Source organism: Malaclemys terrapin, chromosome 13 (genome assembly GCF_027887155.1).
Source record: "Malaclemys terrapin pileata isolate rMalTer1 chromosome 13, rMalTer1.hap1, whole genome shotgun sequence".
Lineage (NCBI taxonomy): Eukaryota > Metazoa > Chordata > Testudines > Emydidae > Malaclemys > Malaclemys terrapin.
Window position 1 is genome coordinate 23,080,590 of NC_071517.1, and position 286,827 is coordinate 23,367,416.

The 286,827-nt window shown below is 48.9% G+C and overlaps 4 protein-coding genes and 2 long non-coding RNA genes across 12 annotated transcripts; 5 read left to right on the plus strand and 1 right to left on the minus strand.

Moving 5' to 3' along the window:
• Positions 1-2,850: 2,850 nt before the first annotated feature.
• PIK3R6 (phosphoinositide-3-kinase regulatory subunit 6) lies at positions 2,851-73,113 on the plus strand. 3 transcript variants are annotated; one of them, XM_054048367.1, is made up of 20 exons: positions 2,851-3,178; positions 30,619-30,739; positions 37,528-37,611; positions 41,320-41,411; positions 47,907-47,975; positions 48,892-49,024; positions 50,667-50,736; positions 51,619-51,802; positions 53,260-53,407; positions 54,217-54,303; positions 55,397-55,853; positions 57,043-57,142; positions 59,343-59,465; positions 60,249-60,359; positions 61,795-61,885; positions 62,306-62,376; positions 63,807-63,897; positions 64,645-64,715; positions 66,746-66,858; positions 69,945-73,113. In XM_054048367.1, exons 2-20 carry the CDS (start codon positions 30,727-30,729, stop codon positions 70,099-70,101), a joined length of 2,265 nt encoding a protein of 754 aa, XP_053904342.1. In that variant the 5' UTR covers positions 2,851-3,178; positions 30,619-30,726; the 3' UTR covers positions 70,102-73,113. The 3 variants fall into 3 exon arrangements, with proteins under 3 accessions (XP_053904342.1, XP_053904343.1, XP_053904344.1); XM_054048368.1 differs by lacking the exon at positions 2,851-3,178 and adding an exon at positions 9,351-9,625; XM_054048369.1 differs by lacking the exon at positions 2,851-3,178 and adding an exon at positions 13,475-13,884.
• Positions 73,114-82,815: 9,702 nt separating this feature from the next.
• On the plus strand, positions 82,816-88,613 carry MFSD6L (major facilitator superfamily domain containing 6 like). 4 transcript variants are annotated; one of them, XM_054047324.1, is made up of 3 exons: positions 82,828-82,864; positions 83,680-83,754; positions 85,942-88,613. In XM_054047324.1, exon 3 carries the CDS (start codon positions 85,972-85,974, stop codon positions 87,937-87,939), a length of 1,968 nt encoding a protein of 655 aa, XP_053903299.1. In that variant the 5' UTR covers positions 82,828-82,864; positions 83,680-83,754; positions 85,942-85,971; the 3' UTR covers positions 87,940-88,613. The 4 variants fall into 4 exon arrangements, with proteins under 4 accessions (XP_053903301.1, XP_053903299.1, XP_053903298.1 ...); XM_054047325.1 differs by lacking the exon at positions 82,828-82,864 and adding an exon at positions 82,968-83,003; XM_054047326.1 differs by lacking the exon at positions 83,680-83,754 and having other exon boundaries at positions 82,816-82,864.
• Positions 88,614-102,634: 14,021 nt separating this feature from the next.
• On the plus strand, positions 102,635-162,034 carry LOC128847702 (bMERB domain-containing protein 1-like). 2 transcript variants are annotated; one of them, XM_054047327.1, is made up of 8 exons: positions 102,635-102,968; positions 118,558-118,675; positions 148,830-148,903; positions 153,069-153,183; positions 157,770-157,832; positions 159,318-159,391; positions 160,182-160,340; positions 161,846-162,034. In XM_054047327.1, the coding sequence occupies exons 1-7, from the start codon at positions 102,890-102,892 to the stop codon at positions 160,298-160,300; spliced, it is 642 nt and encodes a 213-aa protein (XP_053903302.1). In that variant the 5' UTR covers positions 102,635-102,889; the 3' UTR covers positions 160,301-160,340; positions 161,846-162,034. The 2 variants fall into 2 exon arrangements, with proteins under 2 accessions (XP_053903302.1, XP_053903303.1); XM_054047328.1 differs by lacking the exon at positions 157,770-157,832.
• Positions 122,001-130,962, minus strand: LOC128847703 (uncharacterized). The gene is made up of 3 exons (XR_008446935.1): positions 130,768-130,962; positions 130,446-130,519; positions 122,001-122,260 (listed from the first exon to the last, which is right to left on the minus strand). It is a non-coding gene; the product is annotated as an uncharacterized LOC128847703 (long non-coding RNA).
• Positions 162,035-210,057: 48,023 nt separating the features above from the next.
• On the plus strand, positions 210,058-216,567 carry CCDC42 (coiled-coil domain containing 42). The gene is made up of 7 exons (XM_054048030.1): positions 210,058-210,134; positions 210,570-210,675; positions 210,959-211,063; positions 212,028-212,225; positions 212,784-213,005; positions 215,727-215,885; positions 216,469-216,567. Exons 1-7 carry the CDS (start codon positions 210,058-210,060, stop codon positions 216,565-216,567), a joined length of 966 nt encoding a protein of 321 aa, XP_053904005.1.
• A 4,901-nt stretch (positions 216,568-221,468) lies between these two features.
• LOC128847823 (uncharacterized) lies at positions 221,469-225,539 on the plus strand. The gene is made up of 2 exons (XR_008446954.1): positions 221,469-221,783; positions 222,577-225,539. It is a non-coding gene; the product is annotated as an uncharacterized LOC128847823 (long non-coding RNA).
• Positions 225,540-286,827: the final 61,288 nt, after the last annotated feature.

Genomic DNA, 286,827 nt, shown 5'->3' on the forward strand with positions numbered 1-286,827 from the left:
TCAACATCTGAGTCAGATGTCACCAGCAGAAGGCTGATTTTCTTTTTTGGTGGTTCAGGTTCTGTAGTTTCTGCATTGGAGTGTTGCTCTTTTAAGACATCTGAAAGCATGTTCCACACCTCGTCGCTCTCAGATTTTGAAAGGCACGTCAGAGTCTTAAACCTTGGGTCGAGTGCTGTCTCTATCCTTAGAAATCTCACATTGGTGTCTTCTTTGCGTTTGTCAAATCTGCAGTGAAAGTGTTCTTAAAATGAACATGTGCTGGGTCATCATCCAAGACTGCTGTAACATGAAATATATAGCAGAATGCAGGCAAAACAGAGCAGAAGGCATACAATTCTCCCACAAGGAGTTCATTCGCAAATGTAATTAACTCGTTCTTTTTTTAACGAGCGTCATCAGCATGGAAGCATATCCTCTGGAATGGTGTCCAAAGCATGAAGGGGCATACAAATGTTTAGCATATCTGGCATGTACATACCTTGCAATGCCAGCTACAAAAGTACCACACGAACGCCTGTTCTCACTTTCAGGTGACACTGTAAATAAGAAACTGGCAACATTATATCCCGTAAATGTAAACAAACTTGTTTGACTGAGCAGTTGACTGAGTGGACTTGTAGGCTCTAAAGTTTTACACTGTTTTGTTTTTTGAGTGTTGCTATGTAACAAAAAAAAAATCTACATTTGTAAACTGCACTTTCACTGTAAAGAGATTGCACTACAGTACTTGTATGAGGTGAATTGAAAAATACTATTTCTTTTGTTTATCTTTTTTACAGTGAAAATATTTGTAATAAAAAATAATGTAAAGTGAGCACTGTACACTTTGTATTCTGTGTTGTAAGTGAAGTTAATATATATGAAAATGTAGAAAAACATCCAAAATATTTAATACATTTCAATTGGGATTCTGTTGTTTAACAGTGCGATTAAAACTGTGATTAATCGCAATTAATTTTTTTGAGATAATCACATGAGTTAACTGCGAGTAATTGACAGCCCTAGTTTTTGGTGATGTCCTGCTCTGTAGACCAGCTGTTGAATTCTGCCCTAGCCTGAGTGTCCAAAAGGGCTCAAGATGTAGCCCGTGGAGTGGACGCATCACAGTAGTCTAGTATCACCGTGGCAAGAGCGTGAATAAGTGTAGCAAGGTCAGCATCCAGAAAACCCAGTTACACTCATCTTATCCCAGCATGGGCAGGAAAACGGGCTCCTATCTATGGGTGATGCTTGGGCATCTAACAAAGTGAGGGGGTCCAGTTCACCCCTCTCCCCCAAGTTGTAAACCTGTATCACTGTTGGGAGTTGCATTCCCTCAGTCAAGGGTGCTGATTGAATATTTGCCAGCCCTTCTGGATGCTTCCCACAACCTACCAACAAGACCTCAGTCATCCATATTGAGCTTCAGCTAGCTGGCCTTAAATCACGCTCTAATGTCAAGCAGAGACTCTGCATATCCGCTCCACTGCAGCAGCCAGCTTGGGTGAACTGGACACTCAGACTTGAGTGTTATCCACAGTACCTGGCATAGCTCAGGTATACATTGAACAAGGGGGAAAAGCAGGTGAGTAGCTGCCCAGAATTACTTTCTGGTCACCTCTCAATTCATGCTGAAGTATCTGGCCAGAGCAGGCTGTGCGGATAACGTTCCTGCAGCCTGTACATGCAAAATCAGGGGTCTCGTCCCTTAACAAATCGTGGATGGCGATAGCTTGACTCACCACTGCTCAGGATTGCTGTCTGCCCGCAGCCAGTGTTCCTGGGAATTATCTGGCCAACCCCATGGAACCAAGATTTGGACTTGGCTTCTACCGATCAAAAGTCCTAATGGCCCCTTGGAATTTCCTGCTTTATTTGCATTTGCCCAGTACCCAAAGGACCCACACTCCCACAACCAGGCATCAGCTCCCCAGCGTACAGAAGTGTTGTCCTACCTGTGTGGCTATCAGATGAATGCAACAGCTGCAGACAGGTTCTTGAATAAAAACCTTGTGGACAGGCCGCAAAGAGCATCTCACCCGCCCTGCACCATTCTAACCCAGTCATAAAATCCCAGGGAAGCCCAGGAAGCCTGGGAGCTGGACTTCATGCAGTACAGTGAGCTGGACGTCATATAATACAACTACACAGCTAGGACACCCAGTCCCTGGTTCACATGCTGGGTGGAGAGTGAGCTATACAGGGAACGGTTCCTTCTGACATCGCAGTATAAGCAGGAGAGGACTGACAGTCAAGCAATTGTATCTCAGGCTGGAGTGTTCTCCCATGGTGAGACAATGTGACTGAGAGTCAGGATTTGCAGATTGTGTTCCTAGCTTTGCCACTGATTTGCTGTGTGACCTTGGGCACATCACTTCCCTTCCTGGTGCCTCAGTGAAATGGGGGCAGTACTGATCTTCCTGTGAAGAAGAATGCTTGTGAAGTGCTCTGAGACCTGCCAGGGATGAAAGGCCCTATAGAAATGCACAGTGTCATTGTTATCAGAAGGAATGCAAAGCTAGACTGGAGAGCTGGAAAAGTAGCCATGCATTAGCCAGATGCCTCCCTGTCACTCTCAGCAACATTGTTTATGTGTGTGCGCTGTATATTTAGCAAGGCTTGTTTTTCTGAGACACTGCCTCTTTCTTAGCAGGCTGGCATCATGACAGAAGTTCCATGCACGGTTTCTTGGTGGGGTGAGCTGACACATGCCACACCTCTGGGGCTGAGGTGGTAATGCCAGCTAAGTGACTCATGCCACCTACTGTTAGTTTTGGCTCACCCCAAGTTTTATAAATCTCCACCTGACCTGAACGTTCATTTGTTTTCTGAAGAGAAGCAAAGTCTAGCAATGCTCGGCCCTTCCTCTCCCACCCCGGACCCTGCGAGATTGCCAGGGAGATAGTGAACAACAAGGCTCTCTCCTTGGGAGACATCTTGCATGAAAGAGGAAGTCGTCTTGAAATAACACAGGCACTTCCCTTTTTACTGAGACTTTTGCAGACTTTGAAACATGCAGCACAGCCCCTAGAAAGGCAGCAGCTGGATTAGTTAGGTTGCACAGGCTGCCCTGCTGCACAGTCAGAGCAGGCAAGGAGATGGCTTGTCAAGAACTGCGCCCTGCTGCCTTCGTTTGGGATGGGACCTCAGGTGCACATGAGACTGGCAGATTGCCCCAGTGGCTCTTCTAAAAGAAGTAGGTAGCATTCTTCTATCATATAGCAGGCTGCTGCTGAATGCATAGCTTTGGTTGCACTGAAATGCTAGTCTTGTCATATTCCTGTTGCTTTCTCGGCTCTTTCGGAGGGGGTCTACCGCTTAGATCAATGCATCATTCAATAGGTGGTTCTCTTATCAGGTCCTTCACGGGAAACTTTTATGGAAAGGGGGGCGGGGGGATGCACAAAAATGACATTGTGTCGCTAATGTGCTTGTCACATTTGGGAGTGTTGCAGATTTTAGAAATTTGAAATCTGGGTGTGTGTGTGTGTGAGAGAGAGAGAAAACTCTGTCCCTGGTAGAAAAAGGCCCTGGAAATTGTCCTAACAGGATATACATGGTTTCCTTTTTCTAAGTGAATTTCATGCTGGGGCTAGGGGACTGCCAGCCCTGGAGAATGAAACTCCCTGCTTATCCACAGAGCTGGAACATCACAGGCAGCAGCAGTGTGAGCTTCCCCCACACTTCCCAGTCAGTGCGCTTGAGCCATGACCTGAAGTGACTGCCCCTTGGGCCAGTGGCTATTTCAGTCTGTGCAGCCCATTCAGTGGTCTCTGCTATAACTGCCAATGTGGGGGACAGCTGGTAATTTTTGTGCTGTGGATGCACAATGCTGTTATGAGACCCACCAGCTCTTTGCACGCAGGCCCCGGAAACAGCTGACAGAGAGTAACTACTTTCAATTTCTTCCCACCACGGCTGGAGTATGATCAGTGAATTCCAGTGAAATTATTCTCACCACAAAGTTTCTGGTATCTCATCAATATCTCTTGTTCATTTATAACCCTAATATAACTGACTCCAAACCGGCACCTTCTGCTCTCAGTGAGTTGAAAGGGTCACATGCCCTCATGGCCACTCCCATAATCCTCTCTTCCCCAACTCAGCCCGCTGATTGTGTCTCCTCTTAATTTCTGTCTGTCAGGTCTTGGGAGTATATCTCACTCTGCAATGTGTGCAGTGCCTCGCACGCTGGGACCCCGATCTCTGAATGAGGGCCTGCAAACACTGGATAGACAGGGCTGGCTCCAGCATTTCTGCCGCCCGAAGCAAAAAAAACCCGCAATCGCGACCGGTGGCGGCAATTGGGGGAAAAAAAAAAAAAGCCGCGATCGGCGGCGGCAGTTCGGCTGCAGGTCCTTCGCTCCTAGAGGGAGTGAGGGACCCGCCGCCCCCGAATTGCCGCACATGCCGCCCCTCTCCCTTGGCCGCCCCAAGCACCTGCTTGTTAAGCTGGTGCCTGGAGCCGGCCCTGTGGATAGCACAACTAATAAATAATGATAATAATGATAAAGAGATGGAGCGAAGAAAATCAGCGCAGTCCTTCTAGGATAGGAAACTGAGAAGGGCCTGTGTTCAGTGTTCAAATGTAACAAAACAGAGAGCTAAGACAGTGCAACATTCAGCTTTTATTCCTTTCGCCACATGTACTGTCCTCTTTCTCATCAAGCATTTTCTTACAGTTGAGGGCTCTGAGTTCCGAGAGGTTATCCTATACATATACTATCGTAGTATAATGTCGTCTGTCATGGACAGTTAGAGGTTCCCTGAAATTTGACCCTAAATGCTGACCCTAAATTTCTTTGGTGGCATTCACTCACCCCTAACGCACAAGTATTATTGCAAGCTAATAACACTGGTCTACAATTTTTGAGAAGTCGTCTGCTTCAGAGATAAAATGTACTATTTATTATGTATTTTGATGTGCTGAATTCAAATATGACAATTAAAACAACTGATTGGCTACTGTTTCTAAGATATTTAAGTTTTTACATTTTATGTCTATGTATATTGTGTAGATAGTAGAGTTTTAATCATAAATTGTAAACCTAGGTCTTTTCATGTGTTTATGGTTGCTTTACATGATAATATTTCACCTGTCCTGTTTATGTAACACTTTAAAAATCAGCAAACGGGTTATATAAATAAAATTTATTATGAAACAAAAGGCAAAAAACTATTATGTACATAGTTTAGTCCTATTCAGTGTCTACTCGGCGCTTCTTGGCTTGTCTCTTGTATTCATTAAATGGAGCATCTCTTGTCACTGTCCACCAATAGTCTGCAAGCATTGATGGGCTCCATTTGCCCTGATAGCGTTTCTCCATTGTTGCAATGTCCTGGTGAAATCGCTCGCCATGCTAGTCGCTCACTGCTCTGCAGTTCGGTGGAAAAAAATCTAGATGAAAGTGCAAAAAATGTATCTTTAGTGACATGTTGCAACCAAGGCGTTTGTATGCCTTGAGGAGGTTTTCCACCAACAACCTGTAGTTGTCTGCCTTGTTGTTTCCGAGAAAATTTATTGCCACTAACTGGAAGGCTTTCCATGCCGTCTTTTCCTTGCCACGCAGTGCATGGTCAAATGCATCATCTCGAAGAAGTTCACGAATCTGAGGACCAACAAAGACACCTTCCTTTATCTTAGCTTCACTTAACCTTGGAAATTTTCCACGGAGGTACTTGAAAGCTGCTTGTGTTTTGTCAATGGCCTTGACAAAGTTCTTCATCACACCCAGCTTGATGTGTAAGGGTGGTAACAAAATCTTCTTTGATTCAACAAGTGGTGGATGCTGAACACTTTTCGTCCCAGGCTCCAATGACTGTCGGAGTGGCCAATCTTTCTTGATGTAGTGGGAATCTCTTGCACGACTATCCCATTCGCAGAGAAAACAGCAGTACTTTGTGTATCCAGTCTGCAGACCAAGCAAGAGAGCAACAACCTTCAAATCTCCATAAAGCTGCCATTGATGTTGATCATAGTTTATGCACCTCAAAAGTTGTTTCATGTTGTCATAGGTTTCCTTCCTATGGACTGCATGACCAACTGGAATTGATGGCAAAACATTGCCATTATGCAGTAAAACAGCTTTAAGACTCGTCTTCGATGAATCAATGAACAGTCTCCACTCATCTGGATCGTGAACGATTTTGAGGGCTGCCATCACACCATCGATGTTGTTGCAGGCTACAAGATCACCTTCCATGAAGAAGAATGGGACAAGATCCTTTTGACGGTCACGGAACATGGAAACCCTAACATCACCTGCCAGGAGATTCCACTGCTGTAGTCCGGAGCCCAACAGCTCTGCCTTACTCTTGGGTAGTTCCAAATCCCCGACAAGGTCATTCAGTTCACCTTGTGTTATGAGGTGTGGTTCAGAGGAGGAGGATGGGAGAAAATGTGGGTCCTGTGACATTGATGGTTCAGGACCAGAAGTTTCATCCTCTTCCTCTTCCTCGTCTGACTCAAGTGAGAATGATTCTGGTGCATCAGGAACCGGCAGTCCTTCTCCGTGGGGTATTGGGCGTATAGCTGATGGAATGTTTGGATAATGCACAGTCCACTTTTTCTTCTTTGACACACCTTTCCCAACTGGAGGCACCATGCAGAAGTAACAAATGCTGGTATGATCTGTTGGCTCTCTCCAAATCATTGGCACTGCAAAAGGCATAGATTTCCTTTTCCTGTTCAACCACTGGCGAAGATTTGTTGCACAAGTGTTGCAGCATATGTGTGGGGCCCACCTCTTGTCCTGATCTCCAATTTTGCAGCCAAAATAAAAGTGATAGGCTTTCTTAACCATAGTGGTTATACTGCGCTTTTGTGATGCAAAAGTCACTTCACCACAAACATAGCAGAAGTTATCTGCATTGTTCACACAAGTACGAGGCATCTCTGCTCACTTTGGCTAAACAGAAATGTGTCCCTTTGCAAAATCAAACGCTGACAAATAAGAAAGCACGACACTGTATGATTTCTAGAGCTGATATAGGGCAATTTGTTCAGCAGAGTGATGTAAGATTCATTATGGTTGCATCATCCATGACTTCTAGGAATAACATGATGCAATTCATATCATGGACGACGCAATACCAGCTTCAGATTGCATCATTCATTGTTTTGCCTAAAAAGCAAGTACTGTCCAAACCCAGTCATAGATTTATTCATAGATCCAGTCAAAGATGTATTTTAGTCATTTCTGGTTTAAATTGAGATCCCTTCCCTTTATAACTCACTTATCCTCCGCCATTCCCAAGTCAAGGGTCGTATATACTGACCCAATAGCATATCTTGAAAACTAGAGCCAATCAACAATTTTAAGCATCATTTTCGTTCTCAGTGACCCAGAATTAGTAAAGTTTGACTACATTTATTTCAGAAGCATTTTGGCTGTAGAGCAATATAATTAATAGGGAGGGGAGACTGTACAATTTTAATTATGTCTGTGGAAAGGTATTTTATAATCTCTGTGTGGCTTGAAGTATAGAACCTTAAATCTGTGAAATGTTGCTTTCCCCCTCAGGAAATCCCTTAAAGCAAGTTGCTGTATTGCACACCCTTGTAGGGAGAATCCCTGCAATCAGCCTGTTGCAGAGCTCTTTCCAGCCCAGAAATATGCCTGTGTTTTCCAGGCAAGGTTTTCCCCTTTCCGGGATCATCCAGGACTGCTATGCAGAACTGGGCACCAGTTGCTCTGACTTCCCCGTCAGGTGGAAGGGCTTTGCTTGGCTGTTTTTTCTGTGTACATTTGGCAGTGGATTTGGGAATTATTTTATTTTTTCCCCCCAGATTGTTTTTCTGAAGCTGACTTTGGGAATGGAAGTAGAGATGCTAAATTTAAAGACCCGATGCTTCCTGAAAATCATTTTCTTCCCCCAGAACAGTAATTGAAGGTGACGTGAATGAGGAATTCTCCAAAGAGTCATTAGTATCCAGGAACTAGCCTGCACTTCCCACTCCAGGTTTAGCAAAAGAGTTTAGCGCCTATTGGACTCAGAGACACAGACAGACACAATAGAAGCGGCTAATGGGAGTGGAGTGAATGCTGTGAATGAGTCCCTTAGAATTCTGTAATGAATTGGCTTCCTCAGTGTTTGAGTTCCCGTTGTATTTGCTTTCTGCAAATATGAGTCTCCTGGCAGGAATGATCCTCACAAGAGCAGTGAACATGACGCAGATACTGCAGACTACTGCCGGAAAGCAAAGCCTGAGCTTGTTATCTACATCCCTAGGAGCCGTGCCGGAGTGAGGGCACCTGGTTTCATATCCGAACCAGCCAAAACCACAAGTTCAGCCAGGTTTGAGGTGAAACCATTAATCAGCCCAAACTTGCTCCAAACTGGACCCAAGCTCTCTCCCTTTCTTTAGAGTCTCCTGCACCTCAGTAATCTATTTGAATCTGTAAAATGAAACCTGGCCCTAGCTGAATTTTATGTGGTTTTGGGGTTTCATAATGAAAGTTTCACTCAGTTTTAGTTGTGACTTCAGACTCAAGCAGCAATGAACATAAAGGGCTCATGGCAGCACCACACCAATGTCTCTCTGCATCCTCCTTTTCCTGAACTATTGTTCAGTATCTTTGGGTTTTTATGTCACCCTCTTCCTGCTGCAGCCAAATGGGGCAAGGCCTTATACAGTCTTTATTCCTGGCTGTGATTTTGATCCTTGGGACTGTTAGCAGCAGGCATACATTAGAGCAGCCCTTGGACTGCTCTAAATTATTGCATGGAAAACGAAGCTGCACACAGTGGCTCCAGGATTGGAGAATACAATGTATGTTTTATGCCACCTTTGTACACACACCCCAACCTGTGCTTCATACAGTTCGACCAGACCCCAGGATCTGGCCCTAAATCAGGAGTAACTCCATTGGAATCAATGAGTGTAAAACCGGTGTGAGAGGATAATCTGCCCGGTGAGTGCAAAGTGGGCATGAAATGCTACCACTGATGTCAGTGAGTGGGGAATACGGATGTAGTACTTTATCTACCCTTTGCACAGGTGTAACTGATGGCACAAGTTGCAGTTTGTAGAATCAGACTCCAGTTTGCAGCTGGCAGAGCCCGGTGCACATAGCACAGAATCACAAGGGGCTGTAAAGCAGCAGCAGTGACTGGCATGGAATGGCTAAGGTCTAGGAGAGAGAGAGAGAGAGGTGCTGCAAAAGAAGACCCCCATGGCAGCCAGTCTCAGAGCCCAGATCAACTGACCCAGTCTAGATGTTTGGACTCGGGCTGGAACCAAGCTCAGAAACCCGGCGAGGGGGGTGGATCTGCCTTTCCACAGCTGCCCTGCTCCCTTCCAGTAAACAAAAGGTCACATTTGATACTTTCTGCTCCTGCAGCTTTCACTGGAGCTAAAAGGAAACTCCAGCTGGGCAAGCACCGAGTGAGAGCTCTGTAACGTTAGACTAAAGCCCTTCATGTGTTACTTTCAGAACTGATCTCGCTCTGAAGTGGCCGTGAGAGAGCAGGGTGCAGCAATGCAGTGTGGGGGTGTGGGGGTGTGAATTCTGATCTGCTCCAAGGGACACCTGTCGTAGTGTGGCGAGCCAGAACGGACACATATGCTCCGGCATGTTCCCCCAGGGCTGCGGACTCAGCCTCACCATGCAGGACGGCTCGGGACCGATCACCTGTGACGGTATTTGTATGAATTCATTCTTCACATTGGTAGCAAGCCAGGGTTTTGATTTCTGAAATGTGATTAGTGCTTTTGGACTGGAGCCGTGATTGACAGGGAGGAAGCGGGGTTGCGGGGCGGGGGGAAGGGTGTCTTTCATACTCTGGTCCCAATTAAATTTCCCTTGCAAATGTAGCCGCTTGTGCTGATAATCAAGATAAATGGAATGTACTTAGCCGACTGGATTTGTGTAAATACACCAATGTCCAAGACTTGAGCTGGACTATATATAACTCTCCTAAAACATGTGTGCGCATTTCACTGGCAGTGCATGACCCAACTTTGGGACTTTGACACGTTGGTTAATAGAGGGGGTTTTAGGAGAGAGAATATTTTCCTGGTTTTGTCATTATTTTCGTTAGGTTTTTGGCACTTGACTGGTCCAGGCATCCTCCAGGATGTGTAGTTTTTGACTCGTAATTTGACACTCAATGCTGGGAAAACTCTTCTCATCACATGTCTGTTTCACAGACTAGACAGTGGCCGGTGAAAGAAAGGCAATTGCTTGAGTTAGCGAGTTGAAGGGTGAGACTGTGAAGGCCACACTCTGGAAGAAATCCCCAAATTCACAGCTGTAATACCTACAGCGATACCAGGGACTTTGGGGGAGTAATGACTGCAGTGCTGCAACTTTGCAGCAGCTCTGAGGATGAAATTCTTGCTAGATAGAAGCCAGTGGGAGTTTTGCCACTGACTTCTAAGGGGGCGGTTCTGTTCATTATCTTCATCAATGAGTTAGATAATGGTATGGAGAGTACACATAAAGTTTGCGGACGAGACCAAGCTGGGAGGGATTGCAAGTGCTTTGGAGGATAGGATTAAAGTTCAAAATGATCTGGACAAACTGGAGAAATGGTCTGAAGTAAATAGGGTGAAATCCAATATGGACAAATGCAAAGTACTCCACTTAGGAAGGAACAATCAGTTGCACACATACAAAATGGGAAATGACTGCCTAGGAAGCAGTACTGTGGAAAGGGAACTGGGGGTCATAGTGGATCACACGCTAAATATGAGTCAACAGTGTAACGCTGTTGCAAAAAAAGCAAATATCATTCTGGGATGTATTAGCAGGCGTTTTGTAAGCAAGACACGAGAAGTAATTCTTCCACAGGTGTTTAATATTCTGTGTGAAGATTTCTCTAAAGTCAGTGTGTGCTTGCCAAGACATCATGGCACAAACGTATTTCTCAGCCTGTTCCTTATGCCTGGGTAGCCCCATTAGATTTTCAGGCTCTTCTCTGTAAATGCATTTAGAAGCGATCCAAAGGGAACGTGCCTTTTACCTACTCATATAAATGGGAAAAGCTGATAGGCTCTTGTGCCTTTTCACTGAATATTGCGGCTCTGTATCGCTCACTCTCACTTCGATGCAGCTTGAACAACAGAGAAGAAGGCACCTACTCATCACCCTGAGCTGGCAAGCTGCCTCTACAGAGAGAGCATAATTTCTTTACACAGAGGAGACCCATCCAAAACCCTAGAGCCAAACTTGAAGGAAGCTCAGCTCCAGGTCCAGAGGTGTCTTGGTCTGCCCTTTCTTTAGTGCACTAGTTTTAGAGTCATAGAAATGTAGGACAGGACCTTGAGAGTCACCTAGTCCACCCCTCTGTGCTGACCAAAGAAACCTAAACCATCCCTGACAGGTGTTTGTCCAACCTGTTCTTAAAAACCTCCAATGACGGGGATTCCACAACCTCCCTTAGAAGACTTGTCTGGTACCAGCAAACACACACTGTGATTGTTTTGACATTCATGTAACATAGTGGTAGTGGTGGGGGGCTCAATCCTGCAAAGGACTGAGTGCTTCCTGCAGGGTGCTGTGTGTCTGCAAAGCTCCAATGTGAGAGGAATAAATTCCACAACTCCCAGGGGAACATGGCAACCAAAAAGCAGTTCTTCTGCCACACATCAATAGGTGACAGGTTTCAGAGAGGTAGCTGTGTTAGTCTGTATCAGCAAAAACAACAAGGAGTCCTTGTGGCGCCTTAGAGACTAACAAATGTATTTGGGCATAAACTTTCAGATGCTTGGAGTGAAAAATACAGTAAGCAGTGTGTGTGTGTGTGTGTGTGTGTGTGTGTATATATATATATATATAATATATATATATACAGCACATGAAAAGATGGGAGTTGTCTTACCAAGTGGGGGGTCTGTGCTAATGAGCCCAATTCAATTAAGGTGGAAGTGGCCTATTCTCAACAGCTGACAAGAAGGGGTGAATATCAAGAGAGGGAAAGGTTTCAGAAATGGCCAACATCCACCTTGATTGCATTGGCCTTGTTAGCACTACAAAAGTAATTTTCCCTCTCTTGTATCAGAGGGGTAGCGGTGTTAGTCTGGATCTGTAAAAAGCAACAGAGAGACTTGTGGCACCTTTAAGACTAACAGATGTGTTGGAGCATAAGCTTTTGTGGGTGAATACCCACTTCGTCAGAAGCATGCATCTGATGAAGTGGGTATTCACCCACGAAAGCTTATGCTCCAACACATCTGTTAGTCTTAAAGGTGCCACAGGACTCTCTGTTGCTTTCCCTCTCTTGATATTCACCCCTTCTTGTCAACTGTTGAGAATAGGCCACTTCCACCTTAATTGAATTGGCCTCGTTAGCACTACAAAAGTAATTTTCCCTCTCTTGAAATTTGTTAGTCTCTAAGATGCCACATCAATAGGTGTGGCTGGTTAGGAGTGAGAGGCGCCCTGACACACAGGAGAGCTGGTAAGGGCTGGTCATCTTCAGGCACTAACCAACTAATGGGGATCAGGATTCTGTTGACTCATATCCAGCTTCTCGTCCACTGTAATCCCAAGGTCCTTTTCTGCAGAACTGCTGCTTAGCCAGTCGGTCCCCAGCCTGAAGCAGTGCATGGGATTCTTCCGTCCTAAGTGCAGGACTCTGCACTTGTCCTTGTTGAACCTCATCAGATTTTTTTTGGCGCTGTGGGGGAGGGGCAGAACTGGGCGGGGAAGAGGTGGGGTGGGAGCAGGAAGAGGTGGGGCAGAGTGGGAAGAGGCTTGGCAGGGGTGGGGCCTTGGGGGAAGAGGTGGAGTGGGGGCAGGGCCTGGCCGGAGTCAGGGGGGAGCACCCCCTGGCAGATTAGAAACTCGGCGCCTATGTCCCGGGCCTTATTCTCCCCCCAGGGACGGCCCTGTCAACACTATTACTTTTAGCAGTCATCTGTAATCTCCTCAAAAAAAGATAGTTAGTTTGACAGGATGTTTTCCATAAACCCATGCTGATCTGCATTAATTGCATTGCCTTCTGAGCTGCCAAATGGACCCATAAATATGCCTGCAATTGCTGGGAAAGTTGGCTTTCAGTTTTCTAAAATAGAGGGGTTTTTTTATCAGTGAAAATCCAGCACATTTACTGAAAATTGAAGAAAAAACATTTTTTTCACCAAAGTTTCCTGCCATGCCCCCCGAATCCCTGCCCCTCAAGAAAACCTGGCGTTTTTTTCAAGCATTCTCGACTGGACTTGCTCCTGGAGGCTCTTTTCAAGGGATACTGCACCTGCCCAGCTGATGAGTCACAGAAGGTTGCCCTCCTGGCAGAAAAGAGAAACTCCAGTGTAATGGAGAAGAAAATCTAATCCCCATTCGTATCACAAAGGAGAATCACCCAGTTAAAAATAATTAGCTACAACGTTTAAAAATTCGGCTCCCATCTGATTACTAAAAGAGGATTTACTAATTGAACTGGGGTATGAGTGACAGGCAAGGTGCTTGGGGCAAGGCTCTCACTGGTGGGAGAGATGGGAATGAGACTGTCCTGTTATTTGGGGGCGCCACCTCTGCCTCTGCTGTTGTGTGTCACATTTTCCCCGTCGACTCAGCAGTCATTTCCCCATAAGTCATGTGCTCTCACGGGGGTCTGTGAGCCCTTCCTGCTCTCGGACGGAAGGCTTGTGGTCACGGTGAGCAGTGAGTTTAGAGCTCACAGACAGAAAACCCAGAAGCAAAACCCTTTCAGGCTCTGCAACGCTTTTCACTTGGCTGCTGATGCAAAGGCTAGAGGGAACTTCAGCATAGCCCGTTCCTCCTATGCTTGATCTCTGGACTAACATGGACCGTGGCCTGCACACCATGCATTGCTGAGGTCTGCCCCAGCCACCGACTCCTGCTCCTCTTTATTTTCCCTGCGATGCACATGCTGGGGGAGCTCTGTGCTCTGGGGAGAGCTTTGCACCTACAAGCCAGAAGAATCCAAGGGAAGGTAAGGGCAGTCTGACATGGAAGGGATGGGACAGAGGGGAGATTTTACCCCCAAAATGTGGGGCACTGGTTGCATTTGGCAGAGTGTGGGAGCTCCTATAAATTGACTGGCCCCCTAGAGAGTGTGGCAGCCTCTAGGGACAACTTGGATTCACCTCCAGAATTATTGGGACACCCCCCTCCCCCAAGCATCCCCATGCATAAGTGCCTTGGTGCGAAGGAGGAATACATGGGCCCTGCTGGATTCCCCTGCTCTCTTGTTGGCTTGTGATCGTGCAGTGGCTGTCTGTCAGCAACTCTGCCTCCCTGTTTGGTGTATTACTCTGTAGTAAACTCTTCTGCTGCTTCTCTTTGGGCTCTGGAGAATGAGCAGGGCCTTCCCTGCTTTAGATCCTCCCAGGAGAGCACTTGGTGCTCAGAGACAGTTTGAGACAGTTATTTATAAGGGCCTGGTACAAGGGACACAGTTAATGTTCCTTTGGTCACACTTTGGAGATGTTGCCCCATCCAGAGACATGCACTCAGCTGTGCACTGCGTTGTTTGGCAGGGGCCAGTGGAGAGGGCCTGGTGTGCTATTTTGCACCCTAAGTGATGGAGACTGAGATGCAGTTTGCACATTCCTCTGCATGAGTTTAATTAGACAGCAAGAAGAGCAGAGTAACCAGTAGTGTCACTAGCAAACCATGGGTGAGGCAGCACACACTCATACATGCATGCACACCTACATGCATATGCATGCTTGCATGTGCTTGCACACTCACACCGGCACACATGAACATGCATATGCACATACATATACACGTATGTGCGTGCATTTGCACAAGTGTGTGCACATATGAACATGCATGCATATGAATGTACACACACACACACATATAGACATGCATACTCACATACACTAAGGCTGGGATCGGCAGCCTTTGGCACGTGGCCCGTCAGGGAAATCCGCTGGCAGGCCGGGACGGTTTGTTTACCTGCAGCGTTTGCAGGTTGGCTGATCGCAGTTCCCACTGGCCGCAGTTCACCAAAGGGGGCTGCGGGAAGCGGCGGGGGACAAAGGATTTGCTGGCCACCGCTTCCTGCAGCCCCCATTGGCCCGGAACGGTGAACTGCGGCCAGTGGGAACTGCGATCGGCCGAACCTGCAAACGCTGCAGGTAAACAAACCGTCCCGGCCCGCCAGCAGATTTCCCGCGTGCCAAAGGTTGCCGATCCCTGCACTAAGGGCTCGTCTACACTGGCACTTTACAGCGCTGCAACTTTCTCATTCAGGGGTTTGAAAAACCACCCCCCGGAGCGCAGCAAGTTTCAACGCTGTAAAACGCCAGTGTAGACAGTGCCCCAGCGCTGGGAGCTGTGCTCCCAGCACAGTGCGGTCTCAGAACAGGTAGGGACTAGCCTGCCTTAGCCAGGCAGCACCGCCAACGGGACTTTTAACAGCCCGGTCGGCGGTGCTGACCAGAGCCACCATGACCCAGTGCCTTCCATTCTGAGACCCAGTACTGGGTCGCAACCCGCAGTTTGAAAACCACTGCACTAAAGTAACCTATGAGTTAATGAATGAGTAACTATTATAGAATCATAGAATATCAGGGTTGGAAGGGACCTCAGGAGGTCATCTAGTCCAACCCCCTGCTCAAAGGGGGACCAATTCCCAGACAGATTTTTGCCCCAGATCCCTACATGGCCCCCTCAAGGATTGAACTCACAACCCTGGGTTTAGCAGACCAATGCTCAAACCACTGAGTTATCCCTCCCCCCCGAGAGCAGCCCTGTAGTCCCAATCCAGCGGAAGGGGAAGGCATCTTCCTCCAGCTCACAGAGAAGAGTCACTCCTAGCAAACAGCACCCAGGGTCAGAGCACTGCAGTGGGACTGGGGTCCCGTGGATCCCGCCGGATCCACTGACATAATAGCGGGAGCAGGTAAAATGTACTTTGTTGCGGGCGGGATTAGGTGGGCAAAAAAACCCAGACTGCGGTAATTTGCGGGAAAACACTAAATCTCTCGTCAGTTTACCAAGAGTAGCCTATTCAAGAAATTATTTTATTTGAGCTTCTCTTTCCCATATGTATACAATATATTAACCAACCATTTTTGTTGTTATTATTATTATTATTATTATTTTTAGTAGCATGAGGGAATCTGTCCCTCTTGCGGGATTTGCAGGATCTAAGATTTTTGCAGGTGGGAGCGAGATTAAAAATTGAAGAAACAATGCAGGAGTGGGTGGGACTGGGAGTGAGTATTTGTGGGCCGGGATGGGAGCGGGATTAAAAATACAGTCCCGCGCAGGGCTCTACCTGGGCGCATGTGATGAATGGACGGGCTGGGGCAGGTTCTCTACAGAGGGAGTTGAGATGCTGCTGGAACTAGCGTCCTTGGAAGAGCTGGTTGAAATGCAGAATTTCTGTTTCAACATTTAAAAAATTGTTTTCATTCCAAATAGGAACCAAACCAAATATTGGCAAAATTTCCCATGAAATGGAAATTCTGAAATCTTTGTTTCAAAAATGACATCTTTTTGTTTGACATTTCATCCAAACCAACGTGATTTCTTGAAAATTTAACTAAGGTCAAAATGGCATTTTCTGGCAGAAAACTGTTTGGATGAGAAACGTCCCATCAGCTGTAGCCCTTGGCCTGGCAGTTGCTTGGGTACCAGCCTCTAACTGAAAATAAACCATCACACCTAGCCAGGGACAGATGGGATCGGGGTGGGGACAGGAGGAGTCAGGTGGGGGTGGACCCTGCCCTGCTGCTGCCTCTCTTATTCTTCTGCTGGGAGAGCATCTCTGCCTCTATCCTCTCTCGGGAGGGCGCTGGCTCACCCTCTGATTTCAGCAGCACTCAGTGATGGCCTCCCTACTGCAGTTGGTTTGGGGAGAAAAGCCCAACTTCCCTCTGTCCCCATGTGCTGCACCTGACCTCCCTAGGGTGGGGCAGAGTGGCTGCTTCCTGATAGGATGAGGAGCCCGTCGATCAGATCAGATCAGCCCAAGAGAGAAAGACATTTGCTTTGGCCCCTATTGGAGAGGACCTCAAGCTGCCAGACAGCAGTGATGGGGTGGTAAGTTTGGGCACCTGTATGAGTCATCCCACACCGTATGGCACGCTGTCCCCCTCTAATGGTGACTGCGCCACATCTTGAGCTGCGTCGTTTAGCTCACACTGTAGACGGTCCTGGTTTCAGATTCAGAGGTCCCAGATTCCATTCCTGCTGCTATTGACACACCCAGCTGTGTGGGTGCAGCATTATGTAGGGTCCTGACCCAGTGGTTTGGAGTCAGGGTAATCCCTCTCAGACCGTAGGCAGGACTAGGCAAGGGATGAGGCAGATGTCTCATACACCAGTCAGAGAACGTAATGCCTGGTTTGGATTCATTGTGCCCATTCTGAGCCCACCCTCCGGCTTCACTCTCAGATATCCCTATGACGAGAACTGCGCCCCCAGCAAAGCAGACAATGCACATGGGCATTGTGGTGGAAATGGAAATACCACATGACACCAAGCCACGAATTGTCTTCTAAGCAGCAGCAAATAGAAACAAAGATTGGCAGAGCAGGAAATAATGATGAGGACAGGGCAGTCACCCAGAGCAATCTGGATCACTTAAGAAGCTGGGCCCTTTGAAATCAACTGCCTTTTTGATATAGCCAAATGCAGAGAGAGTTCCTCTAGAAACAAGGAATGCAGGCCGTAGACACAGAATGGAGGACTGGACAACAGTGACTATGAAAAAGGATTTAAGGGTCATAATGGACAAACAACTCAACTTGAGCACCCAGTGCGATGCTGGGGTATAGGAGGAGGGAGATGATGATTTTACCTCTGTGTACGGCATTGGTGAGAAAGATCATAGAATCATAGAATCATAGAATATCAGAGTTGGAAGGGACCTCAAGAGGTCATCTAGTCCAACCCCCTGCTCAAAGCAGGACCAATTCCCAGCTAAATCATCCCAGATACTGGAATACTCAAAGCTATTAATTCCAAATAACACACCCCATTCCGCTTCTGGAAATTAGCATTATACATAGCTGCTGTCATTCACTCTTTGGATTCCATTAGTCTCCAGAGTTCTTTATTTCTGCGGTTGACCGTTTCCACCTCTCTATCCATCACTCTGTTGGTTCTGCAATATTCAGACAGTGCATTTGGCATGTCTCAGAGTCTCCATCCTTTTGGACTCTGATGTTATTTATTGCCCTGGAGACTGAGTTCATTTGAGATGGTGCTTTTAGGAATTATTCCTCAGACTTGTCTCTTTTTGGAAATAATTCCTTTTCGCCCCCTCCTGAGCCATTTTTCCTGTAGAATTTATTTTTTATTAGTAATAGTCTAGCCTGTGAAAACCCTGCCCATAACGTGTCTGGTTCCAGTCCTGCACGAGTTACCAACCCTTCCAAAATAGGCATTTGTCATGAAAAAACTGAACAGAGCCTGAATCCATAGCCATCAGGTGCTGCTGCTGGCATATCTCTTTGTTTCATGCTGTGGTCTAGCTCCATTTGTTTTTAAACTGTCTATACCAAGGCCACATCTACACTACAGACTTTTGCCACCAGAGCTCTGTTGGTCAGGGGTTGTGTTGAGATGTGATCCCTGACCAACAGAGCTGTGCCATCAGAGCCCCTAATGTAGATGCAGTTATACCCAGCAAAGCTGAGCTTTGGCTGGCATAGTTTGTTTTGCTTGTGGAGATGGTTTTATTATACAGGTACACAGGGCAGCTGCTCTAAGAGACCTTTGCTGCTATAGTGTGTACCACCATTCTTATACCCACAAATTGCTCCTAGTGTGATGTGGCGCACGTCGGTAGCTTTCATTGGATTGTTATGGGAGATGATAGCAAGTTGTAGATGATTGTTGTATTCCTGCAGTGACTTGCTTTCCCACTGGGCCTACTATCCAGTGGCTGCCCGAGGGAACAACATTCTGAGGCTACATCTGCTGTAGCAACAAAGTGCTCCTAGTGTGGACTTGGCTGATACTGGCAAAACTGCGATTTTGCTGGTATAGCTTATTCCACCTGCTTATTTCACATGCAAAATAAGCGGCACCAGTGAAACCACAGTTTTACCAGAATAGCTGTCTTTACACTATGGGCTTTTGGCGAGACAGCTGTATCAGGCAAGGATCACACTTCCTCACACCCCTGCCAACCGAGCTGTGCCAACAGAAGCCCTTAGTGTGGACCAGGCCCTAGGCTCCCATGCTACAAACCTTTATGATTTTGTGCAGCTGAGCAGTCCCGTTTGCTTCACTGGGATTCTCTTACAGGGCAGAAAGTGGAGCATCTACCTGAGTCTGCAGGATTGGGGCCGTATGCTGGTGTTTGCTTTCTAAGGCTAAGCACAGCAACCCTGTGGGTTGGTTCTCTGCCTCCTGCAATGTTCTGTTTCACCAGCTAGCCACCAGATCCTGAGCTGGGGTAAATCAGCGCAGCTTCATTGATGTCAGTGAGGCTCATCCCAGCTAAGGATCTGGCCCCACATCTATAATAATGAAGATCGGGTAAGCTGGATGCTGGCTTGGGTTCCACACACATTTTGATGCTTTTCCAAAGAATCTTTCCCTTTTAAAAGTGGGTCCACCAAAAAGTGATGGTGTCCAAAGGGCATTGGAGAGTTCCATGTTTGCTGGCTCTGGGTGTGTTCATATCAAGTGTGATCAGTTTACAGTGTCTGAAGAGTTTAGTGCTAATTGCAAGCCCTGCAAACTCAGCCTCCGCCCTGGAAGTAGAGCAAAGCTGGACTCTCTTCTTATGCATCAGGGCTGTAATACCGACTCTGCAGGCCAAACTGGGTCCTAAGCCCCATTGTCTTGAAATCTGCCCTCAGTGATACCTGCGGTGCAAATGCATTGCTCTCTTTGGGTTTTCACCAGTGTAAGTGATCGGTGCTTACTGAAGTTAAACAAGTCTTGATGCTGCACAAGAAGGAACAGAATCCATCTCACTCTCCCAGATCTTGGTTGGTTCTGCGGAGCTAACAGAAGGAGAAAGTAGTACAGACTTATTTAACTCACTGAAGTCAATCCTATTCTGTATAGGCTCTTATCCTATTCTACATAGATTCTGTCCTGTTCTTTATAGGCGCCTATGCCATCCTCATCACTGTATTATCTGAGCATCTCCCCATAGAACATTATGCAATGTGACTAACATCTGTCTAAACTGTTGTATGCAGTGTACTTGTAGCTTTGTCGGTCCCAGGATATTAGAGAGACAAGTTGGGTGAGGTAATATCTTTTACTGGACCAACTTCTGTTGGTGAGAGACACAAGCTTTTGAATCACACAAAGCTCTTATTTGGGTCTGGGAAAAGTTCAGTGTCACAGCAAAATGCCAGGTGGGACAGATTGCTGAGCATAAGTAGTTAGCACATATTGTAAGAGACCATTTAAGGTAGAGTGGTCCACCTTGTGTCTCTAATCTGTCTAAATTAATCTACAACTAAATACATGGGGGGGTGGGGTATCTTTCAGAGTGGAGCTGCACTTTATGTTACATTTCCTTTGGAAAAAATAATGCTTTACTTTAGAAGAAACAGGGATTGCTAACTAAATTTCAGCTTCTGCTGTGCAAAGGCTAAGGATTCTTGTTCTTGCTTCTACAACAGCTGGGGGAGTCCAAAGTTTTAAATTAGTGCATTTGCTCAGAATGAAGGGGAATTCCTATCTATAAAGTTTTTCGGAGCTCTTGGTTTGTGATTGGGTTCTAAATTTGGCCAAACAAGCTCACCCGCCCAACCTCTGGAAGTGAGATTTGAATATGGAAAATCAGCAGCAACATTAACAATAATTGTCGTTCTTAAGAGACACTGTCCATGAGCATCCCCTGGCCTGGAAAAACCTCCAGGGGTTAGAGGAGGTAGAGATCAATGGTGCAGTCCGTCATTGTAGCAATCTGCAGGAGGCTTCCCCACTCTGTACCTGTTCTGGTGATAACGAGAGCATTCCAGTCTCTGGGGCTGGTGGGCTGGCACCTTTTCCAGCTGTAAGTTCACTTTTTAAAAACAGAATCATACAGAAATCGACAGGAGGAGTGGTGTTGCTAACTCTGGGGATTTTCTCACAAATCCTGCAATGTCTGGTGTTTTTCCTGAAGCCCCAGTTCCTGGAGTCATGTGACTATGGAAGAATCTCCACTTAAAAATAAAGAAAGTGAGTAAGTTTCTAGCCCTCGTGGTTGCACAGAAAAGCCTGAAAATGTGACCCAAGTGATTTTGGAAGGCTAGGATTTGGTGATATTGAAAGCACTATATAAGATTCTTCCACTACTGTCCAGAGTCCAGGGCCTCTAGAGCCAGGTCCCATCCATGTGCCTAGATGCAGAACCATGTAGTTAATAAGAAATGGGAACTTGTTCTTTGGACAGACTTTGTGAGTCTCTCCTGGCGTTGGGGTGTCTACCCCTGCAGGGCAGCCCCACAAACTTGGGAGCTAGGCTACAGAAGACGGATGTTCGTGTGACCAGGGCAGGGTAGAACAGTTTTTACAGCTAGCTGGTTCCCCCAAGGGGCCTCTGACCGTTTCCAGGCAACGGAGAGGAAGGGATGGTTTTAGGCCTCAAGATGGCTTCCATGGGATGGGCCCAAGGAAAGTTTGCTGCTTTCCTGTACCGTATGGATGTGTATTGGGGGGAGGGAGAACAGTGTGAAGCCAGTGGATATTTCGTCTATGAGCTGCAGTTTTCTAGACAGAGCTGAGCAGCATGAGCTCAGGGGGCTGGGGATATTTATTGCCTCCGTGGTCAAAATAAGAGGTAGTGAAGAGGAAGTGGAGACGGCTGTATTCACTGTAGGTACTTGATGTACACCTTAAAAATAGAACAGAGGAAAACATCAAGAGAGCGAGAGTCCCTGAGCACTTGCCATTGGTGTAAGCCCACGTGTCTCCTGGTTAATGACTGACTCATTGGCCATTTATTTTTAACTCTGAGACACCGATATAGCCAGGGAAGTGACTCTGAAAATGCCCCCATGAGTTTCTGCCCCTGTTTTGAGGATTAAAGTGCAGGCCATTAGCCTGACCCATGTCATGGGGTCTGCACACACCCAGGGGTGAGCTCATGACCGGATTGCAGGACTCCTGTGTGTGTTGCTTGTAGGTGGTGTCTCCAATTGTTGAGTTACTTATTACCAAATGTCTTCAGTAACGCGGCTTGCAAGGCTGTCAAGTCACCTGATCACACTGTCCAAAGAAGGAAAGAGAGAAGTAGAAAAAGTGAAGTGTGCTGTGCTGCTGTCAAGGTGAATGCTAGCCTGAGCGAGATAAGGAGGCTGGGTGGGCGTGTTGCAATGCTCTCGAGAAATCTGAACAGAGCAGCACTGTGCGCTCTCAGGAAGTGCTGCTGTAGTTGGAGCCCTCCTCTCACTCAGCGCTCAGGAGAGGCGAGGATTTGACTCACTTAGTAATAACGCTTAGCCATTTGCCTTCCCTCTGAGGATCTGAAAGCACTTTCCAGACATGAATTAATTAAGCCAAGCAACTCCCCATATGGTGGGGGAATAGTGTTGTTCCCCACTTTATTGATTGGGAAACTGAGGCACATAAAAGCAAAGTGACTCCCTCAAAGTGACACTGTGTCAATGCCAAGTCAGGGACAGAATCCATTCCTGGCTGTAGTTCCTAGATCGAGCTACCACCCAGGTTGCATGGAGAGGGATGGGGCTTCTTAGAAATTGATCCCAGGAAGGTTGTGTGGAGCTTTTGCCTCTCATTCTCTCTGGCTCTTGCCTCTGCTCTTCCATCTGCTGCTGGAACAGTGCATGCTGCCCTCAGGATTGGAAGCTCCCCCACCCCAATGCAGTGTGTTTCCAAAGCTATGCTAACTGGGGGCAGGCTGCTGCCCAGAGAGTAGTGGAAGTCAGCACGAATGGCAGAGAGCCAGGTCTGGTTCCCAGTGCCAGGAGCCAGAAATAAAGACTAGAGGGGGAGGGGGAGATTTTGCAACCTGCAGATTTTGCAGGAAACATTTTATGAATTGAACAGCAGCACACTCTCACCTAGTCATGCACGTTGATCTGTCCTGCATGGGGCTCACTACATGGGCAATCCCACAACGGCAATAAGCACTTAGCTTGGTAGGAATTGTTCACAGGATCGGGCGCTATGCTATAATTTTCTCCCTCCCCAATTCCCTTGGCTGGCTGGATCTCTCCAAATTCAATCTCTTGGTGATGTCAGTCTGTCTGTCTGTCTTTCCCCTTGGTCCCCCTCCCCGGTCCAGCGGTGAGACTGCATTGAGAACTGAGCAGTTATCACAGTCTCCAGAGAGCAAATGCTGTGTGTTTATTGAGCCCTGCGTGGATACAAAAATGTGGATCCGCATCTGCCAGGATCAACCCGCGATCTGCTAGCCGTCTTTTACCTGTATCTGCATCTGCACCGGCCCCAGCAAGCTGTCTCACAAGGACTAGCGACCTGCGGGGGGTGGGGGGGCGAGTGGGGGTACGGGGTTTTGCAGGGAAGAAACAGCACGAGGGTGGGGACTGGGTAAGGGGCAGCGCGGAGGTGGGGTCTCAAGGAGCAGGGGCGGTGCGGAGGGGGGACTAAGGGGAAGGGACTTTGCATCGCGTGCTGCTCCTGAGGGCTTCAGCAGCAGTGCCTATTGCATCACAATGGGGCAGAGGGGTGGGGCGCTGGGGCCCTGCCTGCTCCAATCCCTGTGGCCAGGGGCAGGCCCTGCTGCCCAGGAGGCAGCGGGCTGGGCCTGGGTCTGGGAGCATGGCCAGTGCTGCCGGGTGGGCCATGGTGGGGACACTGGAGCTGCCGGAGGGGCCGGAGCTGCTGGACAGCCCCTGATTCCGACCTGCCGCCCAGCCCCAGCTACTGGCTGCCAGCCCTGAGTGCGTTGCACCCACTGGGCTGCCTGAACCAGACGCGGCAGGTCAGACCCCGCCAGTGAGTAGAGCCCTGCACAGTTCTATCTGCATCCAATCCACCATCTGCAAAAATGGTCCGCGGATATGAAGCAGATCTCCTCCGCAGATTTGCAGGGCTCTATTTATTCCCCCAAGATTATCAACCTGAGATCAGGTTCAAGTCAGCCTCCTCCTGCTCTAATGACAGCTGTAACCCCTGGGTGACATACACCACTGCCTCCAGGATACTATAGCTGTTTCTCTCTTTCTGCCCTTGGACAGTGGGCTCTTAAACCACCATATTTCAATGACCAGCCGCTAAGGCTCTCTCTCCTTAGCCCAAGTGTTACGGCTGGGTAGCTGCCTGCTGTTATTGCCCTGATTCTGGCACTGCTTGGCCTGTTATATTTCATGGGCACTGTAGATGAACGTGCAAGGCTGTAGAACAGAGGTTCTCAGCCTGGGGGTCACAGCCAGGTGTCAGGGAGCTGCAAGCATGCTGCCTTTCCTATATTGCTAGGAGGGCGCAAGGTCTCAGTATGGAACAAGCTGGGAACCACTGACGTGAGACACACGTTCCTTCTCCACGCCCTGCTGTACCATTCGGCACTAGAAGGCACAATCCGCAGGGCCCTCCTGCCACCTGGTTATTGTGCCACTGAAAGTATCATCAGTTGAGTTAAGCGAAAATCAGAGTTTCCATCCTGTGGAAAAATCTGACATTTCGACATTTGTTTTCATCCTGAAGCAGGACAAAAAGCCCACATTTTTGGCAGAGTGAAAATTTTTGAAAAATTTAGATTTGGAAATGTTGAAACATTTTGGGTCAGGTCTATTTGATGTTAAATCACATGCACTCGCAGTCAGAGGCGACACATGGGAGGCATGTGGGGTCACGTACCCCCCCAGATTTCTGCAACGGTTTGCCTCACATGGCTCAGGCAGAGGGGTGACTGCATTGCATTATGGGAGATGTAGTCTGGACCAAGAGCCCATGGGAAAATGGAAGTATGATGCACCTTGAATACAGCTCCCACGAGGCATTGCAGTACCCAAGGCAGATATAGTTCAATGTCGGACCAACCCAAGATGAAATATTTTGTTTTGAATACATATTACAAATTTGAAATTTTCCCATGGAAAATTTTGATTTTTTCAGAAACTGCACTTTTTGTCAAAAAATTGTTTCACCAGCAAGTTCCTAACCAGTTCTAGTTATTGGCATTATAGGCTGGCACAGTCCCCCTCTGTGCTGTCACCAGTCTGTTGTGAATCCACCCAAACACTGGGTCCCATGTGCTTCCAAGTCAACTGGGTTTGGGCAGAGTCTAGGATCTGTAGGGCACACGCTTGTCTGACACTTGTCTAGGGGCACTGCCACCCCGCCACCTTAGACCCTGAAACCAGTGGCTCAGGCTTCCCGAGCCCCCCCAGTAAGTGACTGAGGGGCATCAAGAGAGCTGGGTGTGGGGAGCCCTGGCCCGGCGGCAGTCCGGGTCTTCGGCGGCATTTTGGCGGTGGGGGGCCCTTCAGTGCTGCCGAAGACACGGAGTGACTGAAGGCCCCCCCGCCGCCGAAATGCTGCCGAAGACCCGGACCACCACCGGGTGAATACAAGCGCCCCAGGCCCCCTCCATCCTCTGGGTGGCCTTGCTTCCTTCTCCCTTGGCACTCCCTGTCACTCGCTGTTCTGTGACAGGCTGGCTGCCTGGTGGATAAGCTGCCAGATGAAGTCCTTCTTTTCTCCCATTCCCTGCCGCCAACCTGAGCACGTCCACTTGTAAGTGAGTGGCTGACAGCACTCGCTAAAGCTGAGCGTACCGTGCTCTGGCCCCATACAGCTCTACTGATGTCCCTCAATCCTTACCCAAGTCTCCCCTGCTATCCATTCCTGGGTTCACCTTCCTCATGCACATAGCTCTGCCAATGCTCCTCAAACTCGACCCACAGAACCCCCTGCCATGCCAGTCTTGGGCTCCCCACACCCAGCTCTCTTGATGCCCCTCAGTCCCAACCCACAGCCTCCCTGCTACTTCAGTCCTGTTCCTGCACACAGCTCTGCCTGTGCTCCATGCTCTGCAGCATGAACCGCTAACCCAGTCCTTGGCCTTCCTGAGCAGTGATGGCCAGGTCCCAGCCATGCCAGAATGAGCATGGTGGCGTGACGCAGACAAATCTCCCTTCCTTCCTATTCCACTTCTTGTTTTTTCCCCCTGTCTCTGAAGAGAACAATGAGGCCTCAGCGCCAGGGGAAGCCATCAGGTTCCTGGCTGGCTCCTCTCTTGGTGCCCTGCAAAGACCCTGACAGAGCTGTGTGGGAGATGGCCTTGTGGCCTCTGATTCTCTGAGCCACTTGGACTGTGATTAGGAGGGGTTTGATGTGGGGATGGCTGTGATGTTGCTTCTCCCTAGGTAACGGGACAGCCAGTAAGTTAAGCCTGCCCTGGCAGAGGCCTGTATAGGCGAGGCTGCCCACTGCTGTGCTGTGACAGTCATGTACTTGATTTATACATTGCTCACCCGGCTGGCTGCAGGACAGCGTGTCTTGGTGAAAAGGAAGCGTAGGCAGCGGGTTGGGAGCGGGGGGGGGGGGGGGGGGTCATCCCTCAAATCAAGTCATTTACATCTAGGGTTACCATATGTCCGGTTTTTCCCGGACGTGTCCGGCTTTTTGGCAATCAAACCCCCGTCCGGGGGGAATTGCCAAAAAGCCAAACATGTCCGGGAAAAATACCGGCCGGGCACTTCCTCTCCCGCGGCTGCTCTGCTCCTCTCCGGACTCAGACTTCGGCTCTGTTTAAGAGCCAAGCTGCCCGAGCCAGCGCTACCGGCTTCGGGCAGCCCCCGTGCCTCCGGACCCTGCGCCGCCGGAGCAGAGCAGCTGGAGCCGGGGAGGGGAAGTGCCCGGCCGGCGGCTGGGGTCCGGAGGCACGGGGGCTGCCCGAAGCCGGTAGCGCTGGTGCGGGCAGCTTGGCTCTTAAACAGAGCCGAAGTCTGAGTCCGGAGAGGAGCAGAGCAGCTGGAGCCGGGGAGGAGAAGTGCCTGGCCGGGGGCGCAGGGTCCGGAGGCATAGGGGCTGCCCGAAGTCCAAGTGCTACCAGCTTCATGGTTTGCTGGGCAGCCTCCAGACCCTGCGCCCCTGGCTGGGCGCTTCCCCTCCCGGGCTCCAGCTGCGCTGGGGAAGCGCCGGCTGGGGGCGCAGGGTCTGGAGGCTGCCCGGCAAACCGTAAAGCCGGTAGCGCTCGGGCAGCCCTTTTCGCGTGGCTGGGAGGGAGGAGGGGGAGTTAGGGCGGGGACTTTGGGGAAGGGGCGGGGAAAGGGCGGAGTCGGGGCAGGGCTGGGGTGGGAAAGGGGCGGGGCTAGGGCCCGTGGAGTGTCCTCTTTTTTTATTTTTTAAATATGGTAACCCTATTTACATCCCTGAAGGGGCATCCGGCAGGAGCCCAAATCCAGGGTGAGAGAAACACTAGGAGGAGCTGAAGCTTAAAGCTACTCTACTTTTCAAAGTCAGCTGAAGAACAGACTCTGGGTGACTGGACGCCTGGGTTCAATGCCTGGCTCTAGCACTTACTTCCTGGGCAGCCCTGGGGAGAGCAGTTAATCTCTTTGGGTTTCTTTTTCCCCACATATAAAGCAGAAATAGCGATATTCACCTCAGGCATGGGCTGCTAATATTTTAACATGGGATTCTCACAGAAATACCCCACCCCCACTTCCCCTGAGGGAAATCTAGTGTCCAGTGGGGATCTGTCCATTTTTTCTCCCTCAGTCAAGGAGCAAGGGAGAGCCCTCTGGCAAACAGACTTGAAGTGAGTGGAACGGCTGGAAGTGTTTATACTGTACTGTGCCTCTGAGATGTGCATGAAACAGGTTCTCCTCTAACCCAGACAAGCTTGTGCCCCAGGATAGCCCCACCGGGCCCCACTCACCATTGCCAACGACCATCATTTGCACCAGTGCAAACTGGTTGGAAAGCCCTACCAGAGCAGGGCGGTAACATCTCACTTGGCAAGGTGCAGGCTGAAAGAGAGTCAGCCCCATGGACTTAATTGGCATGATGCCCAATTGACACCAGGATAATTGCTGAGATCTGGACAACCATGTACAGCTCAGCTTGTGCCATTCAGAGTGTGTGTGTTATGGAGGGGGGTTAAAGACTCTGTGGGGGGATTGGGCTATTTTTGGAGAATCCCTGACCTTTGGTGCCACCAGGCCCCTTCCGAAGGCCTAGATCTGCTCTGCAGTGTGTTTCTACAAGAAGGCCTCTCCAAAGGGCTGCAATGGCAGCCGTCATGCCATCCTAGGCAGGGGAACCCCTCTCCCAACCTTCCCTTCAGTTTGGCTGGAGAACATAGGACAGCCCAGCACCAGCGCGTCAGTGACTCACTGAGCGAGCTCTTCCATTAGCATCTCTGTGAAGCTGCTTTAGACGTGACAAGCACTACGTAGCAGTCTCTGCTTTGTTGGCCTGCCACGGGGTGGCTGGTTGGCCCCTGTGAGGAGAGTCAGGGTGATGCGTTTCATTGTGGCGAACAAGCCCATCTCAGCCCCCCTGTGAACAGCTGCCTAGGTGGTTGTTTGGCAGCTAATTAGCTGAGGAGCACCTGGGCCTGATGAAAGGCTGCCAGAGCTCAGCTGGGGCAGGGTTGCTGGTGGGGAGAGGGAGCTGCCCAGGAGCAGTGCTCCCTGGGGGAGGAGCTCCCAGAGAGCTGCAGGAGGCCCAGCCTGTGAGCAGGGCTGGCTTTAGGAAGTGCGGGGCCCCAATTCGAACATTTTTGATGGGGCCCCGGCAGGGATGACTAAAAAGAAAAAGAAAAACCATATAAAAAAAAGTCTTTCATTTCTTAGCAACCTGTTCTCTATAAAAAGTTCTGATTTAAGGGATGTGCCACAGTAAATATTTTTTGTACCAATAGGGTTAACATACGTCCGTATTTTCCTGGATGGCAATTTAAGAACCAAAAAGCCTGACATGTCCGGGAAAATACGGATGTATGTTAACCCTACTTAAAGTTCTTTTTTAAAAGATGGGCCTGAACTAGAAATGAGCTCCGTTTCACATGTGTGGGTCCCCGCCACTCCTTGGGGGTGTGCTAGGGTGACCAGATGTCCCGATTTTATAGGGACAGTTCCGATTTTGGGGTCTTTATCTTATATAGGATCCTATTACCCCCCATCCCCGTCCCGATTTTTCACACTTGCTGTCTGGTCACCCTAGTGTGTGCACATGTGTGGGTCCCAGCCGCTCCCTGCCCCCCTCATTGAAGCAGGTGTGCAGGGTTACTGCCCAGGGAACTGCAGGGCACCCATGAACATGGGGCTGGCTGGAGGCAGGGCAGGGGCTGACTGGAGGTAGGGTCTGGCTGCAGGCAGGGCAAGGGGTGTGGGGCTGGCTGGAGACGGGTGTGTGGGGTGGGCTGGCTGGCTTCAGGCAGGGCCGCAGGGGGGTGCGGAATGGATTGGCAGGGCTGGAGACAGAGGAGTGCGGGACTGGCTGGCTTCAGGCAGGGGGGTGCAGCAGGGGTTGGCTGGAGACAGGGCGGGGGTGCGGGGCTGGTGTGGGCAGGGCAGGGACTGGCTGTGGGCAGGGGGTGCAGGGCTGGTGCGGGCAGGGCAGGGGGTGCAGGGCTGGTGCGGGCAGGGCAGGGGGGGCGGCAGGGGCTGGCTGCAGGCAGGGGCTGGCTGCGGGCAGGAGGGGCGGGGCTTGCTGAAGACAGGCTGGCTGAGGGCAGGAGGTGCGGGGCTGGCTGGAAACGGGCTGGCTGCGGGCAGGGCAGGGGGTGCGGGGTTGGTGCAGGCAGGGGGTGCGGGTACAGCCCACCCTGTACAGTAAGTGCCCCCTGCTCCTGCCTCCCCCACCGGGGTAGCAGCAGCAGCCCGGGGCTTGGGGGCTATTTAAAGGGCCCGGGGCTCCCCTGCTTCCACCGCCCCAGCCCTGTAAATAGCCAAGGGAGCCCTGGGGAAGCGGCGGGGCTCCGGCGGCTATTTAAAGGACTGGGGCAGCAGAGGCAGCTGGAGCTCTGGCCCTTTAAATAGCCCCCAGAGCCCCCCGCTACCCATGGTTCAGAGATGGACTGACTGGATATCATTCGGCATGCTCAAGTAGCGCACTGAGCACGGCTGCTGGGGCTCGCAGAGCAGGGGCCCAATGGTGAGCTCTGGAAGGTGAGGGGATAGGGGCAGGTTGGGTGCATCCTCTTGCAGGGCCTGCTCGAGATAAGTAAGAGAGGCAGGGGCAGGCAGCCCTCACCTCATGGAGCAGATGGTGTGAGCAGCCCCCCGTGCAGGGCAAGCACCCAGGGTTCAGCCAGTCCTTCCAGACGGAGCCCAGGAGGTCTCTGGTCCTGTTGACACCAGCCAGGGCCAATCTCTGGTGTGCCTGCACAGGGAGCTGGGGATTGTGCAGCAGGAGCGTCAGCAGGTCTTCTCCTGCCCCCCTCTGGGAGGCTGCCACAGGCCTTGTCATGGAGACAAGCTTGCAGGTCCTGAGGAGATTCTAATAAGAAACCAGCAGCTCAGAGGGGCCTATATGAGACCTCTCATGGTGAGCAGTGCAGATTGAATGCCCCTGAGACTAAAGGCCTCCCTCTGTCCTGAGAACAGGGGCAGCATGGGCAGCAAGACTCCTCCGTGGCTCACTCAATCCTTGGCCCCTGCTGAGGCTGGAACAAGAGGGCGATTAGGGTCCGAGGGCTCCCTGGTGGATGCTGAGCTCTCCTGGGAACCTGGTCCTCAGTGCTCATTGTGGCTGCCCATTTCAGTGGCATCTCCCTATTTGTGCCCCCTCCCTCTCTCATGTTCACACCTGGGCCGGTCTGATCCCACCTTCCTCTTGAGATTTCACCTGCGTCTCTCTTGTTTTGCAGGCAAGACACAGGACGCAAGGCCATGCAAGTGCTGAGTGAGAAGCTGCCACCTGCTCGCCCTGCTGTTCAAGAAGTGCTGAGACAGACACGTCTGCTCCCTGCCCATTCATGGAGAACACAGGTCTGTGATCACCAGCAATTTCCCTGAGCGGGTGGGCTGAGGCAGCAGGGAAAGGCAAGCTGGCCAAGGCAGCCCTATGCACTTCAGCAGAGCGAGAGGCTGGGTGAGAAATAAGTCCATCTAATGACTAGGGAGGTTGACCTGCTGGGCTGGTACTGCTGTGGGCCCAGGGAGGGAAGATGGTGGTATGACTAAGGTGCAGGGTTGGCAGTCTAGGAGAAAGCCCGCTTGTAGGACTGGGTTCTAGTCCCGTTTTCTTTCCTTTCATTGTACCTCAGTTTTCCCCTGTGTGAAGTCGAGATGACATTTACCTACCTACCTCACAGGTATTAATACACTGTGTAAGCTGTTACTATCTGTGTGGCCGTAGCACCTAGTGGCCCCAGTCAAGATCAGGACCCCATTGTGCTAGGCACCACACAAACACACAGTAAGAAGGAGCCTCTGTCCTGAGAGCTCATAGTAAAATAGACAAGACAGACAAAGGATTATTGTCCCCATTGTACAGATGGGGGAACTGAGGCCCAGTGAGACTAAGTGACTTGCCCAAGGTCATGGAGGAAGCCTTTGGCAGAGCAAGGGATTGAATGCAGGTCTCCTGAGGCCAGTTCAGTGTCTTTACGAGTCCCACTTAGATGCTTTTTTGAGGATGTAAGTGGGATTTAAGTAATTCAAGGGCCTTTTGCTGGCTCTCTGCACAGGGCTGTTTGAGCCTCCAGCTTAGATTCGCCATTCAGATTTTATGATGCTGGTTTGCCCAGTGCTAGAGCTGATCACACAAAGATTGCAAACATGGATATTTGTTTATAATGACAAAAATCTCTGGGCGTTCAGAAATGGCTCAACCATTTTTGCTCAGGCTTCCTAAGAAAATTTGCTTTGGGCCCAAGACCAAACATGGAAAATTTCAGCCTGAGAGGTAAATGTTTGACAAAGTTATAAGCATCTGGGAAAGGCCCTTTAGAATGGAAAATGCAACTTTAATGCCAAGATTAGGCATTGCTCCACACAACACCTGTAATTCAGTTACGGTAACGTGGTACGGTGCAGTTAGCGTTTAGCTATTGGTCAGTGCTGTAGCTAGGACAAGGAAAATAGGGATAGAAAATACTGAATAGACCCAGCTAGTTAATTATTGGCATATCCTTATGATTAACCAGAAAGCAAGGAGTGCACCCGACATCATCCTAGGAGGTGTAGCAACCTTATTCATCCTCCTTAATCGAGGTGTCCTTAATGCAGAACTCCTTAGCAAAGACATCCTTAGCTAAAGTTGGTTGCAGTGTTGTTGTAGCCCTGTTGGTCCCAGGATATGAGAGAGAGGTAAAATCGTTAGGGGTCGGGGGGCACGCTGAGGTTGCTCAAATAGGGCAAACTGCAAAGAATGGGACAGACAATTCCCCAAACTGGTGGATATTTCAATACTTAGATTCACCAAGCCAGCAACAAAACAGCTTCTACAATACCTTATTGGCTACACAGAAGCCAAAACACAGTTCCCTTAAAGCAGGGGTGGGGAACCTTTTTTCTATCGGGGGCCACTGACCCACAGAAAAAATCAGTTGCAGGCCACACACAGCCCCGTAGGGAGTGGGGGGTGGAGGCTCGGGGCTTCCCCTAGGCTCCAGGGTGGGGCCAGAAATGAGGGGTTCAGGGTGCGGGAGGGGGTTCCAGGCTAGGGCTGAGGGGTTTGGAATGTGGGAGCAGGCTCAGGGCAGGGACAGGGGGTTGGGGTGCGGGATCAGGGTAGGGATTGGGGTGCGAGAGGGGGTTCCAACCTTGAGTATAGGGCTTGGGGTGGGTGTGTGGTCTCTGAGAGTGGGTTGGGGTAGAGGAGGGGGTGAGGGGTGTGGGCTCCGGCTGGGCGCTGCTTACCTCAGGCAGCTCCTGGTTGGCGGCCCAGCAGGGCTAAGGCAGGCTCCCACCCTGTCCTGGCACCGCACCGCACCACTCCCGGAAGTGGCCATGATGTGGCCAGGCGGCTTTGCGCAGTGTGTACTGCCAGCCAGCAGTGTGCCGGCAGGTGCCGCCCACGCAGCTCCCATTGGCCGCAGTTCCCAGCCGATGGGAGCTGTGGGGGCAGTGTCTGCGGGTGGGGGTAGGCGCATGCGTACTCAGAGCTTCCCTGATCACCCCTACACCTAGCCAGGGCCGCAGGGAAAGCCGACCAACCGGCCTGGGACCCTAGCTTCCCCCTACAGCGGGACAAGCCGGCGCTCGCAGCTCCAGCCCCATGGGGTGGGGGGCACCGAGGCTCAGGGCTTCCAGACTAAGGGGGAGACTTGCCATGGGCCTGATGAAATAAAGCAGGGGGCCAGATCAGACCCACCCCACCCCTGCCTTAAAGCAACCCAGCCTTGGGCTTCCTCCCAGGCAGCCAAGTCAAATGTGATGGGGATTACCAAAAATCTTGTTCATCATATAAAAAGTTCTACTAATCCCAAAGGATCGGACACATTACCAATCACGTTAATGAATATTTCAAATCTTACCCCAGTACATGCTTACAGCCAATCCTTCAGTATCTAATATCTAAAGGTTTATTTATAAAAAGAAAGAAAGAGGTGAGAGTTAAAATTGGTTAAAGGAATCAAATACGAACAATAACTGCAAAGTTCTTGGATCAGGCTTGTAGCAGTGATGGAATAAACTGCTGGTTTGTTAAGTCTCTGGTTGCTTCCAAATGATTTGGAAGGTCCTCAGTCCCTTGGTTAGAATGGTCCCATTAGTATAAGTCCATAGCCCAGAGCTCAGCGCAGGAAAGGCAAAATGGAGATGTTTCCAGGGCCTTTTATAGCTTCTGCCATGTGGAGGGAACTTCACTGTCCCAAACAAAGCCCTCAGCACAGTTTGTCGAAAAATACAGGTAACAAGATGGAATTTAATGTCACATGATCTAGTCACATGCCCTTGCATGCTTCACTGTTACCCATATTCTAGCTAGAACATCCACAGGAAGGTCCATCAGGTAGGGATAAGCCTCTTCTATGGTCCATTGTGAGTTAAGTGCTCTTTGATGGGCCATTCAACTTGAATAGTCCCTTCACAGTGTGTTGGCCAGACTAGAAGTAAGCTGCCTTGTGGGTGTGACCACAGAAGCGAACACATTTGAAATACAGGTATATAGGCAATATTCATAACTTTAGATATAAAAATTATGCATGCGTACAAATAGGATAATCATATTTAGCAAACAATAACCTTTTCTTTGACACCTTACATGACATACTTTGTACAAGATTTATTATGCAATTATATAACAGTGGTAGCAACAATGATCTATATGGTCATATTTTAATCATATAACATCACATGTTTAATGAGCCAACTTCTGTTAGTGAAAGAGACAAGCTTTGGTCTTGTTGGTTCAATAACAGATACTACCTCACCCACCTTCTCTCTCTTCGCTCAAGTGGCCTTATCAACAAAGTCCTTAATTCAAGAGGCCTTAATTCACAGAGGCATCCTTAACCGAAGTGCCCTGTAGCCACTCTGGGGTAAATGGTTGGGGAAAGGTTACTCACACCTTCTTGTCAACTGTTTGAAATGGGCCATCCTGATTATCGCTACAAAAGGTTTTTTTCTCCTGCTGATAATAGCCCACCTTAATTGATTAGTCTTGTTAAAGTTGGTATGGCAACCCCCATTTTTTCATGCTCTCTCTGTGTGTATATATATATATATTCCTACTGTATTTTCCTCTGCATGCCTCTGATGAAGTGGGTTTTAGCCCATGAAAGCTTATGCCCAAATACATTTGTTAGTCTCTAAGGTGCCACAAGTACTCCTCGTTCTTTTTGCTGATACAGACTAACACGGCTACCACTCTGAAACCTAAATTTTAGTTAACCTAGTTATGCCACTCAGGAGGGTGAAAAATTCTCCCCCTTGAGAGATGTAGTTAAGCCGACCTACGCCCTGGTGCAGACACCACTAGGTCAACAGAAGATTTTTTTCTTTGACCTAGCTACCACCTCTCAAGGAGGTGGATTTACTACATCAATGGAAAAACCCTTTCTATCACTATAGCAAGTGTCTACCCTACAGCATACAGCGGCATAGCTGCAGTGCTGTAGTGCAAACATATCTTAAACTGATGACAGTTTGTGCGCAGACAAGGCCTATGATGAAGTCCTCAATGTACAGCAACACACTCTGCTGAATGAAGTACGAACTCTCTTCCCCCACCACATTGGAGCCAGCTACATTTAGCATTTTGCCTCATTCCTTCCATTTACGAGCCATCACACCTTCCAACTGAGGTCAGGAAACCATAGCATTTTCATGTACGTACAAACCACAAATAGTTCCCTCCCCATTCACAATTCCACCACACCGACTCTTCTTTCACAAAGCCTGTCCCAGACAGTCCGTCACCATTCATTCCACATAAACCACAAGGCGCCTTCTGCTCTAAAAATTAGAAACACCACTGTCACTGTCATCTCAGTCGCCTTCCCGACATGGTTCTGAGACCGTGACACCTACACCTGCACACTGTGCTCAGCCTGCCAAAATCCACTCTGCACATTTGGCAGGAAATTTGGTAATGAAGTTAATAATACAGGAAATCCCAAGAGGATGGTCAATTTTGGCCAGGTTGTGTGTATATTTCTGTTAGGAAGAAGGTGGGAATGCTACTTGCTTTCAGTCCCATAATGTAAAATATAGACCTCCAGGGTCATCACAGGCTGCAGTTCAGTCCATATCAGTGGAACTGGATGCGCATGTTACGGTCCAGGTTAAGAGAATGAAACTGTTGTATTCCGAGTCAAGGAATGTTTTGCAAACTCCCTTATGCATCTTCCTGTAGAGAGAGAAAGTACAAAGGCCCTTTGCAAAGAATTAAACAATGCAAATCTGAATTATCTTTCATTATCTTAATGCATTATCTCTTTTTAATTAATTAATGGATTATTGTAATGAAGAGAAAGGCAAGATGCCTCTGGGGTCCTGGAGCAGGATTTTTACAGCTATGGAATAAATCAGCTTTAATTGTTTCATCTGAAGGCTATTTCTCTTCTTTCTCCATGCCTGCCTTCTCCCAGCTCTCAGCAAATTGGATCTAGATATTAATGACACTCACTAAGTCCCTGGAAGCTGGTCTGCAGTTGTCAGACTGACATACTGATTTTAGAACAGCAGAGAGCTTGGGCTTTGATTGAATTTTTGCTGCTGTAGGGCCTGATTCAAAGCCCATTGAAATCAATGGGAATCTTTCCATGTTAACTCCAGTGGTCTTTGAATCAGACACTTGGCTCACCCTATTACTTTTACACACTTACACAGAACAGCTGGTCCAAACTTACTATCCTCCTGGAAGTTCCTTGATTATTAACTTGATTACTAGATTTCCTGCCTAGTCTTTCTCCTGTACTTAGCTGTTTTGTGGGGTTGCTCCCTACAGAGCCCCCTCTATCATGGCCCTTAGTTCTGTATGTGTCAGAGAGATGTCCAAGGGGAATTCATTGCTTCTCTATGGTTCCTCTGTGTTTATAACCTGCCTAGGAAAATGGGGCTCTCTGAAGGTTTGAGACCAGTATGTGCAGGGTGGATGGTGCCAGGCTGAGCACAACATATAGCTGTCTGTGAGTGTCGCGGTCTCAGAAACGTGTCAGGAAGGCAACTAAGATGGTGAGGGTGATGTTTCTCGTTTTTAGAGTGGAAGGCAGTTTGTGGTTTATATGGAATGATGCTGAACAGCTCGGACAGGTTTCGTGGAATTGTGAGTGTGGGGGGGAGTTATTTGTACATAGAGGGTAATATGTGACAGGTTTCTTGACCTCAGTCGGAAGGTGGGTCTGCGGGTTGGCTCATAAATGGAAGGAAACAGGCAATATGCTGAATGTCACTGGCTCCTATATGGTGGGCGAGAGAGTTTGTACTTCACTCAGTAGAGTGGGGCGGTACAGTGGTTATTATTATTTGTATTATTGCCTACAGTGCCAGCTCGTCATGGAGCAGAGGCCTGTTGTTTTAGGGGCTGTGCAAACACAGAAGAGAAAGATAGTCCTTCCCACAGAAAGCTTCCAATCTAAGTGAGGAGTGTATATCTTTTATCTGAAGTGTAGTGGCTACACAGTGCCTGAAGGACATAGGCATAAGGGTAGGGTGAGGAGAACAGAGTTAAGATTTCCAAAAGAACCTTAACTCTAAATTTCCTGACTTTCAAATATCAAATGTGTTAACGACACCGTTCTGACAAGGTTCCCTACAATGTATTACAACCTGAACTCTGTCTGAACAACATTTTTTTGCTTGTTCCAGCCCACCCCCAAATTCTGAGCAGTTATCATGGTGACCATACTTCCTATTGCTGGCCGGCTCCTCAGCTGGTGCCAAACGGCATTGCTCCATGGAAGCTACTGCTATACCAGAATGGGAAGGAGCTTCCGTTCTTCGTTTACAGATGGTCTGTGGCCAAATCATTTTTTTCCTGCGGACTCTCAACAATTCTGTGAAGAATTTCTGTTGCAAAAACTCTGTATAGACCCTTTGCTTCTTATACTGCTGTATGGCTCAGGAAATTCACAGTGTGGATTTAGCAGTTTAGCTATAGTAACCATGTCTGAACATTTTGGCCTTAGTCTATTGAGACCATCTCCGGGGTTCCCCAGTTCCATAACCTTTGTAAAATTGTGGCACTTTCTACCTACCCTAAATGAAGGTGATACAAAGTAAGTGCCTTATGCCTATGCAGTGAGCTGGATTGTTCCACGTTCCAGTATTTACCCAAGTACAGCAGAGCTGTGCTGGTTGCTCATATCCTTTTCCTCCCTTTGCACTAGAGGTGGAGTCAGACATTCTGCGCAGCGTGCGTGCCCTCCTTCGAGAACTCGACGGACACCATCATGCCTTCCAGGGTGAGCGAGGTAAGACAGGCCCTCTCTCAGCTTCCTGGCAGTCTCTCTCCTGTTCTCTGTGCCTCAGACAAGGTCAGTGTCAGAGACTGCCCTGGCTGTTTGTTCTGATTTTGTTGGGATCAGAGGTCCCAGAACATCGGTGGCCGAGTATTCTCCCACCGCACTCAGACTGAATCACTGGCAGAAGCTCTACATCGTTCTCATCTCCTTGTGTGCACTTGGCTTGCGACGCTGGTCCCAGAGGGACTAAAATTTTCAACCAACTTTTGGTTCTGGGCACCCATTTCTCCTACTGTGAAATCTTCTTATGCCTTCACTATAGCTACTCTGTATGATGCTTCCAAAGCAGCTCTAGCCAACCTCCTCCATTCTCCTTCAGCACAAGGTCTCCAATAACCTTCATTAATCTGCAGGGCTGGATGATTAGACCAGGACACTGAGAGACAGAGATCATGGGTTTCATTCCCAGCTACGTCGCTGAGTCACTGCATGGCTTTGGGCAACTCGCGGAACTTCTCTGTGCCTCAGTTTCCCCATTTGTAACATGGGAACAAAACCCTTTTTTGTAAAATGCTTTGGGCTCCTCAGCTGAATGGGGCTATTTATGTGCCCCACTTATGGAGAGTTGAAACCCTACGCTGTTAGTCAAACAACTGGGTTCCAGAGCCTTGGCAGCCTGAATTAAAATTAAAATAGATCTTGTTGGAGATGCACGTTACCATTAATTAAAATTAGATCTTATCCTAAATGAATCCTCAATCTCTGCAAAACTGAAATATGTGGATTTTATCCTTGTTGCTATTGTACGTTATCAGCAGCTAGCATGTCAAAGTCTGTGTGACGGCAACCACGGTAATCTGAATGCTCGATAGACAATGAATCTGTATAGAGATGTGATGATGATAATAATAATACTCCTCCTCTGCCCCTCTGTAGCCCCTTCCTTCCAAAGATGTCAAAGGGCTTTTTACCATGAAATCATTACACACTCAATCTCATCTGGGACGCGGCCCTGCGTTATCATCTCTGTTTTATACCAGGGTAAAATGAAGCTTAGAGCCAGAGCATCTTGTTTGCTGTTAGAGACAGAATCAAGTATAGAACCCCGGAGTCCTGATTCACAGTGCACTGCTGTAACCACTAGGCCATGGGCCAAAGTCTAATCTGTTACTCTGTCAGTAACAGAAGTCAGCACAGTTACTCCAGGTTGGTGCTAACATGACTGAGAGTAGAATCTGGCTCCATGACTAATCGTTGCCAGCTGCTTGGAAAATGAAGACCATTACAATCTCCGCGTGCAGCTTTCACAGTGTGACCCCAGGAGTCTGTCTGTTAGTGTTTGTCAATCAAAATGGGTACGTGTAATTCTGCCACTAGATGACGCATGGGGCAGACATTCCCAGCTGCTGCTTGGGAAGGTGCACAAAGGATGCCGTCACATCTCAAGCCGGCAGTCTGAGCCAGTGGGGGCCCAATCACTGCCCTGTCCGGTGCCTTATTGATAATATTCCAGCAGCCTCATTTTCTTACACATTCCCACTGCACATTCCCATTGCCCTCATCTCTATAATGGAGACCGCAGGTCCCAGCATGCAGTGTCGCAGCTGGGTCCAGGTGGCATTCTGCTGGGATCAAGACGGAGCCCTCATGTGCCGTGACCTTTTGTCTTCTGGGATGCTGCTGCCAGTTACAGACCAGGCCTGCCAGGGGGTGCCGTGTTCTGTAACATCATGGGGAGAGCCTGGCGGGCAGGCTGCTGTTGAGCCATCCCATTGTTGCTGACCAAACCCACATCTTTGCTATGCAGTGGCTTCTGCCTTGGAGCCGTGAGGAAGCAGTTTTGTTTGGCCAGCCCCATGGAGCATGTTTGATGAAGGCCAAGACTATGACAGGGTTCAAAAAAGAACTAGATAAACATAGGTGCTGGAGCTAAGGGTGTGGGGGGTGCTGCCGCACCCCCTGGCTTGAAGTGGTTTCCATTATCTCCAGGGTTTACAGTTTGATTCAATGGCTCTCAGCACCCCCACTATGCAAATTGTTCCAGCACCCTTGTAGATAAATTCATGGAGGATAGGTCCATCAATGGCTATTAGTCAGGATGGGCAGGGATGGTGTCCCTAGCCTCTGTTGGCCAGAAGCTGGGAATGGGCGACAGGATGGATCACTCGATGATTACCTGCTCTGTTCATTCCCTCGGGGGCACCTGGCATTGGCCACTGTCGGAAGACAGGATACTGGGCTAGATGGACCTTTGGTCTGACTCCCGCCCCCCCCCCCCCCCTTTGTGCCTTGGTCCCGGTCACTCGGAGATTGGAATTAATGCCTGGAGGCAGCCTGCTGTTTCTTGGTTTCTCTGACTGGGGCACCTCAGCCTTCATTTAAAAACGAAGACCAGACCAGCTGTAACCAAGCAAAGTGTTTGTGCATAGTCGTCTCTTCATCACTGCAGTGTTGTTGTTGTTGTTTTGTGTATCTGTAGCACCTATGAGCCCCAGTCATGGCCCAGGACCCCATTATACTAGGTGCTGCACAAACCAGGGGAAGTAAAAATGACCGTCCCTGCCCCAGGCGCTTACATGCTAAAGTGTTGCCAACTCCCATGATTCTGCTTCAAGTCTCACGATATCTGTCATTTTCCTTAGAGCCCCAGCTCCTGGGATCAGGAAATGGCCATGAGACTCTCTGCTACAATTGTTTTAAAAAAGTCAGCTTCCAGCCATTACGATGGCAGAGAAAAGGGTGGAAATGGAACCCCACTGCGAGCTAATGGCTCAAAACCCAGCAAGCAAATAAAAAGAATCCACTATTTATCCCTGGCTGAAAAATCATGTGGTTTAAAAAAAATCTGACTTTCTGATGATTTTTGATTGCTTGGGGTTGATGATACTACCCTTGGCATGAGACTCTGCACTGCTACCAGCTCTCCGGCTCTGATGTGCTCATGTACTGACAGCGCTGCCAAGGCTAAGGCGATGGCTCAGAGATAGCATCTCTTATCTCTCGCCATTGAGAAATGTGTGCAGTGTTAAGTGTGGGAGGCTTCCGTTGAAGCCCTGGGACTATAACTTTCCGTCAGAGTGCTCAGGGACTTATCCATGCACAGAAACTGCACTGCTGTAACTAAAGGTTTCTTGTCTGCATGGGGAAACTCACCACTATAATTCCAGCAGTATAGCTCCCCCAAGTGGGTTTTAGCCCACGAAACCTTATGCCCAAATAAATGCGTTAGTCTCTAAGGTGCCACAAGGACTCCTCGTTGTTTTTGCTGATACAGACTAACACGGCTCCCGCTCTGAAACTTATTCCAGAATAAATGTCCACATGACGAGTTCTACAAGTATAGCTATTGCGGTATATTTGTACCAGTATCTTTATGCCAGTAAACTTCCCCATGGAGGGCCTGTCTACACTTAAAAGGGATTGCTGGTTATAGTTACAAGCTGTAAACTGGCAAAAACTCCTAGAGAAGATGCAGCTTATACCAGCAAAAATCACAGAATCATATAAACATAAGGCTGGAAGGGGCCTTGAGAAGGAATCGAGTCCAGCCCCCTGCGCTGTGGCAGGACCAAGAATGCACATGCCCTAAGTCAGTGGTGGAGCCAGGCATAGAACTCAGGTCTCATGGCTTAGTTGCCACCCCTAGTTACCACGGTGCACTCCCTCCTTAGCACTGCTTTCTGTTGGATGACCTTTCCCTTGTTCTTGGTCTCACAGGGATGTTGCGCTGGACCTTGCATAAGAAAATTGATCGGAATCCCCTCAACAGCGCCATCTTGGTTAAAATCCTGGTGAAAGAGCTGGAAAGGGTAAGAAGAAAGAGCAAGGTCTGCCATCGGTGCCTGGTACCGAATCGTGTCTAGCATACCCATCTCACTATGGCTTTATATGGCCCTCCTTAGCATGGCATCTCTGACTGGATTGCTAGGCCAGCTCTGTGCCTGGAGCGACCTCTTCCTGCTGTTATGGATGTTGCTGAGAAGGAAGATCCCAGCCGTCTCTGGAGCTCTGACTCTGAGCATGGAGATGTTAACTGCACAGCTCAGTGCCTGGGATGGCCGAACCAGGGGGCAGTGGAGGATGGAATTATTGTGGAGGCTGATCTGTGTTTCTGCCCTGCAATAGTTCCTCTGTTGCCAGGGAGGGTGTGTGGTCACCAGCCTCATTCCTGTAATTTGGTGGCATGCTGTGACCACCACAATTCGGGGAAGCTCTGTAAGTACTTAGCCGGGTGGGTGGGTCCAGATACCAATCCACCAACTGCCTTCCACCACGCTCCTCCCAGGGACCCCAGCTGCCCTCTCAATTACCATGGAACCTCCTCCCCAGCCCCCATGACCTATCTCCCTCCGTGGCTGGAGGAGGAGAGCAGTGGGAGAGTCACCCTTAGCAGATTCACTACACTGCCCCGTCCTGGCCTCCAGCTGCTCATCAAGTTTATCACAAGGACCTGATTTGTTTGGTGTCACCTGAATTGGGAAATACAGTGCTGTGGTTAAAGGACAAATGTCTGATAGCTTAGAATTAAGGTGCTACAAGAAGCTATATGACTATTCTGTGTCAGGGCCCACCTATGCCTAGACCACAGACCTTCCCCTCCACCCATCTGACCTACACATCACCACCTCTCCCCACAAGCAGGCTGCTGATCAGATCATAGACTGTATGCCAGTTCCCCAACTTATTGAGGTTGAGAAACCCCAATATCTCACCTCCTGTTTTTCCTCACCTCCTGTTTTTGGGGGGTTCAAAAAAGAACTAGATAAATTCATGGAGCAGAGGTCCATCAATGGCTATTAGCCAAGGTGGGCAGGAATGGTGTCCCTAGCCTCTGTTTGCCAGAAGCTGGGAATGAGCGACAGGGGATGGATCACTTGATGATTGCCTGTTCTGTTCATTCCCTCTGGGGCACCTGGCATTGGCTACTGTCGGAAGATAGGATACTGGGCTAGATGGACCTTTGGTCTGACCCAGTAGGGCCATTCTTATGTTCTTATATTCATCTTCTGGCACAAAGCCCAGCATACCTATAACATCTCACACTGTGACTCCCGTTTATAATCTAGCTGCTCTACACTCTCCTGCACCCCTAGCCCTCCCCAGGACTGTCTGGACCTGGCATGCTGCCCTACTATGCGGCCATTATCCTCTCTCCTTATGTTACTCAGATACCCCACCTCCAGCTCCAGGGCCTTTGCCTGCCCATTCTGTGCAGTGCTGAAGCCTCTCGGCCAGATTCTCAGTGACACTGAGGCCTAGTCTACACACAAAAGGTGTACTGCTCTAACTAGTCCGGGGCAGTTAAAGCAGTACCACTCGCCCCAGTGCGGGTGCAGCTATACTGCTATAAAGGTGCCTTATACTGGTCTAGCTTATTTCTGTAGGGAAGACCAATAAGCAATATCAATATAAGGTACCTTTATGCCAGTATAACTGCATCCGCACTAGGGACTGTACCAGAAAATCTGTATTGCTAAAAAAACACCCCACTAATTGAAATAGCTATACTGGTAATAAATGTGTGTGACCAGTGTCAAGGGGTCTTAAGTGGGTGGAAATGCCCCCAGAGGTTACTCTCCCTAATGGAGCTCTTCCCAGCCAGTACAGAGCTGCTCCCAGGCCCTGGCTTGGGGGCCCCAGGGTGCTAGGGGCATGGCTGGGCGGCAGTGCTCTAGGGCTATTCCTCCTGAGCTGGGGGGCAGTGCAGGCTGCTCCCCGTGGTGTTCTCTGTCTGCTCTGCAGGCTGGTGCAGAGATGGAGTGAGGCCATAGACCCCTTCTCTTTGTTGCCCTTCTGACAGCCACAAGGCCTTAGGCAGGGGAAGGAGGGGGCAGAAATCCTTTGCATCTGCTTGTCCGCCTGCACCCACCCACGCACACACCCGCAGTCTGGCTCCGGGTGTTTATCTCTGTGTATAAGCTCAGATTTCCGTGCCATGGTCATGTTGCGGTGGCACTGGCAGTGCTGCAGTCGCTTAGGCTGGCTGACTGACATTTGATGCCATCTCTTTAGCAAGGGTTGAGTTCTGGCTCTCTGCTTATAAAATAAAGGTCTCGGTCTGAAACACAAACCACCGCATGCTGCTTCCCAGAGTGAATGCAGCAGGCACCTTATCTCAGTGATCAGAGCAGAGCCCTCTCCGTTAGCAGAGGCTAGGTGTGCTTCCTGTTCCCCTCCACCACCATTGCTGAGTTGGTCTCCCAAGGGAAGGCTGGCAGGGGAAAGCAGAGAATGAAAAGGTGTGGAAATGTCTGAGAACTGGGGAGGTGTAACGTGAGAGGGGTCAACTGGAGTTGTACACCTGACTGTTGATGTGGCTGCAGCTGACTTTGTGCTTCTCAGCTGACACACAGAGTCACTGCTCCTTCCAGGTTGTTATGCTATTTGCACTAGTGCTGCAAATCACAGCTACCAGAGTTCGCAGCAAGGATCAAACCTGGGCTCTCGAGCAAGGAAAAGCACAAGCTCTTGCTGTCTAAGCAAAGGTGGAACTCCTGTACCTGGCCCATAGCAGCAGACTGGATGGTTGCTGTGGCAGGATATTAGCCAGAGACATTAGCACTCACACTAGGCCAGGGTGTTGTACTTGCATTGGGCACTAGGGTCTGTGCGACTTTCTAGGCGAAATACAGGTCTGTTGCATCTTACGCGCATTTAACATGCGCGATTTCAGCTTTACGCGGTCGGCAAAACAAAACAAAAACAAAAGAGAAAAATAACAATTTTAATACTGTACCTGTAGTGCGGGCGATTCCGCCCGCCATTACACTCAATGTAATTTTGACTATATGCGATTTTCGCTTTACGCACTGACTGTGGAACGTAACCCCAGCGTAAGATGCGACAGGCCTTTAAATCTGTTTCTTTTCTGGGGAATTTTCTCTTTTGAACCCCTGAGGGTTGGCAGCCTGGGCATTGGTTATTCAGGGCTCAGAGCTATGGTGGGTCTCCTGCGTACTGCTCTGGTCCAGCTGGCTTTGCAGGGGTTGATGCAGCGACCCGTATTCTGTTTCTGCTGTGCAGGATCAGAAACTAAAGCTAGCTGGAAATTTTCCATCAAGAAGTTTTCTCAATGGGAAATGGTTATTTTTTGGTGTAAGCAGAACTTCCCATGGGAAATATCAATTTTGCATTAAGTTAGGGGGCCGAGGGGGTTGAAAAGCTAAAAAAACAAAGTGCTTTGGTTTTCAGTTGCTGAAAACCCTTTTTTTTAACCAGAAATTTTACATTGTAGCCATTTTTCAGTTTAAAAATAATCCTGACCAGCTCTGTTAAAAACATTTCCCTGCTCCCTTCTTGGGGAACAAGCTCATCACACAAAGCTGCCTGAATCCCAATACAGTAACTCCTTGCTTAACATTGTAGTTATGTTTCTGAAAAATGCTACTTTAAGCAAAACGATATTAAGTGAATCCAATTTCCCCATAAGAATTAATGTAAATGGGGGGGAGGGGGCGTTATGTACACAGCAATGATGATTGTGAAGCTTGGTTGAGATGGTGAAGTCAGAGGGTGGAAGAGGGTGGGATATTTCCCAGGGAATGCCTTACTGCTAAATCATGAACTAGCACTTGGCTGAGCCCTCAAGGGTTAACACGTTGTTAATGTAGCCTCACACTCTACAAGACAGCAGGAATGGAGGGAGGGGAGACAGCATGGCAGAGAGACACAGAGGCACACACCGTGTGTGTGAGAGAAAGAGAGACGCGCATTGCCCCTTTAAGTACACTGACCCCACTATAAGTACATCGCCTTTTTAAGTAGATCAGCATGTTGAGACAGCAGCTGCTGCCAGCGAGCTTGCTCTGTCCTGAGCCCTGTTGTGTCTCTCCTAGGGTTACCATATGTCCGGATTTTCCCGGACATGTCCGGCTTTTGGGGGCTCAAATCCCCGTCCGGGGGGAAATCCCCAAAAGCCGGGCATGTCCGGGAAAATCGGGAGGCTCGGCCGGGGCCTCTTTGTCCGGGGCCGGGGGCATGGTGTCGGGCCGGGCTGGGCGCGGGGCCGGGGTCCGGGCCGGGAGCCGGGGTCGGGGAGCCGGGCGGTACGGGGCCGGGAGCCGGGGTCGGGGCTGGGAGCCGGGGTCGGGGAGCCGGGCGGTACGCGGCTGGGAGCCGGGAGCCGGGGTCGGGGCTGGGAGCCGGGGTTGGGGAGCCGGGAGCCGGGGTCGGGGCTGGGAGCCGGGGTCGGGGAGCCGGGAGCCGGGGTCGGGGAGCCGGGCGGTACGGGGCTGGGAGCCGGGCGCCGGGGTCGGGGCTGGGAGCCGGGCGGTACGGGGCTGGGAGCCAGGAGCCGGGGTCGGGGCTGGGAGCCGGGGTCGGGGAGCCGGGCGGTACGGGGCTGGGAGCCGGGAGCCGGGGTCGGAGCCGGGGTTGGGAGCCGGGAGCCGGGGTCGGGGCTGGGAGCCGGGGTCGGGGAGCCGGGCGGTACGCGGCTGGGAGCCGGGAGCCGGGGTCGGGGCTGGGAGCCGGGGTCGGGGAGCCGGGCGGTACGGGGCTGGGAGCCGGGAGCCGGGGTCGGGGCTGGGAGCCGGGCGGTACGGGGCTGGGAGCCGGGAGCCGGGGTCGGGGCTGGGAGTCGGGGTCGGGGCTGGGAGCCGGGAGCCGGGGTCGGGGCTGGGAGCTGGGGTCGGGGAGCCTGGCGGTACGCGGCTGGGAGCCGGGAGCCGGGGTCGGGGCTGGGAGCCGGGGTCGGGGAGCCGGGAGCCGGGGTCGGGGAGCCGGGCGGTACGGGGCTGGGAGCCGGGAGCCGGGAGCCGGGGTCGGGGCTGGGAGCCGGGCGGTACGGGGCTGGGAGCCGGGAGCCGGGGTCGGGGCTGGGAGCCGGGGTCGGGAGCCGGGGTCGAGGAGCCGGGCGGTACGGGGCTGGGAGCCGGGAGCCGGGGTCGGGGCTGGGAGCCGGGAGCCGGGGGCTGGGAGCCGGGAGCCAGGGAGCCTGGCCGGGGTCGGGGAGCCGGGCCCGCGGGGGGTGGTCGGTCGGGGCTGGCACCCCAGGGCCCGAGCCGACCCAGGCTGGAGCCGCGGGGGGGGGGGGGGGGGCCCAGCCTGGGCCGTGCCTCCTCCCCCCGCCCCCCTTACCTGCTTCAGGCTTCCCGCGAATTAAATGTTCGCGGGAAGCAGGGGAGGGGGCGGAGACTTTGGGAGGGGGCGGAGTTGGGGCGGGGGCGGGGCTGGGGGCGGGGCCGGGGCCCCGGGGAGTGTCCTCCATTTGGAGGCACAAAATATGGTAACCCTAGTCTCTCCCCCTCCCTCTCCCCCCGCTCTGTGGAGATCGGGTAAAGGAGCGGGGGGATGTGTGTGGCAGGAGTGTGGGGGAAGGGAGACACCCTGACATTAGCACCCTTCTTCCCCCACTCCCCCCACACAGCAAGCAGGAGGCTCCTGCGAGCAGCTCCAAGGCAGAGGGCAGGAGCAGCACATGGGAGTGGGGGGAGGGACAGATGAACTGCCGGCAATTGATAGCCTGCTGGGCGACTGCCTCACAGGGAACTTAGGGGCGTGGGGGGCTGCCGGCCCACCCTGGTTCCAAGCCCCCACCTGCTAGCTCCAACAGGCTGCTCTTTCTGCAAGCCGTAGACAATCCAGGTGGCTGCCAAACAACGTTATATGGGAGCATTGCGCAACTTTAAACGAGCATGTTCCCTAACTGATCAGCAACGTAACAATGAAACAACAATGTTAACTGGGACGACGTTAAGTGAGGAACTACTGTACTGTGTTCCAAACAAAGGAAGTTCTGTTACTGGGCAGTTACAGACCTGGCACTTGAAACCCCCTTAAACAATATAGGAAAGACTGTAACACACACACTGTGTTGTATGTCTCCTCAGACATTATCTACACTCAACTGAGCAGTGGCATGTAGGGGTCAGGTTGAGACCGACCCTGTCCCTGTCAATCTATTGAAATGTGCTTGGGGGGGGAGAACAATTCAGTTCCTCATTAATAAAAGAAACATGAATCTCTACAAATCCTCGGGCCTTCCAGTGACTAGAAACAAATCTGGTGACCATTAGGATCGTAGCAGACTCAGAATGTTGGCCAGCTTGCTGCTTTAAGAGTCTTCCTGTTAAACTGTCAGGCAAATGGTGACGTTTATTTGGACTGAGAACTTGGACCAAGCTGGCAGGCCGCAGCATTTCTGTCCTGCTGAAATTCGGCCGTTGTGCCTTAAAAGAGCAGGGTGTGCTCAGCATTTCATTTGGGTTTCCTTCCTCTGATGCAAACACCACTCAGTTGCTTCACCAGTCAGCAAGTCGTTAAGCAGCATGAGACTTAGTTAACTGTTTGGCTTGATTTTGCAGGCAGAAAAAGGAGATTATAGACATTACATCATCCCCCTGCTTCATACATTAATGTACACGCTAATAAAGGTAAGATCTGCAGATGGTATTTAACAATCCAGGGAAATTCAAAACTATGGGACCTGGCCCTGAGATCACTTGCACCCAATTTATAGCAGAATAGGTAGCGTGGCCTCGTGGACACTGTATTAGTAGGGGGTACAAGAAACCTAGGTTCAGTTCCTGGCTTTGCTAGTAGGTGACTTTGGGCAAGTCATTTCCTTCTCTGTGCCTCAGTTTCTCTACCTGTAAAATGGGAATAATCATGCTGACCTCCTTTGTAAAGCACTCTGAGATCTGCAGATAACAAGCACTATATAAGAACTAGATATTATTATTAGGTGACGTTAAAATCAGGCCCACCATTCAGTTAGCCATGTTGTACCTATTTATAGTGTTCAAATACATGTATAACTACATAGAATATTTTCAAAAACGTTGCCTGTGCAATATGGCTGGATCAGTTTTTCTGAAAGAACCTTAAATTTCCCAATGTTGTGCATTTGAATTCTCAGCTTTAACAACATGGGATGTGAAATAAATAGGGTTTAAACAGGTCACTTCGGGCCAGATTTTTAAAGGTATTTAGATGCAAAGGTATAAAAATGCAAATAGGTACATAATGGGGTTTTCTTATGTGCTTAGGCACCTAAATGCCTTTAGACATCCAACCCCTGCAGCCTTGCAAGAAGGTATTTCTAGATCTCTGCAGAATTTCCCTTACTTTGTCTAGTCTTAGGGTCAGATTCAGGCCTATCGAATTCAGCTAGAGTTGCATCCGTTTAAACCAAGGATGAATTTGGTCCTTAACCTTGAGTCCTTGCATCCCTGGGCAGCTTGTTTCTTATGGCTCTCACATGTGGTGAAGAGTTTCCCCCACAGGACCCTAAGTTTAGGACGCTCCATCTCAGCTGGGATCTTGTTAACTGTTCCTTTCCCATTCCAGGCTCCCTGCATTTCAGACGATCTCTATGAAAGAGTGTATGACTTCTGTAAAAAGCTACTAACTCTGCCGAAGCCTTACTGTACCATTGGCTTGGACTACGCGTTCCGGTTAAAACTAGAAAGAGTGACACCAGGTTTGTGGAATCTCCTGTGGCGTGAGGGTGTAGCTATGAAATGGTGATGTCTTTGCTTTAGTAATTATTTAAGTCTCCAGCAGGGTGATAGGTATTTTCTGTGCACTGTGTCTTTAAATGTCTAAGAGGTCCTCTTGTAGGCAGCGAGTGCTCTCATTCTGTTCTCAGAGTGGCTGCAGCACAGGAGACCATCACACCATGCTCTCTTCTCATGGAGACCTCAACCTCACTTTGAGTGATGTGGGGGAGGAAGCAAAAGTTCCTTCTTCACGGAAAGGAGGAGAATTGTGCTTAGAAGAGACCCTCCGTACCCAGATCTCAAGGAGACTCACCATCCCTGTGCTATAACTATTTTGGGGATTACAGTTGTGCCCAGAGGCATTCACTGAGATCAGAGCCACATTTTGCTGTGTTATTTACTATTATCTGTATTGCCAATAGCGCCCGAGAGCTCCAGTCATGGTCCAGGATCCAGTTGCACTAGGTGCTGTACAAACCCAGAACAAAAAGACAGTCCCTGCCGCAAAGAGCTCACAATTCCAATAGACAAGATGGAGACAAAGTGGTTTCCGCGAGGTCACAGACATGGAATCTGGAGCAGAGCCAGGAACTGAACCCAGAACTTCTGAGTCCCATTCCCTAAAACCAGAAATTAACAATGGAATTTGGTCTGCAATAGGCACAGCAGGGCCACTCCAGTGCTCTACAATGATTACTAGTGACAGACTGTTATTAAACCACACAGTAAAACCGTTCTCCTTAGATCTGTATCCTGCCATGAGAAATCTCCATGAAACCTAATCCTGCAGCCTTCCCAATGTTTGCTCTCTCATCATCTCTTTTTATGATAAGCAGGTGCTAAATACTGAAGAGCCAGTTAGTGTCTTCTGGAGAATAGGTGTGTTTAGAAACAATACTGCTAAAATCCTGTATTTTCAGTTTTCTCTGCCTTATTTGTTAAAATTCTTCTTATTTATATTTTTTTTGGCTTCCATCACCATATATTAGAGCACCAAACAGGCCCTCCCACCACATAGAGGTGTATTATTCCCATTTTAACTGAGGCGCAGTCTCCACTGAAGAGCTGGGAAGAGAACACAGATCTCCCAGAGCACTACTTTAACCACAAGACCTCTCCCTTGGCAACAGTTGAATGGGACTAGGATCTCTGGGGCAGTTTCTCCATTGCCTTGCACCTTGGGTCATCATGGACACCACAGCAATGGGAGTGGAAAGCACATTCCGATGTGGCAGCAGTTTGCACTGACTTTGTGTTGACACAAATGATGACACAGGGTAAAAGTCAACAGAGAATCAAGCCCTTTCGCCTGCACCTGCTTCAGAGTCCAGCCTGTAACTTGTAATCTAGTCAGCAAAGTACATGAAATACAGGCAGTGTGTAGCTGGGATTATCCCTAAACAGAAGGTGTTTTCATGTGTTCTAGCCGAATTCCCTTTAGATTTTACTGTCTTTATTCTGGGCTATATGAAACTGCCTGCTTGATTCTCCTCTCACGCCTGCTTTATCGCCATGTAGCTCCACTGATTTAGCAAAGTTACTCCTAACTCATGCCAGGGTGAGAGCAGGATCAGGCCACTCTCTTGTTACTATCTGTTGCATGTGAATATTTTTATTTGTTAGGGGTGTTATACCAAAGAATGATTATTTCTGAACAAAGTCTGAAGAGCGACCCATATCCTTATCAGGAAAGGTACGTACTGCCTGTTCTAGTGTGGCTTTTAAATGGCATTTTAATCTTGCAGCAAAATCTGTGCCTTTCCTGCATACTGGACACAGCATTTAATGGCACCGGGCAATACTATCAAAAATCTAACAGCTGTTAGCACCGAACTGGAGCAAAATTGAAGCCCTGCTAGTGGTATTACAAAGCAGAATACAATAGATGTCAGTGGCATCTCAGGTTTGTTAAAACAAGCTTGGTGTTAGGAAGCCGGTGCTTTACTGAGTATTCCAGCTGGCTTTCCAGGAGCAGGGAGCTTCCCCTAGACAGGTATAGAAGCACAGGAAGTATCTGCAGCAGCTCTGTTTAATTGAGCAGAATGATGCTGACCCAAAATATTCATTCCAGTCTGAGAGTGCAAATAATTACTATGAGCCAAATTCAACTCTTGGGTAAGAGGGTGCATCTCCACTGACTTCACTTGAGTTGTATCCATGTACACCAGGGTTGAACCTGGCCCAGTGGCAGACAGTTTTCTTTTTCTCTGAATCTCTGCCTGCAGGATTAGACCCAACATGGGAATAGACCTAGCCATACCAGAAAAAGCCAATGACCCACCTAGTCTAGTACCTTGCTCCAGATGGGGAACAATGCTGGCTTCTTCAGCAGGTTTTAATTCCTTCATTGTGCAGTGTTACACCACAGGATGAATTTCATCCTGACACTGGCTAGTTGACAGCGTAAGCCCTGAAGCATTAAAGTGGCAGCCATCACCTTGCATTTTGGATGTACATTGGCATGCCTTACCTGCCCTCCCAGTCTTCTTTGACTCCTGCCTTTTTGCATACTCTGCTTTGATAACCATATTCATTTATTTTATGCATCTATTTTTTCAACCCTTCATTTCCACAGAGTTTTCATATTTGCAGATCCAGATGTGCTCTCCAAGGCTGTATGCAATTCTCTAATCACTGAAACCAAAGCTGCTCAGATGTATCAGAATCCCAGATCATGCATGTGCTATGTGATAACACATGCTGTGCAGGCGGCTCTGGGTGAGGACTGTGATGTTGAAAGTTTCCAGAGGATCCTTCAGGTAATGGCTTAGCTGCAACTTCATATCACCATGAACTTGACCCATGTTTATGTGAGGCCAGATTCTCAAAAGAGCTCTGATCTCATTTAGGCAACTTAATGAAGTGAACAGATTCTCAGAAGCACACAGCCCCCACTAGCTTCCACAGACATAGAAAGCAGATTTTGCTACTTTTACACACATTGAACAGCACCTTGCCGCTCAAGTAGTTCCAGTGACGATGCGTGATTTCATACGGATATACGTGTGTGCGTGGCTTAGTGTACTTTGGTAGCTGTGAGCACTTCCATTGTGCATTTGAAAGTCGGACAATAGAGTTGGTCAAAACACAAACTAATTATTTTTGCAGGACACTTGCAAAAAAAATAAATGTTAGGGGGGCTTTTTTTCATTTTCATTGAAATTTCTCACATTTGACAAAAACTGAAACCCCAAATTGAATTTTTTTCAGTTTTTGAAAACTGTTTCGGCTAAAAAAAGTTCACCTTTCATTAAAAATATTTGGTTTTCCATTTCCAGGTTTGCCTTGAAAAACCAGACAGTTGAGTTGAAATCAACAATTTTCCCTGCAACTTTTTGTTTGAAATGAAAAGCCATTTTTTTTGTGAAAAATATGTCTTGTCAGGAAAATGTCCTGCTCTCCTGAGTAGCCTTTTTAAGGGAGCTCTGGGGACCAAGCATGATAGGCGTGGCCAGTTCAGGCACATTAGTGGAGTCCGGCAAGCGCTGTTTATTTGGAGCTTTCCATCTAACATAAACCTGGAGAAGGTCTCTCGCTTCGGGGCACCATCGTCCCCTACAGAACCCTCTTCCCTTCATGTCCCAAGAGTCCGTTTCCTCTGCTGCTGAGTATCTTGCCCTCAATAAGGCCTTCAGCATGAATTTCAGCAGCTGCCTCTGCCTTGCAGCCGATGGAGCGCATAGCTGGCTTAGAGTAGGACTGAACACTTAGTCTATCTTCCTCCCAACTTGGCACCCGTACTGCATTGGGCTGTGCAGCCTGCCAGAACTGGCCCCAGTGTTAGGGCTACAGTGTGTCAAAGAGTACGTCTACATGGAGATAAAAACCCACAGCTGGCCTGGGTCAGTTGACTCAGGCTCGCAGGGCTCTCGCTTTGAGACTGAAAAATTGCTATTTAGACAGGCTCAGACTGGAGTCCAAGCTGTGGGACACTGCAAGGGGGGAGGGTCCTGTCTACACTACTATTTTTAGCCACGTAGTGTGAGCCCGAGTCAGTTGAGCCGGGCTCTAAGATTTGCTGCCATAGGTCTGTTTTTGCAGTGTAGATGCACCCTGAGAGTTTAATGCTATTTAATGGTCTCTTTTATTTCAGCAGCTGTGAAATGATGGGGTTGGGCTTCAGTCCAGCAAAACGTAGTGGATGTTTTTTAGTCTCCCCCTTCCACATGTCTCATATTCACATCCTCGGGTTATTAATAGCACCTCTCTGTGACAGAATAAGCCCACAGATGAGCTAGAGCACTGTTTCCGGCAAGTGGTGGCAGCCGTCGAGTGTACAGGAAATGAGACGAATGCAGACCGTGGCCGGCACGCTGAGAGGCTGGAGAAAATCTACAGCATGGTGCTGAACTCCTCAGCAGGAGGTAAATATGCTGTCTACTCCAAAAGCATAGGAATCCAGGGGCTGGGAAGTCCAGTGAGGGCACAAGTCCCAGGAACAGCTGTGGCTACCAAGTTCAGGGCAATCTGAGCAGTGTCTGCAGTGGACTAAACTTTCCTGAATCCTAGCAGTGCAGGTTCACCATTTCCAGAGCGACTGGAACGCTAAGGCCTTGCGTACACACTCAAGTGGCACTGCTCTAACTATGTCGGTAGAGTTAAAGCCTACAGCCCTTCTAGTGTGGATGCAGTTCTACGGGTATAAAGGCGTTTACACTAGTATAGCTTATCCCGGTATGCGACAGGGAATAAGATATACTCGTAGAAGGCACGTTAATACCATTAGGCCATACCTGAATCGTTCCAAGATGTACATGGGTCTCTGATGAACTGCATGGGCACATATTTGAATGACAGTTGATTAATTGCTGTGCACGCACAGTGCTGCATTTCCAATGCATTGATGAGTAATATTTTTTAAAAGAAAGTCTTATTTAAGACCCCGATGCCATGAGACACTCTGCTGTTTTGAGCCTGTCTAAAGCTTTATGGAATTGGTGAGAGAGTTAAGCAGTTTTTCCCATTTATGATTTGGGCCCCTAGACGGGTTGAGCTTTAGAATAACTCGACCTACAGCAAATCATTGGAGGGTTTTTCCAGTGCAGGTGTGTGGGAAAATTGGCTGCTCCCTCATGTTTAATGGGCAGTTTCTTTTCATCTACCAAATTGCTGGCTGGGCTGCGCTAAGTGCAGATAAGGACCCCTGTTAACCGGGTGCTTCCCCTTCCTGCAGGAGGCAGTTCACCAGGAGAACTCCACGGCACCCCACTGCCCAACCCGAATATCAGCTTCCACTTGTGGACTAACGAAGACCAGCTTTGTGAGTGCCCTTAAGTGACTGAAATGAAACCCTGATGGTGTCTAATTTGCCAAATTAACGGGTTGTAAATTGGGTCAGATGGTTGGGAGGCAAGTTTTATTTCTCCTGGTTCCAAAGCAGGGGATTGGCAGCACAGTGTGTTGGGTTAATGCACTAAGCTTTCCTGTCACAGGGTGGGGTGGCCTTTTAAGAGAGCTGGGCTGAGCAGAGGAGGCCAACAAGCAGCTCACTTAAGGTGAGGGCTGCCAGGAGTAGAGAGGCTCCTACAGAAGAGCCTGGGTCGGGGAGGATACAGAAACGGGGTCTAGGTGGAAGACCTGGCTGGAGATACGGGCTGGGTAGGTAGTAGAATGAGCCAGGTTTACCTGCTTTGATTGGTGCTGAACTGTGTGTGTGAACAGTAAAGGTATCCCTGGGGAAAGGGACTGAAATATTGACACGGATGGAGAGTCACTGACACACTGGATTTGGGCTGGCTTGCACAGGAGTGGGGTAACTGAGGCAGAGTCCTGTGCTGGGTTTGGGGTGGCCTTGCTCTCTTTCCTTCTTGAGGATTTGGTGAGAGACTATTGGATCGTTGATTTTACTGGCAGATTCTGTTTGGGAAAGGCCCACAAGGGGGATAGCAGTGAGGATCCGCAGGGCCAGACAGCTTTATTGGGAGAGGTGTCTGAGGGCCCAGGGCTAGTGTAGCAGGGATAGCTACAGATCAGGACTGAGGTGCATTGTCATGCCTGGGTAGGGGTAGCTGGTGTGAACCCCACTTGCCCAGTGCCTGTCTGTGCTGTATGGGGCTCCCCCTGTTTCTTTTGGCCTCTCTTCCATGACCAATGAAAGCACATGCTCCAGATGTGAAAAGCAGGGAGGCAATGGGGTTAGTGGTTGTTATAGTGGAATTTCAGCAGACAGAGGGGCCAATGTTCAGATCATTTGACCTGGCCCAAAGCCCACTGTAGCGAATGGAAAGACTCTGCAGACATCACTGGGCTTTGGATCGAGGATGCCACTGGGGCTCCCACTGGCCTCGGCCCGGGGATGACTCCCGCCTGCGCACCTGTCCTTCATCACTTAAGGGCTTTCCTCCCCCGCGCAGGGAAGGAGCTGGTGCTCTTCGTTCGCCCGCTGTCGCAGACTTGCGAGCAGGACTGCCTGAGCCAGGAACTGGACAACTTTGAGATCCAGGACATTGTGTCTGACTGCGACTGCTGCGAGCAGACCCGCTTCTCCGTGCTCTCCACCGACAGCGGCATTGAACGGGACCTGCCTGCGGCAGGCGAGGAGTTGCTGCCGCCCAGCAGCACTGACGTCGAGCATGCCAGGCTCCAGAGGAAGGGCGGCATTAAGAAAAAGGCATGCCTTTTGGAGAGCATGGCCTTGCTGCAGAACAGCTGCAATGGCCCAGGGGCAAAGCAATGTGGGAAGCTGCACAGGAAGTCTGACAGCAACATGGTGCCCATGCCTCACTTCCACAGACTGTACACTGCCCGGATTGTGGTTCTGGGGGATGACAGAGTCTTGGGGCGACTGGCCCAAGCCTATTACTCACTGAGGTAAGGCTACAGCCTCCTATGAGGGGAGGCGTTTCTATGCAGGGTGCAGTGATGGCTAATAATGGGGAGGATTGTCCGGGACAGGCTTTGCAACAGGGGCAGGATAGGTACTGGCTGCTCGCACCTCACGCCACCACCTGTCATGCTGTGGGGTTAACAGAGGAAGGGAAAGAGGGAGCCCAGAATGGAAGGGGTGGGAGGTGGGCTAGTATGAGAGCTTCATGGGACTCGCCTCTCCTGTTAGGTAACACCAAAGGCTCAGGTCTCAGAGGCACCAGGTCTGTGGTGGGCCACAGCCTGGAAGGGGAAGGATGATCTGGGAGCAGCAGGAAGGGATGTGGTGGGATTCTAGCGTTAACATACGACACGCCCCTAGGAACCAGGATCGAACCTCTGGCATTAAAAGCAGGCTCCAAGCTGCCTGAGGTGACAGGCCCAGCGCTGTTAGTTCAAAGACTACAGCAAAAACGTAAATGGGAAATGTAAATTTCCATGTGAAAACTTTTTTCGATGGAAAATTGGGTTTTTGAGGCAGCAACAACTGAAAAGTTTTCACTCCTGGCGTTTTTATTTTTTTGATGAAAAGTTGAAATTTTCCACTGGGGACAAACCAAACATTTTCCAGCTCACAGACCTCTCTGTGACTCCTCCCTCCCCCCCCCCGAAACACACACACTAGAGAAGGCCACAGCGCCACACGGTGAGCGTGGATTTACATTAATGTGTGCTAAGGCCCGACATGCCAGCCATCGGTGAGCCTAAAGAGCAGAGCTGGTGGGAAGAGGGGGAGGAAAGATAGTACCATGGTTAGGGCACTTGCTTGGGACTCACGACCCTGTTCCCATTCTCCCCCCCAGGGACATCCTAAGGTACCCCACTTCCAGGTCTGTATGTTGATGACTGCACTGCCCTGCCTCACAGGGCTGCTGTAAGGGTAAATAAAGATTGTGACCTGCTCAGATGCTATGATAATGGAGCCCAGACAAGATAGGAAAGGAGTGTGAAGAGCACAGAGTCCTGAGGGGATTAGTAGTGGAAATTGTCCCCATGCTGAGGGAGCAATGCTGTTGAACTTCAGGGCCCTACCAGGATGCAGCTGTGGGCTCCCATTCCCCTGAAGCAGTCAGCTGTGGTTGGCTTATAGCAAACATTGTAACTTTAAAAACAAATGTATTTTTTGTATTTCAAGGAAACGAGAAACCAGACGTGTTTTCCTGACGCCAAGGCTGAACCTGCAGTTTTATTATGTCCCTGTTATGGAGGGACAGCCAAACACCTGGTCCACTCAGGTGAGCGATCACATAGGGGGGACCGTACCCTCTCTCTGCTCGCAGAGGGGCTGCCAGGGCTTGGATTGAGCTGGTTGGAATGTTTCTCTGGGGGCCCACCAGGTTTCTATAGGATTTCAGATTTTGTGTCTAGCCCTTATGGCTCTGAAAAAAATCTGCCAAATGGGACCCAATGCAGGGCTGTCTGGCTGAGTCTGCAGACAACCTGAAACCATAGCTCTGAGCAAGGTATGAATGGTTCAATTTGTCCAAATGGGGTGTTGACTCTGAAACCTACTGATGATATTTAAGATCTCAACATGACCTATTTTGTTACTGGTCATTTTAACAGTTGTATCCAGCTACGCTGGGACTGTAGAAGGAGCTTAGGATCATGCATAGGGCCTTTGCAGAGAAACACAGTTTTTCGTTTTGGCTGATCCCTGCTTCCAAGCAAACGCTACGGCAGTGAAAATGAGTCTATTTCCTTCTGAAAGTCTGTGCCTATACTAGGGAAATATGTGGTATCAGAGACATGGGACCTGATTCTTGCTCTGCCACTGACATGTTGTGTGGCCGTGGGCAAATCACTTCCTTTCACTGTGCCTCAGTTTCCCCATCTGTAAAATGGTGATACTATTATTTGTAGCACCTAGGAGCTTCAGTCATGGAGCAGGACCTCATTGCACTAGATACTGTACAAGTACAGAACACAAAGGCGGTCTGTATCCAAAGACCTGTCAGTCTAACGATCTCCATGTTTGTGAAGTGCTTTGAGTTCTTTGGATGAAAATTGGTAGAAGTGAACAGCATGATTTACTGAAGGCCGGATCCTGCAACAAGCTCCACGCACCGGATCCCTGTGTCCCCACAGTCTCCATTGACATCAGTGTGGTCTCATGGAGACTTGAGGGTCTTTTGGCACGGAGCTCATGGCAGGATCAAGGTCTAAATGAGGTTAGAAGTTGGGACAGCCGGAAACAGGGAGGATACCGTTTGGATCAGCACAAGCCTGCGATGCTATCATGGTCCCCATTGGAAACCAATGAACATTTACAGCTCATGACAGTCTAAATTTGCCCCAGAAATGGCAGTATATCCTGACAGCATGTGCACGAATTATTAGTTAACTTAATTCATTAACTGTCTTTATTCCGGAGCACCCAGAGCTGCAGAAAATGTTCTAGCTGCTTCACAACAGCAAGCAAAGACACAGACCCTGCCCCCAAAAGCTGACCATCAAAATTTGACACAACTCCATGAGGGTCATAAACTGACCAGTGAGAGTGCACAGTGGAGAGGGGGTAAGATCAGGAGGTTACTGAGGGTCTGTCTACACTGTGTTTGAAAGGTGTGACTGCAGCATGTGTAGATGTACCCGGAGCTGGCTTTGATCTAGCTAGTTCAAAGCTAGCTCGGGTAACAATAACAGCAAAGTTGCGGCAGTACGGGCAGCAGCCACTCGGATATGTACTCAGGGTCCTGTGTATGCGGGGTTAGCCCAACAAGCTGTCCTTGTTGGCACGGCTTCACTGCTATTGTTACCTGATCTAGCTTTGATCTAGCTAGACTTGAGCTAGCTTTGATCCAGCCAGATCAGAGCTTGCTTGGGAATGTCTACACGTGCTGCAAGCACACTTTCCAATTGCAGTGTGTAGACATACCCTCTGCCAGGTGTGAACCACATGTACCTGCACTTGCATTACCCGCTCTGGTACAGCTAAAAATAGCAGTTTAGATGTAGTGGCATGGGCTTCCATGCAGGCTCTACAAACATGCAGAGGACACTGGGTATGTACTAGCATTGCTGAAGCCACTGCATTGTGCAGTCACACCTCAGATTATAGAGTAGACATACCCACAGAGGGAGACGGTTTGGTTAATATATGGAGATATACCTATCTCATAGAACTGGAAGGGACCTTGAAAGGTCATCAAGTCTAGTCCCCTGCCTTTACTAGCAGGACCAATTTTTTTTTGCCCCCGATCCTTAAATGGCCCCCTCAAGGATTGAACTTATAACCCTGGGTTTAGCAGGCCAATGCTCAAACCACTGAGCTATCCCTCCTCCCCTATAATAGCAACATTGCATCCCAGTAAAAGCAGTCATTTGCTTAGCTTCTGGCGTCTTTAAACTCTTTCCTTGAGGGATATTATTCCGTGCATAACAAGCAGGTGCAAGGAGCTGACTGTCCTGTGCTGTGTGTTTCTCCTCCTCCAGGATCATACCACGCCTGGCCAGAAGGAGCTCTGTGAGTTGGCTGTGTATCTGGGCAAAGCTGACCCTTGGTATGAGAGCAACATCAACACACTGTGTCACATGATCCCCAAGCTGGCCACCATGGTACGTGGGGGAACCCTTCCTTTTGTGCCCTGCTCGTGCCGGGTGCTTCAGAAACCACAGTGGGGCCTCTGAGTGAACTTCTCAGAGGCTAAAAGCCCCCACCTCGTGTTTCTCGCTGAGTTCTGTACTTTCCCAGTCATGTGGAAAATACAGAGCGGCAGCGCCACACATTTTGGGGTGCACGGTTGTGCTTGTGTGGGTCTGCAGGGCTGTGATTTCGCAATATTTAAGGATTTATTCAGGTTTTTAATCATTTTTATTCCTCTAAGAATATTCCAAGAGCAGTCGTGCGGGATGGGTGAATGGTGGTGGGGAGGGGGTGGAAATGGGCTCACGTTGCCCCCACCCAATGGGTAGACTCTATGCTCTGAAGCCGATAGGATGGAAGGATGAAGAGCAGTATCCATGCTGGGGCACTTCACTGCAGCAGATTTTCTTTGGTCAAACTTAGTAACTGGGGAGGGAGAAACGAAATAGCAAAACGAGGCGTTTGCTGAAAAGGCTGTCTGTGTAGGGGATTTGCGGCTCTCATTGCCTGGCTTTTTCAAAACGTTGTCAGATCCCCTTTAAACAGGGGCAGTTGGGTGGGATGGCGAAGGGAGGAGACTTTCCTCCCCCGTGGTCTTGATCTGACTGATCTTCATGCAGAAATAGAGCGCTCTCAGTGTGTGTGTGTGACGGGGGGGAGGGTGCCTCATTGTGGTAACTGACCAAGAGGGAGTAAGGATCTGAGTGATTTCAGAGAAGTGACTGCAGATGATGCAAACTGTGCTTTCCACACAGCCCTCCTCCCTGAGCACGCACCCCATGTCCGACCCATTCATTATTGATGTGATCGCTTACTACGTGCGCCTGGGCATCCAGCCAGTCTATTTCCAGGTCTATGCTGTTAAGGTCAGTGCCTTGTCTGTCACCCTTTTACATAACACACCAGCCGCAGCCCCAAACCACACCCTAGTTCACATCCCCAATGTGGAGGAGGGCTTGCTGGCCAACCTGTGCAAAGCTCCCAGGTTTTCCTGGGCTTCATGCAAATATCAGCTTTAATCTACATGGTCTCCAGCCCCCAATGTTCCCTCTGAGAGCCTGGTTCTAATGATCCTCCAAATCTCATAGGGAAGCTGAGTTGGAACCATTGGGCTCCATCTGGGTCACCTAAGTGCCATGCAGAAGAGCTAATTTCATGTGATTTTTGATACTGAACCATAAATCGGTTCCAGGTTCCTGTTTAACTGGAACCAAGTTTGCTCGCGAGGTGCGTGAGTTCCCTTAGTTTAGATTCAGTGATGAAATATGGAATCAGGTGACTCATGGGAGGTTTTGCCAGACTCTACCTGATTGCTGCAGGGTCTTTGGATTTCCTGAAACGTTTCATTTATTTCCTGCTGTCTTCTCTGAAACAGAATCAATGTCAGACCTGACATTCGACATGAGACCAAAACAATTAGCAGAAGACTTTAATGAGACCACCTGGTTAGATCATCATTAGCAGGAACTGAATCCAGGGCCTCTAGCTCCAAACACTTGAGCTGCCTTTACCACTTTACCTCAAGGACTAGATCCATCAGCTGGGAACAGAACCAGGTGTCTTGCTATTTTCTGTGGGTCAGCCCCAGAGGGGAGCCAGTAACTCATCTTGTCAGTGCCTCACAGGACTTTATCTCCTTCCTATCACTCTGGCATTGTTCCAGCCCCCACCTCACTTGATCCTCATGTCATATAGCCGGTGATCTTGTTATTTTTAAATTATTTTTATTCCCCAGTTGTTCTCCTCCATGTTGCAGACTCATGGCCAGATGACTCTCTGGGCATTTCTGTCAGCACTCAGGTGTCACAAACAGGAATTTACATGCCTCAGAGCTAATCAACATACTGGTACAGGGACTGGGGGTCTTGTGTGGGAGTCCACACTTCAGTCAAGATGATACCCGGTGGTGAGGTGTACAGTGCCCCAGGGGAAATCCCCCTTGTTTACATTACTGGCCAATTCCGTGTTCTCTTTCTGGAAGTTCTTGAGCTCCCTGATACTGTGTTTAGGTTCTTTGATAACATATGGAATCAAGCAACTCTAGGGAGGTTTTCCCAGACTCTGCAGGGCCGTCCTTTCTTCCAGAGCTTAGCTTTCCCCTGTAACGAAGGAGATGTGCATGAAATCACTTTGTTATTCCTGGCGTGTACCTTGCCTCTGGTTGCTTTTTTCACATATGAAGTCACAGCCTCTTTGTGATATCACAACTGGTTGCTGCAGAGATGACTGTGATGTCACAGAGGGTCACTCTGTGGGGAGCAATCAGGAGCTGCTCCCAGAGAAGGTTTTTTCCATTTTCAGATTTTCTTCAGCAACGAGGCTCAGGAGCCAGCAGAGGACGTGTTCCTCACCGAGTTGAGTGCCAAGGTGCAAGATTGCAAAGCTCCCAAAGGTGTGTAGTGGGTTTCAGGATCTCCTCCGCCACCAGGAATTCCCCTTCATCCCTGCTTTAGTAAGCTTTCCCCTTATGTAATCACACTCACCGCCATCACCCCTGCATCCTTCCACACACAGTAACGGAAGCCACAAGGCTCCAAGAGTGTGTGTGGGGTGGGGGGGAGAAATTGGAAAAAAACATTTGCAAGACGTTCTGCCTCCAAGTATTGGTGGTAGGTGGGGGACACTTGGTAAAAGAACAGGAAAGGAAACCTCCTAGCTCCTAATTCTGCCGTTAGAACTAACCTACAGCAATATAGCCCAATCCTGCTCCCATTGGAGTCAATGGGTGTCTTTGCATTGCAGATGGATGTATACGCTAAATGAACAATGTTGCCATTCGGGCCCTCACTTCCCATTGATTTCCCTCTTCCAGACCATATGCAAACAAAGAAGAAAACAACGCTGGAAGTCCATGGGGCAGATCTCGCAGTAACGTATAGCAAGGTAAGATGCGACTCTTTGTCCCATGGCCTTACTGCTCGCAGGACTCCTTTTGGCGGATCTGGGAGCTCTCTGCATGCAGGGGCTCTGGGGCAGATCGCAGCAACAAGGGAAAACTGCCTTTGCTTTTGCCCGTGAGATGCTCCTTTCAGCACATACATTGCTTGAGGGCTGAATGTGCCAGGACATCATCGTACCTGAAAAGAGATGCCGGCTTCGGGATCAGCCTTTGTAATAATGAGCCAGCTGTTCCTGGGAAATCCGATCCCCCCTGTCCTGGAAATATTGATTAGGACGCACAAGACCCCTTACTGGTTAACTGTAGAGTCTAGCCTATGGGATTATGACTTCTAATGGGCCCTCTTTTTTCCTCCTATTGCACATCTACAGAGGAGGGGTACTTTTCAATGAACACTTCGATCATCTATCGTAGTAATCGTTTCCCTTTGTTTTGAGTCTCTGAGCGTTGCCAGTGTCCAGCTAATGTGTTTGTAAAGGTGTTCATCCCCCAACACTAGCCACTAAGCAGTGTTTAAAATCATGTTAGCTGACACTTTTTTCAGAACACACATCTTTTTCCTTGTCTAGACAAAGCCTACAGGCCCAGTTCTGCCACCCTTATTTAGACTGCGTAGTGCTTTACTCAGCGGCCAGTCTCACTGAAATCAGTGATGCTACTCACGGAGTACGACATTATTGAGTCTGAATTAGAGAGGCAGAATCTGGTGCTAAATACGCAGACACATGTGCAAGCGCTGGAATAAATTGCCCAGAGAGGTTGTGGAATCTCTGTTACTGGAGATTTTTAAAAGCAGGATAGACAGACACCTGTCAGGGCTGGTCTAGATAATAGTTAGTCCTGCCTTGAGTGCAGGGGACTGGACTAAAAGAACTTTCGAGGTCCTACGATTCTATGATTCCCTGTTCTGCCTGAGCAGCTTAGAATCTGTTTTTTTGAAACATGGCCCTTTATATTTATAATTTTCCCACCTTTTTTCCTCTCAAATTTAGATGGGTTTTCCCCACTCCTAATCTTATGCTTTTTCTGTCATTAAGAGGGACTGGCAGGGTGTCTTTTTGGGTTTAACCAGGGGCTGGGTGACCGTGTCTTGCCTCGTTTCGAACCCACCCAAATATTGCGGGTTTGAAAGCTCAACTGGAACATGAATGCTTTCAGGTTTGCTTAGGAGAGGCTGTGAGAAAAGCTGCAGAGGGAGGAAATCCAGTGGGGTGAAAAGTGGAGCAGAAAGTGGAGCAAAGTGAAAAACAGACAGAGGAAAAATGTGACTGTAGATGCAGAGAGGAGGGGGAGGGGAGAGAGAAATCAAATGAAAAAACAAATTTAGCTCTGGATCAGGCACCCAGTTGGTTTCATTCAGGCCTAACATGTTAATCCCTCACTTGTAACTGAGTGAAATGTGCCTTTTGTGCAGGTTTTGCTGAGTAATCGGAAGAAGGAGGTAGAAGTCTCGTTGCGATCTACCGGCCTGGTGATGAAAGCCATTCCCTCCAGTGAAACAGAAGGTGAGGATTTTCCTGGTGGGGCACTGTTTGCTGAGCTGCCAACTATTCAGTGTTTTGGGGACTCCTGAGCAGGACCTTGGAAAAGCCAAAGAAGAGGCTGGCCCCCAGAGAATCCATCCCAGAATGCTCAGCGCATGCTTTGGCTGGGCTGGGGGAGCTGAGTCCGTGCTGCATGCGTACCCATGTGCTGCAGACATGATCACTACAGCTCATGGTCAAGTATCTGGCTGTTGAGTCTCATGCCCCACTTTTAGGGAGCTCCCAGTAACTGAGGATGCAGCATTGGACTCAGTTATGCTTCTTTGTGCCATTATATCCCACCTCTTCTGCATTTGCCTGCCCGAGGAGGAAGGGAGGAAGAAAGAAAGAGATGTCTTTGGGGGATAGACTTTCAGCTGTCATAGCTCCTGCTTTGCGTCCGCCCCATGAGCCCCAGTGGAGATACCCCCTTGGGGTGGCAGAGGATGGAGTCACTACAAAGGCAGCGCTCTCAGCCTTATCTAGTGCAAGGGGATAAGACAGGAGTAACTTGTGTTGCTCTCCGGGGCCCCTGCAGGCTGATGCTAGGAGCTGTACCCAGGCGCCCCAGGCAGACAAACTCTCATTCTAACGTAGTACCTTTGGGGGTGGTGGGAAGCACACCAAGAAGGGTTAGCAGTGGTTCCAGAAGACCTCACCCAGCCAAGACAAGGCAAGCTGGGCTGACCTGTGCTTTATTCTCAGTCTAATGCCCCGATTTTGTTGCAGATCTGGCGTGCTTGAATGTAAATATTGCTGAAGTCGTCAAAACCTCCAACCTGTCGGGAAAATCATTTTCTGTAAGTAGCTGTGACCCCCTGGCAGGAGTGGTGGAAGCATCCTAAAAGGGGGGGGGCACAGGCACCTGAACCATGGCCCTGCCCCTCACACTGCCCCTTCCCCTGAGACCCTGCCTCCCGCTCACTCCTCTCTGCCCCTTCCCACCCATCGCTCGCCCTTATGGCCGGTAAAAAGTGGGGGGACCCCCGGCACCCCTGTCCCTTGGAGGTGGTGATTTAGAATCACAAGCTGAGCAATGTTGGGCCAGGACAGTGCTTAAATGAGAGGTCTCCCAGAAAATCCCAGACGGCTGCAGAGGAAGGAGGACCAGCCAACCTGGCTACACAGATGTGGTGTAAGGGTCCTGTCCACATGGCAGAATAAGGGTGTTAAAAAAGGAAGACAGCACCCCAGACTCCCAGTGCTCTCAGTGATGGGTCCACCTGGGATGCAGGGCAGGACTTAGAGTGCCTGACCCCACAGATGCTACTGAGGCTACTGCTTACTACTATGAACAGCCTATTATTGGCCAGGAAGCTACTCAGGGTAGGAAATAGTGCGCGCAGCTGGGTTTGCAGGATCTGGCCCATTGCTCAGGATCCTTTGGAATGAATGAATGATGTAGGTGGAGAAACGTAATTAGAAGCTTGATTATTAGAGATTTTACTTATTGCTATAGCAAAGACTGGAGAAGGAAATCCCCCATTGCTCTGCAAAAGGAGGAGGAGATACTGCACAGAGTTGCTCAGAAAGTGGTTTCAGTTTGTTTTCTGCCCTGTCAAATTTCAGCTTTTTGCTGGAAACCCAAGCAGCTCTGTCACTGTCCCTCAGTACTGCCCGTGCATTAGCATTTTTCCTCTGCAAGACTCTGCCACTGGAGCAGTGTGCCTTGGTGTGTAGTAGATATTATGATCCAGAGGACAAACATCCACTAGATATAGAGTTTGATCCTTTTTTACAGGCCCCTTTGCCCCGCCAGAATGGTGCAAAGAGGGCTTGGTATAACTGAAGGTATGAGGGCAGCTTGTGTGGGCTCCCCGCTGCTAGCTCTAATCTAGCAGTGCAGATGCAGCAGCACAGACCCTGTTGTGAGCTAGGAGCTTGTACAGCCAGTGCCACAAGATCTTCACTGCTACTTTTAGCTAGCTTAAAGCTAGTTTGGGTGTGCCTGTGTGAGTGGCAATCACACCTCCAATTGCAGTGTAGACATATCCTTTAGAGCCAAATGGACCAAGGGCCTGTTTCTTTATCACCTATTCCCACATATTTCAGGCATCCTGGGTGAGATTCAGTGACTCACAGCCCAAGGGGAGGGGGGCTATAAGCCACCTTTGTGCCCTCCCAAACCTGGGCTGCTCTGGGGAATCCAGTGTACCTTATACAGCCCTAGGGGCCTGTCAAGGTTATGACAGCCTCCCCCATCTCCGCTGTGCTGCCTAGAATCGCTGCAGCACTGAGCACTGTAGCCCTGCCCCTGACTCACCCTTCCTGCCCCACCTCCAGCATGACCCCAGGCTACACCAGGGCTCGCAAAGGGGTCCTCAGAAAGCAGCTTTGCAGTGCCTGTGTCAGGGGAAACCTTCCCACGCTGGCATAAAGGATCTAGAGCGGGGGGTGGGACATCTCACCCCAAGACTCTAACACTAGCAATCCCTTGTAAGGCTGCTTGAGCACCAGGCCTCCCCGGTTACTGTGGACTCTGGCCAGTGATTTTGGAGGCCTAATTTGGGACACCTTAAAGGGGCCTGATTTTCAGAGTTATTAAGCATCGGCATCTCTCACTGACATCAACTGGGGCTGTAGGTGTCCTTTAAGGAGCCACAAGTTAGGCACCCAAATCACTGGCTGCTTTTGAAAATATTGGCCAATTTGTTCCAGGGGGAAATAAAAGGAAGGAGCCAGTTCCCTCTTTATTCCAGCAGTCGTGTCTTGTGTTCCAAGGTTCAAAAATAGATGTGCGCATGCACACACATTCGCCATCTGTCTTGGTGCAGCCTTGAGAAGGTACGTGAAAAATTCAGCAGGGCTTTTTTTCCCCCTGTTGTTCCAGTCAGCAGCAAACAAGATCAGAACACGTAATATCAAAATCCAGAGCATGGAACAAAGGACCTTCAATCTGTGCCTGGACAAGGACTTCAGAAGGACCTACACGAACGTGGTCGGGTAAGGCTACTTTGCTGTAAGGCTTTAAACAAGCATCAAGCTATTGATTTAAAGTTAGACTTCCCCGGAGACACAACATGTCTTTTCACAAGGGTTGTCAGGATTACAGAGGAGGTGATGTTGGCTAGTGCCCAGGCCTGGAAATCAGGAGATACAGGTCCTAGTCCTGACTCTGCTTCTAACTTGGTGAGAGAACCTGGGTGAATCACATGACCTCCCTGTGCCTGCTATCGCCAGAGTAAAATGAAGTCAGTGATATTTACCTTCCTTTGTAAAGTGGTTTGAGATCTTTGCCTGGAAAACACTATGTCAATGCAAACTATTCTATCATATAGTAAATGATAAAAGAGAGTGGCTCAAGCAGATGACTGGGGGTTAGGAGATCTGGCTCATTTCCCAACACTGTCACAAACTTCCACAATATCTCAGTAGTCCCACCTTCCCATTTGTAAGGTGTGGATTATACTCTCCTAGTTCCCATAGGGAGGTTCTTAAGCCTAACTCATTAATGCTTGTAAGAGACAAGGTGGGTGAGTTAACATCTTTTATTGGACCAACTTCTGTTGGTGAAAGAGACAAGCTTTCAAGCTCCACAGAGCTCTTCTTTGAGATTCGTGGATAGAAAGCATTATCCAAGTGCGTGTTTGCACATGATGCACTGGATATGAATACAGGAATCTTCATTTCTTGCTTGAAACTGTCGTAGAATGTTATTTACTGTTAAAGAGTTTCTTGAGTTCTACCCCAGCGTGGCTGCATTTCTGTGGTGGTGGAAATGATTCTTCTCTACAGCTTGTAGAGTGATTTGGGAACCTTCAGGATAAAAGGCACTGTAGAAATCTGAAGGTGGGAGGGAGTAGTCTGTGTGAGCAGCTTTGATAATATAGCAGCAAAAAATGAGGTTCTTTCAAGAATTTGAGCAGGCTGGATTTGTATTTTAAGAATCACAATTTCATAATTTTGCCCCAAGTAGCACCACCAACAAAAACATATCATGTACCAATTCATATGCAGCCACCACAGTCATCTGCAGGGGTTTGAACCCAGGACTCTAATCCCAAAAACGCAAGCTACCACTTGAGTAGAGCTGGTTGGAAAATGTCAACAGTCAAAATTATTTGACAAAGAAAAGGAAGATTCTTTTTTGTGTATGAAAATGTGTCCCTTTTCTAAACTGGCTCAACAATTGAGCGGAAGGAAAAGCCCTTTGTGTAACAGAAGTTGGCTGTACAGTCACAAATCAGCCACTTGGAGGAGATGTGATCATACACTAGACCAGAGCATTACACCCAACTGTGCACATAACTGTGCACATAACTGTGCACATAAATGCTGCATATGCAGCTCTGATGGCCGGGTGTGCAAACTGGTATTGGTGCATGAGTATTAGTGCATAGATAGCAGCTGGCATGCAAACAGGCCAGTTTGCTTGCTCACAATGTAAGGCCTGAAAATGAAGCTCCATTTCTTATTTAGGGCAAAGGTTATTGAAATCTCTGATTTTCCTAGTTTCTGGCTACCCTCCTCTTTTGCCCTCTCCTCCCCTGTTTTCTCTCTCCGTCGTTACACATAGCCAACAGCGAGTCTTATTCTATTTCTTTCTATCTGTGTTTCTTTTCCACTGTTGAAGAGGATTTTGAGGGAACTGCCTTCCAAGAAAGCTGATTGTGATTCTGGGTTGCCCATCAAAGGAACAGTTGGGTGTAAGAGACAGGCCGGTGATCTGTAAACAGCCCTGTGGGTGGGATGTGCTTCCCTCCAAGCCTGGAGGAAGGGATTTCCCATGGCAACAGCCAGAGGGCACCAAAGACAATCTGCCGCCCTAGGCAAAACTTCAGCGTGCCGCCCTCTCCTCCCTGTAAGCCTAGGACAATAGATTTGGCTGGCTGCCTCTCCGTGACAGAGGGGTGGCTGGGCCAAATCTGATTGAGTGGCATTGCGACCTGGCATTCTCAGTCACAGCCCCACTCAAATTTGGCCCAGCCGCCCCTCCGTCATAATGGAAGGGCGGCTGGGCCAAATATGTCATCTTACGCAGCTGCCCAGAAATCTGATGCAAATACGCAGCTGCCTAGTTCACCTATAGCTAGTAGCCTCTGGCAGCAGTGTAACCTGAAAGATTTGGGGCCCAGCAGGTAAAAAAGACTTAACAGCAGTTTCTTACAAACCTCACCAAGGGACACATTGTGTGAAGCTCACGGATAATGGTGCAGTGTGTGAAACGTTTACAGAGACTACAAATGAGGCCTTCAAGAAGTCAGAGAGGAAGCAAACTGGTTGCTGTGAGAAATGCAATTCATAGATGGTGCTTTTTCCCCCTGGATAAAAGCTTGTGTTGGGGGAGACTGCAATCTTTTGGATGAAGTGTAAAACCAAGGTTCTTGCTTCTTGTCTTCATAAAGGTCCCATGGCACTTTTTGTGCAAACAGCAGGGTGTTAGCTTTGGAATCGTGGCAGAAGTCCACTCTGAGTAATTACATTCCGCGTTAGTAAATTTCCTCCAGCAGTTTCAAACTGAGACAGTTTTCTCCTTGGTTTTCTGTCCTAAAATCACTGGGCATTGTGGGCACCATTAAAAGCTGCCACATGCTGCATCAGCAGTGGCTGCCTTTCAGTGATGGAGAAGTGAAGTGTTAATGTATTACACAGGCTCAAGCCTCAACATTTGGATCTGGAATTTGAACCTCCCAAAGTTCAAGGGAATTAGATTAAAGGATTTTGACTGTAGTCAAATGCAAAATTTGGACCTGGGTTTGGATTTCAAATGCCTTCAAAGTTCTGGGGAGTTTGAAGGTGGAGTTTTGATTCAGGCCCATTTGTAGTCCATACAGTTTGCATTCCCCTGAATCAAATTAAGGCTAGCCCAAAGCGCTATGTAATAACAATAATAATATGAATTAGATAATCTTTCTAGCAAAAGCCAGTGCAAGATTACAAACAGATTATAAATCTTAGTTACATGGATGTAAACCCAAAGCAACAGCCAAAGCCAATGGAGTTACTCTGGATATACACTGGTGTAACTGAGGTCAGTATTTGGCCCATGATTCGGCATGTTTAGTAAAAGTCTCTTTCTTCTCTTGCAGTGTGGAAGTTTCTCCTTGCCTGGAACCCAGCTATTGCTTGCAAAAGACAAGGACAATGAAATTCAGCCTGCATGAACCGGAGGATGTGGGACTGGCCAAATACATGCCCAAATCTTTGCTATTGCCCATCAACACATTTGCAGGCATCATCCAGTGAAGAAGATAAGAAAAAATTGACATGAGAGGCATTTGTAAGAATCCCTGGTTGGGTCACAATAGAATGAGGACTGAAGAACACGCTAAAAGCCACCTACAGTGACTTCACAACCATTTCTCTTGTAAAGCTACAACTGGACGGGATGTTAGGGCTCAAAGAAGAAAGTAAAAATCAGGCAAACTGTTATAATGCCGTGGCTTAGGTCTGAGCCAAGGAGCAGAGCCTGGGAGAAGGTGGAACAGCAGGAGTTCCTGTAATGCTGGAGAGTGGGGCTGGGCTGTGGAACTGAGCATGGAGGGAGATAAGCAGGAGTCAGACTGTTATTCTTCTTTGTGTGTCAGTAAAATACCTTGAGAGGGGAGGAGGGGTTTCTTCGGGAGAAGGATTGGAGACAAGCTGGCAGAGTTTGGCTTCTGCTTGCTTTAGGTGTGGCACAAGGTGCAATTATTATTTAATATTTTATATTACAGTAGTGTCTGAAACCCCTAATCAGGGATCAGGGCCCATTGTGCTGGGTGCTGCGCAGATACACCTGAAGCCACGGTCTCTGTTCCAAAGCAATATATTTGAGTCACCTTGGGCACACAGGCAATTGCCTCCGAACATTCACTCAGCAAAGAAGAAAGCTTGTCAGGGCTGATTGGAATTGGGTAGAACATGTGCATCACTAGGGTCTGCTGAGCTCCCACTGAGGTCTGTGGAAAAACTGCCATGGACTTCCATGCTAGTGACTTTGGCTAGGATCAAACAAAGCTCCCACAGCAGCAGGTGCACAAGTTCCTATCTTCATTCTTGCTCGTTGCCAGCTGAAGTCATTTCAGATACCCCGTGCAGATTCATTAACTTGTCGGATCTAATCCAGAATGTCCAGAACAGCGCTAACAAGGTTTCCCTTAAATCCTGATAGATGTGATCATTAGACCTTCCTTGCGTGAGACTATCAGTGTCTGTTCCTAAACACGGGGTTACACAAACCCCAAATTGTTCTCTGCTCCCACACCTCATTGCCAGTGTTGCTTTGTAACAAGGATGCAAGAAACAGCTACCCAAAGAACCCATCAGTGGCTTCTCTAGTTTCTTGGCCTTCATGTGCTTTCTGTTTGGTTCACGTGCTATAGACTGGTGAGGAGTGCCTGAGAGCCCAGAGCAGTTTACAGGTGGTAATGCGTTTTAGTGTAGTGCGTATTGGGCCAGGTTAATTTGCAGTTCCATAAGGTCTCAAGTGCAGCACACGCTCCCCAAGAGATTCTGCTCATAGCCAAAGCAGCCCGAACAGGCGATGGTGCTGTCTGATGAAGATGTCCGTAGGGGAGTGCTGAGTCAGTGCATCCCAGCTGAGGGGTAAGCCAGCAAGACTCCCACAAGAGCTGCTGGTGGGACTTCAAGCTGCACCCCCCAGAAGAATCCCTACAGGAGTATGGCAGGGAAAACAACATCCCCCCTACCCCCAGAAGTGACTCCACACTCTTGCCATGGAACTGCTGGCCAGGCTGGGATGTGATTTTTGTCTGGCCAATGGGAACTGTTCCTCTGACAATCGGGATACTTAATTTAGTGCCTACATGTGGAATAAGAATGTATCCAACCAAACTTTAGGTATCCAAGTTTGAAATGTTGGGCTGCAATGTTTAGATCGAGCCCCTCTAAATAACCCTTCACAGAACTGCCTTGATTAAGGCCCAAAGATTTTGATGACATTAGGATTTCTTGGACATTTAGGCCCTGTGGACATTGGGGAAGTTTGGGTTAAATTTTCCCCCATGTAGGCTTTATAGATTGTCTCAACCCTCCTGCAGCTCCCATCACTGCCCTGCTCTGCGATTTTTAAGATCAAACAACAACTTACTCTCTCCCCTCACTGCAAACATTTTTATCGTTTACTTTCTAGCTAAAGTTTTACAAACTCCCAGCTTAGCGTATTGCATAAAACATAAACATAAAAACAATTCCCTGGGAAGCTCTATTGAAATAAACTGTCTGCTGGCAAATCACCTTTAGAACTGATGGCAGGTGAGAGGCGCCCTAGCAACAGGAGAGCCTGGCAGCTCCCCAGAATCATTTAATTACAAAAAAAGTAAATGTGCCTATGAGAATCTCACACACACCATGGGGCATCCTCACTTATTATGAGACACTCATGGCTTGGGTGTGTATTCACTGTACTGCCAAGTGACTCAAGTACTCGAGAACTGTGATTTCACGAAGAGCTATACTCCCCAAAGTGTGGTATTCCACTTATGAAAATTGTATATTGGACTTTTTCCTCCAGGGGAAAAAAAAGCCAAGCCCTATTGTTGTTCCATAATCAGTGGGGTTACAAAAATAATTCAAAAGTTTAATTCAGGAAATTTCCTTCACCCCTACTGCACTGCACTTCCTTGTATTCGGATCTCACCAGAGCCACTGAAGGAAATATTTTCGTTATGCTAGAAGATTTAGCCATCTCGTTCCAAGTTCAGCTAACCTCAGCTCCTGAGCCGTAACGAGGGGATACAAGATAAACAAAGGCAGAAGCATTCAGCAACAGGGCTTTCATTTCTTCAGCATAAACAGCATTGTCTTCAACCTCAGTTTACTCATGGCTTATTGTAAATTATTGACAAGCAAGAACATAAAGTTTATGTGGAAAAGAGATGAATTTGGCCCCAGGAGACACATACAAGAGAGACCCCATGACTAATGATGGCAAAGGAGGTCAAGAAATGCCTGGATGAAGCCAGCACTTCTCTTCCTATGAGCTGCTATGTAGGGCAGTAATTTGAGAGGCTGACAAACAGCTCCTCACATGTTCGCCTGCCTTGGGATTTAACTATAAGTTCAACTCGCCTGGCACTCTAGACATAACCAGAGACTTGTGTGGTAGCATTGAATTTGTACTGATGTATATAGGTATTAACTATGTATAGTTGTATATGATGTAGATAGATTATAAATTATTTGTATAGGTGAAATGGATTATATATACTGGAAAGTGCAATCTTTTTACCTGTTTGATTAAATGACATTAAAGAAACCCAAATGGGTGCTAATGTGTGTGTGCATGGGCACGTGTGTGCAGGGGGAGATGGTCTGGGTAGATCAGTGTTTCTTAAACTGGGGTTGCTGCTTGTGTAGGGAAAGCCCCTGGCAGGCCAGGCCGGTTTGTTTACCTGCCCCATCCGCAGGTCCGGCCGATCGCGGCTCCCACTGGCTGCAGTTTGCTGCTCCAGGCCAATGGGAGCTGCTGGAAGCGGCATGGGCTGAGGACGGGGCAGATAAACAAACTGGCCCGGCCCAGTCTGCCCCGCCAGGGGCTTTCCCTACACAAGTGGCGACCCCAGTTTGAGAAACACAGGGGTAGAAAGAACTGGCTCAACAATTGAGCTGAAAGAAAAGCCCTTTCTGGGCATCTCTGTTAAATCTCCAAAGTAGAGAGTGGAGGAGGTTGGGGTTGGTATAATGGAGTGCATACCCCACACAGGCACTGAAAGGGTTAAGGGGAGCTGAAGCGCTCAGTTATGGCACCTGGTGGCAACTACAGGGTGTATCAGACTCAATTAAGGATGAGACCCAATGGGGAGGAACTGGGTGGCTAATTAACATAAAGGAAGAGTTTCAGGGCAGAAGGAGGAAAGAGGCTACTTGGCTTTGGGATCGTCTCCTGAGAGAGAACTCTGCTAATAGGCTAGGAGAGTCATGGAGAGATCACAGGGATGGAGCCGCGGAGTAGCCTGGATAAAAGGACAGGTGCTGGATCGCCATGAGGAAAGCGTTTGCTTGCTACCAGAGCTAGAAAGGATTCTACAGAGCCTGGAAAGGTGCTGGGGGAAAGGGCCGCCCTAGAGACAAGCCAAGGTAGGAAGAAGTCTGGGGAAGTGGCAAGGGGTCACAGTGAGCAGACTTGGCTGTTACCTGTTAATAGAGGCTGGGTAAAAAAAGCTAACACTTTCAAAAATGCCTAAGTGACTTAGAAGCTTAAGTGCTATTTTCAAAAGTGACTTAAGAGTCTATTGACCTTCAGTGTGACTCACCCTTCTAAATCACTTTGTGGATCTAGCCCTAAGAAATGTGGGCCTGGTGATGCTGAGCTTTGCCACTCCTACCTTTTAGGTGCCCAGAAATTCACTGGGATCCATGAAGTCTGAGTTTGGCACCTCCTCCCCCGTACAATGAATGGGGAGAGGGAGGTGCCTCAGAAAGGGGTTCACAAAAGCCAGCATGCTAGGTGGCTTCTTGCCTACATGGGAGATGCCAAGCCAAGGGGTGTGCGCTAAGCACTGCTGCTCTCACAATGTTCAGCACCTAAATCTGGGCGGCAAGGGGGGCACCTCCCTCTGCTTGGGATTCTCAACCCTCTCTTGGGGCTAGGTGCCTAGGCTGTTTTTGCAAGAAGCCTGGGGGGAAGGAGGGGAAGGAGGAGGATGACCGAACCACTGAGCTATGGGATATTCCAATGTGGGGCTCCCTCAAGCTCTCCTGTGGGTAAATAATGAAAGAATGATTTGGAGAGAGAGAGAACACAAGCAGGAGTGATTCTGGAGCATAGTGGTTAGAGCACTCAACTGGGAACCCAGGATCCAGGCCCCTTGCTCCAATGAATTTCTGAAATTTATTTAGTGTGACAAAGCTTCGACAGGAGAGACTGAGGGACCACACACCAGAATATCCCATAGCCCAGTGGCTTGGGCACTCACCTGAAAGGTGGCAGACTCCTCTTCAAATACCTTCTCCCGCACAGGGAGGGAGAACTGGGTGCTTCCCACATCCCAGGTAAGTACTCTAACCAATAGGCCAGGGGTTCTCAAACTGGGGGTCGGGACCCCTCAGGGGGTTGTGAGGTTATTACATGGAGGGGTGGGGGGCACGTGCTGTCAGCCTCCACCCCAAACCCTGCTTTGCCTCAAGCATTTATAATGGTGTTAAAAATATAAAAAAGTAATTTAAATGTAAAAGGGGGTTCTCACTCAGAGGCTTGCTGTGTGAAAGGGGTCACCAGTATGAAAGTTTGAGAACTACTGCACTAGGCTAAAAGATATGAGAGAGCTTCCCGTGCCCTGCTTTTTTGTGTATTCTCGCCTATAGGGGGCTGATCCAGTAGGTGAGCTCTAAGCATGCTTACTGGCTAGGGCCCTGCAGGCGAGTTAAGCGGAGGAATGCCTATCTTTCCCCTGGGTTTTACTTCGCTCTAGGATTTAGACATCCAGATGTCTGCACACGCACAGAGGCACAAACATAGGTGCCTAGGGATCTTTTACTGCAAAAATGTAGGTTCAAAGCAAGTTTAGGCACCTACAGACTTGGCAGCAGCTGAGTGTGAGGGGGGAGTGGGTGGTGGTGCGTGAATTCCAGTGGGGCCTGACTCTGGGATTTCAGCACCTAAGGTGGGAGTTAAGCACCTAAGTCCTTTGGTGCATCTATCCCTTAAATAGTTTTGAAAATATTGCTCAACATTTTTGCTTGCAAATTCTGCAACATGCAGGCAGTGAAGACTACATTGCCAAAGAAGGACCAGGCTACGTATGAAGACTGTTTCATTTATGCCTTAGGGGTCTCTGTACAAGTGGCCTTGAAAATATATATATATATATATGTTAAAGCTCATATGTTCCCTTCAATCTTACAGCCTTCTGTAATGTCTGGATATCTTGGAGACTGGTGCCCTGGAAATACAAAGATGTAAATGAACGAGTCCATATCCTGCTCCCAATGCAGCACACACATATAATGGATTATAGTCCCAACTCACCCATATATTTAACTTATTTACACACTCACAGGGCACCCAAAGAGAACATCCTGTTAGCAGTCCCTTCTCATTTAAACAACAGGGCATTAGCTCAAGTGCCTCTGCGGATCTCAACTGTGCTAACACCGCAGAGAGAAACGACTCTCTGGTTCATAGCACCTAATTAACGGTGGATGAAAAATGGAACTTCTGTCCTGTGGGAAATGTTGAGATTTCAAACTTTTGTTTTGTTCCAAATCAGAACAAAAAGTCAATCTCAGTATTTTTCACTAAACAAAATATACTGAATAGGGCCGTCCTTAGGATTTATGGGGCCCTACACAGTATTATTAAACTGGTGCCTCTATGCTTCACTGAAGGCGGTCCGCAGCTGGCACCACTGCCCTGGTGTGTTGAAGGGGCACAGCCACCACTCCTGCCTGTGGACCCCCAGAACTCTCCCCCACCCCCATTGCTGACGCACACAGAGCTTTGTACGCAGCAGATGCTGCGGCAGTGGCTCAAGGCAGGCTTCGCGCTGTCACAGGGATGCTGCATCTTGCCAGAGCCCACGGCCCTCTTGCAGCCCCTAGTCACTCCTGGCTCACCACGAGCATTTTGACAGGAAGTTCCAGTCAGTAATAACAACAATAATGTGTGTGTGGGTGTATGTGTGTGAGAGAGAGACTGTGTGACAGTGTGTTGGGGAGTGTGAGAGTGTGTATGACAATCTGTGTTGGGGGAACTGTGACTCGTGAGAGGCAGAGTCTGTGTGTGTGAGGGCCAGTGTGTGTGTGTGTGTGTGTGTGTGTGTGTGTGTTAGGGAAGTGTGAGAGACTGAGCGCCTTACTGAAAATACTTCATTTTGATCTTGTCACTTTCACTTTTTTATAAATGACACGTATTGATAATTTCCCATAAAAATGTTAATTAAATTAATACATTCCCACAAAATGTTTTGATTCTGTTGAATCAGCATTTTCTAATGGAAAACTGTTCTGTCAGAAGATTGACCACCTTTACTCCTAATCCATTTAGGGGGTTATAGGTTAAATTTTGCCTGGAAACCACAGCCAGCCAGTGCAGATTCTGGAGCATCAGTACCATAGATGCTTATGGCAATATACTCTGCTTAGCAAGCAAGCTGCTGCCTTCAGTTTCCAGGCAGTGTTAAGGTGAAGACCAACATGGAGCACGTTGCATGGTGACAAAGGCATGGATGACTGTTGCAAGGCTCATAGTAGAGCGTAATCCTAGATATTGCAACTACTTGTCTTCTAGTAGCAGATTACTGGAAGGTGAGCAGGAACAAATGGTGAACACACACACTTAGTTAATGGACCAGCTATGTAATAAAGCCCTGAGGCAGGATTGTACTTACAAACATAAACCTCAAAGTGCATTACTGCTTGAGATGGCTGATCCTAGAGTTTCACCTACCAGGAGTTCCTATCATTTCAGCTGGGAGAGAAACAGCCTTTTATACTCCTACCTATCTGTTTAGAACTTTATACCATGCTCACCACTGTGGTGCATGAGCATCTTGTCTAGAGATGAAGATTAACAAGGCAGGACAAGGTACAGTATCAGAGGGGTAGCCCTGTTAGTCTGTATCAGCAAAAACAGCCAGGAGTCCTTGTGGCACCTTAGAGACTAACCAATTTATTTGGGCATAAGCTTTCGTGGGCTAAAACCCACTTCATCAGATGCATGGAGTGGAAAATACAGTAGGCAGGTATATATACACAGTACATGAAAAGATGGGAGTTGCCTTACCAAGTGTGGGGGGTGTCAGTGCTAATGAGACAATTCAATTAAAGTGAAAGTGGGAGGAAAAATCACTTTTGTAGTGTTAATGAGGCCAATGTAAACAGGGTGGCCCATTTCAAACAGTTGACGAGAAGGTGTGAGTAACAGTAAGGGGAGATGTCAAGAATTATAACATTCAAAAACCAGTCGGAGAACACTTCAATCTGCCTGGACACTCAATAACAGACTTAAAAGTGGCAATTATTCAACAAAAAAACTTCAAAACCAGACTCCAACGAGAAACTGCAGAACTGGAATTAATTTGCAAGCTGGACACCATCAAATTGGGCCTGAATAAAGACTGGGAGAGGATTGGTTACTACAAAAACTTATTTCCCCATACTAATTTCCCCCTACCGTTACTCACACCTTCTTGTCAACTGTTTGAAATGGGCCACCTTGATTACATTGGCCTCATTAACACTACAAAAGTGATTTTTCCTCCCTTGGTATTCTACTGTTGAGAATAACCCACTTCCACTTTAACTGAATTGTCTCGTTAGCACTGATCCCCCACTTGGTAAGGCAACTCCCATATTTTCATATGCTGTGTAGTTATACCTGCCTACTGTATTTTCCACTCCATGCATCTGATGAAGTGGGTTTTAGCCCATGAAAGCTTATGTCCAAATAAATTTGTTAGTCTCTAAGGTGCCACAAGTACTCTTAGTTGTTCATTCAGAGTGGATTATTCGATAAATAGAACAGTTACATCAGTATTGTGATTTTTATTTCACCTCCCACCAGTGTAATTCCCCTGCTGTCCATCAGAACAATTAGTCTGGAATCTGAATATTCCTTCTGTAATTATTTCATAAAACCCCCCTGCGCCTTCTTTAAGACAGGACAGATTTGGTTGGTTGAAAGACTAAAAGCACAGGCTCATGAACTGTGAATTATTAAACAACACATGAAAGAGTCATCTCTTTCCCATAGAACATCCTGCCCCCAAAAGCCTCACTCCTGAGATAAACTAATCACTGAGGCAGTCATGTTAGAAATTACACAAGGCAATACAAATTATTGCGTAGAACATTTTCACAGCGGAGGTGGAGAATTCAAGCATGCCCCATGTTTTCCATCAGCTGTGACATTCCACATGTGAACTGGACTTACCAGCAGAAATACATGTAGTAAAAGACTTTGCAGTTCCAGAACATGGTTATAGCTGGATGAGCTTGGCATCTGAAAGATTTATCACCAGCAGCATACTGCACAGCTCCTTAAATAAATCAGTGACATCAATGTTAAAAAAACCACATCAATATTTAATACTCCCACTGAAATGATGCTCAGCTTTCTCCTACTCAGCCAGAACTCTCCTTCCTATTTCAGGGAAGCTGCCTGAACTTGCTACGTACATACACCACCCAAAGCAGACAATTTTGCACCTATCCGTTCAACAGGCACCTTAAGAACAGTCAAATACTATGATGATGAGCTCAGCAGAAGACCCTAAAGAGAACAGAAGATAATCATGGTCTCTCAAAATGAGTGAAAGTGTAATGCCACCACCGCCTCATTTCCAACTCAATCAATTCTGATGTTCTGCTGGGTTCTAAGCAAGTCAATGATGAGGGATGGCATGTGATTTTTGTGGTTCTTCTTTTTAAGGTGACAGGTACTTCCCTCTGAGTCAGTGCTGGTTCAAAACATGGGCAAGCTGTTACAGAATGCTGTTCTGTGACTCTTTGTGGTAACTGAAAATTCCATAGCACTAAACCTGGAATGCTGGTCACATTTCAGTTTGGAGTAGCCATATTCTGTCTGTCTTAATTCCCTCTGTAATTTCAATTGGATAGGCTATTCCTTGTTTCCTGTCTTAAACAGCTAGATTGTGTTGTTTTGTGCTTTTTAACAGTAGCTGAAATTCTATCCTAGAGGTAGCTGCATTTCAACAGCGGATAAAGTTACTCTTGTAAATACAGTTTTGTATAAACAGCACAATATGCAAAGCACTTAGGGGTCCAATTGGATGGAAAGCACTGTAAAAATGCAAGATCACTTTCTTAATACGCAGCGTATAGTAGCAAAAATAAGACTCCTATATGAAAAGTATTTTCCAGTGTTGCAAATACATTCTCTCAAATAAAAAAAAAAGATACAAGTGTCTTTGGGTGAAATGTATTATAATTCCATTTATCTGAGATTTCTTTACATTGCAAACACTGTGTGGGGAGGTGGGGGTGAGTCATGAATCAGTGTGTAGAGGGGTAAGTGGCTCTGATGGAAGCCCACCACCCACACCTTCAAGCTGAAAGAAGTTTGCTGCACATCCAGCTAACCTGTGACATGATTTCCACAATTATCCTATGCCAAATATTTAATTAGACTTCAGAATTACCCTCTGTTGGCCAAGGCAATACTTGCTTTTGTGGGTTTTTTTTATCCTCATCCAGGCGGGGAGGAGATTGAGAGTGTGAGAAATTTTCAGGGAGTCAGGTAAGATCAAAGCCCAGTCTGCCTTGTTATAGGATCAGAATCTCTGGCCTATAGCTGATAAACTCTGTGTTCTGTCCAGCAATCTCCATTTGTGATTGCTGTGTACAGCAGACATATCTGTGTCAAAGCATTTCAGTCACTGTGGAGGAGAGGACTAGTATAGAACCTAAAGCAAACCTGGGGGTGTTGGAACTTTATAATGGTTTTGTGAAAAGGTGTGTGGGAGGGGGAATATAAATCCTGATTCTCCTCTCATAATGGCATAAATCAGAAGTAACGTCATTTACTTATTCTAGTGTAAAAATAATGTGAGACCAGAATCAGGCTTGTAGGATCTAGCAGAGTAGTATTGTTCATATTCACACGACATATAAAATGTGGGGGTTTAGGGCTTTTTGGCCTTGACCTGAACACGCACAGCATATGCAACTCAGTCCAAGTTCCAAAGTAAAAAAAAATTGCTTATTGGAACATGCTTGTGCATGTGTGTGTCTTGCCGACCTGGGGCATTTTTTCAGGTGGACAGCAAAAGGAACATCCCTGACACCAAGGTGACCCTCTGGACAAATTCCAACTCCCTGCTCCAAAGAATAGAAGCACTAGGATTTCTCAACAAAACAGTTTTCAGAATTTTTCAACATGGGCAAAATAATATTTTCCCCTAAATTCTTTCTGAGAAATAGGTGAACTATTTTTGCTAAAAATTTCCAAAAAATCTTCAGTCTTAGACAGACAGCTAGCATGGAAAAAGTCAGCTCACAATTTCAGCTAAATGGTTAAGGTTGGGCAAAGTTATAAGCGACAGAAAACAGGTTTTATAATCAAATGCGTCAAACCACCTTTAACTATAGGCATCACTATTTGCACTACCTCAAATAAGATCTTAATGTGTTTAACTGTGTTGAATAAGTGTCATTATCCCCATTTATACAGTTCAGGAAACTGAGGCACAGAAATATTAAGTGACTTGCCAAAAGCCACCTAGTTTTCTAACCAGTCCTGGGCCTTATCCAGCAAGCCAGCCAAATACAGCCTCCAAAAGGGTGAAAAAAGCTGGTCAGAAAATTATAAGTATTGTTCAAAAATTCAGCTTCAATTTTGTTTTTGAAAATCAACTTTTCATCTTAAATGAAAAAATTAAAAAGCAAAAAAAAGTTCATTTTCTAAATGAAAAATTTTGACCAGCTCTAGATAAAATGTTCCCAAACCAAAGAGAGCCTAATGGCACTAGAATCCCAGTTTTTGGACATGTGCTGCTAAACAAGAATACAATTTAGGAGCGCTAATCCTAGCAATGGGAAAATGGAGAGATCAAAAGATAAGCAGGTAAATAAGTAAGAGTAGCAGGGTCTCCCCCCAGCGCTGCTTGTCTAACATGATGGGTTTGTCTATTGTAGGGGTGGCTAACCTATAGTCGACAAAGTTGTAGAAAGGGCCCTACAGAGACGCCCCTCCTCTTTAACCCAGAAGTAGAATCTGCAGCCGCTAGAGGTCCCACTATGCAAGAATACATGCTGATCCATGCAGAGACAGTGGGTCCTTGCACGCGATGGTCTGCGTGCTGTCACTTATGGGTTACCCTCATTTATTAAACATATAGTATGGATCACAAGGTCTCAGTGAGTGTTGGGACCTGTTGTGTCTGTGGAATACACAAAGCTGCTGTCTCTGAAGAGGCCACGCTCAGTGCTTAATATGTGTGTAGAATGGGAGGGAAGAGGCACAAAGGGTGACAAACCCAGCAAAAAAATATTTTTTAACTGAGCCAGGTTGCTGAAGGTTGCACTGTAAGCACTATCTTACCAAAACTGCTGCTCCTAGATTTTGACAGGCATCCCACTTTTAGCACTGGCCACGCTGCATTGGTGAGCCTGTCATCTCCGCCCCTGGAGGGGGGGCCACCCGCTGACCCCACAAAAAGGTTGCAAGTGACCGCTGGGCCTATCATCACTCAGGCTACCCTGCCATACCCCAGAGGTGGGTACCTGCTGCTCTCCCCTGAGTTTGGTATGGTTCCCTGTCATCCCTCAGCATAGGCCAGGCTAGCTCCTGGCCTTGCCCCTGCTTGAAGCCAGTGGGACAGTCCCAGTTCAAAGGGGGTTAAAGCCACTACTGGCCTGCCTGTGGCACCACTCCTGCCCTTGGTGCTTGCCCCTTCCAGCACCTCCCCCCAGCCACGGGACACACAGGTGACCCAGCCGAGAGAGGGGCAAACACCGTCCTCTGAGCTGGCTTGGGGTGGGGGTGATGATGGCCTGCAACACCTCCTTCGGCGCCAGGCCCCAGCTGGACTGAGGGAAGGGCGGGGAGGTGTGAGATGGGAGGGGAAGGGCTGTGGATGAAGGGATGATGTGATGGGGAGGGGAAGGTCCTGTGGGGGAGGAAAAGGAAAGGGGGGGGCACTGTGATAAGGAAGGGAAGGTCCTTTGGTGAAAGGGGGAAGGCCTGTGGAGGAGGGGAAGGGGCGATGTGATGGGGAGGGGAAGGTCCTGTGGGGGAGGGGTGATGTGAGGGGGGAAGGTCCTGTGGGGAAAGGGAAGGGGAAGGGTGGTGTGAGGGGGGAAGGGCTTGAGGGGGAAGTGGGGCAGGGGAGGGGGAAGGCACAAAGAGGGGGAGGGCTGCAGTTCGCTCTCCCCTCCAGCAGGGGGCGCTGCGCTCTCCCGTGCCCCTCACGCTGCCGGCCCCTCCAGCCCGCGGGAGCCGTGCAGCTCGATGGTCGCCTGCCGTCTCCTAGCAGCAGCCCCCTCGCTGCCAAGGCCGCCGCGCGTTGTCCGTGGGGTCGGGCGGCAGCCGGGCCGGGCCCCCTGGGTAGGTGTCGGGAGGGGCGCGAGCGAGGGCCCGCCCTCCGCAGGTGCAGGAGGCGGGGCCACGCCCGCGCAGGTGACGCGTGCGCAGCCGGGGTGAGCCCGTACGGCGCAGCGCGTGAGGAGCTGGCCCCAATCCTCAGGTACAGGAGCGGGGGTGGGGGGCTGCTCTCTAGGTGGCTGCCCGCCGGGAGGGGAGGTCGCCCAGGGATGAGGAGCCGTGGGGGGAATCCCCCAGTCCCATCCCCACCCAGGTAGTCGCCCCTCCCGTGGGGCCTGGCAGAGCCCCCTGCTCCTAGCCCAGAGCAGGGCCCTGCAGGGCCTGGCTGGCTGGCGGGGCTCTCCCTGGCGACCTCGTGGCCCAGTGGCCGGGCTGACGATGGGCATTTGTCCCTGCAGAGCAGGGACATGGGGGGCAGCCACGTGCCCTGCCCTGACCTGACCTGTGGGGAAGAGCCGCCATCACACAGCATCTCACAACCTGAAATGGGGTCTGGAAGGGGTCTTGAGAGGTTGTCTAGTCTAGCCCCCCCACGCCGAGCAGGACCTAGTGACATTGGACTATCCCTGATGGTGTTTGTCCAACCTGTTCTTAGAAACCTCCAGAGATTCCCCAGCCTCCCTAGGGAACCTTGGTCCAGTGCTTACCTGTGTGCCGTATCCCTGTATAATTCTCCTTAGAACAGGAAACCAATTAGGGATTTGTGTTCCCAGTATCCAGCAGCAATAGTCTTGGAGTACATCTGGGCCTGAGTCTGGTCTCTCTTGTGCACACAACTGTATAACTCTTTGATTAATGGAATTATTTCTGATTCACAGTGATGTAAGTGTCACCAGGTTCAGACTCTGTCACACACCCTCTGCTTCCTGATCCCAGCACCATAGAAATATTGTGTAAGTTGCTTACTCACATGCATTCTTATCACTTACCAGTACAGAGTCTTTGTGCCATTCATTTACCATTTTGCCTTGGAAACCTTCATGCTGCTACTGTTAAAAAAAATAAATACTATATTAATAATCCTCTGTACTCTGAAATCTAAGTATACTTCCTTCTATAGTATCATTCTGCCCTACTAGCTTCTGGGTGTGGAGACTTTAAAACGTTTCCAGATGCATCTAATCCCCAGCAGAGCTACAGAAATATGTTGTCTCCTTTTTTAGGAAAATTCAAGACAGTGTACGGTGAGGATTTGTTAAAGGAAATTTCAGAGTTTACATGGAGCGCCAGGTATCCTAAATCTATAAACAGTTTGAAAAGTGCTTCTGGCACAAAATACAATGAATTTGAGATGATTTTCCTCCTCATTGATGTAGAACAAAGTACAGTTAGTGGAGTTTTTCAAAAGTATAGCTGCAAAACTGGCTAGATCACAAATATTAGATATGGTGATAACATTTCTTAAGTGTCTTTTATCTCTATTACAATAAACTGAGGAATGGGGACAGCACCTGAACTTTGTGCTGTTTTGTTAGAATTGGAAAAGGTACAGAGAAGGGCAATAGAAATGATTTAAGTGTATGGAACAGCTTCCAAATGTGGAAAGATTAAAAAGATTGGGACTTTCAGCTTGGAAAAGAGACAACTAAGGGGAGATATGATAGAGGTTTATAAAATCATGAATGATGTGGAGAAAGTGAATAAGGAAGTGTTATTTACTCCTTCACATACCACAAGGACCAGGAGTCACCCAATGAAATTAATAGGCAGCAGGTTTATAACTAATTAACAAAAGTAGTTTCTTCTTCTCACAATGCACAGTCAACCAGTGAAACTCATTGCCAGGGGAAGTTGAGAAGGCCAAAAATACAATGGTGTTCAAAAAATAATTAGATAAAATCATGGAGGACAGGTCCATCAATGGCTATTATTAGGGCGCTACCAATTTCAAGGTCCATTTTGGTCGATTTCATAGTCATAAGATTTTAAAATTAGTCAATTTCATAGTTTCAGATATTTACATCTGAAATTCCACTGTGTTGTAACCATGGGGGGTCCTGACCCAAAAGGGGGCCATAGAGGGTTGCAAAGCTGTTGTAGGGGTGGGTCACTGGATTGCCACCCTCACTTCTGCATTTCCTTCAGAGCTGGGCTCTGAAGGCAGGCACCACGGAGCTTCCTGCAGCTGCGGGAGGTACCCAGAGCTGGGTCTGATCTGCCCCCAAAAGCGGTTGTGCAGGGAAGAGGAAATCCTGTCCCTCCCCAGCCCTGCTGAGACTAGCAGCTAGAGCCTGGTAGGAGTCCCCGGCTGGGGTGCCCCCTGCTCCTCCCCTCCAATAGCTAGATTTTACGGAGGAGATTTGATTTCACCGTCCGTGACTCATTTTTCACAGCTGTGGATTTGGTGGGGCCCAACTATTTGATAAGATGGTCGGGGATACAGCCCCGTGCTCTGGGTGTTCCTAGCCTCTGACTGCCAGAAGCAAGGAGTGGACAAGGGGATGGATCACTCGATGATTGCCTTTTCTATTTGTTCACCTCTGAAGCACCTGGCATTGGCCACTGTTGGAAGACAGGATACTGGGCTAGATGGACCCAGTATGACCATTCTTATGTTCAGCCTTTTCATTTGGACTAATATCTCTAATGTCTGTAACTTGAAGTCTTTAAACTATGATTTGAGGACTTCAGTAACTCAGCCAGAGGCTAGGGGTCTATTAAGTAGGGGAGGGGGGAGTTTCTGTGGCCTGCAATGTGCAGGAGGTCAGATTAGAGCTAGATAGGGGGACCAGATGTCCCAATTTTATCGGGACAGTCCCGATTTTTGGTTCTTTTTCTTATATAGACTCCTATTACCCCCCACCCCGTCCCTATTTTCACACTTGCTGTCTGGTCACCCTAGAGCTAGATGATCACGATGGTCTCTTCTGACCTTAAAGTCTGAGTCTAATCTCTTTTTGTGAGCGCACTTCGTTTTTAAACTTTTCAATGTAAACATTCGGAGCTTGGCATTTGAACTGCCAGGCTTATAAGTAGTGAAATATTTGACACTTTCTGAAAAGTCTGTTTCTCTTCTAACTTCTTACCTGTTATTTATGAAATACTCAAAAAGGGTTTGTTTTTGTCTTATTTATTTTCAGGTCCCTTTTGGAAAGCATGCAACTGAAGCCATGAGTACAAATAAACAGTGGGATGTTAACAAAGCGCTGGCTGTTGCCAGCCTCTTCCATTTTCTTTACAGTGCAGGAAACGCCTGTGTGATTCCATTTTTAACTCTTTACTTCCGGCAACTGGGGTTGACTGCCCCTTTAGTAGGTATTATCATTGGAATTAAGCACTTAATATCATCTCTCTGGGCTCCACTATGCTCCTACTTTGCAAAGAGCCACAGTAAAAGGAAAGTTCTCATTACTGGATCATTGCTGTGTTCAGTGGGAACCGGTTTGCTGCTTACACTTGTCCCACCTTTGAGCAAGGATGTCATGTACAAATATTGTAATATAAGCCAGCAATCAAGTAGCTTGCTGAATGCAGTAGAGGTCCCTGACATGAGTCTGAACAATCTGAGTGCCGTAAATCCTAGTACTGTTACCAATAAAGAAATGGTGTCTGCAGAAACGCTAAGAACAGCTACAAATGTTTTGGTGACGAGTGGAAAGCCACCACTACCGAGTTCAGCTTTCCAAGAATTGTTTACCTTCTTTACAGATGCACAGAAGAAGAATGGTAAACTAACTGGTGAAGTGGGTATAACTGCAGACCATTACAATAATAGGTCTTCTGCCAAGATAGTTTATTCAGTGAATGCAATTAACCAGATGATACAAGAACTTGAGACACTCACTTCAAATGAAACACCAATCCATAGGCTTGAGAAGGAAACCAAAATTCCAGAGGCTGGGCTGTTGAACGTGAATAGTAATCCTGAGAAAAAACTTTCTGTTGGTGGAAGTACTGAATTTTCTTTACTTCAAACAAACCCTCACCCTGCTGGTCGAGCTTCTTATGTTTTTGAAAATCTGTCGAGTCACTGGGAGAAAGTTCGGGATGTCAACTTTGAGCTCTTACAAGATATTAACTTTCTTGACCGTGAGCACCAGATTTTTCTCATGGTGCTGGGTGCTGTTGTGTTTTGGGAGCTGTTGGCTGCACCTCTTGAATGGATGGTTGATGACAGTCTTTATGAATATCTTGACTTTGTTGATGCAACTGACCGATATGGGAAGCTTTGGATTTGGAGTTATTTGGGTGCATCTGGAGGAGCCTGCAGTATCACCATATTTGTAGATCAGTTGAACTGCTTCCTCAGTGCTAAAATCTCTCGTCTCGCTGTGCACTTCTATGGCTATGCTGTACTGATCACACTCACATTGCTCATCAGTGTCTTTCTTCCTATCCATGTTTCCAAGAAAACAGAGCATCTGAACAAAACTGTCAAAGCTCTGAACCTCATTGGAAGTGATGGCCGAACAATTCTCTCTGCTGTCACCGTCTTCCTTACAGGAGTCATTGGATCTACTGTGCAGAATTTTCTCTTCTGGCAAATGCAGGACCGAGGCAGCAGTGAATTATACATGGGTCTCTCGGTGGCTATCGGACTGATTGCTGAAATTCTGCTTTATATCTTCAAAAGCAAGTTACTAAGGGCTCTTTCAAGTAGTGGTACTGTTGCACTGAGTTTAAGCTGCCTTTCAGCACAGCTTCTGTACTATTCGTTCCTATGGAATGCGTGGTCAGTACTGCCTATTCAGATGTTGTGTGCCTTCAGCAACGGTGCCTTATGGTGGGCAGTTAATATGTTGGTTGACGATGTAGCCAGTCCTGGGACAGAGAGAGCTCTGCACATCGTCCTCCAGGGCCTCTCATATGGTTGTGGAGCTAGCCTGGGAAGCTTTGCAGGAGGATTTGTTGTGAGCAACTTTGGCTTGGCAGTTCTGTACAGGGCATGCTCTATAAGTTTGGCACTGTGGTTAATCTTGTTCCTGATTGTCCAGTCTAAGTTGCCTCGGCAGAAAAAAATTAATTATTCTCGTCTCCTGGCTGCAGATCCTAGTGATGAGAGTGATTCTGACGAGGAGAAGGAAAGGGACTGGCTAGTGAAAGCTATGAAAGATGAGAACTTCAGTAGGAATTGGTAACATAATCATATTTGATCAGCTATTCTGCAGTAGAACAAATTCAGAGTACAAAGGTAAAATTATTAGGCAGGAGGGAAAGAAATGCCCAGGAATGACTAATAATTCCTAAGTGGTGGAATATACAGTGTACATACTTGCTTGGAAAGCTGTGTATAAAGACCATGTTTTATAAATCTTTTATTTTCTTAAGATTAATTTATAGTAAATATTTGTAGCATTTTTTAACTTAATCATTACGTTTCCCAAATCCAAGTGGAAGGCCTTTTGAGATGTGCATTTGCTAAAATAAATGCAGTTAAGTTTTTAATTCAAAGGCAGAATTTGGATGCACATTTCTCAGAGCTATAGCTGCTGACATTGGGAGCTGTACCTTAGCACAGTCGAATCAATTTTAAAAAGAAATATTTACAGTGCACTAAAGTCAGTAAGGAACCTTCCCTCCCAGGCTCAGTCTGCAACAAACAAGGATTATTAATGAAAGAAACACCCTGTTGGCTTTATTTTGACCTCTAAAATCAGTCTTGCTATAGGCTTGGTCAGCAGTGAAAAATTATATTGGCATAGCTACGTCGGTCAGGGGTGTGAAAAAACATAGCTCTGGTGACACAACCCCTAGTGTGGATGCAGCTATGTCACCAGAAGTGCTTCCGTTGATCTAGCTAATATGTTTGGGGAAGTGTCATGGTCAGAAAAACCCCTTTTGTTGGCATAGGCGGCATCTACACTAGGAGCTCTGCTGGCATAATGTCCATAGTGTAGACACAGCCATAGACTGCACATGTTTATGATGGCAGTGTAGTCTAGTGGATAGAGCACCAGATGGTCTCAGAAGACTTGGCTTCCTCTGCCACTGGTCTGCTGGATGACTTTGGAAAAGTCACTTTCCCTTCCTGCACCTCAGTTTTCCCTATCTGTAAATGATACTGACCTCCTTTGTAAAGGACTTTGAGGTCTATGGATTAAAGAGCTAGGTGTTTATGATTATTGTTTAGCTAGGGGTGTAATTGTTGAGGTGGCTGTGAAGACAATGTTGACAAATAACTGGGCTTTCTTATAGTCAGTATTTTTAAAAAGTGTGGCTGGAGTACACTCCCAAATGTTGGCTCACTGAATTCAACAAAGCATCATGTGGCTTATCTTTAATATAGTGTGTCCTTGGGCCTCTGAGGACCATTTATTTCATCTTGATCTGAGTAGCCTCTGCTTGGATCAATATGCAGTAATGCATGCTGGTGGTCTATGTGTATACTTGTAGCATGGTATTCACAAAAGTGCTTAGCACTGGACTGAACTGCTCCCATTTAAATCAATAGGATCATTGACTTCTGTGGGAGCACAGTTAGGCCCAGGCTGAGTGCTTTTGAAAATCCCACCCATATAGTCCCCATCACTGGAGTACTGCAAATCTTAGTAAATCATCCTTGTAAGGTTGGGAAGTAGCATCATCTGCACAGAAAGATGGAATGACTTACCCAAGGTCACACAAGGTGTTTGTGGCGGAGCTGAATCCAGCTCTCCGAAGTCCCAGCACACTGCTATAACCACAGTGCTATCCTTCCTCTACCTGGACTCTGTGCAGACTGCATCTCCATATTAAGGATAGAGATGGATAGAGCACCATCTTTTATATCTTTCAAAAGATAGTTGCTACCTGCTTTATTTTGTGCAAGTTAAACATGGCACTTTTTACACCCCTTTGATTGGGGTAAGTTTCGGCAACCTGTATTTTTAGAATACACTATGCAGTGCATTTGGACAGGAATATATCTGCAGTTCTCAGGGGCTGGTAAACGAGTAACTTTAAAGAGCCCCTAAGATTTGTCCAATTATAATCTCAAAAGCATGTAAATTCCAGCATACTTTCTTCATAGGCACTTACAAAATAATTATGATTTGGCTGACCTCACCAAAAGGTCCATATTAGACCTCATTAAAAATGGGCCATGAGTCTCTTTGCCCTTCAGGCTAAGGTTGAGTGTAGTGCCAGTGTAGTAGTTATATCATCTTTCAAAAGTTTACATCCTTCCTTTTCAGAGGAATGGGGTTTAATACTTAGTGGGTGTTTAGATATAGTTTGCTAGTTCAGGCTTAAAGTTTTACAAACCATGAGAATGGTAGCTAGGCAAGCAAACTAAATATTTTGGCACATTTAACATGCAATAGAAGCAGGGCTTATAAAAGAGCTGTAAATAAAATAATATGCACTTGGCTTAATGAATGCTTGACCTAACACCTTTCTAATTCAGTAGGAAGTGGTACAGAAGTGACCAGCAAGGAAAGGGGATACCATTGAATGGTATTTTATTGCTAATTACACATCAGTAACAACTGATCTGCGTGTCAGATCATTTCAGCCCAACAAGCTGCCTTCAACTTGCTGGCACAAATCCACTTTGCCTTGCAGTATACTCTACTAGAAATGCTTTATATAGAGAATTGTCCTAGTGCCAAGAACAGCTATAAAACTTATTTTTATCTTGTTCATCAGAAGGGAAAAAAAATGTTACTGTCTCATAGGAATTCAAACCAAACAAGCTGGTTTAGCGCTAATTACTTATTTTTAAAAAGTATCTGACAGCAACCATAAGTAAAATAAAGAAGTTGCAAATGCAGTATTTAAAGGGACAGTGGCTGTTAAACACTCTGATATGTGGGGATGTTTAGAAAAGTGAGAGAACTTAAATTTGGCCCCAAATTTAGTAAAAACATGCTTTTGTAAAACCTGAGACCAATGGAAATGTACATTTTTAAAGTCCAGTGAAAACAGGTTTTTTTAATCAGAAACAGTCCCCTTCAGTGGTTGAAACTCTAGATTTTACAGCACAAAAAATCTGGAAGTGAAACTGACTCAGTGCTCTTCTACAACAGACCTTAACTACGTCTGTTTCTACTTAAATCTGTGCAACACCCTTGTGTAGACACTTCCTCACCCCTTTCTCTGCTTGAGGCTGTGTCTATCTCTGCAGTACTCTCAGCCCCAGCAATGAAAAGTGAGGGGCTGTTTGCAGAATAATAGGTGATTCTCCTGCCCTTTAGAGGCTCAACTTGCTGGTTCAACAGCATTCCCAGGCCCTTCTACCCAGCAGAGCAAGGGGCAAAATTTAATTGTCCTTGACATTCACTTAACTCCTTTTAGTTGTTTTTTCTAGCTGTAATTCCATTTGCTTTAATTGGTTTCTGTCATATCCCTAGCATTCTTTTAACAACTATGAATCTTGTCAAGGCTTTTAATGCTATTAGGACTAAAAAAACAACAACCCCATATCAACTAAACTGCCATTGTGTAGAGTAGGTATTCAGTCTCTTGTAAAATAAGTGATGAATGGCTACGCTTGGTGGATTTAGAAATACACCCACATCAACAACATGTATTTAGATCACTTACTAATAGCCCCAAATTTTTAATGAAATTCCTGCATGGATGTTTTCCTGTTGCACTATCATTTATTATTATTTACAGTATTAACAGGAGTGTTGTATGTAAGATATGGGAGCTAATTGTTGTGCTCTACTTGGCACTGGAGAGGCCTCACTTGGAGTACTATGTTCAGTTCCAGGCACTACACTTTAAGAAAGATGTGGACAAATTAGAGAGAGTCCAGAGGAGAGCAACAAAAATGATAAAATATTTAGACAACTTGACGTATTGGGAAAGGTTAAAAAAACTGGATGTGTTTAGTCTTGAGAAAAGAAGACTTGGGTGTGGGGGCTGTGGAGACCTGATAAGTCTTCAAATATGTAAAAGGTTGTTATAAAAAGGATGGTGAACAACTGTTCTCCATGGCAACTGAAGGTAGGACAGAAAGTAATGGGCCTAATCTGCACCAAGGGAGATTTAGGTTAGATATTAAGAAAAAAATTCTAACTATAAGCATAGTTAAGCACTGGAATAGTCTTCCAAGGGAGATTATGGAATCCCCGTTTTTTGAGGTTTTAAGAGCAGATTAGATTGATTTTTAGTAGGCAAGGCCTCAGTCACTAAAATTAGATTGGTTGTGTAAGAAAGTGCCAACATAGTCACTTTGCTGACCATAACTAATCTTTAAACGCTGCAGAACACTACACAACTCTGATTCGAATAGCCAGAATTTAAATAACTGGTTGCTTCATCTTATATTTTGATTTTTATCACTGAATTCTAAGAAAACTACCTTCTACAACATTCTAGGTTCTAGCTTTTTCATCTGTGTCCTATACAAGCATTGTAACCAGAGCTGTGTGCAGCAGGGTGGCTTCATTTCACAGTGTGACGTTGCAGACTTTTCCCTTAGTTTCTATTCATGTGTGGTTCACATTCTCTGAGATTTCCTTACAGTTGCAGGTTCCAACAGAACTACAATCTCAAAGCAAAACTCAGGTGAAATTGTAAATTTTTCATGCCTTTGATTCAGAATTGTAAGGATTGTCCTGGGTGCTCCAAAAAGATTCATTGGACTCAGCAAACCTTTCCACAAAGCTTTTTTCACTCTGGAGTTTGTAATGAAATATAAAGCCAGGTGAGTTTCTAGAAAGGATTTCAGGTTTTGTAATGAACACTTTCCCCAGCTCTGCTTGTAACAAATACATCTCTTCTAGTCCATTTCCTTAGGGTGGCTCCAGTTAGCTGTAACTTCACAAGAATGTCAGATATTTTCAGTATCAGGGGGTACTGAATCTGCCCTCTTTTATCATGGAATATGCTGCCTTTCAGGCATCATGTGCACTCTCTCAAACACCACTAAGACTTTCCATATTACTTTACCATGAAGTCAGCATACAGTAGATATTGCTACATTCATTCAAATGGACACATTTTTAAAGAAGCCTCAACCCAGTTTCTACTTGTTCAGGGGCTGAGACTAAGTCTTCCTATGTGTGTGTACACTGCTTAGCTTAACTGGCCTCATTCCTCATTGGGACCTCTGGACACTACTGTAATACAAATACTGTTATTGTGCCCAAAGTCAATGATGCATACAAATTAGGTAAAGAAACGCCTAAAATGCTAATAGTTTTTAACCCAAAAATAGAGGCTAGATTGAGGCACCTTTACAAATTTAATCTTAATATCTTCATCTGTAATATTTAGAAATGTTTCTGCTATGGCTGTGGATTTCTAGTATAACAGTTTGCTTTCTCCATCTATTCTAACTTCCTTCCTCTAGGGTGTTTATAGTGACGATCACTCTAGTATCTAAAACTACTCCCTTCTACTTGGGACAGCAGTCTACCGGGGAGATAATGTTAGATGGCTAGTGAAAAAGTATAGTCATGTGATCCAGCCAGCCAGGTAACAGAACTTTGTATGTTCGTGATTTGATTGGACATAGGATGAATTAAAAAACATCTGTAATTGACTTCTGAGCCAATCATGTTGCTGTTGTTTGCATATGCAATCTAATTATACCTCTACCCCGATATAATGTGACCCGATATAACACGAATTCGGATATAACGCGTTAAAGCGGTGCTCCGGGGGGGACGAGGCTGCGCACTCCAGCGGATCAAAGCAAGTTCGGTATAATGTGGTTTCACCTATAACGCGGTAAGATTTTTTGGCTCCCGAGGACAGTGTTATATCAGGTAGAGGTATATTAACGATGATTCCAGAGTTCCCTACTGTTGATCCCTATTGAGTTAAGCGATAGAAAACAGCTGAATTATCACATGACTTATCAAGCAATCAGGAGCCAAACATTCATTTTATAGTTCTTCCACAAGAATAGGATTTCAGGTTCACCAAGCCGAACAGAGCTGGTAAAACCTGGATATAGGAACCTAGATTTTGCAGGTAGCCATCACTGCCTTATGTTGCCCAATGATATATTTGAATGTGATGATAGGCAGAAGTTTAACAATGTGGTGGTTAATTGACAGCACATGGCCCTTGCTTCATCATGGAAACATTTTTGAAGGCTTTGATTCTTGTGTATTTTGTTGTGTGCGCCTTGGAGTTGTATGAAATTTCTGATTGTCTACTCAAATAATTGCCTTTTAAAGAGCTCTAAATCACCGTATCTGTCTTAATATTTTCCCACGTGCAGTTTAATATTTTTGGCATTTGTCAGCATATCTCAAATACCATAGAGACTGTGTTACTGTTTTCTTGAATTGGGCAATGCACTTTAATATTAAGCTTTTAATATATGTACCCTTTCTACTGGATATCAGTGTACATGCACCTTTTGGCTTTTTATAGAAATAACTATGTACAGAGAAATAGTTGGGCTTTTAAAACATATTCTTCAGTTACACTGGAAGTATTGCTATTAGTAAATCTGTTCTTATGCAGCCTAATCTAAAAATCCTTTTAGAATAGGGCCCATTAAAGACTTTTAGTCTTGAATTCTAGGACTTTGGGAGGCTGTGCATGTAGTCAGACATACACATTTATACTTGAGAATTGATTTGCACAGGGCATGCTGACTGGAACATAAATGTGCTGGCCTGCTTGCTACTCAACTTCCAACCTTACTATGCGGAACGTCCAACACATCTGAATGCATCTTTTTCATTTGAAATTACTTCTGCCTTCCATTTTGCAGTAACTTTATTTGATGGCGACTGTGGAGCAAACTGACCTTCATGCTTTAATTGGATCATAAACTCAGCCATGTGATTCTTTAACTGTTGCTAGATTAAATCCTGTATCTTTAATAGCACAATATAAATGTCTAAAATATTCTCATTTTGGCCAATAGTGATTTACACTCCTGAAGATGAGAATATTCCTGTAAATATTCAACTCTTCTGTTGATTAAACAGCTTACACTGTTGTTTTTCCCTGCAATGCAGATCAGTGAAAACAAATCTGAGGTGATTTTCATTGAGAGCTCACAAATGGGTTTTATGGCAGATGCTCTTCATTTAATGAGTTGAGTCACAGTCAGATCTGGGATTCTTTTACATTTTACGTGTGTAATTGTGGTACCATAATAAGCTGCTTGATTTTAAAAACAAATTGAAGTATAAATAAACCAACAGGTGTTTGTACTTGTACAGGAAACAGCCATTTCCTGCCTCCGCAGAGATTTTGTTTGCCTCATTAACAATAAATGATTTGACCAAAAGTTGAAAAGTACAGTGCAACTTCTAAAAACTTTTAGTGTATGAACTAGGAAGCCCAAGATACTCTTGGGGCTGAACAGCTCATGAAAATACTGAGGTTATATATTTTCCAAAGAACACAATCTCGTCAAGTGCCAGATCCTGCATTCCTTAATGCCCTAAATTACGGCATTAATACAGTGCAGGTGATGGTACTGTATTTGCAAATCATTGGTTATTAAGAGAGGGAAAAGGTATTCACGTCAACTGCTGTGAATAATCACTGGTCATCCATGCTGGGTTCTGCTGCTGTCTTTCAATTTGAAATCAACATTTCCAGAATCCTCTGCCTTTCATAAACACCTCTTCATTTGTCATCTGTATATTTTTGCTGCCAACCTCTGTTTGCACTGAGTTTACAAGCAGAATAAATACCTTTTAATTAATCAGAAATGCTGTGGTGTTTAAAATCCTTGACTGACTCAAGACTAGGCTGTTATGGGTGACTTGGTATTTCTGGTTTACTTTCATGACTTGTGCCCTTGGAACCTGTGACCACCTCATGACTCCTAATGGTTATCATTGCAGCCATAGGGTTGTGTTTTCTCTGTGGGTGAAGTTCACTCGTGGTATTGTTGATTCATTCACAGTAATGTTTAAAATAAATAAAAAATCCATCTTTCCAGCTGAGCAGAGGGTCAGTGATGTGCTGGCACTGGGCACCACTCCATCCCATACTGAGTTGTACAGCCCCTGGGTGGGATTATCAAAAGCACCTACATGACTTTCCCTGTCAAGTGTAAGGTGCACTAGTCCTGTTGACTAAGTCACTTAAGATGCTTTTTAAAATCCCAGCCCATGACAGCTCTCATCTTCAAATCTCACTGAAGCCAATGGCAACTGGGGTCAATGTTTTCAAATGTAGGCACCTAACTAGGAGGTCTCAAGCCCCTGCAGCTCCTATTAGCTCAAATGGGTGTGCAGCACCTCTGAGAATATAGACACTTATCTATGTGTCTAAATATGTCTTTAGATACGTGACTTTTAGGCACTTGGGTTTGAAAATATTGGTCCTAACTTAGTAACACTGCATCTGGATCACTGAATCTTTTCCTATGATGGGGCCTTGTACCTGTAGGACAGATCATTTCACCCTCTTGTGCCCCAGCAGTACCTGCAGCACCTTCTGCAGCACTGTGTCAGAGGGAGACCACACTGCCTTCTCTTTCCCCTTGACCTGCACATGTGCTGCTGTCGTGTTCATCTTTCTCTGCCTCCCTTAAGAGAGTGGAGGTCACTTTCCTCAAGAGCCCCCATCCAGTGGTTTCCCCAGATGAAACAATCCATTACAATTCAGTTTACATTGAACTAAACAAAAGTATTTATTGTAATAAAAAAGAGTTTGATACTAAATGCCTGAAATTTAGCTGTAATGGATGTTTTCTTGTCTACATCTACCCATTTATTCACTCAAGCTTTTCTATGGCACTCTCCTCACTGTTGTCTGAGTCCTTTCAAACACTAATGGATTTAGCTTCACAATATTCTTGAGAGCTAGGTCAATATTCTCCGTGCTTTACAGAGAGGAAACGAGACACACAGAGGTGAAGCAATTAAACCAAGGCCACACAAGGAGTCTCTGGCAAAGCCTGGAATTAAACCCACGGCTTGTGAGATCCAGTCCAGTGCCAGATCATCTTTCCCTCACTCTTAAGTTAGAGAATATTTATAAAATGCTGACACATCTTCTTTCTGCACATCTCCCTGTCTCCTGTACTGACGGTCATGTGCCTCTGGGAAGGAATGGTTCCCAGAACACCAGCTTACCTATTGACACTCCCCATACACACACCTGCCTTTGAGGTGCATTGTAAATGTAAACACCAGCATTTGATTAAAAGAGCCTCCCTTGTTGAACTTGGCTGGGACACAAAAGCAGAATTCCCTTGTCTCCTGTTTTTAATAATAATAATAATAATGTGCCTTCATTTTAAATTCATCTTTTGGGCTCAGCTTTACTTTGTCCTCCATTGTCCAAACAGAATATTGGGTCTTTCCTAAACTCCTAAAGTTAGTGTAAGAAAAAATCCTTTCCAGTGTGGCATTACCTTGGGTATGATCTGGAGCAATGAACAGTTTCCCCCCCTCAGTTCTCCATCCTGGAGTGCCTTTTACACTGCTTTCACACAGCCTTCAGCATGTGTGTTACTCCCAGTTATGTTGTATGAGTGTTGTGGCCAGCCACTCATGAATTACACTGCAGAGCAACACCAGTAAATTCCCAGTCCCAGACTTTCCCCAGAAATGTACATCTTGTACTGCCCAGCTCTCTCCTGGACAATACAAGCTCATATAAAATCTGTGATTTTATTAATAGAAAATGATATGCAGGAATCCTATTATCCCAAATGGAGTTTCCCAAACATTTCAGTCCAAACACATTGGTTTAGATAAAACATTAAAACAAATTTATTAACTAGAAAAGAGAGATTTTAAGTGACTACAAGTAATGAGGCATAAAAGTCAGAATTGGTTACAAGAAAATAAAAATAAAGCAAAACTAATCCCTAACTTAACAAGCTAAGTGAATTCAAAGAAAAAATCTCTCTCGCCACATGTTTCAGCAGTCTGACTGGCTGAATTTCTTTCATTCAGAATCCCTCCCCAGTCCAATGCTGCTTCCTCTGTTCTTCAAGTGTTATTGATGCTATGGGTAGAAAGGGAGAGAGAATTTGGGTTGTCTGCTCTCCATTCTTATAGTTTGAGAATAATCTCCAGCTGAGGTTCAGGAGGCAGCAAGTCTGTGTGAACGGGAACCTCCAGCTGTTTCTTTGTCAAGAAGTAGATTTTTGCCCATATCCTCTTTCCTGCCAAAGATTGGCCACTTAACTGGGTGATGGTCCATTTGATTTTGTTGACACCTGGCTGAAGCACTGGCTAGACTTTCGTTTCTGGGAAACTGGTTTGTGGCTGCTCTCCCAGACTTGAAACATGTCTTAGTAATACCATACAAAGGAATATTATAACTTTACATGCAATGTTTCCACACGTATTTTACCAGGACAATAATGATCAGCAAATTACGAGTTTTCAAATGAAACCTCAGAAGGCATACTTTGTACGAAATTTATCATTGTCCTGCAAAAGGGGTAAACATAGGAGTGCAGACTGTCACATCCATATCTCTAAACAACTCTTTCCTGTATCACAATTAACTCCTAACCATTCCTCTGCAAGCCAAAGTCCAGCCCAACTGTGGCAATGGAAGGTTCAGGCTTTCATTTTGTAGTCTAGAAACCCAGAGTTAAATTGTAAACATGTCAGGCTGTCTCTACCAGTCTACACAGGAAATTGGTCTTTCTCATTGCTTTCTGCAAGTGTAGGAAACAGCTTTACCAGAATTAGAGCTGGTTGAAAAAAAATTTTTTCCCCCTTGTGGAAAAAAATTTGGGGCAAAAAATCAATCGCCAATCTTTTTGCCTAAAATTGAAATATTTTGATTCTGAAATTCTGCTGTGATGCCTCATGGGAGTGGTAGTTTGGGTACCTCATGTTCCCATTCTCCTCCTTAGGCTGGGCTCCCCACTTGGCCTACATTTCCCATGATACATCATGGTTTTCCCTCTTGGTGAGGGGAGATAGTGCATCATTCCCATGTTGTGGCTGCCATGCATCATAAAACGTGGAGTTCAGCTTGGGAGTCCAGCCTATAGAGAATGGGGGAATGAGGCAACTGAACTACAACTCCCATGAGGCACTGCAATGTGATTTTTGGAATAAAAATATTTGGGGTTTGGGCCAAAAAAACAACATTTTTCTGGTTATCAGTTCAGTTTTACAAAAAAAAAATCAAAAGAATTTTCCAGAAAGCCCATGCTTTTTGCCAAAAAACTTGGTTTGTAGAAAGCCCCATTTTCCATGGAAATTTTTTGACCAGCTGTTATGGTTCCAGCGTGAGTTTTACAGTTGAACATTCATTCCCTCTGTCCATGGGCACCCTTCCAAGTGACTAGGACCTACACCTATATTTCTTTTAGGGTCGAATTCCATGATTCATCCCACTTTTAGACTTGAGTCCCTAAGTCACAGCACCCATATTCACCAGTGCTGTGTCCTCTGGGTTTTGGACTCTGTCATAGACTTCCTTTCTGCAGTATGAAAATGCAGTCTCTTCAAAATAAAGTATGTATTTATCCATAGGAACATAGGGATGAAAGGGTTAAAACAACAAGAGCTCTATACACACATTATCTTACCTAAACCTGAACCTTTTCCAGTTTCAGTAGGTCCACTTGTCCTAGGCACCCCACAGCACTAGAGCTGGGCAAGATGGTGCCCCTGCAGCTGCTGCCATGGTCTCAGTGTGATTCTCTGTCAGTGTCTCATCCACTGAATTCCAACACCGTCTTTTGATCCATATCAAAATGCCTTTGCCTGTCCTGGAACCCCTGAACTTGGTCAATCTGATTTATGTATCTCTCCAAGAGGATCAGAGGCAGCCTTCCAGCAGTGAATTTGTTTGCTAAGACCTGCAATTGAGAGAGAATCACTATCTGCAGTCCTGGATTGCAAGCTATCACTTTAAGGGCGGGGAGGTTTCCTGCTCCTTGCAGGCCCAGGTGGTTCTGTATCAAAGTGTGTGAGCAGCATCAGTCTGGAAAGAATTACCTTAAGTTAAGCTCCCTCTCTGCCTTAGGGAGCAGCTTGTTTTCTCTCTGTGTTTCGAGGTTCATGTTTGTTATCATTCTCAATTTTACAAAATCCAGTAGTTATGCTGAAAACCTCACTCACTTCTCTAGGTGTATGCTGTGGTCATAACACTGCAGAGGTGTAAAACAACCCACAATTGAGTTAGCTCTTTGCCTGAATGCACCAGACAGCACAATAGTAATCCTAGAGGCAGAAATACATACAATATTTATAAAATATAATACAGATATCTCCAATGTTCATCACACCAGCTCTAGCCAGGATGATTATCCTTGTGTATGATAAGAGGTGGAGAACTGAAGTCCTCAGAGACTCTCATTGAAGTTTCTTAGCTCACATATGTGGTAGCTTGAAGCTACAGGGCATCCAGACAGAGAGGGCTGAGGTCCAAGCAGTGGGGTATGTACTTGTTGCTACTTTGTTTTCTGTGTAACACTCCTTTACAGTTCTAGGAATCCATTGTCTTCAGGAGGCAGCTGCCATTTTCTTTTCAGTTCAGATGCATGTGCCACAGGAGACCCACACATTAGGGACTTCTTTCTTTCGTGTTAAAGCATAACCAGAGACCTCGTGTTGGTGCTCTGAGAAGAGAACTTAAAAGCAGATGAATGGTAAAATGACCACTTATGGGACTTTGAAGGGCCTCCAGTTTAATGCAAAAGAAGAATCTGGCTAGAGTTTTGCTGTCTTTCCATGCAGATGCTGTTGAAGACAGTGGCATGAAAAGATCTGTTTTTCTAACTGTGCTGGGAAAGGTGCCTTTGATAGCCCCTAATGCCTACCATGTCCCACAGGACCCAGGCACAATGGGGTTTAAGGACTTAGAGGAGGTTTATAAAGGTGTGGTGTGCCAAAATCGTAATAGGCCCATAGTTCTATTACACAAAACACAGGATAGGCTCAGGGGAGGGACTGTAAGTGGCACGAGCCTTCTTGCTGTAGAGGCATGGGGAGGAACTGGGCAGCAGGCTCAGTACCTAGAGATCCCATTCGGAAGCAACAGGAAGCCTGGGGCCAGAGAACTCAAATGGGAAATCTCTGGGGATATGCTGGGAAACTTACAAGTGTAAGAATCTGGCCTGGGACCAGCAAGTTAAATACGAATCTGCAGGGAGGCAGCTGACCTTTAAGTTAGCCTGAGTCTTGTGCTCTGCAAGCCAGAGAGGCACCAGAAACTGGTCACCTGCTGAAGGCACTGGGAGGAGGAAGAGAGGCTCCAGGAGGGAGGTCACAGGCCATGCTGCAGTTCCTGGCCAATGTGGAGTTGGCTCTTGGGGTGGGGGCAGTGTGTGGAGACCCCCTGCCACCCTCCCTTCCGCCCTGGGGCCGCAGGGATGTGCCGGCCGTTTCTGGGAGCAGTGCAGAGCCAGGGCAGGTAGGAAGCCTGCCTTAGCCCCGCTGTGCCGCTGGACTTGCCGGGAGGAGTTGAGGAAGGGAGTGGGAGGGGTTGATCAGCGGGACCGTGGATCCCCTGGAGTACCCTTGGGGACCCCAGATTCAGAAACGCTGGATTGGAAGGATTGTGAGCTGCAGATGGAAGGAGCAGTCAACAGACATGGGTACAGAAGCCAGCACACTTGGGGTATTCGATACTCAGGGTCTTTTGGGGAGGGTATATGAAGGGCACTGGGCACTTAACAGATATACAGGAATTTCACAAATAAAGGGCAGGGACTGCTTTGTGTCAGTATAGCGCCTAGTGCAGTGAGGTTGGTTTGTGGCTGAGATGCCTATTAATTAACAACAATAAATGAAGGTCACCATGCTGTGAGGAGCAGTTGGGGTGGGAAAAGTCACAGAGAGACCTCGATGCCATAGGTTGATGGGTGGGGCAAGTGAACTCGTCGTCTCTGACTGGAGAGTTACTGTACAGCAACAGGGAACAGATGATTTCGTGGTGGGTTTTCTCTGGTTTCCTTCTGCCCTTTACAAAAATCCCTGTTTGTGTGTCAGCCTGACTCTCCACACAGAACTGCCTGGCTTGCCTGCAGATCAGCACTAGACTAAGAACCAAGCACGTTTGCTTTTGTGTCGTGGTTAGAGCTGGTTGGGAATTCTTGGGCAAAACTTTTTTTTATTGTGGCTGGAAGGCGCTGATTTGTCATACCAGTTTGGATAAAAGTTTCCTCAAGTCGGGATGGAATTTCTGGTCAGAGAGACAGACAGACAGCTTGAGTGACTTTCCCATATTTAGTGTGGTCTTGTCCAGGGAGGAGATAACTCTGGAGTTGATAGCAGAATGGTTACTGCTTCAGCTCGGCCTCTGTTGGATGAGTCTTGAGTTGAGTGGTAGAAGTGTAGGAGCACAGGATGGCCCAGTAGTTAGGTTAGCTGGCATATTGGGAGACCTGGCTTCAAATCCTTGCTCTTTTACAGGGTTGGGTGCGACCTTGGGAAAGCCAGGTGGGGGGAAGATTTTCAAAGTCACTTGAGCATGAAATTCCCATTAAAATGAGGAGTCCGGTGGCATCTTAAAGACTAACAGATTTATTTGGGCATAAGCTTTCGTGGGTAAAAACCCCAAATAAGTAGTTTTTTTACCCACGAAAGCTTATGCCCAAATAAATCTGTTAGTCTTTAAGGTGCCACCGGATTCCTCGTTGTTTTTGTGGATACAGACTAACACGGCTACCCCTCTGATACTAAATTCCCATTGACTTTCAATGGGAGGCAAGTGCCATTTGTGCCTTTGAAAAATCTCCCTCTTTGTCTCTCTGTGCCTCAATTCCCACTCTTTAAAGTATGGGATAATAGCACTGCCCAACTTCACAGGGATGTTGTGAGGACAGGTACGTTAAAGATTGTGAGGTGCAGCATTATAGTAACAGGGGTCCTATATGTATAGGAAGGACTAACAGTGTTCAAGAAAGCTTCTTGTCCTTGCTTCCACCAGAGGGAGCCCCTCTGTCCAATAATGAACACTTATATCTCGCCTCCTGCTGCTTCTGGTCTATTTCATATTCGTGCAGCTTTGCAAAAGCATCTCAACGGCTAATCATCAGACAGCAGCTGCCAGGCAGGTGTCAGGCTTCTCTTTTCTTTTTTGATTTGATCTCTCTCTCTTTTAATATATTTCTTTTCAGAGGGTGGGCTCTGGCTTCCCTCTGGAACTGGCTCCTTAGAAGTGCATCTGCCTGAGGAATTCTGGGCTCAGGAGGATTTTTTTTTTAACACCTTTTCTTAGGGTCTTATTAAAAATAAGAAAGGTGCTAGAATGGAAAAGGAGAGCAGGACACCTACCAGGTATGGATCATTGGAGTCAACCAAGTGGACAGCTGCAGACCCAGCCAAAGGTGAGAGCGCTTTGCATGCATGTGGAGCAGCCAGGCATCCCCTGAGATCCCTGCCCGATGAGAGAGCTCAGCCACCTCTCCAGGCAACGGACTCAAATCCGCACTCAGTGCCTGCAGAGCCTGCTGATGAATAACACACCGTCTGAGCTGGACCTCAGTTGGACTGGTCTCCTAGCTCCCTTCTCTACGCCCACCCCTGCTAGTGACTGTGATGGGGGTACACAGCAATCAGAGGGGGTGGGTGTTTAGAAATGTTCGGTGCCTCTGATGGTTTTTCTCATCACCTTGAAAGTTTTACAAGGGTAAGTCAGGGACTTTGCCATCCTCCCCCCTAGGGCTAGGGGGTTGTTGGTGGCACGGGGGGAGGGTCTCGGGGTGCCCGCATAGCTCATTGGCAGGGTGAAGGCAATAGGCATTTTCAAAGCAGTCCTTTTCTGCTCAGCCGCAGGGACATAATAGTGGCAGACACTGGAGAAAGCAGGTGATCAGGCTCATGAGTAGGAAAACTTGGCTGGGAACCAAGAGTTCTGTGTTCATTCACAAAATCAACTCACACCAGCTCTTCCAGGCGGGAGTTTGTGCTGCGAGAGCACAGAGGTGGCAAAACTCCAGCACCTTTGGGGACGCAGATGAGGGAAGGGATGGATGACGGGGTTAGAGTAAATGAGAAACGTCCTAGCTTGTCTCTCTGGGTGGAGAAAGTATTAAAAGATAACACATCAGTCCCCAGAGCCCCCCAAAGCTGTGACTGCCTTTGAAAAATGATCCCCTCCTGGCTCCAATGGCTCATTGTTAATATGATTCTTGAGAACATCATGGTGAATAATGAAGATGAGGGCAAGATTCAGGAATTTACACATTCACGATGCTGCTAAATATTATTAGTTTCTGCTTTACAGTTCCCCAAGTGAGCGTCTCAGGGCTGGCAGTTCCGGCAACAGCTGTGCTGGGGAGATTGATGGTTATCCATTTATCCAGAATATTTATGCTGAGTAGATGGTGTCTATTTATTCAAGTACGCAACTGTGTGATCAATGCCACCACAGAAATCTACATCCTGGGAGAGGTAGCTGGGCTTCAGATACACAGCAGCAGCTCTTTTATCGGCTGCTACATAACCGTGTGGGGAGTGTGGGCTAGTGGTTAGAGCAATGAGCCAAGGGGAGGGGGCAGGACTCCAAGGTTCTCTTCCAGATGCAGCTGCTCGTTTGCTCTGTTTTCTCAAGAACCTCATTTCCCTGCTCTGTACCTGTTTCTCCCCCTGTGAAATGGGGATGATCACAGAACTGTAGAGCTGAAAGGGACCTCGAGAGGTCATCATGTCTGGCCCCTTGCACTGAGGCAGGACCAAGTAAACCCAGACCATCCTGACAGGGGTTTGTCCAACCTGTTCTTAAAAACCTCCAATGACGGGGATTCCACAACCTCCCTTGGGAGCCTTTTCCAGAGCTTAACTACCCATAGAGTTAGAAAGTTTTTCCTAATATCTAACCTAAATCTGTATGCTGCAGATTAAGCCCATTACTTCTTGTCCTACCTTCAGTAGATGTGGAGAACAACTGATCACTGTCCTCTTTATAACAGCCCTTAACATATTTGAAGGCTGTTATGAACTCTTCCCTTCTCATGACTAAACATACTGAGTTGTTTCAACCTTTCCTATAGGTCACATTTTCTAAATATTTTATCATTGTTGCTCTCCTCTGCACACTCTCCAGTTTGTCCACATCTTTCCTAAAGTGTGGCAGCCGGAGCTGGGACACAGTACGCCAGCTGAGGCCTTACTAGTGCTCAGTAGAATGGGACAATTACCTCCCATGTCTTACACACAACACTCCTGTTAATACATCCCAGAATGACATTAGCCTCTTTTGCAACGGCATCACATTGACTCATATTCAATGTGTGATCCACTATGACCCCCAGATCCTTTTCAGCAGTTCTACCACTTAGCCAGTTATTCCCCATTTTGTAGTTGTGCATTTGATTTTTCCTTCCTACATGAAGTACTTTGCACTTCTCTTTATTGAATTTCATCTTGTTGATTTCAGACCAATTCTCTAATTTGTTGAGATCATTTTGAATGCTAATTTTGTCCTTCAAAGTGCTTGCAACCCCTCCTATCTTGGTGTGCTGTGCAGATTTTATAAGCACATTCTCCACTCCATTATCCAAATCATTAATGAAAATATTGAATAGTACCAGACCCAGGATCAACCCCTGCAGGACCGCACTAGATACACCCTCCCAGTTTGATGCCAATCATTGATGATTACTCTTTAAGTACAGTCTGTCAGCCAGTTTTGCATCCACTTTATAGTAATTTAATCTGGACAACATTTCCCTAGTTTGCCTATGACAATGTCATATGGGACTGTGTCAGAAATCTTCCCTCCCCAGGGGCGCAGGTGGGCTTTTGAGGCTTAATTAATTCATGCTTTCCTTGTATGGAAGGTGATGCAATCCTACAGTGGTAATGCTGTACTGTTCATATTGTGCTTTCTCTACCTCAGCAATGGGCAGGGAGTGGAGCTCAAATCTAGGGCTGACCAGAAAACAAAAATTCTGATTTGTGGAACATGTGGAGGTTTTGACATTTGTTTCTGTTCCAACTAGAACAAAACAGAGACCTTTTGAAAATTTTTGTGAGTCAGAGAAACACACCCAAGAATAGCCAATAGCCCAGTGTGAGAACAGTCACCTGGAATGTAGTAGAGCCAGGATTAAGTCCCTGATTTGGAGCAGAGACATGAATCTGGGTTTCCCACATCCCAGATAGTACTCACACCACCAGGCTGTTCTGGGGCAGGTCTCTGTTTGATTTTGACCATAAGATCCCCCTTGGACCTGATAAACCTTTCCTGACCAAAGTGGCATAGCAACCAATGTATTTCCTTGAAAAGTTTTGGTTTGATGAATCAGCATTTTCCAGCAAAAAATGTATCTCTGCAAAATTCTTGACTGACTCGTCTTAACTTTCCCTCTCTCAATTCTGATATCACACCTGGCTCACACTTTGCTCCTTTCTCTGGAGCCTTCCATCCAGCCATTCTCTGAGCTCCCCACTTCTGTCTTCTGCCAATTACATATCTTCCCTTATTGAACTAATTACCTCCTTAGCCCAGCCATTGCCCCCAAGTGTCAACAATCTCCACCATAATAGGTTAATTTCTCCCAATTAAGCCAATATATATTCTCTGTTACACAAGTGACCAGGGTTCTACAGCTAGCACTCTGTCGCAGAGATCACAGGATCTGGCTGTGCTACGAGTACCCGGAGGAGATCACGTGAATCCAGAGGTTGACTGACTTCAGAAAATGCTCCAAAACCTTTCTCCTCAACAAAGCCTTTGCACTGTGAGACCAACACTCACATACAGATATCCCCTTCCCTCCCAAACCTCAACACTGACCCCCTTCCACCCCACACCCCAAAAGTGACCTTCCCATACACCCCCAAAGCTCAACACTAACCCCCTTCTACCCAACACTGACGTTCCCTTACACCCCAACCTTCAAAACTGACCCCCTTACACCCCAACACTGACCCCCTTCAACTCAACACTGACCCCCCTTCTGCCCAACAATGACCCCCAAACCTCAACACTGAACCCCCTTTGATCCAATACACCCCAACATTGACCCTCCTTCTATATCCACACTCCATCGCTGAGCCCTCTTCTATCCAATGAACCTCATATCTGACCTCCCTTCTACCCAATAAGCCCCAAACATTGACCCCCTTCTACTCCAAACACCAAAAGTGACCTCCATTCTACCCCCAAAACCCAACACTGACCACTTCTACTTCCCTCAAATCCCCCAAACTGACCCCCTTCTCCCCTTAATTCTCCCAACACTGATACCCCCTCAACCCTTAAACTCCAAATATGACCCCCTTCTGCACCAAACCCAAACACTTACGTTACCTTCCTTCTTCCCAATAAACCTCAACCCTGACCGCTTTCAGCCCCCAAAACACCACCCATTGGTCTGACCCAGTATGGCCATTCTTACATTCTTATGTGATCAAGTCATCCCTTACACTTAACTTAACAAAAAGAAGGTTATCACTATAAGTCATATTTTCTAATCCTTTATTCATTCTCGTGGCTGTTCTTTGAACCTCTTCAATTTATCAACATCCCTCTTGAATTGTGGGCACCAGACCTGGACACAGCACTCCAGCAGCGATCACACCAGTGCACAATATAGAGGTAAAATATCCTCTCTACTTCTATTTGAGATTTCCATTTATGCATCCAAGAATTGCATTAGCCCTTTTGGGTCCCATATTTCTAGTCATATGTAATCACAGTAGCTTTGGGGTAGCAGTACTGCCTGCCTAGACTGTGCCAGTATTTCAGACTGCTCTGCGGGCCCCTGTTGGCTCAGTGCCACGGCACCGGCCCCCAGCACACACACGCTCACCCTCCCTGACAAACCACTGGCTCTGGCAAAGAGATTGCTTGCTGAGCAACAAAAATTATTAAATTTGGCAGCTTTCAAGACTTCTGGAGAATTTGGCTCAGCTTTTGCAATTGATTCCACCCTCAATAGAATGTGTGACCTCCCGGGACATTGGTGTAGGCTTAGCCACATGTCACTGGGGCTGTTTTAAGTAGAGGCGTCTGGAGTTCCTGCATCAATGTGTGGGAGTGTCCAGCTTGGGCTGTAGATCTGTTGTTAGGTAGGAGGACTCTAAGGAAAACCCAGGTTGCTGAATCAGACCTGGAGGTAATGCCCCTGCAGGGCTCTAGGGGGTGCTGTGCAACCAAAGGATGAGAGGTAAAACTTTGCCCCTCATCATTTTTGGTCCTTAAGCATCCACTAGCCTTTGCTGCAAGCATTTGGTTGTGGACAATGATTCCCTGGTTGCTTCCTTCAGCCTCCATGGTCTCTCCCTGGGGTTTCAATAGGAGCAGTGTGACAGATCCAGGGTGGCAGATGGGTTGCACCCCAGGAGTTGTGGCACGGTAGCAGAGGGTGAAGCGATGCCAAAGAACCACAGAAATCAAACAGCTGTTGCCGGTAGATGACTGGACAACTGGGTTGTCCCACCTGTGCTCCTTATGATGGGCCTCCCTATCCCAGGAAGTCTCTATGAGGCCAAATCTGTGATGGGCTGAGCACAATTGGGCCCTATGGGTTTCTCAGTCTCTTCTCATGGTTAAGTGGTGGGATTGTGACTGAAGTACATCACTCCTTCCCCCTTATGATTATTTATATTACATCAGTTCCTAGAAGCCCCAATGGAGATCAGAGTCGGCTGTGCTAGGTGCTGTACAAACACATAGGGAGCAATGGACCCTGCCCTGAAGAGTTTACAGCTGAAATAGACAAAAAGAAGCATCATTATTCCCGTATTACAATTGGGGAAACTGAGGCACAGAATGAGGCAATGACCTGCCCAAGGTCAGACAGGGAAATTGTGGCTGAACTGTAGTCACCTGTAGCCAAATCCACTGCCAAAACCACAAGGCCATCCAGCTAGGGATGCATGCAATGACCTCTCAGTGGCTGCCTGACACCCTCTCCCCCCCACCATTCCTACCCATGGTTCCTCTAGGGCAAGGCTGTGGCACAACACTGTAGGGGAAGGGGAATGTATGCTGCTTATGCTCCCTGTGGATGTGGATAAAGGGCTGATTCCGCCAGGTCTCCGCTCTTACTGATTGCAATGGGAATTGAAAGCACTCAGCAACTCTCGGCAGCTCACAGTGTAGAGAGAACCTCAGTCCCTGGGATTGCCAATCAATCAGGCATCTTTCATCATGACCCCAGTAGCCGTAACTGTCAGCGTGGATTTGTCAAGAACAAATTGTGTCAAGCCAAACTAGTAGTTTTCTTTGGCAGGGTAACAGGGCTTGTGGATGGGAGGAAGTGGTTGATGTGGTATATCTTGACTTTAGTAAGGCTTTTGACAATGTCTCACATGACCTTCTCATAAACAAACTAGGGAAACACAACCTACTATAAGGTGGGTGCATAACTGGTGGGAAAACTATTCTCAGTAGTTATCATTGGTTCATAGTCAAGCTGGAAGGGCATATCAAGTGGGGTCCCACAGGGATCAGTTCTGGGTCTGGTTCTGTTCAATATCTTCATCAGTGATTTAGATAATGGCATAGAGAGTACACTTATAACGTTTGTGGACGATACCAAGCTGGGAGGGGGTTGCAAGTGCTTTGGAGGATAGGATTAAAATTCAAAATGATCTTGACAAGTTGGAGAAATGGTCTCAAGTAAATAGGATGAAATTCAATAAGGACAAATGCAAAGTACTCACAATCAGTTACACACATACACAATGGGAAATGACTGCCTGGGAAGGAGTTCTGCGGAAAGGGATCTGGGGGTCGTAGTGGATCACAAGCTAAATATGAGTTAACATTGTAACGCTGTTGCAAAAAACAGCAAATGTCATTCTGGGATGTATTAGCAGGAGTGTTGTAAGCAAGACATGAGAAGTAATGCTTCAGCTCCACTCCATGCTGATTAGGCCTCAGCTGGAGTATTGTGTCCAGTTCTGGGTGCCACATTTCAGGAAAGATGTGGAGAAAGTCCAGAGAAGAGCAACAAAAATGATTAAAGGTCTAGAAAACATGACCTTTGAGGGAAATTTGAAAAAACTGGGTTTGTTTGGTCTGGAGAAAATACGACTGAGAGGGGACGTGGTAACAGTTTTCAAGTACATAAAGGGTTGTTACAAGCATTAGGGAGACAAGAAGTAATGGGCTTAAATTGCAGCAAGGGAGGTTTACGTTGGTTGGATATTAGGAAAAACTTCCTGTCAGGGTAGTTAAGCACTGGAATAAGTTGCCTAGGGAGGTTGCGGAATTTCCATCATTGGGGATTTTTAAGAGCACGTTAGACAAACATCTGCCAGGGATGGGCTAGATAATACTTAGTCCTGCCATGAGTGCAGGGGACTGGACTAGATGACCTCTTGAGGTTCCTTCCAGTCTTCTGATTCTATGACGTAGCTCACTAGAAACACAGATCTGCTCCCAGCACTGTTGTGAGTCATACCCAGCTGGCTGATGGCTGTCTAAATGTTTCCACCAAAGCTGTATGCAGTGAAAGTCTGTAGCTATTACACTCCTCATTAGTGATGCTCTCTTCCCCAGGACAGTGTGTGATGATCAGATTGTCTCTGAGTTTAAATCAACACTCTGTTCTCTTCTGTGGGTTGCATGGTTGAAATGGGGCCTGTTGAGAGGTCATTTTGCTCCAATAATACATTATTGATCTTGCTGTCTAGCTCGGTTGTCATGTGCAAAGTGCCTTGGGATGCCTGGCTGTCTGAGCAGCATGGTGTGATCACAGGCCCGCTGATGGGGCCATCTCTTTTCCCATCAGAAATGGAACACAGGAACTGCCCAGTGGGATCAGACCGGGGTCCCTCCAGTCCAGTGTCCTGGCCTAGACCACGGCCAGTACTAACTCCACTATTTTAAACCTCCGTACATATTCACTGGCTTCTCCTGACTGAATCACAATTAAATGGCACAAGGAGACTTTTGTGGAATAACAGGGGTCTGTGTCCTCTCATCCACAGCTCTACTTTCCACTCCCCTGGGATGGGTCCCCCCTTCCCATCATTCGGAGCCAAAAGGAAATTCTTTGCTTGCAATACCATGTAACGGACACTTAATCTTGCTGGACAATTATTTTCTCTGTGTCCCTTACTGTCCAAAGAGTACTGGCACAACTCAACGGGGACTTACAATCCCTTGGTCCTTATCTAATGCTCTCAGGAGCCAGGAGCGACAGGTTGGGGGCTGACTGGAACAATTTTTAAAGTAAAGTGTTTTCAAATGAGGTGAGAAATGGGCTATTCTTGTGTCTGGAGCTCCATGAAGCAGCCCTGTTCCTCCGTATGTCATCGCTAGTGAATGTCACCTCTGTATTTTCCAGATACACTAAATAACAGGTTTCAGAGTAACAGGAGTACTTGTGGCACCTTAGAGACTAACAAATTTATTAGAGCATAAGCTTTCGTGGACTACAGCCCACTTCTTCGGATGCATATAACAGTGGGCTGTAGTCCACGAAAGCTTATGCTCTAATAAATTTGTTAGTCTCTAAGGTGCCACAAGTACTCCTGTTCTTCTTTTTGCGGATACAGACTAACACGGCTGTTACTCTGAAAGGTTTCAGAGTAGCAGCCGTGTTAGTCTGTATCCGCAAAAAGAACAGGAGTACTTGTGGCACCTTAGAGACTAACAAATTTATTAGAGCATAAGCTTTTGTAGACTACAGCCCATTCATATGCATCCGAAGAAGTGGGCTGTAGTCCACGAAAGCTTATGCTCTAATAAATTTGTTAGTCTCTAAGGTGCCACACGTACTCCTGTTCTTTTTACTAAATAACAGGGAATCGGAGGGCGAACAAAGCACCATATAGGAACAAAATGAAACGTATTAAAAAAACCATGAACCTGCCAGCCAGGCTACGTTGCTGGATGCGAAATTACTGGTACTCTGACCAGTACTGCAGTATATACATTCTTAAATGCAGTGGAGGTTGCTAAAGACAAATAACTCTGGCCTACAATTTTTGAGAAGTCGTCTGCTTCAGAGATAAAATGTACTATTTATTATGTATTTTGATGTGCTGAATTCAAATATGACAATTAAAACAACTGAATGGCTACTGTTTCTAAGATATTTAAGTTTTTACATTTTATGTCTATGTATATTGTGTAGATAGTAGAGTTTTAATCATAAATTGTAAACCTAGGTCTTTTCACGTGTTTATGGTTGCTTTATATGATAATATTTCACCTGTCCTGTTTATATAACACTTTAAAAATCAGCAAAAGGGTTATATAAATAAAATTTATTATGAAACAAAAGGCAAAAAACTATTATGTACCTAGTTTAGTCCTATTCAGTGTCTACTTGGCGCTTCTTGGCTTGTCTCTTGTATTCATTAAATGGAGCATCTCTTGTCACTGTCCAGCAATAGTCTGCAAGCATTGATGGGCTCCATTTGCCCTGATAGTGTTTCTCCATTGTTGCAATGTCCTGGTGAAATCGCTCGCCGTGCTCGTCGCTCACTGCTCCGCAGTTCGGTGGAAAAAAATCTAAATGAGAGTGCAAAAAATGTATCTTTAGTGATATGTTGCAACCAAGGCTTTTGTATGCCTTGAGGAGGTTTTCCACCAACAACCTGTAGTTGTCTGCCTTGTTGTTTCCGAGAAAATGTATTGCCACTAACTGGAAGGCTTTCCATGCCGTCTTTCCCTTGCCACGCAATGCATGGTCAAATGCATCATCTCGAAGAAGTTCACGAATCTGAGGACCAACAAAGACACCTTCCTTTATCTTAGCTTCACTTAACCTTGGAAATTTTCCATGGAGGTACTTGAAAGCTGCTTGTGTTTTGTCAATGGCCTTGACAAAGTTCTTCATCAGACCCAGCTTGATGTGTAAGGGTGGTAACAAGATCTTCCTTGATTCAACAAGTGGTGGATGCTGAACACTTTTCCTCCCAGGCTCCAATGACTGTCGGAGTGGCCAATCTTTCTTGATGTAGTGGGAATCTCTTGCACGACTATCCCATTCGCAGAGAAAACAGCAGTACTTTGTGTATCCAGTCTGCAGACCAAGCAAGAGAGCAACAATCTTCAAATCGCCACAAAGCTGCCACTGATGTTGGTCATAGTTTATGCACCTCAAAAGTTGTTTCATGTTGTCATAGGTTTCCCTCATATGGACTGCATGACCAACTGGAATTGATGGCAAAACATTGCCATTATGCAGTAAAACAGCTTTAAGACTCGTCTTCGATGAATCAATGAACAGTCTCCACTCATCTGGATCGTGAACGATGTTGAGGGCTGCCATCACACCATCAATGTTGTTGCAGGCTACAAGATCACCTTCCATGAAGAAGAATGGGACAAGATCCTTTTGACGGTCACGGAACATGGAAACCCTAACATCACCTGCCAGGAGATTCCACTGCTGTAGTCTGGAGCCCAACAGCTCTGCCTTACTCTTGGGTAGTTCCAAATCCCTGACAAGGTCATTCAGTTCACCTTGTGTTATGAGGTGTGGTTCAGAGGAGGAGGATGGGAGAAAATGTGAGTCCTGTGACATTCATGGTTCAGGACCAGAAGTTTCATCCTCTTCCACTTCCTCATCTGACTCAAGTGAGAATGATTCTGATGCATCAGGAACTGGCAGTCCTTCTCCGTGGGGTACTGGGTGTATAGCTGATGGAATGTTTGGATAATGCACAGTCCACTTTTTCTTCTTTGACACACCTTTCCCAACTGGAGGCACCATACAGAAGTAACAATTGCTGGTATGATCTGTTGGCTCTCTCCAAATCATTGGCACTGCAAAAGGCATAAATTTCCTTTTCCTGTTCAACCACTGGCGAAGATTTGTTGCACAAGTGTTGCAGCATATGTGTGGGGCCCACTTCTTGTCCTGATCTCCAATTTTGCAGCCAAAATAAAGGTGATAGGCTTTCTTAACCATAATGGTTATACTGCGCTTTTGTGATGCAAAAGTCACTTCACCACAAACATAGCCGAAGTTATCTGCACTGTTCACACAAGTACGAGGCATCTCTGCTCACTTTAGCTAAACAGAAATGTGTCCCTTTGCAAAATCAAACACTGACAAATAAGAGAGCACGACACTGTATGATTTCTAGAGCTGATATAGGGCAATTTGTTCAGCAGAGTGATGTAAGCTTTGTTATGATTGCATCATCCATGACTTCTAGGAATAACATGATGCAATTCATATCATGTATGACACAATACCAGCTTCAAATTGCATCATTCATTGTTTTGCCTAAAAAGCAAGTACTGTCCAAACCCAGTCATAGATTTATTCATAGATCCAGTCGAAGATGTATTTTAGTCATTTCTGGTTTAAATTGAGATCCCTTCCCTTTATAACTCACTTATCCTCCGCCATTCCCAAGTCAAGGGTCGTATGTACTGACCCAATAGCATATCTTGAAAACTAGAGCCAATCATCAATTTTAAGCATCATTTTCGTTCTCAGTGACCCAGAATTAGTAAAGTTTGACTACATTTATTTCAGAAGCATTTTGGTTGTAGAGCAGTGTAATGCCCAACTAAAGCACAACAACCAGGAAAAACCCATACAGCTACATGCATCTCTCTCTCTCACCCCTCCACCCCCCACCCACACACCCACCCAAGGGGGAGGGATAGCTCAGTGGTTTGAGCATTGGTCTGCTAAACCCAGGGTTGTAAGTTCAATCCTTGAGGGGGCCATTTGGGGATCTGGGGCAAAATCAGTACTTGGTCCTGCTAGTGAAGGCAGGGGGCTGGACTCAATGACCTTTCAAGGTCCCTTCCAGTTCTAGGAGATGGGATATCTCCATTAATTAATTATTATTATTATTACCACAACATCCAGTCAACTGTAACTTTTCAGCCAAAGCAGAGGCCAGTTTGGAAAACTGGTGGCTAAGGGCCAGATCCTCAAAGCTACTTAGGCATCTGTCTCCCATGGAAATCAGTGGGACTTTCCCAAGGTTACAGAGGGAGTTTTCATCAGAGCAGGGGGTTCTTTTTCCAGGAATTTCTGCCTTCCAGTGCTCTGCTCAGATCAATAGGCAGATTCCAGCTAGCTGCACCCTCGGCGGGGCGCTGTTAGGAGGGGAGATTGGAGGAACACAGTGGGAGGCTGGGTTATGTAAGCATCCCTATTGGCAGGCCCAGGCCCCTCTCCAGCCAGAGCACAAAACGGCAGTGGGGTGGGGGAAAGTTTAATCAGTGCAGAGTCCTCTCTGTGAGGAAGGCAGCAGCACCCTGCACTGGGGGCTGAGGGTTAGCAATGGCACCAACTGATTCTGGCTCAGATCCTGGCAGGTAAAAGCCTTTCAGGTCTCCACTCGGGGGCTGAGCACTTTGGAGACAAATAGAGGGAAAGGGTTTTTGGTTTTCTTAGAGGGGTCACAAGGCGCTTGACAGCCGGGAATGAGGAGACCCAGCCAGGGCTCTGAGCTGCGCTCTGGAGCTGAGCAATGCTGCAACAGTGAAACCTGTGGTGACTCTTCACCACATCCCTACCCTGGCATTAGGAGACTACTTGCCACTAAAGGTGGGCCCAAGATGTGGAGTTCAGACCTAGCAAAGTCCAGAAGGAAGGAGTTTGGGGGTGTGGAGAGAGGTTGGAGCCAGGATCTTGGGCTGGGCCCATCACTTAGGCATCTGGTGCTGGCCACTGTCAGTCACTGGATTCACTGGTCTGTGGGTGTGATCCAATCTGGCAGTCCCTATGTTCCCATGTAAAAACAGCATGTTGAATAGAACTTGATTAACGACATGTACATAACAAACAATGCACAACTGATGTAGACCTTTAAACTGGAGGGAGGGTCTTGCAATGTGCAGATGTTTTTCACCTTGACTTGTAGGTTTAGTCCTTGGAACAGTAACTCTTCATGTTGTCCCTCTCTAAACTTTATGTTGCGTATACAGCTGCTCAAACGCTCCTCATGCCCTAACAGTGATCTAAGCAGATAACTGAAGGCGGGGTGTGTCCCTGCTCTTACCATGTTTCATGGCAAAAAACATGGTCTATGCGCCTGCCTTATCTCCAGCAGGCAAAACACAAGCACCTTTGAATTATCAGAAGACTCAGAGATGCAGATTCATTTTCCCCCTCCAGCAGTTTTTATCTCATTTATTCTCTTGCTGCTTTATGGAGGATGAGGTCTCTGATGTTTCTAGGATTTATCGTCAGAGCAAAGTCTGGTGACTCATTGGCTTTGAAAGAATAATTAGCGAATCTAATGAAAGAAGGGGAAATGACAGAGCTTACTTAATGCTCGGCCTCTCTGGCTTGCCTGCTTCAGAAGCGTTCTGTCGCAGTGGGCCCTTCATGCATATTGCATGCTAGTTAGGAGGAGAGAATAGCTACCTGAGCCAGCCTTGATGGTAATGCGGGTGCTGAGCAGAACCGTTCCAATGAGGGGAACATCAGGCAAAGTCCAGGAAATAGAAATAAAGGAGAAATCCAGCCGCCCAGCAGCTTTCCATGGGTACGTTGATCCTGAAGCTGATCACGATCTAGAGTGGCATCACTGAAGTAGCACTAGATTTAGGACTCTGGCTTGCAAGCTTCAGAACTCTTTTGCTCCAATCCAGCAATGAACCTGAAGCCATAAAGAGCTCCACTGAAAGCAATGGGCCGGATTCTCAGTTACACTAAGGGCTTGTCTACACAGAGGGTTTATTGTGCACTAACTGGCCAGCTGATACGCCTTCTTTAGTCCACTTTAAAAGTGTAGAAAATTTGTTGTGTGCTGAGTTAGTGCAGACTCATGTTTGTTTGCACACACTGCTTGTTCATGCTCGCTTGGCAATCCTCCAACTGCTATCCCACACTGCTTTGCATGAGGCCAGGACTGGCTGGGCTGTTTACCTGTGTGCCTTCCACTGCACTGGGGGCAAGTTGACTGAATGTCACTTCGCCATTTAAAAACTGGTGCGAAGCCAGGGTTGGTCTCCTTTGCAACACTCTGCCAGGGTAAAGGGGGCTTCCCATGGCAATATATGCTATTGACATCACAGAACGTTGCAAAGGGGCCTTAGCATCATTGAGAATCGGGCCCAATGAGCTTGAAGTCAGCATGTGCGTACATGTGCTTTGCTGGCTTGGGCAAGAGTACGCTGTACTTTGCAGGATCGAGCCTGTACTTGGGTGTCCTGGGATCAGCGTCTGACCCAGTCTCTCCTTGAGTTGTTTTCATATGTAAGGGGACTGTTGCCCCCTTACTAACACTCAGTGGGGGTGTTTTGGTTGGCTAGCTCCCAGCACTAAAAGGGGAAGGGTTGATGGCAAATCAGGAGCCTGAGACTGACTGTCCCCAGGAACAATGGAGAGAGGCCAATGCTCCAGATCAGCCTGATTGACAGGGCGGGCAGGCTAATCAGAGAGTCAGGAGGCCGGGGGGGTCCCGTCCTCCGTGTGAACTGGAATGGCCTGAGTCAGACAGAGTGGGGCCGAGCTAAGGAGAGAGCAGGGGCCCGAGCTGAGCTGCTGGGAGCAGAGCTGCAGCCCCAAAGCCAGAGCACAGCCCAGAGATAGCAGAGCTGCAGCAACCAGAGCCAGAGGGGCCAGACAAGCAGCCAGGAAGCAGGTCAGAGCTGGGAGCAGAGTCACAGAAGCAGCCTGCAGAGCAGAGCTGTGCTGGGGGCAGAGCTGCAGCAACCAGAGCCAGGGAGGCCAGAGAAGCAGCCCAGGGAGCTGAAGGCAGAGCAGCAGCAGCAGCCGTGCTGAGGCAGAGTGGAGCTGGAGCAGTCCGGAGCTGGGGCTGGGGCAGTCCGGAGCCGTGTGCAGTCCGAGTGTGGTGAGCAGCTGGGGAGAGTGAGGGGGACCCTGGGCAGTGGGCCCAGCACAGGGAGACGCCTCAGCCAAGAGGCCTTGCAGGCCAGACTTGCAGGGGGATCATAACCCCGACCGGGCGGGGGCGACGCTGGGAAGAAGGGTCCTGCCACCTAGAGCCTGAGAGCATGTGGCCACCACCAGAGCAAGTGTCCAACCCACAGCGTCCCTGCAGCACAGACAGGGCCTGAGAAGCAGGCCTGGGACCTACAAGGAACAGACTGAACTGCCCTGATGTACCAGAGACACTGTTTGTAATGTTCCCTGCCACAGAGCGGGGTGATGTGTTTTCCTTTAACCTTTCCCATTTTTCCTTATTCTTTTTTAAAATTAATTGTTAATTAAACAACTTGTATTTGCTTTAAATTGTATGGAATAATCAGTCGGTCAGGGAGGTGCCCAGTGCAGAGAGAGTACCCCGGAGTGGGGACACCCTAGCCCCTGTCCTAGGTGACCACAGCAGGGTTGGGGGTTGAGCCCCCCAGGAATCCTGGGCCCAGCCTTGTTGGGGTTACGAGGACTCAGCCAGACAGGAGAGTGGAAGGGGAGCCCTCAAGGGCAGGGAGGCCTCTGGGTAAAGGAAGTGGGAGCGGGGACTCAGATCCTTTCGCTAGTCCACTTCACCGGGGTAGTGCAGAAGCCAGGAAAGTTCCCCACAATAGCGGGACCATTCCCCCGCTTACAATAGATACAGCCAGAAGGGACCATTGTGATCATCTAGTCTGACCTCCTGTGTAGCACAGGCCAGAGAACTTCCCCGAATTAATTCCTGTTTGAACTAGAGCAGATCTTTTAGCAACACAGCCAATCTGGATTTAAAACTTGTCAGTGATGGAGACTCTACCACGACCCTCAGTACGTTGTTGTTCCAAAGGTTAATTACCCTCACTGTAAAAAAAATGCACCTCATTTCCTGTTAGAATTTGTCTTGCTTCAACTTCCAGCCACTGGATCTGATTTTACCTTTGTCTGCTAGATTGAAGAGCCCATTTTCAAATATTTCTTCCCCATGCAGGAACTTACAGACTGTGATCAAGTGGCCCCTTAACTTTCTCCGTGTCTTTGCAAGGGCTTTTCTGGGATTTGAACAAGAAACCCTTGTGCATCCAAAGCAAGAATCAACCCCCTAGATCAACAAGTCACTTTTATTTCTTGTCTCCTGCTTTCTAACTCAATTCATTTCATGTTTCATTTGCAGAAGAAATTGTTTCCATGGCTGATTCGACTACAACCGTGGGTGACATAGAAGGGGAGCTCTTTAAAATCGAGAGGATCAGAGAGGTCCTGGTGAGAAGAGAGTCAGAGCTGAGATACATGTGAGTAGGTTGCCAGCTTCCTGTCTCCTCCTTTGGATTTTCCTGTGAGTTCTTCTGGCCCCTGGGTGGTGCATCAGCCATTAGAGTGAAAAGCATCCCCAGGGACATGCAGAATGAATCACAGCTCAGGGGATTTTTCCCCACTTGAAAAGGAGCCTGTCTGGGAGCGAATCTGGCTCGACATTCATCACTTGTGAGCAATCCCATTTGAACAGGTTTTGTTACAAAATCAGCCATTTTGTCAAAATTAACAAGATTCCTGCATTGTGAAAAACACCCAGCGGAGTTGGTGAAAAATGTCACTGAAAAATTCTCCCACCTGTGTCTCGTGTGATTGGTTCAGTGCCATAGCCAGTGCCTGGTGCAGACTGGAGCAGGAGTGAAAGCAAGTTCTCTGGAGCTCAATCCACATGTGACTGAGGTTTTCATAGATTTAAGCCAGAAGAGGCCATTATGGTAAGCTAGTCCTGCCTGACACAGGCTGTAGAATTTTACCTAGTAATCCAGGCATCAAGGCCACCACTTCAGGTTGAGGTAGAGCACATCTTTTAGAAAGAGAAACCCAATCTTGCTTTAAAAACGTCAACTGGTGGAGAAAACACCACATCCCTGGTGAGGTGATGGTGGTGGGTTGGGGGAAAGCAGCCAGAGGAGAAGGCTGAGGTCATATCAGCCCTTTGATTGAGGGAGTGCATCCACCATAGGCCATCCAAATTGGCAACTTAGGGGTGAATTTTGGCTTCCGGACACAAACTCTAGAATCCCCATGAGACTAGATGTTTTGTGTTTTGGGTGCTTTTGTTTCTGCCACAACTCATACATCACAGTATTGGTGGCTAGAGCCATTTGTTGGGTCCCCATGATTTGCAGGAGCAAGGAATGTAAAAGGGAGTTTCATCTTTCGTTTTTAAGTGTAACCCTTCTGCCAGATGGAGCCAGCAGCAACAGGGGCTAGGTTCAGTATCTAGGGCAGGCCTGCACAACTCGTAAAGCAGCAAGGGCCATATTACTCCAAAGAAAACAGCTGAGGGCCGAAACCCCCCGAGCATCGCCAACGCCCCCCCCCAGCACCACCCAGCCCCCCCGAAACACAACACCCCCCCCGAGCGCCACCCGCCCCATGGAAACAACCCCCAGCGCTGCCGAAACACAACCCCCCCCCCCCCCCCCGGCGCGCCACCTGCCCCGCGGAAACAAACCCTCCTTCCTCAGCGCCGCCCCACTGAAACAGCAGTATTGAACCTCGGTAATATGTTATAGCAGGCCCCTAAGGTAGTATAATTAAGGTAAAAGAAAAATGTCTTTTTGCTAGAAGTAGAATAAGATCTTCCCCCCACTTTGTAATCAATTGCCCTGTGAATGAATGAGGTGTGAATGAGGAAGGCAGGCACCTCTAGACAGCTGCAACCCTTGGAGAGGACAGGGCCGGCTCTAGGATTTTTGCCGCCCCAAGCAAAAAATGTTCTGGCTGCCTCCCCTTTCTTTTTCATGCCCTTCTGCCCCCGGCCCCACCCCAACTCCTTCCCTTCCCCAAATCCCCAGCACCGCCTCCTACCCCGGCTTGCCGCATTTCTCCCCCCTCCCCCATTGCTTCCTGCGGGCCCCCTGTGACCTCCCGCCCTAGCTCACCTCCGCTCTGCCTGCTCCCCCATGTGTGCCGCCGCTCTGCTTCTCCCCCCTCCCTCTCAGGCGAGGGAGGAGGGAGAAGCGGAGCAGCGGCGCATTGAGGGGAGCAGGCAGAGCAGAGGTGAGCTAGGGTGGGGGGGGGGCAGGAAGTAATGGGGGGGTAGAGGAACCGCTCCCCGCTCCAGCTCACCTCCGCTCCACCACCACCGCCTCCCCCGAGCGCCCACCGCTCGGCTTCTCCTCCCTCCCAGCCTTGCTGCGCAAAATAGCGGTTTCACACGTGGCAAGCCTGGGAGGGAAGGGGGAGAAGCGAAGAAGCGGCAGCGAGCTCAGGGGAGCAGGCGGAGGCAGAGCAGATGCGAGCTGGGGTGGCGAGGGCACTTTTTCCCCATGCCCCGGAGTCGGCACCTATGATGGCTGGCGCCAGAATGCCGCCCCTAGAAATGTACCGCCCCAAGCACCTGCTTGTTTTGCTGGTGCCAGCCTTGGGAGAGGGGATGGGAGCCAGACCAGATCAGTAGAACAGGTCAGCCACCGACTCACCACTCGCCTCCTCAGTCCCCCTCACCCAGCTCGCCTACTCACCCCCCGCCACTGCCTGCTCGCTTGCCTCCTCGGTGCCCCACCCCTCCGGCTCGCCGGTTCACCTGCCTCCCTGCCACTGCCCGCCCACTCGCCTCCTCAGCCCTCCACCCACCCAGCTCGCCTACTCATTCCCCGCCACTGCCCGCCCGCTCGCCTGCCGCTTGCCTACTCACCCCCCCGCAGGCCACACAATGAGCCCATCTACTCACCCCCAGCGGGCCGCACAGTGAGCCCACGCGAGCCACATGCAGCCCCCAGGCCGCATGTTGTGCAGGCCTGATCTAGGGGTTCCTTTTCAACAATACAACACAAAACCGACTCGAGCTCCCACCCAGTGACCTGGGACAATGACACACCACCCCCTGGGCACCTCTAAGGGGCAATACTTCCCCTCTTACAAGCACATAGTCTGAGTGTAGCAAAAACTTTTAATAAAAGGAGGGAAGTAACTCAGCATTAATTTGGGAAAACACCGCAACTAGGGTTCATAAACATAAACCATGAGCAAAAGACCCACCCCCAAGTAAGTTGGGCAGTGTCCTTTTCACCTCAAGTTCTTAAGTCCAGCAACCCAAAAGTTCCTTTAACTTGCCCGTCTTTTTTCTGCACCCCCCTCACAGTTGCTGTCCTTGGCCAGTGCAGCCCCAGAGTTCAGAGGTTCATCTGCAGAGTTCACCTTCCACCCTGGGTGGAACGGGGGGTAAGGAGGCAACTTACATGCTCTGCTGCTCGGGCACTCACTCGTTGCCCCAACGGCCAATTGCCATGCATCTCTGTGGGACTTTGCTCTGGCCCTCTCCACCAGCCATCCTGCTGGCCACTTCTTTCCACCAACCACCCTGCTGGCCGTGCCTCTCCACCAGCTGCCCACCTGGCCAAGATGTCTTCAGGGTCCCCCCCACTTAACACACCTCTCAGTGATTGTTAGTGAGGGAGCTTCACTGCTGGTGCACACTAGGCAGTTTCTTGCAATAGATCAGAGGGGTAGCCGTGTTAGTCTGAATCTGTAAAAAGCAACAGAGGGTCCTGTAGCATCTTGGAGACTTGCAATAGAGACACTGTCCCAAAGTAGATCTAATACTTAGACCTAGGTATCACTGATTTCAGCTCTGCAGCATGTAACAAGACTCTCAACTGAGCCTAAATTAGCTCTTTTATTTTACTGTGGAAAGAGAAAGGGTCAGATGGTTTTTAAGACCCTTAAACAGGGCCCACTCCACCAAGTACAACTATCCCAACCCCCTCTCAATGCATTGGGCTTTGGAACCCATGTCCCCTGCCTAGCGACGGCCATTAAGTTGAGGGTGAGTCTCTCCATCCGGATATGCCAGGTACAGTTCTGCTGCCCTCGGTTCACACAACAAGGATAACAACCTAGAGCAACGAGAAGTATTTGTTTCAGAACCTGATATGACAATGAACCCACTTCCTAGCCCAGAGGTGGGCAAACTACGGCCTGCAGGCCACATCCGGCCCGTGGGACTGTCCTACCTGGCCCCTAAGCTCCCGGCCGGGGAGGCTAGCCCCAATAACAAGGAGACTGGGGATCCAACACCAGCCACAAGTGATCATTTGGGCAAGCAATCCCATCACGCTGAGCACCTAGGCAGGGTGGGTGTGTCCATGCAAACGAGAGCAGCTCCTGAAGTTCTTTTCCACAGCTCACCACTAGATGTCAGGGGAGAGCTCATTCAGACTCTGCTTACATAAGTTTGTAGCCCTTCCCCTTGTGAAGACCCTTCAACGTGTCATTGACACAAAGCAATGTAGACCAGTCACTAAGACTGAAAGGAACAAGCAGCTGGGCCCTATTTCTGCAGCAGGAGGCTGGTGTGGGGAGTGAAATATTCACACACACAGTTCATATGTAAATGGAGTCAGCTAAATGTGGGGTGACCAGGCCCAGAACCTTGACACCAGGCCTGTGCAGAGCAATGTGATCAAGGTGGCCAGGAATCAGTTTTGACTGGTGGAGGTGCAGGATGGTAAACAACACAATTTTTCAGGCCCGCCTCTCAAAACGCTAAGGCTGGTTCTGCTGAGGGCCCAAGGCCTTGATACTCAATGATCCAGCTGAACCTGGCAGGCTGTGACTAGAGCAACGAGAAGTATTTGTTTCAGAACCTGAAATGACAATGAACCCACTACCTAGCCCAGCCTGTGGGCCACATCCGGCCCGTGGGACTGTCCTGCCCGGCCCCTGAGCCTCAGTCGCTGTGCTGACAGCGCTCTGGCACGCTGCTCCTGCTGGGCAGCGGGGCGGCGTGCTGGCTCTGGCATGGTAAGGGGGCGGGGAGCGGGGAGTCCCGGGGGGCAGTCAGGGGACAGGGAGTGGTTGGATGGGGCTGAGGTTCTGGTGGGGGGGCGGTCAGGGAATGGGGAACAGGGGGGGCTGGATAGGCGTGGGGCCTGTTAGGGAGTGGGGGTGTGGATAGGGGTTGGGGGAGTCAGGGGACAGGGGTTCTGGGGGGGGGCAGTCGGGACAGGGAGCAGGGGGCGGTTGGATAGGCATGGGAGTCCCGGGGGGCCTGTCAGGGGGTGGGGGTGTGGATAGGGGTTGGGGCAGTCAGGGCACAGGGAGAAGGGGGGGTTGGATAGGGGGTGGGGTCCCGTGGAGCAGTTAGGGGCAGGGGATCCCGGGAGGCCCCTAACTACACCCCAGGGACCCCACCCCCTATAGGGGGCCTTCCATATAGTTCTGCAACCCCGATGTGGCCCTCGGGCCAAAAAGTTTGCCCACCCCTGACCTAGCCCAAGGTCATTGGAAGATTTGCTGAGATTCCCTGTAACTTTATTTGTAACTATGACTCATGTAATCGCTTGGTGTCTGAGCACTAAAGGGGAATTTAAACTGCCTGTGTCAGAGATACAACAGCTGGAAGCTGAGATATGACTTGGCTAACAGCAGGGATGAGCGTACCCTTCACTTCAGAAGCATGACTCACATGACAGGATCTTAACTACACAAGAAAGTTGCATTGCTATAGTGTGAGTTGAGAATTTAAACCAATATAGTTAAAGCTGTGCAAAAGGCTGAGGAGACATGCTTATTTCTCGAGCTTGTCAGAAGGCGGAATTTCCATTCCATGGGAAATTCTGAAATTTAAAAAATATAATTCCAAATTGGAACAAAAAGCCAAAATATTGAAATTTCCCATGGAATGAAAAAAAATCAAAACATTTCCATTTGGTATCACTGAAGTGTTTTGTTTCAGTAATGTCAGAACATTGAATTTAGACTTTTATGTTATACTGAAACATTACATCTAATAGATTATGTGGGGTATGAAATGTAATATTAAAACAAATGTTTTACTGTAATAAACGCTGAAACAAACCATTTTTACTTTATCAGAATGACATGGTTGACATCACTGAAACAAAACAAGAAAGTCAAAATTGTTCCCTTTGAAAATTTCAGTGAAATTTGACATGTTCTTGCAAAATGTTTTGATTTTGACAAACTGCATGTTCAGACCGAATTTTTTCCCCACAAACTACCCATTTTGCTGTAGGATGGGATACTATTAAGCTTAAGTTGATTTGGAACAAGTTTAATTAAACCAATATAAGCCATTCTTACACCAAAATAAAAGTGCGCATACAGCCTTTGGTTTAACACTCTCAGTTTAAAGGCCAGTTCATGTTATTTCAGTATAACTTTCTCATGTAAACAGCCCTTAACCCCTTACTGGGATGCATGGTCCTTTACAGCAGCAATGGGTCATGGGGACATATAAAAGGGTAGGTAAATATATTTGGTATTTCCCCCTTCTCCCCTCTCCACTGGTCTCTTCAGTGCTTCAAAGTATAATTTCCCCTTTCTTCAAGTCCTTCCCCAGAGGAGGGAGCTTTCCATGAGGCCCCGGCCCGTGGGATGCAGAAAGATATTCTGAACTGGCCGGTGATGAGGGACAAAATGCCCCCACCCTGTTGGCATGTCCACAGTGACCCTGGCTGCTGTCATTTGGGGAGCATGAGCTGGGGCTTGGGACGGGAACCTGAATCTAGTGCAGAGCATTACTGGTCTGCCAAGAAAGAGACACTCCCAGATATCTGTGTCTGTCTACATGTCGCTCTCAAATAGCTGCACGTCTCAGATATAGCTGTTTCTGCACTGACCTGTAGCGTCATTGTAAAGCCTCTTCCTAAAACTCTCCTATGCTTCCCCTTCCCAGGGCCTCCTTGGGGAATCCTCTCTGATCAAATCAAGACAAAGGGGAAACACTGCACATGAAAGGCTTGATTAGCATCAGTGCCTGATCCCCACCTGTGCCATCGCCTTTTCCTCCCTGACTCAGCACAGTGACTGCTGCAGCCTTTGCAGCCAGAAACCAAAGAAGGGGATTTTCCCTGGGACTGATTTCACTGCTGGACTCAACAGTCTTTGTTAGAACAAAATCCTGAGTCACGTCATGACTGAGACAGCCGAACTGCAATGCACAGAGTTCTGTAGCACCTGAGGTAGCTGCCCACATCTTTATTTGGGAGGTGTGGCCTATGCAAACTGCAGGTCCCAGCATGCAATGCTCCAACTTGATCGGAGCAGTGTACAGGGGCCTTACAGAGGTCAGAAACAGTTCCCTAAGAAAAAGGCCTCTCTGTGTCAGCCCTGCTCCCCACCGCTCACACAGAATGGGTATTGGAGGTGGGAAGTAGGAGGCAGTGAGCAGGGTTAGGGAGGGGGTATAATTGGTTTGTGCTGCCCTGCATTTATTCCCCACTCCTAGAAGACCATGGAAAATAGACTATATGTTAGAGCAGCCTTTAGGCTGTTCTAACTTATATCAAAGGCTGAGCATGGCCCCAGGATATGGGCAGCACAAAAGTGGTTTGAAGCCACCTTAACCCACCCACCTTAACTCCATCTCTGCCCCAAGCACAGGAACTGAGTAAGCACAAGTTGGAGTCACGGAAGGATACCAGCCCCTCAGTCTGAACCACTCAGGTTTTGATGTCTTGTGTAAAGCTGGTTATTTCACTGTAGTTTAGCTTTACTTTCATTTTCTTTGCTTTTCTGCAGCACATTTCATCCAAGGATCTCAAAGCACTCTTCAAACTACATCATTACAAATGATCAATCTAGTTATGCTGTCCTACACTCTTCTGTAGGATAGGTATAATTCTCCCTATTTTACAGATAGGGACATTGAGTCACGGAGAGGTGATGTGCTTTGCCCCAGGTCACCTGCATGTCAATGACAGTCAGAAATAGAACTCAAGTGAGTCCTAGATACAAGTCCTCTGCTCTAACCAGTAAACATACTCCCTTCCTCAGTGGGTTTTAAAACTTGAATTAACTCCCCAAGAAACAGTGGCATCTCCTGTGTGGCTTCTCTGCTATCTCAGAAGTGCAAATAAGTCTGAGTTCATTTGATTTGGTTTGAGAGTTGCTCACTATCCAAATTCTAACAGACAGGCTCATCCTGCTAGTGGAAGATTGCAGCATTGGGCCCTAGATCCAGTAGAAAATAACCTTATGTTCATTCAGGAATCACTGAAGTAACAGCTATGAATGGTACATGACTATGAATGGGAGGAAGGTCAATGCATTTCATTGTGACTTTATTTGCTTATGTGCCTGTGTGATGCAGGGTCCTAGGGGTGCAGACACCACCCATTTAGGTATATAATGCAGCAGCCCGTGTTTGAACACTGGCTTCCCCTATTTTTATGTGATAGTGTCAAAACTCCCTGCTGCATCCAGTGTTCACACTGTGTCGCACACTTGTACCAGTTCCACTAGGGAATTCCAAAGCAGCACCAGCCACTGGACTTCCGCAGATGGCCAGGCAGTCCCAGCTGAGCACCAAGGGCTCGTTCAGACACGTTCCCAAGTAATGAACTAACCCCTCATGACTTGGAGCTGACACGGCAGCCCGGATCCCACCCTGGGGTGTTCCAATGGGCGTGTAAATGCCACTGATAGTATCAGCATCTTTATGCGGGATCTGGACATCATATCCCTCCCTCTGTGTTTGAAAACTGCCCTGCAATTTGACTGGACTAAAAGGTGAACTCAGAATCCTCATTGCAAACACCTGCTTTTCAGCTCATGAGGACCCCGTTTAATGGTGCGATCTATCAGCCATACGAATCACGTTACCCAGTGTGCCCTATGGCCACTTTGCAGCTTACACTAGTCTCTAGTTGGGTGCTTCAGGCAGGATCAGAGTTGCTGCTGTTTCTTTGACTGCCTGAAAGCCACTTGACATGGGATTTGTTCTACACCCTGTGGACAGATCGTTAAACAAAGCGCTGAAGGTGCCTGATAGGCACCCGCCACCAACAGGATGTGCCAAACGAAGGACATGACCATGGTTGTATTGGCACAACTTGCAAGACTTTATCCCGTTGCAGTCCTAATTCCGTGTGCAGACAGATCTTGGCAGTGCAGCGAGGGAAGGGGTCACAGGCCCTGACTTGCATTTTTCCCGGTGAGTGCTCCACCTCTTCTCAAACCTGCTCCTCCCCTGAGGCACCCCCCTGCCCACCCGCCGCTCTCTCCTCTCTGCCCCCCGAACAGCTGATTGGCTGCCAGCCCTGGGGCTGGAACCAGTGTGGCTGGTGGGTGCTGAGCACACCCTATTTTTTTTCCATGGGTGCTTGAGCCCCAGAACACCCATGGAGTTGGTTGCACGAGGCTGCCATTGCAGCATCCCTCATCTCCACCCTAAGTGAAGAGGCAATGAAACGTTTCTTCCACTCAGCCCAGGAGGTTTCCTTTGCATGTACGCCTGTGACCCAAAACAGAGCTGACAGCCCTCATTTCACAAGAGCCACGGTGAGTGGGAGCTGGTTATTGCAATGCTAATTGGCCTGTGAGCGAGGAAGGAAGGAAAAGGCAGCCAGAGAATGGGCCTTTCTCCTGGTGTCTCTATTTCTGTTGTTAATTTCAGCACAGACGATTGCTCCTAAAATCAGAGATTACCTGGGAAACAGGGCGTGGCATCTCAGCAGCTTTCATTGGCTACACTCTAAAGCAGCAGGGACCAATGGAAAGTGGGGCTCCAGGGCGCGATCCCTGCTGCCCAGTGGAATTCATAGCCTCGAGTGAGGCCCCCAGGTCCCCATACAGTGCCTGGGGAGTCAGTCACTAGGAATGGGATTCACAGAAGCTGGCAAGCGGAGTATGTGTGTGGGGGAGGGGGAAATTATCCAGGAGTGAAGTGCAGAGGAAGGAGGAGCAGCCTAAGCTCTGCCCCTCAGAGGTAGCTGGGTGCCTACATCTGGACTGAAGGGAGGCACCTCCCTCTGATTGGAATTCACAGCCAGGAACCCTCTCCTGGAGTCAGGCTACGGCAGGCCAGAGCCAGGAGCTTAGTGCAGGGGTGGCCAACCTGCGCCTGAGAAGGAGCCAGAATTTATCTATGTACATTGCCAAAGAGCCACAGTAATACATCAGCAGCTCCCCAGCAGCTCCCCCCGACCTGCCAGCAGCCCTGCTGATCAGCACCTCCCGCTCCTTCCCCATGCTTCCTGCGGCATGCAGGAGGCTCTGGGGGAAGGGGGAGGAGTGAGGGCGTGGCAGGCTGAGGGAAGGGGTCAGGAAGGAGTGGGGGCCTTGGGGGAAGGGGTGAAGTAGGGGCAAGGCCTGTGGCAAAGCCAGGGGTTGAGCAGTGAGCACCCCCTGCCACATTGGAAAGTTGGCACCTGTAGCTCCAGCCCCTGAGTTGGTGCCTATACAAGGAGTCACATATTAATTTCCGAAGAGCCGCATGCGGCTCTGGAGCCACAGGTTGGCCACCCCTGTCCTAGTGGTTCAGGGATTCATCTGGGAGATGGAAGACCTGGGTACAAAGCCCTATTTTGCCTAATTTGGATCAAGGACTTGAACCCTGAACCCAGCTCTCCCCCGTTCTAAGGGAGCACTCAAACACCAGAGTGCTGGGTATTCCGGGCTGGGCTCTCTCAATCTCGCCTGTTGGAGCAGTTCCACTTTGCATAAATAACTATTCATTGAAGCAGGGACTTGAATCTAGTTTTCCCACCTCCCAGGTGAGTGCCCTGGCCACTGGCTATTGAATGAGACCCATACCCAGCCTGCCCCCCAAATTCCTGACCTGCGCATCGGCAACTGTCCTGTGTGTTCAGAGCACGCTAATCGGAGCAGGCCCTGCAGGCGAGATAGGCAGGAGAATGCCTAGGTTCTGAATCCTGCCCGGGCTTTGCCATGAATAAGGGCACTGAGCAGTTCAGTGGCATCAGGACTCAGGGCTTGGCCACGTGATGTGGCAGTGCACGTCAGAGCGGTGCAATTTCTACCTGTGGCATGCTGTTTGGCCTGTGTAGAACCTGCTAATCTCGGGTGGTTTTCCACATGCTCACCAGTGGAAATGTAAGTGCATGGGGGACTTTACTGGCTGGATGTAGGTGCCTACAGGATTAGGTGACAGCTGAACAGGGGTTTAGAGGATATCAGTGGCACCTAAATGTTGGACTTAGGCACCTATCTGCGTTTTAAGGTGCCTAAATCACTTTGGGTCTGTCTACACAGCAACTAGACACCTGTGGCTCACCCCTGCCAGCCGACTTAGGCTCAGGGGACGCAGGCTGCAGGGCTGTTTCGTTGCTATGTGGACATCTGGGCTTGGGCTAGAGCCCGGGGTTTAGGACCCTGTGCAGGGGGAGAGTCCCAGAGCTCAGGCTTTAGCTGGAGTCCAGACATCTACACTGCAATGAGACAGCCCTACAGCCCGAGCCCCGCCAGCCATAGGCGCCGACTCTCTAGGGGCTCCAGGGCTGGAGCACCCATGGGAAAAAATGGTGGGTGCTCAGCATCCACCGGCAGCTAGCCTCCCCCACTCCACAGCGCCTCCTTCCCACCGGTGGCCCCACCGATCAACTCCTCTCAGCGCCTCCTGTCCCGCCGCGATCGGCTGTTCCACGGCATACAGGAGGTGCTGGGGGGGAGGGAGGAGGACCGAGGGCCAGGCATTCTCAGGGGTGAGGGCAGGAAGAGGTGGGACGGGGTTGCGGGCTTGGGGGAAGAGGTGGAGTGGGGTGGGGTGAGGCAAAGTCCCTGTGTGAGGAAAGGTCCAGATCAGACTGGACCTGGGCACAACCAAAATCCTGTGATCCTTTGGGTTTCATTTGAATCCACTGTACACCATTTTGCTATCCCTCCTCCATTTTGACACTCCAAGTTGTAATGATTCCCAGAAACTCTGCCATCTTCCGGCTCACCATCCAAACAGAGGCTCATGGCATGGTGTGCACAAAGGCCTGCAACTGCCGAAGGGTCATGTGGGTGCTGGCAAGATTTCAACCACATTTCTGCCTCAATCGTTGGGGTTTTAATTGCCTTTTCCTTCCAAAATGACATCTGCAATCAGAGCTGAAATCTCCCATGCAGCTGCCCACGCCAGCAACTCTCTAGGCGACCGCTTCCACCTCGTCTCCACAAAACCTTTAAACCCCAGCCTCCCATCAGTGGGGCATTTATGAAAATTACAGTGCCCCGCACCTCCCAGTACCGAAACCCAACCAACAGAACTCCTTCCCGAAACCAACAAGACCCTTGCTCAGTCCCATCACTTTCCATTGCTCCCTCACCCACCTTTCATCCCTCTGCATTTTGTCTGCTCGGCTTGTAAGCTCCTTGCCATCACACGAGGCTCGTTGCCGGTGCCCCTGAAATAAGCCACATGATGTTAATATGTTGAATTGGCCTTTTTCAATGTTTTCTTCAGCTTGCTGTTTGTCGCTAGAAGCAGTGACAGCAGCAGTCAGAGAGGAGAGGAGGAGGCGGAGGAGTCGTAGGGGGACAGCACAGGGAGGATGGAGAAGAAACGGGGCAAAGAGGAGGTAAGGCTAGATGAGATGGAAGCAGGAAGCAGTTTAGCACGTCGCAAGAGTGGGAGAGGAAAGGTGTGACATACCATGGTACAACCTAGACTAGTGAGTAGCTGTGTCACCCCTGCCTTCTGACCTGGGATGCCCTTTATAATCCTTTACTGCTGTAGCCTCCAGCCTGGATTTCTCCCAAACAATCTCCAGCATGCAATTCACTCCCAGCTACATCTGGGTGTGCTGCAACCAGCCAGCTACACCTTGGCTCTTATCAGTCTGAGTTATACTGCAGAGTGACCACAACACACTTCCACTCCTAGATTTGCCTCACCCCTCTCCTGGACAATGCAGGTTTATATAAAGTCTGTTCTTGCTTTAGTAGAAATAATCTGTACCCTGCCAGTCCTTAGGCAGGGTGACGACATCAGCCCTCCCCGCCCCCTCCCTGGGCTATCTGCACAGCAATCTCTCTCTCTCTCTCTGTGTGTGTGTGTGTGTGTGTGTGTGTGAGAGAGAGAGAGAGAGAGAGAGAGACCTGCCTCTATGTTCAACAGCACGAGCATTCTACATTAATGGTTTGCTTTGTGTCCAGGAGCAGATCAGCACCGCACGCAAGGGCTGTCAGAAACAGTGCTTTGAAACGGGAGGGGCGCATGTCTCCAGGGCAGCAGAGTTCAAAACAATGAGCAGAGCGGTCACTTGAGGCATTATGGGAAAGCTCCAGAGGCCAATTACAGCGCAGAAAGCAATCGAGTGTCTACTCTGGCAATAGAGCGCTGGAGTCTCTGTGCAAATAGCCTTATGACTTTTGTCAAGGTGGTTTTTTTGCAGCGCTGCAACTGAGGAGTTTCTGCGCACAACGTGTCTTGGCAGTGTGCACACGTCTGCAGTTTGAGCGCAAAAAGCTGCTTTACTGCGCAGAAACTTGCCTGTGTAGACAAGCCCTAAGTTTACTTCTTAAGTGCAGTTTAAGCAGAGCACACATTCCTTTGTTTGAGACAAACCTGTTTGCCAGCCTCAGTTTGGAACATGTGTTTACAACACCATAGAGGGGAATCGTAAAACTTCACATACAATATTGCCGAATGCATTTTATCAAGACAATAATGACCAGCAAATTATGAGTTTTCAAATGATACCTGACCAGGCATACTTTATACAGAGATTATTACAATAGCGTATAGGGTGTGGACACAGGGTACATTCTGTCACAGTTGGGGAGATGGACATTGGGGCAAAGCTTAAGGGGAAAGGCTGGGAGAGATGTTTGTCCTAAACCCTAGCTCCTTTCCCTGAAGGCTGCACCTATCTCCCTTATAGCAGGGTGGGTTAACAAGCTAACTGCACCAGTGAGTTAGCAGAACCCACTTGCCCTTTTCCAGCCAGAGCAGCGCTTGCTAACAGGGAGGGGTGTTTCACGCAAACTTTGGCCTAACTTTGAAAACTGTGGCCAGGAAAACTAAAGACTCATCTGTTCCATTACTTTTCATGTTTGCATGAGAGACCAAGAACGTTTGCTTCCTTCACTCTCCACCTTGATCTGCCAACAGACCCACCGGCTCAGCCATTAATCTAGTACAGACTCTTTAAATCATTAGTGCCAACGCTAGCTTTAATGGTGTAATTGATGGTTTTGTCACTCTGTCATGAAGAGGGGCAGGACCCAGTGCATGACACCGGCAATTGGCCTTGGCTGGCTCAGAACATGATTAGAGACCTGTACACCAAATCAACTTACATTTCTTCCTATTTATTTCCACTTCCAAAGATCTCACATTCTTTAGTGCTTTCCATGACCTTCCTTTGTGATCATCTCACTGGAGTGACAGTGGACTTAAAAACAAGCCCAACCACTATGAACCAGATTTCCCAGTGTAGCCCCATCGACTTCAGTGGAGCTACGCCAATCTATCCTAGATGAGGATGTTGTGGCAGTGTCCTAGTGCTGACCCTGGTCTCAGGAGACTGAGGTTCTATTCCTGGCTTTGGCTGGCCAGGTGCTCTTGGGCAAGTCACTTCACCTCTCCATGCCTCAGTTTCCCCATCAATAAAATTGAGATAATGATGCCACCCTCCTTGGTAATGCACTTTGAGCTCTACTGATGAAAAGTGCTGTATATGAGCTAGGGATTATCAGAATAACTCACTGGGCTGAAACAACAAGGAGTCTGGTGGCACCTTAAAGACTAACAGATTTATTTGGGCATAAGCTTTTGTGGGTAAAAACCTCACTTCTTCAGATCTGAATTTGTAAAATAAATACTTACCATAGAGTGAGTTCTAATCCCCCAAGGGTTGATTCTCTGTTACACTAAGGCCCCTTCACACCACTCTGGCAGTTTAGGGGGGAAGCTCAGAGAGGGGGGGGTAAATTTGTGCCCATCTCTACTGCCTGAGTGGTGTAAAGGTGCCATGGTGTAAATGCCAATTAGGCTCCCAGTGCTTTGCCATCATGGAAAGAGCCTCTTGCGATACCTGCGGGCCAGGCAGTCAAGTGAGGGTTTCTATGGGGCATTCACAGGGAAAAAGTCAATGTAGTCCAGGAGCAGAATGCAAGGAGCCAAATCCTGAAGCCCTCTTAATGTGTCCTCTCAGTCCATAACCAGCTAAACTTCCGAAAGTCAGCACAGTCACAGAGCGGGGTGATGATGGCCTTGCCTCCCCACCACCCCCTGCTCTGGGGCAACTGCATTGGAGAGGCCATCTCCAGGTCTATTCCCAGGAAGCAGTGCACTGCTGACTGCATACAACACAAGGAGCGTTGGGCCAGTACGTTTGCCTGAATGGGGCCTGAGCCAGGACAGGACTTAACCCACCAGGATTTTGTGGTTTAATTTTTATTTCCACTGAAAAGAGTTTTTTACGGTGCCATTTTGCTGCAGCTTTGGGATCCTGGATGAAGATACCTTGTGCTAGTGCAGGAAAGGTAGGAAGCAACACTTACTAGGGCAGGAAACCCCACCAGCCTCGTTTCATCACTCTGGCTGAATGAGATGTATTAAAAGAGAACTGAACCTCTGTGGTGAGAAGCATTTAGGCAATGCCCCAGTCTCTGCATTACAGGGTGTGGCATGCACAGTGGGGGTCCAGGCAGTTATGTAGGGGCAACAACCACCCTCTGATTGAACCAGGGACTTTCAGTGCTGCAGTACAGACGTCTACCACTTGAGATAAAGGAACAATTTCATTAGCTGATAGCAGTAGTAGGCTGTTTTCCTCTAATGGACTAGCCACTAGACGGGGATGCAATACACACTTTGCCATTGGCTTACATGGGCATACCTGCAGCTGAAAATCTGATCATCGTCTGTGGATCATGCTTACCATTCAGTTAAGGACAAGCCTTATGCATAAGCTGGGCTTCAGTGGCTTGAATATGATAAAGAAGTCAGCAGACTGGGCACAGGTCTGTAGCCATGAGATGATCAGCATACGGGCATATATACTACCAAGATACTCATCACCATTCCTATCAGGACTGTAATGTGCCAGTGTGCAACCCTGCCCTCCAATGGAGGGAATGTTATTGACTGTGTGTTTGGGCCCGGTTCTGCATCCGTGGAAGTCAACAACAAAACTTCTAGGCCAGGCCCTTTATTTGTGACTGTGTCTTGCTCCGTGGTATTTTACCGGCCAGAAAAATGGATTTCAGTGACAGCAAATAGCATTTCCTCTGTAGCTCAGCTGCTTGAGAGGTTTGTGGGTGGCAGTGTCCTCCCCATATACTGCTTCCCTTTTTCCATGTACTCCCTTCCCTCTTCTGCATGGTTGTAGGAAGCTGGCCACTGTGCTGTCTGTGTGTATAGCTCTCTGGTACATTGAAGCAAAGCCCAGTGTGGGGGACGGAGGGTTGCGGTAGTGCACTGAAGCATTACAAAGTCTTTTAGTTCTAGGTCTAATCCAAAAATGTGCTCCTTAGCTGCAAAAGCTGTACAGCACCGGATTAAGCAACACTGACTGAACAACTTCCCAATGCAGCTGCCACTTAGACACACTCTTCTGAGAAGACATTTCCAGGAAGTTAAAGATGTTCTAAAAGCTTTGGTCATTGCAATCTGTCACCTATAGCATCACCTAGGCATGGAATGACCGGAACAGCTAATGGCCAACATAATCAGCACCAGGGACGCAGGTGAAAATGGGACAAGTCTTTGCAGTATTTAAAACAGAAGCAGCATGATTCTAGGGGAGGTCAAAGTCTTATCTCTTGTGTAGTTATTACCATGGTAGTCTCCCACTCTGGTTGGAGCCTGGTTTCCTTGGCAGTGTAGGAGACTGGACAGCATTTTAATTTAACCATGTTTCAGAACCATCCACTAGCGTCATGTAAATGTCCAAGCCTCTATCGTGTTGCAAGGACATACTTAAAACAGAGTTAGGTGAAACTATACTGAAGACCAAGCTGTTGTAGCAGTGTAGGGGGACCACTGTGTTTTTTCAGGATCCTCCAGCCCAAGAGGCACTTCATTATAAAAGGTAGGTACAAACCTTTCACTTCAGGGGGAAGAGGGTTCAAGTCCTGTTACAGATGATGATGAAACTCATGCAACACCACCACCATAGGAAAAAGGAACTGAGTCCCACATGGGTAAAGTATGCCAGCCCCACTGCAAATAACATATGAAGGCAGAAAAGTTAGCCCCAATGTGCAGTAATAGACAATGCTCCCTAAGAGCAAGAGGGGCATGTTACGGTTGCTATGGAATCCATAACATTGGGGTTCCCTGACTTTTGGGCATGTACACACTCAGCCATGATATTGTATGTACATTGTTTCAGAATGGTTTGTTACACCTGATGCTGTGTATATTATAGAGTTGCTGTGTGAGTTGGACAGGTGAGACCAAAATGGCTGTAAAGAGAAGACAAGGGGTTACATTTTCAAAAGTGCCTTAAGTGCCTATTTCAATGGGAGTTAGGCACCTAAATATCTCTTAGGATCTGGGCCTAAGTGTATACTCACTTTTGAAAACGGGACTTAGCTGTCCAAGTCACTTAGGCCATCCAATGCTGAGTAGAGCAACACCTAAATACCTTTAAAAATCTGGGCCTAAGTGACTAAATCCCTGTTGAAAATGGGACTTGAGCTCCTAAACCACTGAGGTGCTTTTGAAAATTTTACCCAAGGACTTTTGGCTCAGCTACACCAACAATGACATGGCTCTTTGTTTAACCAGACAATCCTGAAATGACAGGCGATTCCAGCAATGAATATACAGTACTAATGCACCAATGGGTGTCTTAATTTTTCATTTAAAGAACCCAGAGATTTACCCAAATTTTTGCAGAAATTCCCCCATCGACAGTCACACTGGAGCATTCCATACTGAGCAGGGTTAGGCAGTGATATCACTGCTTATTGTGAACTTTGTTATCATGAAAACCTGCTAATACTTGTTTCAATGCATTTGAATAGACCTCCGTTCTTCTAAGAATATGTCTATACTGCAATCACTGGATGTGATCACAGCTCATGTAGACATACCCGAACTAGCTTTAATAGAGCGAGGTCAGGTCCCAGGCCAGTGAAGCTGTGGCAGCGTGTACTTCAGCACAGGCTGTACAAACCCACCAGAACCCTGGGTAATTACTGGCTGGACTAGACTGTGCTGAAGCAAGCGCTGCAGGAGGTTTACTGCTCCTAGCGTGGCTAGGTTGCTGCCAGCATTTTAAGTGCCATGTCAATTGCATGCATTTGATGTGCTCCTTTATTATACGTATGATTGGGGCCTGGCTTCTCCCTCAACCCAAATGTCCATCAACTTCCAGGCAGTTATTCCTGATTTGCACAAGTGTGAGTGAGAGACCAGGTCATGCTCATTGGTCCTTGATTGCAAATCACATTAGAAATCAGCAGAAGTTTACACATGGACTTCTTAAGGCGACAAGTTAAATTCCAGTCATAGACTCATAGACTTTAAGGTCAGAAGGGACCATTATGATCATCTGGTCTGACCCCCTGCATGCTGCAGGCCATAAAACCGTCCCTACTCCTTCCCTGGACTCTGCTGTTGAAGTCCCCAATCCTGTTTTAAGTGACCTCAATCAGCAGAGACCCTCCTGCTAGAGATCCCTGCCCCATGCTGCGGAGGAAGGCGAAAAACCTCCAGAGGCTCAGCCAATCTGCCCTGGAGGAAAATTCCTTCCCGACCCCAAATATGGCGATCAGTAAGACCCCGAGCATATAGGCAAGAGTCTCCAGCCTGACCCCTGTCAGCCATTATACTATTTACCTACCATTGCTTGGTTTTCCTTGACTACTATGCTTTACCATTAAACCATTCCCTCCATAAACTTATCTAACTTAATCTTAAAACCAGACAGGTCCGTCGCCCCCACCGTTTCCCTCGGAAGGCCGTTCCAATATTTCACCCCTCTGACGGTCAGAAACCTTCGTCTAATTTCAAGCCTGAACTTCCCCACGGCCAGTTTATATCCATTCGTTCTCGTATCCACATTAGTGCTAAACTGGAATAATTCTTCTCCCTCCCTTGTATTAATCCCTCTAATATATTTAAAGATAGCAATCATATCCCCCCTCAGCCTTCGCTTTGTCAGACTAAACAACCCAAGCTCCTCTAGTCTCTTTTCATACGACAGGGTTTCCATTCCTCTGATCATCCTAGTGGCTCTTCTCTGCACCCGTTCCAGTTTGAGTTCATCTTTTTTAAACATGGGAGACCAGAACTGCACACAGTACTCCAAATGAGGTCTCATGTTTGCTGGGGGTGGGATGGGAGAACGTTTCCTGGCCATGCCCGTTTACATCCTGCAGAACTAAAAGGGTTAATGCATCACCGATCAAAAAAGAAATGGAAAGCCGCTGGTACCTAGAATGACAGAAGAACATTTTTCATAGATATGTTGAAAAGAGTCTTGGGGGTCTGATCTTCCTGCACAGTCTCAGAAACTGTGCCTACAATTATACATTATGCACTGAGCCATTCCTTTGTTATTTATTGAACATAAAAGATAAAAGCGCTTTTCCCTTCATTGTGCTCCCAGAGTAGCATTAGTTCTTCGGCCTTCATGTTCTTTTAGGGGTCAGCCAATGGTACAAAACAACAATCATTCCTTTTGTGAGAAAAGTAATTGAATCTCCTTAATGCCACATTACGTACAGAAATAATCTCGCTGAGCACTTACCTTCCTGATTCTAAAGGACTAAATACAGCGATGCAGAACATGGGAGAATTTCCATCAATAGTCACCCTCTCTTCGACTTAATTTTGCTACAATGAGGTTAAGAATTCAAGGTCACCTCTACCAGTGTGGCTCAGAAACTGGGAACAGCATGTGGGCTATAAGGAGCCTGCTTAAAGATCATAAAAAAGCCAGTATGAAATTGGGCCATGTATGCTAGACACAGAATCATGGAGGAAGGAGGAAATAGCGCCAATCTGTTTAGCTCTGTTGAGATTGCCCCAGGTAAACCGTCTTCAGCAACAAACAGACCCTCAAAGGTATTTCAGTGCCTTGCCCATTCGTTTGAGGATCTGGGTCCTCATCACTAGAAATATATAAACTAATAAAAGGGAACTGAGAAAAGCACTGGAAGAATTCATTTATGGGGGACGATAAACATCTATAGCTCCCTCCCACTGTAAATACATGGTTCTAAAAATTAAAAAGACTGCACTGAGCGTGCTCCAGCCCCACAGCCTGCCCCCACTTCTTCTTCTTCTCCTGGCTGATGGAGATGTAGAGCAACAACTATAATTTTACATTTAGGTGGGTAAGCCAGATAATTGCGTCAGGAGTAGCGGAGTAGTTTTGTGGAAGATCAAAGCCAGAAATCTGAGCCCCACAGTCAGAGCCTCACACATGATAGGCATAGCACGAGAGCCCCAGACAGGAGCATGTACCAGCAGCAGCCAACACTGTATTGGGATTCAGTAGGAAACCATGATTTCGAGTCGCAGCTCCTCAGCTGGCTGGTATTAATAAATGTGTGCCCGTCCCAGCCCTGCAGGTATCATTCATCCCTTCTACAAATAAGGTAACTGAGAGATTTGACAAGGTCACTTCTGACAGAGCTGGGCATTGACCTTAGATCTTATGGGCATTTGTACACAGGGATGCTCAGCAAAGTTAAAATGAACTAGGAGCTGAAACCCTGTGCTGGCACATGGGTGTAATTCATAAAGTCATGCAGCCAAAAATGGCGGAGAACTTAAAAAATTGGTTGGTAAGAGAATGTGAATCTCAGTGATGCCTGAACGTGGTGATATTCCGAACAAAAAGAGCTCTCAGCCAACTTGCAGCTGTTTTTATTGCTTCATGCTGACTCAGAGGACTAGAATGGCTATCAAGTGATGTCTGGAGTTACTGCCCCTCACCACAGCATACATTCCTCATTCACCACCTGCACAAATCAAGACAACTCTCCCAGAACCACACAACCCACACACAAATCAATACAAGCATCCACACAGCAACACAACCAGCAGACAGAAAAATTTTGATTTTGCTGAAAAATTATGAAATCCAAATGATTTTTTTTTCATTTTGGGTTGGTTTGACACAAATCAGAATATTTCATTTTTTGAAGTGACCCAAAATGTTTAGTTTCTAATCAAGTTTAACAAAACTTTAAATTGCATTTTACTGTTCATGGTACATTGCCTTATGGAAGTTGTAGTTCTGTCCCCCATTCTCACCTATTGGCCAGTCTCCCTGGAGGGCTACATCTCCCATAAGGCTATGTGCTGATTTCATTCTGACAGAGGTGTGGTGAATCATTGGTATCACATGACTCTGGGTGCATTATGCGATTTGTAGTCTGACTGGGGGTGTGGCCCATAGGGGAAACTGGAGGCATCAGGGTCCTGACAACTCCCATAAGGCTCCAGACTCATGTGACTCCCATGATGCATCACCATACGAAGATGGAGTTTAATGTTGACATGACTGAAAATGAAACATTTTGAGTTATTTCAACAAACCCAAATGAAACACCTTGATTCTTGCAATGCTAAAATTTTACGTTTATGTTGAAAATGTCGGAACGACACATTTTGACATTTCTGAATTGAAATACTTCAGAATTTCTGTACCAAGGAAACTTTTGAAATTTCAGCTTTTCATCCTGTTTTGCAATGAAAATACAGCGTTCAGCAGAGCCCTCACATGCTACCCTTCATGGATAAAGACCACACAAGTGGTGTATTGGTTGTTGTGAGTTTGTCGGGTCTGAGCCAAGAGTTGCTTGTAAAGAACAGTGACCCCTTTTGCCAGCTGGCACCACAGCTTGCAACGTAAATAAAAGTTACGATGTGACAAGACATGGAAAGCAAACAATGAGGCTTGGGGAAATACAGGAAAGGAGGGCAAGGGGTAGAGAAATAAGGTTATGAGCGTACGTAGGGCTTGTCTACACTTAAAACGCTGCAGTGGTGCCACTGTAGCACCTCACTGAAGATGCTACTTGTGCCAACCGGAGGGCTTCTGTCAGCAGAGCTACTCCACCTCCCCGAGAGGCAGAAGCTAAGTTGATGGGAGAATTCTCCTGTTGACCTAGTGCTGTCTACACCGGGGGTTGGGGTTGGTTTAACTGTATCGCTTGGATTTTTCACACCCCTGAGTGACGCAGTTATACCAACCTAATTTCCTAGTGCAGACCAGGCCTTAGCTTACCAGGATTCAAACACAGAATTTATATAAATAATGAGAACATCCTGGGTTTTGGTAGTAAGGAATAATAAAAACAAGAATTTTAGAAGGGATATATACACACCAGATTCAGGGCACAAGCTAATTTCTAAGGGGACTGGAATAAATTTTCCCTGGAGGCAGGTTATCCCATATCTGCCTACTACCTTGCATCTGCCTCTGAAGCATCTGGTACTGTTCTCTGTCGGAGACAGGCTGCTGGGCTAGATGGACCCCAGATCTGATCCATTCTGGCAGTTCCTACGTTAAGGTAGCTCTGTGCAATGTCCTCCTTCCCACCCCCACCTCCAGTGGTCTGTTTCTTTGTTTTTCCCTAGCAGCAATTATGTTTTGTGCATTTTGATCTATTGATAGTACTTTGAAGGCACCTGTCATCATTAAGTGGTCATGGGAATGCAAAGTTTTTTCATGCAACCCGAATTCTGTGCTTAGCTAGTACGTAAATGAGTGGGATGAGATGGAGAGATGATAGAGAGCTGGCTTCCTGCTCAACCTATGCACAATTCTGAAATTAGCACCTCTGCAGCTAGTCAATGGCTAGCACAGCAGCTGGAGAATACTGTTTAAAACACGCTTAACTCCCCCCCCCACATACATTATTTGCTTTGAGCTTGTTGCCAAAGAAATCGACGAGCTGCTGGACTCAGCAGAAGATGACAGAGTCCAGAGGAAATATATATATTTTCTGCAGCTGGTATATTTTGCTTGAGCAGCAGAACCGTGCAGCTCCCTGTCACTGTAGAGGCACCACTAATGCTCTTCTACTTTCTATTTATTTATTTTCCCTTCCTTAATTAATATTTTGGTGTTCTCCGCTCAGCTGACAATGCTGCAGCTTCAGACAGCTCTGTCCAAACATGACTCATTCCCAAAGGGGTGAAGGATGGTGAATCACAGCCGACAGGGTTGTTTGAACTGCAGAATGGATGCTTAGCAACCCACACTTTAAAGTGAACTAAAGACATATCAGTTGAAGGCAGCACAAGCTAATAAGTAGCGGAATCTATACAGCTGCTTGTCACTCAGAGCACTGGGCCTGGATACCTAGAAATGTCAACAGCATTCTCACCAATTAAAGGCTTTTCTGGGGGACTTGCAAAACATTTAATGGGCTTGAGCATATTCCAAGTGAGTCCAAACCATGATAGGATTCTATGGCATCAGTAGGACGTTGCAAAATTTACAATGCTCAGGTTTTGTCTAGACTGGGAAAACGAGCTGTGTTAGTAAATGTGTCAGCTCACACCCTTTTATTAGCACTGTTTAACATCACTTTGTAGTGCAGACAAAGGCAGCTACCTGGACTGGATTGGCTATCCTAGGTGTTGGTTAACATCCTGCTAATTAAAATATTTTAGTTAACATGTTTTCTAACACACATCATCTGCCCAGTTTGAGCAAAGCTGTGGAGGAGGGGGCGAGTTTCAGGTTCCTCTGTGTCAAGTTGGGTCCCCAACTCAGGTGTTCATGAGTTGGGCTCTGGCCCTGACCTGGGTGTAGCTGCAGAAGAGGTGGGCCCCGGTCATGATGGTCTCTGAGGTGGACTCCAGTGCAAGGGGACTTTGAGGTAGAGGTGGGCCCAGGCCTCAGGTGTCTTTGAGGCAGAGATGGGCCCTGGTGACAAGTGTCTCTGAGGTGATAGTGGACTTGTTAAGTGAACAGGAATTGCAGGTGCTTAGCACTTCTGAGGATAAGGCCCTTAAATTGTATGCTTCTTGGGGCATGAACCTTGCAAGGACTGCTTTCTTACAGACAGGCACAAGACTCAAACTTTAGACCTGGATTCAGAGATTGCTAGGCCAGAAGGGACCATTGTGATCATCTAGTCTGACCTCTAAAGCTTGCCCAAAGGCTGTGTGTCTTCAGATCATGAGTTTTAGTTTGGGCTCGTATCTACTCTTCACGAGTCAGTGAAATGCCAGGAGTACCAACAGCACAGTAGAAATAATGGCAGCAGAACAGCAGCCAACCATACAGTTACTAGCAATTATTCCAAACGCTGGCCAGGTCTGCAATACCATGTAGTTCATTGTGTTCCCGGGAGTCCCTCAGTGCCAACTGGCAGAGGGCACACCAGACCATAACTCACATCAGGCCTAACACATTCAGTGCCCCAACTCACTGTTCTCATAATCGGTATGTAAAAAGTCTTATGTAAAGTATCCTATGCACACTGGTAACACACTTGCGTGACATATGTACGGGATGTGTACAAAGAATTATAAATGTTCTTAAAATGTGTTTGGCAGGCAGCGTATAAAGCCCAGCCTGACCTAGACAAAGGAATGTCTGTTTACCTATCTGAGCAGCTTGATCCCAAAGGACATATAAGGTAAACAAAGCCATCAAGCTAGAAAATGGGGGAGATGAATGCTTAACAGCCTCAACAGGGGATGGAGTCTGCACCCCCAGGAAGCCTTCCTGGCTCTTGAAACAGAAAGAATGAACTTTGGAGTAATATTAAGGGGGGCAAAGAGACATTTGAGTCATCCATCACCTATGGCACAAAGGGGAGCAGCCCCCTTTGAGTTCTTGAAAAGTGGATCCTCTTGGCCTGAGAGGCAAAAGTAGCTGTAAACTGACTATAAGTGAGAAACCTGCTTAGACAGAGACTGTAACTTGCTGAAATTGTTTTAGTCGCTAGAAAGGGTGTTTTGTTTTGTTTTACTTGTAACCATATCTCTCTCTTTCACCCATACCTATTATCTCTTACATCTCTCTTCTTTCCTAACAGACCGATTCTTGTTTTATTATAAAATGTATAAACTGGAGAATGAGTTCTCAGCTAACCTAATAGGCTGGTGTGTGTACTGTGTACTTAATAACTAAGCAAAGCTCTTCCTTGCTGAGGCCGAGAGGGGTAAGACAGTGGCTCACAGTTCTGGGTACCCCAAGAGAAGCATCATCATTATACCTGGATATGTTCATTTCCTGTCCTGCATGAAGTGCAGGGACATGGATACAATTTTTTAAAATACTCCAAACAAGCGAAAACCCCCAACCGCAGTGTGGAGGCAGCTCGGCTCCATTCACCTCCCAGGTGAATGTCTGAGTCAGCTCTTCTGCTAACCAAACTTGTCATCTGGCCATAGTGATAGATTGTGGCTATGAGCAACTGCCTGGCTGGCGAGGCTGGGAGCCCTGGGGGAATATACAGTGATGGTTTCCGTTAGAGTAGAACCATATCTGGTCCTGGGGGTTGCCCGGCACACAGGACTACATTCCTTCTGCCGACGGAGTTGTTCTCTGCTCAGAGTTTGAGCAACCCCTCCCTGACTGTAGTGGGCTTTCTAGTCCCTTTATCAGCACAGGACTACTCAGGGCCACATACATCAAGAGCACAAGAACCAAGCTATGCAGTGGCCTGTGGGGGAAGGGATCTGCTCCTTGAGGCACCCCAGGAACAGTCCCTGGTGTGCATGTGTGTTGTGACACCTGTCACACCAGAATGCGACCCCTCCCTGTTCCACGGCTCTCCCATTCCTCTGCAATCACCGCCTCTGATGCTGCGCCCAATCTGGCCTCAGAGAAAGAACTGATCATATGGCAGATGGAGCTATGCAAGAAAAAAAACTGACAGCTGTTTTGATGGGAAATCAGGCCTGAAGGTCTGTGAATATGGAACTAACCAACCCTGGGGAATTCGTCTGTCATTCAGCAAGAGTTCAGTGCGGAATTGGAACTAACCCTCTAACTGTCAAAGTCTATCAACTAGTTCTTAATTAAAGGGAAATGTCTTTGGAAGCACATCTTCAGATAGGCATGGAAACCCAGCCAAATATATATGCAGTCAGCATCACTGCTGCTTGGCCAAGGAAATTCCCAGGGGAGCTGGGCTCCAAATGAACTGTAACTTGCTATTCCTTAATTTGTTATCATAAAACTAAAAAACACATTGTACTGTTTGGGACAGCACTTTACATGCAAATCATGGAGGAAAATAGATGCTGCTCAGTTTTGACATCTCAGGTGTGGAAACTGAGGTACAGAGAAGCTAAGTGATTGGGCCAAGGTAACAAACGGCCAGTCAGAGACCTAGGAAACAAAACCAAGACACCTGACTCCCAGGCCTGCGTGCCGACCCCGAACCACGAGTTACATGACGATCAGAAGAGTCACTGCCCTGTAATTTGGAAGCACTGCAAGAAGGATTCACGTTTTCTAGTATTGATCTATATTTGCAGATTTGAAAAATCCATACAAATAAATGTTCAGTGAAACTCATGGACTTAGATGCCATGGAGCTTAGATGCCAAGAAAGAAAGGTGCCTTAGAAATACCATTGGGACAGATAGGGCCTGATGCAAAGGCCACTGAAATCAACGAAAAGACTCCCACTGATTTCTGTGGGCTGTGGATCAGGCAATGAAGAGATGTGGTCTTGAGAAAGCAGAAGCTGGGAGCGCTGGAGGAGCACTGTTATGATTATTGGACTTTAAAATTCACCCCAATTATAAGCTTAAATATAAAAAATATGTGCAAGTTCATAAGATGTCCCAATAATGTAAAACTTTTTGCTTGTTTGGAAATCAGCCATGGAAGATATGGTCAGGCTGTTTTTAATAAATGGATATTATGAACAAGTGCAAGAGACAGACAGAGAAGCTGGATTAGTGCAAACAAAAAGGGCCTGCTAATATCGTTCAAGAACTGTTGAAATCATGCTTGATAAAAGCAGAAGATGTGGAACCAGAAGTTAATGGACCAAAATTGGCACGATGGGCAACATACTGAGGGGCTGAGCTATGCTGTCCACTTTTTCCTTTTCTGGTTTTCTTAAAAAGAGACTTTGAAAAAAAACACTTTTTCATCTCCCATCTCCCGCCCCAGCTGGCATCTCCGCTCATCTTGTCTCATTTTCTCTGACCCCAGGACAGGAGGAACAGACCAGACTGAAAGGCTTTCTTCCTCCGACAGGGAGGTCATTAAGCCTTGCTCTTGTTCAAAGAACTTTGTTTTTCGTTCATAAGTTCTGAAAATCATCCCATCATCATGACATCCTGTCCTCAGCCCATCAGCAGGGATACCTAATGGCCAGCACTGCAGAGTCATGTAAGATCCAATTCTGTTCCATTGCTTTTGGGCTGCTTTTCATGCTCTTCCCTTCTGCCTGTTCTGTCTCTCATTCTCTCGGCTTTCCGTCCAATCCTGAAATCAGCTGCATTGCATCGGCACAGTAAGATGAGATGACCATAATCTTGCCCTGTCTAAGGAGAAAAAAACCCCAATGGGATGACATCCCTGGCCTGAAGGGGAACCAGGGACCAAGCAACAGGTGCTGTGGTTGATCTGCCAGCCAAAGCTTCCATTCGTAACTGACCTGCCATCCAGTGTTCCAAAGACACCAACAAAAGCTGTATTTTCCCCACATTTTCGATCCTACCTCTCCTTCACCTTTTGTGTGAGTGTCTCTGTTAGAAACAGGAGAAATAAATACCTTTCACCCATCAGGACTGAATCTAAAATTAACCCACTTTCCTTTTCATCAAATGAAGGTTGTTCTGAAAATAAAAGACGCTGATATTTTGCCTCCAAAAGGAGAAACACCTGACAAAACAAACAATCATTCAATATCAGTTTTATTATAAATGCTTGTTTTAATTTCTTGTTCTTTCTTGTGTTTGATCCATACATTTTCAACTTCACAATGAATGCTTTTGGATGTTTGCCAAAGAACTGAGAAAAACCAAAGCCTTTGTAGAAAGCCCCATCCCTCACAGCTAAGTATCACTGTTGTAATGTTGGACAGTGAAAGGGTTTAGAAACACCTTTAACTCGTTTGGCCCTTGAGATTAGTACAACACACAGTGTCACGGCTACACGGCTAGCTGCATCTCTGTCCTCTCACTGGTCTCTGAGTGCACCCCCACAGGTAACAGGCATTGGGACTTTACCTCTCCTGGGCTGGAATCATGCGATTCTCGCAGTCTCAGACCAGGCCCTGTGCTATGAGACCCTGTGGATCAGCCATTCTTAGTCAGCAAACCCAGCTGGGTTTTGCATCTGTAGTTCTTCTCCTAGGGAGTCTGTGACCAGTGGTGAATCTGGTGACCGGTCAGCCTGCTTACAGCACCGTATTGTTTACTCTTAACAGTAGGAACAAAGCATAACATAAGAGAAGACAGGTTTTAAAATAGCAAAAGATCTACGTGCATGTCTGTCTTACCTAATGGCTTCCCATCCTCCGGCCAGAAGCCTAGCAAGGCCTGACTTCTTCAGACACCCCATCTGTGTGGGTCAGTCTGGTGCCCTGAACAGCTCCCCCCACCCTATGGCGTGAGTCTCTTCTTATCCAGCCCGAAGTCCTTCCACAGTCAATTGCGTGGGCTGAGCTCCTGCTGCCCAAAGCCAGCTTGGTGAGTTCCATGGGAGCTCGAGCCAGCCTTCTCCAGGCCAATTGCTTCCCCATCATCTTGCATCACACCCCTCAGTGTTTGCTGCGGGGGGATGGCTCATCTCGAGTCTTTGTTTTGCCTTCCTGTTTGCTTCCCACGAGTCCTATTGATTTAACCCTATACAGTCATCCAGGTACCATCCCATTCAACAATCCGACAGTCATATAGCACATAGAGCATTCATAAATTACAGAGCAGCCCCACTTCCATCCCGCACAGCACTTACAGTGCAGAACTACAGGAACACTGGCTTTCCCCTGCGTCCTCCAGCCCCCTTCTCCACTGAGTCATTTGGCTCCTGCTGTGTGCTGGGATCCCCACTTCTTGAGTCCAGCATGAGGCTTAAGATCTGAGATACTGCTGTTCTTCAAGAAGAAGCTGAAACTTTTTATTTCTAGTCTTCCACTGCCAATGCTTGGTTATCGATTCTTCTTTGGTCTTCGTTAGCGGTTATTGCTTTGTTTAGTTTGTTTTATAGCTATTAAATGAAGAGCCTGAGAACTGATAACTGTGTGTAGCTAGGCAACTGAAAAGAGATGTTATCTTTCTGGCTTCTGTGCACTGCACCTTGCACAGTAGAGGAGTCTACCTGCTGCAGGGACAGCTGTGAGGCAGCTGGCATTTGTGGTTCAGGTCAGGTGCAGAATGTCACACAGGGAGTTGCTGTGATGTCTCCATCTTTCAATTGTATAACAACTTTATGTTTGTTCTTTCTTTGTTGTTTTCCTTAATTTGAAATAAGAGTCATGGTGACAGGAATATATGGGGTTCTCTTATGTGTGGGAGACATAACACAAGCACAGCTTTATAGAGGGCCCAGAAAAGGTGCTTTAGGGGAGGATACTCTCAGGGGGCCTTCCCCTATGGTGGCTGTGCATTTCCCAACACACAGAGGGATACTCATTTGGCTGAAGGCCATTCTTCTGCAGCATAGGCACCGACTCCGTGGGTGCTCCAGGGCTGAAGCACCCAGGGGAAAAAAATGGTGGGTGCTGAGCACCCACCAGCAGCCCCCCATCAGCTCCCCCCTTCCTCCCAGTGTTCGCTGCCTGCCGGCAGCCCGCTGATCAGAACCTCCCCCTCCCTTCCTTGCACCTCCCACCCACCGCGATCAGCTGATTTGTGGCATGCAGGAGACTTTGGGAGGGAGGGGGAGGAGCGAGGGTGCGGTGTGCTGGGGGGAGGAAGCGGAAAAGGGTGGGAAGAGATGGGCAGAGGTGGGGCGGAGGGTGGGCATTGGGAGAAGGGGTGAAGTGGGAGCAGGGCCTGTGGCAGAGCCAGGGGTCGAGCACCCCCCGGCACATTGGAAAGTTGGTGCCTATGTTCTGCAGTTTCAATTCTAGAGGTCACAGCAAACATAACCTTGAAGGCTAAGACACCTCCACAGTGGGTAGATGCTGAGCCTGAGCCCTTTGTGCAGGAGTCTAAAGAGGTGAATCGAATACAAGCCGGCCTTATAAGGATGGGCTCAGGGAGCTCAATCTGTTTAGCTAAACAACAAGAAGGTTAAGGGGTGACTTGATCACAGTCCATAAGGACCTACATGGGGCACAAAAATGTGATAATAAAGGGCTCTTCTCAGTCTAGCAGACGGAGGTATAACAAGAGCCAATGTCTGGAAGTTGAAGCTAGACAAATTTAGACTAGAAATAAAGAGTCCATGTTTAACGGTGACCATACCTAACCACTGGAACAACTCACCAGGGCGTGTGACGAATTCTCCATCATGGGACATTTTAAAAACAAGATGGGATGTTTTTCTAAAAGAGCTGCTCTAGTTGAAACAAATTAATTCAGGGAAATTCTCTGGCCTGTGTGATACAGGAGGTCAGACTAGATGATCACAATGGTCCCTTCTGGCTGCCTAATCTATGCATCTGTGTGTGAGAAAAATCATTGAAACTACAAGTAATCAATTCGATCATTTGGCCCTCGGGCTGGACAGCACGCAATATCCCAGTGCTGTTTCAGTGAAAAAGTGTTCCAGCGTCACTGCACTGACATAATTAGGTTGACATAAGCTGCCTTACGTTGACCTGTGTAGTGTAGACCAGCCCTAAGTGGTTTTGTTTGTGTCTCTGCAGGATGGATGACATTCAGCTTTGCAAAGAAATCAGTCGGCTGAAGAAGGAGCTCCAGAAACTCATCGCACTCCCAGGTAAGGCCCAGATACTTTGGAAAGCTTCTGCGGCTTGATCCCAAAGCCCTTGAAATCGATGGGAGTGCTTTTGATCAGGCCCTTTATTCCTGGATGTGCTCCTACTAGGTAACAGGCAGGACTCCAAAGGTTCAGGCGATCAAGTCAGATGAGTAACCAGACATTTGGATCCAACTCTGAACCTCTCGAGTCTGCAAAGTTGGCCTGGGGCTCTTTCACAAAAGCAGCCCTTCTTGCAATGTTGCTGGGACTTTCTTTTCCTGGCTAGGCTGGAATTGTCCCCAGATCATCTCTTTCTGTGGCTCTTTGTCTCTTCCACTGCTTGTCCTGGTCCAAACAAGGAAATCTCGAGAAACAAGAAAAGGAAAAGAAATAAGGAAATAAAAATTGTTACCCAAAACTTTTTGTAAGCCACTGGTGAGTGTGTGTTACAGGATCCTCTTCTGTGCCTGATCCACAGAGGACAGATGAGTCTGTTACAGGCCCAGCTACCCTCCCACATTGTGCAGTTCACACCAACCACTCCAAATGGCACCCTAGGAGCGGAAGGAGGAGAATTCATGGAATCCCTTGGTAGAGGGCCCCTTTGGAAGTTTTCTATTGGTGGTGGGAGGGGAGGGAGGCCTTTAAAAGCAGGGCCAAGCATCTAGAGTCATCAGATGTTGGTGTTGCTGGGGAAAACTTTCCTCTTTGTGTGTTACCACAAAACACAGCAGAAATTTAACACCAGCCTTTTGACAGCGAGGGGATGGGGCAGATGGCAGGCTGGCCTCGAGTTCATAGGAAATGCTGCAAGCCCTGGTGGAGGAAGCCTGCCAGAAATCACAGAGGGCTAGAGACAGTGAGCAGCTTGGCACATGTGAGGAGCTTCACACACCCTTCTGTCTTGGGGAGGGCTGTGCATTTCAACACCTAAAACCTCTGGTCCAGCCCAAGTTCAGAGAGGCGGAGATAACAGAACCACCAGACCCCACCTTGTGGCAGGTATGTCCTGGGAATCTAGCTAGTCTCTTTGTAAATAAGGGTTATGTCTAACAGATTCATATTCATAGCTTGACAATTTCAGAAAAGCATCTCACTGGGTAACTGAAGTAAGTGCGTCCGCTGAAAGGAGAGGGCCTTATATTCATTTACACTAAAGCCTGTTTACACTGGCAGAGTGCAGTACCGGGCCCTAATGTGCATGAGGATCCAATCCAGACAGTGTGGCGAGATCCCCAATACGGACGTACCCAACATTCAGGTGCTCTTTGGAGAAGAGAAAAACCAGCCAAACAGAAAATCAAAACTTCCTCGGAAAGGAAATTCTGCCCTTTGCTCCCTATATCATGCCGCACCTTAAAACGGTGTTGTCTCCCTGTCCCCATCACGCTGCCAAGTCGCACGCCACCTCTTCCTTCGCCCCTTCTCTCACTCTGGTCTTCAAGCTTTCTGCCCTGCCGTCTGGAACTCCTTTCCAACCCCCGGATGCCCTGATTTCCCCCTTTCAAATCCTTCCTCAAAACTTTGACCTCTGGCAGATGCGCCATCCTTCCACAGAGGGAAAGAGCACTGGGGGAGAAACAAAGCAAGACAAAGCCACACCCCACTCTCTAAAGGGCGTCTCCAAAGCCCATTGAAGTAAATGGGAATTAGGTCCAAAGGCAGGACCTTCCCCTGCATCTCCCAGTATGTTGTGTGTGTTGTCCATCTCTTTAGACTGAATCCAATTTGGACAGCAGCCAGATCTTCTAGGCTACAAACAGCAGCAGTGCACTGTGAGTGCTTAAATCATAATGAGTAAGAATAACTTCATCGCAGAGCTGGTCACGTCACTGTCATTAAGGAAATAGCTCTGGCCAGGAGTTCCTAATTCAGGTCACAATTAAGGAAACCACTTCATCATATGCTTTCCTGGATGGGAATGGGCCTAATACATGCTGAAGTGTTTCCCTGTATTGGGGTTGCAACCAGTAGGGTCTGGGCTTAAGTTTGTTCCAGCCACAAGTCTGACTCTGCAGATCTGACAGGTCCTAGGAGCTGCAGTGGAGCATTAGAGAGCGCGGTGCTGTGATGTTTGGATCCCTGAAGCAGGAAGGGTCTGAACATTCATCTCCTAGAACAGCATCTCAGCTCATTTACAAGACTCTGTTTGTTCTCTGCCTGGAGGGCAGCTTGAGATCAAGGATGACTTGAAACCGGAGTCTTTCTAGTTCCCTATCGCTGCTGCTCCAGGTGTGGCTATAAACCAGGAACATGCAGATTGATTTGGGTTAGAAGTGGGCTCAATCCACAAAATGTAGCTCCCGATTCAGATTTTGAACCTGATCCTGTAACTGAGGGATGTTCAGACTGGGGTTGGGGGATATTTGCAAAATTTGGATCCAGCGAGTCAACTCAGGACGTGCTGCAAATCTCATGAGAAACACTGAACTTGTGAGACTCCCAGTAGAACTTCAAAAGACAAATCCAGCAGAGGTTAGGTTCAGATAAGAACCCCAAACATATGAGTGCTTGCCCAGGGCTTAGCCAAACCTCTCTAGTCTAGAAAGCTCACATGGCCAGGATATCTTTGACATACAAAGGCATATCAAGGTCGAGATGGAAGCTGAAGCCATCAAAGTTCAAACTACAAACAAGAAGCATATTTTTAAAAGTGAATATGCCTCACAAGAGCTTTTAACTCAAGTTAATTGACTGTCAATTAACTCAGATTACCTAACATGTTTGGACGTCTATCTACGGTACTAATATGGCCCCCATTACTGGAGTATCTGAGCATCTTACAAACTCGAATCATTTATACGCACAATGCCCCTGTGAAGTAGGGCAGTGCTATTAACTCCATTGTACAGCTGGGGAACTAAGGCACAAAGACTAAGTGACTTGCCCAAGGTCACACAAAAAGTCTCTGGTGGAGCAGAGAGTTGACTGGAGACCTCCCAACACCCAGGCTGGACAACCCTTTCTCTGTAGAGACATGCTAATTTGGAAACCCCACATATGTTTCCTCCAGGACACACACGTTTGTGGTTTACCCTTTGAACTGAAGTAGGATGTAAGAGAGGCCTGTGCTGATGGGTAAATTTCACCTGAGAAGTAGGACAAACTTCTGTGCTCTACAGAGGCTGCTAATACTATAGAATAATGATGACAATTCCTCCCATTCAGCCCCTAGCAGCGGTGTCTCAGGTCGATATATAGAAGGCTTTAAACTGCAAGTGAATACCCAGTTTAGGCGCCGCTGGGATCCAGCCTACAGGTTTGCTGCAATCGCAGACTGCACTTCGTATTTACTTAGCTGGAGGAGGACTGCCAATGGAAAGCCATGTGGTACTGGATTGTGTTTGGAAGTGGTTGCCTGAACTCTGGGGTGGTCTTAAAAAACACAGCTGCATACAGCCAATCTCAGTCTTTCCGTAATTTATCTTTAATGTTGCATAAATCATCTCCATATTTCTGTGTATTTACCAGTGTTTTATATACATGGGACTTGAAGGTTGCCCAGATTTTGTGCACAGTGGAAAGGGACGCAGGCGGTTATCCAGGGTGCTGAAGGTCAGGCCACCCTTTGGGATTTCAGTGAGGATTTTAGCTAAGACTTTCAAAACTGCCTGAGAGATGGACATACCCAATCCCTGTTCATTCTAATGGGAGAGGGGGCATCCAGATCCCTTTAGCACCATTGAAAATCAGGGATCACTGAGAGAGATTCGATGTCCTGCGTTATGCAGGGGACCAGACTAATTATAATGGATCATTCTGGCCTTAATATCTTTGAATCTATGGATTTTCACTGAAAGTCAATGGGACTTGTGCAGCATGGGAGGCAGCTCAGGCTGTACAAACGCTGCTGCAGCTTCACTGCTATTGTTAGTCAAGCTTAGGGTGACCAGACAGCAAGTGTGAAAAATCAGGACGGGGGTGGGGGGTAATAGGTGCCTATATAAGAAAAAGCCCCAAATATCGGGACTGTCCCTATAAAATTGGGACATCTGGTCACCCTAGTCAAGCTAGCTAGATCAAAGCCAGCTTGGGTGTCCACATCATGTGTTGCAGTCACACCTCTGACTGCAGGGCAGACATATCCTAAGAAGCCAACCCTGTCTGCAGCACAGATAGAATCGCAGGTTTCTATATTTCGGTGCATTAGAGCAAACAGTGGTTTGTGTTTTCCCTGCTGCAGAGAAAGAGAAGTCCAACGAGGAGAAGCAGAGGGAGGAGGAGCTGGTGCAGCAGATACACAAGCTGGTGGAAACCCGGGATTTCCTGGTGGACGACGTGGAATTTGAAAGACTGAGGTAGCTGGATGAGCCAACTCGAGTGTGTCTGAAACTTGCAGGGGTTGGCAGAGCTCCAGCATGTCAGACTCCCGGCTTCTGCACTGGGGGGCAGGAAATGCACAGAACAGCTCAGAGGCTAGGGAGCTGTGCAGGGTTGGATTAATGCAGCCCAGGACACTAGACACATCATAACACTGCCCCCTAGGGGACTACTTGCACAGCCCCGCCTCTACACACTGTGGCTCCACCCCCCACATGGAGTGGCTGTCAAGGGGACACCTCCCAGAGAGGTAGGGATAGTGGCATACCCTTATCTTTCCCCAGAGCAGCAGGGGGGGAGTAAACCGGCTCCCCAGGACTCACTCCATCAGCCAGGTGTATCTGTTTGGGTGGGCCAGCCCCACCGCACTCTTCTCCTCTTGCCATGCGCTGAGCCTTCTATTGGCAAGGTGTTGGCAGGGGATCCCCAGAGCGGTGGGTCCTGGAGTCAATACCCCATTGAGCTGGTATGGGGCAGTTCATGCCTCTCAGAGCTATTGTTTCAAGATGTCTGCAAACTCAGGCAGACAATGCAGCATCGATTACACTCGGGTCACATTTTTTAGCTTTTCTTCAGACTCTTTATTAAAATGAAAGCTGAGATTCTGATGTAATCGCAGGACTAGGAACTGGGACCATGGGTATACGGTCTGCAGTGCTTATGCCATAAGCCAGACCTGGAGGTGTAGAATGGGGCAGAAGCAGGGGAAAGGCAACATACGCTGGTGGTGATAGAAGGAACATAAGAACGGCCATACTGGGTGAGACCAAAGGTCCATCTAGGCCAGTATCCTGTCTTCCAACAGTGGCCAATGCCAGGTGCTTCAGAGGGAATGAACAGAACAGGTAATCATCGAGTGAGCCATCCCCTGTCACCCATTCCCAACTTCTGGCAAACAGGCTGAGAAGTATGTGGCTTTAAGCAAAGGGCATCTGCTAGCTATGGAAGTTGAGCAGGGGGTTGGACTAGATGACCACCTGAGGTCTCTTCCAAGCCTAATCTTCTATGATTCTATGGTTCGATGACATGCCGAGTCTGTGCAAGAAGACGTCCTGAAGTGCAAGTCAGGTCTGTCTGCACTAGGGGTCATGCTGCAGCAGGCAGGAAGCAAGGTCAGTCAGGCCCAGTCAGCCGCTGCAGAATGAAACCATTCAGGCCTATTCAAAGCCGAGGCAGCATGTGCTTCTGGCTTTCCCCTCCCTGGCGAGCACAGCACCCCTCAAGCCTTCGGTTAGGACTCAAGCAGAATGTAATACATTTTTTGGAACACATCTCTGCTTGCAGACACCAGTCACTTTAGCTCTGCCGTCGCATGGGTGTTGTGCTGGGGGCCTGGGGTGTTCGTGTTCAACATGCCATCTAGAAAGCACATTGCAGCCCCTTGCTTGCACTCTGCTGAGCCGTGCTTTGCCACCTGTTGGGCAAACTGAGATTTCTCCTTAATTCTGCCACCTGCTATGCATGCCTCAGGGCTTGGGGGGCTGTGGTCGTTCGTTGGCACTGCTGGCCCCAGTTAATCTAGCTGGCCGTGAGAAGTGAAGGGAGGGTCGGACTGTGGCTCAGGTGTGTGTGCGAAGTGGTGAGGTGCTGCAGGTAACTCCTGGGGACAGGCAGCGCTGGAGGTGACTCCTGCAGGAGTTACGCTGCGGGTGGTGGGACTGCCTCCTTCGCTCTGGGGTGCAGTGTCTGCAGAGTGATAGTCAGGGATAGGGGAACCAGTTAGGAGATGACCCCACACCCTACCTTGCCCCACCAAGCAAACATTTTGAAAGATCCTGAAATGTTCAGCTGACACCCCCCTCATCTCCCTCCATGGGGATTTAGATCACAAAATGGCCACTATGCCTTCTGCTTTCCCCACTCCATGCTTCTGCGAGGCAGCGTATCGATGTCTGTCTGTCTACCGCATGAATAGTGCTGGGCACTGTATCTCGGCATCAGATTCATTTTCCAAGCTAACCATCACAATGTAATGTGACATGGCCTCAGGTGGTGCCGTCACAGGGACTGGGGCTTTTGCTTGGAGAAATATTTGTGGGGGGGGGGGGGGAGTAATTTTGTTTTGCTGGTTCCCCTTCCCTCATTGTCATTCTTCAGCTTCAGTTACTGCAGGCGGGCTTCTGGGAAAAGGGGAGGTCTGCACTGAGCACTTAACTAAAGCCCAGGCTGATCTCTTCCAGTAGGTGCCAGATTGCTGGGCTGATTTTCCCACAGTCTTTGTGGAGCTGGCCAGTTCCCTATAAACCTTTTACTGGCTGTATTTTAGGGGCAGCCCATCTTCCCTTCCCCCAAAACACCCTTCTAGCCTCCCTGTCAGTTAGCAGTTGAAGAGCTCTAAAGCTGCCGGGTCCCAGAGTGTGCAGGGCCAGTGGAAATCCACATTCTCATGCAATAGGTCTGGTAAACCAGGATGCCTGGTACTGTGCTGACATCATTTCTGGCAGGACTGTGGAGTGCTCTCAGTCAAGAGCTCACCAGCTCCAGCTCTGCCTACCTTGTGAAATCTGACCAGATCACAGCGTGTAGCATGGGCCTGTGACCTAGTCAGATTTCACTGGTGACCTGCAGCAAGAGGTGAGCTGATGGGTAGACTCTGAGAGGAAGGTGTTTCCTTTTACTGCAGGTGGTATGCACGAGGGTTGGTTTATTATTTGTATAATGGTAGAGCGGAGGTGCCCTAACCAAACTCAGGGCCCCATGGTGCTAGGACCTATACAAACATGGTGAGAGACAGGCCCCGCCCCAAAGAGCCGACAATCTAATTAGACGAAACAAAGAGTGGGAAGGGAAATAGAAGCAAGGAGAGGTGAAGTGACTTCTTTACATTCATACAGCAGGTCAGCCAGGAACAGAGCCCAGGTCTCCTGAGTCCCAACCCAGTGCTCTAGCCACCGGAACTATACACAGATATGAACACTGGGCTCAGCTTTGAAGAGCGCCCTGCCAAGTGGAAAACATTTAAGAGGTCCAGGGCTGGGACGTTGTTGGATTATTGTGGGAGTGGGCGGATGGCTGAAAAGTGGGGTGAGGGAGAATGACACCCCAAGAGTCCAGAGGTGTCACGTTGTAGGCTGTTTAGTCCAGAGGGGTCACGCTGCAGGCTGGTTTTCAGAGGGGGAATGTCTGAGACTTAGCTAGGAAACATTAGAGGCTGGGGAATGTGGAGGTGTCTAAGCACTAGGCAGAAATGAAGGATTGCAAAAGGCCAACCCGGGGAAGCACAAGACACCCCTCCACACAAGGACCTTGCTTTTGAGGTTTAGCAGACAAAGGATTTGATGCTTATTCAGGTCTGAATGTGAATTGGGCCTGGCAGGTCATCACTTCTGCCCATGTACTCACACCCATGTAGATGCAGAGCAGAGTTCTGAGCTTTAGCATCCAATTCGCTCCTCTGTGCGCTGTTAGGAGTATTGCCAATCTATCACAGCTAAGTGGAGATCCAGTCACTAACCCCCACCCCTACATGGACAGGCAAGTCCTAAAGCTGTCTGATCAGGAGGTCCAGCTGACATCCAGTTCTGCTGGGCCAGGCCCCACCCTGAAACGCCAGACAGGAAGAGAACCCTGCACTATTGAACACACTGTATGTGAGAAAGGAAACCAACTGAAGATGTGAAAGTAACGGACTAATTCTAATGTGTTGACCCCAGTATCTCACATGAGAAGGGGGGTCACCTGGAGAGAACAGAGGCTAGATGAAGTATCACTTAGGTTCATGCTGGGTCAACAGAAGAGGGTTTATGATACATTGGGGAAACAATAGCTTTTAGCACCTGGAGGGCAGTCTCCATCTTCAAAGTGTAATCCACTGGTCGTGTGAGTCACAGGTGCCCCTCTGAGCTGATCCACACAGGCTTTAGCTCAAGCTGTGTAGCAGCCCATGCTTTTCGCTCTGGAGCAGTAGCATAGCTAGCGGGGTGCAGGGGAAGCAGCCGCTTCCCCTCAGCACATTTTCCAAAAGCGGTGCCTGCTGGGCCGGCACTGGGGGCAGCACGGCCAGAGGAGCCATGGGGGGCGGCAGGCGCGGCTGGAGGAGCGAGGGGGCCAGCTCCTCGGCCATCGCGCCCCACGCTCAACGCGGCCCCAACATCGCCGCAGCCACCTCCTGCGGCGGCTCAGGGCTCGGCAGCCAAGCGCTCCCCACCCCTTGCTAATGCGGCAGCAGCAGCATCTCCCGGCAGCGGCTTGCGGCCCAGTGAAATATTCCGCGTCCCCTGCATCCCATCGCGGCGGGTGGGGGGAGGCAAAAGGGCCCCTGTGCCTTTAAGGCTGCCCGGCTGGTGAGCCCCGCGTGGAGTGTACCGAGCGCCGGGAGCGGGGCGAGCTTGTGGATCCGGGCTGGCGTTTACCCTGGACAGCGGCGGGAGGGTCAGGGCCCAGCCCGGCCCGGCCCAGCAGCGCCATGGAGTGAGGCTCGGCCAGCGACTCACGAGCCGGAGCCGGAATCCGCCCGCAGCGCGGGGCCGGGATCGGCCGGGGACAGGGCTCGGTCCCCCCCAGCAGGGACGCACACACACACACATAGACCTGGGCTCACACACCCACGCGGGATCCTCCACAGCCATGCTCCTGGTTTTCTCATGTGCACAATGCTCCTGCCTGGCCCGGCGGCGCAGGATGGAAGGTGAGCGGCGGGGGTCTGGTGCCTTGCACTGGGGGGTCCGGGCGAGGGGCTCCCCGGGGCCAGGCCCGCAGGGCAGGGGCGCAGGGCGCGCTGTCTGGACGGGGGGCCCTGGCGCGGCGCAGGAGCCTGGAGCCCGGGGCGGGGGGGATGGGATCCCACGGGTGGGACCAGGCAGCGCAGCCCGGCGGGGGACACCTGCAGAGCGGGCTGGGCAGGAGAGACTCTCCCGGGACCGCGGGGGGATGGAGGTATCCCCAACCCCGGGAAGCCCGCAGGAGTCCTGAGCCGGGCCCCGGGGTTAATCTGGGGAGGAAACGGGAGAAGCCAAGGGGGGCGTGGCCAGAGGAGGAGCCAAGGGGGCGCCTTTTTTATGTTTGCTCCCCCTACACTTAAAAGCTGGCTACGCCACTGCTCTGGAAATCCCTGGTTCGATCCCCAGTGCATTGGGCAAGAAGGCAGCTGTCACAAAAAAAAATGGGATTTTCAAAGGTGCCTAGGGGATTTAGGTGCCAATCCCCACTGAATGTCACAGATAGTAGTTGAAATCCGCCCCCTGCTCTCATACACTTGCTCCACAGAGAAGTAAAGAAACTTGCCTGTGATTGCAAAGGAAATCAGATGGTGAGATGGGATCAAAACTCAAGATCTCCTGGCTCCCAGTCCTGTGCTCCAACCAGACAACGCCTCTCTGTCTCAAAACTGGGGTGACTGTACATCCCGTTTTGGCTGGGACAGTCCCGTCCCGACTTCTTTGGCAAAAGTGGACATTTGTTCTGTTTGCTCTTGTCAACTTGATCAGTTGGCAAGTGCAAATGGGACAAATGCCCACTTTTGTCAAAAAAGTGGGATGTGGAGGAAGGTGTGTGTGGGGGTGAGCGGTGATTCCAGCCCCACGTGTGGGGTGGGGGGAAATCAGGGCTCAGGCAGGAGGCAGGCAGGGCTTGGGCAAGCAGCGACCCCAGCTTCGTGCAGGGGGGCAGGCAGCGCTCGGGCTAGCAGCTTGAGCCAGCCCCGTGTGGGGAGGGGGGGGCTTGGGAAAGCGGCTCGGGCCAGTCCCGCACAGGGGCAGGGGTGGGGGCAGGCTAGCCCCACGTGGTGTCCCATTTTCCCTTTGGGAAATATGGTCACCCTACTCAAAACGAGCATCTGTGGGTACGTCTACATGGCAAAAAACACACCCACGGCAGTGAATCTCAGAGCCCGGGTCAATTGACTTGGGCTTGCACTAAAAAACAGCAGTGTAGACGTTCCCGCGCAGGCTGGGGCGCAGGCTCTGAAACCCAGCTGGGGGAGGGGCTCAGAGCCAGGCTCCAGCCCGAGAGGGAATGGTGACACTGCTGCTTCCAGCCCAGTAGCACAAACCCCTCAAGCTCATGTCAGTTGACCGGGGGTCTGAGACTGGCTGCCGCAGGGTTATTTTGCTATGTACCCTGAGTGGTTCACTGGCCCATTTAGTAAGCAAGAACCTATTTCCACCTGTCATAGAGAAAAAGAAGAAGACAAGGAAATGGCTGAATTCCTGCAAACAAAGCTCTCCAAAAGCTGCCTCCAGAAAGCAAGTAGGTGCCTGATTTGTATTATTGATCGCACAGACATCTCTTTGGCACTTTCTCCTGTTTACAAAACTGGCTAGTCCCAAGAATTAATTTCTATAAACAGACCAGCGATTTTCACACTGGGACCATATACCACAAGAAGAAAGAGGGGGAGGGGAGTGGCAACTCAACAGAGGGGCTATTGCCTGTCTCTGATGCCTAAGTGTCATATCCCAGGAAGATGACAGGTTGATCTACATGTCACGGTTCTGCTTCTTGCCTGGCTTTTCCACAAAGATGCTTTGGGGGCTGGTTGGGGTGGCTGCCCCCTCTGTGGTTCAGGTATTTACCATGTCTGCTATTCTACCCGCTACTTATGTGACCCCCATCACCTTGTTATCTAAACATGGTCACCCTACTCAAAACACTTATCATAGCCCATCTCCCATGTTCCATCCATGGTCATTCAGAGGATATCTCCTCCTTCTGGGGCACTTCCTTATCCACAAAGGAGGCAGATCATTGACCAAGTGAGATGTGCACATCCCTGGCAATAATAAAGACATGTTCCATCCACAACTGTTTGGGAGGCAAGTCCAGTCTGGGCCCATTCAGTCGCATCTGAGATCACATGGGACATGTCTCATGACTCCTAGGGACATATGTCTCAGCCCTGATCATTTGGGAGGTACATCCCAGCCCTGACCTCTTGGGACCCAGGTCCCATCCAGTGAGGGAAGCCCTAAGAGGTGACACTAGCTCTCCTTCTGCTCTTTTGTTGTTGACCATTACAATAACAAGATCTTTTTAACAGCCCCTGTCAAAGAGAAGAAGATGATGTCCAGAGGGCAGCAAACCTCCACACCGTACGTGACCAAAACAGGCCTCACCCTGCTCAAGGAATGCTGCGGTTTCACCTGTTCCATTATGTAGACTCTCTCCCAGGCCTCCTCTGCACAGGACAAGATCATGGGTAACATAGACCTCCCTGCTCTCAGAGAAGCCAACCATGAGGCAAGCAAGATTTCCTCATGGTCCCGCCCTTTCCGTCATTCTCTGGGGAGCACCATAGGGCAGGAAATGGGTTTGCTGCCTGTTGAAATATTTTGAGAGATCAACAAATATTCCTGTCCTGAATCGGGAACCAAAAAGCAAAATCTCTAGATTTTTTGCAAACCAAAAGTGTGGGGGGGAAAGCCACTTTTGGATCGATCAAAACATTTCTGTTTTTTTAAAACTATAGCTTAAAATTTCAGAATGAAAATATTTTTTTAACTTACATTAGCTTGCATTTCTAAACACCAACCAGAGTTTTACAGATTTGAAATGAAACGTTTCAACAATTTCCAAATTTCCCCCTCCGCCCCCCCAAAATTTTCAAATTAAAAAACTTCATCAAAACCGTCTCACAAAAAGTTGTGGTGTTGACGACTTGGCAGTTTCTGATGGAAAAATCCCCGACCAGCTAAACAAGGGAAGGCCTGTGCTGGCCTGACCATTCCTCTTCAGTACACTCCCACCTCCCCCTGCTTAGATGCCATTCAACTTATTTGTGTGTAAAGAAAGCTTGGGTGCTGGAACAATTTGTATATTGGGGGCACTGAGACCCATTGAACCAAACTGTAAACCCTGGATATAAAAGAAACCACTTCAAGCCAGGAGGTGCTAGATCCAGCACCTATGAAAGGAAGGATCTAAATTAATCTCGTGCGTGGTGTAACTGAGTTAGATGGCATTACAGCACAGATGTATCTGGCCCTCTGTCTTTTTCACCTACATGCTGAAAGCTTGAGAAATTAGCCAGACTTTCTATCCAGTAAATCTTTCTGTCCAGCCCCAAAAGCACTCTAGCCCTGTCCCTCCCATCTTGCTCTCATTAGCAGGTTACATATAAGCCACCAAAATCTACAGGAGTTACCTAGCATTGGCAACAACAGAGTGCACAACTGTAAGGTGTTAGAGACCTTATTTTACAAACAATCAGAGTTTCTTAAGGACAGAATAAAGGCAATGCTCTGTAACACTGCTCTACCCCAGGGTATGTATATGCATAATTCCTACTGATGCTGTCAAGAGATTGATACGCCAAGGAGACTAGTCCTGTCCAAACACCGTACCTTCAAACTTTGATTATTTGTGTTTAGGAAGAGCCCAGAAGCTCTGATCAGGATCGGGGCCCTCGGGCTAGCCACCTGAGCTCAGATCCAGGGGGTCAGGTGGGCTTGGACTCGGGTAGCTAGCCTGAGCCACTCCCATGTCACATTGATCCCTAGACACCAGGCTGTCCCGTCATTCTCGCTCGCATTCCCTGGCCCAATGAGTAGTCGCTGTCCTTATGAAGAACTGCGAATTGCCACTGTGAATGATGAACAGTCACTGAGCCAGGGAAAGCGCATGAGGACAGCTCTAGAGCCGCGTGTGCGGGCGGTGGTTTGATTCCTGTGTCACATCCATTTGCTCTCTCTGTTCCTTTCCCAGCAGGCCTCCAGGCAGAGTCTGTGGCTCCTGACAGCTTCAACCTCCCTTCATTGCTCATGCTTCCCACAGCAGCACAAAGACGGAAGGACATTTCCAAGCAGGCCGGTGCAAGCTTGGACGTTGGCTTGTTTTCTTGATGCCACTTAAGTGGGAGTTGCCTTCATGACATTAAAAACAAATTCCATCTGATCTCAGTATGGACGGGGCTTTTACAGCAGCAGATCAGGTGCAACTGAAGTGGGTTTGTTTGTTTTTCTTAACTGAACTGGATCAAAAAAGGCCTTGGAAAGTTTACATTCAGTGACCATTGGGCCCCTCCCCACCCACCTGAAATGCTGTGATGCTGTGGCTGGGTGTCAAGCATGCCTCTAGTTTCATACCATTTCCCAGCTCTTTTGCTCTATGGGCTGCCTCCAAAGGACATGTTCTAGGAAAGCCTAGATTTTATAAATATCTGCACTCCGTTTTATTGTCACAGGCTTTGTGGTTATGGGTAGGGCTGCAGATTTGTCACGGCATCTTTTATCAGAAATCACAAATCAGGCATGGTAAAGTTATAAAAGTCACTGGTTTGTGATTTTTGATAAAAATTGCCATGACAAATGAGGAGGAGGGGTCCCGGGTGGAGTTGGGGATGGAGTAGGGTGACCAGATAGTAAGTGTGAAAAAACGGGACAGGGGGTAAAGGTGCCTATATAAGAAAAAGTCCCCCAAAATGGGACTTTCCCTATAAAAATGGGACATCTGGTCACCCTAGGATGGAGAGTGAGCCCACCCCACCAGTCAGCGGTGGCTCCTGTCCCATGGGCTGGGCCCTGCTCCCCACACTGGGCATTGAGACTTGGTGGTCTCAGCGTTATTCGGGTTTGACCTGGCCACGCCTCCATCATGATAATGGAGAGGCAGCCGGGCCAAACCTGAGCGGTGCTGCAACCCATGAGCCTGGTCACAAGCCTCCTAGCAGAGAGCCAGGCCCAGCCCCACGGGGCAGGAGCTGCTGCTATGGGGTGAGTTTATTAAAGCCACAGACACAAAGGTAAGTCACGGACTCAGGAAGATCTTGATATCTGGGACATTGTTTCTGCCATGCCAAACCTGTAGTCCTGGTTTTGGGTAATGCTCTGAGAAAGGTCAGAGTTCAAGTCCAGGAGGGATGTCCATATGGGTTTGAATGATAATATAATAATACCTAGCTTTTATACAGAGCTTTTCCTCAGCAGCTCTCAGTGATTTACAAAGGAGGTCAGAACCATTAGCCCCATTTTAGGGGTGGGGAAACTGAGGCAGGAACTGACTTGAGCAAGGAGACCTAGCAATAGAGCTGGGAATAGAAAACAGGTGTCCGGACTCCCAGTGCGCTGCTCTGTCTACTATGCCACACTACCCATGTTCTCAACAGCTTACGTCCTGAGTATGGCCCCGCTGTGTTCAAACTGGGGTGGTGCAAACTGGTTTCAAACTCAGTGCAGCACTGTGGGTTCTGTCTCAACCCCAGTGTTACTGGGTCTGTGATCCAGGGAGGAGAAAAGGTGATGGAACAAAGAGGAAGGAGAGAAAAACAGGGCGAAGAGCAGAGTGAAAAACAACTAGAAAGCGCCTGGGGAGAGAGAGGGATGGGAAAGGCACAACAAGAAACTCCTACTGACAACCTCGATACAGTGGCTCAGCTGCTGCCCTCGGCTACACTGGCACAGCCCTATGGGAATCAGTGGGGTGACTGAGAGGAGAATTTGGCCCAGATGTAGCACCCACTTGTGCCAGTCTACCTTGGGATTCTTCTGCCTGGTAGCTGGCTGCCCCGGCTGCCCTATGGCTAGGAACCCGTGTTGATTCTTTTCATTGACTCACCCTTTGGACCAGGGATTGGCAACGTTTGGCACGCGGCTCGCCAGGGTAAACCCCCTGGCGGGCTGAGCCGGTTTGTTTACCTGCCACGTCTGCAGGTTCGGCCGATCGCAGCTCCCACTGGCTGCAGTTCGCCGCTCCAGGCCAATGGGGGCTGCGGGAAGCCACGGCCAGCACATCCCTCGCCCCTTGCCGCTTCCTGCAGCGATTGGCTGAACCTGAGGACGCGGCAGGTAAACAAACCGGCCCAGCCCGCCAGGGGACTTACCCTGGCGGGCCGCGTGCCAAAGGTTGCCGATCCCAGCTTTGGACAAACAACTTAGATGACCTGTTAACATCGGAGATGGTCAGAAAGTCCGGAGCTGCACAAGGTTAATCCAGGGCTCATTTTAACCCTTCCTATCCCGTGCCAATGTGCTGCCATCCCAGCCAGAGACATTATTGTAGTAGCTCAGCAGGACAGATGCCCTCCTCCTTTTCTGGCCATGTGTCCTGCAGGGCTGGGGCCGCATTGCTCTGCCCAGAGCTGCTAGTGGAGGTTTGGCTTCACTCAGAGCATTTCTACCCTGCCCGTGTTCTGCCGTTCGTACTGGCAAAGGTTTTCTCTGGCAGACGTTTCGGAGCATCCTCTCCCATGCACACGGTGGCCTAGGAGCGCTTTGACTGACAGGCTGGCCCTGCAGCTCTGCAGCAAAGCCTTCCCGGCAACGCACTGAAGCTCCTATCTGGTTTTGCCTGTCAGTGTGTCAATCGCGGGCTGGCTGGTGGGGTGTATTACACTGAGCTGAGGAGCCTGTGTGGTCAGATACCGCTACTAGCCTCCATGCACTTCCTGCTCCACGCACTTGGTGCCATTTTTATCCCAACTGTGCCCCGCCCAGATGGGAATCCCCCACCATCCCTTCCAGAACCAGCTCTGAGTCCCTGGCATGTCAGTTAATCAGCCCTGCTTTCTCACCTTGCCAGCAGGCGCCCCACTGGCTTTTCCGTCTTGATTCAATTCCTCTCCAGCTGGTTCATTCAGTGTTTTGCCAGTGTCTGCAGCCAGCAAATACAGGCTCACCTAGGAGATGAGTTCAGCGGTCTCAGCCTAGTGCCTGCATTAATTACTTATTGGCTTGTTCATTAACATAGATTAGTGCCTGCTCCAATGGCAGCTTGGCACTTCCTAGAGTATACAACACTCTGTCGCCGAGCTGCCGTGACTCTGGACTCAATGAGCTATGGCCCAGGCCGTAGCAAACTAAGATAACATCTCCGCCGGCCATGACCTACAGTATCCAGGCCCGATCTGACTGTTCCATTGCTGCTTCCCAGCTGCTCTCTGATCCCTGGAGTGCGGTGGCCAATGGGCCCCAGGCTACTCTCCTGTCATACACCTTCTTGAATTTAGGTGTTGGTCTTGATCTGTAAAGCCCTAAATGACTGGGACCTGAGAGACCACTCCGCTCCCCATGCCATAATGCTGCAGTTGGGATCAGTAGAGCTGCTTGAGCCGTTGGCCCTTGGTTGCCAAGGGAGGGCAGTTTCTGTAAGAAACATTCAACTTCCTGCTCACACCCAAACCTGGTCTGAAATGTCCCAAATGTGTGGCCTCTCAGGGGCCCCGGTGCTGTCTGGCTCTTTGAGCAGGCATCTGAGGAGGGCTGAGGTGGCTGGATTGGGTGGAGGCTGGGGGGATTTTGATCTGTTTTATAATCAGTGTTTTCTTCCTGTGGTTGTACTATGTTTGGGTGTGGAGAGGAGGGCAATATATTGCTGGTTTGGCTGTGTAGTGTAATTTGAACTAATGGTGTAGCATGATCTAGCATAAAGGAGCACCCTGCTTTTCTGTGCCTCTATTTAAACCCAAACAAATACACATATCTGGGAAGCCGGGTGCCAAAATCTGACAGCCCTACCCACAGAGCTGCCAGGGGATGTGGCTGTGTAGGGAGTTGAGATGGCAGCTAAGGCTGGGCTCCCAGCATCCATACAGACAGGCCAGTGGGGAACCTGCTCTGGTGTCATCCTCTGGCCGCTGCCCTGCATGACTCTGGGGCACATTTGCTGATAGCGCAGGAGTACAGAGCAAGCCTCCAGCTGTCACAGTTAAATGGAGCACCCCCCTGCCCTCTGCATAAGGGGAGAGAGAGAGCATAGCGGGGAGGGGGATGGCAGCTAGATCTCTGCAATGCCTGATCCTCCGCAGGTATACAGTGACTGAGAGCCCTTATGCCAGTGATCTAAGTTGGAAGTGCTCGTCAACAGCTGTGTGTTATGCTGGGGCCCGATGACATGGCCTCAGAGAGTTCTGAACAATATCTTGGCCCACCACCCCTCCATTGTGCCCAAGCAGCGCCCAAACAGAGTGGAGAATCCAGCCCTCTATGATACATTTGCCTGGGTATAATCATTTTGCCACCGCATATGTGTTGCTAGGAGCTGCAATGATAAACATGGGGGGAGTCGTTTATTACGGAGCCAAGGACTTCAAACATACTAAAAACTTTTGGGACTAAACTGAGAGCAGATATCGTCTCAACATTCAACGTTCCATGCAGGGCTTCTATGTCTGATATCAGTGAAAATCAATTAGCTGTTCTTGGGCTCTGCAATTATTTCAGCTTAAAACACTGGACCATGTTCTTAACTGACATAAATCAGTGTAGCGCCATTGACGTCAGTGAGGCTACACCACTATATTCCAGCTGAGGATCTGTCCCTTCCACTTAAAGATGATGGTACCTGAGAAAACAGAGATGGAGAATGCACTCTCCACCATGTCCACTCTCCACCAAGTCTAAAGCTCATTTCACTTTGTTGCCAGTGCAGATTCTTGATAGACTTTGCTCTTTCTCCTGATCACACATTGGACCCTGCTCCCAAAAGCTGTAGATAAATAATCTAATGGGGACAGTTTATTGATGTCAAAATAAAAAGCAAACATTCAGTGAAGTGTGAAAGTTTCTTCTTCAATGGCAATACATTGATTTTAGGGACCAGATGGCTCAGGTCATTGATAACCGGATAGAGAACTTTGTATCTATAGTTTATGCAATCCAGCCCAGGCTAGTAGGCAAAGAAAGTCATTGCCAACTGACAGTCCATGGTTCCAGGTCAATGAAAGGGTAGGTTCTTAACTCATTCCACAGTGGACCGGTATCTGCACCATGAAGGCTACCTGAGTGGGACCAGCTGGCCACCTTGGTAGCAGTTGTATGAGAGGCCAGAAAGAATGAGAAGCTTAATTCTGGTCCCTTCAGGTTGGCGTTGAGGCATACTGGGGGGCAAGAAGAATGGAGGGTGGGGCAGTGGGGGACATAAATTGCTCCTGCCCATGCTATCTCCATTGTGCGGATCAACAGAGGACTTCAAACTGTAGGGCTGTCCAGCCAGCACCTGCCACCAACAGGAAATTCAACTTAACACTGTAAAAATAATTTTTGATCCTCCTTCCCCAGCCCAGAACCTCCATATCCTACTTCTTAGGAAGAGGTTTAATGTGGGACAGGGGGACCTCCTGGATCCCAAATGAGAGCCATTTCCAGAGCTCGGGCATATGTAGGCCAGGCCAGGGAGAGTGATTGGTAGCAGACACAGTATTATCATTGGGCTGCTGTATTTCTTCACCAACCTCACTGTAGTCTGCACAAGAGACCAGATGGCATGCCCCCTCTCCCGCAGCCGATAGTAGTGTCGTGGACTTGTGGCTCACCAGCGTAGCTCCATACCATCAGGTGGTTATAAACACAGATGTCTGAACTCTTCTGTACAGCTGTTTACCAATAAACATGTAGCATATAGCAAACACTCAGTGCGGCTAGTCTTTCAAATGGGCCTCTAATCCCCATGATAGACACTATAGCAAATCCAGCCATCAGTGCTTTATGGATGTTGCTATGTTTCCCATCGTGGCCACACAGCATTTGATGGTGTCACCGGAGATAGAATCCACATCCTGCTGCTCTATCAGCACAAGCCTCTACCACATGAGCTAGAGGAGAGTCACTGCTTGTGTCACAGGGGCTATGACACACAGTCAAGCAATTCTGATACACCAAGTAGAGGGTGAGGGTGCACCACATACTCACTAGCTAGTTCATTACACTATAGATTAATACACAAAAACATTGCTGTGAAACATGTAAGGTCACTTCACTAGCTCTCAGCAGCAATCCTAGATAATAACAGAGGTGAGAGTTGTGTAGACTGTATTGGATGAGTTAAAGCCCACAGCTGATGGAATAATAGGATGCTTCAGAAGAGATGTTGACAGATTCCAGCTTTAACCAGAATGCAACACTTCAAAATATTGGGGATTTTTTGTTAACATAAGACAAAACAAACTATAGGTTTATTCCAGTTCTTTAACCACCTCGTCTCACTGCCAAAAGAAAGAAATCTGTAAAAACCCTGCATTTTCCCAAGGAGGGGCAGGCAATTAAAACCCACAGCTGTTTATTATACGCAGCAGCATAGATCCTTAACTTAGGTGCCTGATTAAGTAATCTTAGCCCACAATTCATTTCCCATGGCTAAATGAATCATGCTGCTTAAAGCCTTTGTTTTCACTCAGCACCAGAAATAGGAACCGCTGGTAGGAAACATTCCAGGAATTACATCTTCATGGCAATCAACAATCAGATCTTGCTTGAGGGGGGTCAGTCCTGCTGCGTCCTCTGCGGGTCTCCCAGGCAGCAGACCTGGGTTGTCTCTGCTGAACAGGGCAGTGGGCAGTAGGAGTTTGGGGTACATACCCCTTCGTGGCAGGCTTCACAGCTCCATGCTCCTCCCTGAGGCCAGTGCATGGGGGAGGAAGGAAGTGGGGATGGGCGGGGCATATTGGGTGAGATAATACCCCTGTTATGCAGCCCCTCTGAGCTATGGAGGGGGACTTTAGGGTCAGAGAAGCTCCCCAACTAGCTGCTTTCTATATCAGGGAGGGATGAGAGAGCATCTTCTGCTTCCCTGCTAGGATGGGAAGGGCTCAACTGGCTCTGCCTGAGTCTAGGGCAGTCACTGGCACAGATGGCTCCCCTCCCCCACAGCCACCCCGGGCAGCCCCGGAGAGGGGAAAAGGGGAAGCCATGAGAACTAACAGCTTTTTATGGCTCCCTGATTTCCTGCCCCAGCCCAGGTTGAAGCAGCCAGCGACCGCCTTCCCTAATGACCCAGGCAATTCAATTCAGGCAGAGGTTACTGACAGCTATGTCAGATGAGTGAGTCCTCAGAGCCCTATCACAGGCAGGTGCTTGTCTTCCCAAGGGAAGTAGTTCTTCCCTTTTCTTTTGGGGAGGAAAGTAGTGATAAAGGTAAGGAAATCCTAGAGGTGCTAAACAGCTCCGTCCCTTTTTTAAAGCCAGAACTAATCCACAGCTAGACAAATCCATCCTGTCCACTCTGGAGAACCTAGAAGCAAGTAAAATGGTCAGGCACAAATCCCTCCTACGCTGGTAGGAGTCGAAGGTGGCCCCATGCGGATGATAAAGCAGAGTGAACGATTCAAAGCAAATAATTTATTCCCTGACTTACTTTCTCCTCTTTTCCTTCTTCAGCTGCCCATGAGCAATTTGCAGGTCCTGCTCATTTATTTGCTGCATTTGTCAAGTCGTTCTTGGCCTCCAGGTGATTCGTGGGCTGCTCACTGCAAGGATTCAGCCTGGAGAAGCTGCAGTATAAGTCATGTTGGCTTGCAGTAGTCATAGCATTGTTTATGGCCCAGATCCTCAAAGGGATTTAGTCGCCGTTGAGCATCTGGGCCTCTGTTCCATGAGTGCATAAGGGTAAATAAGAATTAGGTGCCACGATTTGGGGAAATATTCTCTTATATTTGTACTGATTATATGGGGGTAGCCAATTGTTTGACTACACTCACAACTTGGTCTTAGAACTTGTCAAGAGACCAAATAACCAAACGTAGTCTAAAGACAAAACAGTATAAGACAAAAAGAAAACATGCACAGCTTCCTTCAGGGAAGCCAATTCTCACAGTGTGGTCACCTTACACAGGTGTGCTTCAGAGCGATGCATTTCAGCCAGGAGTATTTATAGGATGATTTTACAAGCTACAAAACTCTTTACATGTGACTAAAATCCAACCCACCAGCTCCCACCACTTCCTTAACATACTGTTCTGTACCTTCCTTATCTTTGTTTTGGATACCAGCATTCTAGGTACTGGTCGGTGAAGGTACCACCCCGGCTTGCACCTGGGCAGAACATTAATGTGTTTTGCCTTTGACAAGTTTCCCAGTTTCTACTGCCAAAGATGACTTCAGCTTTGCAAAGTGTTGTGGGATACTTGACGTGGGTGAACAGAACTGTGTGGAGAGCATAATACATTCAGTTACTTGTCACTTCCCAACACTAATATATAATGCATGTTATATTAACACCGTGCATGTAGTACCTATTAACGTGGTGGATTCTATGCCTAGCATATATCTATTGGCAAACATTTGCTTAATATGTCCCACAAGCATTCCTGTGTGTAGACTTTTTCCCTAAAACACCTGTGGAAAGTGGAACTGGAAGGGATGGCTTCTGACCCAGCCCTTCAATGTCACAATGATCTGCCCAGACTTAAGGTTCCTCAGACAGGTACCTCCATCAGTGGAAATGGAGAAATTCCTGGTTTTCACTGGAATCCAAAAGTGCCACCGAACAGCATACCAGAGGCTAACTACACAACCCCTCAGAAAAATCCAGTGTAAAGGGCTCCCAGCAGCCAGAGGGAGGAAAAAGGGAAAACCAAGTAGAAGATTCCCCAAGAATTACCTCAAGGCAATATCAAAAACGACAGCCATCAATGTCAGACCCTTGCAGTCACTCCTTTCTCTCCTCTCACTGGCTGATGTCAGCTGCAAATCACCACCCGGATTTCTTTCTGCAAGGCTTACAAAACAAAAGGGAAAGTTCTCGACAATGAGAAAGACGGCAGCAGGCTGGGGGAACTGATGGGTGCCTACCAATGCCGGAGACTCATCCAACTCCGGAGGCTGCTGTTGCTATGGGCAACCACACTGCCCAGCCTCCTTCAAATTTACTCTTGAATTTGAAAGCAGATGACAAAAATCCAGAGTATGAGCTGCTCTGCAAGCTTCCATACAAGTCGTGTGATGAGACTAGGGCTAAGGTATAGAAAAGCTACAAGGAAATGCCTTCTGAGTGACAGATCTCTCAGCAGAGCACTAAGGGTATGTCTGCACTGCAGTGGGAGGTGCGATGGGAGCTTGGGTAGGCCTACCTGTGCTAGTTTTAATCTGGCTACTGTAGTTAGTTTACAGTACCTAACTAGCTAAAAAGAGCAGTGACAATGCAGAGGCACATGCTGTACCAGCCCACCCAGAACCCTAGCCCAGGTCTGCGCCACTACGTCTTCACTGCTCTTTTGAGCTGTGCTAGCTAGATTAAAGCTAGCAAAGGTATGCTCACCCGAGCTGCAATCCCATCTCTGATTGCAGTGTAGACATATTCTAAGACAGGAGCAAAGATCAATATGGCGGTCTTCTTTAGGATCTGCCTTCTTTTCTAAGGCAAATCCAGTTTGCCAATGGCCCTTTCCTCGCTCATGTTCTGAGTGGAAAGAACAAGCAGTTTGGACAATTAAAATGGATTCCGTATTGAAACAAACAGCGCCACGATCTTGCTTTCTCTTCACCTTCCCCTCACTAGTTCCATCTAGTGTTCTCAAGCATGTACCAGGGCCAGTCCTAGAAGCAGGCAGGCAGGGACCTTATTGCTGCACTGCTCGGCCTTTTTTTTTTTCTTCTCTGTTCTCATTGGGGGGCCATTATTTGTTGTGCTGCTTGGCCAGCCTTTTGCTTGGCCCCTTGGAGGGGATTGGGGTTGGTATCTTGGCATGCACTGTATTAACTCACCCAGCTAAGGTCAGCACAGGGCCTTCCATCTCAGCTTGTCTAGGGCCTTCCTGAGTCCCTCTCCTGCCTGGCTTCCCACTACACTGTTAAAGAAACAGTACATGTGCTCTTGTGGCATGCAGGCAGGGCTGGTGCAAGGAAGTTTCGCGCCCTAGGCGAAACTTCCACCTTGCGCCCGCCCCCCCTGTGGCAGCTCCCCACCCCAGCTCACCTCTGCTCCGCCTCCTCCCCGAGCATGCCGCCCCCACTCCAATTCTCCTCCCCTCCCAGGCTTGCGGCGTCAAACAGCTGATTGGCGCTGCAAGCCTAGGAGGCGAGAGAAGTGGAGCGGCGACCGCGCGCTCGGGGAGGGGGCATAGGAACGATGTAAAAAAAAAATTGGGGGCACCACTTTTTGGCGCCCCCAAATCTTGGCGCCCTAGGCAACCGCCTAATTTGCCTAAATGGTAGCACCGGCCCTGCATGCAGGGCTCAGGAAGCTGCAGAGGACACAGACACAACCCATGGTAAGGGGATGGGGGAATGATGTTGCATCACAGCTGAAGGCCTGAGACAGCATATTACACAGAAATGAGGAGAATGCTTTGCTCTGACACATCACATGCTTGTCAGCGGCTTGTAAATTACCCTGCGGCAACTCCACTGTGCATTAGGGCAGGTCTACACTACCCGCCTGAATCGGCGGGTAGAAATCGATCTCTTGGGGATCAAATTATCGCGTCTCGTCGGGATGCGACAATCGATCCCCGAATCGACGCTTCTACTCCACCAGCGGAGGTAGGAGTAAGTGCTGTCGATGGGGGAGCTGCGGAGGTCGATTTGCCGCTGTCCTCACAGCTGGGTAAGTCGGCTCTGATATGTCGAATTCAGCTACGCTATTTGCGTAGCTGAATTTGCATATCTTAAATCGACCCCACCCCCCCGTAGTGAGGACGTAGCCTTAGTCTTTGGGACGGAAGAGCCCTTCCAGGGGCTGACAAGAATCCAGGTGCTAACGAGAACAGACACAATTGCTGCCCAATGAACACACACAGAAGCTAGGACTCAAATGCTGGTCGTTAGGTCCCAAACCACAGGCTTTTCCCACTAGACCTTAAGGAGAGTTCTCGTCGGTCACAGTGACAGCCGGGAGCCAGCTTTCAAAAAGAGTTCAGGGGAGATTTTCAAGCACTCGACACCTGCAATCAGGATCAGAATTTCAGAAGAGCTCAGGTTTTAGGCACCGAAAAAAGTGCCAGCCTCCAAAACAGAGCAGCAGCACCCAATGTGCTGAGGGGCACGTGCTCCGTCCCTTTCTCTAGGCCCAGTCCCTGGAGGACAGCCTCACTCACTGACTCAGGGTATGTCTACACTACGAAATTAGTTCGAATTTATAGAAGCCGGTTTTATTGAAATCGGTTGTATACAGCCGATTGTGTGTGTCCACACATAAAATGCTCTAGGTGCTCTAGTCGGCGGACCGCGTCCACAGTACAAGGCTAGCGTCGACTTCCGGAGCATTGCACTATGGGTAGCTATCCCACAGCTATCCCACAGTTCCCGCAGTCTCCGCCGCCCCTTGGAATTCTGGGTTGAGATCCCAATGCCCGGATGATGCAAAACACTGTCGCGGGCGGTTCTGGGTACATGTCGTCAGGCCCCTCCCTCCCCCGTCACAGCAACGGCAGACAATAGATTCGTGCCTTTTTACCTGGGTTACCTGGGTTACCTGTGCAGACAACATGGAGCCCGCTCAGCTCAGCTGAGCTCACCGTCACCATATGTCCTCTGGGTGCCGGCAGACATGGGACTGCATTGCTACACAGCAGCAGCTGCTAACTGCCTTTTGGCGGTAGACGGTGCAGTAGACTGGTAGCCTTCATCGGCGATCTGGGTGCTGGCAGCCGTGGGGCTTGCCTTTTAGCAGTAAATGGTGTATTACGACTGTTAGCCATCCTATTACAAGTCGGGTCATCGTACGTTAGCAGAGTCTTCCCTGAGCAGCCGATCGTGCAATAGGCCTGAAGACCATCGTCATACACCGCCCCGTATTTGCTGCCAAGCACCCAGAAAGATGCCGAGGGCTATCAGTCACGCTGCACTGTCGTCTTAAGATGTAAAAAATAGATTTGCTCTGTATTCATTTGCTTCCCCCTCCCTCCGTCAAATCAACGGCTTGCTAAACCCAGGGTTTTCAGTTTAATCTTTGGGGGGACCATTCTGTGTGACAGTTGTTTGTGTCTCTCCCTGATGCACAGCCACCGTTCTTGATTTTAATTCCCTGTGCCTGTACGCCATGTTGTCACTCGGCCCGCCCTCCCTCCTTCCCCTAGTCCGTCAGATACTACGTTTGCGCCACAGCTCAGAGAGCTGAGAAGCGGTTCGCGCCTTTTCTTTGAATTCTGGGTTGAGATCCCAATGCCCGGATGATGCAAAACAGTGTCACGGGCGGTTCTGGGTACATGTCGTCAGGCCCCTCCCCCCTCGTCACAGCAACGGCAAACAATAGATTCGCGCCTTTTTACCTGGGTTACCTGTGCAGACAACATACCACGGCAAGCATGGAGTCCTCTGGGTGCCGGCAGACGTGGGACTGCATTGCTACACAGCAGCAGCTGCTAACTGCCTTTTGGCGGTAGACGGTGTAGCATGAGTAATAGCCCTGGGGCTGGCAGCCGTAGGGCTGCATTGCACCAGCCCCTTGCCCTTTGGTAGGCGATGGTATATTATGACTGGTACCCATCGTCGTCGTACTGGAGTGGCTGTCAATCATGGCCACCTGGGCAGACATGCTACTGTTTCGATGATGATGGCTACCAGTCGTAGTATACTATTTTCTGCCAATTGCCCAGTATTGTCTGCTAAGCACCCAGAAGAGGCCGAGGGCGATGCTGGGTGCTGGCGGACGTGGGGCTGGCAGACATGGGGCTGCATTGCTACACAGCAGCAGCCCCTTGCCTTTTGGTAGACGATGGTATATTACGATTGGTAACCATCGTCATCGTACTGCAGAGGCTATCACTCATGCTGCACCGTCGGCTGCCAGCTTAAGATGTAAAAAATAGATTTGTTCTGTATTCATTTGCTTCCCCTTCCTCCGTGAAATCAACAGCCTGCTAAGCCCAGGGTTTTCAGTTTAATCTTTGGGGGGACCATTCTGTGTGACAGTTGTTTGTGTTTCTCCCTGTTCCTGTACCTGTACGCCATGTCGTCACTCGTCCCTCCCTCCCTCCCGCCCTCCCTCCTTCTCCTGGTCCATCAGATAGTACTTTCGCGCCTTTTTTCTGACCAGGCGCCATAGCTAGCACTGGGATCATGGAGCCCGCTCAGATCACCGCGGCAATTATGAGCACTATGAACACCACGCGCATTGTCCTGGAGTATATGCAGAGCCAGGACATGCCAAGGCGAAACCCGGACCAGCCGAGGAGGCGATTGCATCGCGGCGACGAGAGTGATGAGGAAATTGACATGGACATAGACCTCTCACAAGGCACAGGCCCCAGCAATGTGGAAATCATGGTGTCACTGGGGCAGGTTCATGCCGTGGAACGCCGATTCTGGGCCCGGGAAACAAGCACAGACTGGTGGGACCGCATTGTGCTGCAGGTATAGGACGATTCCCAGTGGCTGCGAAACTTTCGCATGCGTAAGGGCACTTTCATGGAACTTTGTGACTTGCTTTCCCCTGCCCTGAAACGCCAGGATACCAAGATGAGAGCAGCCCTCACAGTTGAGAAGCGAGTGGCGATAGCCCTGTGGAAGCTTGCAACGCCAGACAGCTACCGGTCAGTCGGGAATCAATTTGGAGTGGGCAAATCTACGGTGGGGGCTGCTGTGATCCAATTTGCCAGGGCAATGAAAGACCTGGTGATAGCAAGGGTAGTGACTCTGGGCAACGTGCAGTCAATAGTGGATGGTTTTGCTGAAATGGGATTCCCAAACTGTGGCGGGGCCATAGACGGAACCCATATCCCTATCTTGTCACCGGAGCACCAAGCCATCGACTACGTAAACCGCAAGGGGTACTTTTCAATGCTGCTGCAAGCCCTGGTGGATCACAAGGGACGTTTCACCAACATCAACGTGGGATGGCCGGGAAAGGTACATGCTGCTCGTGTCTTCAGGAACTCTGCTCTGTTTCGAAAGCTGGAGGAAGGGACTTTCTTCCCGGACCAGAAAGTGACCATTGGGGATGTTGAAATGCCTATCGTGATCCTTGGGGACCCAGCCTACCCCTTAATGCCATGGCTCATGAAGCCGTACACAGGCAGCCTGGACAGGAGTCAGGACCTGTTCAACTACAGGCTGAGCAAGTGCCGAATGGTGGTGGAATGTGCATTTGGACGTTTAAAAGCACGCTGGCGCAGCTTACTGACTCGCTCAGACCTCAGCGAAAAGAATATCCCCATTGTTATTGCTGCTTGCTGTGCGCTCCACAATATCTGTGAAAGTAAGGGGGAGACCTTTATGGCGGGGTGGGAGGCTGAGGCAACTCGCCTGGCCGCTGATTACGCGCAGCCAGACACCAGGGCGGTTAGAGGAGCACAGCAGGGCGCGGTGCGCATCAGAGAAGCTTTGAAAACGAGTTTTGTGACTGGCCAGGCTACTGTGTGAAACTTCTGTTTGTTTCTCCTTGATGAACCCTCCAAACCCCCCCCCCGACCCAGTTCACTCTACTTCCCTGTAAACCAACCACCCCACCCCACCCTCCCCTCCCCAATTCGAGCACCGCTTGCAGAGGCAATAAAGTCATTGTTTTTTCACATTCATGCATTCTTTATTAGTTCCTCACAGAAGTAGGGGGATAATTGCCAAGGTAGCCTGGGATGGATGGGGGAGGAGGGATGGAAAAGGACAGACTGCATTTTAAAACTTTAAGTCTTATTGAAGGCCAGCCTTCTGATGCTTGGGCGATCATCTGGGGTGGAGTGACTGGGTGGACGGAGGCCCCCCCACCGTTTTCTTGGGCGTCTTGGTGAGGAGGCTATGGAACTTGGGGAGGAGGGCTGTTGGTTACACAGGGGCTGTAGCGGCGGTCTCTGCTCCTGCTGCCTTTCCTGCAACTCAACCATACGCTCGAGCATATCAGTTTGATGCTCCAGCAGACGGAGCATTGCCTCTTGCCGTCTGTCTGCAAGCTGACGCCACCTATCGTCTTTAGCCCGCCACTTGCTCTGTTCATCCCGCGATTCAGCCCGCCACCTCTCCTCTCGTTCATATTGTGCTTTTCTCATGTCCGACATTGACTGCCTCCACGCATTCTGCTGTGCTCTATCAGCGTGGGAGGACATCTGCAGCTCCGTGAACATATCGTCCCTCGTCCTACGTTTTCTCTTTCTAATGTTCACGAGCCTCTGCGAAAGAGAAACATTTGCAGCTGGTGGAGGAGAAGGGAGAGGTGGTTAAAAAAGACACATTTTAGAGAACAATGGGTACACTCTTTCATTACAAGGTCGCATATTTCGGCTTGCAGGCAGCCATGGTAGGTAGGCCACAGTGTTTTGGCTTTTTTAACCTTCTTAACAGGCGGGAAAGGTTGCAAACAGCAGCACATTTCCCATATCAAGGATGAATTGGGTTGTCCATTTAAAATGGGTTTTCAATGTAAAAGGAGGGGCTGCGGTTTCCCGGTTAACATGCGGCACAAACACAAGTACCCCCCCCCCCCCCCCCCCCACGATTCTCTGGGATGATCACTTCACCCCTCTCCCCACCGCGTGGTTAACAGCAGGGAACATTTCTGTTCAGAAGAGCAGGAACGGGCGCCTCTGAATGTCCCCTTAATAAAATCACCCCATTTCAACCAGGAGAGCTTTCTGGAGATGTCCCTGGAGGATTTCCGCTCCATCCCCATACACGTTAACAGACTTTTCCAGTAGATGTACTGGCCGCGATTGCCAGGGCAAATTAATTATTAAACACGCTTGCTTTTTTTTGTGTAATGTTTACAAATATTTACAAAGGTACACTCACCAGAGGTCTCTGTGTGCCCTGAGGGTCTTGGGTGAGTTCAGGGGTTACTGGTTCCAGGTCCAGGGTCACAAACATATCCTGGCTGTTGGGGAAACCGGTTTCTCCGCTTCCTTGCTGCTGTGAGCTACCTACAGTACCTCCATCCTCATCTTCCTCGTTCCCCGAACCGTCTTCCCTGTGTGTTTCTCCAGTGAGAGAGTCATAGCACACGGTTGGGGTAGTGGTGGCTGCACCCCCTGGGATCGCATGCAGCTCCGTGTAGTAGCGGCAAGTTTGCGGCTCTGCCCCGGACCTTCCGTTTGCTTCTCTGGCTTTGTGGTAAGCTTGCCGTAGCTCCTTAATTTTCACGCGGCACTGCTGTGTGTCCCTGTTATGGCCTCGGTCCTTCATGGCCTTGGAGATCTTTTCTAATACTTTGCCATTTCTTTTACTGCTACGGAGTTCAGCTATCACTGCTTCATCTCCCCATATGGCGAGCAGATCTCGTACCTCCCGTTCGGTCCATGCTGGAGCTCTTTTGCGATCCTGGGACTCCATCACGGTTACCTGTGCTGATGAGCTCTGTGTGGTCACCTGTGCTCTCCACGCTGGGCAAACAGGAAATGAAATTCAAACATTCACGGGTCTTTTCCTGTCTACCTGGTCAGTGCATCTGAGTTGAGAGTGCTGTCCAGAGCGGTCACAATGAAGCACTGTGGGATAGCTCCCGGAGGCCAATAACGTCGAATTCCGTCCACACTACCCCAATTCCGACCTGCAAAGGCCGGTTTTATCGCTAATCCCCTCGTCGGAGGTGGTGTAAAGAAACCGGTTTAAAGGACCCTTTAAGTCGAAAGAAAGGGCTTCGTTGTGTGGACGTGTCCAGGCTTAATTCGGTTTAACGCTGCTAAAGTCGACCTAAACCCGTAGTGTAGACCAGGCCTCAGACACGTTAGACATTGAGCCACGAGCTCAGGGGCTCAGAATCATTCCTGTTCTGCTATTTGCTGATCAGCATCCATCCTTTCCCTGTTATCTGTAGCAATGTGCCCTTGGAGCCTCCAAGGGGGAATGGCTGAGTCACCTGGCTGCCTTTCCCCTGCTGAATGCAAATGTGCCCAGTCCCTTTGGAAATGTCAGTGCCCTGACAGGATGTAGGGACACAGGCAGTGACACACATGCCCGATGCCATCTCCGGCAGCGTGGATGAGCCAGGAGGCGGGCGGGCGGACAGCAGATTGGAGCTCTATTGTTGTTGCTAATTCTGCAATGCTACATTTCTGAGCCAACAGCACCCCCAGAACACCTGGCCCTGGGGCGTGGGAGGGTCTCAGAGAGATCCAGTCATGGCCATTGCTCTCCTTTCTGTGTTTTTGGCTCTAGCGGACCAAGACATCAGGAACACTCCAGGGTCTTTAATGCAGCTCTGCCAGTTTGTACCTGTTGTTGTCTCCTTAGGAAACTCTCAAGCCAGCGAGCATTTCCAGACTCACCATGAAGGCCAGCCCCAGGGCTGCGTGTCTCTGGGCCAATAAGTGAGTCACTCCATCAAAATGAAAACGAACGCTGCACAGTGAATCTCATTACAAAGGCAATCAGATTTCCTTGGCTTAAAGTGCTTCACAGCTACTGAGTCTCTCATCACCGCCCTGACCTCTCCGCCTCCTCAGGAGACAGGGGTGGGTGGGTGTGAGTGTGTTGGGGGGGGAGGAGGTTTACACAGAAAATGAGGCCTGGAATCTACTGAGGAGAAGCGCTAGAGATGACTACTATTGCATGGCCACAACACATTATTTCCTGCAGGGGATTCTGTGCCTACATGGCCCCCCATGACCTATGAGGCCAGGCACAGCTCTGCCTTCACAGCCCCAGCCTAGGGCCCAATCCAAATCCTGCTGAAGTCAATAGACAGCCTCCCATTTGTTGCCCTAGTATGTTGGGTCTCCGCTCACACCTTCCACCACATCCTCCTCTGTGCCCAGGTTGTCTGCTGTACTCATGTCCGTCTCCCCTCCCCCTGCCCACAGCCTGACTTCATTAAAATCACTCACTCACTTCTAGGCTGTCCACGGCACAGAGGGAGGCCATGTGCTCCAGTGAATAGGGAACTAGGCTAGGAGTCTGGAGACCAGGCCTTTGCCATTTACCTGCTGTGTGTCCTTGAGCAGGTTTGCATCCCCTCTTTGTGCCTGTGTCCCTGCCTACTCCTCTCACCTCTTGTATGTTTAGCCTGTAGGCTCCTTGGGGCAGGGACTGGCTTTTCCTAAGAGTATCTGCAGCACCTAGAATGGTGAGTCCCTGATTTCTATTGGGGCTTCCCTAACACATTATAATAAGTGAGTCAACAGGAACATGAATAATAATTTTTAGAATAGAAATCACAATGATATGCTTCTACATAGGAACATAGCAATTGCCAGACTGGATCACACCCCAGGTCCATCTAGCCTAGTGTCCTGTCTGTGATGGTCACCAGTGCCAGATGCTTCAGAAGAAAATGTAAGATTCCTGCAGTAGCAGATATGGGATACTCTACTGCTGCACAGGTCTCATCCCGGTCTCTAAATGAGATCGGATCATGCCTTGAAGGGCAAGGTTTACTATCCCTTCCAAAATGTGTGTTGTCATTAATTTTAACAACTCTGGATCTTCTTGATAATGATCCAGCCCCTTTTTCAATCTTGTTAGACTCTTGGTCTCGATGATTTCCTGTGGCAATGAGTTCCACAGTCTAAAGTAATTACATCACTGTGTGAAAAAGTATCTCCTTTTAGCTGCTTTGAATTCCTCACCTCTGCATTTAATTGAATGCCCCTTTCTTCTTGTATCCTCAAAACTGCCTACCTACTCTGTGTCTGTCTTGTTTAGATTGAGGAAGCTATTTCAGGCGGGGTCTAGCTGTTCTTTGTGTCTTATGGTAGCACTTCCCTTGAAGCATCCCAAGGCTCTTTACAACCATTAATGAATGAAGGCTCCCAAGCCCAGGTGAAGTTATCCCCGCTTTACAGAAGAGAGAACCAACTGAAGCAGAGCTAACTTAATGATGGAAAATGTGTGTGAATTGAAAACTGCCGTTCACCTCCCAGAGCAATGGTACTATATCAGAATGAGTACAGGGCCTCTCAGGTGTTATGTTTTCAGAGGACAGAATATTCTCCCTCCACATGTAGTAGCTGAGGAGTAATTATTGCCCTTGTGCTGATGGCTGAAGAGGAGTTGTACTTCTGGGGTGAGTTATTGCCTTGTAGGGAGGTGCCAAACCGCACTCGGGATACCGTATTCCTAGTCGAGTTTATTCACATATTTACGGTCTCAGATATGGCAAGAGCAAACATTCACAGTGCTCATTGTATTTTCAAATCCCACCTACAGGGTTCCACCCCCAGGTCTTTCTCCCTTTGCTCTCCAAGCATCTAGTCAGTCTCCAGCCCTGGTGTGTCGACTCCTTACCATCACCCCAAACACTCTGTACAGAATCTTTTGGATTTTGGCCTGTCTCTCAGAGTCACTCCCAGCCACTCCCCCAGCAAGGTGCCAGGCCGACTGAGGGAACCCCGGCATGATGACAATGAGCCATTATAGCAGATTCTCCATCTCTTGTAGTCTTCACATCCGGGCTGGATGTTTTTCTAGAAGAGCTGTCAGCCTCCACCCCCACACCTTGCTTCACCTCCAGCACTTATAATAGTGTTATATATAAAAAAAGTTTTTAACTTATGGGGGGGAGGGGAAGGTCACACTCAGAGGTTTGCTGTATGAAAGGAGTCACCAGTACAAAGGTTTGAGAACCACTGTGATACATGGTAGTTAATGCTGGTGGCAGAATGGCTGAGTATTAGATTCACTTACCTTAACCAGTTCACCCTTCTTAGTCACTAGGATGGGGGGGGGTAGGAGGTTTGGTGTACAGGGCGGGATTCTGTACAAAGAAAACCACAGGCACCAGTGAGTAGAGTTACACAAATTGGCTGTACGCGGTGTAGACTATTTCTGAAGGGTTCAATCCCTCACCCGCTATGCTGTAAATTTTCCCCTGGCATTCATCAAACCTCCGAATTCACAGGCGGTGAATAATGACTACAAATCTCTGGATAATGAGACAAATCCATGCTGCACACAAACATGTAAAACACAAAAGGCTGAGTCTGACTTTTCACTCTCATTAAATGTGCTCTGCAGAGACATCAGCCCAAATCCTGACTTTAATCACCACCGAATGGTGAATATTTGCTGTATACTGAAATTCTCAAATGAGGATTCCCCAGACACAATGCCTGGGAGGATAAGTTGAGTCTTCTCAAAGTTCTGGTGCAAGGGGATTTTTGGACAATTTACATTTGGGAAGCATAAGAGGATCAGCAGATTATTCCTGTGGGGCATGAAAATCAAATTAAAATTCAGAGGCAAAGATGTACATTTTTCAAATGTGCGTGAACAGCTGTCGATGTTTCCATTGTCTCAGTTTCAGGGTCACTTCACCTGTATTTCCCGCTCCATGGTCCCTTGAGGGCATCCACTAAAAGCATTATAGTTTCCAGCCGTCACCTCTCTTGGGCAGAGACCTGCGTCTCTCTCCCTCCTTACTGGGGTTTTTTAAGGCTGTCAGCTCTCTAGCCCACAATAATACATAAACTTTGCATTTAATGCAATGGACCACAAAGATACTTAATCTTAATTCAATAAGGTCTCCCAAGAATCTGCAGAAAACTGCCATCTCTGTCACAGCCATGACTTTAAATTCTCTTGCATATGGGTTGCAGTATGGAAAGATCAGGGTGCAGTATCAGACAACCTGGGTACCTTATAACCACTGCAGCAAAGACCTAACAACCACCAGAATGGTTATGTTGCTTTTGTACTCCACTTAGAAAAGAGCTTCTTGATCACTGCACACAAAATGCTATCGTGAGAAAACTCACCAGTCTATTCATGGTGTACAACATTCACTATGGATTTAGCCCCTTTTCCTGTAAGTGAATCTTTTGAAAACCATCCTGATTTTCATTTAACATAGACTTATAGAAATGTAGGGCTGGAAGTGACCTCAAGAGGTCATCAAGTCCAGTCCCTTGCACTAGACCAACAGGCAGGAACAACATGCTCATTGCTTGTAAGCCTCACTGAATGGGTTAGAGATGAATCATTTCCAGATTCTGGGCATGGGTGGCAGGTATAAGAGGCTGGGGAGGCTAAGCTTCCCCAAACAGGATGCAGCACACCTGGAAAACCAGGAAAGGGCACCTGGGCTGTGGTCCTGCCCACGCGCTGCCCCAAGGCCCTGCTCCCGCTCGTCCTCTTCCCCCATGGCCCCACTTGCACTGCTCCTCTTGCCCCGCCCCGCTCTGCCTCTTCCCCCGAGAATCCCTCGCCCATCACTCACTCCGTTCCACCCCCTCCCCGAGGAGTGAGCAGTAGACGGGGGACCTCAGAGGAGGGGATGGAGAGGAGGGGGTGATGGGTGGGGGAGCCTCAGAGGAGGGGGCAGAGCAGGGCAGAGGTGGAGTGTGGGCAGGGTCTCGGGGGGGAGGAGGCTGAGCAGGGGCAGGTCTCAGGACAGAGCAGGGGGGAAGGGCTACTGTCTGGGCACCAGTGGGCCCTCCCCACGTCTAGGGAGCTTCCAGGACTTGCTTCCAGCCTCCCCAGATCCAAGAATCACGCACTGCCCATGACTCTGGGTTGCTTGTTAAGTCTTCACTGATTGACCTTCAGTGACTATTCATTATTCCCATTGGTCACTTATGACACATGTTTCTGCTCCCTTATTGGATGAATGAAACATTTAAGGAATAGCAAATAACAAGCTTTCATCTACAAAGTTTTTGATGAAGAAACGTTTGTGCCAGAATTCATGAAACATTGAAGACGTGTGAATTTTGTCATGTACACCTCCATGGCTGTCTGTAGGTTCTTGAATAAAGACTCTACCAGGGGCAGTCAATAAACCTGAGTGCTCTTATTCCTGAAAACATCCTTGAATAATTTTTTGTACTAGTCTATCAGCTCTGTTAACAAACACAGCAATGGCATTAGATTCTATTGCTATCATTATTCCTTTTTGACCCGAGCGGTTAGACAATTTTCAGGGAATGTGTGGGTAGGAGAAATTGATGATGGAGTCAGGCATTTCTTTGAGGCAATCCTGTCGATTTACAAAGAAATAATGTACAACGACCAGTTTCCCTGGACACGGTAGGAATCAAACAACAGGAGATTGTTTCTTTGCTTACAGTTCTAAGCCTCTTCTCAGCCAGCACTTTATCCAAAATCTCTCTCTTAATTTTTTCCCCAGGGTCACACTGCAGTACTTCACTTGCTGTTTCTGGGCTTCTCTGCTCCTTCTCTGTATCCTTCTGCTGCTTTTCGCCCATACACAGACACACACTGCTCCACGAACCAATGTCCCAGCTCCAGCATTTGCTATGCCATTCTCCAGGGAAATCCTTTGGGCCACATGGTCCAGCTTCTATTCAAGTCTTGCCATGTGCCTGTGTTTTAGGAGGAGGCGCCTATTGTTTCAGGTACCTGGTTCCATAAAAGAACTTGATTGTTTCTTACAAATATCCTGTATGAAGGGAAGTCTTAGAATTCAGAGCCAGATCCAGTTTAGCTTTTAAAGTTTGACGTTGTTCAACATCCAAAGTTTTGATTCAGATTCACCCTTAATAAACTACTTCAGCCATCTTCATGTTTCTCTAAGCAGAGCTGAATCTATTGTCTGTCTAGGTGAAAATGTGTATATAAATTCTAATATACTCCAGGGATTATTTCTACCGTCAGGATCTCTGGGTGCCGATTGTACTTTGCTTTTGTTCCCTTCTGTTTTATCTTATCCTTTTGTTCCATGTACCACTCTGAGCTTGTGCATGAACAAACTGTACATTACGTCCTCTGTCACTTAATTGTTACAAAGACTTGTTCAATAAAAAAGGTTTTAAAAATGGAAATCTATCTGTAATCAATGGTCAATGAATATTCTCCGATATCTTCATAGGGAAGTTTCAGCTCTTCCCTTCATCAGACTCCATTTATCTTCTTGTTTATAGATGTGGTATATTAAAAATTGTGTTAAAAATGTGATTTATCACTTTACATTCTCAGTGGTTTTCCTGGTCCTGCTTGCAGGCACGGCATTCTGTAGGGAAACATACAATCAAAGTCAGTCTGCAGACAGATAGCCTAGAGTAAGGTGAGGTGGGTTGTGCCTCGTTGCCTCAGGGAGCAGCCCGCTTTGTCTGTTTTGTGTATTTTGTTATTCTGAATTCTACAAAATGAAGTTATGTTGCAACCTTCCAGCAAGAATATTTTACATTTCTAACTAACATCTCTGGTTGCATTCCAGGAAACATAACAATCGGAACAAAGCTACCAGACTTCTGGTTTCAAGATCAGCATCATGCTTTGCAACAGACTGACAAGAGCCTGTAATATCTTGAACAAACCTTATGGAATTAAGATAAACATTATTGAATTAAGTTAAACCTTACTGAATTAGGGGTAATACCTTTGGGGAACACGTATATAATGTGGCATAGTTCTCTAGTAGGTAAAGGGGGATGCTGATGAACTTCCTCCATTATCAGCCTCTGAAGCGACCCCTCTCCACAGAGAGATATGCATATACTAGTTCAAACTGGATTCTCCAGCAGAGACCAACAGACAGTGAAAAGTCTTTTGGATAAATAGCCTGAGTTTAAGCTGATTTGGGGCCTTCTTCCTAATCCAGCCAATGGACTGGACCCTGGTCCACAGAGGGCCCCAGTCCTTAGGGGAGGATTGGAAGGACTGGGCCCACTGAAGCCCCATAAGACTGCGTGTTTGTTCTGAGCTGAAGTGATGAGCTTGTAACCACAGTAAACCCCTTAGGGTGGGGTGTTGAAAGATGGCTCCTGCCACAGCCCATGTGAGCGTTGTGATGAACTCTAGTGAGCTTGTTAGCATGTGTGTAGGTTCTTTTACTGTTTCTAACAGGTTTTCTCTGCAATGCCTGTCACCGTAAAAATAAAGCAGGCTTGCTTAGAAAGAGCAGTGTGATAATTTATAGCTGTAGCAATCTCTCTGGTATCAGTCTCGGAAGCGCAAGCAGGCAGGTCTGTTTAGGCAGATTGTCTTTGCTGGGAATAACACAGTGAAGGCAGGGAACTGTTCAGCCTGGAAATACCCTAGTCAGAAAGAAAAGAGAGGCAGATCTCCACCCAGAAAGGCAAGGGCTGGGGAGCTGGAAGTGGGTGCACTTGCTGAACCACTGAGGTGCCATTGCTCTGAACTGTGACATACTTTTCGTCAGGCAAAAGCCACAGTTACATATCTCCATCTCCTCCTCTGTTAACTCTCAGTATTAAGCAGTTCGTTCAACTTCAGCCAACCAGGGCCCCATTTGGTGCAACGCCACAGACTCACGGCTGGTCTGACACTGGGCGTTCTGGCTTACCCGGCACCCGTTTTGTATGTCATACAGCTGATTGCTCACAATTATATTTCATTTTTTTGCAGCACCAAAAAGCAAGCCGGTAACTTATTGCAAGTGTGTGGTCGAATGAAGTTATTAGTGCGACTGTGGAGCCTGTTGTTCCCCTTTGCACCCAGATAACGAGAAAACATGTGACAGCAACACAAAGAGGCAGGGCTGACGTTCAAAGACGCCACAACGCTGAATAGCATTTACCTTGAAAATATGCCAGCCATTCTTTGGCACTAATGTACACAAATGTAAAAGCACAGAACTGATCGTCCAGCAGATATTCCCGTTCGGTGCTGTACCTATTCAAGGACTTCAGTCTGTCGAGGCTGTCTAGCCAGAGCCAAGTATTTGGCTTTACACAGGTGTTAACTGGAGTTATTCCTGCTTTAACCCAATGTGGTAGGAGAATCAGGCCCAAACGGCACTCGGGGCTCAGATTTGAGGTCAGAGCTGAGTGATAGAGCAGATACAGTATTCACTAATAGCCTCGTAACTAACCCCATCAATTCTCTTCCATTTCCTAGGGAGTTAGGGGGTGGAGGTCTTTAGGCTGATTCCCCTCCTCCCACTTACAACAGTAAATCAGATGCAGCTCTGGTAAAGTCAGTAGACTTAGGTGTGAAAAGTGAGCGCAGAAAGGCAGGGTACCCTCTTCCACACACACGCACAGGAAGGTGGTGGAGCTCAAACATCAAAGACAGCCCAACATAGACAATATAATCTTTATTTTTTTATAATCACATGAATTTGGGGCCAATCTTATGATCTTTGAGCTTTTGAGTTATCAACATTGGGGATCCCTAAAGCTGCTCTGTCTCTCTCAGCTGCACTGCAGAGACTTTGCCTAGAACCTTCCCCAGGCCTATCATCCCTAGGACAGGATTAAAGAAAGAGTACACCCGATGCTACCAGATCCTTTGCTATTCCCAGTCTGTCAAGCCCCACCTCACTCCTTCACAGAGCATCACTGCCAACTGTTAGCCTTTACTGACCCGGGGCCAAACATTTCCAAAATTTCAGTCTTGACAAAAAGTTTCAGCCACATGTTACACAGAATTTTTGAAAAATCTTTCAACCAGCTATCATAAATGTGACCATTGCACTGAGGCAACTCCCCAGCCAGTCCAAGCTGTGATGGCTTGTAATTCCCCTAGCTTTTGTAAGGGAGGAAAGAGGGTTTTCTGTGCGAAGTTTCTACCTCTGCAGACAGACTCATGGAGGAGGCTGATTTTGCCATGATGATCGTCCTTCCATAGTCTGCTGTAGATAATATCTACATAATTCTGGCTGCTGGCGTGCTGACACCACTGGATATCACACTAGGCAGTATTATCTCATTATTTCTTTGTGCTCCCCATCTGTCTGTCCATAGCCCTCTGTTGTCTCTGAGTTTATACTTGAAATTTAAACTCTTTGGGGCAGGGTCTTGCCTTGTGTTCTGTGTTTGTACAGCGCCTAGCACACTGGGGCCTGGCACATGAATGGGACTCCTAAGAGCTACCACAATACAAACAATTAATACATTAATAATATTAATAGTGACAGACCCTCAGCTGGTGTATGGAGTCAATGGAGCTACACTGAACTACACTTATTAAGAACCAAGCCCATAGCAACTATTCAGTTGTGCTCAGCCAGGGAGATGGAGAACATGCAGTCCAGTAGGACTTGTACCTCTCTAACTCCTATGGCCTTGTGACAGATGATAGAGATGCCAGCCACACATATGCTGAGCCAGATTCAGCTCTGATGGAGCAGATGTAACCCCGTAGATTCAATCTGGAGATAAACGCACCTGGGACTTAACTATCTTGAATAATGTTGTATCATCTGCAAATTTTGCCATCTCACTGTTTACCCCTTTTTCCAGATCATTTATGAATAGGTTGAATAGGATTGGTCTCAGTACAGACCCCTGGGGGCCACCACTATTTACCTCTCTCCATTCTGAAAACTGACCATTTATTCCTACCCTTTGTTTCCTATCTTTTAACCAGTTACCAATCCATGAGAGGACCTTCCCTCTTATCCCATGACAGCTTACTTTACTTAAGAGCCTTTGGTGAGGGACCTTGTCAAAGGCTTTCTGAAAATCAAAGTACACTGTATCCAGTGGATCCCCCTTGTCCAAATGCTTGACGACTCCCTCAAAGAATTCTAGTAGATTGGTGAGGTATGATTTCCCTTTACAAAAACCGTATTGACTCTTCCCCAACAAATTATGTTCATCTATGTATCTGACAATTTTGTTCTTTACTCTAGTTTCAACCAGTTTGCCTGGTACTGAAGTCAGGTTTACCGACCTGTTATTGCCAGGATCACCTCTGGAGCAATCCTGAACTCAGTGTGTCAGTCTGGAGCTGTATGGGCTGGAGGGGGTTGGAAAGGCAGCTCTGGAATGTACTAGGTAGATTTATGGCTCAATTCCTAGCCCACTGGGTTACAGCTACTATCCCTGTCAGGGGAGGGATCCTGCAAAGCCGCACACCTGTGAGGATTCCCTCTGACTGCTCACACAATTCAGGGTTTGCAGGCACAGGCCCAGTTTAGAGCCCTGGCCTTAGGCCTAGCGAGGGTGTTTGAGAATTTCTACTAAGTCACAGCTAGTTTCTACTCAAATGATGCATCTGAGCCAGTACAGGTACTGGGTGCCCAGAGGGATCACACATTCCCAGCATGCACTGGGAAGGGGGGGGCGGGGGAGTTGGCTTGTCTCCCACCCCATGAAGAGGGATTCTGTTATCTGGTTTGGAAGCACATGCCCCACCCACTGGGGGCGGGGGCTCTGTTCCCATCTAGTGTTTGCTGGGCCACACAGATGTTAATAAGCCTGCTACAGCCGTGGCTAATGGAACCAGGTCGGTTAGTTCAGGCACTAGAGGTGCAAAGGTGCCAGGTTTGATACCTGCTGATGACTCACCTGGGGCATTGGCATTACCGAGGGAGGAGGAGCAGCAAATCTTGCCCTTCCCCCTTTGTCAGAGAACTCCTTGGAGGCCTTCGAGAGTGGATTGGGAGCTTTCTCAGCCCCTCATTGAAAGCTCTGGCTAGAGAGAAAGAGCTTCTCTGCCAGCTCTCTGAGCACCTTTGGCCACTGGGGCGGGCTATGGGCCCTGCTTGAGAAGTGATGCTCCCTCCTTTAACAGAGATCCTGAGGGAGGGTAGCGCATTCCCTCCAAGGGACTGGGTCCCCCTCTGGAACAGGGCTCCTGCATGGCACAGCAAGGCCTGTAATGAACCTGCTGGAGCATTCCTGGGTACCGTCCCCCTCCCCAAGTGAGCTGGAGGGACGGATCTAGCCAGCGGGGGTGGGGGAGGAGGGGTTGCGTTACCCAGCTCCACACCCAACCAGTGGAGGGCTCCATGGTGCCCAGCACATGGCAAGAACATGCTGAGCCCAGAGGGGACCAGGCTGGGGAGGGAGCCAGAGGCAGCGTGTGAGCAGCAGGAGCTGGGGCTGGAAGCTGAGCAGACACACCTTGCTGCTGGCAGGGCTGCAGTAGCTGCAGCGGGAGGACCCAGGGCAGTGGCTGCTGTCAGGAGGACAATGCAGAGACACAATGACCTCCGTACCCTCTGCTGGGCTCCCCAGGGGCTGGGCAGGTACATTTTGCTGTAACCAGTGAAGCTGCTGTGCTGAAGCTCTTTGATCCTTTGTTGCTGGCAGCCCTGGTGAAGCAGCCGGAGTTACCCAGAGTGTGCGAGTGCTAATGGGGCCCACCGAGGGCCGGAGCTCTGGGTTGGGGGTCCCCGCAGCACTGGCCTCCGAGCTCATAGTGTAGAGAGCAGCTCCCCCCCAAGGGGCCAGTGGGTTCCCTCTAGGCACCTCACATAAGAGCTGGGTTTCCCAGAGTGCTCAGCCCCCAACACTCACACGGCAAGCTGAAATTTGTGGGCACTGAGCCCCTCTGCACATCCCATGTCCATGCCCTGAAGTGGGGTCAGTTACAGGTGCAACTGACAAATCTCCCTGAAGCATCTTGGCTGAACTTGACCAGGGGTGAAAGTAACTTAGAGGACTTACCCGTAAGCCGGAGTCCTGAGCAGGGGGCAGGGCCTCGACCAGAAGAGACGGATCCTTTAAATCCCAATGCCCTTTAAATCACCCCTGGAGCTACCAGCTGCAGAGGCGGCTGGGAGCCCCCGATCTAGGGGGCGATTTAAAGGACCCGGGGCTCTAGCTGCCGCTACCGCAGCGGAGTCCCAGGCCCTTTAAGTCACCGCTGGAGCCCCGCTGCTGCTACCCCAGGGCTCCTGCAGTGGGGCTCTGGTGGCGATTTAAATGGCCCGGGGCTCCGACCGCTGCTACTGCAGCAGAGCCCCGGGCCCTTTAAATCTCTGCCAGAGCCCTGAGCCTCGGGGTAGTGGCGGCAGCCGGTTGTCCCCAGGGGTTGAACTGGTGATTTAAAGGGCCCTGGGCTCCGCTGCAGTAGCGGCGGCTGGGAGCCTCTGGCCCTTTAAATCACCACCAGAGCCCTGGGCTGCTGCCGCTACCCTGGGGCTCTGGCAACGGGGCTCCAGTGGTGATTTAAAGGGTCCGGGGCTCCTCGCAGTGGTCAGCAGCCAGGGGCTCCGGCACTGATTTAAAAGGCCCTTTAAATTGCCACCTGAGCCACCTCCGCCACCCAGGGGCTCTGGCAGCGGGGCTCTGGTATCAATTTAAAGGGCCCGGGGCTCCGGCCGCTGTTGGGAACCCCAGGCCCTTTAAATCGTCAGCCTGGGGAAGCCGGTCTGGTCCAGCACGGCATACCAGCTCTTGCCGGTACGCCGTACCATACAATACCGGCTGACTTTCATCTCTGAACTTAGCCCACAATATTCAGCCGCCGTGGCCCACCCCTGCTCCCATGCTTGCCAAGTGGGAGCATTGCCATTGTCTTTGAGGGCAGCAGGCTCAGACCCACTAGGGTATTCACACAAAAAAACATACCTGTTCCCTGCCTTGCTCATTACCCGCACAGCAGCTGCTGCTGCCCGAATAACTGACCCATTGTAATGCAGATCCTTGATCCTCTGCAGTCAGCTCCAAAAGAAACTAACAAACAGTCAACCTACTCTGTCCCTGCTTGTGCTAGTGCTGCATTGAACCAAGTGTCCCTTCAGCAAATTCCTCCTGAAGGAGACACGCAGCGCCAGACATGCGGTGCAGAGGTGCCTGCTGTTTTGGGAGCACTGCCTAGTGCTCGTGAGTTTCCTATCAGACACTCCATTATCTCCAGCACGGCTCCAGCTTCTGACTGGAGCAAGGAGGCGGGGGCAAGGGTCTTCTTTGTACTTTAAAAATGAAATGTTCTTGAACTGGCTGCTCACCCCAATTATAACAAGAAAGAGATTCCTGTGGTGCTGCTGGAGGGGGATGCGAGAAGGAGACAGGCCATAGAGGTCAGTGGCTAGTATTAATGGCAGGAAATTCACAAGAGATGAAAGCCGGGTGGGCGAATGAGCTGTCCAATTGAAAATTAAAACAGGGTTTATGGAAGATCCCCTGGCCCTGTATCGCCTGTGCAGTCTGGATTCCTCAGGCTGTTTCTGCAGGCTCGGCTGGGCCTGGATTACCTCCCGTGCTGTCTTGTCAGAGCTGATCAAAGCTCTTCCTATTGTTATTACAATTTCCATGGTAGTAACCATTCAGATTTGCTTTCACTCCAATGCTGACCCGTGCGGTGATAATTTCACATGAGTTAACCCAGCAGCTATGGCTAGGAATGGGGGACCTGGTGGGGGACAATCACACAACCAACGCAAAGCTCCAAATCTCAGAGGTAAAAGGGGAAAGTGAATGGGTTGGGGCGGTGGGGTTTTTTGAAAAATATTAACCATCTCTAACGCCCTTGCACTTCCTGGGTCTGGCTAGTACCCAAAATGGACACTTCACAATCACCAGAATACTGAGCACTTCCAGAGCTCTTTTCACACATGGATCTCAGCTCTCCCTCCTACATTCCTGCAGGCTCCCTGCTCATTGTGGGCATCGTTGTTTATATAAACTGATAAAAATGAGTTCTAGCCCTTAGGAAAGTCAGTTGGTCTCATGCTTTCCTCTGAGACTGTACTGCCCACATGGCCTAGCGCGGTGGTGATAACAGGCCCTGTGTTGCTGGAGAGGCCACAGGAAAGAGATGTAAAGCCAAGGTCCTGGCCCTTTGTGGTCATTAAAATGGGATTCTGGTCTAACAGTGACTACATAAATTGGAACAAGAAAAAACCTCACTTCTTTAGATGGTTTTTTACCCCACGAAAGCTTATACCCAAATACATCTGTTTGTCTTTAAGGTGCCACCGGACTCCTTGTTGTTTTTGTGGATACAGACTAACACAGCTACCCCCGATACATAAATTGGCACCTCCTGGTGCAGCAGATCTGTTTCTTCTATGCATTCAGATCCTTATCCCCTGACTTTAGGGAGGATTAAAAGCCTCTTTCCAATAGCTCTGTTAAGTCCAGAATCTATTGCCTTTTTTTGGAGGGGGCAGCGAGGCTAGAAATGGTACCAGCACAGTTAAAGCCGTACAACTTTCTAGTGTAGACAAAGCCTAATTCAGGAATGTCTGTAAACCACTTTGCAATACTCTCAGGCTATGTCTACACTATGCACTTTACAACGGCACAGCTGTGCTACTGCAATCGCGTCATTGTAAGATGCGCTGTGTGGTCCCTTTTTATCGCTAGGAGAGAGCTCTTCCGGAGACAAAATAAAACCACCTCCAACGAGGGGCGGTAGCTTCATTGCCAGGAGCGCGGTTCCCACCAACGAAGTGCTGTTCACACCGGTGCTTTTTGCTGCTAAAACTTGTGTCATTCGGGGTGTGTTTTTTCACACCCATGAGTGACAAACGTTTTAGCGACGAAAGTGCCAGTGTAGACAAATGTCAAGCCCTGAGCAACATAGTGAAGCCAACCTAAGCTCTGCTGTAGACACTGCTAGATTGATGGAAGAATTCTTCCCTCAGCCTAGCTACCGCTGCTCAGAGAGGTGGATTAACTACAGCGACAGAAGAACCCTTTCTGTTGCTGTATTGAGTGTCTGCGCTACAGTGCTACAGCGGCAAAGTGAAATGAAAGCAATACAATCTTGCAGAGCTGGAGAACGAGGCCGGTCCTGCGTCACCACTAATCTGTACAACGTCTCCCTCCCCAAGCGCTGATGCGCTCACTGTGCTCCCCTGACATGTACAACACTGAGTCATTGGAGCACTGCAGAATTTTCCTTTAACCCTTAAAACTCCTGAGAACAAAAATATTCAGCCTGAAGATTCCCAGGCAAGGGATGGCAGGCAAGTCACCCAGCTCCCATCTCCCTGCTCCTCTTCCTCCACCCCATCCCCAGTGGCTCCCCATCAAAGTTTTGGGGGTTAGAGTCAGTGTTCTGGGTTGGCCCATCACAGATACGGGGTTTGCCAGGACATTCGTATCCAGATCCTGACCCAAAGTTTGAGCTGAGGCTGCTCAAACTTGGGAGTTTGTTTCAGGTTCATCTCCAGGCTGAAGCAGGAGACTGGGGTGTGGGGAGCTGGTCTGGAGAAAACCAAACTCACCACCGACTTACACTGGATCGGAGGCAGGAAGACATCCCTTTAACTGTTTAATTCATTACCCTGCACCAGAGAGGCAGGTGCAGTGTGACCTAGTGGCTCGCACACAGGCCGGGGACCAGGATAGCTGGATTCCAGTCCCAGTTCTGTTACTGGTCAACCATATGACCTTGGAAAAGTCACTTCCCCACTTTCCCTCCCACCCTTTGTCTGTTTGGTCTACTGAGACTGAAAGCTCTCTGAGGCTGGGGCTACCTTGTACAGCTACAGAGCCCAGCTCTATGGGGCCTCGCCTCAGGTGGGCCAATTATGCAACCAGAACAGACATAATAGCAATACTGCACCGGTCACTTCCAAAGTCAGGCTGGGACATGAACAGAATTGAGGACACAGGCTTGTCTGCACTGCAACAGTTAGCTCAGCTTAGTCCCCATAAATTAGAGCATCCACACAGTGAAACCGCACTTGAACTGTCCAGAGGCACTGGATTAGCAGCTGACGAGTTACGCTAACTGGAGCCGCAGTCTGGAGCTGCAACCCCACTGCATTACTAGCTAGAGCATCAGCAGCATGCAAGCTCTAACCCACGGTGCTGCTGGGCCAGCTAGCTTGAGTTTAAAAGTGCACTTAAGTGGAGCGAGAGATTTGGGCAGGGGATTTGAGTTAGGGCAAAACTCAAGTTACACCTCAAGCTAACACTGTAGTGAAGACAAGCCAGGGAAGACCAGAAGGATCCCAGGATTTTCAGACTCGGGAATTTTTGAATAACTTTCAGAAACCCAACAGAACTTTTAGATACTTAACCCTAGCTGCTAGGGTTACCAGGTGTCCGGTTTTCAACCAGAACACCGGGTCGAAAAGGGACCCTGGCGGCTCTAGTCAGCACCACCGACCAGGCTGTTAGAAGTCTGGTCGGCAGTGCTGCAGGGCTACAGCAGGCTAGTCCCTACCTGTCCTGGGGCACCATGCTGTGCTCCAGAAGTGGCCAGCAGGTCCAGCTCCTAGGCGGGTGGGGCCCATAGGGCTCCATGCACTGCCTGAGCATTGGCTCCGCACTCCCATTGGCTAGGAACCGGCCAATGGGAGCTGGGAGGGGCACTGCCTGTGGGCAAGAGCAGTGCGCAGAACCTCCTGGCCTCCCTGCCTAGGAGCTGGACCTGCTGGCCACTTTCGGGGCATAGTACAGAGCCAGGACAGGAAGGCAGCCTGCCTTAGCCCCGCTGTGCCACTGACCAGGAGCCACCCACTGTAAGCCCACACCCCAACCCTGAGCTCCAACCCCCTGTCCCAGCCCTGAGTCCCCCCAAACTGAGAGCCCTCTCCTGCACCCCAAGCCCCTCATCCCCAACCCCATGCTGGGGTCCTCACTCCCTCCCGCACCCCAACCCCCTACCCCAGCCCAGTGAAAGTGAGTGACGCTGGGGTAGAGCAAGGGGGAATGTCGTGAGCGGGGGGCAAGGCCTCGGGGAAGTGGCAGGGCTAGGGTGTTTGGTTTTGTGCAGTTAGAAAGTTGGCAATCCTAGGTAAGAGGCTGCTCTCCTTCCCACCCCACTGACCCACAAACCTGCAACTAAAACTCGGTCTGAGCCCCTCCCTTTTTCAGGGGGGAATGACTTTGGTAAACTGTCACATCCCTCCAGCCCATTATGTTCCACTTCCACAGTGGACGGTGCATGGCCTGGTTCAGGCCAAGAGCTGAAGAGGCTGATGCTGTGGTACTTACTTGCCTGGCCCAGCAGCAGGAAGTACTAGAAATGCCAGGAGAGAGCATATTATCATCTGAGTCCAACTAAATGTTGCAGGCCCAAGGGGAGTGGATAGTTTGGAGGAGGTTTGGAGAAGCACCCAAAAGTCTATGGGTCAGATTCTAAACTGATACAAATTGGCATAGCTCCATTGGAGTCAATGGACATATGTCAATTGACCCCTCCTGAGGATCTGGCTTTAGGTGCTTTTCCAAACCAGTCCTAAGCTCCAGACCTCCTGCAGCTGGTCCATCATTCCCTTGCAATCACCAAGCAGTGGAGCTCCAACAAGTTCTAGATTTCCATGAATGGCCACAGGGTGGGAAAGATCCCTTTCAGCCTGTGCGTGACAATAGAGAACTCAGCCTACTCAAGGCTTTGCAAACAAGCTCTTCAGTCAAATAGAAATGTTCAAAGGGCCCCAGACCAGAACCTTTATCTCAGACTTCCCAGAAATTCAGCAATCTGGATACAGTGGAACCAGCATTCAACTGCCCCAGGCTTTGGGCTGGAATTGGTTCGGAGGAGATTCTGCGAAACCCACACCCAGCTTCCTAAACTCATCTTGAATCAAAATGAGAGATGGGCCCACAATGAAAGCCCATATGGGGATTGTTTCAGCTGTGAACCCCTTGATCCAAAGCTGCCCCTGTGCCTTGAAGGCTGGGTCAGATCCCAAGCAACAGAGGCCCTGTCATAGGGCTCACCCCACCAAAGCCCCCTCAATTGGCCATCCACAGAGCAATAGATGCATCTTGCCTCAGTGTCCCAGTCAATCCCCTGAGGCATCCAGACCAGCAGTCATCTCACTGGCCCGGGATGTCCCTCTCAGTGTTTAATAAAAGCCCTGTTTCCAGGTTAACAGAAGTGCCTCCATTCACAGGTACCTCAGAGTGGAACAGGTCACCAGCCCCAAAGTTAAAAAGGCAGCAGTTCTCCAGTTCTGCTTTCCCTTTCACGGGACACCCTGTCTGCAGGTCACCTCCCTGAGAGAGAGCAATCCCTATGCCCCACCCCCCATTCCAGGATCCCCCACCCTGCTGGCCATTCTCCAAGCTCCTTACAACTGTTCCACCACAACCCTCACCTCAGGACTGAGTCCTGTTCCCCTGGGAGCTCCTCCAGAGACACCCTCTTCTCTTGGGAATCAGCCCACCTCTGGCTCAGCTGGATTTTCCCCTTTGCTCAGGAACCACCACATAAGCCTCTGCTCAGTAGGATTCCCCAGCTCCAGACAGTCCTGTCCCACCAGCTTTCTACAGCCCTTCCCCACTCCAGCTCCAGCTCCAGCTCCTGCTCCTGCTCCTGCTCCTGCTCCTGCTCCTGCTCCTGCTCCTGCTCCTGCTCCTGCTCCTGCTCCTGCTCCTGCTCCTGCTCCCTGGGGGTTCACACAGCTCCCTCCCCCATCCTGCCTTGCCTGCCTCCCTACTGCCTGGGGTTTTATATATATAGCCTGCCTTCTACCAAGTCTCATTGGGAGGTGGTTAATTAGTCACAGGTGAACTGGATTCATGCCCCCTTAAAGGGACCAGGCCCTGTTATCCTGATCTGCTTTGGGTGCAGGTTAGAGAGGCAGTTGTCCTGCAAGAACAGCTGATCTCAGGAGACGTGCAGTGTTTGGGGTCCAAGCTTGCAAGACTTCAGAACTTGCTTGGGTTCAGCTGCAAACCTGAAGCCCATCTGCACCCTAACTCATCACACCCTGCGCCTCATTCGAACGGCACAGCCTTAACGTCCTGGCTGTGACTGTGGCGTTAGAGACACCAATTCATTTGAAAGAAAGTGAATGTTGTTGAGTTCCCCACCGGAAACAATCTGAATTGAAATAAACTGATACCAATGGGCCAAATCTCGCTCTCAGCCACGCTGGGGCAAATCCAGAGTCAAAGAGCTACAGCCAATGTAAAGGTGAGAAGAATTTGTCCCACGTCCTTTCAACTTGCAGCAGCCAAGACAGCGAATGTCGAGGGGAGGCTGGTAACTGAAAAAATACATAAAACAACAATGCGAAGAGGAGATGCCAGGACAACAGACTTAAAGGTTAATGCCAACACTGAGCCCTAGCGCTGCTGTTCTGACAAGCTATCCACCTACATAGATCTTCTCCGGTGCTCCAGCAGCCCCCGAAGGCCAGGAAAGGAAACTTTACCCTGCCTTTTAATCAGCCCTTGGCGGCTTCAGTCTGCCAAGGAGATTTAAAAATGCAGTTTTCTTTAGAAAGAGAGAGTGGGGGCCGGGTTGGACGGGGGGAGGTGTGAGGGGAGGGTGAACTGAAAGTGTTCCCACTAGAAAGATCTGACTCAGAAATGACATTTTCGATATTCTAATAAGCCATGTCACGTCAGAGGTAATTTATTCATGGCAAGTTGATGCAGTTGCTATGGAGAGCATAATAGAAACACTTTTTTTTTTTTTAATCTTCAGTCTATTGAGGAGGAAAGCGCTTGACAAAGGAGCCGAGCGAAAGCCACAGTGTGCGGATGAAAGAAGCAAATGGTGACTAGGGACATTCCAAGAAAACCCTCCTCGTCCTCTCCCTCACAGCAGCAGTGCAGAAACCAAGGGCCTGATCTTACAAACAATCTTGACTTACTCCTGACTGGGAAGACCAGGATCAGGCTGGATTCAGAGGGCTTTACATCCCTGCCCACCAAACAGAACATCAGCAGAGTCAGTAAAGCCCTGTGCTCAATTTGCATCACGTCTGGAGTGCAGCGTGAGCCACATCTCCCCAAAATAAATCACTGAAGGGAATCTCTTCCCTAGCAGGCAGCAAAACTCTCAGTATCACCCTCAGTTGCCGCTGCATCTTGGGACCTTAAGAGCTATTTTACAGGGGATTTTAAACCCAAGAACACACCAGACAAGCACCTGGCATGATTAGCGGTGCCTTACAGGGGCCGGCATCACTGTCTCAATCAGATCCAGCCACATGTGGTGCTGGAGATGGTTATGAAGATGGCGGCTCCGTGGCACATGGTGTACCTGGAGCACAGCAGTTTTCTTCACTTTCGCTTTTCCTTTTTACTAAGTCTAGCTCCTTCTTTCCTTCTCCTTTCGCTGCAACTGTAAAAAAACATCAAAACTGCCCCCACCATCAGCCTCTTCCTTCCCCTGCAAGTGCTGCCTGCTGCGTTGGCTCTCCCATCTGCTGTAACTCCACTGATTTGTGCCTCCGTAAGTGAGAGCACAGTCTGGCACGTATACTGCAGAGCCATATCCTGAAGCCCTTCTTGGTGTCCACCCATTCAAAGTGCCCCCAAGCTCAGTTCTGAGCTCCATTACCCTGTATACATTCAGAGTGACTCCGTGCTTCAGCTGGGGTAGTTGAATTAGGACTAGGGTGACCAGATGTCCTGATTTTATAGGGACAGTCCTGATTTTTGGGTCTTTTTCTTATATAGACTCCTATTACCCCCCACCCCCTGTCCCAATTTTTCACATTTGCTGTCTGGTCACTCTAATTAGGACTGCAGGATTTGGCGCAGGATTTCAGGGGTGGGGTTTAGAGTCATGGGGGGGGAGGGCATGGGGGCCTCGAAGGCGATATGGGGCAGAGGGGTTCAAGGAAAGGATGGGAAGTTGATAGCTCCCCAAAAGCACACATCTCATGGGGTGCAGAGGGTAAAGAGGTGGGGGGATTTGGCGGAAGGAGTTGTGGGGAAGAAGGGGCAGGGATGTGGTGGGGGAATATCTGGGAGGCTGGGGACCAGGATGCGGGATATGATAGAGGGACAGTCACCTGGCTGTGGGAAAGGAGAACATCAGGGGGCCTGTTCTGGGAAGTGGGGGGCAGGACAGGAGGTATGGAAGATGGGTGTCTGCTGGCAGTGGGGGCAAGGAAAGAAAGAAGGTTGAAGCATGTTGGTGGGGTAGAGGAAGCTCCCATGGCTGCTGCCACTGCCCTGTAGCTAAAGAGATCTGCAGTCCCAGCCCTGCCTGTCCAGCTCCGACGTCACATGAACAGAATGTTATAAGGGACAGTGAGAGCTATTTCTTAGTAGCCCCCAAGAGCCGAAGGAGATCAGCCATAAGCTGTGCTTCGACACGCCCAGGAAAGGGGGCAGAGAACCCTGTCTCTGTGTGTTTGCTGCCGATGCTGCTTCTCAGAAATGTAAATAGAGTATGAAATACCCAGACGATCTCTACTTGCATTGGAGGTGACGCTCCTCAGCCCGTCAACTTGGAAGGCTAGTGCCCGTGGGTTCTCCCCCAGGGCCTCTAGCCCTCGGGGCTCTCACGGAGAGAGGGACTCTTCACATGTCTATGGCATCGTCCATCCAAGGGTCTCAAGGACTTTTAGGGACATGGTGAATTAAACCTCACAGCAACCTCCCTGTGAAATGTAAAGTGGGGTAAAGTGGGGGGCTGGAGGAAGGAGTGGGGGGGACGGTAGGGGGCTGGGAGGCAAGTAAGTATCACTAGTCTCATTTTCCACAAGGAGAAACTGAGGCACAGAGAACTGAAGTGCTGTTCCTGATCTCACCCACAACACACCAGTGGCAGAGCCAGGGATAGCAATATCCTTAGAGCCTGGATCTCAAACAGGCTAAAAAAGCAGGTACCCTCATTATACAGAGGGAGAAACCGAGGCACAGAAGGTGACGTGACTTGCCCAAGGTAATACAGCAGATCAGTGGCAGAGCCAGGACTAGAACGCAAGTGTCCTGAGTCACTACTTGGTAAACCTTCCCACTGTGTCACATTCCCACTCAAATAGACCTGTGAAAGAGCAAACAATCCCAGTAACCCTGACACTGGGGCAACTTACTTCGATCAAGCTGGATAAAATCCACTACAATGAATTTTCATTCCTTCATAAATTTGCAGTGAGCAAGAACATCGCTGAAAATATTCAGCATGGAACGTGAACACTGAGCTAACAGGTCCCGGAAGGTATTTTAGCAAGAAATGGAAACAACTGGCATTCCATTACAGGCTGTGTCGGCATGAACAAACACCACCTCCTAGGGAACAGCAGAATTACAGCAAAGCCAAATGCAACAGGAGATGATGTTTCGTCAATGGATCTTTGTTAAAGAGTGTGCAGTGTGGTTGTAGTTCTGTCGATTCGATTGACTAAGAACCAACATATAGTCAGTGATCTAAGAGGCTCTGTCCTTTAGACTGTGTCTGTCATTTATATTACAAGTTCTTACTATTCTTACTGTCATTATAGGTGGGGCTGCTAAAAATTGCCTGTTATTGAGGTTGCCCTCTGCTTCCCATTATAAGACCTTGTTTTCAGTTGTGTATAACTTTGACAAACTATCTGTTCAGGTTGAAATTTTTCAGGCCCACAGAGCTGTGCATGGTAGACACGCTCTCGCACACTCCCTCAAACTCATACACAGCCCCAGAGGAAGGTACAGCAATCTCTCCTTCATCTGTTCCATCCTTAGCCCTTTCCCCAGGTGAGTGTGTCTGCTCTAGTGCTGGGTACAGATACCCATGTCCTAGAGCAGGGGTCAGCAACCTTTCAGAAGTGGTGTGCTGAGTCTTCATTTATTCACTCTAATTTAAGGTTTCGCGTGCCAGTAATACATTTTAACTTTTTTAGAAGGTCTCTTTCTACAAGTCTGTAATATATAACTAAACTATTGTTGTATGTAAAGTAAATAAGGGTTTTAAAATGTTTAAGAGGAGATGGGCATCTTCTATTGCTTTCCCAGCACTGCAGAGGAAAATACAAACAGCAATCGTAGCAGCCAAAAGAAAGCTCTGCGATCTCCTCCCCTCTTCCCCTCCCCCCCCACTAGAGGAAATGAGCCAAGGTGGCAGCTCATGGGCAAATCCCTCTCGCTCTCTGCTGGGCACCTATCAGCAACTGCTGCAGCACAGGAATAGCCGGACTGGATCAGAACCGACCTATGGGAGCTTCCTTGCTGTTTCCTCCAGTCTTGTTCCTGGGATGAATCTCTGTGCTCTTCCAGGTGGGCGTGAGGGTCCCATGCTGCTGAACATGCCCCTCCACACACACTGCTCCCTCAGGGACCTAACCCCTAACTGCCATTCTTGGAGAGCGGTTCTTTTTGCACCCTGATAACTCCTGAGCACTACCTCCCAGTGGGGCAGGACGCTTTGCAGGGCATTTCTAAAGGGGACCTGGACCCCTGAGGCGACCAAACCCACGTCAGGTGGGTTATAAAGACAGACATGAGTCCAGGCCCCTGTGCTAAAAGAAACCCTGTCGCTGCCAAACATCCCCCTAGGAATCTCTCTTCTGCTTGAACCCCTTGAGCCTGCAGGGACTAGACAGCAGTTTCTGTGGCTCCTGAAGCAAATGGCTGTTCGCTGACATGACTAGTCTGAATGCCAGTGCTAAAAGCCAGGCATTTCTCCCGCTTTGCTTGGGTCGCTTGTCTCTAAATGAGCCATCTCACAATAACAAACGAGCCGGTCCAAAGCCATCAGTCTGCTCTTGGTTTGGAATGCCAGACTGCTCTGGCCGGCTCTCCCATCTCACTCCCATTTACAGTTAGAGAGATTCCCTAGGATTTGACCATAAAGATTTCTTAACGAAAGCTGGACTTGTGTCGAAAATGAAATTTTCCAAGAACGGCGCACATTCGCCCTCCCCCCCAGCCAGAGTCTTCTTGGCTTTTGTTACTCCTGGACAGGACTTTGCAAATGAGGAACCATCTCAGAGTTTGAAGCACCCCTGTATTTTCAAAACAGACTTAGTCATTGGAAAGGAGCTATAAATCTCCAACCTCCAGACGCTCCAGAAGCACCTATGCCAACCCAGGAACCGTGGGCATTGGCCAACTTGTTCAGTTGTTCTGATGGTATGTTTCTGACAAAATTAAAAATCCACTAACTTTCACCTCCACCACCAGCGCTTCCAACCCGAAGGACTTCACAAATCGAGCATGAGAAACTCTTCCACATCAGTGCCTTCACTACAAGGCCACCTTCCCTTCAGGCCAGGGACTGACTTTGTTTTTACACCTCTTCTAGCACCAAGCACACAGTCAGTGCTTAATTAGTCCCCCTAAGGCTTCCAGTGTGCTGTTGCACAGTATATTGTTTTTGGTAACGCCCCTTTCCCCCCACGTTAGCTGTCATCTCAGACAGCTGGCAGCAGGGAACGGGGCAGAATTAGGACAGGAAAGCAGGCATGCTCTGCTTAAGCTTGAATGATTTTCATTAATAGCTTGTTGCTTTTGGAACCCTCGTTAAACATAAATGATGCATCAAAGTTTAGAAATGTGTCAATTTTCCAGCAACTGTGCGTTGCACTGCTAGGCAGAGCTTACGTGCTAGTGTAGGTACAAACACCCCTAGTTGGATCATCTGTAAGGACTAGCAGGGGCTGCAGGGCTGTCCTTAGGCGTATGCAGCATATGCGGCTGCGTAGGGCACCCAAAAATTTGGGGCACCCCTGGGTCTTAGTGTCCACCCGCCCACCTCTTCCTATCCCTGTTCTGACCCTTCCTGCAGGGTCCCACAGCTGGCTGCTGCAGCCTGGTGAGCCTTTCTCTGGAGGGGAGCTAATAACTTAAAAGTGAAAAAGCCTCCAGCCTGCCAGCCCTATTAGCACAACCCTGAAACTGTTAAAGAGCCATTCAAGTGGAAATGAAGCCATTTAACAGGCATTTGCCAACCCCCAGGTATATACTGTCTGTTTCTGAATTTACTGACAAAAAACAGCTGTGCATTATTGTAATATTTACCCAGAACATGTTAGTCTAGAGGACCTTAGTTTAAAATTTGCTTTAAAATAGTTCATTGGTGTGTTGCTGAAGATTATAAAATCACATCTCTAAAAAAATCCTTGCATATTTTAGATGCACAAGCTGAGTATTCATCTTTAGCCTTAAATGCTTGGATCTTCAGACATAGTTTTTCAAATAAATCCTTCAAAAGACCACCCTTATCTAAAATACACATTTTAATTACTATAGTACAAAAAACTTGCTTCCAAAGTTTTCCTGTCCTTTCTGTCCATCCCTTTCTCCCTTCACCCCCCACCTCTTGAAGAGAGCCCTTAAAGGGACAACACCCCTTTCCTTCCAGATAGCCAGACAAACGAGTTTCCCTTTCTTTATTTCTGACTATTTGATGAACTAGGTTTAAGAGAACCCTCTAGCAAAATCAGTACCTTAGTAAGATATGAAATCCTTTGTTATGCCTAAAATCTTTGGAAACATATTTTTTAAAGTTTGTGAAATTTCATAAACATGTCTATTGTTATGGAGATCACACAAAGTAAATTAATGTTCCCTTTTCCTAAAAGCAATGAATATTGTTATGAACTCACTAAACCTCTGTGACTGATTAATTTTAAATAGTGTCTTTGTTTCAGTGGGTTAAATATATAGTAATCTGGAATGATTACTTTATGAAGGCTTAAGAGTATATTTAAAATATAAAACCATCTTAGAAATACTGATTAAGAAAATGTAAAACAAAGAAGAGCTGCATCATGTATTCCATAATATTTAATGTTGTATTCAGCAGGACAGCTGATTTACCCTTACTACAAAGTTTTTGCAAATAAATTTCTGACAAAATTCAGGGTATAACAAAATACCTGTGACTGATATTTTTTATTCCCAAGTTTAGTCCTTTTAATTAGGTACCTTCTGCAAGTCCAGTCTTCACCATCTGGCATGTAGTGGAAAAAATGCTCAATTTTTTTATTTTTTTATTTATTTATTTTAAAATGTTCTGCAATTTCTTTCTAATGTCATTTGCTTCATTTGGGTTCAGGGATTTGGCTGGAAGGGGATGAGCAGGGAGGGGAGAGGAGGGAGACTGTGGGGAGAGGGCGGGGCCTGGGTGGAGTGGAGGCGGGCCTGGAGTGGGGCAGGGGTGGAGTACGGGTGGGGCCACAGGCAGAAGAGGTGGGATGGGGAGCTAGCCTCCCCAAGCAGCAGCTTCACCCACTGCCCATGACAGCAGGTAAGAGCGGGTCAGTTCCCGCACACCCAGCATGCGCTGCAGTGTCCTTAGGCAGGGGCCATATTCACAGAGCCAAATACGCCGGCACTGCGCATTCTGTGTAAGGGAGAGGGTACGGGGGCCTCTGCGGGGAACTGTGACTCTCTACCACCGTGAGGCAGGCGGGGCGACTTGGTATCCTTGCTGCTTCGTCCCTCCCCCACGCCCAGGCTGCCGTCAGGCATAGGGGCACCAATTTAATAATACTGCGTAGGGCCCCATGAATCCTAAGGATGGCCCTGAGGACTGGCCTCAGTTCCTCTGGCTGTACAAGCAGAGATCTCTACTGTTTGAGCTGAATGGCCTGGCCTGTTAGATGAGTGGAAATAGCAAGTTCAGAACTCGCTACCTGAACTCTAGCCACTAGAGGGGGACAAAGAGCTCTCAGGTGGCAAAGACTAGAGCTGGGCAAAGCACGGATTTTTTTAGTTCACAGACAATTCTGAACAATTGAAAGAAACCATTTTGCGTCAAACCATAATTGAAATTTTTCAACATTTTTGGCAAATTGAAAAGTAAAAAAACAACATTTTGGGTCAAATGAAGTGTTTGGTTCAACCCAAAATTAATCATTTTGTTTTGACTTTGAACATTTTTTAATGTTTAAAAGAATGTAAATAAAATTAAAGGACATTTTGAAACAAAAAGTCATTTTGAAAATGTCAAAATGAAATGTTTCTTTTTTTCAGAATTTTAGTTGGGGGATTTTTTTTTTTAGTCGAAAGAATTTAGCAAAACGGACACAAATTTGCAAGAGATGTCAGGATCACTGAATCTGCATTTTTTGCTGAACAAATGTTTTGGTCAAAACTTTTTGCCGAGCTCTAGTAAAGATGCCTGAGCCATGTGAACACTGGCACTTACACTGCGCCGCTGCGCCATTGGCTGGGGAGGGGGTATAATAGATTCCAGTGTAGACAAGGCTAAAGTGGAACAGACTGTCAGGGAGAGATGCCCATTTCCAGGCTGTATCAGAGAGAACCAAACCTTGGAGAGCCTGAAGCCTGAAATCCAGCCCTAAGGACTGTTTATCCAAGCCCGTTCTCTGTTCATTCACTAGGAATAAGCCCGAGCTTGCCTCTTTCCTTTGGGCAGCATGTGAAGGGCAGGAAACCTCCCTAGTTGATATAAAGGATCAGGTCACTCAAGTTGCACTGAGACTGGCACAAACGTAACTAACTGCAGTTTAGTTGCTGTAAATACATCTTGCAAGAAGGCAGCCTCAGTGTATACCCTCCCTGGTCTCGGCTGACAGCATGAACTCTGAGCAGCAAATCTCATACACCCACTGGGAGGAAAATTGCACAGACGTGCTTTGTCTTTCAGAGGAGAGACCGGGGTCGGCCCAGCCCCAAATTCAATGGGAAGGGAAGGGAATTCAGCAAAAGTGAGAAACCAAACTCTCATTACAGCACCTGCTGCTCTTCAGAAATCTTTTGCTAGAAGGCACATGCAAGAGAAGTTCTCCTCTGAGCAGTGCCAGCCCAATGCCACAGCTACATGGGTCAGCTTACCTTACCATCGCCTACAGGGGGGAAAGCCACTTGGTCAACAAGGCCTTTGGTGTGGCGACAGCTGGGGGAGCAGTTCGCAGCCAACAGCTGATTTAACCCAGTTAGCCCTTTTCCCACTGTGTCCCGAGCCCACTCGTCCGAATCCATAACTCCAGCATCACTCTGGCCACAAAACCAAGCGGCCCCCTCCCCAACCCTGACTGCATCCTCCCTGATAGATCAGATACCTCCTGCCAGTTAGAATCCCAGTCCCACCCATTGACAACACAACTGAGGGGTGACACTGTGAGGACATCCCTTGTGAGGACTCTCTCTGCTCCCTCCACATCCCTGTGAGAGGGGCTGGCTCCTGCTTTGTCTATAGCTGGTGGGTCTGCTTTCCTGCCTCAGTAACTCACGTGGAGTGAGGGAGCTGCTCCACCCAGCTCCTGCATCTGGTGCCTACCTCTGTGTGGCCCCCCACCTTCATCCATGCTATTAGCTGCTCACCACCCCCACCCCTGTATCCACGCCCTACACACTACTGCAGTAATACTTGTACAAGCCATGCCTTGTGAGGTATCGCATGCAAGCTAAGAACATGCTGGCTGTGAATATCACTGCAAAGTGCACAGGTTAGCGGTATGTGCGACATTATGAATTCTCTCTGTGTGATGTTATTAGAACGGGTTTAAGACCAGACAGCCTAGGCTAGGCAAAGGTGATAAGCAGGTGTGTCCGAGAGGAAGGAATGGGGATTTACCTTAGCTTACATATCGGCCATAAACAAAGCCATCAAGCTAACCCAGCGGGGTTATCCTGGGCCTGAACTAGAGAGACAGAGAATTAACCTGGCTCCTGCACCCCAGAGAGATACAAGAGGCTGGATCCCCAGGAGGTCTGCCTGACTTGTAAGACAAAGACACTCCTAGAGCAGCCAGCATTCACGCAGCCAGGGCATGTCAAGGTAAGCCTTGTAGAAGTTAATGGCCAAAGGCAAAGCTTGAGGTTATTTAACAGCCAATCAGAAACTGTTGCTGGAGGGGAAGGGGTTCCCCATGGAAAAATTTGAGTTTTTGTTGAAAGAACAAAACCCTGACAGTTGAAAACTGACATATTCCCACTAAAAGCTGCCAAAAAGTTGCTTGTCAGTTTTCTGACTATAACAGTCCCTCTGTACCGGTGTGTCTGCAGCACCAGATGTCCCACCACTCGCCACTTGAGCAGTTGTTTCAGCTCAAGTACTACCCTCTCTGGTGCTCTTTTAGTGGGATGCAGGGTTATCTCCTCACACAGCCCATGGTTTCACAGAAAGCCCAAGGAATAACATGAAACAGCCTCCTGTGAGTCTTTTCCGCTAGTCATTCATCCTGGCCTTTCCTCAGACTTATACTTTTCTAATCCCCAAAGAGAGGGAGACTCCGCGCCCTTTGCTTCCTGGTGTCTTCTTATCAAAATAAATCTTTAAACAGTTCTGGCCATCAGAGGCTTAACTCCTAAAGCACAACCGTGCCTGAGCCCTTAGTCTAGGCAGTATCCCGCTGACAACCTTCTGCGGCAGTCCCTGCCTCAGCGCCTTGCTGTCCTCGCCCAGCTGAGACAGATAGGTCATTAATCAGCCACTGGTGCTTCCCCCTTTGGGTTAACTTGGCTCCCGGAGGAGCTGGTCACAGGGGCTGTCAAGCCTGAATCCCCACTCTGTCACTTTGAGTACAGAAGTGGGGGCCCGCAAGGATTTAAAAAATTAATACTGGCCACTCCAGGCTTGTATTAAACTCCCAAGGTCACAGCTTTTCTCTGACCTTGGCTTGGTAAACGCTGCCACCACCCAAATGCCAAAAACCACCTTGGACCCAGGAAGGTGCACTTGGGAATTCCTCCCTGTGGGGTACCCTCAAGCCCTTTCACCCCCCCCCCCCACCCTCCAGGGAAGAGCTGAGAAAGAAAACAAAGGAAATCAGCTGTTGCAACCAGCTAATCAAACAACATGTACAAATCTCTTAGGACACCAAAAATCCAATCTTGTTCTTTAAAAAGGTAAATTTTATTAAAAACAAAAAGGAACAAAATACATCTGGAACTTAGGCTTTTGTTAGATTTTAAAAGAGCAATTCCAAAAATTAAGCACCCAAAATAGCTTTCTTGGGGGTTCAGCTTAAAGGTTATAGGCAAACGAAAGCATCTGGGGTTAGCACAGAGGAGAATAATAAGCCAAAATAAAGAAATAAACCTGATCACGTCTATTTAAACATTCCTAATTTACTTACATATTTTGGGGGTTTCAAATAAGTAATTCTAGGTATGATCTGATGATTTTTCATACCTGGCTTAAAGCTTTACACACCATTTCTGCTGCCCTCTTTCCCGGAAAGACACAACAGACACAAAGGGAAAGCTTCTTTTCCAATTTTAAAAAGTTCTAGCCTTCCCATTGGCTCTTTTGGTCAGGTGCCCACTCCTTTTTTACCTGTGGGCTTGTTAACCCTTTACAGGTAAAGCAAGCAGAGAACAGACACCAAGAGGGATTTTACAGCTAACTATCTGGCTGGGTGTTCATAAAATGGAGCTATCCCCACTTCATTTATCACAGGGGCTGATCCCACTTGCCTTCCGACAGGGACCAGGCCCCCTATATGACACTGACAAACAATCACAAATGTTGAAGGAAAGCAGCCACTTACCACGAAAAAATTCTTTTCCTTGAAAACCCAACTTCACATTGAAAAAAGGGTTTCAACAGAATTTTTTTTATCAGCCTTGTTTGTTAATCACTCATTGTTAATCAGCACAGACCCGTAGCACTTTGCTGCTGAGCACCTACCTGTTTGAAAGGATCCACTGGAAAATAACTTCATAGGTTAGAGACAATACCTTCAACTGCAGCCACACCCAGCCAGGCAGCTATGCACATCCAAGGGCGCTAGGGTCATATGCTTCCTGTGAGGTTCTCCGAGCAGCTGGTTGCCATGTTCCGTGCCCACTGCTATCTCTGAGCGGCCTTGAGACATAACTCCGTGTAGAGCACATTGCAGTAATTCAGTCTGGAGGTGACAGAGGTCTGATCACTAGGGCAAGGTTCCTGAATCAGTAAGAAAAAGGGCACAACCTCTTGGCCTAGCATAAATGATAAGCAGCAGCTTCGGACAGCGCCACTCTCAGAGCATCCTGAAGCAGCTGTGGCTTCAGCAGGCCCCTCAGGTTGTGAATCTGGGTAGTAAAGTGGGAAGAAATTTTCCTAAGCGAGGGATCTGATCTGTGCTCTGCCGGGCACGTCTCCAGACTGGCAGGGTAAAGTTCAGCCAGTCAGGAAACAAAAGGGTCTGTCTCAGAAGGTACAAAACTGGGGATGAAAGCCAGCCAGTTCTCTGGTCAGGGAGTGGAATGCTCCATTTGCATGGCTCGGATGTCATTGGGATATTATTATTTATCACAGCATGAGTCTTCACAAAGCTTCTCTGTGTTTTGTTCTGAGTAAATATCTTAGATCTACTGTGTGTGTGTGATTGCCCCCATGTTGGCCAACACAGATTGAACTGGGAACCTCCAGAGCTAAAAGACAGGTGCTACGGCTTGTAACTGTGACTAACATACACATACCCACATTTAATGTTACAACGATCTGATGCTCACCTCCCACTGGACACATCTGCTTACACGCATGAGTTGCCTTTTCTGCTGGGAATACTGCAATGGTTGCAAAGGACACGGAGAGTGGTGACCCTGGAGAAATGTCACCTGTGCAGGGTGAGGGAACCCTCTGCCGTCCCATGAACCCTGGCAGCAATAATGCTCCGTCTTTTCAAAGCCACCATATATGTTATGGCTAAACCCTTGACAGCTTTCCCTCTTCCTCCCCTTTCTCATGTGATGGCCACTGCCAGCTCAAGAGGCTTAGCGACACGATGCATGGGGGCCAGCAGGAGGAGCACAGGCTAAGCACCGGGCTTTCAGCCCTGCTGACATGGGCCTCCTGTGAGGCTCATCCGATTCCTCCCTTCCCCAAGGGGACATGGAAGAGAAGGGGAGGATGCAGCAGTGGAGCTGGGGACTGGGGTGGTGGCTCCCTGCAGCCCAGCCAGATGGGAACAAATTTCTCCTTAAGGGACAGGAGCATTAAGGTTGCTAAGTAACCACTTGGCATTGTCCAACCCTGGCTGCTGGGGTTCCATGGATTCCAACGGTACGTGGAGCCAGCCACCAAGCCTCTGTCTGCTGGGGGCTCCGACAAGGAGGGAGGGGAAGAGAGGGCCTTGGGAAGAGCAGGAGGGAGGCACTCAGGGACTGTGGGTGCATCCCACTCCAGCCCGCTGACTCCCACATACGGCAGCTGAGCTGGGCCCCAGGGAGAGGCTGCATAGGTGGGGCCAGAGCAGGGCTCGCCGGGGGAGCAGACACAATGACCACCATGGAGGAAGAGGACCTGTCGGAGTATTTCCATATGCAGTATGGGCAGAAGCTCCTGAAGCTGCTGATGTGAGTAACATGCTCCCCTCCCCATCCCATCCTCTTGCTCTCCCTCCCCCCACTTCTATGGCCTTCCACAATTCCACCTTCCTCTGCCTCGTACACCCACCTCCTTCTCTCCTTCCTCCCCACCTCCAGTCCTTCCACAATATCCCTCCTGCCTTCTTGTCTCTCCACCATCTCTCCCTCTCCCACCTTCCCTTGCCCTCCCTCCACCTTTCCCCTCCCCTCCTGGCACGAGTAGAATTCAGTCTCCATGCTCATGGGGCCCTGGGCTTCATCCACATGTGGTGCTGCCTGAGCCCTCCCGAGTAGCTCAGAGCCTCCAGGGCACAGGCCGAGCGAACGGCAAGGCCATCTCCCTTGTGATGGGCAGGCAGCACTGAGCTCACGGGCTCGGCCACAGACAGCCCCACGGGGAACACTTTTGTATCTTTACGGCAGGAAATTCCCAGCGCCGGAGGAGCAATCCCCATCGCCATCCATTCGGCTGCTGGAGAAGAAGAAAGAGGCCACGCTGGTGCACAGGGCTATGGAGGCTCAGAAGGAGGTGAGAGGCGTTCATGAAGGACCCTTGCCATGATTGTTATGACCCACAGCACCAGCTACCAGCTGGGCTTCTTCAGAGCCATGCACACCCTGCTCTGTGCCCTCCACCTCCTGCTGGGTCCAGTCTCCTCAGGCACCCCCTGAGAGGCACAGCACAAAATCTCTCCCTCTGGCCCTGCTTTGGAGGGTCAGGGTGGGGGACCACTGACTATTGGCACTGGAAGGGGAGCTCACTGGATCAGAGTAGCTGGCTCACCTTTGGCCTTTCTCCATGATCCCTGTAGGCTTTCCGGACGAGGATGGAAGCCCTGAATAACCGATGGGAGGAGCTCAGGGCCAAGGAGATTCAGCTGAAGGCTTATATAAAGAAATTTGAGCAGTTCATACAGGTACAACCAGTCCTGCAGCACTCACATAACACGCCCCTGAGCTGTAACACAGCTGCCTGTTTCCATTACATGTGAACATCTCCTCTGTGGTACACCCACACACACCCTGAGCTGTAACCAGGGGCGGCTCCAGGCACCAGCACACCAAGCGCTTCGGCAGCATGCCTGAGGGAATTCCGCCGGTCCCGCGGTTTCGGCGGCAATTCGGCGGCGCATACACCGAAGGCACGGGACCAGCGGACCTCCCACATGCATGTCGCCGAATCCGCGTTACCAGTGGACACCCACAGGCATGCCGCGGAAGCCTGCCTCACTGCCGTGCTTGGGGCGGCAAAATACATAGAGCTATCCCTGGCTATAACACAGCCGCCTTTTCCCATTATGTGTAGAGGGCTCCTCCGTGATATACCTCACACACCCATGACTTCTTGAATCTCTTCTCAGCATAGAACAGGAATTGATGTTTCAAGGCAGTAGCCACGACTTTATCCACCAGGGCCCCTCCACTCTGTATCACAGCCAGAGATGGTCTCGGGAGGGGCTGGGTAGGGGTGGGTTGCTCTATGTTGCCATGAGCCTTCAACACCAGCTTTGTCATGCCCAGCTTAAGTGGCATCCATCCCAAAGTCTCAGCCAACATCTTCCCTCAGTGCTGGTAGCAGGGCATTCTCTGCAGCCCTCCTTAGGCCCAGGTGCCAATGGCTGTGGAAGCTATGGGACCCCATCCCAGCTGCTGGTGACTGTCTAGTTCCATTGCTGTCCATTGGCGTGATCATGGCTCATCCAGGATTCATCTCCCCCCCCTCCACCCCACCATAGTCTCTCTCCTCTTCCAAGTACTACTGATGTTGGAGGGGCGTGGGGCTGGATAGGAGGCATCTCCTTATGATGCAGTCACATTGCTAACCTCCCACATCTCTTGTCTGGGGTTTCCTTTCTGGGGTGGTGGCGGGGTGATTGCTAGGAAAATGACCAAAAGCGAATTCGAGCCCTGAAGAAAGCCAACAAAGAGAAAGAGCTGAAGAAACAGAGGGTGAAGGAGCTGGCCAAGGCCAAGCTGGACATGGCAGTCCTAAAACAGGAGCACCAGCGGCTCTCCAACAAGCTGCAGCAATACTCCATCTTCAACAAGTACCTGGAGAAAGTGGTTGAGATGTCGGAGGTGAGCCTGGATGCTAGGGGCTCCCACGTGCTGAGATGGGGAGCTGAGATGGGACCATAGGCAGGGGCAAAAGTCTCAGGGGAAGATGAGGCAGGGCCAAGGGTTCCCTGCAGCTGGGTTAGTGCAGAGAGCATAGAGGAGCTGAGATGGGTTTCCCTCGTGCTAGCAAGGACCCAGAGAAGGGAGCAGGGCCATGTGGGAGGGACCTAGGGAAGGGGCTGAAGGTTTTAGCAAAGTGGAGGTGGGACCCCAGGGGCCTGGCCAAGGGAACAGAGGGTAAGGCTGGGATGAGTAGGGCCGTCCCATGTATGTGTGGGATACTCAGGCCGGGGGAGGTGTGATATTTTCCTGGGATGGGGTGATAATGAAGCTAGGGCACAGGAGATGCGCTGGTGTGATAAGGATACTCTGGGGCAGATGTGCTATTCTCCCGTTAGAGGGGACGGGATGTCCTTCCCTGCCTGGGCTGGGTATCAGGGCCACCAAGTGGCAGTGTGATAGGCTCCCGTGCGCCGTGCTGGGCTATGGGGCAGTAATGCCCAGGGCGCTGTGCTGCAGTTTGAGGAGATACGGGAAGTCATTGGCCGGTACAAGACGCTGGTGGGCATGCACCAGGATCTCATGCAGTCGGCGCAGGAAGGGCTGGAGATGATCGAGCAGGCGAAGGTGCGCCTGTCGCACTACACGGAGGAGAAGGATGACGAGATCCTGCAGCACAACAACAAGCTGGCGCGCCTGCAGATGCGCTTCGACCGCGCCCGCAGCGATGTCATCGTCTGGGTAAGGGGAGTTCCCATACATGCGTCCCGAGGCCGCCCTCTTCCTCCCCCCAGACGCAGGCAGGTGAACTCCCCCAGCTTGCTGGGCAGTGGTGGGACAGGAGGCTGGCAAGGCAGCAGGATACTGCAACCCTATTTCCTGGGTGGGTGCCTCGCCCCTGACCCAATGGATCACCCCAGGGTTCAATCTGTGACTGCACTGGGCCAGGAGAACAGACCCTGGGTTTCAGAGTGCTGGTGGGTCACAGAATCATACACGTTAACTCTTGTGCATAGCAGGAAAGTTTCACTAGGTCGATTTCAAATCAGTCCGTCAACATCAGGGCAAACCCTTGCCACGATTTAAGTCTTGCCTGCGTTGGTTCTGCCTGGCGACCTAAGCTAGACTAATTTAAGAGAGGCGTAACCCAACGTAAGGCCCTGATTCATCGAACCGTGGGCCAGTGGGACTCCGCCCACACGTCATTGTTAGGCACATGTTGCTGAGTCAGGGTCACTGTGCATCTACACTAGGGGGTGCCTGAGGGTGACAATAAAGCAATGGCATGACCTGGGGGCATTTTTTCTAATTTAGACCAGACTGCTGGGATATGAGAGACCTATTTGGTCATATCCAATCTATCCCCCCAGCGCCAGGGCTGGATTGTTTCCCACAGGAAGGCCTCCATGGCTTTGTCTAATGTAGCTGTAAAGGCCTCAAGGCTTGGGGCTTTCACCAGGCCCTTGGATGATGATCCCAGGGCTCAGAAACCTCAGCATGGATATGGTTTTGCATATGTTCACTCTTTTCTTTGACCAGTTGTAATCCATGACTCCAAATTATACCCCTTGATTCATCCCTTTCTGTTCCCTATTTTCTATTTATACCCTTTAGATACTTGCAGCTAGTTGTCATGGTCCTCCCAGTTCATGGTTGGTAGCCAGGGCCCTGTGAGTGATGGGATGACGTGCCTGAGTAAATAGCTACATAATTCCCCCTGTGTGACAATGCGGTTCTGGCGGAACCCAACTGAGAGTGCCAACTCAGGACAAATTGCTTAAACAGGGCAGTTGCAGCCCAAGGCTGGGGTTTTTTTCCACCTCTAAGGCAAACCAAACCAGACAGACTAAGGGAACTTCGGTCTCACCCCACTGGCTAACCGCAAGTCTCACAAGCAATCTCCTTAGACACTCCAGTTTCTCAGTATAACCACCAGTGCCACTCGTACGGGGACAAATGGTTATGAAAACCAGTACCCAAGTAACAGAAAAAGGTTCTCCTGATCCCAAAGGACCAAGCCCCAGACCCAGGTCAATATACAAATCAGATCTTTCCCACAAATCACGCTGTTGCCAATCCTTTAGAATCTAAAATCTAAAGGTTTATTCATAAAAGGAAAAAGATAGAGATGAGAGTTAGAATTGGTTAAATGGAATCAATAACATACAGTAATGGCACAGTTCTTGGTTCAGGCTTGCAGCAGCGATGGAATAAACTGCAGGTTCAAATCAAGTCTCTGGAATACATCCCCCGCTGGGATGGGTCCTCAGTCCTCTGTTCAAAGCTTCAGCTTGTGGCAAAGTTTCTCCAGAGGTATGAAGCAGGATTGAAGACAAGATGGAGATGAGGCATCAGCCTTATATAGTCTTTTCCAGGTGTAAGAACACCTCTTTGTTCTTACTGTGGAAAATTACAGCAAAATGGAGCCTGGAGTCACATGGGCCAGTCCCTGCATACTTTGCTGAGTTACAAGGCGTATCTGCCTTCTCTCAATGGGTCCATTGTATAGCTGATGGTCCTTAATGGGCCATCAAGCAGGCTAGGCAGAGCTAATCTCAGCTTGTCTGGGATGTCACCCAGAAGCATAGCATAAGTTTGCCATACAGACAGTATAGAGCCAATATTCATAACTTCGACTACAAAACTGATACACACACATAGACAGCATAATCATAACCAGTAAACCATAACCTTGTCCTAGACACCCCATTTGACCCCCTTTATACAAGATTTGGGTGCCACTACAGGACCTTGATTGCAACAATGATCTATACGGTCCCAGTTTATGTCAATAACGTCACACCCTGTTTTAGAAGTGGCCGCAGAATTGTGCTCTGCAATCCAAGCTTTCGTTTAAAATCACAACAAAAGTGAAGAAAACCTTCCAAATGCGACTCATCCTGTCTCATTGTTTGGTTCTGGTTCCTTCCCTATTTCTAGTACTGTTAGATTTGTACCATTACCTCTTTGAACAATCCCTGATGAAGGCACACTGGCTGCTGCTGCTGGTGTGGATTGTTTTTCTTTCCCAGTGGCATTACAATCTGCATCTGCTGCCCCTTTAGCAGGGTATTTTTTAGGTTTCCCCAGCCCTTTCCAGTGCTCCCGGACTGTCCATACATCTCCCCTCTGCACCATGCTCACTAGACTTAGCTCCCCAAACCAGCTCTTGTGAACTCTGACCTGCTTGTGCAGGTGCATTCTGGGAACTTGCCACTACGTTGCTGAATTCCCTTAATGATGTTCACCAGCTAGGGCTCATGATCCCGAGCCGAGCCGAGATTTTTCCAGATGTGAATGGAAGTGAAGGACAGATTGATGCTGTGTAGTGTCCAGGGCAAGGGTGGGTACTGCCCAGGTAGCAGATGGGCCGCTATCATATTGGCATCTCCAGTGCTTTGCCAGCCTCTCTGCTGAGCAGCGTATTTCCATGATTTCTGCTGTCCTCTCCTCTCTCTGCAGGAGTCTCGCTGGGCCCACATCCAGAACACAGCCGCCAAGAAAACCCTCATGCTGGGCACCATCAAGATGGCCACCCTGAACCTCTTCCAGAGCGTGAGCAAGCAACTGAAGGAGACCTTGAGCGTGCCCGTGGAGGACACCCACAAGCAGCTGGATATGGTACAGCCAGGCTGATGCCCACCCCTCACCCCGGGCTCAGGGAAGGAGAGCAGCACTGGCCTGGCTGCAGGCTCTGCAGAAGAGAGGGCCAGGAGAAAACAGAGTGTCTCAGGCACCTCACCCCATCCTGGAGGGGACTCTCTAGGACAGAGCTGGGGTGCCGTTGGCAGAGCAGAGGGGGGTGAACACCAGCAATAAATAAGCATGGAGTCTGAATTGACCCTGGTCCCCTCTTGCCCCAGAGAGGGGCCAGTGCAGGGGAAGGAGGGTCTATGTGTGGAGGCACAAGGCTGGATGAATTGGACGGCGGGTGACTGAACTGGCTACAAATCCCTTGTGTATCTGGGCCATTGCTCCATGCTTTCATTAGCTGGCTCCCTGCTCTCAAAGACTGGCCCCCAAAGAGCCATCCCACTTGCTCTGAGCTGGGGATGCAAATGTCCAGTCCTCCTCCTCTGCAGCCCAATTTAAAGCCATGGGAAATGTGCCTTTCAGAGCAGCCAAACACTTGCCATTCATGCTGCAAAAGCCATTCCAAGCAGTCCTAAACCTCCAGCCCTGCCATCTCTCTTCTCCACCCCAGATCCAGCAGTTCATCCAGGACCTCTCCGACATCTGGGCAGAGGTGAAAAAGAAGGACACCCAAAGCCGATCAATGATAGTTGTGGTCAAGGACGTGTAAGGGAAACACCAACTGCCCCTGTTCTGCCAAGGGAAGGCTTGGCCAGCTGAGACAGGAAAGGAAAGAATCTCCCATGGATGCTGCAGACTGCACTTCAATGCTCTCCATCCTCCTGGTTCTGAGCTCCTATGCAAACAGAGACCAGCCGTGTTATAAAGACAATGTATTCTAAGAACCACATCGTTTTCATGGGGTTTGTTCCTCGCGTTACATTAAAAACCACCCCATAGCGCCCTGACATAGAGCTGGGGGAATTTCTCCACTTACACTTTGTTGTTGAAAAATATAACATAAGAACGGCCATACTGGGTCAGACCAAAGGTCCATCAAGCCCAGTATCCTGTCCTCTGACAGTGGCCAATCGCAAGTGCCCCAAAGGGAACGAACAGACAAGTTATCAAGTGATCCATGCCCTATCACCCAATCCCAGCTTCTGGCAAACAGAGGCTAGGGACACCATTCCTGCCGATCCTGGCTAATAGCCATTGATGGACCTATCTTCCATGAATCTATCTAGCTCTCCTTTGAACCCCATTATAGTATTGGCCTTCACAACACCCTCTGGCAAGGAGTTCCAGAGGTTGACAGTGCATTGTGTGAAAAAAAATACTTTCTTGTGTTTGTTTTAAACCTGCTACCCATTAATTTCATTTGGTGGCCCCTTGTTCTTGTATTATGAGAAGGAGTAAATAACACTTCCTTATTTACTTTCTCTATACCACTCATGATTTTATAGACCTGTATCATATCCCCCCTTAGTCGCCTCTTTTCCAAGCTGAAAAGTCCCAGTCTTCTTATTCTCTCCTCATATGGAAGCCATTCTATACCCCTAATCATTCTTGTTGCCCTTTTCTGAACCTTTTCCAATTCCAATATATCTTTTTTGAGATGGGGTGACCACATCTGCACGCAGTATTCAAGGTGTGTGGGTGTACCATGGATTTATATAGAGACAATATGATATTTTCTGTCTTATTATTTATCCCTTTCTTAATGATTCCCAACATTCTGTTTGCTTTTTTGACTGCCGCTGCACATTGAGTGGATGATTTCAGAGCACTATCCACAATGACTCCAAGATCTCTTTGAGTGGTAACAGCTAATTTAGACCCCGTCATTGTATATGTATAGTTAGGATCATGTTTTCCAATGTGCATTACTTTGTGTTTATCAACATTGAATTTCATCTGCCATTTTTTTGCCCACTCACCCAGTTTTGTTAGATCCTTTTGTAGCTCTTCACAGTTTGCCTGGGACTTAACTATCTTGAGTAGTTTTGTATCATCTGCAAATTTTGACACCTCACTGTTTACCCCTTTTTCCAGATCATTTATGAATATGTTAAATAGGACTGAGCCCAGTACAGATCCCTGGCAGACACCACTATTTACCTCTCTCCATTCTGAAAACTGACCATTTATTCCTACCCTTTGTTTCCTATCTTTTAACCAGTTCTCAATCCACAAAAAGACCTTCCCTCTTATCCCATGACTGCTTATTTTGCTTAAGAGTCTTTGGTGAGGGACCTTGTCAAAGGCTTTCTGAAAATCTAAATACACTATATCCACTGGATCCCCCTTGTCCAAATGCTTGTTGACCCCCTGAAAGAATTTTAGTAGATTTGGCTTGACCAAGATATTTCACAAACTTTTCTTGAATTCCCCAAAAATCCCCCAAAACTCCAAACGTTTCAACATTTTCTGACCAAAGCATTTCTTTAAAAAAAAAAAAAAAAAAAAAAAGCCCAAACCAAAGTTAAATGTTTCATTTTGGGTCAGACAAAAGGCTTAGTTCAACACCAAGTGAATTTTTTTTCAACTTTTTGATTTGCGGAAAATTTTGGAAATTGATTTTTTGGAATTGGTAGATGACTAAAGAAACCAGTTATTTGCTCAGCTCTCCCAGGGCGGGGGGAGGGAGGAAAATGATCGCTCCCCCAGTGTAACGGCTATGAATCCTCTTTAATACTGAGAGAGTGGGGTGTTCTGCATGAGGAAAGAACATCCCGGCGAACCCAGCCCCAGAAAGGCACTAATAAGCAGGCTGGGCAGAAACTGGTCTGACTGTTATGTATCCCCCTCTATCTGATTCCCTGAACCTCCCCCTGCGCCCAGGGACTGGCTCCAGTGTTTTCACATGAGCTCCCAAGGAATATTCCACTTCTCTCATGGACAGGTCATTTTCCCTAGGTAAAAATTCCCCCAGGCTGATATGGAGGGAATGGAATGGCTCTCCCAGTCTGGCACGAGGCCTGGGAAGGACAGTGAGTGCCCTGGGTTGGTGTGAGAGATTGAGGGTAGGGGGGCATGTGCCTGGGCTGGTTTGAGGGGCTAGGGGAGGGGAGCAGGTCCCCCAGGCTGGGGTGAGGGATTGAGGGAGGGAGTGGGTGCAGGGGCAGGTTTGAGGGGCTGGAGGAGGAGAGGGTCTCCCAGGTTGGGGGGATGTTTGGGGGAGTTAGTGTCCCATCTTGGTGTGAGGGGTTAGGGGGAACAGAGAGAGTCTCCTGGGACAGTGGGAGGAGCAGGTCTCTGTGACACTTCCCAGGGGTACCCATGTTTGTGAGACACCTCACTACCACCTGCCCTTAGCATGAGGGAGCCTTGTCTGTACCTGCCTGGGCTCAGTTCCATGACACCACCAGTTACTGGCAACACAAACATTCCCCCTTGGCCGCTGTGGGCCCCACTTTCTCTGTACAGGTTAGCAATGGGCACACATTAGTTCCTGTGTCCTCCATGTGTCCTCTGTAGTATCGCAGCCCTCTATCCACAGAATTACCCAGCCCACTGTTCCCGAAGGAACAGTGCACCACAGCTTTCTAGTTATACCTTACCACAGATCCGTTCAGCACACAGCACGTAGCCATATTTCTAGTGAAAGCAAGAGTAAGTTTGTTATCACAGGCCAGAAATTCAAATGATAGCAAGTAAGAATACTGGAAACAAATGGTTACATAGAAAATAAAATCATTATGTGCTTACTAGACCTAAACTTACCTCACAAGTTATCCTCTTGTCAGAGAAGTTTCTCTCACCCAACTTTCTTCCCAGCATGTTCAGCCAAGCTTGGCTAAGATCCCTCTGTCCTGAAGCAAAACCCACTGTCAGTTCACTTCCTCAGGGAAGGATCCTTAGGGATTGATCTGTTCTCCAGATATAATTTCAAATGCTCATTGTGTTAACTCCTAAACAGGCTACCCTCTGCTGGTTTAATATTTTCCTGCAGCTCCAGCAATTGACTGATTCGCCTTTGGCTCTGACTGTAGATGGGCATCCATTGAGAACTATACAATACTCAGTTTGCACATGGCCAGCCAAAGAGAGAAGTGTCTCTGCCCCCTGCCAGGGAGAAGCATGTGCGTCACCCTTTGATGACCTGCCTTAACTCACAGTCCTAGGGAGCACCATTTTTAGACTATACACATAACTCCTCACATAGTTTTCCTGTGTACATCTTGCATTGATGATGATGATCAGTGTGACACAAGCTTTCAGTAGAGACCTGACATGACATTCATGAGTGAACTAGTATGCAGATCCCAGACCCAGGGGATCCCTCTAACCCTTAGGCATTCTGTGCCCTCTGCCAGGTGGCACCAAGAGATCGCTGGGTCACAGACTCCCAGGCTGGTGTGGAGGTTTGGGGGGAGCGGGGCTGCTGGGCTGGTGTGGGGTCACTCTTGACAAATACCCACTGAGGTACCGGCAGCTGCTACGGATCATTCCCCTTTGAGCCCCATGGCGCCACAATAGAGGTAGGAGACCTTTTGAAATCTCTATTGGGGTGTCGGAGGAGGACTGTCCGTGGGGTCATCTGTCCCTGTTGGGCTCACGCCATCCGAACTTATTGACTGTGCAGCAAGATCAGATGCAGAGCGGTTCTGGGGAATTGTTTTGCCGCCCCCAATAAGGTAGCTGTATGCGGTTCTGGGGACCTGTTAGTTTGGCCGCCCCCATATGCATATGAGAGATGCATAGGTATGCACCGATGCTGAGGGGTTTTTACCGCCCCAAGAGGGGTTGTTACCACCTCATAGTGTAGATGCATCGTGGTACTTGGGAATAGTACCTGGAAATAGAGGCCTTGGGGGGGGGGGGGTGTACACCAGTGTGAATTAAGAGTTACCGGAAGACGCCCAGAGTACTCTGCGAAGTCTTTTGGCTCGTGACCAGAATTACTCTAACGCAAGCCCGGTAACTACAGGATCTTTTAGGAGATCCGACCCACAGTGGGCTAACTTGGCCTGGCATCGTCCGGCGAGGAGGCTATCTGGGTCTAGGAGTGTGTGAACCCATCTTCCCGCCCCTTTTCCTCTCTGTGTGAGCCACTGACAGTCTGATCATCTCACTGGATGCAACGAGAGTAAGCGGTGCCGTCTCTCTGAGACTAGCCGATGCTCTTTGCTGAAGGGAGGTGTAGGAGGGTCGTAGCCATCCTCGTTAGCCTCTCCTGTGTGAGTACCCTGTAGGGAGAGATCCTTAGTTTATGTGCCGCTAGAGCGGACAAGGCATCCTCCCTGTGTGTGTGATTGGAAAATGGGTGGGGAATAGTCTAAGTATTCCCTCTCACCCCCTAAGGGTACCCCAGCTTATTTCATGTACGTACATTATGGTCCTAAAGCCTGCAGGTATTTAGAGAATTGGAATCTTTACACACGTGAAAATTCATCTAAACAATGCCCACTAGAAGGTACCTTCAATCTAGATAAAAGATCATACATCTCAGAGGAGCTTTTAATCACCAAAAAGCCTCTGACACACAATGGGAACAATTTGTCTATTGAGGAAAGGAACGGGTTAATTTGAAATTCAGCTTGGTCCAGAGATAAAGAGAAAGTTAATCTGCATTCAAGGTCAAGAATCACTGCAGACCAGGCTAAGTACAAAGAAAAACTGCTTTTGGCCCCAGATGGCTGTGAAAAAATATAGATATAGTCAAACCAAAGGCAATACAAGTTACAGTGCTGAGATTACATTTGCAAAGCTTAACTGTCCAGTGAGATCCAACAGTCTGCCTTTGCGACCCTGGAGCCAGCATGGTTTGGGGATGCTGAAGAAGCCACAGGCAGCCGGCCTGGACTGGAATCACTGAAAAGATGCCCCAGGAGACCTCAGGGTGTAAAAGAACTGCCCTCCCAAGAGAGGAAGCAAGTTGGAGATTGCACAGCACCTTCTCTGAACATTATACACAGACGTGGCCAGTCTGGACGTACGTGTGTGAGTATGAAAGTGTGCCTACTCTCAGCCGCAGTAAGTCTGAGAACTGGAGAGGGATTTAGCATTCCTCTCTCCACCCTGGTTGACCGGAAAGGGTGTCAGGTGGATCTACCCCAGTCGTAGCAGTCCCGTCCCCTGTAGCGGTCAGTATTAGTAGAAATTCCTGTAATAGGATCCTATTAGGCCATAATTCCCTCTGTTCTCTGTGTAATTCTCTGTTAGAGTGTCAGTAGGCAGATGGGTGGGTCTCTGGTAAAACCCTCTGAGGATAGCCCTTTGGATTATATGTTAAGTAAATGGCCTTTACCCAGTTTTCAAAAAAGAAATAGTTACACCTTGTGTAAAAATTGACGTGGCTAGTGTTGTGGAAATTGAATTGTGGAGAGGATGGGCATTTTCCCCAGAACATGTGCAGGTAAAAGAAATGCAAACCTACCAATATAGGTTGTGTTGGCTTTTTCAGATCACTGTGTGTTTGAAAGCAGGAGTTAGAAGTAAAAGGCAATCAAAAGTCTGGGAAAGTTAATTGTGTCCCTTTTTACGTAAGAATTTTTAAGCCGTGGATAGCTTTGGATCTGGAAGCAAGCCAGAAAGCATCTGTATTAATGCAATTTTCTAACTAATAAGGTAGAAACCACTGAAACCTGGGCTGCCTATGAAACAAATACAAGGAAATATGGGGTAATTCCTCTGTTTTGCCTAAAATCAACAAGAGTATGTGTATATAAAGGAAATGTTTTAAGCAATGACTGACTGCCCAGAAGGGGTAGACCTCTGTTCTTTTGTCTTTCAGATCATCAGAAAAAATGGATGCCAGCTGAACAGCATTCAATGTACCATGCATTTACTGGTTAAAAGAAGCCAAGAAGGGAAAAAGGAAAAAGAACAGAACGAGTTAACTGGAAAAAAATAGCTAGCAAGCTCAGTCCGAAGATAAGATGCTGGCCCCATCCAAGGACACTGCCCACAGCTAAGACTTGGCTGACAGCCAAGAAAAGGGGGGCCTGAATGTGCCCAAGCAACTATGAGATCTGCAAAACACTGCCAGGCATTAATGAAATGTGTTAGGTTTCTTTTCTCACAGATAACAGAAGTGCTACCCAAAGACCCTAGCAGCCCTGCCGTTCATTGAAACAAGGAGACTGAGTCTATGTAAACCAACAAAAGACTGCTTTGGCTCCACACTGGAAAGGCCCTTTCCAAGTCCTGTTAACCACCAACACCGCTGTGAAGTGCCAAGGACTACCTGCCTGGACCCATGCTTCTCACTGTAAAAAGACCCCTCCACCTCGGGAGGACTCTCCGACTGATGATAAGCCTATTTCTCCTTCTAGCTCTGCTGTACCTTCTGGACAGCAGGAAAAAGAAAAAAAGACAAGGTGAAGTGCTAGTAACCTCTTCCTTGTACACTGACAGACCTACTGTGCCTTTGGATTTTTCTAGAAGAAGCAAAACCATTACAGGATGATGTGCTAGTAACCTCTCCCTTGTATGATGCTAAACCACACTGTTTCAGGAAAAGAGAAGAAGGAACACTTGCTTCATTGAAACCACAAAGTCCAGGGATTCCTGACTACAAGAGACATTAAGAACTGACCCTGGTGAAGAAACAAAGAGTTATACACTGGCAGGAAGAAACTTGTGGGACCCATGCTTGGGAACGTGGTATTGATTGGATTTTGGGGTTTATTCTACAGGCTGCTCTCTGTGTTTTGGATAAATCCTTCAGCATGTATTGCCCTCCCTAATTGGATTTTAAATGATAAGTACCAAAGACACCTTATTGCCATTGCCCCTGCCATCTCCTCCATTACACTATTACCCCTGTAACACATCCAAATACAGACAATGCCATATATTTGATAAAACCAATGACTAAGGCCTTCACACTTTAGTGATTTATTGAAATATTGTTTGAAAAAAAATATTTTTAAGGTTCAGGATATCCCATATAATGGAAAAGAATGGATCAGTGGAGATAAAAGTATATGATATCACTACCAGTGAACCCCAAGAATCTGTAATTGCAATTGATGGGTTCTATAGCGAATGTTCCTGGAATTTGCACTGTGTTAAATGAGAGAAGCCCTTATTGTTATTTGGTCACCCAATTAGTGAACAATCAAATGAATACCCAGAATTTGTTTTGCCACTGGAAATTTTACCTGCATAGAAATTATTCTAGTGACTAATAATGTGACCTGTACCTTATTGCAATACACCCCTTCTTATGCCATTAATATCAATGCCTCCCAGAAGTACATAAAGGTGTTCAAGCAACAGATGTGGTATAGTACTACACCAAAGAGAGATGTATTAGGATATCAATGGACTGTGATTAACACTACATTAGGGACTGTTAAATTTTCATTGCCCTTATCCAGTTTCCAGATTACCTCTACATACCCAAATTGCTCACAGGGGGCTGCCATTAGATTAGCACAACAGAGGGCTTGGGTTATTTCTTCTAGAAAGAAGAGAGACTTAACCGGATCCCTATGGGATGAGGCCAATAGTGCAGCAGCAGTTTGGAATATTTTTAAGAACCAAGAACATGATGAGAAATTGGGGCAACTAGAGAAGGCCATTGGCCTTGTTTCTGGAGCACAACTAACCCAGGTACAGGCTGGAGTTGGTGAGTTACATGTTATTTCCGCCCTTAGTTCTATGACCAAGAAGTTGCTGACAGAGATGGTATTGAATATCACTGAGGCTGGGAAGGCATTGCAGTGGGATCTAGCATGTTCAGGCTTGGCCCACTGCCCTTACAGACACACCAGGAGTACCATCTGATCTATGGCCATGGAGACACACTTGGAGACTTCTGGGTGGAAGTGCAGATGTTCTCAGTGCTCCTTCCAAGCATATGGACCAGTTTGGGGGGTGTGGACTCCCACATACCGAATCCTGCCGGGTCCAGGGGGAGGATGCATGTGGGATTGGGTAATTCACCGAGACATCTGGGAAATTAGACCTCCTGGTATGCCCAATCGATTTTTAATCAGTGCTCCTGGGATTACATCTGACATTTGGATGGGGTTAGGGAGTCAATGGACATTTTGGCCGTTAGAACCCCCACAGCCTCAGTGTATCTGTAAACTGAAGCCAGGAGAAGTTGTTACTCTTCATGACTACATTTGCTGGGAGTGTAGGGGACAAGGAACTACCCTGACAGGACACTTACTTTTTTCAAGCTAATGATAGCTGTGTGTATGTTAAAGCCACCACATTGCAAGACATACATTTTAATCTCATTACCACTGCAGGCAATCATATTATTTACTGGCCTGCAGATAGAATTTTGCAAGTAGTCCTTAGGTTCCAGATACCCTTTAATTGGACTAGTTTAGTACCTGATAGATTTCAAAATTTGCTTTCACTGTTACCAGAGGTTCAGAAAATCTCTGAAGCACAAGGGCAAATTCACATGCTTCAAAATATGTATCAAGTTGAAAAGTATGCCTTTCAGACAGCTTATAGAGTATCCACCTTATGTACTAAGTATGTTGTATTGTGTTATATGACTAAGATTGTACAACAATCCCATCATATTATGGCTATGGGAATGTTATTGCTTGTGTTGTTGTTAGCTAGTGTAGGAGTATGTTATTGTTGTTGTAAAGGACGTAATAATAGTAATACCTTTCATGTCCATGCTCATCATGCATTGTCATTACATCCAATCAAAACCCCTAAGGTTGAAGCATCTGATGTAGAATCTGAATTCCGAGATTTAATGCAAATAGAGATTTGAAAATGTTTGTTGTACTAGTAGTACAAAAGGGGGGGTTGTGGAAGCAGAGAAAGAACTGACAGGAAGGGGATGCAATGCATGACAGTTCGTTAGCAAGAGTTAGGCTAACTGTAACCCTAATAACGCGAGATTTGGAGAAGCGAGGAATGTGTGAGGCGAGTGGGAAAGAACTGTGTGAGAAGTTGTTGCGACCTTGTGTAGATAATGTGTAGATAATATGGAATGTAGACTAAGAGTCTACATTAGTGAGCAAAACAAGATATCAGAATGACCTAGGTATAGACAAAATGCAGCTGTTGCTCATTATTGTCTGTAACAAAAGGTATAAATGCTTGCTGTAATTGTTTATCTGTTGAGAGACCTGTTTAGCTCTCTCCCTCTATGCAATTGATAGAGAGAAAATAAAGTATCTGATTTGCTGTACCCAAACAAAAAGTGAGAACTCTGTTATTCTCCGACACCACCATCGTGCATTCTAAATAAAGGAGGGGGGTTATTCCAAGCCTCTGAAGGGGGCAAAGTGAGGAACAATGGCTTGAGGCTGTCACCCTGTTTCAGTTTGAGTTGGTATCTTAATCAATAGTTCTGTGTTAAAGCGCACTGTCCCTAGAGAGCGTGTCTGTCCCCAGGCTGCTCCAGTTTTACAATCAGCGGGGTGAGACTTACCCTGGAGGCTCTAGGAGCACATGAAGAACAAACACAGCTACAAGTGAGCTATTGTGTCTTTACTGCAAGTTCCACTCCGCAGACAATCAATGTCATAATCACAAACAACACTGAGCGAGCCCATGCAATACCCAGCTGTGTGTTCATACTCACATAGCCAGCAATATCAGAGAGCTTCACGGCTTTCTCAACAGGTGGCCATCCTTTGGTGGGGGGTCTCCTGATGGGGCCTTCCCACCTTATCCATACCAGGGCAGGAAACCCTTTTATCCTGGGTTCTGACCAAGCCCCCACCTTATGCATATGTACAAGAGTTCCAATCCCCTTTTCCTTATCTGTACCTCTGCACCCCATAAAGGTTGGGGTGCCCCACTTTCCACAGGTTACCCTCTTAGTTCCCTTTATTCTAGGGTTGCCAATTTTGGTTGGATGTATTCCTGGAGATTTCATCACATGACCTAATCTTTAATTAAAGATTAATTTTAATTCTTGGAGACTCCAGGCCAATCCTGGAGGCTTGGCAACCCTACCTTATTTCCATTATGCATCTATGCAAACACGTCCCCATGGTAACCTGAGGTTCCTGCAAAAGTTCCCATGATGTTACATTCATGTCTTGCAGTCTAGACATTGTGGCATATTTTCCTGAACATCACCTCTGGGCACATTCTTTACAGGAATCTTGTAACTTTACTGATCCACAGTTATTCCTGGGTCACTTATGTCAACCCTCAGTAGGCCTGAGACCTAACATGGCTAAACTGAAATCTCACAGGCTTCACCATCCAGGCCTTGCAGTACTTACTGATATACCTGGTGTTATACTCCTATCATACTATCCTATGTAAACCTCTCTTTCACACCTGACTTAATTATACTGAATTGCCAAGGTACGGGCTGACCAATCTAGGCCAAGGGGACAGGGGACACTCCAGGCACGACAGACGTATGACAAGAAAGAGAACACAGGGACTTGGCTGCCCATCAGCCGTGAAACATTGCCAAGGATTAACGAGTTATTTATCATTCACATTTTCCATTCAGACTTCACTGGCCTCAGAGCAACAGCCTGCAGGCTTGTCTACACAGGAATGTTTGACTAGTTACACTAAAGATAAACCAATCTAGCTGTACCAGTATAGCCAGGGCGGGCTCCAGGCACCAGCCGAGCAAGCTGGTGCTTGGGGCGGCAGATTGAACAAGGTGGCATTCCGCCCAATCCTAGGGTCAGTCACACGGCCGCTTTTTTTTTAGTGTGTGTTTCGCTCCAGCTGCCCTGTAGGCAGGGGCGGCTCCAGGCACCAGCTTCTCAAGCAGGTGCTTGGGGCGGCCGCTAGGGAGAGGGGCGGCACATCCAGGTATTCGGCGGATGGTCCCTCACTCGCCTGGGAGTGAAGGACCTCCCGCCGAATTGCCTCCGCAGATCGCGATCGCGGCTTTTTGTTTTGTTTTGTTTTGGCTGCTTGGGGCGGCACCCCCCGGAAGCCCTGGCTGCCCCCCTTCTCTCTCTCCCGCTCCCTCTCCCTCCCCCTTCCCCACATCTGCAGCGCAGGGAGTCCCCCTGCACCCAGGCTCCGGCCACGCCGCAGGGTTGGGTTTTTTTTGTTTTTTTTTGTTTTTGTTTTTTGCTTTGCCGTTTTTTGCCACCCCTGGGTTGTGGTGTTTGGTTTTTTTTGTTGCTTGGAGCGGCAATAAAGCCAGAGCCGGCCCTGAGTATAGCCCCCGTGTGGGCACATTATTCTGGTATAAGATTGGCTTTTTTTCAGCTTAGCTTACACTCCTTCCCAAGTGACATCAGCTAACGTGAATAAAGGCCTCCGATCCCACTGAGCAGGATGCCCACCTTAGCTTATACTGGTATAATGTTGTGTAGGCAAGCCGGGCTCTTCACCCCCTGTTCTAGGCATTGGTAACCATTGTGCTGAGGCCCTGGAATTCAGATCAATCTGGCAGGAGAACGGGAGACAGAGGCGTGCGGGATCCAATCAACTGAAATCAGCTTGAGCTGAAATCAGTATTGGTTTAGCTCTAGTAATGGGAGTGCTTTAAACTCAAGTCCCGGCAGTAACAGAGGGAATTAAATGAATCTTTATTTTCAAGGGAAGCTTTTAGCAAGGCGGCGAGCCTAGTCTTTGGATAATGTCAGAGAATCGATCAAACCACCACAGTGAAAGGAAAGTGCCTCATGTGTCCTTCCTTTTTAGTTTTTAAGGTGGAATTCTGTGCTAGCGAACAGCTCACTGTGTGAGCCCTGGGCTGGTGGGCTGGGGAGGGGCTGCATTGTGTGTGTGATCCATGCCTGCCTTGCAACAACAGCACATGAACAGGTGATAAAACAAGCCCTGTGGCCTCATTTGCACCACTCGGAAACAGTTATTAAAATTGGGGTGATGCTAGGGCACGTGGGTGTGTGGACAGTGAGACATGAGGGCAGTATCTATGTACCTGGGTCACTGCCTCCAGATTCCTGTCCAGGGCTTTGGGCCAACCGAGGTACAGACCAGCCTCAAAGGATCCATCTTGAGCCCTGAGCCTGCAGATACTAACACATGAGTACCTTTCAACACGTGAGGAGCTCCACTGCATGCCGTCTGATTGCTCAGATGCTTAAACGTATTTGCATGCATAAGCGTTTGCAGGCCCTAGTTTTTACACAGAACGCATGCAAGCTGGGAGAGGACTTTGGGAGTTTAATGAGCACTGTGTGGCTACTCCTACAGTGCAGACATGATGACTGAGGCTTAGTCATGCAGCTAACCACTGACTAGTCTCAAGTTCAGGAGCTCCCCTGTGCCATGAGATAGCCAGTAACAGGTGAGTTAAGGTCCTACAGACACTAGGGATGGGCACATTTCAAAGCGTTTATAACTGCAGAAAGTCTCAGCACCAGAATGAGTTTTTATAAACAAGCACCAAATAATCACTTGATCCAGTTATAAAAATCAGCCGACCCCCAGGGTGCTGAACTGTTTGCTGAAATACTGAGCTGGATCGTGCCCTCTTCTAATTCAAAGGCATCTGGTTTCAAATAGTCCCTGATGAGGTCTTGCCTTCCCTTTCCAGGGTTTGCCTTCTGCCTCCACTGCACTCCAGCATCATTACAAACCTGTATCATGGGAGACTTATTGGAGATGCTTTCAGCTCCCAGTCCATGCAGGTGGTAACTGAGAGAAACTCAGGCTAGGTCTACACTGGGTGGGGAGGGTTGATTGATTTAAGATACGCAAATTCAGCTACGGGAATAGCGTAGCTGAATTTGATGTATCTGATCCGACTTACCCCACTGTGAGGACAGTGGCAAATCGACTGCCGCAGCTCCCCCGTCGACAGCGCTTACTCCTCCTGACGAGGCGGGAGTACGCGCGCCGATTTGGGGATCGATTTATCCGTCTAGATGAGATGCGATAAATCAATCCCCGAGAGATCGATTTCTACCCGCCCGGATCAGTGTAGACTAGCCCTCAGACACAACCCCAAATCATTCATTCACTTCTCAGTCCCGGGGCTCCTTATTCATCTACTCTGCTCTGCGTCACTTTTCTGCACCCCTTGATATTTTCCAGGCTCCTCATCCCTTCCCTTTGCTTCTACATTTCTCTCCTAGTCTCTGCTCTTCCTCTTAATAGGGCAGGATCACCCCACTTCCCCTCTTCTGCTGTTCCCCGCTCCTAGTTAAACACAAGTCCTGGCATCACATTGGTGGCCCAGGGCAAGGGTTCCTCTGTCCAGTCAATAGTGCTTCCTGAGTCAGACACAGGGAGACACTGAAGAGCAATTCAATTCTTGCCCTCCCCCTGCCTGCCTCACCTCAGACTTTGGGGGGGCTTCAGGCCACTCAGGACTGTCCCCCGAAATCTCTGGAGTTTTGACTGGGGATGCCACATTCGTAGGCACCACAGCTGTGATAATGACACTGACTAGAAAATAGGAGGAATAGAGGCAAGTCCAAGCAGACCAAAGTAAAGAGCCTCCTCGAGCCGCAGCATTGTCCTGATTTCATTCAAAAGCTGGGGACACAGGATTGGCCTAATTACAAATTATCCGACATCATTTTCCTCTTTGAACGGCCCTGAGCTGCTGGCCGGACAATGGGGGCTGGGGCCCAGCGACAGTCAAGAAAAGCCTCCCAGACCTTTTCAGTATTGCTCCTCCCCGCCCAGATGCGTGGAGCTGCTTCACCCACCACAGCCAACTTGTGCCAGCCCAGCCCGCGGCATAGCAAGTTTGGTCCCAAATGGGGACACGTGGCCACTAGAGCCAGCCGCAGGACAAGTCTGGTTTTGTGGCACCGTTCAAGGTTTCCAAACTTGTTTTTGTTCCAATGGGAACAAACCAAAGCCTTTTGAACATGTTCACCCAAATGGGATTGTGTCAAAATGTCTGGGGTGGGATTTTTTTTATAACAAAACCTGAGCTTTTCAATTTGGGGCAGGTGGTCAGGACACTGGACTGGGATGTGGGAGACCCAGGTTTAAATCCCTGCTCCAAAGCAGAGTTTTTCCATCCCTGATCAGCATGATTCAGACAAAGTAGGGACTTGCACCTAGGTCTGGAACATCACAGGCCACTGCACCAACAACCAGGCTCTGGAGTATGAGAAGAGCATGCCCTCTTCCTAACAAAAAGGTCATTGCAACTGCTGCGTCTCCTCGAAATGTGGTGGCGTCGGCAAAAGTTAATTTAGTCTAAAATGTTCCCAGCAGTTCTAGTGGACAACAAATTGCAGTCAATCCTTTGTCTCTTCTATGTGTGTCTCCTCCCTATCTCCATCCCATGTCTTTCCTATGTGTGTCTCCCCTCATCCCATGTCTTTTTGGACCGGGCGTCTCATAGGTAGAGAGCCCAGGGAGCTTGGGCTGGAGAAGGGCACTAATGCTGCTAGTGTGCAAAGGGGGACAGAGTGTTCCAAGGTGGTTGGGGAACCAGGATATTGATGGAGGGAGCAGGTCCTTGGGTGCAGGGTGACTGACCTGAGATTGCTGGAACTGTGAGGTTTTAAGATCAAGAGGATTCACATAGTGCAAGGGGAGGGGAGAACAGGGGACTTCCCCCAGCTGCTTCTAACAACGCTTTGTCCACAACACTTCTTCCTTCATGCATACATCTACCCACAAGGGATTGTTAGTGAGGATTGTCTGTTAGGACTGTTATATTATGACCAGTGAAAAATGGGCTTCTTGTAGCTGCACACCCCCCATCCCACCCAACCCTGGGACAATCTCATCCCAACCCTTTGAAATTATCTGTTTCTAACATGTCCTGGGAGACTGATCTTGGAATCTGGCCCCTGTCTTTGGATTTAAAGTAGCTAAATTAACGTCCCTGTGTTGCTATCCATGCTCATGTATATTCCATGTCTTCTCTTTTCACGTGCCGAGGCCCTGATTCGGATCACACTTCTGTGGGATTTGCACTGGTGTGACACCCTTGGAGATGGTGCAAGCGAGATCACAACCTGACTCTTGGCTTGTATCATGGCCCCAGAATAAGCATCAGTAGGTCCCTGGTTTAAAACACAACATCAAGCTGCTCTATTGCAGTTCCCCGTGTAGAGATTGCAGGGAAGGGAGAGTGTGGGAGGGAAGGATCTATCTCTGCAAGTGGAATCGGCCTGTTCAGGAGAAGAAGAGCATTGCTAGTGAAATTAAGGCAACAATCGGTGCATTTGACAGTGTGCATTAGCCCAAGATGAAAAGATTGCTGGGCCCAGCGTGCTCCTGGCGATGTTCAGCAGTAGCATTTACTGTTGATATGACTCTATCAAGAGCGAATCTGAGCTCCAGGGTGAAGTGAGTTGCCAGCATTGCTCTTTCTGCAGCACTACCTTATTGTTAACTCAGGCTTGACAAAGATCATAAGCTAGGATGCCACGCAAGGTGTGGGCCTAGCGGAGGTCAGAGGCCCGAGCTCTGGCAGTGAGGTAGCAGCTACTCAAGAGCCTGGGTATTTGTATTATTAAGACTGCCACTTATGGAGTGGCTCCAGGAGGCCAGCAATAGTGACCTCACTGTAACAGAGTAGCCCCCACCTAAAGCACCCTCCCTGCAGCACGCCATGGCACAGCCAGTATGCCTGCCTCAGTTTCCTTAGGAAAAGGGAACAGTCTTTTCCAGGGTCCATTCAAAGCCCCATCTTTGGGGAGAATTTATTCACGAGCATGTGAAATAATCTGCAGAGCCCTCGTAATAAAAATGTTCTTCCCCACACCCTGAAGTGCCACAGATCACAGCAGTTTCCCATCCCTCTCCAGGATCCTCATCTCCACTCATTCTCCCAACAGGCCATCTCCTGCCTGCTCCAAGCCTCTTTTTGCCCTTGTTCAAGGGCTCCGACCTCCAGGCCGTCTACCCATAAGCTCCCAGATTCGCTTCTCTGCCACAGCACTTCTCTGGGAGGCCCAAGTCAGGTCTCCCATGAGAGGGGCCCCCACAGTGTTCCACTCCATAGGCCTCCTCGCCTGTAAGTCCTCCCCAGCTCGAGGAACATCCCACCAGGGCCACCCCACGGGCCCTGGGCTCAGTGTCTCATAGCCCTCCTCCGCCGCAAGGCATCTCCCCCATCTCCCCAGTGTTCCATTCCACAGGACCCCCTGCCCGTGACTCTTACCCCTGCTCCCGGGTTCAGCCTTCATCATCAACAGTCTTGTTCTGGGCTCTGCTTCCCCACCCAAGGCTGGTTCTCCTGGCTCCTTGGGGCCTCTGCACCAGCTCTCCTGTATCTCAGCAGCACTGACCATTCCTCGCCAGCAACTTTCACCTTGTGCTCTTCCTAACAGCCAGGGCCGGCTCCAGGCACCAGCTTCTCAAGCAGGTGCTTGGGATGGCCGTTCCGGACAGGGGCGGCAGTTCCAGGTATTCAGCGGCAATTCGGCGGAGGGTCCGTCACTCCGCCTGGGAGTGAAGGACCTCCCGCCGAATTGCCGTCGCAGATCGCGATCGCGGCTTTTTTTTTGGTTTTGGTTTTGGCTGCTTGGGGCGGCCAAAACCCTGGAGCCGGCCCTGCTAACAGCTCCCTGGTCTGGTCCAGTCCAGTCCAGCTCTGCTCTGCTGCTACTACTGCTGTTTCTCTCTGGGTCTCTCCCTTCTTCCTCAGGCAGCTCTCACCTGCCCTTTTCCTGCCTCCCTTTTTGTGTGGCCCAGGTGCCTTCCCTTAAGTCCAATTGGGAGGCAGCTGAGAAGTCACAGCCATGCTGCGGCTCTCTCTTAAAGGGGCTAGTCACGCTGAGACTCTCAGCATTCATGTATCATGATCATGGGCCCAAACCTCAATAGCATTTACTCACTCCTTACTTGGGCAAAAATCTCATTGACAGCAATGCGGGATTTGCTGGAGGAAACACCGAGCTAGGACTTTGGGGTGAGGCTCAGTAATCTTATGGGTGGGTAAACTGAGGGACAGAGGGGACTTACTAGGGGCCCAAACGCTGAGTTCCTGATGCAGGTGAGGTCCCGCTGCAGTAGTTTGGAAGGCAAAGGGGGGTCAGAAGTAGAGTGTAAGGGGCCCAGGAGGGGATCTGAATAGGGTAGCAGGGATTCAGGTGCTGAAATGCGTGGTAGGGATGACCCTTGGTAGGAACTACTGTAAGTGAAGGCCAACAAACCTATTTCCACTTGTCACTTACCCTGGTGCAATCATGGCTCCCAGTCACATGTCGGATGCAGTATTTGCTCCTCCGGAGGTTGATCCAGAGCCCTCAGGGCTGATTCTGAGGAGATGAACTCCCACAGCTCCCACTAATTCCCCTGGAGTTGTTGGTGCTCAGTACCCTTCAAGATCAGGTCCTAGATGTGCTGGCTGTACATGAACATGTATGTTATTGCAGTGTACCGTGTTGGCCAATACATACGTGTTAGGGGTTGTATATGCCACATGAATGGGTGTTATGTGCATGGAATTAACATAATAAAATGCGTTATAGATAGATAAAAAGTGTTGGGATTGTCAACTGAATGTATCAGGCTCTCCCCGGTATTCCGTTTACCTACGCCAAGTATCCCACAACATTTTGGCAGTAGAAAACAGGAAGCCTGTCAAAGCCAAGATACATAACTGGTGAGGCCTCGCACAGGCTGGGAATGGCCTGAACATAGAGAAACCTAAGGTAAAAAAGGTACTGAACAAAAACAACCAGTTACAGCACTGTAACGAACTCGTGGGTTGGATTTTAGTGACGGGTAAAGGGTTTTGTAACTTGTAAAATCATCCTGTACACACGGCTGTCTGAAATGCGTGTCTTTGAAGCACACCTTTTGTGCAAGGCAACCATGCGGTGAGCTAAGCACTGCTTCCCAGAAGGAGGGAATGTGTATCTCCTTTTCATATCGTCCTGCTTTCTCTTTAAACAATAATTGTGGCTACATTCGGTTATTTGGGCTCTTGAACACTTCTGAGAACAAGCCGCGAGTGCAGTCAAACAACTGGCTACACCTTTTTGTCAATAACAGTGTCCCACTCACCATGTGACTAGCATTTTATAGGGACAGTCCCGATATTTGGGGCTTTTTTTTGTATGGGCTTCTATTCCCCCTCCCCCCCCGATTGTTCATACTTGCTATCTGGTCACCCTACTAGCGCACAACCTCTCCTGTTCAAAGCCCTTCTTTGACTACACTTCAACCAGCAAACCACTCGCACTCGCCTCCTCTCTGATTAAGGTGAAACTTTCTTCAAACCAGTCCTGGGCGCAAGCCACAAAATCTGGATCCAGTTTTCAAGCACCACAAAGTTCTGGGCAGTTCGGATCCAGAGTTTGGTTCGGTCCCCTTATAAAATGAGTGTTTGAGCTGCGAACACCCTGAAGTTCAGCTCAGGGAGTTGGGATCAAACGCTGAACCGTTGCCTCACGTGCCTGAGTTACACTGTGATTATTTCCAGGGCGAGGGCCCTGGGTTTTACAAAGCACTTATCTGCTACTCTGAACAGAATGACTAATAATAACCAGATCCGAATGGGACCCTGTGAGCCATACGTCCCTGTATCGCACCAAATGAGCCATCAGGATATTCAGCTGAAAACGGCACGCTCAGTTGTGTGCGCTTCTGCCTGTGCGGCTGGTTCCTAGCCCCGAAGCCACATAAATGGGGCAGTAATGCCATCCTCAGCCTCCAGGGAAAATAGCAAAGGGTTTGAAAGCACAGGAAGGAGAATACAGCCAGCAGCGTCCTGCAGTGCTGCTAGTGGCCAGCAGCTGGGGAGAGAAGCAGCAGATTGGCTGCATGGGAAAGTGTTTTCAGAGCATGTTTTTCCACTATAAGTAATGAGGGAGAAGGATCCTAAAGCAGTGCATCCACTCCGCATTGTTTATGCCAGTTTAAGCTACGTCCCTTGGCAATCATTGCTGAGCAGCATTCTGGGCAGCTATCCCATGGTGCAATGTTCCACCATGAGGCTCGATGCATTCTGGGGCTTCCTCGCAGTACATCATAGGATGCCTTCTGGAGCTGACTGGAATTCTGGGACTTTGGGTCAAACTAAACAAGTCCCATGACTCCTCTCCAGCCATCCCAGCTGGTTTTTGAGAGCTGGCGCCATTGTCGAACCGTTGTCAGGCACCATGGAGGGCACGCTGCTGAGCGCCCTGATCCTGACCATCGTTCGTATGAACAGGCTGCTCCGCCTGTGTTGGTGATCACGCAGCCAGATGGCTTTGGATGGGTTGGGAGACTAGTGAGTCTCTTCTAGCAGACAGAGGCAGATGCTGGGTGCAGCTATGGAGTGTAAAGCAACCCCCCACCCCAGGACTGCAATGCCATGCTTATATAGTGTGTGTGAGCTTGTGTGTGCGTGCAGGCACATGTGTGCATGGGGGTGTGTGCATAAGCATGAGTGTGTGTGTGCTCAGTGTATGAGCATGTGTGCTCAGTATGTATGTGCACTGTGTGTGCCAATTAACTGCCCAGGCTGCACCTGGAGAAGGAGACAAAGAGCAGGGATTTCCATTGAACAGGCTCAGCACAGCAGGAACTGGGGCAGCCAGTATAAGCCAGGAAGCTGGCAACAGAGGGGGCTGCAGGGAAGAAGTCTGCAGTCACTCCCTGGGTGAAGGGAGGTGTGTTTGGGACTATAAAGGACAGCCCACAATCACGCCCTGGGAGGAGGGAGTTGGGAGGCTGACGAACCCAGAGAGGGGGGAAGCCAGGAACGTAGGACAAGGCTCGGGGGAAAGCAGAGAGGTATGGGGCAGGTCAAACCTTGGCTGCTGATGAGAGGGCCCCTGAGCCGGGACTTGGAGTAGAGGGTGGGCCCGGGTCCCCTTACCAGTTCCTGGCGAAGTAGCACTGGCAGGGCAGTGAGCAGCCAGACTGACAGAGCCCATTTGTCAAGAGGGAATTTGATACCCCGTAGGGGAACACCTATGGTGACCCGGCCAGAGGGCCAAGTCATGAAGAGGAGGCTGCAGTTCTGGTGTGAGGTCCGCAGGGCAAGAGGGTGACGGGAGAGATGCAGAGGAGGGCACAATGCCTAGCCAGAGCTAATGCCCAGGATGGCTAGCAGGAGGCACCACCAGTGGGGTGTGAACTCCATGACATGTATATACAGCCAGGTGAGTATGTGTATGTGTTTGCTCTATGTACATGCATAGGTGTGTGTGTGCACTGAGTGAGTCTGCACTGCCTGAATGTGTGCATGCACACTGTGTGAGCGCATATGAGTGAGCATTGGTGTGCACACACTGTGAGTGCATACCTGTGAGTGTGTGTGTGTGAATGTGCACGTACTGTGAGCCCGTACAGGTGAGCACGTGTGCACACACACTGCATGACCATGTACAGATGAGCGAGTTGTACAGGTGCGCACATGCACAGCATTAGCTTGTACTGGTGAGCATAGGTGCAGGTGCACTGTGTGGGCACATACATGTGAGCCTGCTGTACATATGAAGACGTGTGTGAGCACGTATGGGTGAGCTTGTGTGCATGAGCGTGCACTGAGTAAGTGCATATGGAGGAGCATGTGTGGATGCGCACGCACATGAATCAGTGTTTACTGAAGAAGCAGGGGTGTGCACAGGAATACAAATTTTGCTGCTTTTGGGGGGGCATTTTTTGTGGCCCCCTGCAGTCAGAGGAGCTGCCTCTCACCTCCTCCCTGTGGCTGGAGGAGCTGGCTCTCCCCCCGGGGCTCCAGGGTCAGAGGAGCTGACTCTCCCCACTACGGCAGATGGAGCTGGCTTCCCCCCCACACACACTTCCCCAGGGCTGGTGGAGCTCGCTCTCCCCTTGCGGCTGCAGGAGATGGCTCTCCCTCTGTGACCCTGGGACCAGAGGAGCCCATGCCCTTGCTTGCCGCTCTTGCGCACGTCCCTGCGAAGAAGCCAGTTTCACTAGAAAATTCCCAACCAGCTGTAATCACACGCCCTAAAACACCAAGAAGGGGCAGAAAAACAGAGCAAGGGAGAGACTGGGGTATACATCAAACTCTCATTTAAAATATGACTGACTGCAATTTCTCAAGTCAGCACCGATTTTGTTAGTGAATGGAGAATTTAGCCTATCCTCAGCTTATATAAACCGGAGTTTGATTCCAATGGCACTACATCCATTTACACTAGCCCTAGTTTTCTCTAGGTAAACCTAGTCTGTTTGCCTTCCACTCACTCACTCTGGGACAGACCTGCAGCTGATATGAACGACTGTAACTCCATTGAAGTTAATGCAGCTCCCTGATTGGTTCTATGCCAGCCCCAAGTAGATTAGAGCAACCTTGAGGCTGCTCTACCCTATGCTAGCTGGTAACAGCCCCCAAGGGTCCATCTGCCAGCTAGAAATTGCCAGCACATAGTAATACTCCAGCAGCCCCCAACACAATCCCCACATGCCCCTTACATGGGGAACCATGGGGGGAAGTGGTGTAGAAGCTGCCTACACTGGCTTTATTCCAGCTGGGTGTTACCCCCTGCCAAGGGAATGCAGTGCTGAGAGACCAGAATGCTGGTCCCATACTCAGCACCTGAACTCTGTTCACCATAGAGATGGACTTGAGCCAAACTTCCAAATCCAAATGCCCTCAGACTTGGGAAGAATCAGGGTCAGGAACTGAATGGGAGATTTGCACCTCGGGCCCATCTCTACTTTACTCCCAGTACCATTGTCCATTTTGGATGGGCACCGTGGGCTCAGGGCCGCTGAGATACTGGAGCATGATCTGGCAGAGGAACGTGAAAGAGGACAGATAAACTGAACACAGCTACTCCTGTCATTTAAGCTGTAATGAGGATTAGCATTCCAGCTCCCCCAAAGTCTTTAATTTAAAAATAAACACTGCAGCAATTAGTTTAGCAGCATGGTCCCCAGAAGTCAGCTCACAACCCCGGAGCGCAGGAAACATCAAAGCTTGTGCCAGTGACTGGTTTTGAAGAGCTGCCGTAATTGCATGACTCTGCAGTGCGATCAGGGGGAGCTGCTGACGCAGGTTCATTGAGGACCAGCGGAGCAATACAAATGTCTGCTCTCTGGAGGCTGCGATGAGTCATCCCGGCCCGCCGCGTTGGATCGGGAGCTGCAGGGGCTCTGCACTCTTGGCTCCGCTCGTGGAGGGGGAAATACACAGTGGCAGCTGCTAAACAGGGCTGAATTCTGAGACTGGGGGAACGGGAGGGAAATCTTTCCCATTGCTACAGCACCATCCACCCTAGGGACCCCAATGAGCTTTGCAAGCCCGTATGCAGGGACTGCTTCGCTCACCACAGAAATGCAGCCACTTCTGGAAGAGGATTCAGCAGTTCAGCAGCCTCACACCACTGCAGGGCAGCAAGGAAAGGCTCACTGAGGGGCTTGCTAACGAGCACAAGGGGTCAGGTCCTTGGTTTTACATCTCAATCACCAGCTGGCATTTCCAGCACCAGGCCGGGGCAATGGGGTCGATGTCAGGAGGGAGCACAAAGATGAAACAGGAGCCAACTGCAGCAGATTGACTCTCTCTCTTCCCCCCCTTCTCTCCTCCTAGCCCACCGTACAAGGCCTGGTCTCAGGGACAGGGGCAGGAGTCTGAAATCTAGCACCAGGCTGCTTCCTTGACAACTGATGTAGCCTTCGTCAAGGATTTAGAAGGGATCTAAGCCCCCATCTGTCCCTTGGAGCAAGTTATCCTATAACAGCCTCCTATAGCGTTTCCTGCACCGTCCTTTAAAGCTGGCTACTAGGCTAGACGGAGCACAGGTCTGCCCCAGGCTGGCGGTTCCTATGTTCTCACTTGCATTCTATTTTCTGCTTTCCTTAGCTCTTCAGAAACCAAGGAAATTCCTCACCAGAGACTCTGTCAGTGACCCGCTAAGGGGCAGAGTCCTTTGCATTTCCTATGCAGTTTCTCTTTATACATTTTTGACAGGCATTCTCTGGATCTGTGCTCTGGCTGTGCCCCATGAGCCTCTGTCAGCCTTGTCACAGTTCAGGGCACCTGCCCCGTATTCCCCTCTGTAGTCCAGCCAGGGCACCCACTCTAGGCTCCCAGCCGCTCAGCCGTCATGTCTTCTGGGCAAAGACCTGCATCTATCTCCTGACTGGTGTTTTTCCAGGCTGCACAACTCCCTGCCTACATTGTGTTATTCCCCAGCAAGGCAGATGGCCTCACCTGGCCAGCATCTACACTTTGCTTTCTCTCCAAGGCTCTGAACAGCATTATTATCCACAGTTATGTTACCACACAGCTCCTCCTCACAGAGCCGTGACTAAGCATTTTAGTGCCTGGGGCAAGCAGTCATATTTGCACCCCCTAGAGGTGACGTGGGGGTGGGAAAGCTCACTTTTCCCTCCAGATTTCTGCATCCCTTGTAGCACAGAGGTTTTCAAACTGAGGGGCACATCTCCCTAGGGAAATGCACCCCACAGTTTGAAAAACATCGTCTCCTGCCCCTGGCCCAAAGAAGTCTGGTGCTGGCTGGTGACACCCACTGGAGCCGGCCTCTGGAGTCTGGCTGCCATGAGATGCTCCTCAAGGCACTCCCTGGATTACTCATCCCCACTGGGCACTTGCCGCTTAGCAGCCCAGTCACACCCCACTCGCCTTCCAGAGATCTGCCTTTGCAGCCGGCTCGCTCTCCCCACACTCCCTTGCCCCCCTTGGATGCCCTGCCCCGTGTCTGCTGGGCTCACGGTCACACAACCTGAGTTCTGAGCTTGGCCACGTGAGCCCAGTGCTCAGCCCAGGCGCTGGGGGCATGGGGCTGCTCAGAGGGTGGAGGGTGGAATCACTCCCACCAGCTCCAGAAACTGAGGCCATGAGAACGGAGCGACCTCTAAGGTCACCATATTTCAAGTTCCCAAAGAGAGGACACTGCCAAGGGGCAGGGTGCTGGAGGGGGCATTGGGGGGTGCTGGAGGGGTGTCTGTATACTGGGAGGGGTATTGGGGGTGCTGGAGGGGGTACCTGCGGCAGGGTACCCACTGGAGGTGGGCTGCCATTGCTGGGGAAGGATGGGCCGGCTTAACAGGGGAGTCCCAGCTGCTGCGGAGGGGATGCTGCATGTGGGACTCCCACTTCCCTCCCATTCTCTTATGCCATTCTCTTCTCCTGCCCCATCTCCCTCCTCCACATCCCCCTCCCCTACCCCATTCCCTTCTCTTCCCCCTCCCCTATCCCATCTGCCCTCCTTACCCACTGACTCTTCTCCCTACCTCATCCCCCTTCTTCACCCGCCCCCACCCCCTATGGGCACTCACCATTGTACAGAGACCTGATGGATGGGGGAGGGGGCTGGGTGCACACAAAACTGACTGATGGAGCTGAGTGTACAGGTGCATAATTGATTGGATGTGTGTGTAATTGATGGGGGGTGGGGGGCAGGTGCAAACACTCTGCTCCCTAAGGATACCATTCTTCCATCACTGCCTTAAATTACCCGCTCCAGTGGCTGAGCTAATAAGGGGACTGAGGGGGCTAGTTCCTCCCCCGCACCCAGCCATTAGGTCTCTGTGTGGTGCCTGTTCTAGCATATCATGCAACTGACCCTAGCGCGAGCCCATCCCGCTCTCACCTGCCAGTGGTGGCTGGGCCCGGTGCCCTGCTCCAGGCCTTGTGACCTGGCACACACGGTCATGTGGCACTGTGACCCCGTGTGCCAGGTTGCAGCACCACTCAGGTTTGGCTCAGCTGCCCCTCTGTCATGACGGAGGGGCAGCTGGGCCAAACATGAATGGTGCTCTGTCCCCCTGGGCCAGGTTGCAATGCCTGAAGCAGGGAGCCGGGCCCAGCCCCAGGGGACAGGAGTCACTGCTGCCTACCCCCAATGACCCATCATCATCCCAGTGGCAAAACCTGGCTCCACCATTGATCCTCTCCCAGCACAACCCACTACTACTCCAACCATCCACAACTGGGGGGGGGGGAAGCCATCTGGTACAGGGGTGTATGCAGATGGATGAGATGGGACAGCGTTGAGATTGTGGTGCATGACGTGTGGTGTATGGTAGCTGAGGGGATGGTAAGGGGTGAGTCTCAGTGGAGACAAGGGGATGTACAGTTAGGTGCCTTAACTTGACCTTGCGTTTGTGGTTCGGCATCTGGCATGCTGTGTGCGTAGCAGCCCGCACTGCTTCACTGCTGCGTGGTTCTGTGGATGCAGAATATAGGATGCAATTTTTAAAAGCCCCATTTCCACAAGCGAGTCAGGCGCTTAGGGCTGGATTTTGAAAGGTAGGCGCCCAGTGGGATGGTCAGACGTGCCCAGGTGCCTCACCCTGCTGAAATCAATAGGGGCTAGTGTCTGGGCACGTCTGACCATGCCACTGGGTCCCTCTCTGCATCTCCAGGTGCCTAGCTACCTTTGGAAATCTGGCCCTTTGGCACTGCTGACAGCATGGCCCATCACCTTCATGTCATCACACACTTGTTCCTCAATGAAATAATCCATTATAGTCCTGCCATCTTTGCCACATCATGTTGCATCTTGTACTGCTGTGTGTACTACCACGTGTGCCTGTGAGCCAGAGAGTGAAATCACTTGCTGTTCACACAAGATACACATGGAAGATGCACTTACATCAGTTCCCCCCCACACACACATACACACACTGGCATACTCACTAGTTCTCATGTAGCATGTCCGTACTGGGGACCTGTTAAGAGAACTAGACCATTAATCAAATGGTGGTCATGTCCCTTGCTGTAGCTCTAGCACTATAGTCCGGTGCAATTAGTATATATTGATGTCGCTCTGTTGATGTCAGTGGATACACACGGATTTACACCAGCTGAGAATCGGGGTCTATTGTCTCCAGCTACTCTCTACGGACCAAATGCTCAGCTGATGTGGCTTGTATCAGCTTAGATGGGAAATCAGTTTCCTTCAGCTGCAGATGTGATCCTGGATACATGCGGCTGAGTTCAGATCAGTAGTGTACAGCCAATAATTCCCGACATGACTTAATTTTACTGAGTATAAAAGGAGCAATTTAAACATCTTTGCGGAGTAAAAACCTCCACCCCAGTGTGCTGTGTGCAAGATGTTTTCCTCTCTCTCTAAAGACATTACAATGGTTTCTTTAGCAGTGTGAGCAAAAGCTCTAACTCCATTAATGCAGCTTTATGGGCGCTCATGCTGAGAGCTGAAATTTAATTAAATAGCAGCATTGCTATTGCGCTACACTACAATGAGACGGTCCCAATCCATAAAACTCAAAAGGAGGCTTTCCGCAGAGAGGTCCAGAGCTTCAGGGGCTGATCTAGTGCCTGTCAAAGTCAAGGGGAATCTTCCCTTTCCACTGATTTCAAGAGGCTTGGGATCAGAGGCTGATAACCAGGGCCGGCTCTAACTTATTTGCTGCCCCAAGCAGCAAAAAAAAGCGCCGCCCCCCCCGAGCCCAGTGCCACCCCCCCGCCGAGCGCCACGCCGCCGGAGCCCGCTGAGCACCGCCGGAACACACGCACCCCCAGTGCCGCGCCCCGCACCGCTCCCCTGCCGAGCGCCATGCCACCAGAGCCCGCCTCCCCCCGCTGAGCACCGCCGGAACACCCCCCCCCCAGTGCCGCGCCCTGCGCCGCCCCCCCCCGCCGAGCGCCGAGCCGCCGGAGCGCCTCCCCCACGCGGAATGCCGCGCCGCGCCGGGCTCCCCCCACCGCCCCTTACCAGGTGCCGCCCCAAGCATGTGCTTGGGTGCCTGGTGCCTGGAGCCGGCCCTGCTGATAACACAGGGTTACCTCATGTGGGGCAGACACAACTCTGCATGGGGAGGAGAAGACAAACCATACAGACCTCTCCTGAGCTCCCTACTGCACAATGGAGGTACGCTGGGGTGGGGAGGTGCCCTCTGCTGACGGGGCCCATGGCCCTTTCTTGTAAGATGGTAGCATAGGGACTGCAGTTGCGGCTGGCTGACCAGCCCAGAGATCTGCCTGTGTGCTGAGCTAAAGTAGGAAAGTCAGATGATGGTGGTGGTTGTGTTGGACCATTGGGGAATCACCGTCACTGGATTTTAAGAACCGGCTGGACAAACACCCATCAGGGATGGTCTAGGTTGACTTGGTCCTGCCTCAGTGAAGGGGGCTGGACTCGATGACCTCCCGAGGTCCCTTCCAGCCCTACATTTGTATGACAATTTATACTCATTTACACCATTGTAAATCCAAAGTCAGCCAGTCGGAAGCAATGGACCAGATCCTTGGCCCAGGGTCAGTCCCTTTTGTGCTACTGGAGAATCCCTGAGGGGCACAGTCAGGTTTACACATCCTCCCCGCCCCCATTCTGGGACGGGCTCGGGGCAGGGAGGGAGTATGACAGGGTTGGGGCTAGAGCATGCTGTGTTCTGGGGAAATGCTGCCAAGGGGATCATTCCACCCACTGTAAGTTAGAGCAGCCCTGTGGCTACTCTAATTTATGCCAGGGGCCAATTAGGCTCCCAGCAGAAAGGTGGCTAAGACCCACCATTGCCTCCTGCCCCTTGTGATCAGTGCAGCGGGAGTTCAAGCCCACTCTCCTTGCTCCAGATTTACACCATTGTAACAGCCAAATTTGGCCCGGTAGCCTCGTTTGCAGAGGGGAAGGCATGATGCAGGCAGGGGAAGAAACGTGCCTGAGGCAGAGGGAGGGTTAGAACTGGGGGAGTCCTGGCGCTGACTCTGTGCTCACGCCTTGTGCCTGAATCCCCACCGCTATCCTTCAGCTTGAGACCCTGCAGCCCTGGTGATCGCAACACCCAGCAGCATTTCAGCAGCGTCACACTGGAGTACAGCAGCAAGGCGTCCGGCCCTCTGTGCGGGCATTGCAGCTGGGACAGTCTCAGCTGGGCCCAACTCCGAGCAGCATGGTGGCACAAAGCAGCATTGACAAGCTCCAGTCAGTTTCTGAGCCAGCCGCACACCCCCAGGAAAGATGCCGTGTCTGGTTCCTGGCAGGGCGGAGAGGCAAGCTGCAGAAATCCTTTTCCTTACAGCCAGTGAAGGGAACTTGTCAATCCCCTCTCCCACCCCAGGCCGCAGCCCCAGGGCCGGCTGCACAAAGGGGCTGTGTACTTTGGACCCATCCAAGCAGCTCCCATGGAACATCGGGCTCCTCCACAGTGAGAACGCAGGAATCTTTCATCACCCGTCCGGCTCCGATGTCAAAATCTGGGGCTGTATGTGTCTAATCTCTAAACAGATTAAACGGAGACTCTGCTTCAATCCTCAGCGTTCTGGCCTCCCGCCACATGCTCCGATCAGCTCCCCTCTCCCCTCCCCACGAGAGGTTTCCCAATTTGGAGACTTGAAGTGTCTGTGAGATGGGCGAGTGGGAAATTCTTTCCCAAAAGCAGAATGTTCCCATGAGAGGAAGCCAAAAGGGACCAAATCACCAGTGCTCGCCTGCTGAAAGCAACCAGAGCTGTTTTTCTGATCTCAGCACGGCGGGGTCGGGGTGAAAAACGACCCCGATCAGGCAGAGAGGAGAATAAGAAACTGGAATAAGAAACTGATGCGTTGCTGGTCCATTTCCCCCACTGGTCTGTTGGTGCAGAGGAATCAATGTGATCTCACTGTGCAAGGGGAGAGGACGTGCTCTGCCTACAGGGCACACCCCATCTGTCTGCTCTCACATAAAGGAGGGGCTGGGGGAGGGGGTGCCGCACCCATCTCCTTGGAGATGTGGCAGCTCATTGAGGGGGGAGCTCTGCCTTCCTGCCCCCCAGAGCTAACCCCAAGCGTCACTGTCTCTTTCCGGAGCTGGCCAGGCAAGGACTTCGATCTGGAGAACTTCTGACAAAAACCAATAGGAAAAAAATTCATTTTCAATGACACTTTTCATAAAAACCTTCTTTTTTCAACAAAATCCAAAGGAGAAGATCATCAGTTTTTTGGACAAAAAACCCGACCATTTTCAATGAAAAGAGCAGTTTCCTCACAAAAAAATGTCCATTTTGCCAAAAAAGCCATTTAAGAAATGAATAAATGAATGAAATAGAACTCGTTTGGGTCGGTGTTTGTCCAGCGCCTAGCACAAGGGCCATAATATGAATAATACCATGCAATAATAATAAAGGCAAGAGCCTCCTTCTCACAGCAGTTGGGTATAATTAACAAATCTAGTGTCACAGTGCAGGGCCCTGGCAGGGGGGTACCTGACATTCACGCACGTCGCAGTGGAGACCCGCGTGGTGAGGAAACAGACGTGGCCACAATGGAGTCTGAGCAGAGTGACGCAGGCTGACTCTGTCATCAGCAGACCAGATTCCCCAGTAAGTGCCATTGGCTTGCTGCCGCTCTGGCTGTGCAAAGCGGCTGCATGCAGAGCTGACGTAGCTGACTGCTGATTCTGACCCACCTCAGAAAGTGCGGGTGCAGGGGATGTGCTGCTCTAGCCATTGGCCTGTGTGCCCAGGATCCCAAGGTTTGTGCCGGGTTCAGCCTGTCCCCTGCATCACAGGGAGGAAATGTAAGTTATGCGCTGGGTTTAGGAGCTCAGCAGGAATCCAAGTCCCCAGCCTGTTGGTAAAGTCAGGCCAAGACATGGCAAGAAAATCACTTCAGCAAGTGACGAATCCCAAGGAAGAGATCGATGCTTATACAGAACGTTGTTCGCTCCAGCCATCACCAGGGCAAGCCACCCAGGCCTGCACTCTCACCGCCAGCTCTGGCTCTGCTCCCCCTTCCCTGCAGGCCCAGTCACATCTTTCCTCTTAAAACCCCAGAACCCACCCTTTCCTTGCTGTCCCCCTGCTCAAACTTCACCCTACTGGGAATGGGCGACAGGGGATGGATCACTTGATTGCCTGTTCTGTTCATTCCCTCTGGGGCACCTGGCATTGGCCACTGTCGGTAGATAGGATACTGGGCTAGATGGACCTTTGGTCTGACCCAGTATGGCCGTTGTTATGCTCCCCAGACCGTCTTCTGCCTGCATTGCTGCCACCTGTTCTGGCCTGGACTTCCTGCTTCACAACTCCCCATCCCCCCACCCCAAATCTGTCCAAAACGCTGGTGCCAAAGTCAACTCCCTCAGGCCCCCTCGCCCCCTTGGAATGTTCCTGCCAGTCACCTGCTGGAGCTGGTTGAAAAACAGGTCCAAGTTTTCAGGAACGTTCTCATAAAAATTCATCCTGTGCTTTCCATCAAAATGTCAGATTTTGAAATGTTGCGACCAGCTCCGTTGTCGGCCGTGTGTGGTACGTGGTTGATCACACGGCCTTTTACCTCATCCCTGATTTGATGACTGGAACTATTTTAAACAGCAACATCAGAAAGCACGAAGAGTGGACAAGGCCCTTCCGAATGGACCGGCTGATGGTCGCTGGGGAGCTTTCTGTGCATTCGGATGCCCACTGCGTCCTCGTGACTGATGTATGGCTCCATACTCAGAGGAGCAGGGTGCTGAAATGGAGAAGTTTATGTGTGGATCTGGTTTTCTTTTCCACTCTCTGTTCCCAGCTGGAGCACACAAGTGCAGAGACCGTGATCAAAACCGGGGAAGGGAAAGTGACTCAATGGACTTTGCACTTCAGTAAAGAAACTCACGGTTCCGGCTGGCTCAGGTTGTACCCAGGCTGCTTCTTCCATCCTTAGCCGAAAGAAGGGGATTTCCCCAAGGTTTGACCTTCCCATCCCTACACAGTCCCCTTGTTCTGCCATCTTCTTCGGTTATGCCTTCACTGCAAAAACTAGGTGTGTTCTCACCCCAAGGTAGCTAGGACAACGTACAACCCCCGGGGAGGCCAGATGCAGGTAATCTGACCTTGATGTAGCTAGTCGAGGTCAACCCTATCCCCCCAGCTGGGGCTGACCTCCGCTAGCTCCCTTGGGGTAAATTCTCCAGAGCTGTGTCGCCACTAGGATTGTACCTTGCAATAGCTATCGTGATATGAAACACCCCTATTGTTACAGCCACAGGGGCTCTGCGGCCTGCAAAACCATGTGTGTGCTGCCCTCTGCTGGTCACTAGAAGGAAATGGATTGTTATTGTTTCAAAACAAATCAGCAGTTGCATATTAAAAAAGGGGTGTGAAGCGATTAGTTGTCCTGTTTTTAACCCTCCCCTCTCCTACTGCCCAGGGGCAGCTCCAGGCACCAGCGCACCAAGCGCGTGCCTGGGGCGGCAGGCTGCGGGGGCGGCAAGCCGCAGGGGGCAGCCTGCCGGTCGCCATGAGAGCGGCAGTCAGGCTGCCTTCAACGGCATGCCTGCGGGAGGTCTGCCGGTCCCGTGGTTTTGGTGGCAATTTGGTGGCGGGTACGCCGAAGGTGCGGGACCTGCGGACCTGCTGCAGGCATGCTGCCGAATCCGCGTTACCAGCAGACCTCCTGCAGGCATGCCGTCGAAAGCCGCCTGACTGCCGTGCTTGGGGTGGCAAAATACATAGAGCCGCCCCTGCTACTGCTGCTGGATTGTTATGGAGTCCCACGGTTCCAAGGAGGAAATATATGCTCAGTAAAAACACACGAGAACAGAGTGCACCCAGGACATGACCCATCAATTCCTTCCCTCTGCCACATGTTAAGCCTGGGGGTGCACAACCAGCCAGGGTAGAGGCACTGGCAGGTGCAGCGTCCGAAGGTTCATGGCCAGCTCAAGGCTATTGCAAAACCACAACCTCAGGAATCAGCCAAGCGGTGATCAGTGGAGGATGGAGCCGTGCCACAGGGCTGGGCAGGAGAAAATGGAAACAGGCAGGGAAGGTTCATCAGGGATTGGCGAGGTAGGATAGAGATCATCAACCCAACTCACCATGCGGGTGACCCCAGTGGGAAGCAGCAGGGAACCGGTTGTGCTTGGGAGACATCCCAGCCATGATGAGCTGATGTCTGGAATCAAAAGTCCATGTTTCTCCCTCTTACTGCAGGCTGGTGTTTGCTTCCTCCTGGCCCACAATAATGATAATAAAATTTTAGGGTTTTGACAGAAGTCCTTGGGGTGCAACCTAGAACTGGGGTACCATTGAGCCCTCTGGCATACCAGTCTGGGCCGCCTCTCATATTGTGAGGCTGTGACAAACTGCAGTCCTCTCCAGGACTTGCACTCACACAGCCATATACAAACAGGGACACACCCAGCTGCAGTTACATGAATGCTTCTCTTAGCCGCTCATGAGCTAACAATAGAAAGGCTCGAGCCAATTCCCCCCAGCTCCTCAGCCTAGGACCCCAGAACTGTACCATCCTGCCCTGGTCAAAAGCCTGACCAGCGTAAGTTTATTACCTGGTCCACCCCTTCCTCAGTGTGGAGAGGACATGTACCAGTTTTTGTTCACTGAGTAGATTTCCCATGCATTTCAAACAGCACACTGTTTTAGGGAAAAAATACAAAATAAATTTATTAACTACAGAAAGGTAGATTTTAATTGATTATAAGTGACAGTGTACAGATCAAAGTTGGTTGCCTAAAAAATAAACAAAACTGCAATCTAAATTCTATAAACCAGACAGGATTTGAATCAAGCACTGTCTCACCCTGATAGTACAAACAGTCCACCAATCTTCCATACACAGGCCGGGCTTCCTTTTTTCCCCACCCGGAACCACCTTCCTCAGTTCAGTCTTTGTTCCTAAGGTGGTCCCAGGTGTTGTGTTGGAGGGGGAGTGAAGTCCAGTGCCGATGCCACTTTCCTCTTTTATAGCTTCTTGCATGTGTTGGGAACTTCATTGTTCCAAGCAAAGTCCCAGCACAGTTTGTGGAAAAGTACAGGCACAAGATGGAGTCCAATATCACATGCCCTTGCATGCTTTGATGAGTCATGGCAGGGGCTATTACCTATATTCTGGCTAGAATGTCCACAGGAAAGACCATTATACATCCGAAGAAGTGGGCTGTAGCCCACAAAAGCTTATGCTCTAATAAATTTGTTAGTCTCTAAGGTGCCACAAGTACTCCTGTTCTTTTTGCGGATACAGACTAACACGGCTGCTACTCTGAAACCTGTTATTAGGTGAGGATAAGCTGTTCCCATGGCCCATTGTTTTCACTGATGGGTCATTACCTTGAACAGTTCATTCACAATGTGCTAGCTAGACTGTACTTTGTGGGAGTTACCCAGGAGCAAACACATTTGAATTACAGATGCATAGTCAATATTCATAATTCAAGATACAAAAATGATACATGCACACAAATAGGATAATCATATTCAGCAATTCACAGCTTTTCTATTAACACCTCACATGACATATTTTGTACAAAATGCATCATAATCATATCATACTCATATCGCTATGGTGAATATGGGGTGCAGAGTGTCACTTGGGGTACAGAATGTCATAGGGGTCCGTTCAAAAACATCTAGCAGTCCAGATTCAGCTCACCATCCACCTATTGACCACCCCCGCCTTAGACATTCAACGATGCAGCCCCCAGAAAACAAAAGGCTTTATAGCTTTCATACAAGACAGTTTCATAGCTACACACAGCAAGGGTAAAATGCTCCCTCCTTTAACCAGCTACAATGATGGAGTCGGCCCTAGTTTGGCCCCGAGGGGGTATTTCTGGCTAGGGTTCCCCTCCCCTGGTCCCTGGGTGGCCCCTGGCCTAGGGATAGTTAGGGATCCCTGCCGGTCCCACTGACTGCAGTTCAGTTCCATGGTATGCCTCATCGGGGCCCCTCTACACTGTCTTCCTGCTCGGAGGCAGTGGCTGCCATTAGCTGATCCAGTTGTGCCTGTGTAACCCACTCCGGGTGGCGCTCTGTCCCCTGGAGGTGGCTGGGCTGCAGACACAGGCTAACGAGCCTGCTACAGCCTCAGCTGACAGAGGTGGGTCGTTTAGCTCAGGCAGAAGAGGCTCAGCCGTTCGTAGAGGCCATGGGTTCAACCCTCCTGCGGGCCCAGTGTTACAACGTCACCCCAGGGCAGCTGTTCCGTCATCACAACAGCTCATGCAACCCAGCAACCTCCAAATGCCATGCTCCCCGCAAGGCGGCCTGACACTCTCGAACTCCAGCGTCCTCCCAAGTGCCACAGGGCCCCTCCCCCCTGCTACCCTATGGCGCGGGAACCCCCACCCACTCCGGGTGGCGCTCTGGCTCCCTCTGATTGCTGCCAAAATCCTGGGCTGCCTGGACCCAGGAGTTTCTTTCAACCCATCATGGGGAGGGGTCCAAGTGTTACATTGAGAACTCGGTGGCTGGGCCATGTATAGAAGTGGACGAGCCACTACAGTCTCGGCTAACAGAGCTGGGCCATTTATTTCAGGCAGCAGATAGCCCCATGGTAAGATCAAGAGGTCCCAGGTTCAGTCCCAGCTGGTGACAACCCACCTAGGGTGTGACATTACTGCTGCTCAGCAGGCTTGTCACACACCCTTTCTCCTTGAGAAGCTGAGCCCCCCTCCCCTTTGAATCGACTGGATAGCTGCCCACTCCCCTCTGGGGCCAGCCAGACCGTGCAATGGCAAAGAAGAAGGCCCCTAAATCAGGCCATTTTTGCCAGCCAGCTGCTGGTGCGATTGCCAGAGCCTTGTTCTCTTGGACATCTGCACAAAGCCCTGCCTTTCACAATCCCGGGTGAGGGGGATGATCTCCAAGCTGTCATGCAACCCAACTTTGTGCACACTTATTGATTTACAGCCACATTTAACAAACAAGCTCCCAGGGCTGGAAGCCCCTGGGCATATTTACATCTGGAAAACATTGTTAAGAAGAGGGATAACTCAAAACACTGAGGAGAGGGATAGCTCAGTGGTTTGAGCATTGGCCTGCTAAACCCAGGGTTGTGAGTTCAATCCTTGAGGGGGCCATTTAGGGATCTGGGGCAAAAATCTGTCTGGCGATTGGTCCTGCTTTGAGCAGAGGGGTTGGACTAGATAACCTCCTAAGGCCCTTTCCAACCCTGATATTCTATGATTCTATACAAGAAAATAGTCCCTGGAACAGCAGCGCTCTTCACCAAGCAGCTAAGAAAATGAACCTTCGAGCACCCTGGGGATTATGCTTCCCAAATGTGCATATCAGGGAGAGACTAGCCCAGGCAAAGGAGGAAAACTGCACCCTGACCTTGCTGGGTGCTAAAATACATCCAGAAGTTTACCAGCATAAAGGGGCCAGGAATTTAGGAAAATAAAGAAGGCAATTGTGTTTCCAATAATAAACTCCAGGCTACTTCTAAATCCTGGTTCTAGCATTGCTGATCCTATCGCAAGAGCCATGTGAATGATCCAGCTCTGCCGCTCTGGGTATGTATGGGGGCAGGGGCAGAGTCAGGGATGGGCTAGAATCCGAGGACGCCCTCACGCTTCTCCCTCAGTCTCCCAATGGGGTCAGAACAAGGGAGCAGGAATTGCTCCCCACCGTGCCATCTCCAATAGGCTGTTGTTCCTGCCAGACCCTCCAGGAGGCCCTAGTGCCCTCTGCTCCTCAAATATTGTTAAATCTGGTGATTGATTCCATATATAGTTCCCTCTAAGAGTGGTAGGGACTTTGCAGACTTTGCAGACTTTCCCAAAGCAAACTGTTCTGTTCCAAAAGAGCTGAACATAGAGAGTCTGGAACAAACAGTGTAGGGATCCAGCTAGGTCCCACTGCTGGCTAACTTCACATCCTTCATCTCACCAACCTACCCCACCTGACGACACACTCCTTTGTCCCCAAAATGTGCTGGTCTTGCAGTTTGCAGGACAGACCTACACAGGTCTAGGGGGATGGCCCTCAGTGACAACACAGCAGAGCACTGCTCATCAGAACAAGACTCCGAAAGGGCGAGGGAAGGGCACATGGACCGAGATGAGCTTATGTTTGGCCTCTTAAATCTGACCGTGCCCAAGGTTCCCAACGCTGCACCTTTTGCGTCGTGCCGCTCAGAACAGCACGTTGCATTCTCTAGCGCCTCACAGCACTTTATGCATCTGACGAAGTGGGCATTCACCCACGAAAGCTTATGCTCCAATACATCTGTTAGTCTTAAAGGTGCCACAGGACTCTGTTGCTTTTTACAGATCCAGACTAACACGGCTACCCCTCTGATTTATGAGCTTAGGCACAGAGCTGGGAACCAAGCCCATGAGCCCTAAGCCCCAGTCCCCATTTAAGAGTCACAGACGCTCTCGCCGTTACTCATAGGAACGAGTGAAGCAGTTTGAACAAGAGAAGATGCTACCCAAAAGCTCTCCCCACAACCACGGTCCCGCTTTGTTCTGGGGTTAAAACAAGACTGGTCAACTTCTACCTCCTTTTCATGTGCTTTCCCTGCCATGGGCTAGGCTCCAATCAGGCTGAAACACTATGGAGGCTGCTTTCCTGGGGCAAGACTTTTTAAAATGCCCAGTGATTTCAACTCGAGATACCGGAAAGAAACTTGATTTTCTGGACATGCTGACCCAGCCCCCCCCGAAAACCAGGCCCCTCTCAGGTTGGGTATCCAAAAACCGAGGCACCCAAATTAATCACTAGTCACTTTCAAAATTCTTAGCCATGATCCCTGCAACCCAACCAGAAACAAGGAGGCACAAAGACCTGCTGGAGAAAAAGTCCCATTCTTGTGACATTTCCAGAGCGAAGATTAAGTACTAATCCATAGGTGCCAGGTTCCTCCGGGACCAGAGGATGCTCAAGCCCCGGCCCTGCCCCCACCCGACCCCTTCCCCCAAGTTCCCACTCCCACCCCACCTCTTCCCATGCTGTCCTTCCCCATTCCTGCCCAGTTCTGCCCCCTTCCCCCAGCGTGACCCATCCCCACTCCTCCTCCCTCCCTCCCAGAGCCTTCTGCACACCACAAAACAGTTGATTGTGGCGGGCGGTAGGCACTGGAAGGGAGGGGGAGGCGCTGATTGGCAGGGCAGCAGGCGGGCGGTAGGCACTGGAAGGGAGGGGGAGGCGCTGATTGGCGGGGCAGCAGGCGGGCGGGAGGCACTGGGCAGGAGGGGAGAGCTGGCTGCCAGCGGGTGCTGGGGCCCTGGAGCACTAATTATTTTCTGTGGGTGCTCCAGCCCGGGAGCACCCACGGAGTCGGCGCCTATGGACTAATCAGCTAAGATTAGGAGAAGCGGGGATGCGCTGGGATGCTGATCCCATCCAAAGCACTTGAGGTTTGTCTCACTAGAAGAAGAAGGCACCAATGATCCAGTAGATCACACCAGCTCTTTGCTCGTTCCCACGTTCTTTAGCAGTGATCCAGCTGCCAGCTCTTCGGTATCTGGGACTCTGGGAAAAGGGGAGGGGATCAGAGAAGCAGACAAAATTTTTAAATAGTCCTAAAATCCTTGGAGGGCTGAAAGTTCCCTCAAAGGCACCAGCTGTCCCATGAGTGAGTTGCTTTCTCTTGTGCTGAGGGGTGACTGGGAGCCTGCCCAAACAGACACACGACTCTGAGTTGTTGACAGGAGCAAGGAAACAGCAAGCTAATACATTTTTAATCTGGAATGTTGTTTACGGGCTTTGAGTCGACGTTTCTTATTTCCCCAGAGACCAAGACAGCAACATTTGAAATATGCTTGTTCTTTGAATTGGCTCCGACTCATCTCAGCCTCACCAACTAACATGATAGCAGCAGAACAAGAGCCATCTGGAAAGGGGGCGTCAGACTTGCAAAGCACTGAATTAGCCCCCGGCGTGCATGTTTCAGCTCCCCGGAGGAACAGAGAATGTTGCCCATTCCAGGAAATAAATTCTCCCCTGGCCTCTCGGCTTTGACTGGCTTATGTCTCCTAAGGGGCAAAACTTAAACAGGCTCTTAAAGTTTATCTCTGAAAGACGATTGAGCAAGAGGAACTGGAGGAGTCAAGGAACTGATCATGAGACTAACATCACCAATTCATGCCAGCCCAGGATTGTTTGCTGGCCTCTGCAGGGGAGATGATGGGTCTCGGTCCAGTTATGTCCACATCACAAAAGCCACGGTCAATTGGCACTAGTCTGCTCCTTTGTGGGGAACCTCGGCAGGAAACCCAAAGGCAGCGGAAGGGCAAGGCACTTTAGCCGGACACTGTGCGGGGGAGTGGGCTCGCATTACCATTGCTTGTGCAGACTCTGCCATTTGGCACAGTCGCTAACCACCACCAGCAAGCAAAGCCAGTGGCAGATGCAACTCGCTGAGCTGCAGTGGGCTACAATCCTGGGATACACACAGGGACTACAGAAAAGTCCAGGCAACCCCAGTGAATAGGGCACTGCAGCAGCATGAAAATCACAGGCTTTAGTTCCCTGGACCTACTGAAGGCACTGGCAGAGTTCCCACTGACTCGAACAGGAGCAGAACGGCGTTCTGTGTTAGGAGCTGACATACCACGTCCATCCCATCTAGCCCATACAATATACAGGGCAGGAGATGCCCTGCCTGGGGTGCTGAGTACCATTTGGAAATATCTGTGCCTTGCTTTTACCGGGCCCACCTGGACGCTAAAGATTAGCACTAAAGCTCTGGCTCTGCACTTGAATTGATCCGGGGTTGCTGTGTTCCCCTGTTGCCCTGGATAGTTTGCACATGCAGCCTCAGAGGCCGTTTGTCTGTGACTGGAGCTGGTCAGGAATGTACTGACACACTCTTTAGTCATCAGAAAACGCCGATTTGTCGAAAGTGAAAGAGTGAGTGACACAGGGCTGGGTTTGACGAACTGCCCGACTCAAAAGAGTCAAGAGAAAAGTTTAGAAATTGCCAAAATAGTTCGTTTCAACATTTTCAAAATTAAAAATTCCCTATGGAATGGGGATGTGGCCTGATCTGGCCACCAAGCGATTTGTCAATAAGAGGTGCATGGAGGAGCTCATCAAAGCATCCCACTACCAAAAGGCATGTTTTCCTCTCTGCAACAAGCAAGGGTGAGAGCCATCAGCTTAACCTAAAACGCCAACTTTCCCTAGGCGGGGCTGTAACCAACTCATATCCTCTGTGGATCGTCCCCAAAGGGGCTTCAGCGACACACTTACTAGCGGGTCTCACTAGCATCTACTCCCGGCCTACAATTGTTGCTTTAGACTATGGAAGCGTGTCAAGTCATCAGGAGAGAGCACAGTGTGTGCATCTCCTTTGTAAATGGCAGCCAATCACCAATCAACTGCTGCCTCTGCCTACTGGAGGAAGGCTTTGAAATTTAAAGGCACTGTACCCAGAAAACAAAACCACCACAGTTCCATAGCTATATGCACAAGCAACACTGCCCTCCCGTGGCCATTGAGAATAGCATGCCGTGGCATGCAGGGCACAGGACTGTTAGCAGCCTCAGTCATGGCTGGCCTATCATGAAACAGCAGCTGTCTGTACGCTCTCTCCGCTCTGTTCCCCTAGTGGCATGTGCTGCCAGATCCCTCCTAATAAATCAGAGAATGTTCCCAGCACAGCACTCCTGCTGCTAGAGCACAGAGCTCCGCTTGCACCATTGTTTCTCGTTCCAGATGGCTTTCGTGTTGTTTGCTTGTTTGTGGCCTTTGCACTGGCATTGAATCCCTTTTTTCGGAAAGGCCCATTTTTAGCTGCCTCCCAGAGGAGGCAGCGTTTTGCACAGTCACAATGCTGATGTTGGTTGCTTTCCCTTTTGCACGGCTGGGGATATGGAACAGAGGGCCCTCTTTATCCACAGGCCAGGTAAGGCTGAGATCTGAGCTCCAGTCCCAGCATGAGGTGCCAGCTCTCAGGGGCAGCCAGAACTGCGGCTCTGGGGTGGCAGTCTGCAATGGCAACAATTTTGATTTTCAGCTGGGCTGCTAGGCCTGGGCTTCAAGCACTAGGCCATGCCAGCTCTCCATGCATTAGACCAGGGGATGGCTGGTTTTTCTGAAGAAGCACCACAGCTAAGGCAGGTAGGAGACTGGTCAGGATAAAGGTTTGGGGTGTGATCCTTTTCTTTCATAGAATCATAGAATATCAGAGTTGGAAGGGACCTCAAGAGGTCATCTAGTCCAACCCCCTGCTCAAAGCAGGACCAATTCCCAGCTAAATCATCCCAGCCAGGGCTTTGTCAAGCCGGGCCTTAAAAACCTCCAAGGAAGGAGACTCCACCACCTCCCTAGGTAACGCATTCCAGTGTTTCACCACCCTCCTAGTGAAATAGATTTTCCTGATATCCAACCTGGACCTCCCCCACTGCAACTTGAGACCATTGCTCCTTGTTCTGTCATCTGCCACCACTGAGAACAGCCGAGCTCCATCCTCTTTGGAACCCCCCTTCAGGTAGTTGAAGGCTGCTATCAAATCCCCCCTCATTCTTCTCTTCTGGAGACTAAACAATCCCAGTTCCCTCAGCCTCTCCTCATAAGTCATGTGCTCCAGACCCCTAATCATTTTTGTTGCCCTCCGCTGGACTCTTTCCAATTTTTCCACATCTTTCTTGTAGTGTGGGGCCCAAAACTGGACACAGTATTCCAGATGAGGCCTCACCAATGTCGAATAAAGGGGAACGATCACGTTCCTCGATCTGCTGGCAGTGTAAATCAGGAGTCAAGCTGCTAAGGGAGCTACATGCCCATGCGAATGGCGTGAGAAGAGAATCAGGCCCTTTGTAAGAGAGAAATCGCTTCAGATCCTGACAAGGCCCCTTGCTGGCTCTCCCCTTTCACACTGGGGTCAGGGAATGACTAGGGAACACTTCAGTCAGAGACTGTAGCTCTCCCTAGTTCCCCCTCAGAACCCAAGACCAGCTGCAGCCCCCATGCCACTTCCCACTCTCCCCAGCACAAATCATCCTTTCAATGAGTGCATCTGCCACCCCCTGATGCCGCCACAAGCAAAGTCATTGCAGAAAATCCTTCCTCGGGCCTATAGTTGGACAGACTCTTTCTGTCTGAATCGCTCCTGTAGGTGGCGTTGTGCCACTTTCCCATCCTGAGTGTGTTACCAGAGATGATGTAGGAGGATAATATTCTTTCTCCTTTTATTCCAGTCATTTAAAAAAGATATCGAGCCAAAGAGGGCATGTGCCTGACCTTCAGGTGAGAGCCATGCTGTGCATCTCAGGTGAGACCGTGGTGGGCTTAACTGTGGAATGAAACTGAACTGATTGTTGTTGTTGTTGATAATAAAACTTTGCCCCCTTCAGTACTGTCTATGAGAGATTTGCGACGTGCTTTATGAGCATTCCCTCATTTCTCCTTCCCAAATCTAGTAGAGAAACCGAGGCACAGAAAGGATAAATAACTGGCTCAAGACTATACGCTGAGCCTGTGCTACAGCCAGCTCTCCTCCCCCCAGCTCTGTGCTTGAGCTCTAACACCCTCATTGGCAAGAGGCAGCACCAGCCTGAGTTGAGGGCCAGTATCTGTCCATGATCTTTCTGCTGTTTACAGAGGTTTGGACATGCTATGGATGGGAGAAGCATTTCCCCTCAGTTGAGATTAGAGGAGGAGAAAGAAGCTGTCCTGCTTCTTGGGGCAGATGGAGAAGCAGCCCCTTTTCAGGAGCGTTGGTGAGGACTGTGCTGGTTTCTAGGTGCTGGCATTTGAAAGATCAGATGGGTTAGTTCTGGGATGGAAGAAGGCTCATTGGGGCACTGGGGCAATCAGCACATTACGTACTAATATCTCACTGCACCCAGGTTGGTATCACCAGCCTGGGCTTGCTTTGGCAGGTCTGACTGATGCTCCAACCCCCACCATACTGCAGCCGCGACTCTCAGCTCTGGACCCAGGAGTGGTTTCTCCAGCTTCCTTCTCTCTGGGCTGGATATTCTCCTTAGAATCAGTGCAACTGCTTGCAAAATAAGATGCCATAAATATACGACAGGTATATCACCAATCTCACAGGCCGGCTATCCTAGCTCTGAATTCCCAGCAGGCCTATGACCAGACACTCAGAGGGCATCTGCCTTTCAAAAGCTGCCCCAGGGAGGTCCACCGCATTCCAGCTCCCTTCTCCCCTTTTAGTAAGTGTTTTATGGAAACCCACCAGCTAATGGGTTTCCAAAGAACCCTACCAAGGTTCCTCTCTGAAAGGCCAGGAGCTGCTCCATAACCCTCTCCAACCCTTCCCATACTGGTAGGGTTGCATTCCTTTGAGCTAGGAAGAAAGTCTGATGTGCAGCAGTCTCAGTTGTACCTTTATTGCTCCAGTGACCGGCCAAGTTCTCTGTCACAAGGCTGCAGAGTGTGGATGGAGAATCAGATTTAGCCCATCCAGTGAGGCTCCCAATGGGATTTGGTCAGTAACAAGGCCTGTGTCTAATACTACTGGAGCCCTTGGAGTTGGAGAGGGATGCATCTGATGTCACCCACAGCTCACTCCCTGTGTACCCCAAAATCCTACTGTCTCCCACTGCCCATCTTGTGCACCCAGAGACCACGTAGTCAGAAGGAGAGACAGAGACGTGGCTTCTTTTCGCCAACTAACCCCCCGCAAAGGACACGGGAAGGCCATGGCATTTGCATGAGCCCAAGGAATAAAGCATAACTGCAAGTTCTTTGTGGCAAAGATAATCTCTCTGTGCGTACAGCACCTAGCACAATGGGGCCTTGAACCTGTCTGCGGCTCTGAGCGCTACGGCATACAACTGATAAGTGACATACCACGTCCCCTTGATAAAACCCTCAGCAGGGGAAACTGGGCCATCCTCCATTGGGTAAAAAACCCCACAAGCAGAGGAGCAAAGGGGGGCCTCATGCTGCCATTTGCCCAGGTGATCCTGGTGGCTGTAACTCCAAACCAGGATTCTCTGTCATGTCCATGAGCCAGAGCTGTTTCTACAGAGAGCCAGAGCTGTTTCTACAGAGAGCCAGAGCTGCTGGGATTCACCTGCCTGTAAACATGGCGGGATCAAGCAAAGGGAAGAGACACCTGGGTGGCAGCATGTTCTCAGTGTTTGGATCACTGACAAGGCCAAGCACTGAACACGGGATGTTCCATGACTTAGTGTAACAGGGTGGTGAGGACGGCTGCCGGGCCTGTCATCATGGCACTGGCAGGGACAGAGGAGAGAACGGCAGCCCCAGCCCGGAGCTCCGCGCATCCAGTCTAACCTGGGCATCAAAATGGGGAAGACGACAAAGGGCAACCGCAGGCTGTCTGCCACTTGCTGGCTGGACGCAGGAGCGCACTGAACCGCTCAGCCTCTGCGGCCAGACTGGCACAATTACTCAGGGACATGTTTTACAAGTGCTCAGTGAGCACCCGCAAGCAGGGCCAGATTTTTAAAAGAGCTCAGTTCCCACTGTGTGCCCCGTATGGCTGGAGCTCAGCACCTCATGTACACTCAGCGTGCTGACCGTGGCCAGACTCCAGGAGCCTCTGTCTTGTACCCACCAGAGCTCGGACCAGCCACTGGGAAACTGATTTGTCAACAGCAGCTGGGCTATCTCCACCTGTCTCTGCTGGATGTGGCTTTCTACCTCTCCTAAGTAACTCTAAGGTCGCTGGTGCTGGAGTATCTGAGCACCTCACAACCTTTAATGTATTTATCCTCACACACCCCTGCGAGGCAGGGCAGTGTGGTTATCCCCACTGTACATATGGGGAAACTGAGGCTCAGTGGCTAAGTGACTTACCCAGGGTCTCACAGAAATCTGCGGTGGAGCAGGGAATTGATTGACCCCAGGTAGCCCAAACCTAACCCCTAACATCCTTCCTCTCTCACATGCCAAAGGCCGATCAGTGAGACCTGGGGCTGGGCAAACCCGTGGGAATGGAACCATCACCCAAAACTTAGCCCCAGTTGGAAACAGTCTGGTTCCCTCCTTTGTTCTCCTTTCCTGCATCCCTGGCTCCGATACAACTCAGGAACTATTTGTTCTCCCCAAATCCATGCAGTCCCCTTGAATAGCACAGCAATATGGCACTCTTGGCACGTGTTCAGACAATTCCTCAGCAGGAAGCAGGGTGAACCTTACCAAATAAATGTGTTGTTGCACGAGATTCAGACAGCTTGATCGTGCGCCACAATATAGCTGTTTCTAATGATCCTTCAGCATTTGTGACAAGAAGAGACAGAGAGAAACAAGATGTAAGGAAACAATCCACTATCCTACTTTCCTCCCACAACTTGGGGGAGGAAGAGAGAGTTTCTCGACACTGTTTGTCTCTTTAGAACCACTGGGGAAGAGCTCGGATACCAAGGTGCTGTGAGCCAGCTCAGTAACTAGCCAGCGTCCACTGCTCTTTGCTTGGTTAGGTAGGATTGAGGATGATGGAGGCATAGGCTGATTTCACACTCTCCGGGTTCTAGCTCTGAGCCACCTTTGCACTGAAAAAAGGGAGGAGAAGGGGGAACTGGCTCTGCTGAGAGTGAGCCCCCCCCCCTCGCCCCCCATTCCCAGACTCTGAAATCAGAGAGAGAACAGTCGTGCCAGGGAAAGCAGCTTACAGCACTTGGGGCTCACATTACCAGCACTTCTGCAGCACGTCTACCCAGGCCTCGGCAACTTGGCCGGGATCAGACTCTCCCACGGCTGAGCTGTTCTTAAGCAATTTCACTGAAACATCAGCTGAACCCAGGCTCCTCTTCCCAGCAGGCTGCCAGGTGCCTGCTCTCCCCTAATGTCTCTTTGACAAACCTAGATAGAGCAGTGGCTTTTGGAAGAGAGCCACCTCCCCATCCTCTGCTCTGAACATGCCTCCTCTGAATTAATTCCATATGGTGACCCCGAGGGAAGACAAAACACTGTCAAGAGATTCACAGCACCATGGTCCCCAGGCCAGTGATTCTGCAGTTGCAGAGGGGACTGCTTGCCAACCTCATCTCCCTACTGAAGGAGGAAACCCTGCTGGAGCTGCGGAGGGGCTTCGGCTCTGCTGGATAGATGCGGGAGGGGAAGGGAAGGCTGGAGACTCAAGGGCATTCACTTCATTCTATAAACTATGGGCAGGCAGCTCAGCTGGGAACTAGAGCTGAGAAAATGTTGGAATCTGCATCCCATGAGAAAAAAGTCTAACATTTCTCTGTCTGTTTTCATCCTGAATTGGGACAAAAAGTCAAAATATTGACTTCACCACAGAATGGAAAGTTCTAATACGTTTCAATTTGGAACATGAAAACATTTGTTTTTGAATCCGTTCACTGTTAAACTACATATGTCTCAGGTGCCGCAGTACCTCCTGGGAGTTGTAGTTCAGATACTTCAGGCGGGACTCAGTGGCTGGACTACATCTTCCATGATGCACCACAGGGCTGAGTCAGAGGGAGACTGCAATGCATCATGAGAAATGTAGTCCAGGTGCCTGTAAGAGAGAATGAGGGCATAAAGCCATCAAACTACAACTCCCACGAAGCACCACAGGCTGACCTAAAAAGAAATATTTTGAAAAAGGACACACATCAGCAGAGGATCAGTGAGAGTCCACTGAAGGTAAAGTAAGTGTTTTCATTTAATAACATTATATATATAAATAATACAGAAGTTATATGATGTTGCATAGAAGTTATTAATATTTTCCATATTTATTTAATGCAAGCATGTTTCTCTTGGAGTTCAAATGAGTAAAGGAAAACAATGAGCAAATTTCAGATTGTGAAGTCCTCAGATACTTCTGTAATGGGTCCTTATAAGTGTGACAGATAGAAATAAAACATATCTCAAGCAATTGATAGTCTCTGAAGTATAACCACAGAATGAACAAGTGTACATATGATGACCCATGCTGCAGAATTTAAAAATGTTTACATATCCCCTTTACAAAAATCTATCAAAGAATAGGGGCAACTTTCAAGGAACTTGTATGGTCTATTTCCTCCAATTTGATTGTAGACCAAAAAATTACTTTGAATGAAAAGATCAACATGAATGAAAATATGAAACATGATTTACAAGAAACTATGTGAAATTACTGGTAAGTTTGCTTATAACACCCCAAACTCAATGCTTTAAAAATGAAGGAAATTAAAAGTTAAAGGTCTTCATAACTATTCATTGGGAAAATGTACCTTTTTTCCAAAAAGGATTCCAAAGAGTTATGACAATCACATTTTTCTATTAAAAATGTAATTAATGACGTTACTATGATGTTAAATTGTCCTATGCGGCCTTAATTTTACATACCACAGCCTACACAATAAAATAAATGGATGAAATGAAGTCCATTGACATTCACTTAAATTTCTTACTAGTGTAACGCCAACGGACCCTGATCATCGGTGAGCAGGATCGAACCTGGGGCTTCTGGAGCTTAGTGCATGAGCCTCTACTGTATGAGCTAAAAGCTCTATGGCTGCTAGCTAAGGCTGTAGAGCAGACTCATAATCTCTCTAAGGCTACGTCTACACTATGGGGGGAATCTATTTCAGATACACAAATTCATCTACACGAATAGCGTAGCTGAATTCGACATATCTGATCCGACTTACCCCGCTGTGAGGACGGCGGCAAATCGACCACCGCGGCTCTCCCGTCGACAGCGCTTACTCTTACCTGGGCTGGTGGAGTATGCGCGTCGATTCGGGGATCGATTATCGCGTCCCGACGAGACGCGATAAATCGATCCCCGAGAGATTGATTTTCTACCGCCAATCCGGGCGGGTAGTGACGACATCTCAGTGCCACTCGATGGGACAGAACACCACACCTAGGAAGTGTGTGGGTTACATACTTCCCCTAGCTGAGGAAGCGCATCCAGAGTTTCAGAGACTTCCCAGTTGAAATCCTGGTGGAGCCCCCACTTGTAACACTGACAGACTGTTAGTGGGTGGGATCAAACCTGGGGCCTGTGGAGCTTAGTACATGAGCCTCTACCACATGAGCTAAAAGCCATATGGCTGTTAGCTAAGGCTGTAGAGCAGACTCAATCACACTCTCCCTCCCTTGGGAACAGAACACCACACCCAGGAGGTGTGTGGGTTACAGTAGCACACAACCACATATTTAATAATTAGTTTTTTTAAAATCAAATTAATGTCAAAGTTTAAGAAATGTGAATGTGTTTAAAAAATGTAAGACCATAAACAACTACATTGACTAGGTAAGGTTCTTTCCAACAAACAATACACCAGATATTGTAAATGAATGCATTTTTTCCCTATAGCAAACACAGCTTGTTTGTGTAACTTTACAGATAAAGGGAATTGTTTTATCTGTTAGTGTAGTGGTACTTAAGGCTGTATATGACAGTTTTAGCAGCCTGAGGCATGAATTACATTTTTAGTGGATAAATGTGATTATGGATAAAATTTTCAAGAGTGCCTAAGGTGCAGCTCTTCAAAAGTATTTAGACACCTAATTCAACAGGACTTAGGTTCCTAGTTGCTTTTGACAGCACCACTAGGCCCCTAGCTACATCTTTAGATTCCTAAATACCTTTGGAAATCTGTCCCCAAGTGCCAAGACACTTTTGAAAATGGGACATAGGTTCCTAAGTCACTGAGGCATTTTTAAATGTTTTACCCTAGATCGCCTCATTTCACTTCTTGGAATCCTTTGGGGGTGCGGGGGGAGAGAAATGTACAGATTGTGTTTTTCAAATGATGAGTTATGAAGAACCTTAACTTTTAATTCCCTTCATTTTAAAGCACTGGGCTTGGGGTACGATAAGCAACCGTAGTCACAATTTAATGTCGTCTTTTCTAAGTCATTCTAAATATTTATTTCAAGAAATCCCTCAGCTCTTCTTAACACAGAGCCAGGGCCGGCTCCAGGGTTTTGGCCGCCCCAAGCAGCCAAACAAACAAAAAAAAGCCGCGATCGTGATCTGCGGTGGCAATTTGGCGGGAAGTCCTTCACTCCGAGCAGGAGTGAGGGACCGTCCGCTGAATTGCCGCCGAACAGCTGGACGTGCCACCCCTCTCTGAAGTGGCCGCCCCAAGCACCTGCTTGGTAAGCTGGTGCCTGGAGCTGGCCCTGCACAGAGGCCCTGAGGTCGCTGCAGGTACAGAGCACCCAGAGATGCCAGTTGTCCTCTTGACCTCCCCACGCTGTCCCTCCTGGCTGCAGGTGGCAAGCTGCTCAGGGCAGGAGAGACATGGAGAGCAGCACAGCCACCCCCTGGTCCATGTGCATATGTGAGGCAGACACACAGCCAGTGTACCAGAGCAGCACAGTGCCATGCCTAACATTCGGACGTACACACACAGACTGCGAGCTGCAGCATACAAGTCTGATGGGCATGAATTTGAGTTATAGGGGGCATCTCTTGGGGCTGCACTAATTTATGCAGGCTAGTAACAGCGCCCACAGGGCCTTTCCACCTGCCAGGAATCACTGGAGCAGAGCAGCCCTCTGGCCCCTAGCCACACCCTCTGACATGCCACTGGGGCAATCTTCAGCTGCTTGGTTTGGGCACCTTTACCGCCCCTTTGCACTACAAGGACCACTTCTTTTACCGGTGTAAGGAAGAGGAGAAGCGGGTAAAGCCTTGGAGGTGTCAGTTATGGCTCCTCTGGTAGCATCTAATGGTCAGTGCCTCACTTGGCTGCTCTCTACCTCCTGTGCCAGGTTCAGTAATCTAGGCACACACCTCTTGCCTTTTTGTTTATAAATTCTGGATCCTTTTGTCGCTCTGGTGTCCAAACTCCTTACTAAACCAGCTAGACCTGAGGTCAGGCACCGAATGAAACGCAAGGGGTCATGGCCTAGGGTAGCATCCGCTCACAGGAAATGGCTCATTCACAAACCAGGAAGCCTCCAGCCACACTGGCATTGGAGGTGCCAGCATCCCAGCAAAGCTGATTTGATCATATCCAAGCATTCTGAATCCACTGGATGTGCACTCGTGGGGCCCTCACAGCTTAATAACTGGGACCCACTCAGTGCGGCACTCTGTCCCTGCTAGTGGCGGCTGGGTCACAGACAGGTTGATCAGCTGGCTACAGCCTCTCCTAATGGAACTGGATCTCGCAGCTCGGACAGTAGAGGTTTGTGCTTTCAGAACTAGAGGCCCCAGGCTCCACCCCTGCCCAGAGGTGCTGGGCTACATGACCTTCACACGGCACTCATCCTCAGGGAGAGGGGGAAATGGTCATCAGGGCTTTGGGAAGAGAATCTGCCTGGAAGTTAATTTCCCTCAGATTCCATAGGGAAATCCCCACCAACACATTAGGATTAGGAAGTACTTCCAGCCAGTCAGCAAATAGCTGCTCCCAGCTGTGGGGAGACAGGAAACATCTGGATTGTCATAGATAGCAAGCCCTCTAGAAACACAGGATGCAATCATCAAACAAGATATTTCCTCTCTCCTCCTGCTGGTAGGGATAGTGTGCCACCAGCCCTGGGGCCAGCACAGAGAACTGGGAATGTGGCCCGGCATGCTCATTTCACCAGGATTTGCCATCAGGATCAGCACAAAGCTCAACAGACCTGATTGCCTCACAACTCACATACTACACACCCCTGTGCCAAGTGGGTGTAAAATGGTCAGTATTCTCCACTCAGTCGCACCACAGGGGTCACACTGCACATCCCGCACTAAGGCTGTGTCAGGGTCACGGCTGCACAAATTCCAAGGCAAGGGCGAATCAGGCCCAGTGGGTTAATTCTGAGCTAGCGGTGATTCAGGATCCAATTCTGTGTGGTGCTGAGCATCTCCTGGTATATTCTGTGTGTCCTGGGCTCCAGGGTTGGGCCCTAGCGTCATTGCTGTCTGATGGGGGCCTGGTGGCCAACATACAATGTGTGGGTGTTGCTAGTCCAGAAGGACAGATGTCCACATCACAAGAGCCCACTCCCACCTGGCTTAGAAATCTCAGCACCGACACCAAGAAATTGAACGGACCATGGCAAATAAACTCCTCCTCACCCTTAGAGGCGGCAAGTCCCTCCTCCATTAGTGCCCATATTGTACCTCTTTGGAGGACAAATAACTCCAATTTCCAGGGCTGCCAGCATGACAGCCTCTTAACAATGGAAAAAGAAGGCAGGAAAAGAGTCAATTTACCTTGACAAGTTAATGTCATAATTGACTCCAGCAATCAGTAGCTTTTAATGAGCTGCTTTGCCCAAGACGGTACTCGAAGGTTCCTGGAGGGACTCAAAAGCTAATGCACACGCCTTTGTGCCAGGATATTAGAACAAATTGATTTATGCCAAGATACTAAAGTAAACACAGCAAACACCCATAGAAATCCCCATGTCAAGTACTGTAATTCTCTACATATATAGTTATAAAACAGAGTGCCTGGGTCACACAGCCTCAGGATACCGGAGCCCTGCTGCCCTTTCCCTGGCTGTCAGGGACGTGCAGGGAAGTGAGGCAAGGAGTGCCCCTTTTTAAGAGCAAAGCAGCTGAGCAACAAACTCAGATCTGTGTGTAGACAGGGCTGCAGGCCAGGCTGGTGCTGGGACCGGGTGGGTTTGGCAGTGCTGTGAATGCCAAGAAATCCCAAGGATCCATGTGCTGTGTGAAGCTACAGCCCCCTCTTGTGGGTTTCATCCCTGGGAAAAAAAGAAAAGGATGGTGAGGGACAGCACAGCCCTTCCTTTGCCCCAGCTGAGATGGTCAGAATATGGGACCAGCAGATCCCGAGAACTATTCCTGGCTCTGCCAACCCCCCATATGACACTGGGCAAGTCATTTCACTGCTCTGTGTTTTCAATTCAGTGGGGGTGTTTTGAGGGTTAATTAATTGCAGCTTGTTCTGCTGCCTCACTGCACAACTAACCCCACTGATTTAAAAGGGCCCCCACTCTTTGCAGAGCCTGTGCTGCTCCTCCATGCACAGGGGCTGGAGACCTGATGCCCAGGTGGGAGCTCTTCCAGAGTAGGGGGGACCCTGGGTAGTGGAGAGCTGGTGCTGTGGCCCTGCACCACCCCTCCCCCTCAGATCCCCCAGGGCAGGGAAAGCACTGGGGTGTCTCTATGCTCTGGCCAGGCCCGCCAGCTGGAACAGCCCTCCGGCAGCTCTGACTCACACCAGGAACCCAACCAGCCCCGTCCAGCCTCTCCCACCCCCCAGATATTTTGAAGGGCACCACAGTCATAAAAGGGCCCGGATCCCAGAAGGTGGGGGATGGTGTTGGGTCATCAACCCGCCCCAACCCTGCTCAGTCAGGGCTACCTCCTACCTGCAGGCAGCCTCCATGTCAGGCTGCAGCTCCCATCCCAGCCCTGGAGTAGAGGGAGCTCAGCAATGGGGGAGTGGGGGGGAAGAGGATCCAGGGAGGGGAAAGGGTAGGGGGGAAAGATGAGCAAGCGGGAGTGGGCCCTCAAGGGCAGAGGCTGAGCAGGGAGTCTGGTTTTCACAAAGCAGTAGTACCTTAACACAACTGCCTATGGTCTGGTCTACATTACAGAGGTAGTTGGACCCCCTGGGTATGCCTGTCCAGCCCCAAACCACCACTCACAAGTGCTTGCAGCTGTGCCAGGCTTTCCATCACCACTGTGCTTGCCCTTGCTCTGAGCAAAGCTCAGCACCATGCCACTCAACCCCAGGACACTCTGCACTGCTGCCCTGATTGCACGGATTCTGCTGGGGTCCTGGAACCAGCCCCTCGCTTCCTCCACCAGCAGACAGGCTCAGCTGCACCATGGAAAGGGGCCACTCGGGAGGTGCTGGAGGGAAGCACAAGGCCTCCAGCAGCTCCCACCACAGAGCTTCCCCACACAAGCAGCCAGCTCTGCAGGTGGGTGAAGGCTGAGCCCTAACCCTGCCTCCCCCCCAGCCACATTGGGGGACCACGTGCCCTTGGCAGGATAGGGTTAAGGACACAGGCCAGATCCTCAAAGGAGGAGTTAGGAACTGAAATACCTTTGCGGATCTGGACCATAGCAGCCTCGCCATGCCCCCAAATGTGGAATTGCAGTTCTGCCAGGCCCACAGATGGGCTTACCAAGGGGGAAGGCCCCCATAGCACACCTGTGTCAGCACAGGAAGTCTGGCCCTGATCTTCTCACCTTGCACTTAACCTTTGGCTCGAGGACTTTCCAAGTGCTTTTGCTAATTGGCAGCTGATCATGAGTTCCCTGGCCCATCCCATCAGCTGGAGGGAATCACACACAGTGAACAATAAGAACATAAGAAAGGCCGTACCGGGTCAGACCAAAGGTCCATCTAGCCCAGTATCCTGTCTACCGACAGTGGCCAATGCCAGGTGCCCCAGAGGGAGTGAACCTAACAGGCAATGATCAAGTGATCTCTCTCCTGCCATCCATCTCCACCCTCTGACAAACAGAGGCTAGGGACACCATTCCTTACCCATCCTGGCTAATAACCATTAATGGACTTAACCACCATGAATTTATGCAGTTCTCTTTTAAACTCTGTTATAGTCCTAGCCCTCACAACCTTCTCAGGTAAGGAGTTCCACAAGTTGACAGTGCGCTGCGTGAAGAACTTCCTTTTATTTGTTTTAAACCTGCTGCCTATTAATTTCATTTGATGACCCCTAGTTCTTGTATTATGGGAATAAGTAAATAACTTTTCCTTATCCACTTTCTCCACATCACTCATGATTTTATATACCTCTATCATATACCCCCTTTGTCTCCTCTTTTCCAAGCTGAAGAGTCCTAGCCTCTTTAATCTCTCCTCATATGGGACCCGTTCCAAACCCTTAATCATTTTAGTTGCCCTTTTCTGAACCTTTTCTAGTGCCAGTATATCTTTTCTGAGCTGAGGAGACCACATCTGTACGCAGTATTCAAGATGAGGGCGTACCATCAATTTATATAAGGGCAATAATATATTCTCAGTCTTATTCTCTATCCCCTTTTTAATGATTCCTAACATCCTGTTTGCTTTTTTGAACGCCTCTGCACACTGCGTAGACATTTTCAGAGAACTATCCATGATGACTCCAAGATCTTGTTCCTGACTTGTTGTAGCTAAATTAGCCCCCATCATATTGTATATATAGTTGGGATTATTTTTTCCAATGTGCATTACTTTACATTTATCCACATTAAATTTCATTTGCCATTTTGTTGCCCAATCACTTAGTTTTGTGAAATCTTTTTGAAGTTCTTCACAGTCTGCTTTGGTCTTAACTATCTTGAGCAGTTTAGTATCATCTGCAAACTTTGCCACCTCACTGTTTACCCCTTTCTCCAGATCATTTATGAATAAGTTGAATAGGATCGGTCCGAGGACTGACCCTTGGGGAACACCACTAGTTACCCCTCTCCATTCTGAGAATTTACCATTTATTCCTACCCTTTGTTCCCTCTCTTTTAACCAGTTCTCAATCCATGAAAGGACCTTCTCTTTTATCCCACGGCAGCTTAATTTACGTAAGAGCCTTTGGTGAGGGACCTTGTCAAAGGCTTTCTGGAAATCTAAGTACACTATGTCCACTAGATCCCCTCTGTCCACATGTTTGTTGACCCCTTCAAAGAATTCTAATAGATTAGTAAGACACGATTTCCCTTTACAGAAACCATGTTGACTATTGCTCAACAGTTTATGTTTTTCTATGTGTTGGACAATTTTATTCTTAACTATTGTTTCGACAAATTTGCCTGGTACAGACGTTAGACTTACTGGTCTGTAATTGCTGGGATTACCTCTAGAGCCCTTTTTAAATATTGGCGTTACATTAGCTAACTTCCAGTCATTGGGTACAGAAGCCGATTTAAAGGACAGGTTACAAACCTTAGTTAACAGTTCCGCAACTTCACATTTGAGTTCTTTCAGAACTCTTGGGTGAATGCCATCTGGTCCCGGTGACTTGTTAATGTTAAGTTTATCAATTAATTCCAAAACTTCCTTTCGTGACACTTCAATCTGTGACAGTTCCTCAGATTTGTCACCTACAAAAGCCAGCTCAGGTTTGGGAATCTCCCTAACATCCTCAGCCGTGAAGACTGAAGCAAAGAATCCATTTAGTTTCTCCGCAATGACTTTATCATCTTTAAGCGCTCCTTTTGTATCTCGATCATCAAGGGCCCCCACTGGTTGTTTAGCAGGCTTCCTGCTTCTGATGTACTTAAAAAAACATTTTGTTATTACCTTTGGAGTTTTTGGCTAGCCGTTCTTCAAACTCCTCTTTGGCTTTTCTTATTACATTCTTGCACTTAATTTGGCAGCGTTTATGCTCCTTTCTATTTGCCTCACTAGGATTTGACTTCCACTTTTTAAAGAAAGTCTTTATCTCTCACTGCTTCTTTTACATGGTTGTTAAGCCACGGTGGTTCTCTTTTAGTTCTTTTACTGTGTTTCTTAATTTGGGGTATACATTGAAGTTGGGCCTCTATTATGGTGTCTTTAAAAAGCACCAGTGCTCCTCTTTGTACCCTGTTCAGGCAACTGGCTTGGCTGTTTAGCGGTGATGGGCTTCGCTGGATTCATCAGAGCTCACAGGATATGCTGTAAAATGCTGTTGCAAGGGGTCTCTGCCCTGTTAGGAGCCCAGCTCAGGCTGCAGATCTAACTCATATCCTGTTCTCCAGGCTTAACAATTCCAATCCGAGTTTCACCTTGAAAGACCCTGTGATGGGGGCTGGGAGGCCTAGTGGGTAGTACACTTGGCTTCCAGTCCCTTGCCTCTCTGTCAGAGGGTCAGGAACAGGCACCTCTGCCCCAAGTCAGGAATTTCAGCTTTCCACCCATATCTGGGCCTCAGCCCTTATGGGGTGCAGTATGGGGACCCAGGCCTTCCCCTGAGTCCCAGCCCAGGGCCCTGTGAGAAGCAATGCCTGCAATAAATCCAAGTCACCTGCCCCAGGCCACTTACCATCCATCTCCCTTCAATTTGGGGGTGTGGCCCCTTATAGTCCAAACAGTTACTTACCAAAGAGTCCAAAGGAGCAGGGCCACGCAGGTTCTCAAAGGGTGGGGGGCTGGGGAAGGTTCTGCCCGTGGGCCTTCCCCACCCTGTGCTCCCCCCTCAGGCTCAGCCCTGTCTGGCCAGCAAAGGACTCCTCTCCCCTGCAGCCTGGCCACCACCCTTGGCCTGGGCTTCCACCAGTCAGAGGGGCAGGGCTATCTGAGCTTACAATTGCCTTTTCACCCCTTTGGGCCCAGTGTAGGGTTTGTATACCCCATCTAAGAGCCCAGATTGCTCCACATGCAGTGGCGCTGGAACATTTTTAATAGCAGGAGTGCTGAAAGCCCTTACCTCTGTCCACCACCACTACCCCCAGAGCTGAGGCCAGGACCCTGGGCACATGGGGCTGTTGGCCAGGATCCTGGGTGTGCTGCAGCACCCCACGCACCCTTAGTTCCCACGCCTATGTCCACATGTACACAGCATCTCCAGGGGAGGGTGTGGGAGCCACCGCACAGTGCCAGCAGGGGATGTTTTGGGGGATGATGTCTCAGCAAAGCTCTGCTTTGCTGAAGAAATGCTCCAGTCTCTTCAGGGGCCAGACACAGTGCACAAGATGGTGGATTCTTTAGGCCTTATCAGGGAGGCTCACACAGTGAACACACGGAACTCAGTGGTTGCATGCCCTGTTGTAGCCGTTTGGGTCCCAGGATATCAGTGAGATAAGGTCTATCAGTCCCCATCCTCAAAGGAAACATTCAAAAGACAAGCCTGGGACCCAGGGGCGTAGCCAGGTTCTAAGTGCAGTGGGAGCAAACACAAAAAAGGCACCCCCGCTTGGCTCCTCCTCTGGCCACGCCCCCCCTTGGTTCCTCCTCCGGCCACTCCACGCCCCCACTGGCTTCTCTGGCCACGCTGCGGCCATGCTGTGCGTCCCCCTTCAGAGGGGCTGGGGCGCCTCCTCCTCCCCCACAGTGCCAAGGCGCCCAGCCCCTGGCGCTGAGTCCGGCGCAACCTAGGAGCCGGCTCCCCACGGGGAACGGAGTCTGTCCCCGTGGCTCAGGTGGGGAGCTTCCAGCTTGTCTCCTCCTGGGCTGGGAGCAAGTGCCGGGCTCGCCGTCCCTCCTCCCCAGCAGGGGCTCAGGCAGAGCAGGCTGGCGGCGATGGCTGGCTGGGGCTGCTGGCTCCCGGCTCCCCCCGGCAGAGCAGCAGGCGCAGCCTCGGGGGGGCCGGAGGGCTCCTCATGGCGGAGGTGGGGGAGAGCCCCACGGCTCCGGCCGTGTTCCAGGAGCGGGGCAGCAGGGACAGGGGAGGCTGCGCGCCCTGGCTTGTAGCAGGTGTCCCCGCCTCACCTGAGGGGGCAGGCTGGCTGACGGACAGGGCACATGTCCTGCCTCCAGCCCTCTGCCACACGACTCTGCCCGCTTCAGCCGGTGTGGGACTGCAGCCACAGCAGCTTTCCCCCTGCCAAGCCGAGCCGGGCTGCGCAGGGACCCAGAGCTCCGGCAGCCGCTTTTGAAAAATGTGCTGAGGGGAAGTGGCTGCTTCCCCTGCACCCCACTAGCTACGCTACTGCTGGGAGCTTAAATTCATCACTCTGCTAGACACTAAAAAAAAAGGGGGGTCTTAAAACACTGGATTTATGGCTTATTACAGCAATCTGTAACCCCCCCCACACACACTCACCCTCCCCCCTTTTGTCCTATGACTACAGGGGTGTTAACAGGCCACTTCACCTTGAATGGTCCCATAGAATATGTACTAACTTCTTATGCTCAACAATCTGTTTGATCTGGTATTTAGCTGTGACACTCTGGGTAAGCTTCCCAGACGTGTAGAAAAGGTCTGGGACTCCAAAGCTGTCTCTCTGACCAACAGAAGTTGGACCAATACAAGCTATTACCTCACCCACCTTGTCTCTGGAATTTAGTGGGCCAGCTTAAGAAGTGAGTCTGAATTGACATAAATTTACAGGTTCTTCTGGTCTGCTCAAGGTGTATATTACACCATTTTAGGCTCCCTGATACTCTCATGGTACCAGTAAGCAAGTATAAATAGGGCTAAAGCAGTGCTTCTCAACCAGGGGTAGGTGTACCCCAGCGGGTATGCAGAGGTCTTCTAGGGGATACATCAACTCATCTACATATTTGCCTAGTTTTTCAACAGGATACAGAAAGCACTAGCAAAGTCAGTACAAACTAAAATGAGAAAGTCAGCAATTTGTCACTCATAGTGTGCTGACACACTTGTATTTTTATGACTGATTTTGTAAGTAAGTAGTTTATAAGTGAGGTGAAACTTGGGGTATGTAAGACAAATCAGACTCCTGAAAGAGGTACAGTTGTCTGGAAGGGTTGAGAGCCACTTGGTTAAAGGGCTCTAACCTACACATTGCCTCTGGCTTTGGCCCAGGTGCCCTACCTCAGAAGGATGAAGGGGTGAGCAGACCATGCTGGGATTTGTGATTTCCACAGAGCCCAGGTGCTTGATGTTAGTGCAGAAAGATGGCCCAGTGGTTAGATGCTGTGGGAGACCCAGGTTCAATTCCCTGCTCTGCTCCAGGCTTCCTATACAAGTTTGAGGAAGTCCCTTGAGGTCAGTCTATGCTGCAGTCAGTGGTGTGATGGCAGCATGTGTAGATCTAGCTCTGGTAACAATAACGCTGAAGCTGCTGGAGCATGGCTTAGTCCCTGAGTACACAAGCAGGGTCCCAGGTGGGCTTGCGCAGCCCATGCTGCTGTGGCTTCACTGCTGTTGTTACTTCAGCTGGCTATTGGGAGAATAAGTGGCCTGAAAGTGGAGAAAAGAATAAGGAGTACTTGTGGCACCTTGTACTCCTTGTTCTCTTTGCTGATACAGACTAACACAGCTACTGCTCTGAAAATGGAGAGGTGCTCAGGTACTACAGTAATGGGGAGCAGGGAAGGAGCTTAGCATGACATCTTGCTACTGTTCCTTCAAGTTCCTGCAATGGTTTGTGACTGGTGACCTAGCAGGTAGCCGCTCTGTATCATGCGCTGCTTTTGAGTCTTGCTTGGTCCTCCTTCAGCTGCAGTGATGGCTTTTTCCTAAAGCAAGGCAGGCTGGTCCTCGGAGCTTCGTCCAGAAGGCCAGGCTCTTTGAAGGGGGAGGAATTGAGAAACTAGCTGGCTTTAATCTCCAAGGACTTCTGGCTGAGCAGAACGGGGCTAATTAACCCACTGTTCTTGCTCTAGTTTCCTCTTGGCTCAGCTGTGTCTTACACAGGCAGAATGCAATGTATATATTTGGGTCAGGCCCTTTAAATAGCCTGTGATTTATGGCGGAAGCAGAATTGTTTTGCCATCCCTGGCAGGCAGGATGTCAGATCAATAAACTCTGCTTCCTTCAACATTCCTTTTTCTCTACAGTTAATGCCACAATATTGCCTTGTTTTAACTAGTTTACAAAACTCTGGAATTCTTGGCTGGCTCTGCTGTTACCCTAAATACACTCACAAGCCTCAGAGCCACTTAAACAGATACTGAGCCAGATGTTCATTTGAGCCCTCCTCTTGCCCTGCTTGAAGCTGCATTCCTCTTCTCCAACACCATATTCTTTTGTCTGCTGTCTTGTTATACCGTTATGGTCCCCTCCCAGCTATGCACCCACTGGCTTCACTAGTAAGCAGGATTGGGGGCCTGATGAGGATGTTCCTCTGAATCAAAATGCTGCATCCAAACATGCCCAAACTGGAGAGTGCTGGAACTTCAGATCTGGATCCCAATGCTGTGCTTTGGGCTCCACGCTCCTTCAGTTATTTCCCCCATAAAAATCACAGGCTGTTTAAAGGACCTGCCACAAATCTGTACATTGCATTCTGGCTGTTTAGGAGACAAATGAGCCAGCTCACTAGGTCTGCTGTTTGCAGCTTATAAAAATCAGTAGTAATATTATGGATATGCCAGTCATGATTCCCTCTATTCATAACTGAAAGTTTCTCCTCCATCAGAATCCTTAACTCTGCCATATAGCAGCACTTTGCAATAACCACATTCTGATTTGGGTATTTTACTGTTTGTGATACCAGAGTAGATTAAAAGAAAAAGGTCTTTAGAAATCAGTATAATCTCCTGTGGTGTGACTACAGGGCAGAGTTAAGGTTGTTTGGGTGCCCTACCTGTGCATTTAAGAAGTTTGCATTTCTTTTAAATGTAACTTTAGCTGGGTTTATAATGCCCGGTTTGGGAAATAAACTATAATCAAATTACCTCATCAGTCTATCATCATCTAGTCATAGCTGTTGCAATTTTATATGGCCCTCAATATTTAGAGTTTTTCTTAAAGCCCAACTTCTGGAATAGAGAGATGGCATGAGACTCATCTTTCAATTTAAAGAGTAAGTTTCTAGTCCTCATGGTTACAGAGAGATGGTCTAGACAGTATTTGGTCCTGCCATGCAGGCAGGGGACTGGACTCGATGACCTCTCGAGGTCCCTTCCAGTCCTAGAATCTATGAATCACCATAAAGGCTCAGATAATAAAATTGGCCATCTGTTTATTTGTATTTCAGTATCTGTAAACAAAATCTCATGGTTTTTAAGCAAAATGGTTTTGGGACCTGCCTCATGATTTCTGAGTGGTTGGGGTTGATAATTCTATAATCAGCTTTCCTATCCATCAGTCACCTACTCACTATCTAGGGACATGCAGGAAAGGAAGGGGAGGGAAAGTGAGACGCCAGGGAAGGGCAGAGAGAGGTGGGATAGGGAAGAAGGAAAGTGTGCAAATATGCCCAATGATACAAGCAACATGCAAACCAAGAATTATCTACAGAAGAGATCTGGTCAGTAATTTTGAATATTGACTAAATGTTAGAAAAATCACTGTTCTTGGACAGAACAGGCTGAAATTCATGGAGCAAATGACTAGTTATGAATTATTTGCTCAGACAGGATCTAGTTTAAAAAAATAAAACTTAGCTTTTTTAGAGAACTGCTGATCCACTCTGAAATCCTACTTCACTAGAATCACCCTGGAATGTATCTGTTTGGGTCAGCACTGATATAGTCAGTCCCAGCCTGTCCCTAAGGCCTGGATCCTCAAAGGTATTTAGGCACCTAATTCCCATTGAAATCAATGGGAGTTAGGTGCGTGAAAACCTTTGAGGATTGGGCCTAGGTGACTCATGGGTCCACTACAAAAACTACATAATGTGGGCTTGATACTCCACCTTGTCACCCCAGTTTTATACCAATGCAATTCCATTAACTGTAATGGTGTTACACCAGTGTAATTGGATAGAGAGAGAATTAGGCCCTGACTGGACTCTGTAGTAAATGACTATTTACTGACCTCTCAGAGTAGCTATTGTTCTTCTATATTCAATTAAGTTGTTGTTTCATTGTTAAATGCAAAATCTTCTGAGTTCTACAATGTTGGAAGTAAAACAGGTTTTACTTGAGTAAGCTAAATACTGGGCAGCACAGTATGGGGAGCAGCCCTCAGTGGTGAAAGAACACGTTAGGGACTATTTAGAAAAGTGGGACATGCACAAATCCATGGAGCTGGATCTAATGCATCTGAGGGACTTGGCTAATGTGATTGAAAGCTTTGAAAAATTGTGGCAATCAGGGGAGGTCCTGGATGACTGGAAAAAAGGCCAATCTAGTGCCCATCTTTGGAAAGGGGAAGGAGGAAAATCTGGGGAAACTACAGACCGGTCAGCCTCCCTTCAGTCCCCGGAGAAGTCATGGAGCAGGTCCTCAAGGAATCCATTTTGAAGCACTTGGAGGAGAAGGTGGTGATCAGGAACAGTCAACATGGATTCACCAAGGGCAAGTCATTCCTGACCAAACTGATTGCCTTCTATGGTGAGATAACTGGCTCTGGATATGGGGAAAGGACAGAATGATATATACCTTGACTTTAGCAAAGCTTTTGATACAGTCTCCCACAGTATTCAAATCTTAGATACTCTAGAATAACACCCTACCTACTCAATGTGAAATATGAGTGAGACACCAATGCACCTGCTGAAAATTAAACTGAAATCCCCAAATATTCATTATACAACTGGGCTACACCAGTGGCATTATATAAATCTGGGCACTTAGGGTCTGTCCACACTGTAATCGGAGGTGTGACTGCAGTTCAGGTAGGCATAATCTAGCTAACATGGCTAAAAGTAGCCAAGATGACACAGCAGCACAGAATCCAGCCTGGACTAGCAACACAAGTATGTACTGAGGGCTCTGAGCTGCAGTCACTGCTTTGACTGAACATAAGAACGGCCATACTGGGTCAGACCAAAGGTTCATCTAGCCCAGTATCCTATCTTCCAACAGTGGCCAATCCCAGGTGCTTCAAAGGAAATGAACAGAACAGGTAATCATCAAGTGATCCATCCCCTGTTGCCTATTCCCAGCTTCTGGCAAACAGACTGAAGTGCAGCTTTTCTGAACAGGTGAGTGGAGACTTTGGATGAGCATAGGTGAATATAGTTTGGATGCAACGTCAATCAGATCTGGAACTCTTCTACTGTTTGAGGTATGCCACAGCAGAGAATAAGCCAAACAGCTACGGATGCTCAAAACAACAGAGCCCTTCACATCAGGGCACCCCTTGCCCTCCAACACTACTCTGGCCTCTTTACAATCTTCCCCTCCCCCTTCATTAGCCTTGAACCCCACCTTTGTCTTCTTTCCTACTTCCCAGTACACCTGAAATGCTGTCTTATAGCCTGTTTGTCCAGCTGCCTCTCTTCAGTCAGTTACTTGCTAAAAGTGCACTTGGATCCTCCTACAGGCTCTGAGACAGGCACTCATTTAACAGTAACTGGTCCAAAAAAACCACAAACTATTTTGGGAAACGTTTACTAAGCAAAGGAGTTTGTTTAAATTTTTCCATGAATTTTTTTGATGAAATGTCTAAAAAATGAATGTTGGATATTTTCTAGGTTTTTTGTTTAAATCAAATGTTTGTTTTGGCAGTAAATTTAAAAAAATCTGAAAACCTCTCGCTTTTTAAATGTGTTTTCCACTGGGGATTAAGATGGGGAGGGGGAAGCAAAAGTGACATTTTTCCAAAATATTCCCCCCTAAAAAAAAAAAAAAAAAAACCCAGACAGGCAAAAAGTTTGCCAAAAATCATTTTGGTGAAAAAAGCATTTTCTGTCAAAAAAAGATTGACACACACAACATGGGTTTATTGGACCAACTTCTGTTGGGAAGGGAGACAAGCTTTCGACCTACACAGAGCTCTTCTACAGGTCTGGGTCCTAGGAAAGGTATTCACAGTGTTCCATCTTGTATTTAGCTGTCAGATAGTTTAGCACAGCGGTTCCCTGTTTTAATAGGGTCACCAGAGCTGGTTTAGATTTGCTGGGGCCCAGGGCTGAAGCAGAAGCCTGAGCTCCACTGCCTATGGTTGAAGCCAAAGTCCAAGGCAGGGCCAGCTCCAGGCACCAGCAGAGGAAGCATGTGCCTGGGGTGGCACATGCTAAGGGGCAGCATTCCGTCCATTCTTGAGGCAGCACAGCCCGAGCGGCTTTTTGTTTTTTTGCTGCTTGGGGCAGCAAAAATGGTAGAGCTGGCCCTGGTCCGAGGGCTTCAGCTTTGGCCATGGGTGGTGAGGCACAGATTACAGGACCCTGCTGCCCAGGACAGTGAGGCTGGGGCTTTGGCCACCAGCCTGGGGTGGTGAAGCTTGGGTGGGCTCAGACTTTGGTCCCCTCTCCTGGGGTCATGTAGTAATTTTTATTGTCAAAAGGGGATCTTGGTGCAATGAAGTTTGAGAACCCCTGGTTTAGCATAAGTAGTTAGCACATTCTAAAAGGGACCATTCAAGGGGAAGTGGCCCATTAACATCCTTGTAGTCATAGGACAAAAGGAGGAGTAGGTGCGTTACAGATTGTTGCAATATGCCATCACATCACAACAATCTGTAACCTACTAACCCCCCTGAAGAGCTCTCTATAGCTTCTCTCACAACAGAAGTTGGTACAGTACAATACATTACCCCACCTACCTCTCTAAGGCCCTGTCTACACTAGAGTTTTGCTGAAGCAAGTTACACCAATGATCAAAAACTGCTATAATTACATCACTTGTGCATGTTCACACAATGCTCCTTCTGTCAGCAGAGCACGTCCACAGTTGGTGCTCTAGCATCGACAGATCAATGCACTGTGGATAGCTATCCCACTGTGCTATATGGCACCTTCTGCAGCTAGGAGTTGTGGGAAGGCTGAGTGGATGGCAGTGCATTGTGGGTGGGTGTGCGCAACATCCCATGATGCAGTTTTTCCAATCCCATCATTCCAGTAGCATAGACAAAGCCTAAGAGAGGAGCTGAAGAATAAATTGAAGCAAAGTAATGTACTCTAGAGACTTTACAGGCAATAAAGATACTGTAAATAAAATAAAATGGGTATACTCCACCTTTGTAAATTGAGCTCTCATCTTTAGTACAGATTCATAGATTTTCACACAAGATGGGACCATAAGATTATCCAGTCTGATCTCCTGTATAACAGGCCATTACATGTTGCCCAGTTCCCCCTGTAAACAGGGCCGGCTCCAGGCACCAGCTTCTCAAGCAGGTGCTTGGGGCGGCCGCTCCGGAAAGGGGCGGCAGGTCCCTCACTCCGCCTGGGAGTAAAGGACCTCCCGCTGAATTGCCGCCGCAGATTGCGATTGCAGCTTTTTTTGTTTTGTTTTTGTTTTGGCTGCTTGGGGCGGCCAAAACCCTGGAGCCGGCCCTAACTATAAAGTCCAATAATGTGTCTGATTAAAGCACATTCCAAAAAGCCTCCAGTGTTGGGAGGGTGTTATAATAGTTCATCTCCCTCACTGTCAGAAATGTGTGCCTTATTTCTAATTGGCATTTGCTTCCCTCCTTGGGCTCTTGGTATGCCTTTCTCCATGAGCTCTAAAGTACTCCCGTTATGGATTAAGGAAAGCTTACCCAACTCACAAGCACAAAGAGTCTAAGGGTGCTGCATATGCTCCAGGATGTCCTTGTACCCTAGGGGATCATAAGTCCTTGGTTCTGTTCCAAGCACCGACCTGCTGTGTGACCTTAGGCAAGTTGCTTTATCTATTTTCACTGTAACCTCAGTGGGGTGGGGACTCTTTCACTCTGTTTGTGAAGCACCTGGCATAATGGGATCCTGACATTTCACAGGCCTCTGTGCTACTGTAACAAAAACTATCGATAGAAATCCCATAACTGGTGTCAGGCAGATAGCCATTTTCCTCAATAGGTTTTGTGTTTCTTCTGGGTGTCTTTTGTGACTAAAAACTCATGGGCAAGCGGAGGCCAGTAGGTGGCTGTGGGGCCATTTAGCATACAGACAGCTGGAGATGGAGCATACCCCAGACACCAGGAAGGATGGTTTTAGGCACAGACTCTGAAGTCTATTCCCTGATCTGCCACAGGCTACCTGTGTGAACTTGATAAATCACTTGGGCTGTCTGTGCCTTAGTTTCCCCATCTGTGCAATGAGGGCAACAACACTGCCCTGCCTCTCAGTGATGAAGTGAGGAAAAATCCATTAATGTCTGGGAGAGGCTCAGATACTAGCTAGGTACCTACATGCCATGCTAGACAGACTCCCATGTGCTGATACCTCAGCTTCTGGAAATGCAGAATCCAGACCTCTTACATGGGGACTGATTTCAGCAGAACAGATTTAGGAAATTCGAGGGCCAGATTTTCTATGGCATTGAGGCTGCTTTGTCTCACACCATCAGCATAACTCAGACTTATCGACTTTAAGGTCAGATGGAACCATCATGGTCATCTAGTCTGATCTCCTGCACATCACAAGCCACAGAACCTCACCTACCTACTCCTGTAATAGACCCCTAACCTTTGGCTGAGTTACTGACATTCTTAAATCAGGATTTAAAGACTTCAAGTTACAGAGAATCCACCACTTACACCAGCAAGTAACCACTGTCCCATGCGGCAGAGGAAGGCGAACCCCGCCCCCCGTGTCTCTGCCAATCTGACCTGAGTGAAAATCTCTTCCCGACCCCAAATATGGTGTTCAGTTAGACTCCAAGCATGTGGGCAAGACCTGCCAGGCAGACACCTGGGAAAGAATTCTGTAGTAACTCAGTCCTCCCCATCTAGTGTCCAACACCAGCCATTAGAGATATTTGCGAGCAGTCACCGATGGGCCACGTCACTGTAGGCACTCTCATCATCCCATCCCCTCCATAAACTTATCAAGCGCAGTCTTGAAGCCAGTTAGGTATTTTGCCCCCACTGCTCCCCATCAGGAGCAGCAAAAGCTTCCTAAGAGTACAGGGCCTCAGGGGCTGCCTCCCTGCACTGCCCCTTCCCCCCGAGGCCCTGCTTCTGTACTACCACCCTACCCCTCCCAAGCCTCCACCCTCACACCCCCCCATCTCTGCCCCCCCCCCACTAGCTTCTCTCCACCCCGCCCTCCCCTCAGTCGCTCACCCTTATGGCTAGTAAAGGCATGGCCCCCTGCCCACACCTGCAAGAGCAAAGAATCTTCCAGAGCAATGGTGCCACTCAGTCTCACTGCTGTCCTTGCACCAGGAGAAAGGGCTAGAGACAAGGGATGTGGCCAACTCCACCTCACTGATGAAATCTCTCAGCATCCGCTTCTACAGGCCAAAACACCAGGGAGAGAAGTCCATGCCCTGGATGGGTGATTTACAGGACTGAACCCAGGCCCTCAGAAGAGAGGCACACAAGCCTCTATGGCACAAGCTAATAGGTCCTTGTCACCGATGTCCCAGGCAGTACCAAAATTAAACTTCCATAGATGGCATAGTGCAACAGCAAGGCACTCTGGGGTTACATCATTGGTGCCTAAGAACCCAAGACAGGCAAAGTGCCTTAGGGCAGCAGGGGTGGATTAGATCAGCTCACACAGAGGTAGGACATGGATCCTGACCCCTCAACTCCTACTCTAGCCACCAGACAGGCGTATAGAAGACCATTCCCCAAGCCATTGTCTCACCAGTTCATCCAACAGAGCAAGGAGATGTGTGTGTCACTTGCCACCTACTCATGAGGTGATTTCCCCTCAGAGGTGAGCAGCTAGTCATTAATCCCCTGTGTAACAGATCACGGACTCACCACCATAGCACCTCCTGCTGGTCATCTGCTCTTTCCAGCATTCAGAGCACTTCCTGCTGGCCAGTGTCCCTCCTACCTCAGGCCCCCCCTGCCTTTTACCTTGGGGTTCTGCCCACTGCAGTCATCACACTCTAGGTCTCCCCTCCAAGGGGAACCCCCAACACTCTAAGCCCACCTTGCCTCAGTGGCTACTGCCAGTTGTCATCTAGCCCCCTTTCTCTGGGACAGACTGCAGTCTGTAATGGCCAGTCATCACTGGCAAGGAGGTTGGACCAGCAGCCTTTACCTATTTCCGGGCTACACCTCTTCAGCCCTGATACCTCTTTAGACCTTAAACAAGCTCAGTGGTTTGAGCATTGGCCTGCTAAACCCAGGGTAGTGAGTTCAATCCTTGAGGGGACCACTTAGGGATCTGGGGCAAAAATCAGTACTTGGTCCTGCTAGTGAAGGCAGGGGGCTGGACTCGATGACCTTTTAAGGTCCCTTCCAGTTCTAGGAGATGGGATAGCTCCATTAAAAAAAAAAAAAAAAAAAGACCTCAGCCTGGAGAGTTGTCAGGCTGGAGCTCCTCTTGCCTTTCCCCTGCTCTGCTGCTGGTACCCTCTGTTCCCATGCAGCTAGACCCTTCTCCCTCCAAGGGTGGAGAGAAATTCTAACCTAGGTCCTCCCCTAGCCCTTTTATCAGGGCCTGCTGTGGCATGATTAGGTGTGGCCCCAGCTGTGCCCACTTCCCCAATCAGCCTGCCTTTTCTCCCAGGAGCAGGGTATCTGCCCTGCTACACCTGTCACAGTCGTGCTCCACACTCTTCACTTCCTCACCCTCGTGTCCCGCCCCGATACAAAGTGGCGGGACCTCCTGCCACCTGTCGAGGGTGAGAAGCCCCGGTGGGCCAGCCTCTATTCCACTCTGGTCCCGAGGCTCGCCGGGGATATCAGCTGGCGGCTCCTTCATGGGGCCGTGAGCACGGGCGTGTACTTGGCGTGGTTTACCCCTGTCCCGGACACCTGTCCTTTCTGTGGCGTGAGGGAGACCCTGGCTCACGTTTACTTAGAGTGTGCCAGGTTGCAGCCCCTACATCGGCTCCTCACCGATATTATGTTACGTTTTTGGTTACACTTTTCCCCTCACCTTCTCATTTATGCACTCCCTATCCGTGGCCCCACAAAGTCGCGGGACCTCCTGGTCAACTTCCTCTTGGCCCTGGCTAAACAGGCCATCTATAAAACCAGGGAGAGGAGGTTGGCCGATGGAGGTTCCTGTGACTGTGGGGCCTGTTTCCGATCCTCTGTCCATTCACGTATCCGGGCAGAGTTCCTCTGGGTGGCGTCCACTGGCTCCCTTGACGCCTTTGAGGAGCAGTGGGCGCTGTCCGGGGTTCGCTGCTCGGTGTCCCCGTCAGGTTCCCTTCTTTTGACCCTTTGACCGCACTCCTGTCCCTGTTTTTACATTAGTTGTCCCCCGTAATTATTTGAGTTCCAGGCCCTGTGGGTCCTCCCCTTAGGCTGGGGGGGGGATCCTTTAGCAGTGGGCGGGCTTACGCTCGCCCACTTCCCGGAACCCAATATGTACACCTGTCACAGCGAGGGATTCAGCATGCGGCTTCTGCCATCCTCCTTCCCTCGCCCGCCTAAGCCTAGGAACTGCGCCTGCCCCTCTCTTGTGGTACTGCAGCTGCTGGCTCGAGTCAGACCAAAGCCATCAGAGGGGGCAGCAGCAGGACTATGCCTTGGCTTGCTTTTACAGCTTGTCTCTCTTGGTGGCAGGGCAGGCCCGTGCCAGTTACCGGCACTAGGACTCCCAGCAGGGAATTCTCCCTGTTCTGAAAGCCACCCAGCTGATTTGGCCTGACCATGCAGGGCTGGTGTTTGGTGGGATGATGCAGACCATGAACAACACACTAAGGATGACCAGCGCTAATCAAAAGCTGATGTTGCACAGCTCAGGCCTCACACCCACACAGGGACTGTGCGAAATAATGGGATCCGCCCAGGGAATTCACACTCCAGCTGCTACGTTATCTCGTGGAAACAGGGAAAAAACTTGAGCTGGAGCTATTTTATTTTCAGACAAGTAAAATCATGTTGGTTTTATAGTAGACCGGGAGCCCAAGGGAAATTAATTCACCCAACAGCAGAAATTCTGTCATCACACATATCAGTCAGTCTGGATAATGGGAAACTCCAGGTTACAGGAAACAAGTGGAGGGGTCTGGCCTAAAATAACGATCAAGGGAGGCTATGAGAGAGCAAGCGAGCCAGAGATTTTCTTCCTGACTGCAAATTCGTACAAGTGCACATCAAAGGTGCAGGGCAGTTTTTCTTACACCCAAGACAGGAATATTGCCAGTCCTAGAATGGAGTTTGCATAAAGCAACATGATTGTGAGCCTGGGGCCTCAGCTTGTAAGATGCTGAGCACCTCGTCCCTGGGAGCTCCTTGTAGGACTGGCTCCCTGGTGCGTCAGGCACATGTTGCACAATCTATTTGGTGCTGTTGGCCAGGCTCCGTTTCTCTAGCCCTGCCCCCTTTTCCCCACTACAGCAGCGGTGGGGGGAGTGGCATTACAGCCCCACTGTCAGCTCCATTGCTCTGGAAGATCATCCACTGGGGTGATCCTCCCTGAGCACATTACACTTCCCCTCTGGGGACCTCTGGTTCTCTTCCCGTCCTTTGTCTGTTCGGACGGCCCGCTCTTCTGGGCAAGGGCCATCTCTGTGCGTGCGTCTGTGCTGCACCCAGCACTGTGGGGCCCAGCTCTAGGTGCTACTGGAATATACAGAATCGTCATCAGGTGAGTTCTGCTACCCTCGATAGACAGAGCAGCCCCTCTGATGGGCAGCAGGGAGCCTCCCCCCGGAGCAGGCTGGTGAATGCCCTTCTCATTGCCTACCTTCTCTATATACGTTTGTCTCTGAAAGCCAAATGCCTAGACCCCAGCCCCTGAGAGCTGAAACGTGTCACCAAAGCATGCTGGCAGGCGGCAGCATCCCCCCATTGTCCTCCCAGATCTGAACCCCTGAGTAATGCAACTCGTGGGCCCTTTAATTGCTTTGGTCGACGTAATCCATTGGTGAGTGTCTGTTCCAGGTCCCCTCTGTTCCAGGTCCAGAGAGGCTGAGTCTATTACAGCCCTAGCTTGGGACCTTTAGTTGGAGCTGAAGCTGCTTGTGCTATTAGCACTGGAGAACCCCGGTTGGATCCCCAGTGGGCTGGCACTGCCCCCTTTTGCTGTCTGTCTGGTTCGGGGGCACCAGGGTGTGTCCTTGGCATGCAGACGCTCTGCAAAAGTTGGGTCCTGTTGAGCCAGCAGCTTCTTTGGGTGTAATTCACAAGGGTGACCACCACTTCCAGCAAACAGTGACCCCCAGAATCCCAGCCTTTTATGCCCAGCCAGCACTCCAGCCAGGACATGCAGGCAGCCAGGCTGAAGATGCCTTTGGAAGCCTCAAGGGCCCAATCCTGCAAGGTGCTGACTGCCCTCCATTCCTGGTGCTCAGCACTGTATGGGCTCAGGTTCTAAGTTCATGTTGCATTAGATATGCCCCATGGCAGCTGTGATTCCCAAGGCAACAGCTGTGAGGCTGTAAGGTCCTGGGGCAATCAGCCATTACATAAGACCATGGACACCTATAAGCACACAGATTGTTTTTATGGTAGCACAACATGAGAGCTACCTGAAATGAGCTGATGATTTTAGCCAGCTCCTAACATACAGGTGGCTGCATCCCATCGCCATTGTCCTCACGGTAGGTTTCATCTGCTCTATTACATGGGGAAACCGAGGCACATTGTGGCAAGGGGAGGGGTTTTCAAAGGGCTCCTAAGTCATTTAGGTGCCAAATCAAACTGAAAGTCAATCGGCCTTGCACTCCTAAGCCACTGAGCCCTTCTGGAAAATCCTGCCCAGGGAGTCCGTGGGGTAGCTGAGGCTAAAACTTCACAACCTGTCTTCATCCCTGCAGGCTGGATGGCCACTTTAATTCTGAATAATAATAATACTAATCCCTAGCTCTTACCTAGCGCGTTCCACCCCCTGAGCTCAGAGCACCCTCCAAAGCAGGTTAGGAGCATTAGCCCCCCATTTACAGATGTGCTGTGCTTTCCCCACCTGTAAAACAGGGACCGTGACCCTCCCTCCCACCATTCCCCACCATTTGTTGCAAGGCTTCTGGAGCGATGGAGGGTCCCTGCCTAAGACAGGATGCAGGAGCTGGGGGAGTGGTGGGAAAGGTTGCTGCAGACATGCTGCAGACATACTGCAGCTAACTCACCATTCAATTCAACCAGGCTCATGTCTGTAAAAGGGTTGGCACCACTGGCGTGACTCATTGTGGCTGGGTGTGGCACGGCAGCTCTTTCCTCATCTAGTGCCCCCTGCTGACAGCTGCTCCACCCCCTGTGGTGGTCTCTCTTTACCAAGGAGGTAGGCACAGATTTTACAGATGGGGAAACTGAGGCACAGATCTGTTAAGTGACTTGTCCGAGAATATCAAGCAGGCCGGGGTGGAACCAGGAACAGCACCCAGGCTGCTTTCTCTCCTAGGCTGCACTGCAGAGGTGTCAGGTGCCTGGTGGGACAGGAACTCTCACATGGTGGACATTTGGCCTTCCCTCCTAAGCCAGGGCAGGTAATCTTTCTATATTATTGCATACACCAAATTGCATACACAGATAGGGCTACGTA

Excerpts from the sequence above, each read along its gene's own strand:
- CCDC42 (XM_054048030.1), top strand. The coding sequence starts at position 210,058 with ATGACCACCATGGAGGAAGAGGACCTGTCGGAGTATTTCCATATGCAG. Across the intron at positions 212,226-212,783 it reads AAGTGGTTGAGATGTCGGAG|TTTGAGGAGATACGGGAAGT; the intron begins GTGAGCCTGGAT and ends GCTGTGCTGCAG. Across the intron at positions 215,886-216,468 it reads CCCACAAGCAGCTGGATATG|ATCCAGCAGTTCATCCAGGA; the intron begins GTACAGCCAGGC and ends TCTCCACCCCAG.
- LOC128847702 (XM_054047327.1), top strand. The coding sequence starts at position 102,890 with ATGGAAAAGGAGAGCAGGACACCTACCAGGTATGGATCATTGGAGTCA. Across the intron at positions 102,969-118,557 it reads AGCTGCAGACCCAGCCAAAG|AAGAAATTGTTTCCATGGCT; the intron begins GTGAGAGCGCTT and ends TTTCATTTGCAG. Across the intron at positions 153,184-157,769 it reads GTGGAATTTGAAAGACTGAG|CCATGCTCCTGGTTTTCTCA; the intron begins GTAGCTGGATGA and ends GATCCTCCACAG.
- PIK3R6 (XM_054048367.1), top strand. Across the intron at positions 61,886-62,305 it reads AGATTGCAAAGCTCCCAAAG|ACCATATGCAAACAAAGAAG; the intron begins GTGTGTAGTGGG and ends TCCCTCTTCCAG. Across the intron at positions 63,898-64,644 it reads TCCCTCCAGTGAAACAGAAG|ATCTGGCGTGCTTGAATGTA; the intron begins GTGAGGATTTTC and ends ATTTTGTTGCAG.
- MFSD6L (XM_054047326.1), top strand. The coding sequence starts at position 85,972 with ATGAGTACAAATAAACAGTGGGATGTTAACAAAGCGCTGGCTGTTGCC.